The 288,358-nt window shown below is 38.8% G+C and overlaps 1 protein-coding gene across 36 annotated transcripts; it reads right to left on the reverse strand.

Annotated features, from left to right (window-relative positions):
- Nucleotides 1–15,658: 15,658 nt before the first annotated feature.
- adgrl2a (adhesion G protein-coupled receptor L2a) lies at nt 15,659–165,491 on the reverse strand. Of its 36 annotated transcripts, none has more exons than XM_035958370.2 (28): nt 164,689–165,490; nt 134,886–135,071; nt 104,210–104,423; nt 74,819–74,928; nt 73,274–73,333; nt 68,804–68,818; nt 66,891–67,691; nt 52,542–52,841; nt 51,315–51,418; nt 50,555–50,740; nt 49,372–49,410; nt 46,953–47,136; nt 46,199–46,321; nt 44,462–44,667; nt 43,639–43,812; nt 41,373–41,582; nt 40,496–40,716; nt 39,802–39,868; nt 33,710–33,801; nt 31,043–31,087; nt 30,711–30,737; nt 28,639–28,807; nt 28,323–28,451; nt 26,431–26,527; nt 23,262–23,390; nt 20,882–20,899; nt 18,596–18,634; nt 17,804–17,944 (listed from the first exon to the last, which is right to left on the reverse strand). In XM_035958370.2, the coding sequence occupies exons 2-27, from the start codon at nt 134,959–134,961 to the stop codon at nt 18,597–18,599; spliced, it is 3,834 nt and encodes a 1,277-aa protein (XP_035814263.2). In that variant the 5' UTR covers nt 134,962–135,071; nt 164,689–165,490; the 3' UTR covers nt 17,804–17,944; nt 18,596. The 36 variants fall into 36 exon arrangements, with proteins under 36 accessions (XP_035814245.2, XP_035814246.2, XP_035814250.2 ...); XM_035958371.2 differs by having other exon boundaries at nt 17,806–17,944; nt 18,582–18,634; XM_035958352.2 differs by lacking the exon at nt 18,596–18,634 and having other exon boundaries at nt 15,659–17,944; nt 164,689–165,486.
- Between the last annotated feature and the right edge of the window lie 122,867 nt (nt 165,492–288,358).

The raw sequence follows: 288,358 nt of genomic DNA on the forward strand, positions 1-288,358 counted from the left end.
TAGACAGGGTGCTGTATAATTTAATGTCTACTGAACTGCAGGTCACTTTCAATATAGCCTGAGTGAAGTGTTGTGAGATGTAATCTGATTTCATTTTTATTAAAATGAGAAAGCATTTTGAAGAATCAGTTGCACTTTTCTGATGCGTATCAACGGTTTATTTCACCCATGGCCGTGTTTCTCTAGCGATTTGCAAATACGCATTAAAAACGACGACAAATTTGATTTCAATACCCACAAGAAAAAGAAAAAAACGCAGCTTCATATGAAGATCAAATATTCATTATCGCAGAAAAGCACAAATAATAAAGGCCGGCCAAAGCTGAAATAAGAACAAAGTAAACAAAAGATAACATTTTTCCACTTTGTATGCTAAAAACAAATCAAAAATACACAGTAAATAAAACATTTCCATGAAAAAGTAAAAGTCTGGCATCCAAGGAGCCATAAAAGTATGCTGGAATAATGCAATGCTGAAAATTACAGCAAATATCTGTAAAGTCATTATATTTTTAGTAGTGGTGGGACGCAATTAACAAATTTAATCTAATTAATTACAGGCTTTGTAATTAATTAATCGCAATAATTGCAGTTTTGTCAAATAGCAATATTTGACACAATGAATGAAGTTTTTCAGTTCAAATAAAATTGTTGTTGACAGTTGAATCAATGAATAGACATATACCTGTTTATAATTTAAAATTTATTTTTTTTAAAAAAAAGGAAAATGGGACATATAGAAAAAAGTGATTTTGATGACTTAAAGCCTGAATTTAGTTGTTTTTTCCACTGTATGGCACATAAAATCAGCATAAGTAGTTCAAGGAGCTTCAGAAAGTTGAAAATCCAGAGATTCATTCTGTTTTCATCTTTTCTGGGTCTGATAAATGGTGTAATTTTGATGGTTCTTTTTATAGGAATATCAATTTTTATTTATGTATTTTTTTTATAAACAAAAAGTTTATAATTAAGTTTCTAAAAGAGATATTTTTGTTGTTTAGGTTATTCCTCCTCCAAGGAGGCAGAGCCTCGACAGAGTAAAAACTTAAACCACAAAAATGTTTCATTTCTATTTATCTGCATTTTTCATCTGTCTGCTACATTCACAGATTACTGCAAATCTAAGTGCAATTATAGCGATTTTATTCAACATTTTAAGACTTTCTGTAAACTCAAGCACTGTCTAGAAAAGTGGTCTATTATGGGATGGCTACACCGTTAGCCGTTAGCATGACTCGTAGCTAACGTTAGCTCTGGTGCTAACAGCAACATGTTTTACATTGAGGTGATACCGTCGGCTTGAAGTGACACAGTGATCAGAAAACTCTTTGTTGTACAATTTGTACACAACCAGGCTTTTATCCAAGCTGCCATCAGGAAGATTTTTAAAAGAAAACTTTCTGCCCAACAAGATCAATCTCATCTTCCTTCACTGTTCACCAGTGCCTGACTTCACTCAGTACTTCCTGTGCTTCTTCTTCATGGCTACAAACAGACTTTAGGTTCATTACCGCCACCTACTGGGCTGAGTGTTCATCAGAGTTACCGGTGTGCCAGAAATGAGGGAACTGAGGAGGGTGCAATTAATTGCGTTATTATTTTTAACGCATTATTTTTGCGGTAATTAGTTAATCGCGATTAATGCGTTAAAGTCCCAGCCCTAATTTTTAGCTGATTTAAAGAAAGTAAAACTGTAATTTTATAGTTCCACATTGTAAAAGATTGTAAAAAATACAGATTTTTGATGTGAACATTTACAGAATTGGTCTGTCTGGTCTTTTTGTTTGATTGTTTTTGCAATTGACATTTATTAAAATAAGGAAAATCTGTAAAATAACAGAAAATTATTTGCTGATTTTCAATATTATTATACTTGTTATTATTTTTTTCTTATACTTATTTTTCTTCCAGTATTTATTTTCTAATTTAAATACAGTAAAAGACTGTAATTTTTGAATGTATTGTTATGTTGGATAATAATGAATTGTTGAAAAATATAGGGTTTTGAAGGACTTTTTTCTTTCTTTTTCTTTTCTTTTTTACTTTTTTTAACAGTTTTTTCCCCCTAAGGTTAATAAGCAAATAATACTCTTTCATCTAATATTTGTAATTTACAAAACAAGGAAAAACTGTACAGTAAATTGTTTTAAAAAATTACCTTTTTTAAGAAAAAAAACTAAAAAGTAGTGAAGTTGTTTTTGTCAAAAAATGTAAATGAAAAAATTATTTAAAATACAGATTTTTGATGTATACATTTTTTGTTGTTCTTTTTTCATTTTTTTTGAAGGTTACCATGAAAAATTATTTATAAAAACATAGATTTTTGATATGGACTTTTTTTAAAATATAGTTTTGCCCAGGTTTTTATGGTTATATAAATAATACTTTTTTCTGTGATTTTTACTAGATTTTATCTGTAATTTAACAAAACAAGGAAAATCTGTAAAATAACAGTAAATTGTTCAAAAAGAAATTACTATTTTAAAATCAATAAATAATAGTGTTGTAGTTTTATTGCCAAATACTGCAAAAAAATGTGAACTTTTTTTTTTAAAAATTTAATGGTTAACATGGAAATCATTGCTCGTTTTCTGTGTTTTTGCGATACATTATCTGTAGTTTAAGGGAAAATGTGTAAAATAATAGTTTATATGCATATTTTTTTTTCTGCCAAATACCTGCGTCATTTGTAAAATAATTTCCTTTCATTTCTTACAGCATACACTTGATTTTGGATATGGATGATGCTGCAGAGGAGGATTCCTGTCCAGCGCCACAGTTTCTTCCTCAGAGCAAATCCCTGAAATCTCCCCGCAGAACGTTTCTTAGCTGATGAAATTACCGGCATGACCTTTAAATCCTCCTCCTTAAACTTCTTATGTCTGATGTCTCACAAATGACAATAAAACGTTGTGTCAATCACATAAATTACGTCTGGGACGCGATGGATTGCGTTGCGGACGGGGAGGCAGGAGAGCATTATGTTGACTGGAGGGGAAAAAAAGCAGGAAAAGCAATTAATGATACCTGAGCGGAGGTTTCGTATATCCAACAATCAGAAATAGATTGAAGTGATCAGACGGTGTAATGTCAGAGACGCTGCCGCCCTCCAACTCGTTCGTCCGTTAATCCAGCAGGTGAATGGCTCTGAGCTTATTTGTGATAATCACAGTATTGACACTCAGCTCTATGAATGGTGCCCATTACGTGTTCCAGCAGAGGCCCTGGAAATAGACTTTTAATATGAATGTATTTCAATAACGTGGAGTGTAATAGAATATGGTGGAATTGCCACCTGATTGATTCGTTTCAACCTTTATGTGCGGCACAAGTCTGCACATCTCTTTAGTGGAATATGGTTTTAATGACAGACTGAGGCCCAGCTTTTCTAATCCAATGCAGCGCAATCATTACGGCAAACGCTCGCTTTGCTATCAGTCTTGTGGGGACCTGAAATATTTCCTCTCTGCACATTCATCGCGGGGCCGGGGGTATTCTAACAGATGTTGAATGGTTGTTTTGTCTCGAGTGCGTCGGGGGCTTTTTGGGCTTGAAGGTGACATCAAGCAGGAGCCGCATTACGACTGATGTTATAGCTCACAGCTGCGACGGGCAGATCAGTGGAATTAGATCCTCGCCTGATGTTGGGAGGAACCACAGGACGGCCACATGTCTGCGCTTTCACATCCTGCAGGAAAGCGAGTCTGAAATCAAACATTTATATCGATCCTGCAGGCCATCTTAACGGGGTTAATCAGAGCGGCGGAGAAACAAAACGAGGAGACGAGAGTACATCTGCACCAGGGCGGCTTCGGCTACAAACACAGCTTTTGCCTTCTCTGTTTTAGCACTCGGAGCAGACTGCATGAATTTTAAAACGCCACCTTGGAGTTTCAGTGAGTGGAAGGTAAAACAGAGCAGCTGTAAAGTCAAGAAGGAGTTCAGGATCACAGTTTAAATGTCACTAAGGGGCTCATTAACCTGCACGCCTGTTGGTTTGGTCACATGACGTCGGACCCATAAAAGCATGATTTGGTAACTGGCCTGCAATGCACAGTTTTGTTGATGGTTTAGGCAAGGCAAGTTTATTACTCCACCAAGGAACAACAGAGTTATGTGATGATCAGTGTACATTTGTCTGTCTGTCTGTCTGTCTGTCTGTCTGTCTGTTAGCAACATTACTCAAAAACGGACTAACAGATTTGGATGAAATTTTCAGGGAAGGTCAGAAATGACACAAGGACCAAGTGATTAGGTTTTGGCAGTGATGCAGCTTATAGTCTGGATCCACGGATTTGTTAAAGATTTCTGTATCATTGCCAGATAGCGGCATGGCATCACTGTAACCATGACAACAAGTGAACACTACATCAGCTGCCTGCTGACGATCAACATGATTGTGATCCTACTACAAATCCACCGCTGAGGACTTATCAGGACTTATCCATCAGAAATGATATAAGGAACAACTGACTGACCCTCCTGTTGTTTTCATTTACGGGCACCAAAGAACATTGTTTCCTTGTCTGAAAAAAATCCAAAAATTCAGCAAAGAAATTCCTCAAATTTATGAAAATTTGCCAAACCCGAAGGAAGAAAATTCCAAGAATTCCTTAAAAGTTTTCGTTTAAAAAAAAATCTGAAAAATATCTAAAGTGATGACATACATATCAGTAAAATTTCTAATATTTTCTTGAAGAACATTCACCAGAAAAAATCAACCAAAATCCAGTGAATTTCACTGGATTTTGGTTGATTTTTTTGGTGAATGTTCTTCAAGAAACCTTTTTTTTTAACATTTCTTTTTTTACACCAAAAAATGTTCAAAGATTTCCCAAAAATGTGAAAATGTGGACATAAGAAGTTTCACTGTAAAAACAGATTATTTTTCCCACATTTTCAAACTTTAAACGGGTCAATTTGACCCGCAGGACGACACGAGGGTTAAATTGTGGGGGTGTTTCCGAGTCCCATCAATTCCCGCCGCCCGCTACATATTTAGGTCACGTGATCCAGTATCCATACGTAACGTACACATGCATAACACACAATTGTGCTCAGCGCAAGGTCATTTTGTTTGCCGGTACATCTATATTAAATGGACACATTCTATAGTGCCGTGATTTCTGCCATGAATTTTTTCAAGATTTCATCCATCAGAAATGATACAACGACTGAGCAGCCTTGGAGGAGTACTGCGCTCTCTGAGTGATTTTCTTGTTTGTAGAGCACAATTCATACACAAGGCGACTCAAGGTGCTTTACAATGGCAAAGGAATCCATTCAGAAAAATGATTTAAAGATAGGCATACATTAAAATCATAGACATAAAACATGAAAGTGACACAGAAACAGACTGAGCATCTAAGAGAAAGCTGCACTAAACAATCTGGTTTTCAGGCCTGATTTAAAAGAGGCGACAGTTTGAGCAGACCTCAGGTGTTCAGGAAGTTTGTTCCACAGGTGAGGAGCATCATAGCTGGATGCTGCTTCACTAGTCTTGGTTCTGGTTCTGGGAACAGAACCAAGACTTGTACCTGATGACCTGAGGGCTCTGGATGCTTCATATGGAGCTAGTAAGTCTAGGATGGATTTTGGTCCAAGATCATTCAATGCTTTATAGGCCAGGAGTCAGATTCTGAACTCTATCCTTTGACTAACAGGAAGTCAGCGTGTAACGTGGTCCAGTTTCCTGGTGTTGGTTAGCAGAGTTCTGGATCAGCTGCAGCTGCCTGATCTTGATTTAGTGAATATTGAGAGATATCTCACATTTAGTTGTTTAGGAATAACAGGACGGTTGTCATTTTTGAATGATTGTACCAACTGTCTAAGGAGTCCATCTTTTGTCTCAGAGTCAGATTATTGATCCCTGTGGGGAAATGTTACAGTTGCTCCCATTTAAAGTCTAAAAACTGTATAAAATGAGTAGAAAATACATCCTAAATTATGAACATAAGTACAAAAGAATCAGCAAAAAATGCAAAAATGCACATTGCACTAGCAAAGCAAGTCTACAGAAGTGTAATAAATAATAGTTCTACTGGTGTTTTTGCACAGAGAAGTAGTAACTGCACAATATTTTTCATTTATTAATTGTAAAGACAGTGCTGCTCACAGATAATGCATATTTAGAATTTATATATTGAAGATTCCACCAACTCTCTAAGGCAGGGGTGTCCAACATGCGGCCCGTGGGCCAAAAGCGGTCCTCCAGAGGATCCAATCCGGCCCTCAAAGTGTAAAATTCCAGAGAAGACATTAACTGCAGATTGTAAATTAGTAAAACTATCAATTTTAAATCATTTCTAGACCATGACAAGTTGTTTTGACCATATAGTAAAATACTAGATTGTTCATTGTTCTTTTGTCATTTTGTGTCTCATTTTTGTAATATTTTGTCTTGTTTTTGTTGTTTTTTTGTCTTTTTTTGTCTGACTTCTGTTATTTGTCTCACATTTTTGTCGTTTTGTTTCTGTTTTTTTGTCTTTTGTTTCCTTTTTGTCTCGCTTGTGCTTTTTGTCTTATTTTGTCATTTTGTGTTTTGCTTTATTTGTTGTTTTGTGTATTGTTTGTGTTGTTTTTGGTCTCACTTGTGTTGTTTGTCTTTTTTTGTTATTTTGTTTCTTGCTTTTGTCATTTTTTGTCTCGTTTGTCCATTTTTTTTGTTGCTTTGTAATTTTTTTGACTAATTTTTTGTCTCTTTTGTTTTGTTTTGTGTCATTTGTCTCATTTTGTTTGTCATTTTGTGGCTCATTTTTGTAATATTTTGTCTATTTTTTGGTCTGACTTTCGTCATTTTGGTCATAAAGTAAAATCTTTTAGCGTTCAGTTCCAGATGACTAAATGTTTTGTCCCTTTGTAAACACTCTGTGATCTGGAAGTTGTAATGTGTAAATGATAAACTGAGGCTGAATGTTGTTGAAATTGAATTTAAAATTGATTAAGAGTAGAAAGTACCTCCTAAAATATAAACGTAAGTAGAAAAATATAAGCATACAATGCAATAATATACACTGTACTAGAAAAATATTCTGTAAGTGTAATAAATACTGGTTCTATTGGTGCTTTTGCACAGAGAAGTAGTTATTGCACATTATTGTCATTGAGTATCAACTGAAGAAGTGCGTTAACTCCTCGTCCATCTTCCCCCCAACCGACTCCACGGCTCGAGGAAAAGCGGCAAACTTTTGATGTGATGGGTTTTTGCTTAGATATCCGAGACGTCCAATTTAAGAGTCCTGGCAAAGCGCGTTTTCTCATCTGTGTGTTATTACAATAGCAGCAGTTCCCCCGAGTGTACAGACGGACGCCGCCGTCCCACCTACACCGTTTGCTTCTTAAGCATCCTTTAGAAACAAATAGGGTCGGCGAGCAGCCATTAAATCCTCACGTTCCTTCTCTTCTTGCCAAATGATGAATAGCGATGCGGCGTGAGCGTGGCGCTGTAATGGATTATTTTGCATGAGTCTCTGCATACAGTAAGGTGTCTAGTGAGTGGGAGTTATCATTGGCCTGCAGAAGCTTGTACGCAGCAGGAGACCCTGTAGTTATTGCTCCAGGCTTCCCTCCGGCGAGTGCCAGTGAGTTTATCAGATGAATATTAGATTCAGTGATGAGATAGAGCCTCTCTGCAGTGAAGGACCTGAACGGCAGACGTGAGGAATACATCGTCCCTGATTACTGGGAAACAATGCCATAACTCAGAGCGTTACGTAAGGAGATTGTAGTCTACTATTTATTCATGCATGAGTCACAAATATTCCTGAAGAACTGCTTACAGGACAGAATGGGACTGTTATTAATATTATTATTAGTAGCAGTAATAGTGATATAATCATCTTTTTCATATCGTGAAGATGTATGTTTTCTGCTTTTTCATGAGATATATTCATGTGTAAATAGTAGAATTTATAGTCACATTATCTGACAGCACTGTCTTTATCATTTATAAGTCAAAAATAATGTGCAAAAACACCAATAGAACTATTATTTATTACACTTATGTATATACATATTTGTATTTTCCTAGTACAGTGTATATTTTTACATTTTATGCAGATAACTTTCTACTTGTCTTTATATTTTAGGACTTACTTTGTACTCATAATCAATGATCAATAATCTAATTCTGAGACAAAAGATGAACTCCTTAGACCAGGAGTGTCAAACTCATTTTAGGTCCACATTCAGCCCAGTTTGATCTCCAGTGACCAGTAAAATCACAGCATAATAACCTAGAAATAACCACAACTCCTAATGTTTCCTTTGTTTTAGTGCAAAAAAGTACATTCTGAAAATGCTCACATTTAAGGAATTATCTTTTTACAAAACATTACGAACAACCTGAAATTTGTTAAGAAAAATAAGTTCAACTTCATCAACATTCAGCCTCAGTTTATCATTTCCACATTACAACTTCCAGATCACAGAGTGTCTACAAAGGAACACAACATTTAGTCATCTGGAACTGAATGATATAGTATTTTACTTTATGATCAAAACAACAAAAGTCAGACAAAAAAGGACAAAAAAACAAGAAAAACAAGGCAAAATATTGCAAAAATGAGGCAAAAAATGACAGAAAATTTGACAAGTGACACAAAACAAAAACCAAGAGACAAAAAAATTAGAAATTCGACAAAAAATGGAAAAAAACGGGACAAAAAATACATAAATGACACAGAGACAAAAAATGACAAAAGCGAGAAACAAAACAATGAAAAAATAGACAACACAAGTGAGACAAAAAACCCCCACAAGATGACAAAAACAATACACAAAACAACCAATAAAGCAAAACACAAAATGACAAAAATAAGACAAAAAACACAAGCGAGACAAAAAGGAAACACAAAATGACAAAAACACGAGAAAAATGACAAAAGTCAGACAAAAAAAACAACAAAAGCAAGAGAAAATATTACAAAAACGAGACAAAAAATGAGACAACACGAAACAAGCAACAAGAGACAAAAAATTTGATAAAAAAGTTAGTGACCAAAAAATGGGAAAAACGGGTCAAAAAGTTACACAAATGACACAAACAAATAACAAAACAAAAAACTACACAACACAAGCGAGACAAAAAGACACAAAACGACAAAAACAACACACAAAACAACAAATAAAGCAAAACACAAAATGACAAAAATAAGACAAAAAACTGAAATGAGACGAAAAGGAAACACAAAAAAAAACAGAAACCAAAATGACTAAAACACGAGACAAATGACAAAAGTCAGACAAAAAAAGACAAAAATGCTGGAGTTGCTCCCATTTAAAGTCTAAAAAAATATAAGATGAGTAGAAAAAAGTCCTAAAATATAAACATAAGTACAAAAGTATAAGCATAAAATGCAAAAATGCACATTTCACTAGCAAAATAAATACACATAAGTTTAATAAATAATAATTATATTGGTGTTTTTGCACAGGGAAGTAGTTTCTGCACATTATTTTTCATTTATCAATTATAGACAGTGCTGCTGTCAGATAATGTGATGCACATTTAGAATTTATACAATGAAGATTCCACCAAGGAGTCCATGTTTTGTCTCAGATTTATGTTTTCATGTTTTCTGCTTTTTCTCTTTTGTTGTTGCTGCATAAATAAACTGTTTAATCTGTGAATTATTTGATTAGTTTCACTTCTATTAAAGAGAGCAGTCACGTATTAGCCTTCCAGAGTAATTTCAGTGTTTTATTGCTGTTATTAGTGCAGGAATCGGTGGTTTTAACATTTAGAGAAGCAGAATCAGACCTCGCTGAGCTGGAAGGACCTCTGCTGAATGTGTGACCATGTGATGAGTGGTCTTTTTCTCACCACTCATGCAGAGCTGAAAGGCCGGAGCGACTACTTTTAATTAGATGAGAAAATAATGCATCAAACCTCATTCGTTTTGCCTACACTGTATCTCACTGCTGCTTATTTATGAGCTGCATCTTCACTGCAGATCAAACCAGGAGGAAGCTGAAGCAGGTTTTTATAAAATTTCCTCTCAGGTTTTAATTCTCAAAGTCCTTGAAAAGTGAACATGTGTAGCAGCAGAGAGTCCACAGAGCGTCTCTGATCTGTTTCAATGGAGAGTCCAGATCGAGATTCATTTGCAGTCATTTGAAAAGTCTAAATGCAGAGCATGCAGGAGTGTATCCGGAAATCTGAAAGGCCGGTTCAGGATCCTCCACCCTCGTGTTTTTGTTAGGATATTTCTTCTTCTGATTACAAAAGCTTCTGAGGGTCTCACCTTCAAATTCAGCCCTAAGAATGAACTGTTCCTCCTCCAGGTGAACAGGAACTCTGTATACCGCCAGCGAATGCTTTATTTCATCTTTTTTTTCTGAGTCAGTCGCTCTCATCCTTTTTTCATTTGAAATCCTGCATCTAGTAATTTCATAATTATGGGAGGGGATTAGAACGTAGGCAGCTGGAGCTGCAGGTTAATTGGATTTTTCACCTCGACGGGACCGGATCTAAGTCGCCCATGGGCCGCAAATCTGCACATTTGAAGTTGGGGACAGGACAAAAGAGGCTGGGGGAAGAAAAGAGTAAGCAGTTAAAGGGTCCTCTTTGACTTCAAGAGTTTGGGAAGTTACTTTTGCCTTGCCAGTTACTGTTTGTGGCTTCAGAGGTTTTTTCCTTTCCTTGTACACAATGGCTTTCATCCACGTTGATGCCATCTATAATTGGCAGTGTTTTCCGTTCACAGGAGGAGCTGCTGCAGCAGCTATTGCAGCAGCTATCGATAACCTCAGAGAAATCCCCGAGGGTTTGAAAAGGAACTTCTTAAACTGAACTTTCAACAAACACACTTGCGAGAGCAGTCGTAGTCTGCTCCGTTTCCGTTCTTTGGGTTGAGGTTTACAAACCATCCTGCAGGGATGTATGACTAAAGTGGAGTGAATTAAAGAAGCACATAATTCCTGTTTAAGTTGCTGAAGATGGTCACAGTTGATCGTAAACAGATGATGAGTTAATTAAATGTTTGTTTAATCCGTCTGTGACCAGAATAGCGCGAGCACTTAGCAGAAGCTCCATTGTTCTGCGTCTCCTCAGCATGGGGGAGACCTTCGCTGCATTCTGGGATTTAGGGGAGAAAAAAACACATAAAATCTTTCATCACCAAGAAAATGTCTTTCATGCAGTTGCATCATATCCTACAGAAATCCTTAGATCCTGGAAATGATCTCTGACTCGACAATCACAGCTATCTGTGTTTGGTCGCACATTCGTCTCATGCCTGTGTTTGGTCAATACCACATCCATCTTTAGCGCTTCCACTCCCATTCTGCTGACAGGATTCTCCAGCTCTGTTTCCAGGGCCGAGCGGCTCCTCTGTGGGAGGAACCGAGCTCTCGGCCCCTCAGCTCCTGGCCTACTTCTGAATCAATGTTTGACAAAGGGCGAGTCTCTCCCTGAGCAAAAGATGGGAATTAGCGAGGAGAGGAGGCCACACGCAAAGCTAGAGGCTGCCGAGTCCACGTTCTCCCACGAACACTCAGTCCGAGATCACGTTTCCATGCTCCTAATAATGAAAATAAACCTGCTTACCCGCAAAGTTTATCTGCTTCTAAGGTCACCGTGTCAGAAGAAACAAACTGCAGTGAGGCGGAGGGGTGAGGAGAGCAATTATCTGCCTGGATGCTAACCAGTGACGCCGCTGAAATGTAAGATCGTGCTGCTAGCGAGGGCTTTAGCTTACCGTTCATACCAGGGGTGTCCAACTCATTTCAGTTCAGGTTCCACATTCAGCCCAGTTTAATCTCAAGTGACCAGTAAAATCACAACATACCCCAGAAATAACCACAACTCCAACTATTTAGTTTTGTTTTAGTGCAAAAAAGTACATTCTGAAAATATTCACATTTAACGAATTATCTTTTTACAAAACATTATGAACAACCTGAAATTTCTTAAGAATAATGAGTTCATTTTCAATAACATTATGCCTCAATTTATCATTTACACAATTCAATCTACAGATCACAGTTTGTCTACGAAGGCACAAAACATTTAGTCACAGGAATCTGGAACTGAACGATGTCGTATTTTACTTGATGATCAAAACAACAAAAATCAGACAAAAAACGAGACAAAATGTGACAAAAACGAGACACAAAGTGACAAAATAAATGACACAAGCGAGACAAAAAGTAAACACAAAATCTCAAAAACAAGGCACAAAGTGACAAAATAAATGGAGAAATGACACAAGCGAGACAAAAAACAATAAATAACTTGAAACACAAAATGACAAAAATAAGACACAAAACACAAGTGAGACAAAAAGGAAACACAAAACGACAAAAACGAGAAACAAAATGACAAAAACAGAACGCAACCAACAAAAGTCACACAAAAAAATGAGATAAAAAACAACAAAAACATGACAAAATATGACAAAAATGAAGCACAAAAAGACAAAAGAACCATGAACAATCTAGTATTTTACTATATGGTCAAAACAAACAAAGGTCTATAAATCTAGAAGTTTATAAAAATTTGAACTTTTACAAATTTACAATCTGCAGTTAATGTCTTCTCTGGAATTTTTACACTTTGAGGGCCGGATTGGAGCCTCTGGAGGGCCGCTTCTGGCCCGCGGGCCGCATGTTTGACGCCCCTGGTTTGTACAGAATCCTGCATTTCTGTTTTCATTCACAGGTGAACAGAAGAAGCTGGAGAGAGGTGAAGGAAAACAGAACAGACACGTGAGAATAGCTTCATGACGAGGCTTTTAGCGGCGCTGCAGAGAAGACTGAGGGTTTTTCTTCTGCAGATGTGGACTCGTCTGCATGGATCGTCTCCTACGTTTCATTTTCCTTCTTAAAAAACTTTTAGACCGATACTGCATGTTTTACAACGCAGGCTTAGAAATCAGTCTGATTTTTTTCTCACCGTTATGCATGTCGTTACAGCTAGTTTTAGATTCTCTCTAGGTTTAGTTAAATCATTGACAAGATCAAGTGTCTCACGGACGCTTTAAAGTTGGAAAAGCGACCTTCGGAAGGAGGTGGGAAGCTGTTCGCTCTGCTGAAATAATGCACATACGATGGAGAGTTTATTTAATTTTTCATCACTTTTTTAATCCTGCTTTTTTTTCGAAGGCTGTCAGTGCACTGCTGGTTTCTACACATCGATTATTGAGTTTTTTGGGGAGTTTTATGTCTAAGGAGAGTCCATCTTTTGTCCCACAATCACATTATTGATTAAGATAAACATGAGTAGATAATAAATTCTAAAATATAAACAAAAGTAAAAAACTTTAAGCATAAAAAGACAAAAAAAGACATTACACTAGCAAAAAAACACACAGTGGAATAAATAATAGTTCGACTGGTGTTTTTGCACAGTGAAGTAGTTTCTGCACATTATTTTTCATTTATCAATTATAAAGACAGTGCTGCTCCCAGATAACGTGATGCATATTTTGTATTTATATAATGTCTAAGGAGTCCATCTTTTGTCTTAGAATCAGTTTATTCATCCCTGAGGGGAAATGTTAGAGTTGCTCCCATTTAAAGTCGAACAAAATATAAGATGAGTAGAAAATATTAACTAAAAGATAAACATAAGTACCAAAGTATGAGCATAAAATGCAAAAATGCACATTGCACTAGCAAAATAAGTATCCATAAATGTAATAAATACTAGTTACATTGGTGTTTTTGCACCATTTATTGCTCATTAGTTTTCATTTATTAATTATAAAGACAGTGCTGATATCAGATAATGTGATGCATATTAAAAATTTCTATAATGAAGATTCCACCAACTGTCTAAGGAGTCCATCTTTTGTCTCAGAATCACATTATTGATCCCAGAGGGGAACTTGTTCATGTTAAAGTTTAAAGTCTGAAACAAATATAAGACAAACATGAGCTGAAAATAAGTCCTAAAATATAAACATAAGTAGAAAAGCTGCGGCATATAATGCAAAAATGTACATTACACTAGCAATATAAGTATACAGTTTAATAAATAATAGTTCTATTGGTGTTTTTGCACAGAAAAGTAGTTACTGCACATTATTTTGCATTTATCAATTATACAGTGCTGCTGTCAGATAATGTGATGCATATTTTGTATTTATATAATGAAGACTCCACCAAGGAGTCCATCTTTTGTCTCAGAATCAGATTATTGATCCCTGAGGGGAACATGCTCAGGTAAGAAGTTGCTCCCATTTAAAGTGTTTAAAAAAAGACGTTAAATGGCTTTAAATATATACTCAAAAGTTTGGGGCCACCCAGGCAATTTCATGTTTTCCATGAAAACTCACACTTTTATTCATGTGCTAACATAATTGCACAAGGGTTTTCTAATCATCAATGAGCCTTTCAACACCATTAGCTAACACAATGTAGCATTAGAACACAGGAGTGATGGTTGCTGGAAATGTTCCTCTGTACCTCTATGGAGATATTCCATTAAAAATCAGCTGTTTCCAGCTAGAATAGTCATTTACCACATTAACAATGTCTACACTGGATTTATCATTCATTTAATGTTATCTTCATTGAACAAAGCTGTATTTCTTTTAAAAATAAGGACATTTCTAAGTGACCACAAACTCTATCTATCTATCTATCTATCTATCTATCTATCTATCTATCTATCTGTTGCATGTTTTACAATGCAGTCTTAGGAATCAATCTGATATTTTTTCTCATTCTTACACTCGTCATCATGCATCTGCCATTTCAGCAGTCAACAATCGCCCCGACACCGGATTCCAAACTGACATTCAGAGGGGGTCTGTACGAGAGATCAAGCGAAAAAAGAACATAATTCTTCTATGACAATTTGGAGCCTCAGATAATTGCACAAAATGTCGCATAATTGTTGGAAAAGTCAAAACAACACGCAGCCCACACAGCATTATGTGCACTGACATAAAGTGCTTCCCCCCCCCCCCCTTTTTTTTTTGCTAAGTTCTGAGTCATTTCCTTCAATGCCAAATGGTAAACAGTGCAATTTCCAGCAACCCTGCTGAGAGCTGTCACTCCGCCTCAACTGGTGTTATATCAAAATGCTTCATAAATTAGCATTACCTGAGGCGTAAACGGTACGGGAACTGACTGTGGGCTTCAGTAGCAGCAGCAGCAGACATTAATTAGAGCAAATATGTGTCATAGCCCGACATATTATGTATAATATATTTCTCCAACCGCAGCCAAGTGTAACATTGAGCCCTTGTTAGGTCTGTGGACACATTTCCACTTCCACACAGCATTAAAGCCAACATCTTACTACAGGGCTGCTTTAATGGCACCCTCACTCAATAATATACTAAGTGGACAATGCTTTGAACCAGTGCCGTTTAGTTTTTTTTTAACCTTTATTAGTGTTACAACCACACACAGGAACATTTACAATGCAGTTTTTCCTACCTGAGTTTTCTCATCTTTGAATCACATGGAAAGATTTGGCTTCTCTAACACACGGTGGGATGAGCTTTCTCTACTCTGCAGCGACTGAAGAAATAGCAAAACAAAACCAAAACAAAACAGAAAACAAATTCACCAATTTGCCGTTCAAGGTGCTCGGGACTTACTTATAACCTGAGTCAGAAGTGTGTTTTGTCCATAGCGAAATCATCAAACCTGTTTTTTTTTTCTTCTCAAATAGTACCAAAAACACAAAGCATTAAAAAGCAACTGGCATTTGACAAAAAATCTCACATTTATTGTATTCGTTAAACAAGTGTTGAACTTTACATCAGTCTTAAGTGATGAGCCCCTTGGAAACATGTTTACATAGAAAACATGAGCTACAGTACAGCATGTATACCAGTGCTGGAAAATATCCACACATTTCCCATTTATCTTTTCTTTTCTTCTTTTCTTTTTTTTTTTTGGAAAGATTTTAATAAATAAAATATCCAAACCCAAGCGGAAGAACTACATTTATGATAGAAACTTTGTTGTCAAAAGTCGGTTTCACTTCGTTTTGCCCATCGCTCTTAAAAGATCTAGTTCAACCGGAATTACACAAAAAAACTGTGCAATGCATAAAATCACCTTAACTGGGTTGTTGCATTCCCGTTCTACTAAAGTAATGCCACTTTGGCAAATAAACTCGATGGGCGATATCGATGAAACTCCAAAACACCCCAAAACAAAACAAACAAAAAAAAAAAACACTGTTCACAAGTGGAAAATGTGATAATGCATCTTTGTAATTCACTGATTCCTTCTTTCTTTTTCTAAGCCGTACTACCATGAATGAAGTGTCGGAACCATAAACACACCGTATAACATATGTGCAACTTCTACACAATAGTCTCTCAAACGTTAAATTTTGCAATTAAAAGGTTTTTCTTCATATTTATGGTTTCCCATGAATTCTTATTTTACACTAGCAATACAACAAAATATATATTTTAGCCATTTGCCTTGACGACAGGTTCAAGGTACAGTTGAGAAAATATAAGGCCAGGGGCTTGATTGCTAGTGGTTATACAATCCAAACTTCATGGTGGTGGAGGGCGACCAGGACCTTATATTCCTTCTCTAAAAGTCTGATCAGGAATATGTTACAAACGTGTCCGTGTTCTGGTCGCCGGGTGTCGATTTGTTCACGATTAAAAAAACAGGCTTCAGCTAGGATGTTGGGGAGTGTATGTACAACCTTTGACTGGGAAAATTGCTGATTGGATGTAGCCAGTAATTTTTTTTTTTTTTAAATTCGTTTTTTAGATTTTTTTGCCTTTTTTTTTTCATTTTCGTACCTTAAAATTTTCTCAATTATTCAACAGCAGCAGCACATTTAAATACATAGTTGGCTTGTCTCTTAAAATTGAAATCTGACTCTGCATTTTTATGTACAGTCTCCTTAAAACTTTGCACCGCCGTCGCCGTGCTCCGAGTCTATCGGCCTGCGGGGGAGGGATGGGAGGGGAGGGGAGGGGAGGGGAGGGGAGGGAGGAAGAGTGGCATGTTTGTGGAGGGGGGAGGAGATGGCGATGCAGATGGAGGGGGAGGTGTACATGACGGGGCGACGAGGCTCCCTTCAAAAGTAATACAAACGCTTGCTTCCCTTCCCCTCGCTGGCGTCCTCCAGGAGGTCTGGGATGATTTAAATACATTTAAAGGCTTGTCACTAACTGCATCTGTCCTTCTCGTACGTCGCCCTCGGGGATGCAGCCCTCTTTAGTGATGGGGATGATGTAGCCGTCGCTGCTGCTCCCTCGGCCTATCTGGTAGTAGGCCTGGAGCTGGTGGCCGGCCCCTAAGTTGGGCATGCTCTTGTAGTAAACGTCCTCGTTCTCGCTCCTCTTTGACGGACTCAGGTCCTCCACAACGTCCGGGCTGCTCTCGGGGAACGGAGAGTCTCTCAGGTTGGGCATGCTAGTGTACAAGGAGTCTCTGTTGGGGGACTGCAGGCTTTCATCGGGGTTGGTGGGCGTCAGCTGGCTGACCAGGGTTTCCACTCCCCCATCGGTCCTCACCTTCTTCTGGGGCGCATACAGAAGCGAGTGAGTCCGCTGGGGGATGAGCGGCGCCTCCAGCTCCTGCTGATGGTGCAGCTCGAGGCCCACCGTGTCGCCCACGTGGACCAAAGACGAGGCGTCGGCTACGATGGCGTCGTCTTCGCTGCCGCCGCCGCCGCCGCCGACCACCGTCACCTTGGGCGGAGCCCGCTCCATGTGGTGGTGATGGTGGTACTGCGGCGGCTGCTGGTGGTGGGGCGGGTGGTGTAAACTGTGGTGCTGCTGCTGTTGCTGTTGGTGGCTTTTGTTACAGGCACGCAGGTTGTTGTGTACTAGCTCAGAGATGATCATTTTCTCGAAGGCAGCATCGTCCAGGCTGAGGCCGCAGTCTACTACCTGCACACTGTCGCCAAAGTCCCCGTTGCGGAGCGAGTAGCTATTATTAAAGTTACCATTTAGCGGTAGAGTATCCATTGCACTCGTATCCCTCACCGCATTGTTCAGTGAGTGCCCTGCAACGAAAGGAAAGACGTGAGGGGATCTTCCATTAGTCACCAACCATAACCACGAGAGGAAGAGACACAAGTTTAATGCTGTTTAGGATGCAGTTTCACATTAAAAAAAAAAACAAAAAAAACTCAAGTAGAATTAAGCCATGCCGTCATCCGTTAGTTAGGCACAACCCTTAACATACAATACAGAGGCATGCACTACTGGCGATGAGAAATCATTTTACTTTCTCACATATTCATTTTGGCTTTCCCTTTTTAAAAGTGTCTTTTAAAATAAGCAGGGAACTGTGCGCTTAAATCTGCCACAAAAGGTGACAAAGCAATGAAAAAGATCCCAAACAACATTAAGAAACAAACAGGAACCACCATCACAACACACCGGGCAAAAAAGTAGATGTCCACAAGGATGAAGCCACGGACGGGCAACAAGCTACGACACTGAGAGGTTCTCTAGCAACTAATAGGGTGGATGTGCTGAAGGAAAGCAAAAGGAAAGGACAGATGGGAAAAGATGACACGGACAGAAAAGGGAAAGTAGTTATGTTTCAACATGGGACAGCCATCTTTGTTCTCACTACAAGGGGAGCCCACAAGCAGCACTCCACCATCACCACACACAGCAGGTGAAAAGACTCACTTTAGACAACTCACATCATGTCTGTCTGCTCAGGCTATCTGGTCTAAGAGCAGCTGATGTACAAAAGAAAGTAAAATGATTTATTGTAACATGGAGAATCACTCAACAGAACAACAGAATGTAAAGTAAAGGTCTTAACTGCAACTTAGCGAGAGCAAGGGTTCAGCAAATGAAATAAATAAGCATTAAACCGCTTTTACTGTCAGGAATTAAATGCCAACAGCTACTTTTCTTGTCGATTTTTCCTTTTTTTTTTCTTTCTTTTTCTTTTGGGGTTGAGTTTGTGTTGGTACACTTGCTGTCCATTAGTTGGCAGCTCGTGTACCCAAAGCTGGCAAAAGGTCAGCGCTGGCCCGGAGCTCGGCACTTGGCATCCGTCACGTTCCCAGCGAGACCTCGGCCACTAGCAGGACGGCTGGAGAAAACACAGCCGACTGCAGAGGTCACGCGCAGTCATGTTAGGAATTTCTCACAGCACGGAGGTCACGGAAAGCAGCGGCAGAAAGGATAAATATTAGCTATGCCATGATTGAGAGAGGAGATAAAGGGAGAATGTGCCTCCTTGTAGAATAACAAATGAAGACGGAGGCAGTTCCAGGGTTTTATGGCTCATTCCAGAACCGGAGGACATTTTACGTCCCACCCATGAGATTTCAAATAATCCAAATACTAAAACATGCTGTTGTTGTGTAAATGTACTTGTCCTGAGACCAAATCTGTTTGAAAATGTTTTTAAAAATACCATAAAGGTCTGGAGTTCCCCCTAAAATACTGTTTTTCTCTTGTCCCACCCCTCTGATGAAGAAACTGAATCTCAAATAAAACAGTGCAAATGAAATTTAAATCTGCTTTTTTAGGTTAAATTTTTTTCATTGATGTCTCTTGTAATTGTGGGAACATTATGTTTAACCAACATAATATTTTATCTGATAATTATTATGCATGGAACATTTAACCCACAACATGTTAGCATAACCTGTTGATAACGTTTTTGTCCTTTTCTGTCTCGTTTCTGTCATTTTGTGTCTTACTTTTGTCCTTTTCTGTCTCGTTTTTGTTGTTTCATGTTTTGTTTTTGTTATTTTCTGTGGCGTTTTTGTCCTTTTCTGTCTCGTTTGTCATTTTGTGTCTTACTTTTGTCCTTTTCTGTCTCATTTCTGTCATTTTGTGTCTTACTTTTGTCCTTTTCTGTCTCGTTTTTGTTGTTTCGTGTTTTGTTTTTGTCATTTTCTGTCTCGTTTCTGTCATTTTCTGTCTCGTTTTTGTCATTTTGTGTCATTTCTGTCATTTTGTGTCTTGTTTTTGTCGTTTTGTGTCTCATTTCTGTCCTTTTCTGTCTTGCTTTTATGATTTTCTGTCTTGTTTTTGTTGTTTTGTCTTATTTTTTGTGAATGTCTGTGAATGTCTCACTCTACCTCATATTATCAGGATCAGACTCATTCTTTGGACTGTTTTCCATCAGTAAGTTTGTCCTCTTGGTCAGCAGTAACAGCAGCTAAATATCTAGCTTCTACTGCTGAGAAAAAGCTAACATTAGCATGGATTAGCATCCCTGTTACTGTGATTAGAGTAGAGTTAGCAAACAACACAGAAAACATGGAACAAAGATGCTACCATTGATGTGGCCAATCAAGCCTTTGATAGTTTATTACCTATTATTGATCAATATAGAGCAGAAAACTGTAAAAGAGAAGGTTTATTTTTCAAACATTTTGAAGCCCAAATGTCCTCCAGTTCTGGAATGACCCTTACAGCGACGCCGTGGTGCCGTTTTTAAAGAGGATTTTTGGAAATTAGGGGAAAATGGCTGAAAACTAAAGCAGATAGTAAAGTAGTGAACAGCTGCTGTAATGACATCCATGTGTTTACGCCTGCTAGGAGGCAATTTAGCGTCCAGACAGCTGTGGTCTGGGAAGGTGTGAGGGGAATACTACTGGACACTGCTGAGTGCCACACGAGGACAGGCGTTTGGGGAGAATAAAAAACAGAAAAGAAAAGAAAACCTTTCTGATAAATGCCCCTTTTTTTCTGTTCTTGGCCGGTTGAAAACCACAAATTAAGCAGAAGAGAGAAAAGCAGAGATAAATCTGACTCCCAAAGTTGATTTATTTCCCGATCAGAGCAGAATTTGGAGGTAATTTTGTGAACCACTTGCTCACTGAGTGTGTGTTAATGGCCTAAAAGTAAACCAGTGATTGTGCCGGGGGGGTTTGGGTTGTTTTTTTTTTTTTTTTTTTTTTTAATAGGCATGCTGAAAAAAATTTACATTTGATAGGCAAAGTTAAGTTTTACTCCCATACTTGTCTCTCTGTAGGTCACTAGAGGGAAGCACAGGGGAAAAGCACAAAACATGACAGAAGATGCCATTTCAGTATCAAAGTAAGAGAGCACATATAGTCACAGACAGTCTTTACAGTGTGATATATGTTTAAATGTCATGTGCAACGGAGATATTCTGAATTAATAACATATGTACATATACACACATGCATGCAGGAGATTTTGCTTGCAGTTTAAGACGTTTTTAGCAAAAAGAAAAAAAAAGCTCCCTCTAAAACAGCGGTCTCCAACCTTTGTTGCACCACGGACCGGATTCAAGAAAGATCATTTTCTACACACCAGTCATCGCGCACAAAACAAACGTATCATTACCGACAGAAAAAATCTTTAATTAAAAACGACCTTGCGCTGAGCATAGGTGTGTGTTATGCATGTGTACGTTATGTACGGATACTGGATCACGTGACCTAAATATGTAGCAGGCAGCGGGAACTGATGGGACTCAGAAACATCCACACAATTTAATCAATTGTTCCTTGGATCATTTCTGATGGATAAGTCCTGATAAGTCCTCAGTGGTGGATTTGTAGTAGGATCACAATCATGTGATCATCAGCAGGCAGCTGACGTAGTGTTCACTTGTTGTCATGGTTACAGTGACGCCATGCCGCCATCTCTCAGTGATACAGAAATCTTTAACAAATCCGTGATTCCAGACTATAAGCCGCATCACTGCCAAAACCTAATCACTTGGTCCTTGTGTCATTTCTGACCTTCCCTGAAAATTTCATCCAAATCCGTTAGTCTGGTTTTGAGTAAAGTTGCTAACAGACGGACAGACAGACAAACGTACGTCGATCGTCACATAACTCCTTGGCGAAGTAATAAGGATCTTTTTTTTTTTTAGAGTCCTAAACAAATGAAATTACTAGTGGTGGGATGTGATTGAAAAATTAATCTAATTAGAAGCTGTAATTAATTAATCGCAATTAATCACATTGTGTTCAAATAACAATATCGAACACAATAAGCAAAGTTTTTCAACTCAAATAAATGTTGCTTGATGACTGATTGGATGAATAGACATACATGTGAACTCAAACAACGAATATGTTGGTTTCATTTCTGTTTATCTGCATTTTTCATCTGTCTACTACATTCACAGATTACTGCAAAGTCAAAGTGCAATTATAGCGATTATATTCAACATTTTGGGACTTTTTGTAAACTCAAGCACTTTCAATGTCTTGAAAAGTGGTCTATTATGGGATGGCTACACCGTTAGCTGGAACCAGGATTGTCCTAGCTAACGTACGGTGTGTCGCCCCGGAGCTCATTTGCATAAAGTAGTTTCATTTATGCAAATGAGGCACAGGGAGTAGAGGTCTGACGCATCGCGAAACTTTGGTTAAACGTCTAAACTAGCCGTTGTTCAACTAAAATGAGGACAGATTCAGCAGCTTATTTCTCACCTTAAATACTTTCAGAAATACTTTTTGCTGAACAGTGTTTGCTCTGTTGGTCCGACATTTCTGCACTGATTCACTTTACGGCTGGAAAACAGACACATTAGGTTCATTAGCGCCACCTACTGGGCTGGAGTGTGAATCAGTGTTACTGGTGTGCCAGACATTAGGGAACTGAGAAATGTGCATTTTTTTTTTTAATGCGTTATTTTTCTGTAATTAATTAACCGTAATTAACGCGTCAAAGTCCCAGCCCTAAAAATGACTTATCGCTAAATATTTACTTATTTTTTCTTCTGTCAGCATCAAGTCTCTCCCTCTTTTAAAAGAAGTTCTCCAGAGACGTTTATTTTTTAGTAACTTTGACAGATTGACGGCTTCATTTAACATCAGGTGTGGGAAACGTGCGCACACGGAAGCGACGGGAAGACCATCTAGTCATTTTTCTAAATAAAACCGCCAGAAACAAAATGTAAAATAAACCGTTTTTATTCTCTCTGTGCCGCCTGGTACCAAATGGTTGGAGACCACTGCTCTAAAACACACAAAAAGTAACAAACGACCTGATAAACCCGGGAGAATTCATCTTAATAAGCATGCAGTTTAGACTAGAGCTTCAGGTCTGCGCCGCTGTTTACATTATCTCCAGGCAGAACACGCAGTATCTCTTTCCCATCTTAATCATCATGTCCCGTTTCAGAGTTTGGATAAGAGAAATATGAGAATGCAGAGGCTGGATCGACCGCACAAATCGCTGTCCTGCACCAAAACATGTTTTCACACACCGACACACGCTAAGTCTGGCATCAGGAGACGGCGATTCAGAAGGAAAGGCGATACTGCAGAACTTTTCGTTTGCCGCGTGTTCGACCGAGGAGGGAGAGAAAAGACTGAAAAGGCAGAAAATGCAGGTGAAAGTGTTCAGTTTGCACACCTGGCGAGTTAAACACTGGAGCCGTGGGGGTATTACATACGACTGTCTCAGCCAGCAAGGTGTTATAAGGGTTGTTAGTGCCTTGTGGTCGCAGCAGAGGGTTTGTTAGTAGATAGTTCCCGGTCATTCCTGGAGTGGCAGACAGAAGAGGAACAGATAAGATTCACTGAAGAAAAGAAATGAAGAAAAGAGTCAGTCAGTTCGGCACCAGATCAGATTCGAAAGTTGTGAAGAGAAAATCAAGCCTGAGAAGCGAGAAAGCAGCTGTTCCTGAACGTTTTGGTTTATTTCTCTGTGCCGCTGGTCATTCATGACCCATTTATTAACCAACCAGCTCTCAGTGTTCATAGCTGCAGCGTCATCAGTGCTTTTCAGACGTTTATTCAAACTAGCAAGTTGCGCTTCTGCATAAATGCAAAGGTTTTACAGTTTAAAGCAGCTGAAAATATAGAAATTCACCTCAATTCTTCCAAGTTTTCACCTCAAAATGTCTCCGTTTTCCTCCCAAAGCTAATTTTATTCTTATTTTTAAACCTCAGCTTGCAGTGTGTTTCAAGGACATAAGTGTCATCAGTGGTTTTCATACATTAATCATAAATAGTAAGTTGCATTTCTGCAAAAATGCAAAGATTTTACAGTTTAAAGCAGCTGAAACTATATAAATTCACTTCAGTCCTTCTAGGTTTTCGCTTTAAAAATTCTATTTTGACCCTTATTTCTCCATTTCCTCCCAAAGCTATTTTTATTCTTATTTTTAAACCTCAGCTTGCAGTGTGTTCAAGGATTTAAGTGTCATCAGCGGTTTTTCATACATTTTTCATAAATAGCAAGTTACATTTCTGCAAAAATGGAAATGTTTCAGTGTCTGAACCAGCTAAAAATACATAAATTCACCTCAATTCTTCCAAGTTTTCACTTCAAAATTTCACTATTTTCCTCCCACAGCTAACTTTATTCTCAGTTTTAAACCTCAGCTCTCAGAGTGTTTCAAGGATTCGAGATATTTCCGCTCATTGTGTTCACTACTGAAGTGTCATCAGCACAGTTCAGTCCTTTTAGCTGCTTATCAGGTTGCATTTCTGCAAAAATGTGAAGGTTTCACAGTCTGAACTAATACAAATTCAACTCAGTCCTTTCAAATTTCACATCAAAATTCATATTCTGACTAAAACTGATGGCTTTTCCTCCAAAATCTCATCTTCCTCTCATTTTTAAACCTCAGCTTTCAATGTGTTTTAAGGATCTGAGTTACTTCCACTCACTGTGTTCATTATTGCAGAGTCTTTTTTATCTGCTTATCAGGTTGCATTCCTGCAAAAATGTCAAGGTTTTACAGTCTGAACCACCTGCAAATAAAAATTCACACCAATTTTCCTCCCAAAGCTCGTCTTTCCCTCATTTTTAAACCTCAGCTCTCAGTGTTTTAAGGATCTGAGATATTTCAGCTCTGCACACTGTGTTCATTATTGAGTCATTAGTGCATTTCACAAGTTTATCATAAATTACAAGATGCATTTCTGCAAAAAGGATCATGTTTTACAATTTAAAGCAGCTGCAAATATAAATTCACTTCAATTTCTCAACATTTTTACATCAAATTTTTGACTCCAAATAAATCTTCTCCACGTTCCTCTCAAAGCTCACTTTTCTCTCATTTTTAAACCTCAACTTTCAATGTGTTTTAAGGATTTGAGATATATCCACTTATTGTGTTCATTATTTCAGTGTGATCAGTGTTTTCTATACATTTATCATAAATAGTAAGTTACATTTCTGCAAAAGTGCTAATGTTTTACAGTTAAAAAACAGCTGCAAATATATAAATGCGCCTATATCCTTGTAAATTCTCACATCTAATTTATCCATATTCATCTAAAATCTCATCTTTCAGTTTTAAACCTCAGCTCACAGTGTGTTTTAAGGATCTGAGATATTTCAGCTTAGCAGTCATCAGTGGTTTTCATACGTTAATCATAAATACCAAGTTGCATTTCTGCAAAATTCCAAATGTTTTACAGTTTAAACCAACTGCAAATATAAGTTCACTCCAATTTCTCAACACTTTTACATCAAATTTCTGATTCTGACTAAAATTTCTCCACTTTCCTCATTGTTACTCGAGCTCTCGGTGTGTTTTAAGAATCTGAGGTATTTCCACTGCCATTTATCACCTGCATTTAAATGCCATCTGTCATGTTGAGAAGTCTCCAGGGAGGTTTTTAATGACAGGGAAGTGCTTCTAGGAGATAGAGGCCTCCTTCAGTGCGCCGACTCTCCGGGGTAACTAGGCTACTACGCCCCGGAGTGATCAATATCCAACCTTTACATTAACATCTCTGGGAGGGGAAAGAAAAAACAAAAAAACCTCCTACATTGTTACTGATGTATCAGCGAGTCAGAATGTGCCTCAGATGTTTTACCTTGTGGGAAGTGACAGCAAAAAGAAAAGAAAAAAGGAAAGACCAGGCAAAGAGCAGCAGCGACAGGAGTCAGAGGAGGGAAGTTAAGCTGCCTCGGTGTAAAACCCTCTTCCTTCCCCCTCGCATGCTTGGAAAGCCATTTGAGAGGCAGCAGAAAGCCTAACAACGCACTAAGCGCTCCGGGTCAGCCAGAGTTGAACATCATCTTCTCATCATCATATTTGTGCTCAAGCTAAATAATAAATGACAGTTTTTTTTCTCTCCTCCCGCCCTCATAAATCCTCCCGTAAAGTAACAGAGGTCACCTTAGATGCCAGGCAACAAATGGCCTTTTGCGGCATGCTAAGATTTTCTGAAAATAAAACTCCCCTTTTCCGTGTTTTTAGGTTTGTCTCTGCTTCCCCTGAGCCTGAGTATGAACTCTGGACAGGCAGCACTTAAATAAAAAAAAAAACGCTCCTCCAGCCTCGCTCCAATTTGAGGCTGACGTTAGCGGCCAGAATGACAGCGCACAGAGTATTTGAGGACGGATTTTTGTAATCCTTTGCTGGCAGAACAGGGAGGCTGCACTAAAGGCCTAAATCTTTACTTTATTTATTTATTTTATCGCACTGCTCTGTCTTTTCAAGCTGAAGGCATTTATTACCAGAGTGTGGACCCGGCGAGATCATGGGAACCTGAAGGAGGTATTTTTAGTGGGATGATGAAACATAGGTGTGCATGTGGAGAGAGATGAGGCGTGAACTGACCTTGGTTAAGGGTGGAGGTGCTGTTGATGTCACCTGAGATAAAGGAGGACTCAGATTGCTTTCTTACGGTGTCATTCCACATTCTCCTGATACGACTCTGTCAGGTCAACAAGGGACAGTCGTTAGGACTCTAGACAAGCCTCACCTTTCAGATAAACGTTCATCTGGTTTCCGTGTTTTCTACAAACTGCTCAGCGAGTCTCACAACTAATTGGATGTGCTTCTGAACAACTTCAGGCAAAGGCAGGGGTGTCAAACATGCGGCCCGTGGGCCAAAAACGGCCCTCCAGAGGGTCCAATCCGGCTCAAAGTGTAAAAATTCCAGAGAAGGCATTAACTGCAGATTGTAAATTAGTAAAACTATAAATGTTAAATAATTTCTAGACCATGACAAGTTGTTTTGATCAGAAAGTAAAATACTAGATTGTTCATTGTTCTTTGTCATTTTCTCATTTTTGTAATGATTTGCTTTGTTTTTGTTGTTTTTTGTCTTTTTTTGTGTGACTTTTGTCATCTGTCTCATGTTTTGGTTGTTTTGTGTTTCCTTTTTGTCTTGCTTGTGTTGTTTGTTCATTTTTTGTTTCACTTGCGTTGTTTATGTAATTTTTTGTCTCATGTCCATTTTCGCTTTGTAACTTTTTAGTCAAATATTTTGTCTCTTTTTTGTTTTGTTTTGTGTCGTTTGTCTCATTTTTTGTCTTTTTTTGGTCTGATTTTTTGTCATTTTGTGTCTCACTTTTGTAATGTCTTGTTTTGGTCTTTTTTGTCATTTGTCTCATCTTTTTGTCTCGCTTATTTTTTTTTGTCTTATTTTTGTCATTTTGTGTTTTGCTTTATCTGTTGTTTTGAGCACCGTTTTTGACATTTTGTGTTTTTTTTGTCTCACTTGTGTTGCTTGTCCATTTTTTTTGTTGCTTTGTAACTTTTTAATCAAATTTTTTGTCTCTTTTGTTTTGTTTCGTGTCATTTGTCACATTTTTTTTGCCATTTTGTGTCTCATTTTTCTAATATTTTGTCTTGTTTTTGTTGTTTTTTTTGCCTTTTTTTGTCTGACTTTTGCCGTTTTGATCACAAAGTAAAAATACTATATCCCTCATTTCCAGATAAATAAATGTTTTTTTCCTTTGTAGACACTCTGTGATCTGGAAGTTGTAATGTATAAATGATAAACTGAGGCTGAATGTTGATGTAATTGAACTTATTTTTCTTCAGAAATTTCAGGTTATTCCTAATGTTTAGTAAAAAGATAACTCCTTAAATGTGAACATTTTTTGCACTAAAACAAAGGAACTATTTGGAGTTGTGGTTATTTCTAGGTTATTATGCTGTGGTTTTACTGGTCACTGGAGATCAGATTTGGCTGAATGTTTCCCCTGAACTGAGATGAGTTTGACACCCCTGGGTTCAGGCATCCCTTGTTTTTGAATAAGGCCGGAGATCTAAGTGCTCCTCCATAAGCGCACTACACATCTGGAACTACCGTCTCCTCAGGTCTGTTAGCCTTTAATAAGAAAGGGATAAAGCAAATACGTATGTTTTCTGCAATTTTGTCTCTCCCCTGCAGTAAAATGTGCCTGCGATGCTCTTTAAACAGTGCAGTACTGTTTTCCCATGCACATGACGTTAGTGAGAGAAAAGATAAAAGCAAGTGCTAAAGGGGGCAGAACAGAAGAAAGGTACTCATGCAGTACAGCAGATGCTGCTTGTAAAATGTGGAATAATGTTTGTGTCTCTTCATCTACCTCTGAAGCTAAAACGCAGAATGTGCATTTGTTTTTTCTTCTTTTCTTTCTGGAATACTTACACGATGAAAGCACATTTCTCCTGAGCAACTGCTTGAACCGTGCGGCTGTAAATGGGCCGTGTGATGTGCGGTAAAGTGGCCGGTCTACCTGTGTACCGGAGGAATAGCGAGCGCTGGTCCGTGCCGTGGACGTCTTTGCGGAACCGTGCGAGCTCTCGGTCGGCAGCCCTCTGCAGCAGTACGTGTGTCGGAAGCACTTGCTGTACTCTTTGCGGACCTGCGCGAGCAAACAGCCGCGTGTTTACATACAGTGTTGACTTTACATATGACTTAGCCCAGATCACTGTTTGTTCTTTATATCAGCATGTGGCGCTTTGTGAATTCGCAGAGTTCAGGTTCGGCCTTGACGGCTCGAATTTCACCTTGACAGAGATAGAGAGAGGGGGAAGGAGAAAAAAACTCACTTTTTTCTGGAGAAGGCAGTGGAAGATGAAGATAAACATTCCTTGGAAGGTGTTGAATATGGTGAAGAGGTACGCCATGACGATGGAGGCCTCGCTGATGAAGAAGAGGCCGAAGGACCACGTCAGGCCCAGCAGGCACAGCAGAGCGAAAGCCCCCATGGTCCAGGATCTGAGGGGGACAGGGAGAGGACGGACCCGGTGTGAGAGGCATTCGGGGACAGGAACGGTGGCTGGGATTTATGAAACACTAGGGGAAAAAGGCTGTAAAACCATAAAATGACAGAAAACACACACATGCCGTCCTCACCGTCCCTCCATCCACACACACTCTCAGCAGATCCTACAAGTCTGTGGTTTCATTTAGCAGACGCTTTTATCCAAAGCACGGCACATAGACACAACACAAGTGGGGATCTAGTCAGGAGAAAACGACCTGGACATGAGCCATAAAACAAGTTTAGTTCCTGCCTTCAAACAGACAAAAAGGAATCAGCGTCTTTACGCGCTGGAACAGCAGAAAGCACAAAAAAAGCACTAAACGCTATCGTCTGCTAAATATTTATCTAGAGAGGGTGTTATCAGGGGTGGATATGTGGGAAGAGATGAAGGAAAAAGTCCCGGCAGCCGTTTCCAGCTAGAATAGTCATTTACCACATTAACAAATGTCTAGACTGGAATTATGATTTATTTAATATTATCTTCATTGGAAAAAAATGAAAAAAATAAGTGACCCCAAACTTTTGAACAGTAGTGTACATGAATACAAATTGCTCTATATTAGCTAAAGTTGATATTATTAGTTAAAGCTGCTCTATATTAGTTAAAGCTGTTCTATACTAGTTAAAGTTGCTCTACATTAGCTAAAGTTGATATTTTTAGTTAAAGTTGCCCTATATTAGCTAAAGTTGCTTTACATTAGTTAAAGTTGCTCAAAAGTGAGTTAAAGTTGTTCAGTATTAGCTAAAGTTGCTTTATACTAAGGTTGCTCCATATTAGTTAATATTGCTCTATATTAGCTCAAGTTGATATTTTTAGTTAAAGCTGCTCTACATTAGCTAAAGTTGCTCTACATTAGTTAAAGTTGCTCTAAATGAGTCAAAGTTGCCCTACATTAGCTAAAGTTGCTCTACATTAGTTAAAGTTGCCCTACATTAGCTAAAGTTGCTCTACATTAGTTAAAGTTGCTCTAAATGAGTCAAAGTTGCCCTACATTAGCTAAAGTTGCCCTACATTAGCTAAAGTTGCTCTAAATGAGTCAAAGTTGCTCTGTATTAGCTAAATTTGCTCTATATTAGATAAAGGTTCTCTATATTCACTGAAGTTGATATGATTGTTTAAAGTTGCTCTACATTAGTTAAAGTTGCTCTTTAATAGCGAAAGGTGCGCTATATTATTTGAAGTTGCTCAAAAATTGGTTAAAGTTGCTCTATTTTAAAGTTGCTCTAAATTAGCTTAAGTTGCTCTATGTTATTTGAAGTTGCTCAAACTGAGTTTAAGTTGCTCTGTTACCTAAAATTGCTCTATATTAGTTAAAGCTGCTCAAAAATGAGTAACACAGGCAAGGATCTAGTCAGGAGAAAACAACCTGGATAAAACAAGTTTTAGTTTCTGCCTTCAAACAGACAAGAAGGATTCAAAACCTTCACCTGGTTTTCTGTAAATAACCTCTTAGAACAGCAGAAAGCACCAAAAATAGCACAAAAAAAGCATTAAACACTATGGTCTGCTAAATATTTATGTAGAGAGGGTGTTATCAGAGGTGGAGATGTGGAAAGAGTTGAAGGAGAAAGTCCCGGCTTCATGTGTGAAGGTCCTGCGGAGCCTTCAGACACCAGCAGCGGTCACAGTTAACGCTCAGACACACAACAATAACAACAACACTGCATCTCAAGATGATGGACACGGTGGAGGCCACAAGGACGATGGATGAGTAGCTCTGAAACTGCGGTTTGGGGAGAGGGTGAAAGGAAGAAAAAAGACAGGAAGAAGGAAACAAAAGAAAGACTAAAGGGAGAGCAGAGAGAGTAAAGTATAAGAGCTGAAGAGGGGACTTCTGGGCAACATGTTCTTACTTGATAAACCGTTTATTATCTTCATAGCTAGAGAGCATGATAGGCAGGAAGAGAGAAACACAATTAGATTAGAAGCGTGGGTTAGTCTGCATTTTGAGTAAGATATCTTCAACTTTGATCCAAGGGAAATCACGGGAGGCAATGAAATTAAGGCTCTAACAAGAACTGCACGTTTTATTTTTGCTGTTGATGATTCAATTATGAAACTCCATGTAAAGCATTCGGTCAGAGCACATCGTCTGTGGTTGAATTAGCATTTATGCTACTGTATGTGTGGGTGGTGGTGTTGTTGTGTGGCTAAAAATTATCTGAGGTGCGTCGTAAAAGCTTACCCGGGCAAATCGGTATTATAGTAGCCGTCACAAACGCGATAATTACTGGTGTGGATCGCAGAACAGAGAGAGGAGGAGAGTGATGGGGGGAGACAAAGAAAGGAGAAGCTGAGCATTAACTTCGCCTTCACATGCAACATGCAATGACCGTCGTGTCAAAGCGACTCTGGGGAACACAGAGAAAATGATCACAGAGAAGCAGCTATTAGTGCACAATGTGTATTCGGTGGAGTCTAAGAATGAAATCCCAGCAGCGTGTTCTGTTGTGGTCTCCTTGATAAGGGAGTAGCCGATCTCAAATAAACCAAGAAGTCTAAATAAGCCCTTTTCTGACTGTTCTCCCTGATTGCGGTTTGACCACAGTGTTGCATACATTCATTAAGGGAAAATGAAAAATAACAAACACTGGAGAAAAAAATAGCAACACTGCTGCCGCTGCTGCACAGATTGGTAGAAGGTGAAACACAAAATATCACAAGGAAGACTCTCAGAGAGCTCCGCCAAGGCTGCTCAAGCTTTGTATGATTTCTGACAGATGAAATCTTTAAAAAATTTGTGGTCTGCGGTGGTGGATTTTCAGTAGGATCACAATCATGTGACGTAGCATTCACTTGTTGTCATAGTTACAGTGACACCGTGCTGCTATCTCGCAACGATACAGAAATCTTTAACAAATCCGTGGATCCAGACCATAAGCTGCATCACTGCCAAAATCTAATGACTTGGTCCTTGTGTCATTTCTGACCTTCCCTGAAAATTTCATCCAAATCCGTTAGTCCGTTTTTGAGTAATGTTGCTGACAGACAGACAGACAGACAAACCAACGCGTGCCTTGGTGAAATTATAACGGTGCAAACTGACACAGGGCTGCAGAGCTCTGAAATCCAGCAAACAGCAATAAATATTGTTTTTCTTTTTTTTGTTTTTTTTTTTACAATACACGCTGACGTTCAAAAGTTTGGGTTCTATATTCAGTTCTATAGTAATTAAAGTTGCCCTATATTAGTTAAAGTTGCTCTATATTTGTTAAAGTTGCTCTGTAATAGTTAAAGTTGATAATATGTTTAAAGTTGCTCTATATAACTTAATGTTGATATTAGTGGTTGAAGTTTCTCTATATTAAAGTCGCTCTATATTAGTTAAAGTGTCTCCATATTAGGTAAAGTTGCTCTAAATGAGTTGAAGTTGCTCTAAATGAGTGAAAGCTGCTCTACATTATTTAAAGTTGATATTATTGGTTAAAGATGTTCTATCTTAAAGTTACTCCATAATTAATTAAAGTTGCTCTATATTAGTTAAAGTTTATCCATATTAGTTTATGTTGCTCTAAATGAGTTAAGGTTGCTCTACATTGGTTAAAGTTGCTCTGTATTTGTAAAAGTTGGTATTATTAGTTAAAATTGCTCATAATGAGTGAAAGTTGTTCAAAAATTTGTTGAAGTTGCTCCATATTAATTAAAGTTGCTCTAAATGAGTTAAAGTTGCTCTATAGTAAGTTAAAGTTGCTCTAAATGAGTTAAGGTTGACCTACAAATCAGCCATTTCCAGCTAGAATAGTAATTTGCCACAGTAACAATGTCTAGATTGGATTTATGATTCATTCAATGTTATCTTCACTGAAAAAAACTCCCTTTCTTTTTAAAAATAAGGACATTTCTGAGTGACCCCAAACTTTTGAATGGTCGTGTAAATGCAGAAAAACAACTCAGAAAACATTGCTTTCCTTCCCAGAAGTAGATGTTGAGATGACTCAGAAACATGGTCAGTGGTTGTGTTTAGAATGATTTTTTTTCTCTGCCTGGGATTAGAAAGCTGGGCTCTATAAAAAAAAAAGAAAAAAGGTTTTGACATGTTCCAGTGGCAAACACACATGGTAGCTGTTGGGCTGCACCCCACCCTGCCAGATCCAACAGCGCAGAGTTAAGTGGCAGCCGTGGACTGATGTGTGTCATGCCAGCGCAATTCTACGGATTCTGTGGTTTTTGGAGCAAAACAACAAAGCACAAAAACTCAGAGCATGTTTGTAGTCATTGTGACAGTGAAACTGGCACAAAGACTACATCTCAGTCACAATTCAGGGACTTAAAAATCAGCCGTTTCCAGCTAGAATAGTCATTTACCACAATAACAATGTCTAGATTGGATTTATCATTCATTTAATGTTATCTTCATTGAAAAAACTGCTTTTCTTTCAAAAATAATTACATTTCTAAGCGACCGAAACTTTTGAACGGTAGTGTACGTGAATTAAAGTTGCTCTTTATTAATTTAAGGTGCTCTACATTAGTAAAAGTTGCTCTATATTAGTTAAAGTTGCTCAAAAATGAGTTAAAGTCGCTCTACATTAGTTAAAGTTGCTCTATATTAGCTAAAGTTGATATTATTAAAGTTGCTCTACATTAAAGTTGCTCTATATGAGCTAAAGTTGCTCTAAATGAGTTGAAGTTGCTCTAGATGAGTTAAGGTGGACCTATACAACCGTTCAAAAGTTTAGGGTCACCCAGACACCTGGTGAATTCCATCCGATCTTCAGCCTCGACAAAAGGAAATATGTTAATTGAAACTTGGCTCAAAGGGACAACAAGTCAAAGAAATGCTACGTTTTTTTCTGGTATAAGTGACAAGAAAACACAGCGTGATGAGCAGGAGACTGTAAGCTTCACTTACTTTATATTCTCCAGTCGGCTCGAGTCTGGTTTCAGGGTGGTGGAGTGCTTCACCATTTTGTACATTGTGATCACCAGGAAGATGAGATTGAGCTGTCAAAACAGAGTAATGGCAGCATTAATACATGAAGATGCATGACTCGAGACACAGCAGACGGAGTGAGGAGGGGAAAAAAAAACTGTTAATTTGTCTATAAGTATTAAAAGAGGAGAGCCTTCAACTCTGTGCATGTCCACAGACTAATCCAATAAACATCTATCGTTCCAGCTAGTCTCAGACGGGCCGACTGGCGCCAAATTTAGTGTCATTCTATATCAATAAGAGCATGGAAATGCATTAAAATCCATCACTGTTAGGGGGAAAAAAGAAAGAGAAGAAGCAGCCACACAGCAGCAGTCTGGCAGCAGGGAATGAAAAGTAGCAGGAGAAATAAGAGAGCCTCTTGTTGTACAAAACAACTGCATATCATTTTATAGTGAAATATTATAAGCAGCTGCAGAAGGCTTCAGGAAACACGCTGTATTTCCTGTGTGTGGCCAGATGAGGAGAGAAATAGGAAAAGGGAGTAGGAGATGCTTGCTTGTTTTTAACGTATTAAATCTTAAGGGAGCCGGTGGCACACACCGGGCTGAAACAGGGAGACTATGTGCCGTGTTTCTGAGCACTTTTATTTGCTACCTTAAAAATCAATACTGTGATTTAGACACACAATGGCTGAATGGTCCAGCAAGGAGGCTCTCCAAAATAATTTACTTCAAAAACATTTATTCCGGGGCAAACTAGTCCCCGACACAGCATGTACATGCACTCACAGCAGACCGAGCACACTGTGTTTGTACTGCAAGCCAGGCATGTATAAATAACGTCAAGGAATATCTGAGGAGGAAAAACTGAGATGTGTGCCTCCAATAGAGCATATCAAAGGATCAAACAAACACCAAAATAAAGCAGAAAAATACATGCGCGCTACTGTATCAGTGGAATGCGAGCGACCAAAAAGAAAGACACACAAATAAACACGTTTGCAATGACAATGATGAGCTTTTGTTCAGGAAGACTCACAAACAGTGCATTTCCGTGTTATCTTTAGAATGCCAAAGCACTGGCAAAAGAAAAATGGAGACGGATTGCCAATGCGAGGGACCTTTGTGAGCTGGACTCAGACCACAGCCGTTCGCTCTTTCACAGAAATTCTCAGTGTTCTGGTGCACACTGCTATCAAAAGGCTGCCTGTGATCAATACATCACCCCTCCACATGCAATCAACTCATGGAGCCGCTCACAATAAGCCACGCTCTAAAGGAAAGGCACGACTGCAAAAAAAAAAAAAAAACCCCCCCAAAAAAAAAACAGAAAGAGAAAGGGCGAGGGAGACAGAGAGGGAAAAAAATCTTCTTTTATATCACAGACGGCGCTGAAACTGTTTTGTTTTGCTGCTATCAGCCATTATTTCTGTCAGCCGCCTGCATGAGTCAGACGGTAAGGTGGGGGCGGGGCAGGGACAGGAGGACTTTTGAAAAAGCCTTTCACACAGCCTGGAGTGGTGACATGGATCCAATGAGACAGAGGAGAGGGACACAGTACTTTAAAGTAACCTAGCAGCGTGGCACATGTTCCCTCCCCCACCGACATGCTTTCGCAGCCCTTCCCAGGGGATCCCTCCTGCTGGAGTGGGGCTGCCTCGCCTCTATCCTTCACTCTGTCTCTGAATCATCACTGCAAGCCATGCAGAAGCACCTCGCCACACTGGGACCGAGGAGAAAGCTTTTTTCTGAAGTGGACTGTGTGTGTACACACTGAACTCCAAATGAACTGCTGGGGATAAAATATTAAAGGTGCAGATGGAGCTGTCCGGATGATAAGAACTGCTCGCGACGTGTCATGATCCAAGAGGCCTTGTGTTGAAGCTATCTCAAGCATACTAATGGCTCCCCCCACCACTCATTACTTCCATGTTCCTCTTTCATGGAGCTAATACCTCTTGTGCCTGGAGACGGGGCAAACCTCAGCCTACCAACATGGATCTAAATGCCCACCTCAGAACCTGTTTCAGCCACGAGCAAAAACAAGGAGCGGCAGGAAGAGCTGAAGGCTGGGTTTACACGACAGCGAAGTGGAAAAAAATCTGTGTTTACATCGGAACGCTGGAATGCCAGGAAGGTAGTCGCCGATCTAACTTTGTAGAGGCACACCCCACATGACCACTACCAGGTCCTCCACAGACCACAAGTACAGCCAGTGATGTACAGGTGGGCTGATTATCTGGTGGATATATTGAATGTGTCTTCGTTGATTGCAGTAATGGTGCAACAAATGCACACTTTGCTGAAGGAGATTCAATAAATTCAGTAGACCCAACAGCCCAACACAGTAGTCCGCCACTGATCCTGCTGTCGTCCGGTTTGCACATGGCGACTAGAATAAAAGTGGATGTCGATGAATGAGAATCGCTCCCCTAAACTCCCTCAACTCTGGTGCAGATTATTTTTTCCCCCTACAAACGTATTTTATACAAGGCTTTTTTTTTTCAAAAAAGAGAAAACTACACATGACAAACTGGCATTTTCCCATGATTTGTGTGGTTACTACAAAACACATAACATACTTTTGAACATGAAAACATCCTAACAACTTCAGCCACGTAAAGTCATTCACTACTTCAACCTAAAGGACAAAATACGATACAAGTTTAGGAAAACACCAATTTTAACAAAGAATTTTTCTTTTTATAATCTTGTGTTAACAAATATGTCAGGCAGAAAACATCTACGATCCAGTGGGCCTGAGGTGGGATCACTTGCTCAAAGCATCTTTACAAAAAGTAAGTTACAAATGTTTTTTTTTTTTTTTAACCAACATGTTCATTTAGTTCAACAGATTTATGAAAACATTCTTGGCTTTTTGTCTTGCGCCCGTCCAAGAATTTCACCTGTAGCGGCACAATGCGAATGCCAATGCACAAAAAACTCTGGCAACTCGCTTTGGGTCTTCTAAAACGCTGCTTCTGTGTAAACTGGAGGCTGCAACGCAACAAAACCTTTGCGTTTCATCCTACAACCATTGTCGTTGTCGTGTTGTCGTGCCCCGAAGAAACTACACAAAACACAACCACCCCGGGTGAAAAACCGGTGTTGCTTAGCAGAAAAAAACTGGGTTTGTACAGCATGTGGAGGACGCAGCACTGTTTTTCCTCCTTTTCTCTGGCTCATGTGCCTTTTCGCCTTCTCTCTCTCATTGACAAGGACAAAGCCAATTTGTAGAGAAACCAGGGTCACGGATGGTGTAGACAAACCTTGCTCCTGCACGCTCCCCTGAGATCCCCCTTTCCACAGTACTTTGTCTTTTTGAGTCAATTGTTGCACAGAATCACAGCGAAACCCAAACCGGTGCAAGAAAACCTCATTCCTGTCACACATTAGCTCTGCTACAATACATTAGCTCCTCACAGGGTCATGATTCTATCTCTCCGGTCATCACCGCCGGGATCCTGATCATCATTTCCACCGCAGACGTATTTTTCATGCAAATCATTATGAGAGCAACACTCGACTGGAAAACAATGAGGGCCCAATTTAAGGAAAGGAAACATATTCCTGTGTGGCTGATGGAGCATTTGCTGAGACAGGGAGAAATGTATGTTAGCTTTAATACAACGTTAGCTTTTCTTCAATTATAAGCTCACACATTCAAAGCAGGGTGTGCGGAGGAAGAAAAAAAATCAATGGAAAAACAAGAAACAGGCATTTCAGCATTCACTCTGAGTGAGTCCAACACCGGCTTCGTCAGGTCTTCTGTGCACTTCCACCTTTAAATGCTACATCGAGTGGCAAAGTCTGTGCTGGAGAAAACTGTGAAATGAAGTCCAGTGAGCAGACTCGTCTTTTATTTATCCTGCTAGCACACAGACAAAGAGCCGAGCTGTATCTTTACTCTGAAAGCTCCTCGCAGTCTGCCAATAGTGTGCACAGACTCGCTGGAATTTGACATGGCTGCCCCTTCTCTCTAGTATGTTTTCAATGTCAGCTTGATGTTCAACAGAGGTCACTGTGTCTGTAGATACAGTACCAACCATTAGGCTGGATAATGAACACAGCACTGAACAAATACCACCCATCCTCCCTGCACAGCAGCCACACGGGTTTGTAGATCTTCCTCGGTGAGCGTGAGGGCAAAGCAATACTGTAGGCTGAGAGGATCTATGGGAGGAAAACCACCTGCTATTTCTCTTTTTTCCCCCCTCGTGCAGGGAAGTAAGACTCCCTACGGTCTCATTCTTCTGAGCCTCTCTGATGGAGCGGGAGATAATAATGTCATGACCAGTAAATAATTGCATGCCTCAATGGGACATATGTCAATATGATATGCTATATGTCCTTCACCCTTGACGGTCCTTGACCAAACAGAGAGGTGCCCTTGCTTTTCTTCTGCCCTACACTGTCATCTGCTATTTACTGCAGCCGGACGAAAATACAAGGAGGCGGCTGCAGAGGAGGGAAAAAATGAGCTCTAATCTCGAACAACCTTTAATATTTTTAGCTATAAAATAAAAATATTTAAAAACCTGAAGGTCATTAGGTGACATGTGCAAGTTGTGTTAATGTGAGGTGAGAGTACAGGGTGTCCCTAAAGTCTGGACACATAGGAAATCTCCATCCATCCATCCATCCATCCATCCATCCATCCATCCATTATCTATACATGGCTTAATCCTCAATAGGTTCGTAGTGGGCTGGAGTCTATCCCAGCTGACTTAGGGCAAAGGTTCACCTGGACAGGTAACAGTCTATTGCAGGGCCACATATAGAGACAAAGAATCACACTCACATTCACACCTACGGACAATTTAGACCACAGTATGTTTTTGGATTGTGAGAGGAAGTCAGAGAACCTGGAGAAAACCTACGCATGCACAGGGAGAACATGCAAACTCCATGCAGAAAGATCCCAGGACGGCCGGGATGCGAACAGGGGATCTTCTAGCTGCAAAGCAAAAATACTAACCACACCAAGTCACTGTGCCGCAACAAAGGAAATCTCATTAACTATAATTTTTTTGCCTCCACAGATTAAATATGGCTTTGTCAGAAGAAGGAAGTGTTGAACTGGTACTTCTCAGTGGACGTGAAGGATGGACATATCGAAAGATAGGGTTAGAGATAGGGCGCTAGGGTTAGGGTTGGGGAAGTGATTTTTTGGGGCTAGCATAAATTTTAGCCAGGATCACTTCTTTGGTTAAACATTTGGTCATTCAGAACAGGGTTTGTCCATGGCACTGCTTGAAACTTTTTAACCGCCTTCGCCACCGTGGAAAAGCCAAGTGGAATCGTCCTTGGATGACGTGCATTAAATTCATCTGCTATCTTTGTCCATCCTTCATGTTCACTGGGAAGTACCAGTTCAACTCTTCCTTCTTTCATCAAAGCCATATTTAATCTGTGGAGGCTTCTCAGTGGATGTGAAAGATGGACATATCGAAAGATAGCAGATGAATTTAATGCACGTCATCCAAGGAGGATTCCACTTGGCTTTTCCACGGTGGCGATGGTGGTTAAAAGGTTTAAAGAAACAGGCAGTGTCATGGACAAACCTCGTTCTGGGCGACCAAATGTATCACCCGAAACTAAAGTATAGGTCATGGCTAAAATTCATGCCAGCCCCAAAAAACACTTCCCTAATCCTAACCCTACTAACCCTAACCCTATCTTTCCATATGTTCATCCTTTACGTGCACTGAAAAGTTCCAGTTCAACTCTTTCTTCTTTCATCAAAGTCATATTTCATCTGTGGAGGCTAAAATATTATAGTTAATGAGATTTCCTATGTGTCCAGACGTTAGGGACACCCTGTACACTGTCAAGTGCTGAATCCTGTCAGGTGGTGAGAGGCAGGAAGAATCCTCCAAAACGGTCTTTTGGCGCAAAATTACCCTGTCATCACTGAGGAGACTCAAAAAAAAATCCTGCTGACTTTTCCCTTCAGTTCAAGCATCTCGCTGCCTTTATCTCCCTCCTACATCTCTTTCATCTCCTCCTCTCAGTCCCTTCCTCACTCTGTCAGTCTCAGTATTCAGAGGAAAAAATAAAACAGCTTACCATGATGATAAAGGTGACAGGTCCTATAAAACTCCATATGAAATGATTATCCACACTCAGCCAGCACCTAGGAAAAAAAGAAACACACACTTCAGCTTCGGCCTGCAAAAACAATATCACGCTCCTGCGGCCAAATACTAATGGAAAGAAATTAATTTTTGGTTACTTGGGCCGATGATACTGAGTGTGTAATTTAGTCGCTGTTATTTTATTATCAATATTTAACTTGGAGCACTTTCACAGGTTGAACATTAATACAGAAAACAGAGAGAGGACCCCAAGTAGCCCCTCTTAATAGCCCAGCCTTCACCGAGATGTGGCCATTAATCTATGTAAAAGGCTTTTTCTGCACCGTGCTCCTCTCTTTAAGAAAGCATTTACAAACAAGAGGTCACAGGAGGGTCTTTGAGCAGAGAGACATTAATGTAGCTGCATGCTCCCCTGAAACCACAGTGTTGAGTCTGTCAGCCACTTTCAAATGACATAAAAAATTGAACAGCTGCCGATCACCGCGCAAAAGGAGCTCAAATGTTTTGGTGTCGTCTCCGGGGATCCACATGAGGTGCTGGCAGAAATGCCGAGCAGATTTTTCTTTTCTCTGAAACCCACCACGCAGAGACGCCGCAGGTGACTGCGGCATCCTGCGACGTCTGTTCTGCATTTCCAAGAACCAGGAAAAAAAAGCTGCACTCACGCTTTCTTGGTCCCGTAGCTCCTGTAGTCGATCGCCGCCGAGACGCCGACCACGATGGCCGGGAAGAGGTACCCGGACACGTAGTAGTACTTCTTCCGGGAGTATTCGCTCTCGAAGACCTCCACCAGCATGAGGTACAGCTGGACGCCCTCCAGACACATCCAGGAGAAGGAGGCCAGGAAGAAGAAGTGGAGGATCCCCGCAATGATGGCGCATCCAATCTGAGGCGGAACCACAACCAATATTAGACCATCCGGGAGATGTAAAACATTTACCTGTAGGTCGGGAATGATTTAAACAAGACACATCTCACATCATCTTCTTTTATTAAAACCCACTGAAAAGCTCCATTCAGTGGAACACATATCAGTGAAGGCGGTAATGAATATTCATTCACCGCATGGGTTCGGACCGCGCATCCGTTTGGCTTTCCATCAGCACAGGAGGAATTTAAATACAGCTCGTATTGTGAGGTTAGCAGATTTAATCACACAGCTCAGCTTTGGAGGCTTTGACTCACAGCTGTACGCAGGAAAAAAAATGCTTTTGTGATTTCCAGAGATTGAAATGAAAATGCAGGGAGAAGAAGAAGAAGAAGTTTAAAATGGTCTGGATGCAGCTCAGCCAACTGCGGCTTCAACTGAAAGAGGAAAAAAGACCTGTCAAGAGGAAGACGTGTCCCCTCAGTAATCTATATTAATGGCGCTGCTCCACTCATGTCATGTCAGGGACAAACCAGCGAAGGTTAGAAACAAACAATGCTTAAAGTCGCATCCATTTCACTCTGTAGGGGTCTTTTGTTTTGGGGGCTGGAGGAGATAAAGTGAGAGGGAATGAATCAAAACCGAATCAATAGGGCGAGATCGTTCCAGCTTACCCTGGGCTCCGTCATATCGATACCAATTAGGAATATTAACTCTGCGATGAAGAGATTAATGCACAGGTTCTTGTGGATGGTGTTGCGATCGCTCTGCAGGCCCCTGAAGAAGCAGAAGGTGAAGATGCTGATGGTGAGGCAGACGAGGGAAACCACGATGCCGACGCGAGTGATGACGGTCAGCAGCAGCTCGTGCACTTCGCCGTTGACCTGGAAATAAAAACACAAAACGTGTCTGTGAGGGGAGAGGAGCATTTATTGTTAAATTCTATACGATCTTGTCAGAGGCTCTAAACTCCCCCTCTTTGATTTCTCAGATTTAAATTCTAACAAGCAGCTCCTCTAGCAGATGTTGAACATGAGCCGACTTCATCTGTGTACATCTGTACCTCCGAAGACTGATCCGGCACATCCGAGGGAAGCCGCATAATGATTTAAAGCCATAAAATAATCATAAAAACATCTTTCTTTGTACACAAAATCATATTACTTACAATCTGAGTCTATTTTTTCCTCTTAAAGCAACTATTTCACCTTAAAACACCAGCTTCACAATCGATTTGCTGGCACGCCAGCTCTCTTTTCATTCCCACTTCCCACAGATGTAAAATTGATATTCTCACCTCTCTAGGCCTCTAAATATCCTCCAAGTGAAACAATCTAATTTCTTGCCGTCTTGTTTGTTCTAAATATTTTGAAGCAGACGACGTGCCAGTTTGCTAAATTAAACATCTAATGAATGAAGCGGTGAGCGGCAACATCGGTGTAAATGGAACCTTAGTTAGTTTTGATTTCATTCATTCAAAAAACAATTCAATACAACACAAAAACAAAATTTTCCAAACTTCTGTATGAAAGGGAGCAGAAAGAAGAATAAACTTATGTAATCTGCCCCTTTATATCCAACAATTAGTTCACAATGAGCATTAAAAACAAACAACAAACTAAATGAGTAATATCAGTTTTCTCTCATAACAAACACTATGAGACTCTTACTTCATTTCTTTGTATTTTAACAATATGCTGGTTTTAATTCCATTTTTAAATCTTGCGTGTGATTTAGATTCTTTTGATTCCTCGTCTAGATTGTTCCATAAATTGATCCCTTCTACAGAACTGCAACGTTTCATTAATTTAGTCCTAAATCTTGGTTTTATGAAGATCTCTGTTCCTTTTACTTACTTTCTCTTTTGCAAATCTGTTTCTTTATGATCTTTATACAAAATTTTCAGAATATTATAATCTACTATGTCGTGAAATGTCCACAATTTTAACTGAAGGAATAATGGGTTTGTTGGATCTCAACATTTTTTTCGACTGATTATTCTTATGGCTCTTTGACTGGTTGGGATCGCCGCTTTAATACCCAGAACTGGAAATGTTACGGCTCCGATCGAGAGCAAAGTTTTAAACACTTGGGTCATTCCAGAACTGAAGGACATTTGGGCTTCAGAATGTTGGAAAAATAAACCTTCTCTTTTCAATTTTCTGCTCCATTTTCATCAATAATAGGTGAGAAACTATCAAAAGCTTGATTGGCTCAGCTTACACATCAATGGTAGCATTTTTATTCCATGTTTTCTGTGTTGTCTGCTAACCCTACTCTAATCACAGTAACAGGGTTGCTAATCCATGCTAATGTTAGCTTTTTCTCAGCAGTAGAAGCTAGATATTTAGCTGTTACTGCTGACCAAGAGGACAAACTTACTGATGGAAAACAGTCAAAAGAATTAGTCTGATCCTGATAATATGAAGTAGAGTGAGACGTTCAATCAAGGCTGACAATGTGATGAAATTATGAAAAATAGAAGAGAGGACATAGGTTTGCTCCATGCTAAAAAGGTTATGTTAACATGTTGTGGGACACATGTTCCATGCGTGATAATTATTATTTAAATATTATGTTAATTAAAAAAATGCTAACACAATTACAAGAGACATAAATGAAACAAATAATACCAAAAAAGGAGAACTAAATTACATTTAAAAGTTTTATTTGAGATTCAATTTGGTCATCTCGGGGGTGGGACAAGAGAAAAAAGGCATTTTAGGGGGAACTCACTCACACATTTTCAAACATTCTTTTCTTCTAGTTTTTTTTCTAGATTTGGTCTCAGGACAAGAACATTTACACAACAACCGCATGTTTCTGTATTTTGTATGTGGATTATTTGAAATTTGATGGCCTAATTCCAATTCTGGAATGATGTACTTAGAGATTAAAAAAAAAAAAAAAAAAAACAACAAAAAAAACATCACGACCTACCGAGATTTCCCGATGTGCCATGAGGATGGCGAAGTTGGTGAGGTGGCTGCAGGAGCAGGTGGTGTGCGTTTTATTGGAGTCCAGGAGTTTGCAGCCTTGGGTGGACCAGTAGCCCATCATGCTCCTCTCAGAGTAATTCCAGAAGGAGCAATTGGAGTTGAAGTAGTGCTCCATCTGCAGATAACAAGAGATATGGTTAAGTGTCCAAATAATTGACTTCCTGGAATTGAAGCACATGTAGAACACAGAGGCCATTTACCCCCTACTCATACAAAGTATTTCTCTGCGCTGATATGGATGAGGATTTTTCACTTCACAGCTCTCGTGGAGCAATTCATACGTTGTATCTCATTTGGCACATGCTCGCCAAATCAACCGGAGCGTGGTCGGCTATATGAGGCCTTAATAACAGAGAGGCATAATTGTTTGACGGCATGTCTTTGGAATTGCACAATTTCTCTGATAAAGAATGGAGTCGCGCGCGGCCCTCTGGGAACTCCAGTGACAACTTTAAAAGACGAAAGATAATTGGGGCTCCAGTAATTTCATCCTAGATTGTGGGGCTAATCTAGGAGTTAATTTCCCCCACTATAAAAGAAAATGGGCATCATTTATATCCCAATGTTGATTAAAGAATTAGTTTTCATTAAGAATTCACTTAGGTTCTAAAGACTCCTTTAATTTGATGTTCAATGACTTAAATAAACTGCCGACTGACCCAGCCAGACATTTACAATTCAAATTGCGGATCTCTGTCTACTCTGGATGTTCCCTCCTGGTGTTTTTTAATATGACCTCCATCGGCTCCGGCGGCGACACTCACGTCGATGTGCTCCAGGGTGAAAATCACTGGGTCATTGATGAACACACGGCTGGACTCCTTGTTGATTGAGGCGGCGATGATGTCCGAGTTGACGGCCACCGACACATTGCGGCTGTAGGCCTCGTTCGCCATCTTGATGGTGGCGTTTTCAGTGCTGAGGAACTGGCTCAAGTTTTTGTAGAGAACAAAAACCAGCTTGGCAACTCCTACAGTGTAAAAGAGAGTGGGAAAAACTTTCAGAAAGTGGGGAAATTACCAGAGTAACTAATGAAGAGAAAAGCGGTGCGGACAAGATATTCAGAACACAGCAAGACTAAGAATATTTCAACACTCAAATTCCTGATTGAGTTTAAATTATTCAACAAATTACCTGCATGAAAACACAGATACAGAAAGTGAGAAACAAACTTTTATGAGTGGTTGAAATCCCAGGTGTTGGGTTTTTTAGGTAAACTGCATTGTTCCATTTAAAATCAAACAAATCTGAAAAAAGTCCCCACCTCACCTCCTCAGAATCAGCTTATTTTTTATCTACAGTAACTTTAGTATTTCTATTAAAGCCCTGCAACATTTCACATTAATACTACGAATATTTTCCCAGGTCCAGGCCATTGAAGTCCACAGAGGTGGGTTTAGATTTATCACTTCTTAACTGGCTTTTTCCATCACGTCTGAGCATCGGGACTTCATCAGTACAGCAGATAGAAACATGACATTTTAGCAGGAAAAACACATTGGAGTTCTGGTAAAAACTGACACCAGTTCAGTTTTACATCCATCCAGGTGTCACAGTCTGTACATTAAATCTGGTTTTTGTTCATTTGGTTGTTTAAGTCTGTCCAAAATGACTCAAAATGCCCCATAATTCAACCCAATGGCACAAAAATGACTCAAAACTTTGCCAACAACGTCTCCAAAATTATTCAAAACCTTCCTTGAATGAGTTAAAAATGACACAAAATGACTTTAAAAAGGTCTAAAATCACTTGAGACTTGTCTAAAATGGTCTCGCAATAGACTTCGGGCTCATCTAGAATGCCTTAAAACCTTTCAGTCAACATTCTAACCATCTTTGAGCATCGATATTATGCAGCAGTTTAATGTTGATGACATACAGTCATAGAAACAATCGTTGGGACCCTGGATGTGGATGGATGTGTGTTGTGGATCTGTTTTCTGATAATTCACCAGAGAAAATTTTAAAAAGTGCATTCTGGGTAAACTTTCAAGGCTCATATCAGCATATGTGATAGATAGGTGGTTGGTCAGAACAAGTTATAGACAATAAAAGGATCATTTTGTTTCAGGATCATATACTAGATGTGATTCATTCTGTGTCAAACAGTTTATTTTAACAAAGCTAAAGTATGCTTTTTAGCTCTGATTTTCCACAAGTCCATCTGCTGTACTTATGAAGTTACTCAAAAAAGCTTGGAAAAAAATATGCAAAATAAAAAGCGCAAACTTTCAAGTTGCCCTTGTGCACTTTAAGGGTCTTTATCTCTGAAAATATTCATAGTATGAAGGGAAAACTTTGCATGGTTTCTTCAAATATACTCGATTTTTTGCACATAAAAAATCTACATAATTCTGAGGGGTCAGGTGAGCCACTGATGGACCTTTAGAATTTTAGTATTTAGTGTTTCTCAAATAATAAATAATCATTTGTTTGTCTTCAAATTTCCAGAATTATTTTGACCAAGCTTCTCTCTTTTATTTTAATATTTTTGGCCTCACCATTCCGGCTGTTGAGCTTCACTGTGTTGGCTGAGAGCTGGATCGAGATGCCACCTTTGCTGGTCTGTGGGAATTTAAAATCCTGGACCTGACCATCGGTGCTGAGGACGTATACATCCAGGACTGCAGGGAGAGGAAAGAAGACCAAGCAGAAACAGGAAAGAATATCGGTTATCAGAGGCTGTTCGACTCTAAAGCACAGGAGCAAAAGAGTGGAGAATATTGACAGCAGAGCTTCACATCTCTGCCGACCAAATGACACACGGACGTCTCATGTGAACAGTAAATCTTAGTGACAGCGAAGCTACACCATAAAACGTCACTCGCAAAGTGATTGTTTGGTCCCGCCGAGACTCTAATAATATGAATAAAGGAGGGCTGAGAACAAAAAGCCTCCCTGATAGGGTCTTAGGAAAGAGAGGCCCGTTTTCTGACTCCACTAATGTTCGCATTAATGTATAGAGTTACAGGGTCTAGACGCACACATTTATAAAGTCAGCGCGCAATCAGAGAATCCAGTCTATTTAATTGTCTGATATTCATCACGTTGTCAGTAAGCGACTCGTTAAACCTAATATGCGTTGTTTTTCGCTTCCCCCGGAGGTTTAAACGCTTATTATGAAAACAAAGTCCTCCTTTTTTTTCTTTTTATTTTACGAGGCAGGCCGTGCTCTTTCAATGAACTGAGGGTAATCAAATTAACGGAGCTCGCATCAATCACCCGTCGCTCGGCAAACCCTCTTGCTCTGCTTACTTATGTTATCGGCGGGAACTTTGACGATGGCGGGCTCCATGAGGTTGTCGGCGAGGACGAAGGCTCCTTCCTCTAGAGTGTCCAGCAGCATGGTGGCGGCGTGGGTTTGCTCCGTGCTGTTCATGTCCTGCCACGACTTCAGGGCCTCCGGTCGCAGCAGGTTGTCCACGGTGTCCACGATGGCCTGCAGGCAAACCACACAAAGAAAGACCGCTTGAGCAATTTTGGATGAAGCGGACAAAGTGTTTGCAGGGACGAGCAGCGACATGCAAACACCGAGATGAATCGATGCAATGCTGGGCTTTAGCATCACATCTGCAGGAATTAAAAATGGACATGAGGGGAAATAAAGAAGCTAAAAAAAGAGGATGTTTATTCTTTAAAGCAACAGTCAATCAGAGACATTTACTGGCTGGTTTTAAAAAGGGTATTGACCGCGAAGGAGGAACTGCTGAGGGAGAGATGATCAGGAGAGGATTCAGTTTCCTTTTCAAGGACGCTGCATCAACGATTAGGGTCACCGTGTGTTGAGTCTATCAGGTCTGTCCGATAACAGGATATTAAGAGACGGCTCGATGAAAGTCAAACCACCAAAAGCTGCAAAAAAATCATCGTTTTCAATGTTAAACCTGTTAACAGACAGAACGACTAAACGCTTTAGTCCTTCAAGTGGTTTTGGCAGAGAAATGAGAAGACAATCGGAGCTTTTAATAGTCCTAGTTGTGGTTTTCTCCGATTATTTTCGGCTTATTTACAAAATATCAAACGGAAAACGCTTCTCTGATCAGATCGAACATGGTTATTGGACGCATTTATCCAGGAGAGTAAAAAAATGTGTGATTTTCTGACCTACAGTTGCATCTTTTAGCCAAATGTGAGATAATCTGACTTTTCATGATCCATATTAAAAACATACATGTTGACATCATCTGCAAAACGTTTAATCTTGTTGATTTTCGAGGCGATGATGGTTTATAATCAGCGTCTGGTGTCATTTTGAAACCATCTACGAGGGATTTCTGCATCACCCTTTAATTAACTGTTTATTTTTTTATTTACTCTGGCATTGAGTTAATTAAAAATTCTGTAGTTGCAAAGTTCATAGTGGAAACTTTCCTTTAACTTTCAACTTGTGCAGACACTTTACTGTACAGAAAAACTCATTCCCTGCAGAAGGCACTAAAAAAAAAGAGGTCTGAAAATGTGTGCAGTATGTTCAGTTCTGAACATTTTTTTTTTTGCCACCTAAAAGCTCAAAGGAAAAGAGGACAAATTGGGTGACAGATCCAGACAATGCGGGGTTTTTCTTCGGGAAATAATACAATCAATGTGCCTAATCGGGTAATCAATGCTGGCGACGGCCGGCGGAAAAGGGAGGAGGGTAGGGGGATGGAGCGACTGCGATGTTGCGTCAAGTATGGCTGCTGTCAGATACTGCTGACTCAGCCATGTCCGTCCCCTCATCGCTGTCGTTAGTGGAATAAACGTTGGAATCGGCGTCGATGCGGCCGCTTCTAAACCTGCAGCCTGTGAGGGCAAAAATAAAGATGATGCGGTGATGAAGCGCACTTTTTTTTCTGCTTTCTTTTATGAGCGCACGGCCATTGACTGACTAATAAGCTTGATCCATTTTAATACCCTCCCGACGGACAGATTGAAGGGGGTTGACTTTGGTGGCAGGTGGAGGACACTGATGTTAGTGGAGGGAAATATAAAGAAATACGTAAAATAAAAGGGAAAAGAATACAGTCCGACCTGCAGTAACCCTGTTAACTACATCTCCACCTTTTAATTTATGAAACAAATGACCTAAAACCTGCGTCCTTGTGGTACAAAAGAGGCACCGTTTCTTTACTTCACATGCAGTGAAAGGTCAGGTCCTTGGAATAAAAAAAGAACAAATAAAGGTTTTAATAAATCACAAGTGAATGCAGGAGTGTCGTATATTTAATTGAGCTCTCACTATGAAAAAATTGCAACAAAGCAGAAAATCCTCCATCAAATGAATAATGAGAGGGATGTAAGAGTAGGGATGTTTGCTCGGGTTGCGGTGTTATGCATCCAGGAGTGCAATCTCGGGTAAACACAATAAAAACACACAATAGGGGGAAGAAAAAACAGGATGAATAACAAAATACAACCATAGCTGTCAATGCATAGAAGGAGGAGGAAGGAAAAAAAAATAAACAAAACACAGAAAAACACGGACACATCCACGAAAAAGAAGGCACCTCAGTAATTGCAGATGACTTGTGTTTGACTTAGAAAGCACTGAGCACGACTGTGGCTGCGTGTAAAGCAATTACTCAAAAAAAGCAGGAAGCACGGGGAGGAGGGAGGACGTGACGGTGCAGAGGAGGCATGCTGCTGCAGATACAGTAGTGCAGGAACAGGAGGGGACAGCAGCAAGCTTCCGTACCTTCATGTACGCCCTGCAAGTCCTCTCTCGCTTTTGAAGCTTTTTTTTTTAATTAGGAAAAGAAACAGAACAGATGAAAGTTGACATTTTTTCCTTTTGAACACATGAGCTTGAGTTAAAGGATTTGCAAGAAACAAGATGTACACATTAGCTGTTGAATGACTGGAGCGGCGCCGCGTTCAACCTGAAATCTAAGAATAAAGTCATGACAGAACGTTTCATTTTCTCTTTTTCACACCTTTCCTGACACATCACAGAGGTGTGATGGCCATTACAGTAAATCTATAAATGCATGAAGTTCATTCAGCTTAAGTCCCTCCGCTGCCTTAAAAATGGGAGTTAACCGCACTTCGCTTGATTAATTAGTTCAACTTATGAGCCACGAAAGTGCAAAACTAGCTGAGTTGAATAACCTGAACTCCAGAAAACAAGTTCAAGAAGTTGAATCACTCGCGGTTTGCAGACAGACTTGCTTTATCTTTTATACTTTCTGAGTTCAAGGAGTTTCTTTTTCATCTAACTTTGGTCAAAAAAGCCTCCGACGACTGAAGCCGAGTCAGAACAAAGACGTTCTACGAGGCTGGAGATAAAAGATAAATCAAAGGTGAAGGAACTGAATTCAGCACCAACCTTTGTCATTGTTGGAGGCATTTTGATAATTATGAAAACCATAATTTAACAAAGAAACACGGCAAGTTTCGATCATGTCGTTTTTTTAAAACCACAAAAAACAAGAATTTATGGGGAGTTTTGAGCTTTTCTGCTAATTTTTGCTTCTTATAAACTTAATAACTAAACTAACTTCACTAAAAATCAGATGTTTCAAGTTCCATTAACTAGAAATGACTAAAACTTACAATAAGAAAATTACAAAATAGGAGTAGAAAGGACTAAATTTCTTCATGGTGTTTCACAGTGAGTCTGCTTCTTGTCAGAGTTTGAAATATTTTAACTGTTTTTCCTGTTTTTTATTTCATCTGTCTTCCAGCTTTTTGGGAAATAAACAGAACAGAAAACAGAACACTGACTTCATTTAAAGGAACAAAATAAATTCTGAAGTTGTCCTCTAAGAACTTGGTCCATAAAGCATCAAAGCCTGTAGAGTACTTCAGAAAGAGAGAGTTGGCTTTAATGTTTTCCTGGATGCAGTGCCACTTTAGTTTTCTTGTTTTTCGGTGGTTACCTTGTTGAAGCTCCGTCCTGCGGAATCTTTCTCGCTGGGCCGGAGCTCCTGCAGCTGAGCATCCAGGATGTCCACCAGCTGCTCCATCAGGCGCACCGAAGAGCTGACGTCCCCGGCGAAGATGGGCCCTTTGGTGTGCTTGGCTAACTCGTTGGCCAAGTTAGCTGCATTTTCACCGCTGCGGATCTGCGGGGGGAAAGAAGATGAATAATGTTCACGAGAATACGAGGAGACAGATTCGTAGGGTTCCTTGTTTCTAACAGAAAATTACGCCTCAGTGAGTCCTTGAAATGCCAGTTATGAAAATGGGGGATTCGGGGTTTCTTCGTGCAGGAGAAGCTGCAGGTTTTTGTTCGGTATCGGCTGTTACTATGACACACATCACGCAGAAGATGCAGAAAATGTTGCAATTTATTTTGCAAAGCTGAATCCATCCATAATATCCTTACAGACTACTGTCTGTGGCTTTTCCTATTTCTTTTTTTTTGCTGCGTAATTTTCCTCGACATACAATATTGCTGTTCTGATTGATGCGCCTGCAGTTTTTCCACAGATACTAATCTCTGCAATCTCATTAGTCGTCTTCTGAAACCACGCAGGACACTCGAGTCCTTTCCAAGTTAACGTGACCCAGATTTGCTGCTGAGTTACTTCAGAGTCCCTTTACAAAGAGCGTGTGTCCATTATTTTTTCCACCTGCTTGTGTGTGTTTTTAAGAAACAGCTGAGGAGGAAAACAGAGCGGCGGAGCTCATACGAACCTTCTGGGCGACTTGGTTCACCCAGTGGGAGGTGCAGTTGCTGAGATCGGGGCCCTTCGGGTGCCAGTCCCCAGTGGAAAGGACACATAAATAAGACGCCGTGCCTGTCGGCGAAAACAAGAGGAGAGTAGTTAAGTTCACTCGAGTCAAATCAAATTTATTGTTCCATGGAGTCAGGACAACGAAGGACAGAAACAGAGATGAAAAGAAGAAACATGCAGAGTCATAATTTATCTAACATGGAAAGAGAGTCGGCCTGGATGGACCCTATAGAGCCCAGCGTAGCGCTACGACTGCATATTCATGTTTGACTGCCGGTAGACTTGAAACCAGACCAGATAGATCTGTCGTTCTTTTTGCATATAAAATCTGGGGAATTCCACTAACATTTCACACAATCTCCAGGTCTCAGAGTGCTTTTTGGTTGCAGTGATGGGTTTGTAAAAATACACAATAAAGCGCACATAGCAAAAATCTTCATGAATGAGACCACGGGATGTTGTGCAACTTTTTTACATTTACAAATTCAACTGATACAGCTATGCAGTTACTGTATTTTGAAATATAGATGAAAAAACAACTTGTAATTTTTTTAGGTTTGTTGCACTTTTCAGCAACTTATTGTAGTAGTTAGGACATAAGTCAATGCATATTATTAAAACTTGGGATATAAGGGTTATATTGATGAAAAGCAAATAAAAACATTCCACAAAAATTGCACTATAGTATTAGTATGTAGAAATATAAGAATATTTCCTGGTGCACAATGGTAAGTCTTAAAGGGTTAATTTTGCTGTTAATAAATGATTTGTTGGACGTACAGAAACATAATTTATCCAACGTGTAAAGAGAGTCGGCCTGGAGATTCTATTTTTTAACTTTGCTGTTAATAAATGATTTGTACAGAAACATGCAGAGTCACTGATTCTGCTTTCGCAAAATTATTCATGCAGCTTTTTTTCCGACAGAAGTGGCAGCTATTTTTTCCGTCCTAATTATCCCCGGCGTCTGATGAACTCTGAGCGCTAACACAATTTCACACACAATCAAATGAGGGACGCTCATCTCTTCGCGGGCTTCGGGGGGGAACAACTGCTCCTCTGCAACACAGCCGTTACAGATCGCTTGATCATGTTTGCACATAGAACGACACAGCTAAAATCTAACACCCCCATCGCCGAGTCTTTGTGGATAAAAACATGTGAGGGATGTTCCAGAGCTGTTTACCTCGGGTTCCCTTCGGACAGGGCCGCTCCACCAGCATGCCCCTCTGGGTTTGAGGCCACATTATGTCTCTTTTCTCGGTGGCCTTGCAGAAGCGCTCAGGCAAAGGGAAGGACTCCAGGGGCGGAGGGGAGGTAGTCTGCGGGATTACGGGCGGCGGTTTGGGCGCTCCCCTGCTGCCCTCCCTGAACCCGGTGGTGGTGGTGGTGTTGGCCACGCCCCAGTGTGCCGTGGTGGTGGTGGTGGTGGTGGTGGTGGTTCTGGGCGGCTGGGGGGACGTGGTGACTTCTGACAGGGGCGGAGCTGTGCGGGGAGAGAGAGCAAAGAGAGAGGCGTCACGATTCCACGATTTAATCTCACGTTTGTCCATCTTATGAAAACAGAAATAACAAGAAAAGCAGTCAGAGACCGCAGTACTCCGTCAAGGCTGCTCATTCCCCCATATGGCAATGTCAGAAATGCAGCATTGTTTTTTGTAAATGCAGCATTTGTTTAGTAGTTATTGATGATCAGAAATCATGGCAACATAGAATGTGTCCATTTAATATAGATGTATGCACAAACAAAATGACCTTACGCTGAGCACAGTCTGGTCCTGCTGCTCAATAATGTGCACTGCATGAGCCTTCACAGCACTGATCAATGTAATTATTGTACAAGCATCTTCTCGTCTCTGTCTCTTCCCACATTCCAGGGACACAGGTTAGGCTAACTGGAAGTAGAGCTACAACGATTAATCGAATAATTGTCAACTATTAAATTAATCGCCAACTACTTTGATAATCAATTAATCGGTTTGAGTAATTTCTTTAAAAGAAAGTCTAAATTCTCTGATTCCACCGTCTTAAATGTGAATATTTTAAGTTATATGTGTGTTATGCATGTGTACATTATGTACAGATACCGAATTGCGTGACCTAAATATGTAGAGGGCAGCGATAATTGACAGGACTTGGAAACACCCCCACAATTTAATCAGTTGTTTCTTGTGTCATTTCCAATGGATAAGTCTCAATAAGTCTGCAGCGGTGGATTTGTAGTAGGATCACAATCATGTGATCGTCAGCAGGCAGCTGATGTAGTGTTCACTTGTTGTCATGGTTACAGTGACACCGTGCCACTAACTCACAATGACACAGAAATCTTTAACAAATCCATGGATCCAGATTTTAAACCGCATCACTGCCAAAATCTCATCACTTTGTCCTCGTGTCATTTCTGACCTTCCCTGAAAATTTCATCCAAATCCGTTAGTCGTTTCTGAGAAATGTTGCGCACGGATGAAATAACAGACGGACAAACAAACGTACTTTTTACTCCGCCGTGTTCCTTGGCGGAGTAAAAAGCAGGTGCACAATGTGGAGTTGAAGCTCGACCTTCGGGTGGGCGCTAACATTAACAGTCCCCCTCCCTCTGCCCCATGTAAGTAACATTCCTAATTTTTTTCTCAACATGTTCAACACTGTAATGCTTATACATCCAAGTACCCTGTTGTGTAAATTGCCGCTAAGTGCTTTGTGCAACAAGCGTATTTGCTTTCCCGTTGACTATGGCTTATCCAAGGCACTCAGTCTGAAGCGAACAAGACAATAATTACAGTAACATCCTCCTGCCTGGCAATCATTCTTGCCTGCTAGATTTTGTGGCATGGCTGATTAAATTTCACGAGAGCAACACAGAACCTGTCTATGTGTAGCCGCGGTTTGCCAGAACATTCATTTTACAGTTGTTTCCCCCCTACAACTCATACTCTGATAAAGCAGGTGTGCAGTAACTCTCGCAATGCCCCAGGCAAAAACAATATGTTTCAGTCCCAGGAAGGGAGAAAATAGTACACTTCTTACATTTAACATGAGCCACTAAGGAAAAACTATGAGGACATTTTTCATGTGATACACTGCAGGAGTGCGAGTAACACTGTAATTACATTTCATAAAAGTTGTACATGAGGGAGTTTCACAGATGAAATGTTGATCAACACTAACTATTTGATATAAATCTGCTCCAAACCACCGAGTGCAAAAAGAAAGCAGAACCACCACCACCCCTCCACAGCTTCTCGAAAAAAAAAAAAATTTGTTGGTTGAATTTAAAAGGGTAAGCTATATCCATCAAAGGAGCTCTGATTGGAATGCAATGTGCATACTGAATCTAATCGCATTTGAGCACTTTGATTTCCTCCATTAGGCTGCCTGTAGAGCATGCAGGGAATGTGAAGAGGTGCTGTTACACTGCTTGAGTTGAGCACAGTGGTTGAACCAGAGGAAACGGAGAGGAGAGAAGAGATGATGATGACGATGATGATGGAGGGAAGGAAGGAAGGATGGTGGAAAACACAGAAGATGATGACAGGAAGATTCAGAAACAACGGCGGCTTCTTGAATTGGAGGAGAGGCAGTCGGACCCCGGGCAGAAACACCTCCGTATCTATTGCCTCCATTGGATAATGGGTCCGGCTGATGGCGAACCCCAGCCCTTCCTGCCCCTACCCCCCCGGCACACAGCGCTGCTACTATCACGACGGGCCCCACGGTGTGGATGAGAGGCTTCGGCACAGTCGAGCTGAAGGGAAATCGCCTTTGAGGCTGGCTGCTACCTGTGGCGAATTAGGCTCTATTGACCAGAGGAGACGACTCTGTGTGCTGCCTCCTGTTGTTGGCTACACACACAAACGCACACACACACACACACACAAGCAGGTGACATGAAGGTGTACACAGCTGACTGGCTGTTCTGACACTGAGCTGAAGGCAGATCTGGCTGGCTGGCTTCACCTCGGCCTCCTCCCCCACCTGTATCCTTTTACTCAACGTGGTGAAATTTTGGGCTGCTCGGCCTGTCACAGCGGCTGAGAGGCAACCCGTGCTTAGCGCCCTTTCACTACTAGCATTTAGCCGGCTGGGAGAAATGCCTGTCTTTGTTCTGCACCAATACCCCTTCATTGCTATAAGCCTTGTTTTCCATGACTCGCCGAGAAGAATCGCAGAGGTGAGAGTAATAGTCGCCGGAGAAATGGCTTTGCAAATTTCTGGTTAAGTTTACACGCTTGGCAAACCAATGTGTGTCAACACGGTGTATAAATTATTATCATGGTTTCGTCGGCAACATCTGGGTCAGAGATGCCTGGCAAACTTCCAGAAGAATCCCCAGAAAGTGTGGGGCCCTTCTGAGGTTTCTCATTTCCAGAGTATGAAAGATGATGACGATAAGATGCCGGTCTCCGTGGGTGGGGGGTTTAGAATCCAGACAGAAATAAAATGAAAATGAATTGCTGTTCGGCAGCGTGATTTAAGATAAAGAGCTCACAACTACAACCAATAAATCAAAGGGGCGTCTGCTGTAATCCAAGCACATTCCTTCTGCATGTCAGCTAACAACTGTATCTTGTCTACACCCCTCATTCAGCAGGCTGCTTGTCACGGCTCGCTGGGACGCCGAGCTCAACGCTCCACTTACAGCGTGTACAGTTCAATCTCTTTGAAGTATGTTTCTCACAGGTTTTTTTTTTTTTTTGCTGGTACCTGCTATCAGCGAGAGATAATTGATGTTAGACTCGGTTAATACGAGGCTAGAACTAATGGGTTTGGCTCTCCTGAAGCTCTCTGTCAAAGAGGGAATGCCCCACAGCAAACTGGATGCAAAGGGGTGGATTTGAAAATGTGGAAATGTCTGTGCAAGGAAATCTGTGCTAGCGTTGCTAAAAAAAACCCCAAAAAACAACAAAATGCTGCTCTGAGTGTGCACCGTCGCAGAATACAGCCAGAAAGCTTCATTAATGAGAAACATAAAGAGAACATATTACATAAAGGGGCTAAAATAATCCTGTCGGGGGTTTCGTGTCGTGTTTATGATGCAAACTAATCCTCTTTCCTGTGTGAGAACGAGGCTAATGTGAATGTGGGCTGTACTTCCTGGAGAGATCCGTGCATAAACAATGCGGCGTCTCTGACCACTGCCATTCCTGTGTACAAAAGCGTGTCGTCCCGTAATCCTGCCAGCAACACAATAATCTTATTACCTTTATGCCGTAGCTTGGTTTAATTTAATCCAATGAAAGCTGGGAGGAAATAACACATGAGTATTAAAATGGACACTCCTCTCAGGTAGTCCCTCCTTCACCAATGAGATGTCCAAGAGGATAAGGGTCAGTCCAGATTTGGAGGACGTTTGGGCCTCAAAATGTCTAAAAAATAGACCTTCTCTCTTACAGTTTTCTGCTCCATATTCATCAATAATAGGTAACAAACTATCAAAGGCTTGACTGGCTCACCTTACAAATCAATGGTGCCATCTTTATTCCATGTTTTTTTTTGCTGTTTGCTATCCCACTGTAATCACAGTAACAGGGTTGCTAATCCATGCTAATGTTTGCTTTTTCTCAGCAGTAGAAGCTAGATATTTAGCTAGATGTTACTGCTGACCAAGAGGACAAACTGACTGATGGAAAATATGAAAATTAGAACAGAGGACATAGCTTTGTTCTACCCACTCTTTTGGAAAACTGTTTGAGGATGTTAATTCCTACGTATCATGTGATTCACTGTTTTCTTTTTTTTCTACCAGCTAAAAAGGTTATGCTAACAGGGTTGTTTTGGGACACATGCATAATAATTAACATTTAAAATATTATGTTGTTTAAAAAAATATTCCCACAAATGAAAAAAACAATACCAACAAAAAGAGATTTTAATTTCATTATAAGGGTCATTCCAGAATTGGAGGACGTTTGGGCTTCAAAATGTTTGAAAATCAAACCTTCTCTCTTACAGTTTTCTGCTCCATATTCATCAATAATTGGTAATAAACTATCAAAGGCTTGATTGACTCAGCTTACACATCAATGGTAGCATTTTTATTCCCTATTTTATTTGTTGTTTGCTAACCCTACTCTAATTACAGTAAAAGCGTGGCTAATCCATGCCAATGTCAGCTTTTTTCTGTTGCATGCATATTAATTACTATTAAAATATCATGTTGATGAAAATTTTTTTTCCCACAATTACAAAAGATATCAATGAAAAAAATAATACCAAAAAAAAGATTTTAATTTCATTTCAACTGTTTTGAGATTTAGTTAGGTCATCAGGGAGGTGGGACAAGAGAAAAAGGACATTTTAGGGGGAACTCCAGAATTATTTGGTATTATAAACATTTTTTTCAAACATTCTTTCCTCTTAGTCTTTTTAGATTTCGTCTCAGTACAAGTAAATTTACACAAAAACTGCATGTTTTAGTATTATGTACATAGATTATTTGAAATTTGATGGGTGGGACGTAAAATGCCCACAGATTCTGGAATGACCCGTAGGTTTTAGACTGTGAAGGATGACTTTTGATCTGCTGCTGCAGCACGAGGAAACGTGTCGTTCCCTATGCAATATCCATTCCTTGATTATGACAAAAAGAAGCAAATTCCAGCTATATGGCAAAAAACCAAGACAGGATCCTTGATTATTATGTCTCTGCTGCACTCAGCCCAAGGGGAAGCTTCAATTAGCTGTCAGAGTGTGAGTGCACGGAGTGATATTCTCCAAAGCGCCGCCAATAGTCAGCTCAGACTTATTCATAACCTCTTTGTATGATTCAACACCCACACATTGTTGCACTTGAATGTACCTTGGCGGTTGTGTTATTACTAGCAGGGTTATAAGGTCTGGGGCTGATGATAGACAACGAGACAGGAATCCAGGAGAGGAGCACGGCTTGTCGAGTGTTGTCAGAGCATATGCACACACACAAAACGCAACGCCCACGCTCAGACGCACACACACACACACACACACACACACACACGCAGCCCAGATTACCGGCATTCACGCCGGGGCGACAAATGAAAACCGACAGTGTGTGTGTCTTTTATATTATGTTTAATGGCTTCACTTTCAGCAGGCACCGCATGCTTGTTCATCAGGGTAATGTTTCATACACATTATCAGGTGCCGTTTATCTTGTCAGGGGAGTGGGGAAGTGGTGAGGGAACACATATTTAGCATTTGTTTCAGCTAATTTGCCGCACACACACACATTCACACACTTTAAAAAAAAAAGTTAAAAGAATTATTAGATCGCGCTCATTCCCTTCTTTGTTAATCTCACCATGAAGATTCAGCTCTTTGTTCGGGTTTCTGTAATTGCTTTGTGGATCATTCCAGAATTGGAGGATGTTTTACACCTCAAACTTCAAATAATCCATGTACAAAATACTAAAACATGCCGCTGTTGTGGAAATGTACTTGTCCTGAGACCAAATCTAGAAAAATTAGGAGAAAACAATGTTTGAAAATATTTTTAAAATACCAAATAAGTCTGGAGTTCCCTCTAAAATGCCAGTTTTCTCTTGTCCCGCCCCAGTGATGACCAAACTGAAATCCAAATAGAAGAGTTAAAATGAAATTTAAATCTCCTTTTTTAGTATTATTTGTTTAATTGATGTGTTTTGTAATTGTGAGATTTTTTTTTAATCAACATAATATTTTAATAATAATAATATTTATGCATGGACCAGAAAGAAAAGCAAACATTAGCATGAATTAGCAAACCTGTTAGTATGATTACAGTAGGGTTGGCAAACAACAAATAAAACATGGAATAAAAATGCTACCATTGATGTGAAAGCTGAGCCAATCAAGCCTTTGATAGTTTATTACCTATTATTAATGAATATGGAGCAGAAAATCATGAAAGAAAAGGTTTATTTTTCAAACATGTCCTCCAATTGTGGAATTACGTTTAAAATGAAATTAAAATCTCTTTTTTGTTGATATTATTTTTTTGGGAACATTCTTTTAAACAACATAATATTTTAAATGCTAATTATTATGCATGTGTCCCACAACAACCCTGTTAGCAAAACATTTTCAGCTGGTAGAAGAAGAAGAAAACAGTGATTCACATGATACGTAGGAATTAACATGATCAGTTTTCAAAAAGAATGGGTAGAACAAAGCTATGTCCTCTCTTCTATGTTTCATATTTTTCATATTTTCCATCAGTCAGTTTGTCCTCTTGGTCAGCAGTAACAGCTAGCTAAATATTTAGCTTCTACTGCTGAGAAAAAGCTAACATTAGCATGGATTAGCAACCCTGTTACTGTGATTAGAGTAGGGTTAGCAAACAACACAGAAAACATGGAATAAAAATGCTACCATTGATGTGTAAGCTGAGCCAATCAAGCCTTTGATAGTTTATTACCTATTATTGATGAATATGGAGCAGAAAACTGTCAAAGGTTTATTTTTCAAACATCTTGAAGCCCGAATGTCCTCCAAATCTAGAATGACGTACTTGCGTTAAGCCTTTACACTGTCCCCGGTGCGGTAATCACACCTTAATTGAAGAGGAATAGCAAATGCTAACAAGCCGGAGGAACCTCGAGCGATTCAAGGGCTCCTTCTGCCGTCAAAAAGCCTCCAGGTTTGGCCTTTGTGAGGGCAAAAAACAAATGAATCGGCTTTCATGTCACTCGACGTCGAGCATAAGTTTATTGAAATGAGGTGCTGAACTGTGAAGGAAAAGTGCAAATAGCTGTCTCTGCTAATGCTGCCGAAGCATCGCCAACGTGCATCAGGCCGGATCCTCCCCGGATGCAGCCCTGCATCTAAGTTCATATGGAAATGGAGCCGCTGTTGAGTATGAAATGGTGTGATGATTTATAATACGTTTGCGATGCATTTCGATATCTACCAATAGTAACAATAATACACAAAGGAAATTGGATTACGCGTCTTTCACTCCACGCCGCATTTGTAGCCGTGGAGGGGAACACGCTGTATGATTGCTTGTGTATCAGCAGTAAATATGAAGAAAGCGGAGTGAAAATTCATATAATTTCCCATGAGTCATGTCCTTGTGAGGTGTGTACAGTACACATCCATGTCTTAGGGAACAAAACCTAATAGCTGGATTATGTTATTTACTGCCGTCTCCGATATTTCTCCTTTCCCTACTGTACCAACGCATTGATTCATGCGGACACAGCGCACTCCCACGTAAAGGACACACATAAACACAAGTACACGCTCGCATATACGCCCTCACACACACACACACACACACACACACACACAAAATGACACCAAAGTATAGAGAATAGACGTAGCAGCTGCCAGACTACCGCCTGTTTTTCTTCTCCTTGCAGCTTTCTGTACTGTACGTGCTTCAAATTTCAAGCGTTAACTGTAAGAGCGCCGGGCAGACTGATGTGCAACGCAGGAGAAGCGTCTATTTCGGGACGGTCAAACACACCAAAGGGGCTGCACGTACACAACAGCACGATATATGCACAGATTAGAGAAACACAGACTCCCTCAGACACAATAATCAGGCCTGTGTGAAATAAATCTCCTCAAAGGCGTGTGTCAGGGAGTGATGAGGGACCATTGTGATGTCTGAGTAATAATTCTTTTAATACGCCTTGTTTCACAGTCAGACTGTAATCAAACAAGAGACTGTGGATCCCCTCGGCTACAGGACTCAGTGTAACCATAATCACACCCTCCTCTCTCGCCTCTCTTCTATGTAAAACAACTCTTTGTGACATTCTAAATCATGACCTCGGGTTTACTGTTGCTCGCTGCCGGTGGAGATCATTTGGCCGCTCTGCGTGCAGCAGTAACATCAGCGGGTACGACTTTCCCAGAGAAGTGATAACTAGCAGCTTGGGACTATGAGAAAACATTACGTCGAGGTGTGTTATTCGGATTCTTTTTCTCTTATCCGCCTTAGCGACCGGTGATGTCTGACCGGTGCTGCAGAAGCAACGGCAAAAATCAGGATCGGGTTTCAGAGGAAGCAGGCGACCCCTGACCCTGTGCGCTTCGTAGCCTTTACCACCACAGTGTTATCCTGCTATGTAATATCAGAGAGCACCGTGGAAAAGACCGTAAATCCCCCCCTTTGTGGAATTTCCCCTTTTTTTATCGTCGTAGTTAAATTCACCTCAAGAATGAGACCAGTGGGTCACGACGCACACAGAATATATAAAAGCATATGTGACAAGCTGCGTATAGGTTGGCCTTTAGTTAAAGACACACGGCTGGATAGCGCCCTAAAGCTGTGAAATTTACTCCCAGTTCACACAAATCAAAACACTACAGAGATGGGGTGAAGTTCTTGAGCTTTAAAGACACTTTTAGGTGTCTCAACAACCAAAAAACTCAGCTAACTTTTAGAAGTCGGCTCACTGTGGAGGAATTTTAGGATAAATTCTGAAACACTGCTGCAGATTATACAGTCAGATGTTTGGATTAAATAATGGGTCAGATCAACAGAGAACAGTTTTCACTCATATGTGGAGTGTGCAATAAAGATATTAACTTAAAAATATGTTTCAAGCAAGAAAAATGTAATGAAACCCCTGTTTCGCTGGGTATTATTTGAGAAGTCTGACCCGGGTTTTAGTCAAACAGATGCATTTTAGGTGCTTCAACAACCAAAAACCAAGCTGATGAACTAACTTTTCTCTACTAGGCAACCAACAAACAAGAGGTTGGCTCACTTTGGAGGAAGTTTAACATAAACTCTGAAACACTGCTGCAGATTATACAGTCAGATGTTTGGATTAAATAGTGGGTCAGATCAACAGAGAACAGTTTTCACTCATATGTGGAGGATGCAATTAAGATTTTAACTTAAAAATACATTTCAAGCAAGAAAAATGTAATGAAATCCCTGTTTTACCTGGAAAAAGTATTCATGAATAATAAAAGTGAGCAGCATGTGATGGTGGCTATCTTTGTCTTGTTGTGTGTACATTTTCCTGGGAGGCAGAGCGAAGGATTTACTTAAATCCTGTCATTTAGTGCATCCTGCTGGGCTTTATTTGAGCAGTCTGACCCCGGTTTTAGCCAAACAGATGCATTTTAGGTTCCTCAACAACCAAAAACCAAGCTTGATGAACTAACTTTTCTCTACTAGGTGACCGACAAACAAGAGGTCGGCTCACTTTGGAGGAATTTTAACATAAATGCTGAAACACAGCTGCAGATTACGCAGTCAGATGTTTGATTTGACTGGCAAAGTTTGGATTAAATAGCAGGTCAGATCAACAGAGAAGAGTTTTCATTCATATGTGGAGGACGCAATTAAGATTTTAACTTAAAAATATATGTGAAGCAAGAAAAATGTTGTAAAATCTGTTTTACCTGGAAAAAGTATTCATGAATAATAAAAGTGAGCAGCATGTGATCGAGGCCATCTTTGTCTTGTTGTGTGTACAGTTTCCTGGGAGGCAGAACGAAGGATTTACTTAAATCCTGTCATTTAGTGCGTCTCGCTGGGCTTTGTTTGAGCTGTCTGACCCGGGTTTTAGCCCGACTTCAGGAGAGAAGTCAAACAGATGCCCCTACGTGGAGACAGAACTATCTGGATGCAGAGCGCAGAAGTCACGGAGGCGGAAAAAATCGGTCTGCAGGTGAGAGGAGGGAAAGGTAAAATACGGCCAAAGTGAACGCAATAGAGAGCTAATGAAAGAGAGAAACAATAAGATGGAAGCAGACGGAGGGAGAAACAATGGGATCCGGAATATGACAGGACAGGAAAACAAAAAGAGTGATTTTCCACATGAATACCTTCTCCTTTCACACCACTACGTCCACTTGGGCAGCTGACAGGGGGCTGGGGAGAGCGAGGATTGTTGTTCAGGCAAACAAACAAATTGGCCGCTTTTAACACATCCTGATCCCTGTTCCTGCACCGGCGGCGAGCAGCGAGAAGAAAGGAACCTCTGCCGTTTTACCTGAGCTCCTCACAGAGAGCTTCACTTTGAAACTCTCCCTTTCTGGCTTTTCTTGTTTCCTCTCGTGCACACGTTGACCTCCGAGTGAGACGACGGGAACGAATGGCGGCGGCGCTTATTAGAGAGCTGTATATTCATCAGACTGTAAGAGGGAAGCTCTCTGGGGTGACTGCATGTGAGTCACAAGCATCTGTAACAGCTGAACATTTCTGCATTGTGAAGCACTTTCGCAACACACAAACTACGGGGCATTGTTTAGGCCACATGCAGAGTTTTGTAAGCTAATTGGCAAGCCGCGTCAGTGAACTGCACCTTATAATTTTAAACAAATTGGCTCATTTCCTTTGTTACGATCCCCGCTCGCAAATGTATAATTTGAGGGTGCAGCGAAGATTGAGACTGTATGCAAATGTATTGACATTTGAACAATTAAAGAGGAGGTCTTGATTTGTGTGGGCGGTAACTGCAGCACTGGGGGCTTTTATACAGTTGTGATTTTGCAACGGGGGATAAATAAAAGGTTTCCGAGGCTCACCTGTGTCCCATCGAGGCGGCGTCAGAGTCCGCTTCCTGTAAAAATAGCTTCTGATATGCTTACTCGGTGGTTTGAGGCCACATATCAGAGCTTGGCATGAATAAACGCTCCATAGAAATGGGTGCATAATGAGTTTTCTCTGGGAACACATCATTTAAATCAATTTAATCATCTCACTTACAAGATGCGACAAAGGAATAACTCTTTTTATGAGCTCATATGTGCAAGAAGAGGAAACACGAACGGTTAAACGAGTGGATTATGGTGCAGTTGGTCAAAGCCAAGAGAGGGACTTACTGACCCATTTAATGTCCACTTCCAGTGGAGCTGCTTGTTGGATGCAACCCTGTCCACTCCCCCATAATCCTACAAGAGATGATCTTGTCTGTACACGAGCAACGTTATTGGACTTGACAAGAATCCAACTGTCTGTCGCACAGCGTCCCAACATCACTTTGATGTTTTGCATTCCGTGACGGAGCGAATCAAGTGACTGAGCTGTTTGTCCGCCTGAGAGATGCAGGAATAAACGAAGCTGGAAGTGCACATGAATACAGTATCAGCCGACAACTGCCTCGGTGACTCGTCCCTTTTTCGAAGTCCCTCGAAGAGGAGAAATCTGAAAAAGACAAATTAAAAACCCGCAGATTCTTTTTCTTACTCGAAGGAGAAAGGTCAGACGATCAACCGGCTGTGGAATCTGCATTTACATTTACCTAAAAAATGCTTGGTAGCATTTTGTGTCTTGAGCTCTGACAGTGATTCAACAAGTCTGTGCCCCTATAGATGACAGAACTGCTCAGAAACTAGCAGACTTCTTACAAAGTGAGCCTCTATTGTTGCTGCTGGTATTTTTATCTGGATTGTTTGTGCCTTCAATCACTGTGAAGTCTGTCACATTTCATTCAGAATGGCCCAGTGGCAGCGACAGGAACAGTTCTTTCTGCACGGCGCTGAGCTTTCACATGTGCTTGATATGATTTGAATGTGAGCAAAGCTAAAATACTCTTTTCATTTTTATTTTTATTTATTTTTTCCACTCAAAATGCATACCTTGGACTTTTAACACCACCAAACCACTCTGATGCTCGTTTGAAGCGGCACTGAAGCAGGCAGTGAAACGAGCATCAAGATATCAGAGAGAGGGCGTCCTGTGACAGCCAGAAAAAAGTGCCATCATTTATGTGTCAACATCAGCCATGTGGGAGGACAAGTTTATTGACATCTTGATGATCATCCTGGACCATTCTGCCTCACACTCATCGACTGCAACTCAACATACATTAGTCAGCAGCAGAGCCAGGCTCATGTCTCATTTGTCAGGAGGAGAGAACAGAGTCCTCGTTGACATTAAAATCAAGATGTATGAATAAAGAGCAGCCAGCAGTGAATGTCAGGTACTGTATTTTCCTAAACAAGCCGGGAAGAGGCCTCTTCTGGAACTGAATGAACACACTCACCAAGTGTGCATCTGAAACACACTGTGACAATGCACACAAACAACCGGAATCTGCTCCTATTTCTTCTTTTAAAGCCTCAGATTTTGCTATCAGTAATCAGTGTCCATTCAACAAATGAATAAATCAATTGAGCGTGCAGCCTGCTTATACACAGCTTATTCCCAGAATCCATATCAGCTAAGCTGAGAATAAAGGCTGTCGCCCGACTGCTTCGTAATCAGTTTACTGTTCGTAAACACATAATGGCATGTAAAAACATGCTCCACTTTATCCCTATTAGATATCACAAACTGTGCTATGACTGCTTTTACAGCCGCAGCTGCCTGCAAATTTAAAGCTCTGGTTAGAATCAGCTCATTTTCAATTTTCTTTGTGTGTGAAATTATTTTTTGGACATGACTGAAATGAGAAAAGACATTTTGACTGTAGCATGCTCCTCAATTGCTCTAAATTTGCTTCGAATATGCAAATATTTCATTAAAAAATCCCTCAGTATCTGTCTTATTTGCAGGGGAGAATCTTCAAACGCGTTTTTCAGAGGTGGAGAAATAAAAAGAGAAAGTGTTTTTTTATCTTCTTCCTTATGATTGCTGCAGTATTCTGCTCAGTGAAACCTCTGCATATAACTCCTGCTTTCAGACCTGGACTGCAGTCTTTGTCACAGTAATACTTGCCTTAGTCTGGCTAGACTGATGCTGTTCCACTGGCTGAACCCAATTTAGCAGCCCTGGCCCACGTCCTATCAATACCAAAGTGGACGAACGAACACATTAATAAATATTGAGCTCTCGGATAATCTGTGGAAAAGTTGCTTGACCTCCGTGGCTCATCGCTGACTGCGTTGAGCATTACGTGGACTTAGGACTCTGGGTGTGGAGGGGATTAGGATAATTACTGTTATTATATTCTCAGTGTAAGGACTAGCGCAGGCCTCGGCTAGCCTCCGCTCGGCTCTTGACAGCTAAATTAAAAACATAGGTTGCTGACGTGACCCTGGATGATTGATCCTTCTCCCTCGTGTCGAACATCTTTCGTACGCAGAACCGTGAATCCTCACGCTGCGGCTACAGAGTGTGAAGAGTTTCTTCTTTTTCTTCCTCCAGTTTTTAATAGCCGATGGAGATTTGGAGTTTCAGCATCACTGGGGGAATGATCTAACCTTGCCCCAGGCCAGACTTTGCACCTGTCCAGGCACGTATGTTTCCAGAGGTGAGAGTATATCTCTCTCTCTCTCTCTGCCTTACCCACTTTGAAAAAAGGATATGCTAGCAGAGATCCCTAGGGCCTTAGCACCAGGGACTCAGGGAACGCCCGGATGGTAAACCTCCCCAAATCCCCCAGATACCGATCCCTTATGATATGGTAACTGGCTTCGAGGTGTTGTTTACCACAGAGCCCCGCTCACTTCACCCCCGAGATGCTTTCCTCCACTCCAAAGCTTCCCATAACATATCTAGCACATATTAGATTCTAAATTAAAAATCAGTCAGCTGTGACACTTGATACATAGATGTGGAATACCGAAGGAATATCAAAATGCACTTGACAGCATCTAAAAATCACAATCTCAGCAATGCAATTTAGTATTATTGTCTGCGGTGGGAGCGATCGGGGCTTCTTACCATGCGCTGGATCTGGCGGGCCGAACTCCAGATTGTACCGCAGGATGTAAAAGTTATTCCACACATACAGCTGGTTGTCTCGCGGATTGTAATCCACAGCCGCGATGTACTGGTACTGGTTGGGAAAGTGGATGTCAACGTATTCCCCACGGTTCTGTTTGGTATTGTAAATGTAATCGATCAGGCTCTTGCTGACCTCGCTTTCGTTGTCCTCGTAGGTGGAGCGCACCACGTACAGTACTCCACAAATCATGAAGGCGTTGGAGGCCGAGCGCTTGTCGTAGGCCGTGTCCCAGGTCGCCTCAAAGCGCAGCGTGTACGGGTTCAGCTGGCTGATCACCATCATGCCGTTGTTCTGCTCCGTGGCGTAGATCACCCACAGGCCGTTCTCGTCCACCGCCAGGTCGATGTCCGTCTTGCCTCCCCACTTGTAGGGCGACGTGTCGTGGTAGTTGGCGTTGTTGATGATCGCCTCGCCGCTTTTGATTCGAGTCCGCAGGTCGAACTTGACGATGTTGCGGGTGCGCTCCTTGTTGAAAAACACGGCGCCGTCATACACCACAAATCCAGTCCCGTCCACCCGGTGAGGCAGCTTGTAGGTGATGGTCTGCCGGGCGTTCTGGAAGTCGTCCAGGGAGGAGTACTCAATGAGGGTGTCTGTCCTGTAAGGAGTCCAGGGCATGAAGTAGATTTTGTCGCCGGCTTGCAGCGGGTCTTTGCACCAGGCGCCGGCTTGTTGCTCCGCTTCAAATAGAAAGGAAGGATCACCGACAGCTTTCAGAGTCCCAGGACAAAGAAAAACTAGCAATGGGAGAAGAGTAGAACGAGAAACGGGTTAAAATTTGAACAGTCAAATCTCTAATGTCATCTGTAATGTCTTCATTTTGTTTTACAGGTTGTCCAATAGGAGTTGGGGGACAAACACATAGTAAAGAGTGGCCAAAAAACACAACTAACATCTAGAGCCAATAGTCACAAGCAGTATAAGGATTTTGGTTTTGTGCATAGAAAGAAAAAAGGAAAAGTTATCAAGCATAACGTTTAAATATATATACATATATATATGTAAAGTAGTCTGAAACAAAAGGAAGGTTGGCCTCATAGACATTTACTGTTGAGTAGAACACAAATGAGGGGAAACAGAACGAAACTTAACAGAACAATTGGTCCTGTGAACGAAAAACAAACAAATGAAAAAAAAAATAGAAAAAATGCAGCCAACTAAAGTCACTTGGCAACAGACGGGAGAGGTTATGAGAGAGCAGGAGTCAGCGGAGTCTGCAAAATGTGTGCGCTTAGATGTGTCTCAGTTACACCACCTTTTCTACAGTATAGACCTGAGAGCCTAGTCATTACCAAGCGGTGCAAATGTCACGACCGCTAGGATTGTTTTAAGAGAAAAAAAACTTTCAGTAGGGGTCTCTGGAGGTGTTTAGGTTGTTGCTCTGAGGCGTAAGAATCAAAAGAGGAAAGAGCAGCAAGTGGTCAGGTGAGAATAATGGGGGAAAAGAGTGAGAGGAGGCTTGGAGAGAGAAGGGACAGTAGAAAGCAATAGCTTGAAAAGAGGGCCAAGAAACAGTGTTACCATGGCATGCTATGGAAAAGGGTTTGGAAGCCAGGCAATATGAGATTCTGTTGAGTAGCAAAAGCACCCAGGGAGAATGAGAAGAGGATGCCCCTATGGACTGCAGCCAACACACCCCCATTTACATCTTTTGGCTGCTTGTGTGCTGTCTTTTTTTCACTTCCCTTGTAGCGCTACACCGGTCGTTAACATTACAGTTTGGGGTGGGTTTTTTTTTCTTTTCTTTTTTCTGACGATAACGTCTGAGGCCACCATGGGAAAATAGGTAATTTACAACCAGATGCCACAAAAACAAGGAGCTAGGGTTTGGGTCGTGTCTGTTATTTACCTTTTTGCTCCACTTCTATTTTAAGCGTTGGAAGAGAGAATGAAAGGGGTGCAAGGGGAAAAAAAGAGATTAATATGAATTAACTGTCATTGCTACGGTCACATATGCAGAAACATGTTATGAGACACGGACAAAGACGGGTACACCTATTAAAGAGAGAAGTGACGCGCCGCTGACGAGCTCCTGTCTCAGAAAAAGGGTTTCGGTTAGAACACCAGAAATGGACGTGATCATGATCAACTGGTTTGTGGCACAGTGGTGGATGGTTTTTTAATGTCTTTTATTTGACTTCTGAGCTTTAAGATGCACCAGCGTCAGACATCCGCAACTACAGGAAGTTTGATTTTAGTTTGAGAAGATCCAGATTCTGACAGAAGGATGTCTGTTTAGTCATAAATACAGTAAGATAATATAGACACTGATATTCAAAAGTTTGGAATCACTTAGAAATGTGTTTAATTTTGAAAGAAAAGCAGTTTTTTTTCAATGAAGATAACATTAAATGAATGATAAATCCAGTCTAAACATGATGTTAATGTGGTAAATGACTATTCTTGCTGGAAATGGCTGGTTTTTAATGGAATATCTACATAGCAACCATCACTCCTGTGTTCTAATGCTACATTGTGTTAGCTAAAGGTGTTGAAAGGCTAATTGCTGATTAGAAAACCCTTGTGCAGTTATGTTAGCACATGAATAAAAGTGGGAGTTTTCATGGAAAACATGAAATTGTCTGAGTGACCCCAAACTTTGGAATGTTAGCGTAGGTCAAGTTTAGCTCATTTAGAGCAACTTTAACTAATATGGAGCAACTTTAATTCATGTACACTACCGTTCAAAGTTTGGGGTCACTTAAAAATGTCCTTAGTGTTGAAAGAAAAGTCTCTTTTTTCCAATGAAGATAAGATTAAATGAATTATAAATCCAGTGTAGACATTGTTAATGTGGTAAATGACTATTGTAGCTGGAAATGGCTGATTTTTAATGGAATATCTCCATAGGGGTACAGAGGAACATTTCCAGCAACCATCACTCCTGTGTTCTAATGCTACATTGTGTTAGCTAATGGTGTTGAAAGGCTCATTGATGATTAGAAAACCCTTGTGCAGTTATGTTAGCACATGAATAAAAGTGGAAGTTTTCATGGAAAACATAAAATGACGCAAAACCTTTGAATGCTAGTGCATATATTATAGAGTAAAAGGCACATAATAGATGCATCAGCAGTAAAGTGTGATGTGTGGCATGACTTTATTTATGTACTTTACTGTGTAAATTCAAACTATCTCTTTAAATCCACCCACGACCGCCACAAACCAAACAGAAATCCATTAAAAAGCTTTTTTTTCCTGCTGCAGAAAAATGTATGTTAAATATAGATAACTCTTTGACACATCCTTGAAATAGATGTTAACACAAAAAAGATGTGATTTAACATTCCGGACAAAGTAATGCTTGACTAATAACTACAAAAGTCTCCGTGTAATACTTTCATACTTTTGCACTTTTAAAATGATCAAGCTGGATACACACAGAAAGAATAGAAAAGAAAAAAACCAAGCTAACTGTGCCCCAAGGAAACAGGTAATCAGTGCAAATTGTTGGAGCAAAATGCATGAATACAGCTTCCATGCACTCGCTGCCGAAAGATGCATTTAATTCTACACATATTCCACAGTTGTTTTCGCTGGTTTTCAACAAGAGCGGCACTTTAAGAAGGCACTGAATGCACCTGTGCAAAGAAGCATTAGCCAGTCCATTAATCTGAGATGCCTATGGTCAGTAAAACACATCACAAGATGTAAAACAGAATATCATATGCATTAGCACTGCGTGTTTTTAACTACAACAATGCAAAGTAAACACACGTTTCTCAGCTTAGTCTGAAGCCTGGGTCAGAATATAGACTTTAACGTTTAGGAACTGGTGTGTTTGTTGATGGATTATATACAGAAATAGACTGCTTTTTTTATCCCTTTGAGGAAATTCAAGGTGTCCAGTAGCTCACACGTGTTATATTTAAGAAAAATAAGAAAAAGAATGTGCAAAATAACACTCAAAGTAAAGCGCAAATCAAATGAACTCATTGTTGTAATAAAGATTTGCATCCCGTGACCCTTCTATGTTTAATTAAATTACAAAACCACCGTTTATCAAATAGCACTTGAGCTATTTTTGTCCTGTTTGCATGAAAAATTAGATTCTTCTGATTCATGCATGATGCTGTTAGATGTCATAGATTTTGAGAGTTATTCTTAACAATGCTTCAAAATATTCAAAGTTATTGTCAAAAAATGCAAAAATAAATGTCCATATCTTATGTTGAGGCTGCACAATATTAAAATATTCAAAGTTCTTGTTTAAAATGCAAAAATAAATGTTAATATTTCATGTTCTGGCTGCAAAATATTCAAAGTTATTGTTGAAAATGCAAAAATAAATGTTCATAAATCATGTTGAGGCTGAAGATTTGCCTTCATTGACTCTTCTATGTGCAATATAATTACAAAACCACCGTTTATCAAATAGCATTTGAGCTATTTTTTTCCTGTTTGCATGAAAAATGGTATTCTTCTGTCATATATTTTGAGATTTATTCTTAACAATACATAGTACTTATTACTACTTATACAGACTGCATATGTCAGTTCTTGCAGACTTTTACTGGTTTCTGACTGAGTCTTTCTCAACATGTACATTTTTTTTCACCACGGGATGATGTGAGCAATCGTAAATGAGATTTCTTGAAACCCTCCTGCTGCACTTAGTTCACATCAGAATTTGAATCTGTCAGAAACGTTTGAGTCTGACCGAGGCTTCAGTGGTGCAAAAGAAAAACTAGAGATTCAGAAGGATGTTCTGCTGGAGAAACTCGAGTGTGTCGCACCTAACCGAGAGATCAAATATGGACGGGAGGCAAACAAATTAACAACAGTTTTCTGAGAAGCCGCCTCGGCCAGAGGAGGCGAGCGGAGGACAGAGGAAGATGATGGCGTGAAGGAGGAAATCTGGAAAGAAAAGGAGAAACACAATGACAGAAGACCTGATGACGTCAGTGGAAATGTAAAAATAGAAAATCAGCTATCAGTGTGATCAGAAATCGGTCAGTGGATGAAGAGAGTGAGTCAGAAAGCCGAGGAGGTTTCCTGCAGATTGCACAGGGGGAAGGGAAGAGAGTCAGTCAGGTTTTAAACAGCAACAGCAGAACAAACATGAGACATCCCAGCCCACATTAAACCCCAAACTTTATCCAGCATTTATTCAAAAAAATAAAATAAAAAATGCCTGCTTTCTACCAACTACCACTAATTAAACTATGATGACCGTTAATAATAACTGCTGTCAGGTGTTGAATTAAATTAAGACATCAACACTGAATAAATAACGGGGGACGGACTGAACAAATCACCGAAGGGGATCCAACACTTGTGCTGTTATACATTTATTTTTTTTCACTCATTTTCATAATCTGGCCATCACTGTCACATGGAGCTGAGGATTTACCGGCATTAGCATGTGATGAAAATGAAAACATTAGCAGTGAGGACTGTTTATGCCCACTGGCACGACTCGACACTTTTACAAGGTACTTTTTTTTCTCTCCTCCGTTTCAAAATAGCCCGCATGGAACAGCCTTAATAAAGAAACATCTTGGCTTTTATGTTGCTTGATTCAAGCAATTACTGGAGCCAATTCAGAGGAGGACTCGGTGCCAGGTGAAGGCAAAAATTTACATCCTTGGCTGGAATATGAAGATAGTGCTGCTAATGAGGGCAGTTCATGACAGGAACCAAATTAGAAAGCCAAAAGGATGAAAATGGTGGAAATGGAGGCAACTTGTTGCACAGAAGTGGGGAAAAAAAAGCCCAAATTGCTCGTGTGATCATGCAAATTCTCGGACAATAGAATGAATGAATTAAATACATTCAGTCGGTGGCGGAAAAAACAAAACAAAACAAAAAACAACAACACCAAAAAAACGGTTAAAGTTGTGTTTAAATTTGGTTGGACTTTGAGGAGCTGGTCGAAAACGATGACGCTGTCTGTGGCCCCGTCGCTGATCGGATTAACGGCGGATTTAATACGTTTTCTTGCAAAACATCTTCCCAAGTCTTGTGTTCCGGCAAATCCACTGGATCCTAAGCTCCTGGAGCGCTGAAATGTTTTTTAATCACAGATCTTGGCGTGTGATCTACTCCGGCTGAACACTAGAAAACGGCAGTGAAGGGCTTTTCTACGGCAGCGAGATCTCTGCTCCTCTGCTTTATTCTGACACTACAAACACATGTGGGGGATCGGCGTAACATTCAGAGGGGGGGAAGAGGAGACGCAGGATTCGTAAAAGGGAAGCAACAAAACGGGGTCTCTAAAATCAAACTCTATCACAGTTTTACAGCAGGGCTTGAGCAGGAAAAGGCTGGACTGGGCTGGTGTGGACTGAATCAGACGGGGAGAACACTAAACACTTACCGGGGCAGTTGCGATAGGAAACATTCTGTGTTCTTGGTCCTATTCTGGTTGGGCATGGACCTTGAGAAGCAAAAAGATGGGGCTACAGACATGCATGTTTGAAACCGACTTAGAGTGAAATGAGGACCTGTGTGCACTGAGGCTGAGAGTCCTTGGGCAGAACTTTTATTTTTCCACCGAACTACAGCCGTCTCGACTGCTTTATTGGTGCAAGACGGAGGCAAAAGACAATCCTAACAGTGGGTGGACATGAGTGCACCTTGAGGCTAATCCTGCTATTAAGGTCTGAGGTAACACAGCAAGACATAGGATCAATACTTTGCTTAACTATAAGGCAGGTAAAGAAATAAAAAACAAAAGAAAAGCAGCACAAACACAAGCAGTTTAAGGTAAAAGCTACAGGATTTGTCTTTGCTCGGTAAGTCGGACTCAAATACCCATTATGGCTTATTCCATTTTTAATTACAGGTCCTCAAAGCCTCAGAGAGGTTAACCTTTAGGTTGTAATGAGTTCCACCATCTAATGATGCTCACTAATGCATTCGGATTCAACACTAAGGGGAACAGCTTCGACAGGTATGCTGGTAATGAGCAATGTAGAACAGACGTGTTAAATAGAGATGGAGAGAACTGTAGAATAAAGGTGCATTATTTATTTAGACTCTGCAATTCAATCTCACAACTGAAACACATCTAAAGACATCAGGGTAGAAAATACTCATGTGAGCTGCCAAACACTATCGTCCCATCACTCCTGCTCTAATTATTTCAGTTCCACCTGATTAGTGATTTCGGCAATTCATCTAAATCTTCGTCATTAATCAGTCTGGAAAGGTTACGCGGGGGAATTTCCTTCACAAATTGCAATTGAACATGGCAGCTTAAAGGACAAAGGGGAATTTTAATACAAAGGGCAATCTAAAGATTGTTTGGAAGCTGAATGGCGATGAATATTTCAACATCCAAGGAACGGGCGAAATGTTAACACTATCTCTTTGGATGAAATACTACCTTGTTGAGCTGGAGCCATTCTGCTCGCTTACATAATGAAACAGCTGTTAGCGTTCTCCAGCACCTGTTGTCTGAACGTATATTAAGCCATCAAGGTGGCCTGCTAAGACTTGAGCGGTGGATCTATCTCATGACTTCCTCTGCCCTCCCCTCTATTCTGCTACCCTCATAACCAGGCTGGAAACACGGTGAGCACAGCAATAATAAGGGGAGTGCAGAAGAAGAAGAAGAAGAAGAAGAAGAAGAAGAAGAAGAAGAAGAAGAAGAAGAAGAAGAAGAGGACCAAAAAGGTGTTACAGGTCATGGAGAAGTTCTCGGTGCGACATGGATGGAAGGAGAAAGGGTGCTGGGAGGATGTTTGCAGAACCGTCCGGACAAGGTGAGGGAAGAAATGGGACAGGAAGTGGTGTAAAAACACAGAAGAAGAAGAAGAAGAGACAGAGAGGAGAAGGGACTGAGGATGGGAAGGTGTGGAGGAGGGAAACAGGAGGAGGAAGAGGTTTTAACTGACCACAGCAGAAGCGTGGTACTTACTGTAGGGCACACACTCATACTGGACCTCCAGGTACTTGTAGGTTCCTGGGCAGGGGTCGGGGAAGACGTCCGAACCCGTGATCACGATGCACTGGGTCCGATTGTTGCATCTGAGAAGAGAAAGCAGAGAGAAGAAACCATAAATGATGCTAGCCTTCTCAAACACACTAAATAACAAAAAAAAAAAATACACTCTGTAGAAGCAGCACAGAGTCTCTGAAAATATTTTATTATTATTTTATTTATTACTGTTGGGCTTCACTTTCTATTAATCCTCTTTTGTCGGACTCAGATGTGGCATATGTGGTTCTTTTTTCATTCATTTTGTAAATCTTTCACAATGTTTAACTCTATTTCTCCCTGCGTTTGGGCTGACCAGCTTAATGTTGTTCAGTGGTATCCTTGTTTTCTTTTTTTGACCTGCTATATAATTACAATTTTTAATAAAAAAAATGCAAAAATTAATGTTCATATCTCATTTTCTGGCTGCAAAATATTTAAATGTATGATTAAAAAATTAAAAAACAAATATTTATATCTCATGTTGAAGCAGCAAAATATCAAAATATTCAAAGTTAATGAATGTTCATAAGATATATATATATATATATATATATATATATATATATATATATATATATATATATATATATATTTTTTTTTTTTTTTTTTTTTTTTTTTTTTTTTTAATAATTTCTTTAAGCAATAACTTTAATAATTATTTAAAAATATTTAAAATTATTGCTTAAAAAAAGAAAATAATAAATGCTCATATCTCATGTTCTGGCTGCAAAATATTAAAATATTCAAAGTTAATAAATGTTCATTAGATATAAACATTTATTTTAGCATTTTTCGAACAATAATTTTGAAAATATTCAAAGTTATTGTTAAAAATGCAAAAATAAATGTTAAAAACCCGTGTTGATGCAGCAAAATATTACAAGATTCAAAGTTGTTATAAATGCAAAAATAAATGTTTAGATTTCACGTTCTGGCTGCAAAATATTCAAAGTTATTGTTAAAAATGCAAAAATTTAAATGTTCAAATTTAATGCTGTGGCTGCAAAATATTCAAATTCTGCATCAAACACCTGCGACTGGCGTTGCCTTTTAATCTAAATGTTGCTGTTTACTGTGATCTACTGAAACTTCCTTGGCAATAAAACCTGATTCTGATTCAAAGAACTAAATGGACTTTGTTATCACATAGCGATGCTATTTACTCTGCTAGCAGTAAAGTCATGGCCAGCTGCGTTTCTTTTCACTCTGAGCTCATACGTCTTTATGCTCTCCATTATTCCATATGTGCCAAGAAAGAATCCAAGAAATCCTCTTCAGTGTTTTTTCTCCTGCTAAAAATGCTAAATCATTTTTCCTGGTCAGAACTGAGTCAATTCTAACTTTTCAGAGTCTGTTTTGAAAGTTTGAATCAGATCCAAGCATTCTGTACAGCTGCTCTGTGAAGAAAGTGAAATTTGAAATGAAATCAGCAGGATTTATGACAACAAATATCAGCGGAAACAGATCAAGCCTGGTACATGTTGGGGGGACCTCATGCGATCTTGGAATTTACCCCCCGCCTCGCTGTTTGGTGGGGCAGGATTGTGCTCGGGGTAAACAACCTCAAATGTCCCGACTTATTGATTGGAGCCGGCTGCTGCTTGAACGGGTCGCCATGCTGAGCAGCGAGACGAGGAGCCCAAATGCCATCAAAGGTCTCATTAATTATCACCGCAGCCTCGGAAATTCTGAACCCACGAAGACCAAAAACAACGAAATATTATATTATTCAATTATTCATATTATTCATATGTCTGACTTTTCTCATTTTGTAAAAAACTAAAATACTATATCATTCAGTTCCAGATGACTAAATGTTGTGTTAATTTGTAGACACTCCGTGATCTAGAAGTTGTAACGTCAAAATGATAAACTGAAGCTGAATGTTATTGAAATTGAATTGAATTGAATTTATTTTATTAAGAAATTTCAGGTTGTTCATGGTGTTTTGTAAAAAGATAATTCCTTAAATGTAAACATTTTCAGAACGTACATTTTTTGCACTAAAACAAAGGAAACATGTGGAGTTGTGGTTATTTCTGTGGTTATTATGCTGTGATTTTACTGGTCACTGGAGATCAAACTAGGCTGAATGTGGAACCTGAACTAAGATGAATAAGAGCAGACGTGATCTGGGAGCTTCTCTCACAAAGAAAACAATCACATTTCACATTTACACGTTTAGTTGTTCATCTCGGCCGCGGTGTCAGAAGTTAATTTGGATCTCTGCGTTTAACATCTGGAGAGCAGACGAAGCTCGGAGGTCTGGGATCTGCAGGTGACCACCCTCTGGCAGCTCTCACATCACGATAATGACATCAATACCCCGAGCGGTTCAGCCGAAGGGACTTAAAATTCTATCGGCGATGCGAGCAGCCCGATCAATAAGTGTGTTCTGCTGATTTAGCAGCGACCAGAGATAATATTTGTTTCTTACCACAGACCAGTGCGCCCATTTTCAGCAGATCATTGGAAAATGTATTACTGCTTGTATTGTACTGTGCTTTGGGTTTTGCCTGTGCTTTTGGTCTGCAGAGGTAATCACTGCTCTGTGTCCAAACCTTATTAATATAATATCAGGCAGCTCGGCGGTGAGGAGACGGAAGGAGGCCGGGAATTGGTGCTGTTTGGGTTCCAGATTGAAAACAAGAAGATTTTAGCGGCAGATCAGGAATTTACACGAGTTTTAGTGCAAAAATAATCATTTTAAAAACATGTCCAGAAACTTAAACAAAGGAGGAAGGAAACTTGTAAATATTCACATTTAAGAAGACTTTAAAAATGCTCCAAACCAATTATCTACCAAAATCATTTTACATAAAATATTTAAATGTTTAGTTTCGGAATTTTAAATTAGACATGTAAATTCAGTTTATGTTTGTAATTTACTGATATTTTCTTTGCATTTCAAAAATAGGGCGACATTTTTGTAGTGGATGAATGACTTCAAGTACGTTCATATTTCACTTGAGACGAATACGTGCAAATAAACTTCAAGTTTAAATACAAAGCTGTGAAAGTGAACCAGCGTTTAAAACCACTGAGGTCTTTTCCATTTATTATCCATCTGAAGTTTCTCCTGTGGCTTATTTTAATGTAGAATTTTACAAAAAAAATACAAAATACTGTTGTTTCTACTTGCAAGAATCTACTAAGTTTAAACCAAAAGGGCTTTTTCCTCCTTTCTTTGTCTTTTTCTTTCTTTCTAGAACAGTCCATTATGTCACAGAGCCACCTAATGACATAAACACACATTTATGTCCACATCTGTGTTCAGTGACGATCTCAGGGGGGCGTCTCTCTTTATTAATGACCTCCACGTGCATAACGGATGAAAATATCAGCACATTCTTCTCGTGGAAATGAATTACTGTTTTGGAATTAAAAAGGCGCGTCTCATGCTGGGACAATAATACGCTGCTTGTTTTTTGCAGTTAATATTTCACCAATGTGCAGCCCCTTCCATAAATCACATGGTCACTTTGATGACTGCGTCTCCTCTGCTCATGCATAAGCAGATCATATCCCATAAACCGCCATGTTTTATCCGGCTAGAGGGTTTATGTTGGCCGCATGAAACAGAATGATATCAAAAATAAAACCTGTGACACTAATGAGACGTAGAGCGGCCATCATTATTCAGGAAAACGTATTAAACAACAGGACATAAGAAAAGATAAATGTTCATATTTAATGTTGTGGCCGCAAAATATTTAAAGTTATTGTCAAAAAATGCAAAAATAAATGTTTATATCTCATGTTCTGGCTGCAAAATATTAAAGTATTCAAAATTATTGTTTAAAAAAATACAAAAATAAATGTTAGTATCTCACATTCTGGCTGCAAAATATTAAAATATTCAAAGGTAATATTTAAAATGCAAAAATAAATGTTCCAATTTCATGTTCTGGCTGGAAAAAAATTTAACACTTAAAGCTACTAATGCAAAAATAAATGTTCATATCTAATGTTGTGGCTGCAATATATTCTACTTTTCAAGGTGACTGTTAAGATTTTTTTTTTTAAAAGTTCATATTTTACGTTTTATTTGCAAAATATTCAAAGCTATTGTTAAAAATTACAAATAAATGCTCATATCTTATTTTCTGGTGACAAAATATTCCAAATTATTGTTTAAAAAATGCAAAAATAAATGTTCATATTTCACGTTGTGGCTGCAAAATATTCAGTTATTGATAACAAATGCAAAGATAAATGTTTGTATCTTATGATGAGGCTGCAAAATATTTAAATATTCAAAGATACTGTGTAAACTGCAAAAATAAATGAAAATACTTGAAAATATTCAAAGTTATTGTTAAAAAATGCAAAAAAATAAATGTCTATATCTCATGCTGACGCTGCAAAATACTAAAATAGTCAGTTATCGTTTAAAATGCAAAAATAAGTGTTCATATTTAATGTTGTGGCTGCAAAATATTTAAAGTTATTGTTAAAAAGATGCAAAAATAAATGTCTGTATCTTATGGTGAGGCTTATTAAAATATTCAAAGTTAATAAATGTTCATAAGATATAAACATTTATCTTAGCATCTTTTATCATTAAATTTGAATATTTCCAAAGATATTGTTAAAAAATGCAAAAATAAAAGTTCATACCTCACGTTGAGGCTGCAAAATATTAAAATATTCAAGGTTTACGTTGGCCACATGAAACAGAATGATATGGAAAATAAAATTTGTGACACTAACGAGACGTGCAGCTGCCGTCATCACTCAGGCGAACGTATTAAACAACAGGACATAAGGGCTGAAAAAACCTCATATTTCTCCTGAAACAATGTTGACATAAGTGTTGAGAGCGGTGGCTGATATATCGCCCTAATTTCAGCGCGGTGGAGCAGCGGCGCCCTGATCTATGGGATTGTGCGACTCTGATTCCCGTCTCATCTGTGAAACCTCGGGCATCTCCTGAGACCAGTTGAAAAAGCCCTAATGACTTCTCCCATGCACAGTCCTGGCCCTCATTTTGAGAGGGAGCGCGTAATTGAAATTCCTCCCGTAAAAAAGTTCAGCGTTCGGGTTTGCCGGGGCACAGGTCTCAGAGTGCACACTAATTAAATACATGTAAAATATGATATCTCTGACTATCTTTTGATAGTCTGAGGCTATATAGTAATTAATCATGTACATAATGAATATTAAGTCAAAGGAATCTTTTCTCCACTTTCCTCCAGAGTGAAACATTCTTCTTCTATAAATACCTTGATTGCTGTGCTGGATTTGACAGAAGCAAAAGTGCAAAGAATACTAATTTATCCCGTCTCGTAATAAAGAGAAAGAGTAATTAACCGTTTGGAGAAGGAGCTTTTTTTTTGGAGAATCGTTGGAATCCTTTTCAGCGGGGGTATTATCTAATAGTTTGGTGATCCTTCTGTTTTAGTTTCTGTTTAATCAAGGCAGATATACAAAGCCATCTGCGTGAGGAGATGCACTCACTTTGTGTTTAACAGCTTCGTGACATGTTTTACTGAAGGTTGCCAGCTCAAAAACGAGAAAAATACACGTTTCCAGTGCGCTTTATCGAAAAATCTGCAGCAGAAACAGCCACTGGTTTTCAACTAATAACCCTGCTGTTATGTTTCCGGTCAAATTGACCCATTTTAAATGTAATACGAGTTTTTACATGTGACTTTATACAAAAACCTTCTATATTTACTTCAGTTTCGCTATTTTACATTCAACATCTAAATTCACAGTCTGTTTTTGCAATTTTATTGGCATTTTTGTGCAATTTAAAAATACTAAATATGGAAAAATTCCACAAAATGACTTGAATCACCATAATTACATCCATGTTTACCGGAAACATATGTGTAAATAGATTTATACCTTCAAATTCTTGACTTTTAAACTGTTTAAAATTGCTAAGGTCTTAGAATTTTACTTAAAATATACAAAATACTGTTGGTAAACTACTTATTTGTTTTCTAGTTGCAAGAATATACTGTTAAGTTTGGAACCGTATCAAGCTTGATATGAGTTTTTACATAAAAATCTTGCTTACTGAGATCTTTTATAATAAATTACTAAAAATAACAGTTCCCTTTGAAGAATTTCCAGACTACCGTCAAATAAACAAATAATTCTGATTATAATTATAAATTGCTAATTTTCCATCATATCAAATGTAATATGAGTTTTTACATGTGATTTACATAAAAATCTTCTATATTTAGTTTAGTTTAGCTATTTTACATTCAACATGTAAATTCACAGTCTGTTTTTGCAATTTTATTGACATTTTTGTGTATTTAAAAAATCTAAATATGGAATAAAAAAGGGTCAACTATTTAAAAATTAAAAAAAAAAAAAAACATCTAAAAATGAACCATTTTTTTGGATTGAAATTTATTCTGCTTGGCTTAACAAGTGTAATCAACATATAAAATGAAAATCATTCACATATTTGCACCCTGAACAGAAGAGGTGTCTTGTGTTTTTTTTATCAACTCCATGAAAAGAAGAAAAATTCAAAACGTGAAATAAATTCTTTAAAAAAAAAAACAATGTCATGTAAAACTACTGTATTTTATATGTAGGTTTTTCCAACATACATTAAAACAAGGTTTAACTGCATTTTTTTATGAAAAACGAGTGACTTGTCCTCATTGAACCATGATCTGTTAGAGGTTAGAAACACCACTGCATCAAATATTAACAGAAATGATTAATAATGGAGTTAACAATGAGATATAAACAATGTTTACTGGGATTGTTTGGTTTCTGACACTTTTAGATAATTAACCCCCAGATGCTCCAGTGACTGGACCCTACACTCTTCCAGAAGTGGCTCAAAAATGACCCATATAAGAATCAATGTGTTTCTATGCCAATTTTTGTCATTTTGGTTAAGAATAATCACTTGTATTTTTGTTTTGATCATATTTTTGTTCACACAAGAATGATTTCATGTTTGAAATATGTTTATTTTTCATTTCATAAAAGATTTTGAACATTTTGATTATTGAAAAAGAAGAACATTACACAGAACAGCAATAGAAGAATGTCAACGTCCATTCTGTTGACATTTTTCCATTATTTCTTGCATCACCTCTTAGTAATACAAATATTAGATTTTCTTTAAAAGTATAAAATGTAACTTAAAAATTGAAGTGGAATGATATCAGAAAATGAAACAAACATATTGCAAAAACAACCTCATCGGGTAATTTTTGACCCACTTATGATTCCAAGGGCCGTGGTACAGTACCAGGCCACAGAAAAAGAATAAATAGCTTTATATAATAAATAAAGATTATTTCTGTTTTATTTATCACTTGAATCTGAATGATGTTTTATTCTGAAAAATGACCGGATTCTCTCCATTCCATACGTCTATGTCTCACTCTTGATGCTAATAAAGTTGCATACGAGTATGTAGTGGATTTATGTTTATTATATTTAGAAAATATCACAGTTTTTATGCCGGTCGTATCATTTAATTTTGATGTATTTATCCATCACACCTTAAAGGCTGGTTCGTGAAAATATTGTCTGACATTAAACCGGTCCGTGGATGCCGAAAAATTGTTGGGGACAGCTGGTCTAAGGGTTAAACATGACACTTTGTTGTTCCTAACGGGAGGGTTGAAAGATTTGTGATTTGTTTAGAAAAATACAATCATCAAAATAGCTGCAGAATATCAAGAATTAGAGGCAAGACACATTTTTGTGGAAGTGAAACTCCATTTAAGCGCAGGATGAAGCTCTGTTTCCACCATGATTGCCTCCGTTTCTCCCAGCGGCCTGTTAATCACACTGAAGTATTCCACATGTAATCCCATCGCATCTCTGACCTTTTGAAAGAGGCAGACATCAGTACAATTAGAGTGTCATAGAAGACGCTGCGAGGATTTGATGCAAATCTCTCTTAAAAAATGAGCACTCCCTGCTGACAGCGGTGGAGGAGCTGCGGTGAGACGCCAACAAGGTGTAACTGATAGCGCTCCCGATGCCGCAATTTAACCTTTCTCGCTGTCACTATAAAGCACGTTGCAGGAATAAATCCACGTGAAGATAACGCGCTAATTGAATAATAAATTGCCTCACATGAGAAAACTGCCGCATTTCCAGGAACAAATATATCAGGAGGTGTTTCTGAGACCATACAGTGTGTTGGTCGGAAGACTTTTATTATACAAATGTCGAGATGTTGGCTGAATCAACCCAGTTTGGACTAAAACCTCAAAGACAACAACATGAAGTCAAATCTACAGAAACATGAGGAGGATGTGAAGAGATTTCCACTGTCAGAAGTCCCCTACTTTGCTGATCCGACGACATCTAAACCACAAAGTTCGACAATAAACCCAGCAGGAATCTGAAGAAACCACACGACTCAGAGCGCTGACCGGTTTGGACTGGTTCAGACCAGTTTGGACCGGTTCAGACCAGTTTGGACCGGTTCAGACCAGTCTGGACCAGTTCAGGCCGTCGACCTCAGCTGCCATTGGGACGCCTAAACAAACACATAGGAGAGTCATTTCCGCTGTTTCCAGTGGGGCTTACATACATGCAGCTAACTGCTTTGGAACAAAACACGTTTATTTATTTGTATATCACAAGATATAAAAAGATGAAAAAAGCAGAAAACAGTATATTTCTTAAATTTTTTTTCCCTACAAATCCTCGCTTTAATCAATTCTGCTTTGTACAACACCACAGGCTCAGCTCAGAATATTTTATTCATATACCTCCTTTATTTTAACTCAAATGGACAAGTTATAGTGTAGCAGACATTTGGACTGATGCTGTTTAGCACAAACCTGACATTATCTGCCAATTAGTAACAGAAATTGCGCTACAGAAATGCCAAGACAAGTTTTTTCTGTGTTTGGTTACAATTTCTTGATTATCAAATATCAGAAAACTTACTTTAAACTGGTTGTTTGTGTTTTCTACTCACAGAAGCATAACATTTTTTCCAACTTTTGTTCAAAAACCAAATACTGATCAAGCAAAAAATTAGCGATTATATCAAAAACATCATGTATGGTTGGGATACCGAGGCAAACAATCTGTACTTTATTTTGTAGTTCCAAGCAAACCACTGTAAAAAAGCAAAAAACAAAAAAAAGTACGAATGGCACCAAATAAATATTGTAAAAAGCCATAAATACGGCAATGTTCCACATTGAAAATCCAGCTTTTATCCTTAAATTTACAGGAGAGCACATGTATTTATTCATTTTGTCTTTTTAATGTTTAATGAAGTAAATCACTGTGTGTAAAAACAATATAATATATGGTAAAATAATGGTACAATACAAATAAATCAAGTTTTTTACTTCAGGAAAGTGCTTTTATTATTAGCTGATTTTTAGGATTTGAGGTTTAAGGTCAAAAATCTTGAAAAAAAATCAAAAATATTGTCAAAAAACTAATAATTCAGCATCTAATTGCAAGAATTTACTCCTAATTTGAGGTAATACCAAGAGTAATTTAATAATTACTTGAAATTTTACACATTTACATGTGTAAAAACAGCAAAATTACCTATAAATATGGTCAAATAATGCAATATTACAAATAATCAGGCTTAAAATAACAAATTTACGAGTACATGCATTTATTCATTTTGTCTTTTTAATGTTTAAATTGCTTAATAAAATGCTAATTTTCAGTTTTTATATGCAGCTTTACATAAAAATCTTCTATATTTAGTTTAGCTATTTTACTTTTGATACGTAAATTCACAGTTGGTTGTTGCAATTTTATTGATTTTTTTGTGTATTTTCAAAATACAAAATATGGGAAAATTCCACAAAATGACTTAAATCACATTAATTACATTCATGCTTACCAAAAACCTATGCGTAAATAGACTTATACCTTTAAATTCTTTTCTTTTAAACTGTTTAAAACCACAGAAGTCTTTTCCACTTATCATCCGTCTGAAGTTTCTCGTCTCCATCATGTGACCCGTCCAGTTTAGACTAATGGGAAGACGCTCCTTAATTTCTGACTCCCAAATTGCTCGGCTCCAATTTTCTATCCCTCAATACGCAGGAATCCTAAGCAGCCATTTGTAATTCACAATAAAAAAGAAAAAAAACAGCAGCAGCAGCGAAAACAATCGCTGTGTAACTGGAGGAGAAAAGCGACATGAGTGAGGGGAGCACATTACAGCAAAAGGCACAATCTACTTCCTGGTGCTCCCAGTTTGAATTTCAATCAAATTAGCGTCTCTTAAACTCAAAGTGACCCGTCTAGCTCCATTTCATCTGAAATGCTGATGAGGTTCATGGCACAATTATCAAGGCAGACATCTCTCTCAAGAGGCAAGCCTGTTGATAGCAGACAGGCCACTGAAAAATTAAATCATTTCCAGGGCCACGGAATGGCAGCTAAAGAAACAATCCGTTGTGAGCGGCACACAAAACCACACACATATGCATCGACTACACACGTTATGAGCATAATCACCTCCAGTATCAGTATATTTAGAGCGTTTTCCGAGGGGGTGGCCCAATAAACGTTTCAGGAAATAGGTCATTAGAAATTAACCATTAGCATCCCGCCTTAAACTGGAGGTCTGACCCAATATCCGGATAAGACGTCGCTCTAACTCCTAATTACTGTCATATGCTTGTGTTTATGCCATATTTACTGCCAACGGTGCTCAACGGAGGGATTCCAGTCTCTTAAAGAGTCAGGAGGGGGGATGGCCGTCTGTCCCACATCCGTCCGTCTCCATTGAGCGTATTGATTTTTAAACTAGAAAAGGTATATCGCCGTGTCACCAGAGTCAATGGGAATACTACTGTGACCTTTACAAGACGACGGAGCTGCACAGAAATGGATTAAAAGCAACGACGCTGACGTCCTGGAGTGACCCAGTCAGACTCCAGGTCTTAATGCAATCAGGAAGAGCAAAAGAAAGATGGAGGAAAAACTGCAGATAAGCGAAGATGGTGCAGAAACATCCCCACCTAGCCAAAGCTGGGATGAGATGATACTCAATCACTCAGATATTCTGTATTTTGTAGTTGTGGATCATTTAGGTCACTTTAGGTCAAGATTCTTTTTTGCAGATACACCAGGTCCTCGGTTTACGACGTCCTAGACCTACGGCGTTTCGTGGTTACGTCGCCATCTCCCATAAAGTTATTAAGAAAGTCTTGTTCCATCATTCCAATGTACGGTGTTCGCAATGTTAAAACAAATTTCACGCAGGAACTAGTTGGCAAGCGGAGCAGACGAATATGTGATGCTATATGAGGAAGACGGTTTTGTTTACTTTCATTGGTTGTACGCCACATACATCATGGCATGTGAGTTCCGACTTACGGTGAAAATCGAGTTAAGTCGCGCTGTAGGAACGGAATTCCAAAAATTAAATCTATGTTAATTCCATGCTATTGTATGATAAAACCTGAAAATTTCAACAGCGGTGAAGAACGTCTTGCAAGAACTTTATTCAAAGTTACAACAAGTAGAGTGTGATGCTTTAGAGCCAGTTAGTAGTGATGTTAGACGTCGTTAACCAAAAAGCTGTAGTACCTGGTTGTTCCACGAGGTGGCTCTTACTGTTTAATGCTGTAGAGACCAGAGGATGCGTCACTCAGACTACAGTTCATATTGGCAAGTAGAGAGCATCATAGGGGTCTAGCTAGCAGTGGGCACCATGACAAAGACTGCTGTGACACTTAATGCCTCTGCAGCAGAGCTACCATAGTCAGTGTGAAATGAGGTGAGCTAGGACAATGTTCCTATAGTCCAAATGCACATGTACCTCAGCTCTTCCAGCAACCAAGGCCACATTTTTGTGACCTATTTGATTTAGCGAGGAACGGGCACCATGACAAAGACTTCTGTGACACTTAATGCCTCTGGAGCATAGCTAGCATATTCAATATTAACTGAGGTGAGCTAGGACGGCATTCCTATAGTCCAAATGCACATGTACGTGAACTATTCCAATGACCAATGCCACATGTTTGTGACCTGTTCGGTTTAGCTAGCAACGAGCACCATGACAAAGACTACTGTGATGCTTAATGCCTGCTGGGCAGAGCTAGCATATTCAGTGTGAACAGAGGTGAGCTAGGATGGTGTTCTTATTGTCCAAATGCACATGTATGTAAGATATTGCTGCAACAAAGGCTACATGTTTGTGATCTGTTTGGTTTAGCTAGCAATGAGCACCATGACAAAGACTACTATGATGCTCATGTGTTTTACAAGAGTCACATCATTCCTATAATCTAGTGGCATGTCTAACTGAGCTTTTATACATGCTACTACTCTTTTAATACATGTCCGGTGGCTATTAGTATAGCGACCAATGTCCACTACACCCAATCTGTGTGACTGATTGATCCAAATTTGCATCTCTACTCAGAGGTTTCCTGGTTTTGCTGTTACAAGCAGATGATTCTTTTTTGTGAGGAGAGGCAGGACATATTTTAAACAACTGCCATGTTTGTTGTGATAGTATTCTGCCAAATAGTCTGAAATAGAAGAATATCTCCTGTTTTGTTACTCTCTTTGTCACCATTTGTGACTTCTTTTCAGTGCTTTACAGTGAAACCGACACACATGAACCGGAGCAGAGTTAGTAAAGACAACGTTAACTACAGCAGTACTTGTGGCTGCGGTACTTTTCGCTGTCTCTCATGTACTCAACCTCCCTGGCTGTGAATGAAACACGAAGGGAGGAGGATCGTGCTGCCAACACACCAGTTTGTTCCAGTCTGACATGCTGATGCTCCAGTTTGACACGGAGCAGTTCTCAATGTTGTTTAAAGCACCTTGAACGTTGACAGAAGGAGGTCGCACGGACAACATGTCTAACCGTGATGCATACGATTTTATATTGTAATACATGACATAACAAGATTACCAAGAGCTCAAACTAGAAACTGTTTATGAATATAATAGCTGACAAATCAAGGTTTTATTGGCTACATTGCCCACAGTTGTCTAATACATTCAAATAATAATAATAAATTTTATTTATAAAGCGCTTTTCCAAAAACTCAAAGACGCTGTACATAAAATACAATAAGATAAAACAAAACTGTTAATTAAAATCAATAGATAGTAAAACAAGTTCAAGATATAATACAGAATCACTTAAGGAAAGCAGATCTAAAAAGGTGAGTCTTTAAAAGGGATTTAAATGTGGTGAGGTTGGTGCAGTCACGGAGGGCATGGGGGAGTGAGTTCCAGAGTGTGGGGGCGGCAATGGCGAAGGCTCTGTCCCCCCAATGTCGCCGGCTGGTCCTGTGCGGGATGGAAAGGAGGTTTGTGTGGGAGGAGCGGAGATTCCTGGGGGGGGTGTAGGGGAGGAGCAAATCGGTAAGGTAAGAGGGGGCAAGATTATGGATGGACTTGAAGGTGAGGAGAAGCAGTTTGTACTGGATGCGGTGTGAAATGGGGAGCCAATGGAGGTTCTGCAGGACGGGGGTGATATGGTCGTGAGAACAGGTTCGGGTGAGGAGTCGGGCAGCAGAGTTTTGAATGAGTTGAAGTTTATTGAGAACTTTGGAGGTGGAGCCGAAGAGAATGCTATTGCAGTAGTCAAGGCGGGAAGTGACGAAGGCATGAATGAGGGTTTCAGCGGCTGAGAAGGAGAGGAAGGGGCGGAGACGGGCGATGTTGCGGAGATGGAAATAGGCAGTTTTGGTGATCTGATTAATGTGGGGTTCAAAAGTGAGGTTGCTGTCAAATATCACACCGAGGTTGCGGATGTGAGCAGAAGGAGATAGGGTGGTGTTATCAATGGTAATGGGGGGGTGGGGAAATGGTGTGAGTGATTTAGGTCCAATAAAGATGAGATCAGTCTTGTCGCAGTTTAGCAGGAGAAAATTTTTCCTCATCCAGGATTTAATGTCGGCCAAGCAGCTGGAGAGAGAGGGGAGGGTGGTGGTGGCGGTGGTGTTGGTGGAGATGTAGAGTTGGATATCGTCGGCGTAGCAATGGAAGTGTAGGTTGTGGCGGCGGATGATGTTGCCGAGGGGGAGGAGGTACAGGATAAAGAGGAGGGGGCCAAGGACCGATCCTTGAGGGACACCATGGGACAGGGGGGCGGTGGCGGATGTGCAGTTGTTGACCTTGATGAATTGTTGTCGATTTGTGAGATATGATGTGAACCAGGTGAGGGCGGTGCCGGTGATGTTAATGGAGGATTGAAGGCGGGACAGGAGGATGGAGTGATTGATTGTGTCAAATGCTGCAGAGAGGTCGAGAAGAATGAGGATGGTGACTTGTCCAGAGTCTGAGGAGAGGAGGAGATCGTTGGTGACCTTGAGGAGAGCAGTTTCAGTGCTGTGATGAGAGCGGAATCCGGATTGAAAGGTTTCATACAGGTTGTTGGAGGTGAGATGAGTTTTCAACTGGGCAGCGACGACACGTTCTAATGTTTTGGATAAGAAGGGGAGGTTGGAGATGGGCCGGAAGTTGTGAGGGGAGGTTGGATCCAAACCAGGTTTTTTGAGGATGGGGGAGACAGAGGCGAGCTTGAGGGGTGAGGGGACACAGCCAGTACTGAGGGAAGTGTTGATGATGTTAGAGATGAGGGGGGAGATAACAGGGAGGCAGTTTTTGAGGAGGTCAGTGGGGATGGGGTCCAGGCAGGATGTGGAGTTTTTAGTTCCAGTGATGAATTTGGGCAGGTCCAGGGGGGAAACGGGCGAGAAGTGGGCCAGGGGGGGAAAGTTCAGAGGGTTTGGTGGAGGAGAGGGGGGATCAAGTGAGGTGGGAGAGGTGACAAGGCTGCTGTGGATGGAGATGATTTTGTTATGGAAAAAAGAGAGGAATAGGTTGCACTTGTCAGTGGTGAACGAGTTTGAGACGGTGTCCGGGGGGGCAAGGAGTTTATTGACAGTTGAGAAGAGGGACTTGGGGTTGTTGGAGCTGGTATTGATCAGGTCAGAGTAGAAAGTGGACCGTGCAGATTTCAGGGCGTCTTTGTATTGTTGGAGGAAGTCGGAGTAGGCTTGACGGTGAACTGTCAGGTTTGTTTTCTTGACAAGACGTTCCAGCTGTCGTTTATGGGCTTTCATGCGGTGGAGTTCGGGGGTGTACCATGGAGCAGAGTGGGAGAAAGTGACTAATTTGGATTTGAGGGGAGCAAGCTGATCAAGACAGGAAGAGAGAGTATGATTATAGTGGTTGATGAGGTCAGTGGGGTTATTGATTGATGGGGGAGGGGAGATGGACAATGCAGTGGTCAGTGAGGCGGAGAATACAGAGGGGGAGAGTGATCTAGTGTTTCTAAAAAAGATTGTCCGTTTTTCCTTGGGCAGGGGGGTGGGGAGGCTGATGTCCATAGTTATTGCTAGGTGGTCAGAGATGGAGAGATGACAGCTGGAGATATTTAGGACTGTAAGACCAGAGGAGCAAACCAGATCGAGGATGTGTCCATGGTTGTGGGTGGGGAAATTGACATGCTGGGTGAGGTTGAGTGATTGTAGGAGGTCTAGGAAGTCAGAGGCAGATTTACTGTGAAGGTTGTCCATGTGAAAGTTGAAGTCACCAAGGATGAGGACTGATGGAGATGTAGCTAATAGCTGGGTGGCAAAGTGGGAAAAGTCAGGGAGAAATGAGGGGTTTGGTTTAGGTGGGCGGTAAATGATAGCAGTGACCATTGGGGTGGGACCGGGTAATTTAAAAACAAGGTGTTCAAAGGAGGGGGAGGCAGGGATGGAAAGTGGGATGGTTGTGAAGACCTGTTTGTGGATGACTGCGATGCCGCCTCCTCGACCTTCTGGGCGGGGTGAGTTGAGGTACGTGTATCCGGAGGGAGTGGCTTGGTTGAGTGGGTAGAAGTCCAGTGGTTTGTGCCATGTTTCGGTTAGACAGAGGAAGTCCAGTTTATTGTCCAGGATGAATAATTGTAGAATGGGGCCTTTGCTGGTGACGGAGCGGGTGTTGAAGAGGGCAAAGTTCAGGTGAAGTGTGGATGTGTGATTAGGGGAGGGCTTCTGGGGACAAGGCTGTGAGGTCCGTGGAAGTGGGCGAAGGTTAGCAAAATGGCAGTTTCTGAGGGAGGGCTGCCGAGGTTGTCTGAAGCTGATGATGGTGGGGATTTGGCAGCTAGTTGAATTCTGGTAGAGCCGGGGTGACGGGCAGGGGGAGCCAGAGGGGGGAGGCAGTGGGTGTGCTGGAGGGGAAGATGGGGGGAGTTCCAGGTGGGGACAGAGGGGGGCGCTGTAGCTGGGAGGCGGTTCAGTGGAGCGTGAAGAAGAGATGGATGTAAACACTGGCACTAGTCAGTCTGAAGTGTGGACGGTGTATTGGATATTTGAGACTAAAAGTGATCTGCCGGACCTGTTTGGATGAATGCCATCACTGTTAAAATATTCTGGCCTGTTCCAGAAACAGTTAAAATTGTCAATAAAGTTAATTCTGCTGGCACAGCAGAACGAGCTAATCCAGGTGTTCAGGCTGAGCAGTCTGCTGAAGCGCTCAGAATTGTTGTTCACCATTGGTAGGGGCCCGCTAATAAAAATAGACTTTCCGCAGTCTTTCAGTAAGTCCGTCAGATATTGAAAATCACGTTTTGTCTGCTCAGACTGGGGGCGCGCTGTGTCGTTGCAGCCGACGTGAAGGATAATGCGGTGTACAGAGGAGGGGAGTGAGCGGAGAACGGAAGGAATTTTAACAGCGATATCTGCAGCTGTAGCACCGGGGAATGACAGTGTGATAGCGTTAAAGAACCTGATGCCTCTCATGATACTGTCGCCAATGATGAGCGTAGTGGGGGCGAAGAGTGGGGCAAGTGGTGGACGGGAGGTTGTGAACTTACGGGAGAGGTGGAGTGGAGGGCTTCCAGCTGAGGTTGCGTCGGGGCTGGTGTGCAGAGGAGCCGCCGCGGGTGCCAGCTGTCCCTGTGGTTCGGTGTCGGTAAGGGGGGAGGTGATGGTGGAGCGATGGAAACGCAGCGATGAGGAGTCTACAAACTCGCGTTGTAGACAGCTGCTATGATGGTCCAAATCTTTGCCGACGGACCCGGCGGAGTGGCGGCGAACCGCGTCCCGCAGCAGACGTCGTCGGGAGGTTGCGGAGGATATCCGGGTTTGGGACCGCTGGGTTTGTTGCTCTCCGGAGGAGGACCGAGTGCTGCCGGTCGCCCGCGGAGGGGAGACCCTGCAGGTGGAGCCAGGCTGAGCCCGGGGGCCACCGCACGTTTGCGCGGAGGTGGTCTTTGCGCCGGCGTCCAGCGGCGACCGGGAGGTAGCCGCCCCCGATGAGGAGGCCGGCTGATCCGCAGCGTTGGACGTCGGGGGGTCCAGAGCCTTTGGCGGTCCGTCGGCTGTTCGGATGGGAGCCGTAGAGGCTCCGGCAGCTGGCAGGTTGGAGGAAGAGGAGGCGTCGCCGCCGATCAGCGTCGCCGCCGGGTTGGCGGGCCGGGGCTTGGCCGGTAGGGACAGAGCCGCAAAGCTGATGAGATTTGGTCGGGCCGGGGAGACGGTGTGGTCGTTGCAGCTGCTTCTGCCACGAATGACAACCTCGGACCAGGATGGATGTCGGTTTGGAGTTGAGCAGGACGAGGGCCGAGGGCTGACGGGGACCCACGGGAGGGTGTCGTGGAGGGAGGACTGGACTGAAGCGAGGTAGCGGGACTGCTTGCAGGCGACGTTCATGTAGGAGGTGAGTATATCTGATTTGATTTTTAGCTCCTCGGTTAGACGACGGATGTCTGCCTTCAGGCGGATGATGGTTGTGTTGGCTGCATCTAGATCAGAGGTGTGGGGGGCGGACAAGGAAGTGGTGTCCGGTGGAGAGTCCCTGGCTGTGTCCGCCATGTCCCTGGCTTCCGAAAGAACTAAACAGTGAACTAGGTTTGTTTCTGTGGTGCTATAGAGCCCTAATCTGCTGCTGTTAGCATCCAAACACTGTAACACACCGACGTGATTGAGCCACCGCAGCTAGCTAGCCGCTGCTGATAGCCACTGTCCGTTAGCAGTTAGCTGCGGTTAGTCTCTGACCGGCGGCTCCGTCCAAGTCTGAATGTTCTTTACAAGGTGGTTTACGCTCAAAGTCTTTTCATCAGAAGGTGTAGCTTTGTACAAAAATAAAAATCTGTCAAAAGTCTGTCACGGCAGGACAAGGAGTTTGTCTCGCTGCGACTAATAGTAATGTGGGAGCGGGAGCCCGACAAAACACGTCCTTCCGTCAGCCGACATCGGTAGTTTAGCTCCGCCCACTGAGACTATCTCCGCCTGATGCTCCAGTTTGACACGGAGCAGTTCTCAATGTTGTTTAAAGCACCTTGAACGTTGACAGAAGGAGGTCGCACGGACAACATGTCTAACCGTGATGCATACGATGTTATATTGTAATACATGACATAACAAGATTACCAAGAGCTCAAACTAGAAACTGTTTATGAATATAATAGCTGACAAATCAAGGTTTTATTGGCTACATTGCCCACAGTTGTCTAATACATTCAGAGATTTGGACTAAACCCAAAATCTCTGGCTAAAGTCTTTATATCGTCACAGAATTACCAAACCCTGCAGTCACAGTAGCATAACATGATGTAATATTTGTTTGTAAATCTCTTCCTCCAGCGTTTTATGTAATTTAACGCTGGCGTTTGCAGTTATTGGGTTAATGAGAATCACTGATGACTCTTCATACACTTTTTTTTTTTTTTTTTTTTATTCAGCACACCATCACCAATTGGGTAGAGAGCAGTTTCATGCCTCATGAACTTTTGCACACCCCTCTGAAACGCCCGAGCTGAATCTGGATCTTTATGAAATCTTAATCTGCTGCGCTTTAAATAAACACCAACACCGTATGTACAGAGAGGAAGAACAAGGCGGCGCGCTGTCAGGCGGCAACAATGGAGCTCCTCGGAGAGCCTCGCTAGCAGTCCTGTCACCGATATAAATAGTGGAAGCACTTAGACTCCAGAACGGCCTCACGTTTATTGACAACAGCTAGGATATATAGGATTATTTACCAGTAATACTCATTCAAATCTGCTGGAACCTCCCTGAATAACTCGATGTAACATACAGACAAATCTTTCAAACACCTAATTTTCACTATTGATGACAATTAACTCAGCTGTCGTGTAATCCTCCTGATGAATTTAATCAGTTTCCAAGAATCTATTGTTAATTTGAGATCAGATCAAGGGTGTGAAATGAGCTTTTACATGTAATTTCACAAAGGGGATATTTATAAAAACAATGAAATTACATAGAAATGCAAACAGTACAAATAATCAAGCTTAACACTACCATTAGTTGGGTTTTTATTGTGGAATTTTACTTAAAACATACAAAACACTGTTGTTAAAATAGCTATTATTTACACCGTATCGAGCTTGATATGAGTTTTTACATAAAAATCTTGATTATATATTCTGTTTATTGAGATCTTTAATCCTAATCTTGTAAATAATAATTACCTTTAAAGAATTTCCAGATTACGGTCAAATAAACAAATAATTCTGATTATAATTATAATAATAAATTACTAATTTTCAATAACAACAAATGTAATATGGGTTTTTACATGTGACTTTATACAAAAATCTTCTATATTTAGTTTAGTTTAGCTATTTTATATTCATACACATAAATTCACAGTCTGTCTTTGCATTTTTATTTAAATTTTTGTACATTTTAGAAATACAAAATGTGGAAAAAATTCCACAAAATGACTTGAATTATATTATTCATGTTTACCGGAAACAAATGCGTAAAGAGATTTATTCCTTTAAATTCTTGACTTTTAAGCCACTGAGGTCTCAGAATGTTACTTAAAATATATAAAATACTGTTGTTAAACTAGTTTAGACCATATCAAGCATGATATGACTTTTTACATAAAAATCTTGTATATACAACTTGAGATCTTTAATCTTAATCTTGTAAATAATAGCTACCTTTGAAGAATTTCCAAACTACGGTCAATAAACAAATAATTGTGATCATAATTACAATAATAAACTGCTAATTTTCCATCATATCAAATGCAATATGAGTTTTACTGTCACCGATATAAATAGTGGAAGTCTCCAGAACTGCCTCACGTTTATTGACAACAAATAGGAAATATATAATTATTTACCAATAATACTCATTCAAATCTGCTGTAACCTCCCTGAAAAATTTGATGTAACATTCAGACAAATCTGTTGCGTTTAAGCTGCTCATATGTCATGAGAATATAACGTTCCAAATGCCTAATTTTCATTATTAATGACAATTAACTTAGTCTAACGCAGCTGTCCTGTAATCCCGCTGATGAATTTAATCTTCTCTGCTAGAGAGCGATCCGCATTGATCACTTTCGTCAATGATACGCTCCTCGGAAAACCCATAATCCACAGGCATGGCAGGAACCGACCATGTTATGTTACAGCGATCAATGACCTTGTTATCGAATACTTACAATGAAGCTCATTAGTCAAAGAGGAATCAATGCAAGAGCCACTTATTGTAGCGTTTATCCTAATATTTCTTTTTTTTTTGGTGTGTGTCAGTGTTTTTTTTTCTGCTGTGACAAGAATCAGTGGAAATGCAACACGAAATAATATTTACGTGCAGTTTTTATCTGGTAGACGAGGGGTGTCAAACTAAACGTAGTTGAGGGGAAACATCCAGCCCAATTTCATCTCAAGTGACCAGTAAAATCACAGCATAATAACATATAACTAACATTTTAGTGCAAAAAAAGTACATTCTGAAAATGTTCACATTTAAGGAATTATCTTTTTACAAAACATTATGAACAACCTGAAATTTCTTGAGAAAAATGCATTCAATTTGAACAACATTATGTCTCAGTTTATCATGTCCACATTACAACTTCCAGATCACAGAGTGTCTACAAAGGAACAAAACATTTAGTCACAGGTATCCGGGACTGAACGATATAGTATTTTTTTATCTTAAAAAAGATAAAAAACAAGACAAAATACAAAAATGAGACACAAAGTGACAAAAATGAGACACAAAGAGACAAAAAAGAGACAAAAAAATGACAAAAGCGAGAAACAAAACAACAAAAAATAGACTACCACACTAGCGAGACAAAAAGGAAACAAAACAAGAAAAACATGAGACAACAAAAATCTGACAAAAAAGATGACAAGAAAATGACACAAGTGACACGAAAAAAACAAGACAAAACATCTGCCAAAAAAGTTACAAATCAACAAAATAAAACTAACAACAAAAAATACACAAACAACACAAAGGAAACAAAACAAAAACATGAGACAAATGACCAAAGTCAGACAAAAAACAACAAAAACACTTGAAAAATGAGACAAAAGAACAGCGAGCAACTTAGTATTTTATTTTATGATCAAAACAACTTGCCATTGTCTAGAAATTATTTAAAATTTTCCTAGTTTTACTAATTTACAATCTGCAGTTAATGTCTTCTCTGTAATTTTTACACTTTGAGGGCCGGATTGGAGCCTCTGGAGGACCACTTTTGGCCTGCGGGCCGCATGTTTGACACCCCTGTGGTAGATGGTATCTTCTGTGAGGTGACAAGTAGTCATTATTATCATCAGTCCTAATGTAATCAGTGGAAATGTAAATCATTAAAAAATCAGAAAAGAAATAAAAAAAATCCCATCAATTAATATGATTATCAATGAATGAATTATTTGAAAGTGTGCTGCCTCGCAGTTTCACATCTGCCGGGGAGGTGTCCATCTGAAAAATTCCTGTACAGATTATCACCCACTTGAGTCGACTAATTGCTTGCAGCTGAATGTTCTAATTGAGCCACAACAGTCCTGAGGCTATTTTCATAAAATCATTGTGCTCATGAATATAATATGGCAGCCAGACATAAAAACAACTTGGAGTGCCAACAGGATCTATCAAACTCAGCGAAGCCTCAATCCAATTCTCCACACTTCAGGGCCACATCAATTTCGGATGTTTAAAAGTTAACACAGTTTTCCACACTGTGTGATTTTTTTTTTTTTTCCCCACACGCTTAAATTAGCCGACCAGAGTAATTAAGGCAACAAATATTTTTAGGTCTTCGATCCTTTTATTAGTGTACAGTAGAAGATGCTTTGCTTTTATTTCCATATACAGTGTGTGCAGAGGGCTTATCCACATCAGGAGGCTCTCAGAAGCCGCAAAACTACTAAAGCCAGACAAAAAAAGACAAAAAACAACAAAAACAACACAAAATGTTGCAAAAATCAGACACACAATGACAAAAACGAGACACAAAACAATAGCGAAAAACAAAATGACAAAAAATTAGACGAATGGCACGAAACAAGAGACAAAACATTAGACAAAGAAAGTGACAAAAAATGAAAAAAATGAGACAAAAAATGACAAAACTTAGAAACAAAATGACCAAGAATAGACAAACAACACAAGCAAAAAAAGAAACAAAAAACAAAACAAAAACATGAGACAAACGAAAAGTCAGACAAATGAAAGACCCAAAAAAGACAAAAAACAACAGACAAGACAAAATAGTAAAAAAAGAGACACAAAAGGACAAAAAATGAGACAAGCTACATGAAACAAAACAAAGACGCAAAAAATTTGATAAAAGATGTTACAAAGTGACAAAAAATGTACAAAAACAAGACAAAAAATTACACAAACAACAAAAGCAAGACAAAAAAACACAAAAGGACTAAAACGATTCTCAAAACAACGAATAAAGCAAAACACAAAATAAGAAAAATAAGACAAAAAACACAAGCGAGACAGAAAGGAAACACAAAACAACAAAAACAAGAAACAAAACAACAAAAACATGAGACAAACAACAAAAGTCAGTCAAAAAAGACAAAAACAAGACAAAATATTACAAATATGAGACACAAAATGACAAAAACGAGAAACAAAATGACAAAAAATGAGACAAGCGACACGAAATTACAAAAAAAGAGAAAAAATTTAGAAAGTGACAAAAAATGGACAAAAATGAGATAAAAAGTGACAAAAGCAAGTAACAAAATGACAAAAAAATTGACTAACAAATACACAGAAACATGAGACAAATGACAAGTCAGACAACAAGACAAAATATGACACAAAACGATAGAAACAAGAAACAAAAATACACAAACGACACAAAACTAAACAAAAAAGAAAAAAATTAGACAAAAGCTACAAAGCTACAAAAAATGGACAAACGACAAAAATGTGACAAAAAATGACAAAGCAAGAAACAGAAAGACAAAAAGTACTTCTTTTTCTATTTCCACATAGTGTGTGTAGAGGTTTGATCCACATCAGGAGGATCTCAGAACAGCACAGTTTTGAGGAGCAATGAAACAAACACCGCCTGCCAAACAAAAGGCAAAAACAATCGGCACATTTCTTACTTGAGGATGATGATTTTTGGCAGCGTGCATTCTTTCATTACATTTGCTTCCTTTTTTAGTCTATTCTTGTAAATAAATGGACAAGAGGAAAAGAACCACTAATTAGTCCCATATGCAATCCTGGCCGTTTGTCAAGCTGTCCTTGAATCTCTTTTCATTTTCACTTTTATGGTACTCTCATAATAACTATTAATTCATCTGCTCTCTCAGAAGAACGTGCACAAAACACTGTTGTAATATTTTCTGCAACACTTGGGCATTTTTTTAAAATTTCTTCCTGCAGTGTAAACTCTTGTGAGGTTCCGTTTTGAAGTCGACCTCTTTCATCGCACATTCTCTCCGTCTGAATGCGCGTCTTTCTCAGTACAATAGCTCAGCGCTGACACCGGAATGCCAAAAACGCGTCTAAAATAACATGTGAACTGCGACCTCAGAATATGCATATGAGGAATGAACCGGAGTCCGCTGCAGACGTTTCCGAGAGGCTGTCTGGGATTTGTTGCCGGGCTCCTGCTGGGTCGCCGCTGTTTGTGATTCAGTGTGCTGTTTTAGTCCGAGCGAGGCCGAGGTAACGCATGAGGCCACGGGCACGGAGCGGGCCGACTGCAGCCTTTCAAGACAGACAATGTGAGTCAGCTATCTGACTTCATCAAATAGGACTTGACAATAAACCCCCTGAATACAAGGCCTCCACTGTTTTATTTCATTATTTTTTTATTTCCCCAGGCGGTTCGCCAGAGTTGCTGACGGTCTCATACCGTCCAATATCTCTCTCAGTGGCAGTCATATGTCATTCCATCCCGTGCACTTTGGCTTCCATGGCATCCCCATGTGACAACTGGTCTCATGTATTAAGTCTCATGTATACAGCGTTCCTGCTAGAACATGTGCACCTCCATCGCAATAAATCATACTTCGGCTACAAAGCGTGGCTTTAAAGCGTGTCGTCAATCAGAGCGTTCATGTCATCAGTGGCGAAAAATATTCCCTGATAATCCCCTGTGGTGAGAAAGTCACATTTCAAGACAAAGAACTGAACGAAATGCTCACTAATCAGACGGATAAACATTTATTGCCTGTCTGAAGTTTCTCCGGTGACGAATTTTACTTAAAATATACAAAACACTGTTGTTAAACTAGCTTTCTAGTTGCAAGAATCTACTATCAAGTTTAGACCCTATCAAGCAGGATATGAGTTTCTACTAGTGTTGGGACACGATTAAAAAAAATTTATCTAATTAATTAGAGGCTTTGTAATTAAATAATCACATTTTTGTCAAATAGCAATATTTGACACAATCAACAAAGTTTTTCAATTCAAATAAATATTGACGACTGAATCGATGAATAGACATACAAGTTCCCGATCAACGTAAGTCAATTTTTACTGTAAGTTGAAACTCCGGCGAAAATGTAAACAAAGCCGTTATGTGCATCACCATATCATTTCTGTTTTGTCCCATTCCAAGCGTTTTATTATGTCTAATTTGATTTCCATGGAGACGGCTTTTCTTTTCTTCGAAGCACTGCCATCAAAAGAGTCTGACTTACACTTGGGAGCCAGAATCCAAGGTGATGTACAACTGGTGAATGTAAAGAAAGCCCTTTTCATCTGTCTACTACATTCACAGATTACTGCAAACTCAAAGTCCACTTCTAGCGGGCATATTCAACATTTTAAGACTTTTTGTAAACTCAAGCACTTTCAAAGTCTCGAAAAGTAGTCTATTATGGGATGGCTGCATGGTTTGCCGGTACCAGGACTGTCGTAGGTCATTTGCATAAAGTAGTTTCATTTATGCAGAGGTCCAACGCATTGAGAAACTTTGGTTAAACGTCTAAACTTGCCGTCTTTGAACTAAAACCGGGACGGATTCAACAGCTTTCTTCTTGCCTCACATGCTTTCAGAAATATTTTTTGCCGTCGTGTTGGTCCGACATTTCTGCGCTGATTCACTCACTGACTCCTGTCCATCTTCTTAAGAGACTTTAGGTTCATTAGCGCCACCTACTGGGCTGGAGTGTCCATCACTGTTACCGGCATGCCAGAATTTTGGCAACTGAGAAAGGTGCAATTAAATCGGTAAATTTTTTAACAAGTTATTTTTTCTGTAAATAATCAATCGTAATTAACGCGTTAAAGTCCCAGCTCTAGTTTTACATAAAAATCTTATTTATCTATTTTGTTTATTGAGATCTTTAGTCCTAATCTTGTAAATTATATTTACCTTTGAAGAATTTCCAAACTACAGTCAAAAAACAAATCCTTATGATTATAATTACAATAATAAACTGCTAATTTTCCATCATATCAAATGTAATATGAGTTTTTACACGCGACCGATATAAATAGTGGAAGTCTCCAGAACTGCGTCACATTTATTGACAACAACTAGGAAATATATTATTTACCTGTAGCACTCATTCAAATCTGCTGTAACCTCCCTTAATAACTCAATGTAACATTTAGACAAATCTGTTGCGATTAAGCTGCGCATACCTCATTAGAATATAATGTTTCAAATACCTAATTCAAACACGCAATAAATCATACTTCAGCTACAAAGCGTGGCTTTAAAATGCATCGTCAATCAGAGTGTTAATGTCATCAGTGCCGAAAAATATTCCCCGATAATCTCTTGTGGTGAGAAAGTGATATTTCAAGATGAAGGAATGAAGTAAATGCTCACTAATCACTGCTTTAATGCACATTCTTATCCAGTGACCTGCAGCATCTGTGCAATCACACGCTGCTGATTAGCTTCTGCACAAACCACCTCTTGTTCAGTGGATTTATCGGTGTTGCCCTGCTGCTCTGCTGCTAATAAGAAGCACTTTACATCCACTCATGCTATGTGACTGTCAGTAACGTTATCTGATGAAAAAAAGGATTTATGAAGTGAACTCCGTGTACGAATTTCCTTTTACCGTTGTGACCTGAAACGGAGTTTGGCAGCGGCAGCATTAACTGGATTTACAGACGAGAATCTGTCTGTTGGATCGCTGCAGAGCTGGAGGGTCACTGAGCTTTTTCCACTGACCTTGCAACAGACGAGAATAACACATGTAACCGCCATCATCGTGCACAAAGACAGCGGCAGCAGCCTCCAAACGCTCGTAAAAATCACAAAAAAATTACACCAAAGCGTCGCTCACGGACTAAACTGTCTTCAGTGTGGCTAATATGCGAATGAAACTAAAGCTAAATTTCCAACAAAAAAAAAAAAAAAAAAAGAATAAAAATAATCCGAATCAACATCAGGAGCCAAAACGAACAGACTATCAGTGGGAGTTTAGGAGATAAGGAGCGTCTTTGAGTCGCTCCTGCCAACAGCCTGCCCTTAATCTTGCAGACAGGAATTACCAAAAAGCCAATAGAGAAGATCAGTATGGAGAAGTTAAGGGAATGCCAGGAGTGGAAGAAGTAAGGAGAATGTTCCCTCAAGTAGAAACCCCAAATACAAAATACAAAACATTCTAACATTCAGTCAGGTTTCAGATCATATTGTCCATTTTCATCAAATACTAAACTGAAAACTATTCATTAAACCAATTATTGTTGTTGTTAATATTATTATTTCTTAGAGTTAGTCAACCTGGCTGATTATCAGATCCGATATTTGGCATTTTTCTGATTGTAGCTTTTTTGTACTGATTCCCACAATTTAATTTCAGGTAAAAATGTGCAACTTTAGCTTCCATGCAACCACCTCTACAGACTGTGTATAAAAAGGCATAAAAATTCTGCAATGGCACTTTGTTATGGCTATTTTGTGTACATATCTAACTTACTCAAAAAATCAGGTTTTTGCTGCAGTGGCTCATAAACTGACGGCACCATTTAAAGTGGCCACGCCTGAAACTATGCATGATTTTAAGCCTTAATACAATTTAAACATATGAGTCATCTAAAAATTCACCATCATACATGATGTCATGAATGTAAAAGTTAGCCATAGAGATCAAAACTCTTCGTGTAGCAGGCTGTAAATGTGTTTATTTCTGCTGTAAAGTTGGACATTTTAACATGGAGGTTTATTGGGATTGACTCACTTTTGAAGCCTCAAGTGGTTGTTTGAGGAACTGCAGCTTTTTGCACTTTATTTTTTCAGTTCTTCTGTCTGCAATCTGATAAGTTTATCTGAAGAATAAGCATTACAAAGCTCTCTTTTAATTGAATTTATGTAAATAAAAAAAGACATTTGGACAAAATTTTGTATTGGAGTTTGTGTTTTCTAAATTTTGACAAGATTTTTATTTTTTCTGCCTCTTACTAGCCCGATGTTTAAATTCTTTTCTTTCTCTTTCCTGCTTTGTTTTTTAGAAGCACAAAAATACTGAAATTAACGCTTAAGCTTTGTTAGTGACCGAAATGACAGAGTGAGGCCATTTATAACCCCATTATATTTATTTTTTTTCTTGTTTTATCATACCTGTGCTGCTCGTTTTATCTAGAACAGATATTCTAAAATGCTATCATGTCAAGAATTCTGGTTTTCAAACATTTTTTTTAATTTAAAAACTAATCTCTGAGCTGTTTTCATCGTTACTTGGGGCATTAACTGTCGGCCTCGAGGCTCCTGCAGCAGTAAAACTATCTATAATTGATTGCAAAACACTCCAGTGTAGTTAGAATTGGACAATTAAAATAAAATGAGAGCCTATAATGTAAATTTTAAATTTTTTTTTGCCACAACAATGGGTCAGTTCCTGTAAAATACTAGGAAAAAATTCATCTTTTCAGTTCCATAAATCACGATGGCACATATAAATACACGGCCGAGGTCGTAAACGACTACACTCAGTCACTTAAAGGTTAAACTGATTTCTGTAAGAGCAAGTAGGTCAGCCTCACTAATAATCCAGAAAAAAAAAAGATAGATTAATGTTGGACGACTGGATCTGAAGCGGACATTTGCAAGGTAACATTAATACCAAAAGGAATTACTGTGAACAGAAGATTTACCTAATGCAAGCCGGATTAGATCTTCTTCACTCATGTTTCTGCTTTTGGAACATTTATTTGTTTCGTACGAATTGTAAATATTGAATTCTGGCGTCCGCTGTGAGTTTATTGTTATATTTTAATATGTTTTAATCTGCTCTCTTCTGTTTGTCAGCATTGTTTCACCTCCCGAGCTTTCAATGAAGTTTCTGATTCTGGTTTTGTTCAGGTTCAGCTGTCTCCGAGCGAACATTAATGTCTCCTGGGACATCGATGCTGACAGGCTACCGTGGCCTTTTTCCTTTTTTTTTGTTACACATGTATATTCACTTTTGCCATTTTTGATGGAGTAAATCAATCCGACAGCAGCTCTGCTAGTCTCCTTGGTGGAAGTATGCATCAGTTTTCATCTCTTTCTTCACATTTTGTGTTTGTTTTTCAGCTTTTTTATTATTTTGTGTCCCTTTTGCAGCCAATTTGCATCTTTGTGTGTCTAAAAAGTGGTTGTTTCTGTGTTTGCATTGGTTTTTGTGTTCATTTTGCATCTGCTTTCATCAGTTTTGAACTTTCTGGTCATTTTTTGTGAATTTTTTCATCGTTTTGTGCGTTCCTGTGGTCGTTTGTATCACTTCCTGCCGTTTTTCCACATCTTTGTAGATATTTCTCTCTCTTTTTTGGTTGTTTAGCAGCTCTCAGTATTTGTTTAAAGTCATTTTGTGTGTCTTTTCTGTTTGCATTGATTTCACATCTGTTTGTGTTCATTTCGTGTCTTTTTCCATCATTTTTAATCTCTTTCTGGTCGTTTTATGCATCTTTTTTCAGCTCTCTTTTATAGTTTTGTGCCCAAGATGAGTTTTGCAGTGAATCAGCATCTGTTTGTGTTCATTCTGTGTCTCTTTCTGCTCTTTTTCTGTGTTTCTGTGGTTGTTTCAAGTTTGTTTAAAGATGTCGACGGGGGCAACCGGACAAATGAAACAGTCCACAGTGGTCCAACCATTACTGGGGCCTGTCCGTTATTTTTTGCAGCTTTGCCAGATGCCTCATTTTGGAGTTATATGGTTTTTACCTTTGTGACATGATCTTGTAGGCATCTGGAAGATAGCAGTTGATGTTCTCCATCTGGAAGGGGTCGGCGTCGCAGATTTTGTCGTCTGTCCGGCCGTAGTTGGCACTTTCGATCATGATGACATCACTTCCCGGACAGCGCAGATCGATGGGGTAGCCCTCGCAGGACAGCTCTCTCCGTACTAAGCCAAATGGCAGGGCGGCTCGGCTGAACCCTGAGGGAGAAGAGACGCAGGAAGAGCTCTGTCAGAGCAAATCGAAGGGAGACTTGCGGCTGCAGAGGCGAGAAGCTTTGAACGGCAGAAAGACATCACAGACAAAGAAACGCTTCTTCATGCATGCTCTGTGTTATTTTATTCAAAAGAGCGTAAATCATGAATCTGTATAAAAGGGAGAAACCCCGGCGCGGTGGACGGCTGCCCTGACATATATCAGTATATTGAGCGGACATTTCAGATCTGAACCGCACTAGGGAGCTAATGGTGTTAGTATGTCATCCCCGTGCCTTAACTGGTCCTGAAAAAAAAATCGATAATTGTCATTAAAGTCTAGTTTGTCGGCTTAAATGTCTGGAGCCTCGTCCCCCCCGGTGACCGCCGACGTCAGCGCACTGACACAACACAGATAGCAGAAATTTAGCAGCTGGTACGACAGTAAAAACATTTTGTGTTTTTTATTTATTTTTTGAACTGTCACACTGCTGTTTCATTTCAGTATCAGAGCACACTGTCATCCTGGGGTTGCCCATCACTCAGGGACAATCGGACAAATATTTTTGACACAATATCAGAAACAACTGGATTGAACCCCACCCTCCAACAGCACTGTTTGGGATCTCCCCTCCCACACTGCTATTGACTAAAGCATAAAAAGGATGTAGCTGCTTTCGTCACTTTTTCAGCAAGATGTTCAATTTTGCTACGATGGAAGTCCTCTGTACCCCCTTCCCATGCGCTCTGGATTCAGGACATTTTAAGCTGTATAAAATTGAAAAAGTTAGACATGCACTCATATGTAATCTATAAATAGGTTTCTCGTAACGTGGGCTCCACTCTTTTCTAACGTCAAACAACTCCATTTCCCTGCAGTTTCAGAACGACAAACACTTTCACATGTTTGGTTTCATCACATAACTCCACCGCGTTCTTTGGCGGAGTTTTGTGACGATCGGCGATGGTTTGTCAGTTTGTGTGTCTGTCTGTCTTTTAGCAACGTTACTCAAAAACGGAGTAACGGAATTGAATGAAATTATCAGGGAAGGTCAGAAACGACACAAGGACCAAGTGATAAGATTTTGGCAGTGATGCGGCTGATAGCCTGGATCCACGGATTTGTTAAAGATTTCTGTGACATTGCGAGATACGCATAGCGTCACTGTAACCATGACAACAAGTGAACGCTACGTCAGCTGCCTGCTGATGATCACATGATTGCAATCCTACTACAAATCCACCACTGAGGACTTATCCGTCAGAAATCATACAAGGAACAATTGATTAAATTGTGGGGGTGTTTCTGACTCCCATCAATTCCCGCTGCCTGCTACATATTTAGGTCACGTGATTCGGTATCTGTACATACCGTGCACATGCCAGGGTTCCCTCTATATTCATTCTGCAGCGCCGCTCCTTTAAATTTCGCAAATACACCACTGCTGCATGTCTCCACCTTCACAGCAGTCCTGCACTGTGTCGGGTACTCGTGAGTAGTAAGGTAAACTACAAATCATTGTGGTGCTCTCAGTATCCACTCTTTTAGTGTGTGTGTGTGTGTGTGTGTGTGTGTGTGTGTGTGTGTGTGTGTGTGTGTGTGTGTGTGTGTGTGTGTGTGTGTGTGTGTGTGTGTGTGTGTGGTGGCGGTGCAGGGGGGGCTGCAGGAAAAAATCCTAGAGGAAACACTGCATGCATAACACACGCCTGTGCTCAGTGCAAGGTCATTTTGTTTGTGGGAACATCTATATTAAATGAACACATTCTATGTTGCAGTGATTTCTGATCATCAATAACTAACAAACAAATGTTGCATTTCTGACAATGCCATATGGGGGAATGAGCAGCCTTGGAGGAGGACTGCGCTCTCTGAGTGCTTTTCTAGTTAAATTTGTATTTATTCTTTATGTACTTACGAAGAGGGATTGAATCTATGGGACCACTGCCATACAGCTGGATGGTGCACTGTAAGGGACAATATTTCTGATCTGGCTGATATGTAAACTACCCTTCTTTCTTTTTTTTAAAAATTTTTTGTTGCATATGTATGTGAGTTTATGAATGCACACAGATTGAATGCCTCTGTATTATTTTCGTTAATGTTTCTGCCAAATATCTTGCTAGTGCAATAATTTTGCAACTATTGGCTTATCTGAAAACCCAATAAACAGAGTGTTTAAAAAAAAAAAAGAACACGCTGTCATCACAGTCTATTGCCAGAGATTTGTGGTTTCACTTGCGACGCTCGTTTTTCCATCCGAAATGAAAAAGAACAACAAGCACGACATCAAGAATGTAATTGAATCCACTTCGCAGCACTGACAACCGAAGGGAGGCTGGAGAAGAAAAAAAAAGAAAAAAATGGAAATCAATATTGTGGCTCTGCAAACATGAACAATGCCAAAAGCCATACTTAAACTAAAAGTGAACTACATGCTTAACTAAACCCAAATTTGCTCTTCAGGTCAGAGTTTTCTACAACTTTAGGATGTCACATTGGAAAGGAGAGCTTAAAAAGATCTCCAGCTGCTCCTCTGTGGACTAAACCACTGGCGGCGCTGAATAATAACTGGTGTCGCTGCACCAAGTGGCGACTTTGTCACCTCTTCAAGGCCTTAAGTAGCTGCCGAACTTAGCCGATGCCTCCGAAGGTTTAGCAGGAAGTGGGACTGATCCATAAGTGCTCATGATGACTTTTTTTTCCTTTCCACCTCCGTGAGACGCAGCAGTTTACTTAAAGACATCGGACTAAATTGGCAAAGAAAGGCTGAGTTCATTTTGCCCCTATTGAATGCTTCATCAATTAACTACCAATACAATTATCTTTGTCTGATTAAATGCTAAGCTACAGTGGCAGGGGATTAGCATTCCGCATTGTGCTCCTCACCGGGAAACGCTGCTGTGATCTTTTACAAAGGAAGATAAATGTCAGTTTGTATTGCCTGATCCTCCGTTTGTGCGCCAATCAGGTGAAAACCCTTCTTCTGAGGAGAGCTTGGGGTAAACAAAGGATATATGTGTGAGGAGAAGGGCAGGCTTTCTAACCTCCTTTATTTGTTTGGTAGGAAACGATCACTGGGGAAGGATCCTTTTGTCTCCATGAGTGAGAGATTCTTCTCGTGTAAATTCTTGTTTACAATCTCCAATAAAATCTCACCCAGAACACCCTCTAAAAGAAGCAGCAACCTCAAATCAAATATATGTCGCTGCCTGTTGAAAATCTAATCTGCTCAAGCTAAAGACTACAAATGGTCTTTTAGTTCATCTTAAAGAGGAGAAGAAGAAGAAGCCGGAAGCTGTGTTATTCTGGTGATTTGGTTGTGTTGTTTCAGCTGAGCCGCAGAAGGAGCTATCTGTTAGCATTAACATTAGCATCGCTAAAAACTTAACTTATTAACAGTTTTATTAGTATAAGTAAACTTAGTATTTTTACTTTTTAGCATTAACATTAGCATGACTAATGTTAATGCTACAAAGTAAACTTAATAGTGTCGCTAATGTGAATGCTAAAAAGCAAACTTGTGCTAAAGTTTAATGCTAATGGTAATGCTAAAAAGTAAACTTATTGAAAGTAAATTTATGACTTTTAATAAGTTTACTTTTAACATTATGCTACAAAGTTACACTAATGTTCATGTCAATGTTAATGCTAAAAAGAAAACACTGTTTTTTAGCATTAAGGCTAGCATCACTAATCTTAATACTAAAAAGTAAACTTATTACCATTGCAAATGTTAACGCTAAAAAGTAAACTTACTACCATTGCAAATGTTAATGCTAAAAAGTAAACTTATGCTAATTCTTAATGCTAATGGTAATGCTAAAAATTAAACTTAATAATAGCAAACATTACTTTTAATAAGTTTATTTTTAACATTATGCTAAAAGGCAAACTTATTAGCATCACTAATGTTAATGCTAAAAAGTAAACTTAGTAGCATTGCTAATGTTAATGCTAAAAAGTAAACTTAGGCTAATGCTTAATGCTAATGCTACAAAGTGAATAATAGCAAACATTACTTTTAATAAGTTTACGTTTTGGCATTAGCACCGCTACTGTTATTGCTAAAAAGTAAACTTATGCTAATGCTTAATGCTAATATTAATGCTAAAAAGTACACTTATTAGCATTGCTAATGTTAATGCCAATGCTAATGCTAACAAGTAAACTTATGCTAATGCTTAATGCTAATGATATTGCTGAAAAGTCAAGTTATTACTACAGATCCCTATGAAAATGTTTGTTATGAATTGTTTAAAGCACCCAAAAATGTATAAAGAATTTTAAGTCAACATTTCAACCTAAAATTTGTTTTAAATACTGTCTAAAAAGTGTTTTTTTTTTCCTGATGTTTTAATGCTGTACAGTTTGATTTACTTTCTCGTGTGACCAATAGACGTTAAGGCTTTCAAACACGATGGGCGTCAGCTGTATTTCTTCTTTTCTTTTCTCTCTCTGGAGCCAAAAAGAAACGCTTAAGGTGATAAACAATTTATCAGAGATGTTGGCTTGAGAGAAAAAGCCCAAGTGGAAAAAGTGAAAACACAGCATGTTAGGAACAAGACTTGACAGCCAATCTGGAGTTCATGTCAAAGCGCTCCAGCAGAGCTTCACCAAAACACTGAAATCCGGCGTTTAGCGAGCGAACGGACAGTCAAACATCACTCAGCGCCACGTTACCATCCTTCACACAAATCAGGACGTGATAATGGCAGCTGTGTAATGGAGACTTGTGTGTTGCTTCTCTCTCCAGGTGTCTCGTCAGAAAAAAATAAAAAGACAACTTTCATATTTTCCACATCTGGTGCACCTGAGAAGCATAAAAACTTTTCTATAATTCATGAGAGTGTTGTCTGTATCTTGACATAAGCAGAAAGAAAACGACGTTATGACTCACCAGTGCAGCGCTGGTCTATGTCAAACACTTAATCTAATACTGCAATGTGTTCTGTACATCATGAAAGTCTATACTGCTAAAAATACTGCAATATTTCAGCAGCTGTGTCTCCAAAAGCTGCTCTAATATAGCAGAAAATACCGGTCTCATAGACACAGTCATCTCCTATAATGAAATACAGTTTCTTGTATTTTTTTTGGATTTTTAAAGTTTAATTAACTACATTTGCATGTGTAAAAACAGCACAATTACCTTTAACATGGTTGTTCTACAGTTGTAAAACTAGTAAAATACTGTTTCTAGCCATAACTTTACTTAATGTGTATTTTTACAGCTTTTTAAAGTTTAATGAAGTACATTCACATGTGTAAAAACTAAATAAAATATTTATAAATAGATTTAAATAATAAAAGATCAATAATCAGGTACAATACTGCAGAAAAGAGTCACTATTGGTTGAGTGTCATTATAGAATTTCGTATAAAAAAAGGTCAAAATATGGTCATAAAACCAGTAATTCTGTTTCGAACTGCAAGAATCCTCTATTAATTAAAATTGATGGTTTTACTTCAGAAAAAAATACATGTAAATTACATAAAAACATTTATATATAATATAAATAATTAGGATTCATACTGCACAAAAGTGCCACAATTGATTGGGTTTCATTATATAATTTGGTGTAAAAAAAATCTTTTATTTTCTGTTGATTTTAGATCAAATCATGTGTAAAACTCGTGGAATTTCCTTTGGGAAAATGTAGTAAACACGTTTAATTACTGTAGACAAATATATTATTAGTAGTACAATAATAAACTGTTAATTTTCAACCATATCAAGTGTAAAATGAGTTTTGAAACGTAACCACAAAAAAGATTGTATTTTTTGTGTTATCTTGCATTGAATTTATTAAATTCAGTCCATTTTCTCATTTATTGACAACTTTGTGGATTTTAAAAATCTTTTAAAAATCTGTGAAAAGGAAAAAACAGAGTATATAATGCGTAATATCAATATGAACTTTACACTTGTCCATCTATAAAATTAATGGAATTTTCTTTGGCAAAATTTCTTAAAAACATATAATTAGATTAATAAGACAAATGTCTTATTACTATTACAATAATAAACTGTTAATTTTAGATCTTATCGTGTAAAATTCTTTTTTATTAATTTTTTAAATGTTATCTTGCATTGGATTTATGAAATTCTGCTCATTTTTTCTAATTTATTGATTTTTTTTGGATTTAAAAAATCCATTTTATAAAAGTCTGTGAAATTAAAAGGAAAAACTTTTTTTGTTTTGTTTTTTTTTTACAGTGTAGTATATTTTTTCTCTCCGATACTCGTCACAAGTGCTTGTTTATCCAGTGCTGTGCTGAGACTGGACCAGAGTTGAGCTTGTCTTACTATAAAGGTCGCATTGACTGAGGGCGGATCAATCGTTCATCTATAGGTGGGGTACATTAACTCGCTCTGTTCCACTCTAAGCTGCTTTCTGGCCGTTTGTTCGATGTCCGGGTTTGATCTCCAGATCCTCGGTCCTGCCGTGTTCCGGGAACGCTGCTAAAACACTTAAATCACTCCGCGGAGCCTTCACCATCTCTGGTTTTATGATTTTGAGCAGTCAGTTTCTCTCCGCTTAAACAGAAAAACAGAAGCCGCGGCAATGAGGAGATAAATGCAGGCTCAAGGAATCCTGAAACACACCGGCAACTTCTGTTGATGACAGGCTCTGCAATAACGGCATGTTTTCCCGTACGGATTTCTGGATTGCCGTCCTCTCGGCGCGCTTCATTGTGCAACATGGTTTGAAAGCGTGGCCAAAAAAACCTTCAAAAGCCTCTGTGCATTGATTAGGCCCGAGGCTGAACTACTTTCTCACTCTGGTGTCAGATGGTGTTTTTGGTTCATGTGGAGATGAGTGACACGGTCGGATCGATACAGGAACAACCAGCAGTCCAGCAAACAAAGTTCAATGATTCTTTATTCAAACGTCGACGATTAAGCCTCTTGTCTGATCATTATTTCATTTAGGTTCAACTCATTGCACTTTTATTTGAAATACCTCAGAAAATACGAACTCTTGACAAACAAATTTCACAAATGTGGTGGTGTGTGCTGGCAAAAATTCAATTTTTAGCTACAAAAATGATAAATTATTGGGCATTATTGGCCAACAGAGTTAAAAAAAAAAAAAAAAGAAACTGTTTATACTGCTATACTGACATGTGGTTGTTGCTTTAGTTCTTTCATATTGTACTGTGATTAAATTTTTAACTACAAAAATTATCAATTATTGGACATTACTGGATAAAAAGCTAAGAAAATAGTTTCTTCTGCTACTTTGACATCTGTTTGTTGCTTGGGATCTTTTATATTGTACATTGCAGCGTTTCTATATCAAATAAATCCTCTATGTGGTAGTGTGGCTGCAAAAATTTCATTTTTAACTACAACAATTCTGAATTATTGGTCATTATTGGTCAAAAATCTAAAATACGTTGCCCTGCCATGCTGATCTCTGGTCTCTTTCTACACTTCTGTAGTTCTTTTATATTGTTCAACACAACATTTCTGTAACTGCATCAAATAAATCCTGTATATGGTGGTGTGTGCCAATAAAAATTCCCTTTTTAACTACAAAAATGATAAATTATTGGTCATTATTGGCCAGAAAGCAGAAAAAAAAATGTTTCTACTGCTATTCTGACATCTGTTTCTTGCTTAGGATCTTTTATTTGGTAGATTGTAGCGTTTCTACATCAACATGTGTTGGTGTGTCTGCAAAAATTCCTTTTTTAACTACAAAAATTAGAAATTATTGGTCATTATTTGCCATAAAGCTCAAGAAAAAAGTAGATTCTACTGCTATTCTGACATCTGTTTGTTGTTTAGGATCTGTTATATGGTCGATTGCAGCATTTCTACGTCAAATAAATCCTCTTTGTCTGCTTTCAAACACACAATATGAAGAAACAAAAACACCATCGATCACGCGTCGCAATTACAGCAGAATAATACGATCACAGTGGATCTAACATAAACACATCCAATGCTCACTGTCTCACTTAACTAAATAATGTGATTATTCAAATGAGCCTGAAAAGTAATCATTATTTTGCTCATGGGGTCATTAGCATAATTATTCAGGGAATGCATGCTATGAAAATTATTTACTTTCCATATGGTGACAGTAAAACATGTCAGGAATAACAATACGGAGCGAGGGTTCAAATACTGACGGCATCATGCATCCACTGAGGGTTTCTTTTGCTTAATGATCTCCTCCTTCTAGAAAAAGCTCAGCGGTTAATTGGAGCAGCACAAAGCACTTGTTGCTGTGTTTCCTGGACCTTTTTTTTCATTTTTACCTCTGAGCTTTTTTTACAAAGAGGCTGCTGAGGCAACAAAATGGCGCCACGCATCGTGCACTCAGATCCCCCCCCCCCTCCAAAAAAAAAAAAAAAAACCCGACCACGAGGCTGCAGCTTTTCCATCGAATTAGCTCTGGTTCTCCGACGACTGTAGGTCTATTCACCACCGCTGGAACCTTTGTGCCAGCGTCGAGCAGAACCGTTTTAATCGAGGCTGCGGCATCGACTGCACATCTGCCACATATACGTGACACCGATGTCACGCTTCGCATTCCAGGTCGAAGAAAACCTGCGATTTCTCGGTTCCAGCTGGGAAGATTTTTGGTCGAAATGCTCCGAACGAGCTAAAATTTAACCGGAGTGGAACCAGGTCCATGCAGGAGGAGTTTCTAGCTGTGTTTTTTAGTATTTTTTAAGCTCCTTTTCACAGGTAAAACACACTTCAGACATCAGATCATAAGCTTTGATGTACTTCCACTCTACTATGGTGCATCCAGAGCTACTCAAGGACTGGAAGGAAAGAACTGCACAATATCTCGATTCAAATAGTCACACTGTAAGAGGTTTAAAATAAAGTCATGCAACAACACATCAGGCTACAAGTTTTCTTACTGCTTGATTCAAAAACAAGGAAGCAAAAAGCACCGTTTTCACTTGTCACGACGAATCTACAAGACAAGTCTGTCTGATTGAGCATCATTTATTCAGATTTAAGGGTTCTTCTATCTGCTTTTTCCACTTTATTTGCAAATAAGCTGAATTTGTTGGCATGCAGGCTCCACATGTGCACTGAAAATGAGAACTTGGTTGAAATATTTCCATGCACCTGGGTTCTTTTTGCAGAAAAAGACAGCCTCTCTGTCTGCAGAGTATTGCTGTTGTTGCTACTACACGATTCAACGCGACTTATCTGACCGTTGAAATCAGCAGCACAAAGTCCGATCCAATGCATTCCATGAAAAAAAGTCATCCAACTCCCTTTAGAATGATATATTCTCTTAAAGATTCCTGTTTTCTTTCATGTCACAATATATATTCATCACAAAAAACTAAACGTCAGGTTTTACGACCAATCAAAAAGGTAAAGGATCTTTTTTTAAATTATTTTCTACACTAATTAAACAGCAGGAAGGAAAGGATCAAAGCATAGTCAATAAGATATAACATGGAAAGCTCTGTCTGGTGACCATGGCAACCTCGTGCACTGGTCCAACCCTTATTATGGGCTGTTGACACTGTTTCTAATCACCTATGACTTCCACCAGAACCAGAGCAGTTCTTCGTCCTCAGCTACGTAGAAGACACTAAACAGTGACTCAACGTGTAGCTGGAACCTTAAAAACGCTGCAGATTTTCATTTATTTCATTTTTATTTATAAACAAGCGTTAGCATTTGCTGTTCACTTAAAAAAAGAAAAATCTGGAGTCAGTGAACCTCTGACTTGTGCTTATTGGAAATGTTGTTCCAACATGCCAGTAATTGACTTTGATTGGTGCACAGGACCTCTACTTCCATGGGTTATAGCACTTTATTACTCCAATGGCAAACCTCTATTTAAGGCTTCCCAGGCTGCCGTTTACTGCCATATGTAACCTTTGCAATGACATTAGGCTCATAAAGAATTCGCGGCTGAAGAACTATGAGAAACCCCCATATGTAGGCCGGAGCCATTATGCACCATCTCTTTGGTGCCGTAATGTTTTAATTCATTTTTTCTCTCACAGATGAGCCAAATCAATTGGAAAGTGACCATCTGGTCGGACGTGAGTGTCACTGAAGCAGAGGTAATGAACAAAATGTCTTCCTATTTCACAGAAACGAGGAGTCATTAGGATCTTCTTCAGCCATGTGGAGACGTCCAGCATGTCGAAGCAAGACTCAACGTACGAGTATACGCGTCTACACAAGCATGTTTAATCAGGCCAACAAACTCATTCCTCCATCCATGTCATGAAATGATTTAACTACTGCTGAGCTCTGATTACGGAGAATAAACGACAGAGGAACAGAAGCTCTCCATCTGCATCCAGTAAATGGCTTTCACATTAAAGTGACTCTTCGTGGGTCTTTCCAGAATTGGAGGACATTTTACGTCCCACCAAATCAAATGTCAAATAATCCATGTGCAAAATATGGAAACATGCAGTTGTTGTGTAAATGTACTGTACTTCTTGAGACCAAATCTAAAAAAAATAGGATAAAAGAATGTTTGAGAACATTTTTAACCCATAGATGCTCCAGTGATTGGACCCTACACTCTTTCATAAGTGGATCATAAATGACCCGTATAAGAATCAATGTGTTTTTATACCATTTTGGTCAAGAATGATCACTTGTATTACTGTTTGTATTGTATTTTTGTCCACACAAGAATGATTTCATAATTGAAATATGTTCAGTTTCCACTTTATAACAGATTTTGACCTTTTTGATTATTGAAAAAGAAGAATATTACACAGAACAGCAATAGAAGAATGTCAATGTCCATTTTGTTGACATTTTTCCACTATTTTCCTCCAAGTTAGGTTGCTACATCATACCTCTTGTATGATATTACCAGAGATAAAGAGCTTGGGGTGGTAATACAAATATTACAATTTCTTTAAAAATATAAAAAGGAACTTAAAAATGTAAATGGTATCAAAAACATGTTTCTTGAGTAATAGCTGGAATATAGAATGATAAAAAAGATCTTGCAAGAAAACAACATCACCGGGTCATTTCTGACCCACTTATGCACCTTCAGTTCAGTTCAATTTTATTTCTCTAGCGCCAATTACAGTTCAAAGATGCTTGCTATGCAGAACCCATATGCCTGACCTCCCAGAGCAAGCCCTAAGAAATCATCATCTAAGGGTTAAACAGGTCAACAAACTTATTCCTCCATCGATGCAATGAAATGATTTAACTATTGCCGAGCTCTGATTATGGAGAATGAACGACAGAGGAACTATTCTGCTGTCCATCTGCATCCAGTAAATGGTTTTCGTATTAAAATGACTCTTTGTAGCTTGAGTTACACATGCTTCCACAGTGAGTCCAGGGGCAAAGCAGAGGCGATCAAAAGGCCCATTCAGCCCCTCACGCTGCCATCATTGTGCCCCGAGCACAAAAGAGGTCTCCAGATTATTTTGATGTGAAACCAGATAATTTTTCTGTCCAGAGCCAATGAGAAGTGTGACGGGGACGCCGCCGATGCTTGTCGTCTACCGTTAGCGCGGCCCTTTGATTTGTCTCGCTGTTCTGACTAGAGCTAAACAGCTGCTTGTAAATGAGCTAGCATCTCCGCTCGGCCCCGCCGTTATTCTGCACTCCCGAGCCGACAAGGTCGCTTGCTGGGGGGATTTTGGGTGAAAGAAAAGTGTGGCCTACAGCATTAGCTTGGAGCCGCGGGAGACGCAGCTTGAGTCCTCCAGGTTCCGCTAACCCCCTCCTCCGTCCTATCTGTGCTACAAGCAAAGGAAGTCTGTGCAGGAAAAGAAACCTTTAAGTCAAGACTCTTCCCACAGTGCTGATTCTATAATCCAGAGATATCCTTTACAACAGCATGTATTCTTAAGAAGTCAGGTCCACGCAGGGGAGGAGAAGAAAGAAAATATTGCATATATCCTGCAAACAGCAGGGTTCGAGCTCCACCGCTGACTCTGTGTGGCCATTGTAAAGAGGAATTAAAACTTCTGGCATGACAGATATTCAGCATTCTTTTGAGTTTCTGCATGTTAACTTTAACTCAACATTGTGCTCCTATTTTTTTAACGTTTTATTTTTTCCACCTTGCATGCGTTGAAATCTGACGTCGTTTTCGGATTATTAACCAAGTTGACAACTGACGCGAAAACTATGACGCGTGCGACACAGAATACACCGCCTTGACATCTTAGCTCATATTTATATCCCAGATTATCCTCTGTAGGGGGAACAAAACATTGATTTTTCTATTCTTATTTCATCAATGCATCAGCACGATACCACACCGCCCGAGGAATCCGCACAAAGCCACAGTGCTCGTGTTTAACAGAAGAGAGGCCATTCTATTATGTATTACATATTGTTTTCTCTCTATATCTATATATATTCTGATCTTACATTATGTGGTGTTGAAATATGTGGAACAGCAGTTTGAAATCTACTTGTGCAGAGAGAGAGAGAGAGGCAGACAGGAACAGAGAGAGAGATATTGGAAGAAGAAGAAGAGGCAAAGAGCAGCAGGAGAATGAGCATCCCAACCTCATTTGTATTCTACACCATCCAGTTCACTCCAGTTCATTTACATCTCCACCACTTCCATAGCAACAGCAGGGGGGCTATCAGGAGCATCTTTGATATAGGTACATGACTCTGAAAAAGATCTTGTCATTTCTCTCTGAATAGACGCCGTGAAAAAAAAAAGAGCCATTTTTTTTCTCCCTTTTTTTGGTTTAGCCGGGCCTCTTTAAACAGAAATTTACCCTGTCAGAGACTTTTTTTTTTCTCCCCCATTTAGTTTATTCCTCATCTCCAAACCAGCACTTGTAGACACATAAGCCGGCACAGGAAATGCCATCATCGCACAAGAAAAGAAATACGATCGGGCAGCTTACACTACCAGACAATTTTACTGTCTTCCGACAAAACATGGACACTTGGAAAGACTAGCAGCCAAGGAAAGGTTTATGGTTTTATGTGTTTTTTTTCCCCTTTTCTTTTCTAATCCATAAGAATTCAAACAAATACGAGGCATCAAGTGCTGCTGCCAGACAAAATGAGAAAGCTCTGGCAGCAGCAGGAAAAACACGGCCTCATCAAATTCCATGTACACTTGTATGTAAATCAACCTTTAGGCCTAATTAAGCTCTATGGGGCTCATCAAGGTCATAAATCCCCTTTTTTTCATAATGCATTATTGACTTCACATCATCTGCACATGTCGGCTGACTGCACTCGCACAAGCACACAGTGTCATCTCACTCTCTAATATCGGATAGCCGTGGGCCAGGCGCTGGCTGTGTGTGTGTGTGTGTGTGTGTGTGTGTGTGTGTGTGTGTGTGTGTGTGTGTGTGTGTGTGTGTGTGTGTGTGTGTGAAGCAGAATAAAATAAAAGAGGGAGTGTTTTTTAGGTCGTACAAAAAAGCAAGGACATCTTCTGGAAACAGTAAATTGTGTCCCGAGCTGCAGAATGAATAGTCAGTGGCACGTTTCACTGTTAAAATACACCCTGAGATTATCAAAGGATTCATTTTTCAAACCAAATGAAGAAGTGGTGATTTTTTTTTTGAAACTTGAAAGCAAGCTGGTTGAGCTTTAACGCTTTAAGACCTACCACTGTGCAAGTCTGCCAGGACATATTTGTACATTTTTATATAGTGAAGTTCAATTGCAATTTTTAATGACATGTATTGACTTATGTCTTAACTACTACAATAAATTGCTTAAAAGTGCAATGAACCTAAAAAAAAAAAATATAATCATTTTTGTTTTTTTCACATCCACTACCATTCAAAAGTTTGGGGTCACTTAGAAATGTCCTTATTTTTGAAAGAAAAGCAATTTTTTTTCAATGAAGATAACACTGAATGAATCAGAAATATGCATCTAAAGGTTAAATGTAACACAAGTGAGCTACTGCATATCTTGAATTTCCCCAGAGAGACGACTAAAGTATCTATCTAGCCACCTATCTGTCATTTATTTACTGTTATTGCAGCAGTAATTAGATTCTTTATAACGCCTAGACAGAATTTGCAGCATTTAGAGTAATCAGAAATGAAGTAGACTGGTTTTATTTGAACAGCTTGTTTGCTTTTTTGTTATTTAGTGCATTGTTATTTTTTTATACAGCTTGAAAAATAGTGTGACGTTAACAGAAGAGTGACCAAAGTCTGCAAATAAACTGAGTTTTAATGTATGTTACTTTATGCATTTCAGTGTAACGATTGAAATCACTCTTTGGAACAGTTTGGAACTTGCAAATTCTGTCCACTATACTCTTTACTCTTCACTTTGTGTGTGTGTGTGTGTGTGTGTGTGTGTGTGTGTGTGTGTGTGTGTGTGTGTGTGTGTATGTATATAATTTATTTATTTTGTGTATTTATATATATCTATATATACACATTAATGTCCTTAAGAATTAAATTTGCATTACCACTGTAATGTACCGATTTTAAATTCCCTTCAGACGGTTAAACTCAGTATACTTTAAATTAGTTTAGTCACGTAGAAAGGTCCTTATTTTTGAAAGAAAAACATTTTTTTTTTCAATGAACATAACATTAAATGAATGAAAAATCCAGTCTAGACATTGTTAATGTGGTAAATGACTATTCTAGCTAGAAACTTTTTTTACATCCTGCAGAGTTTTTTGGTCTCATTTGCTGGATTTGAACTCTAGTTGCAAAAAGAAGTCTGATTAAACTTCCTTCAGGACCAATGACAATATCTGAAATCCATTTAATGTAATGTTTAGAAGAATTAAATTTGCATTACGCTGTAATGTACTGATTTTAAATTCTCTTCAGTTAAATGCAGTATACCTTTAATTCTGATGAGTTTATAACTTCAAAAACTGTTTTTGCTAAGGGAAACTAAATATACACTACCATTCAAAAGTTTGGGGTCACTTAGAAATGTCCTTATTTTTGAAAGAAAAGCAGTTTTTTTCAATGAAGATAACATTAAATGAATGATAAATCCAGTGTAGACATTGTTAATGTGGTAAATGACTATTCTAGCTGGAAACAGCTGATTTTTAATGGAATATCTCCATAGAGGTACAGAGGAACATTTCCAGCAACCATCACTCCTGTGTTCTAATGCTACACTGTGTTAGCTAATGGTGTTGAAAGGCTCATTGATGATTAGAAAACCCTTGTGCAGTTATGTTAGCACATAAATAAAAGTGAAAGTTTCATGGAAAACATGGAATTGTCTGGGTGACCCCAAACTTTTGAACAGTAGTGTATTTCAAAACTAGAAAGAAATAGCATAGCTGTATCCCTCAAATTTGTAAAAGGAGTTGCACAATATCCTGTGGTCTCATTTAAAAAGATTTTTGTTATGTACGCTTTATTGTGTGAGACATGGTGAATGTGTGAAATATTAGTCTAACTCAGTGGTTCTTAACCTTGTTGGAGGTACTGAACCCCACCAGTTTCATATGCGCATTCACCAAACCCTTCTTTATTGAAAAATAAAATGTGATTATTTTCAAATTCAAGACATAGTTATATGTTTTACTGGTGCACAAAATGAACCGTACATTAACATCTCTTGTGTTCTTGTATTCCCCATCTCCATGCAGCTTAAGGAAGTGTTCCTTTAGTTTTGCTGGTGCTAGACTAGAATTGCTTAACTTGGCATTGCAAATCATGCAGATAGGACGCTGACTCCCATCACGTTCCTGTTATACATGTGAATCCATGTTGTACATATTCGTCCGACCACTTTCTTTTTTTGCTCAACATAGTTAGTATGGATTAAAATATTAAGAAAGAAATAACACAACGTACCATCACGACAGTCACAAGTCGATTACTGAGCGCACCAAATTCCCTGCAGCACAGATTGACCAAGCAATGTAGCGTGATCACGTGCAGCCAGTGATGGCCAAGCAGGGCGTGTCATCATGAATCATATGAGTCAGCTGTGTGTCTTGACCTCTGTCGAACCCCTGAGACTGACTCACCGAACCCCTAGGGTTCGATCGAACCCAGGTTAAGAACCACTGGTCTAACTCCTCAGATTTTATATGCAAAAAGGAAGATCGATCTATCTTATCTGGTTTCAAATCTACCAATCCAAAATGAATATGCAATGATAGCGCCCATGCTATGCTGGGCTCTACAGGGTTAACAGCTTTGTTTGGTTAACTGATTGTGTGAGTCACTCCCGGACAGGACTGATATAGGTCGGTCCCTGCTAGGAGTCACGGTGCCTTTTAGTGACACAGAGCCTCTGAGCTCTTTGGACCTCATTACTCAGCCTTATCAGTGACAATATTTCAAACGAGATCAAATGATCCAGACTTTAGACGTGCTAAAAGATGTGAGTCATTTTCATTTGTTTAATTTTTTTGTGTGCCAAAAGGACCTTTCAGACTGAATTTGCGACGTGTTGGGGCACCTCGGCTCTGTATCATTTCCACAGTTTTCATTACCAAAAAAATGAAAAAAAAATACATTGGGTAACCCAGACTCTTCCTTCTCTGCTCCAATGAAGCGTTTGATGCTCCTCCATTCAATAAAGAAGCATTTCCCAATGGGTCACCAGTGGCAGTACACACAAATGGGAAGGGTCCATCTGCTTGGTTTGCATTCAGAAAAAGTGCACTTCCTCGAGCGGACCGCGACGGTGCTTCGTTTTCCCGAGACTCTGCTCTCATGTGTATGCATTTGTGCCACATTATTCAGCCGGTGCTTCAACTGACCCCCACCTGGCATTCAAATTCCCTGACCAACAGGGTAGTCAATGCCTTGATGACACGACTGCTGCTTCCGCTGAATTCTTTATGCGGCTCTTATTCAGGCCAGACTTCGCTGCCTTCTCGGCTCTGCAGATTGTTATGTGACACAATGCTGTTTTTACTCAGCCGCACCAGCCTCAGTCAAGGTTACGCACACCCACAGAGCATCCGTGCACAATAGTTGTGTTTGCTCCTCTTGGTGGCAAATGTTATCATCCTTAAATTCCACGCAGTTCAAGCACAGCATCTTTTAATACTCCGAGTGCTAAATCAGGGGTGTCAAACTCATTCTAGTTCAGTAAAATCACAGCATAATAACCGATAAATGACCACAACTCCAAATATTTCCGTTTGTTTCAGTGCAAAAAAGTACGTTCTGACAATGTTCACATTTAACAAACTGTCTTTTTACAAAACATCGTGAACAACCTGAAATTTCTGAAGAAAAATAAGTGAAATTTCAATGCTATTAAGCCTCAAGCCTCGGTTTTCGCCCCAAGTCGGAACTCTGGCGAAAATGTAAACAAAGCCGTTACATGTGTCATGATATGGATCAGTTCTTCGGAAAAGTCATGAATACCAACGACTTTCATGCATGTATGAGTCATTTTACAAGCAGATAACAGAACACGTTGCACTGTTTCTACAACTTGAGCGTTTTATTCTACCCAATTTCACTTCCATGGAAATGGCTTTCCTTTTCTTCGAAGCGCTGCCATCAGAAGAGTCTGACTTATGCATGGGAGCCATAATGAAGGGCAAAAAGTTAGAGAATGTAGCACAATCCTAGGTGGCGTACAACCGGAGAATGTAAACAAAGCCGTCTTATAGTGCCGTGTGACGACGTATTCCTCTGCTCCACTTGCCAGCTAGTTCCATGTAACTAGATCAGACATAATGACGAATCGCGGTACATCGTAAACCGAAAACCTGCCCGTAACCAGTTCCGATGTAACGATGAAACACCATAAGTCGAGGACGTCGTAAATCGAGGACCCTCTGTATTTTACAACTTGTCAAGATCTAGAAAGTATTAGATTAAATTCTCATTCATTTCCACATCTGTGTAGTAATCCTGACCACCACATCATACAAATTCAAGTGGGAACTATTAAGGAAGAAGGTTAAGTTGTCCCGTTGCCTTGTAAATGTAGATAATTTATAGGTAAAAAAATGCATAAAAGTTGTGGCAGTACATCAACAATAGGGTTCCATCAAACCAGACTCTGTCATACTGAAGCTGCTGACTGACATTATATTACATTATATCCAAAACCGGCTCTCCAGAGGGTCCAATCCGGCCCGTGGGCCTTATGTTTGACACCCCTGTACTAGAAACTTAAAATGGAATCAATTTATTAGGATTTATTGGGCGCTGCTCACCATAATCCGGAGGCTGAATATTATCTTGATGACCCTCCATCCCGCCTGTGTGTTTTCCCTCAAGTGAGCTGATTGTTGTAACATTTAAAAGAAGTTCTCCCCTCTTCACCCCGACACTTTTTAGAAGAAAAACTTTCAGATGTGGATTAACCTCGTCTAAGTCCCGACACTCTCCCTCCTCCATCTGCTTCCAGCCCTCATGCATGTCTCAGCAGGGGCACTTTGAAGTTATCATTTAAGGGTTTATCAGATGTCTCTCGTGCTTATCGGCCTTAATTATTGCTTGTTGCCTATTTAAAACTACTTTGGGGGCTCTGAGGAAGTGGGGTGGTGGGGGAGGGTTGATGGAAATTAAGCAACTATTAAACAAGAGGCGACGGGTCCAGCTGAGCCGTGTCACCATCATGAAAGATATATGTTAAGAGATTCAAAACGACTGGTTTTATTTGATATTGATTTCTAACATTCCCACAAGGGGACATCTGTCTTTGATTTGCTTCGGTCCAGAGTGGGTCTTTAAAACCAGAGACCCAAACCCTCCACGTCCAAACACTCATTATGACTCACGAGGTCAGGAGCTGAGTCAGCCGAGCTCACGTCGCTGAGATCTACCAGAGCACAAATTACCCCGGCTGACGTGTGTTTAGTATGACAGCGAGTAAACCAACATGTCCTCGCCCTAAATGAGCGGCGACAAAAATGACTAATGAGCTAAACAGCTTCATTATTGGCTGTTTTAGCAGCCCGTGGTCAAGCAGGATTCAGACAAGGAGCTTAGCTGTAAACAACAAAACAGTACGGCGACTTTGAACAAAAGAGCAAAAAAACGCATGAAACTCTGCAAGTTAACAAGCTTCATAAAGGTGCATTCAGGGTTCCTTCAAAATCTCCTAAATCCTCTATATTTATGGGCGTAGTTTCACCACCTCATCACAGGAGCCTCTTCAGGATTTATTGCCGCTCTAAATCAGGAATGAAAGCAGGAGGACAAAGAGGACCCCGCTAAGGGCAAGAAGGGAGATCTTACATCCGACTCTTGTGACTGAACTGTGAAATCACAAGCTTTCGGGTATGTTCTTAACAGAATCCGTCATTACGTGTCCTGCAATCAGTTTTCTTTACGATCTCCTTCCTCACAATGAAAACGTGATTACGTTCCCCTCGAACACCTGCAGATTGTTGTTGTTTACATGTACGTTTCAGCTGTTGTGGAACGAGTCCACGGAGGCGCGAATAGCAGCTCAAGGCCACTTCAATCAATGCATTCATCCGTCAGTTGCTCTTGTTGCAGAAATCAGAAGGTGCAGCGGGGCTAAATTGCTCACATTGATAAATATATGTAATTTACCTTACAGGGGAAAAGCTGCACAGTAGAAGACCATTGGTTCACGTTGGCATCTAATTTACCAGCTGATGTCAATATAAGGGTCATTCCAGAATTGGAGGACATTTGGGGTTCAACATTTTTGAAAAATAAACCTTCTCTTTTACAACGTTCTGCTCCATAGTCATAAATAATAGGTAACACACGATCAAACGCTTGATTGGCTCAGCTTACACACCAATGGTACCATTTTTATTACATTTTAACCACAGTAACAGGGTTGCTAATCCATGCTAATGTTAGCTTTTTCTCAGCAGTAGAAGCTAGATATTTAGCTAGCTGTTACTGCTGACCAAGAGGACAAACTGACTGATGGAAAATACTAAAATATGAAAAATAGAAGAGAGGACATAGCTTTGCTCTATTCATTGTTTAGGAAAACTGTTTGATGATGTTAATTCCATCGTTTCGTGTGACTCACCGTTTTCTTCTTCTTCTACCAGCTGAAAAGGTTATGCTAACAGGGTTGTTGTGGCACACAAGCATAAAGATCAGCATTTAAAATATTACGTTGTTTAAAAAAAATGTTCCCACAATTACAGCAGGCAACAATGAAAAAAATAATACCAAAAAAAGGAGATTTACATTTGATTTTAACTGTTTTGGACAAGAGAAAAATGGCATTTTAGGGGGAACTCCAGACTTTTTTGGTATTTTTAAAAAAATTCTTTTCTCCTAGTTTTTTTTAGATTTGACTTCAGGACACGTACATGTACACGACAGCTGCATGTTTTAGTATTTTGTACATGGATTATTTGAAATGTGATGGATGGGACGTAAAATGTCCTCCAGCCCTGGAATGACTCATGAATATCGAGTGAACTGGTGAATACATCGGCCACACCAGGGATCCGTGTGACCAGAACTCTGCAGTCTAATCCCCTTAAAATTCCTCAGCATTACAGTAGCAAACAGGAAACAAAGCTACGTTTGGCCTTTGACCAGGCGAGCCAGTTCATTTGTCTGGCGCGAGGTGTACATGCTGCTTCCTGTTTGAAATACCATCTCCACTGGATAATCAAAAACATTCTCCTCGTCCGCCCCTTCCAGACAGCACTTCATCAGCAGTCCTTGCGTGAGGTCTGCCTGCGCTCCTTGATGTCCACTACACAGAGCTCGAGCAACATAAAAATATTAAAGAACCAAAGCGCCTGTGCTATTTCTTTTATCATACGGGCAGCTTCGGCTCTTCTTTCAATTCACTCGTGCTTTCTCTTCTTTCTTTTTTTCCCTCTCTCTCTGTTAAATATACCAGAACTTTAACATCAAATCTTGCAGCTAACCCGGGTTGAACACAGCAAATATAGAAACACAGGAGCAGACGACAGAACTTTTAAAACAAAGGCATAGCTCTGACAAATTGATGCCTGCTTATACAAAGATGCCCACATACCGCTCGTCACATCTGCCATGGTCAGATCAGAGGCAGCCGTCGAGAGCACAAAACAATAAATGTTCCATGAATAATATGTTTTTGGTGAGAGGCCACTGCACTGGAGATTGATAAGTCGTATTTGTTTTCCCGTATTTGGGATTCAGACGAGAGGCTCGATGGGTTATCAGAACATGCTTTGTAGATTGTTTGGGATATACTTGTTAGGGGCCCACATGACTCTGCTGAGCAAGAACAAAGTGAGACAAAGCATGACGGTAAAATACGAGGCAGACAAGGCGGCATGTGGGCTGATGACTAATCTTGGGTGCTTGAGATCCCACCCAGCGAGGGTCTCGTGGGAGCCGAGTGAATGCCCGTTATCCACAAAGATCAGCGCCGAGCATGATGGGAGACAGTGGCTTTCACACCAAGTCTGTCACGCCGAAACCAGTCGACTCCCAATGAAGGACCACGTTAGAGATTCAGCAGCATGTCAGGAGAACGCAGTCCGGACGTTTTGTCTGAGAAGACTGAATTAAACAAACAGCCTTGCAACAGAAACATAAGCATCACTCCAGAATTGAAGGACATTTTACACCCCACCCATCGAATTTCAAATAATTCATGGATAAAATACTAAAACATGCAGTTGTTGTGTAAATGTTCTTGTCCTGAGACCAAATCTAAAAAAAAAAGAAGAAAAAAATGTTTGAAAGTGTTTTTAAAAAATACCAAATAAGTCTAGAGCCCCCTTGAAATGTCATTTTTCTTTTGTCCCACTCCCCTGATGACCAAACTAATTCTCAAATAAAACAGTTCAAATTAAATTTAAATTTCCTTTTTTTGGTATTATTTTTGTCATTGATGTCTCTTGTAATTGTGGGAACATTTTTTTTAAACAACATACTATTTTAAATGCTAATTATTATGCATGTGTCCCACAACAACCCTGTTAGCATAACCTTTTTAGCTGGTAGAAGAAGAAGAAGAAAATAGTGAATCACATGAAACGCAATGAATTAACATCATCAAACAGTTTTCCTAAAGAATGAGTAGAGCAAAGCTATGTCCTCTGTTTTATTTTTCCTGTTTTCCATCAGTCAGTTTGTCCTCTTGGTCAGCAGTAACATCTAGCTAAATATCTAGCTTCTACTGCTGAGAAAAAGCTAACATTAGCATGGATTAGCAACCCTGTTACTGTGATTAGCTGATTAAGCTGAGCCAATCAAGCCTTTGATAGTTTATTACCTAGTATTGATGAATATGGAGCAGAAAACTGTAAAAGAAAAGGTTTATTTTTCAAACATTTCGAGGCTCAAATGTCCTCCAGTCCTGGACTGACCCATAAAATCACAGGATCCTCGAAATAAGTGAGAATTTTATCCATGAATCAGAATCCTGCCAACTGGGGTTGAAACGGTGTGTCGTGTCTCCTATCTGAACCGCCACATCAGTGTCACGGCCGAGATCTCAGCGTGAGCTATGGACGGCGACAGCAAAACAACAAACTAATGATGCTTCCCAAGGTTATGTCTGCATAAATAACTATTAAGGGAAACGCTGACGCAGCAGCCGAAACCCACAAACGGCCCAAACACAGGCCACCGGGAAGCTGTACGGCGGCGACAGCTAGTTAATAATTATGAGTTTTGGGTCAGTGGAACATCTTTTAGCTGCCTCGCTCCGCCAGGTGACGGGTAGGGGAGGAGGGCTGGAGGGATGTCAGCGCTCCTCCACGCTCATGCATGACAAACACCGACCTGGAGCCAGCTGTGACAAAGCCCTAATCCAGAAAATCCCTCCTTCCTTTGCTGAAAATCCTAATGAGGATTTGAAGTACTCGGCAGGGAGGAGGCCCAGGGGCTGTGGTTACACCTTGCCACTGCTTGCTCTCCCAGTCATTGTCTCCTTATCTCCTGACTGGCCGAGGCTGGCTGGCGATGAAAGAGACGTGACAGCATGGCGGGCCTCCGTACACCAGAGCCCACGCCTGGCCGGCTCCACGGGAAGCCGCAAGCAGCCAGGATGTCATCGAGACTAAAGCAACACGGCTTGTTTAAGACGAGAGGAAACCTGACACACACTTGGAGCTGCTTCCAGCAGCCTCCAACACAACTCTGGCACCCATGTTTTTCAGGCTCCCACAACAGATTCACCTGTTGGTTTTCATCTCTCCAGGCCTTCTCTAGTAGATCTATGTAAGGCGCAGGGACGGGCCGGAGGGAAACGTTCTCAATAGTGCAAAAAAATAAATAAATAAATAAGTGACTGACCGTAAGATAAGATGAGATAAGATATACCTTATTTCCCCCCCATGGTGGATTAGCCTAGGGCAGTAGGGCAAATGTTACCGCAGTACACAGATAATAAAACACAGCAAATAACAAGGGACGGAACAGAATGAGCCGTATATATGTAAAAACCTGCATATATTAGAATATAATAGCACTGTGTGGCCAGTTAAAGATGGTTTTCAGGAGTTCATATTCTCCTTTAACAAAGCAACGTACTTTCACTTCTGGCTGTACAGAATTATGGAAAGTTACCGTGATCTCTGAGCTATGAAGTCACGTAAACAAGCCAGAAAACGCCAACCAGATCAAACAGGTGATGGCGTAGCTCGGGGAGGATCCTGTTCTCGCAGGTTCTGGCTTCAACATTAAGCCCCGAGCTTTTACTTCCAGTAATTACATTTCAGAACGCCCTGATTGTCTATTTCACTCCATTGACTTTGAGACGAAGGCTTTGAGTCTCTCCTGTTTCTCTTTCACATGGCACAATGAGAGGGACTTTTAAAGGTGCCCTTCCCTGTTGCCCTTGAGAAATCTCAAGTACTTTAAACATTTGGAGCTTTGAGCAGAAACAATGGTGTAAGTTCAGAGGTGTGTGGAGTAGAAATATTCAGAGCTTGTTCGCACACATTAACGCAGCTTTTATATCCCAAATGAAGGACAACCAGCAATCAGGAGAATGTAACTGTTGAAATACTGTTAGATAAAAGTCCCCATGACTTACTTATTATAGCTTTGCTTCATTTATTTATTACTCGGCCAAGGAACGGTGGAGTTATGTGACGATCGGCGTTGGTTTGTCTGTCTGTCTGTCTGTCTGTCTGTCTGTCTGTTAGCAACATTACTCAAAAACAGACTAACGGATTTGGATGAAATTTTCAGGGAAGGTCAGAAACATTTCTTAAATTCTCAAAGATCAATAAGTTGTACTTCTCTATGATATTACAAACATGATATGATGTTGGTTTTCTATGGAAGACCTTCCTTGAAGGATACTTCTGCAGATCTATAAAACAATAAAAGCCACATGATAAAGAGTGAAGTGGATACCGTTACTCATTAACTGATCAAACACTAGAGATTTCACACATTTTCTCCTGATGCTTCCCGTCTGACACGGTGCAAAGTTTCACCTCCCTTCCTCTCGACACAGCATCCCAACTCTGCTCTCCCCATAATTCTGAGAATCTTTGGGAGAGCCTTTGAAGGAAGGCTGAGCTAGGCGTGAATTGTTACTCAGTCGCTGAGATATACAAATCCCTTCAACCCCCCAGACTCGGCTAAATTATTTTGGAAGACATGCGAGCTGCTTTAATCATGTCTTGCAAGGGTAAATCATCACTGTTTCTTTTTTTTTCCTTTTGCTAAAAAATATTATTACTTCTTAAATTACACCTTCACCTCATTTCTGGCGGGTTGCTATGGTGACATCCGCGGGGACACCGAGAGGAAATAAAGCCGCTGCTTCAGAGAAGATCACCGAATGCCAGAGGGCAGAAGTTGTGTCGATGCAAAACAATACCAAAGATTTAGACTGAGATGGATGGACGCTGCTCCATCACCTGCTCTAATACCTGAAAACACTCATCTGGGTTCAACTTATTCTGTGGATTAACATCCGGGGTGCTCTGGTGTCACGTACAACAAGCCCTGCATTGTATGAAATAAATAAATAAAATCCATTTTTAAAGAAAGATAAAAATCTGGCAGCAAGGGAGCCAGGAGAAAACAACTAGTGTTTGTGAAAATGTGGACATTATTTATAGTTTTGGTCTGTTTTTTAACAGTCAACGTGGAAATTATTACTTTTTTTGAGATATTTATTTGCTATTTTCTACAACACAAGAGAAATCCGCAAAATAACAGAATAAATCCTTATTTTTCATAATTTTGTTTCAAGTGACCTGTAATTTTTTTTTGTTTTTTTTTTTTTTTTTACAGTCATGAATTGCATAAAATGAATTACCAGTTATAAAAATACTCATTTTTGATGGGGAAATTCTGTGCAGTTCTGGCTCCTTTAAAAATAAAAATCAATTATATTACTAGATGTTATCTGTAATTTAACAAAACAGGGAAAGTCTGTAGTTTAAAATATTAGCACTGTTTTATTTGTTCATATAAAAAAAAAGCAAGTATCTGTAAAAATAATTTTATTTTACATTTTTATCGATTTAAATACAGTACGAACTGTGTAATTCTACAGTGAAAATTTGGAAAAAGCAAAATTTTAAATGTGACCAACAATTTTCTAACATTATATATTTGTAAACATTATATTTTATTATTAGTTTTAGTTTTAGGATTAACATGTAAATTACACTTCTGTCTGTAATTTTACGAGTTGTCTGTATTTTAATAAAACAGGCATAATCTGCAATTTAAAAAAATATCTGTTTTTTGTTTGTATTCAGATTTTCTTTTGGGGGAAAAAATGCAAATCTCTGTAAAAAATCATTTTATTTAATTTTTTATTGATTTGAATACAGCAAAAAAATGTGTAATTTTACAGTCAAAAGTTGTAAAATGCTAAATTTTAAAAACATTAAAATATTTTTTATAACATTATACTTTTTCTTTAAATATCACTTTTTATTTGTTTATATACAGATTCGCTTTTGAAAAAACAGCAAATATCTGTAAAAATAATTTTATTTACATTTATATTGATTTAAATATTGTAAAATGTGTAATTTTACAGTGAAGAAATATTTTTTTTTAAATTTAAATATTTATTTCTGATGTGAACAATATTTTTATAACACTATATATTTTTAAACATTATATATGCACATTATATTTGTAAATAAATACATTTTTTAATAATGTAAAAAGCAAATTATTTTTATGTTCATGCGATTTTACAAGTAATTATCTGTAATTTAACTAAACAGGCAAACTCCATGAAATGACAGTAAATTATTCAAAAGATTCCAGTTAAAAACTGTTTTAAAAAATGATTTTTACAGTGTGTGGAAAAGGCCTCATAGTTTATAAAAGCTGTAATAAAAGCGCCACATTTTTTTCTGATGCTGGAGCAAAGAGGACATTAAGAAAGTCAAAGAATCATTTTCTCATTTTCTGTCAATATCTACCAGACCTCCTCGTCAGACATTAAAAGTTACTTAGACGTAACTCTGCTGCTGCCGCTGCTGCTCTTCAGAACATCTCCGCTCTGAATCACAAACTAAATGAGGGAATGTAAACACTATTACTGTGATCACCATCAACACACATCCAGCCCTGTGAATATTAATGCACACTATCAACCTGCTCGTCTGTACATCGAGGTTCAAAGGAAAAATCTGCTTTATTTAGGAAACAGGAGTCAAAATTAATGCGTCGAGGGACAAAATATTGTTGTTCAGTTCTTTTTTCTTCTACCTTCAGAGCCACGGAGGGATTCATACAAGCACCTTAATGAATTATGAAGACGTCACTTTATGTCTCTTTAATGAAACCGAGGCTGCAGATCCTTTCAAACTGTACATCACAACCAAAATCCCACAAGATATTTGGTCTCATATCATCGCCAGTCATCTCAGCGAGTCTCCTGAGCTGCAGTGCTTTTCTTCCAAGATTTTTATTCAAAATATACATGAAACCATCTGCATTCTAATGAAATCTTTATCATAATTGTTGCAGTAACAGAATGACAGATTGACTGTACTGGAAGGGAGATGTTTGCACAGCCTGGTTGCTGATATATACGTTGATTTTTTTTCTTTTTTATTTTTTGCATTAAATAAGGAGAGCCTTGAACATGCAGCGACTAACAAAGACACACCGGTGGACAAATGTGAAGTCTGAGGTCAGGGAGCAACACGATCCATCACAGCCACAGTTTCTTCCTTCAGACGCAGAAAAACTTGAAACTATTTACAGCATTCCACTAACCCATTTAATTCAATTATAAAAATGCATTAAAAAGATATTAGGGCTAGACGCAGTTTAATGAAGCATGCTTACTTGGGGATATCGTTTGTAATGAACTGTTTCTCGGCTGATCTCAGGGAGGGGGAGGAGGATCCGAGGAGGGAAAGGTGAATGACAAACGTCAGAATAATAAATTCCTTCTGGCTGTGTTTGGCCTCATTTAGAGCAGAAGTTTCCTCACGTAACGCCGCTGCTGCTTACTCACTGTGTTTGCCAGAGGAGGGTTTATTCTGCCTGTGTGTCGCCTACATGAAGCCATGGACTCTAAAAAACACACAAACTTAACCCCGTCTCATCCCTCACTGCCACTTAAAACTATCCTGGAGCACCAAGCAAACACCAGAGAGCACAGACGGGTTTGTAGCGACACTTCCTGACCCTTAAATAGGCTTAGTTTAGCAGCTTACATCAATCTTTTTCAGTTATGACAACTTCTAATTCAATTATGCTCAACCACTTTACCACTTAGTCAATAATTGGTTGCATAAACACACATTTTAAGATGAGAACTCATGAAAATTAATATTTTACTTATTTATTTATTTTTTAAATATATATATGTGTGTGTGTGTGTGTGTGTGTGTGTGTGTGTGTGTGTGTGTGTGTGTGTGTGTGTGTGTGTGTGTGTTTATTGGGATTTCCAGTGACCTCTACATTGCCAACAAAATTTTGTTTGCATTTTCATGTACATTGATAATAAAGTAGTAAATCATTTATTATTTTATTTATGTATTATTTGTTATTATTGAATTCTGTAATTTTATTTATAATTTTCTTTTTGTTATTTGACCACTACATTACCAACAAAATTTTGTTGCATTTTCAAGTACGTTGATAATAAAGTAATAAATTCTACATTCATTATTTTATTTTTGAATTATTATTATTTTATTTTATTATTTTATTTATAATTTTATTTTTGTAATTTTGTTATGACCTTTTTTTATTTAACTAATTTTTTTTAATATTTATATTTTTAAATAGATTGTGATTTCAAGTATTTTGTTGTATTTTCATGTACATTGGTAGCTGTATGATTATAAAAAAACAAAGTTGTTTCAATGTAGTTGAAGCTCAAGTAGAGGAAGCGACTTGAAATTTTCACCTTAAGGGGAAGAAAAATGAAATTTTGAAGCCAATTTTATGAAATTACCTCAATCTGAATGCAGTTTCAAGTCAAATAATGCAGACATTTGAGTTTAAATTACCCACAATATTGAGTAAATGTAATTATCAACCTTTATACTATTTATACTGTATCATACTGTATGGATTATACTGTAAATAATGTACTTTACTGCTGCTTTTGCATTTCTGGGTTGATGCTGAACTGCAATTCATTGTCATGGATTACATTGAAGCACTATTATGTCAACACAACCCATTAAAATAATATCTGCAACTTGCAAAGCTTTATCTAAACCAATACATTAGATTCTTTTCTTTTCATCTTGTATTTAATATATGGTAGGAACAGTTCCCCTAAATTAGTTTTTACAGTTTATACATACACAAGTTTCAACACGTTTTATCAAAATGCTGACATTTCTGGCAAACATTTCATTACTTGCAGCCACTTTTAAGTCATTTCTGTGACTGTTTTCCTCGAATCCATACAGATTTCCGTCTTCACATTTCTTATTTCTCGTATGAAAGATCACACAAACCACATGCAGTTTCACATATCGTGCCAGTGTGATTTGCCACGGCGTAAATTAAGCATCCTGAGAAACCATCATCCGTCTCACATTAATGATTTGTCTTAAAATAAAAGCTAATAAAGCAGGTACAGAGAACGTTTGGCCGGATCTTCAGCGACTGGCACCAGTAAACCAAATCTGCTCTTATGTTGCAGCAAAAACGACGCCAGCTTTAGTGTATTCTAAATCCAGTCATCAAACATATCAACTAATGCACCTCTAGTCTGATTAAACACTAATATGAACAGGATACAGTTTGTGTGATGTGGCTTAGACGCATAAATCTCGTAATTATGCTACAGCTGAGAGTGATTTAATCTGATCTAAATGCAGTGTGATTAAAACACATTCAGGCTTTATATTTTTTCTTTCTTTTTTTTTTTTGCGGCGTGAAATCTGCCACGAGACGGAACATTTTAGCAGGGAATTTACAAATGGATCCAGCCCCGATGCCACTGGGAACAACTTGACGCTTTCAAGCAGAAAATCTCAGACAAATCACAATTTACCAACTAATGAAACCACTCAAGATTATCCCCCATCCGCCTGCGCCCAGCGTCCTCCAAGCTGAGCTGCATTACTCGCAACAAGCGGCGCCGACACTCAGAGGAGCACATTTGGTTTGAGTCACTATTTCACTGCTAATGGTACACTCCTAAATAAGACAATAGCAACAACAACAACAAAAAACAAAAAACAGTAAGAATCTGGCGCTGAAAAAAAAAAGAATTGCAAAACGACACAAATAGGACACAAAACGACCAAAAATGAGACACAGAACAACACATAAGAAACACGAAACAGCAAAAAAGGACACAAAACAACGTAGAAAACAACACAAATTGGACAACACTGTTCCAAAAGGACATGAAACAACATTAGCAAGGGAAATGAGATACAAAATGACACAAAAGAGACACAAAAACTGAAAAAGAAGACACAGAATGACAAAATACTGAGACACAATACGACAAAAATGAGACACAAAACAACAGAAGGGAGATTCAACTGTCAAAACTGGGCATGAAACAATGTAAGCAAGAAAAATGAGACAAAATGACACAAAATAGAGACATAAAACCACAAAAAATTGAAATAAAACAAGAAATGGTGAGGCACAATACGACAAAAATTGAGACAAAACAACAGAAAGGAGATGCAAATAAAAAATGAGATACAAAACGACACAAAGGAGACACAAAGCCACAAAAACAAGACACAAAATGACAAAAACTGTCCCGATATAACAAAAACTGAGCACAATATGACCAATATGAAACACAAAATAACAGAAGACACAAAACTGTTCCAAAAAGACAAAAGAAACCATTAAGAATAAGACACAAAATGACACAAACGAAAATGAGACACAAAACGAAAGTAATAGCTACTGTTGTATATAATATGAATCCAGTATATTATTGAAAAGTCGTGTTCCAGTATTCTACTACAGATTACTGTAATTAATATCCAGAACCGTTTAACTAAATTACAGCTGTAATAAAATGAAATACTGCAACTTTATTGTAAATCCAGTTAACCGTGCAACAACAACAACAACAACAACAACAACAACAAAAATAATAAGAATCTGGCACCAAAAAAAACAATAATTGCAAAGATGCTGGCGTGGAAGCAAAATCTGTTTTTAGCGCAAACAAAGACGAGTGTCTGGGATGTACTCACCCTCTGTGGAGTGGACTTGGGCCAGAGCGAGGAGGAACCAGCAGAAGGTTTGTAGTTTCCACAGGGAACATGCCATGGCGCCTGGCGGTGATGGTGGTGGTCGGCTGTTGTGTCGTGATTAACGGCTTCTGATTAGAAAAGTCCAAACCAATTGGTCTCAGAGATGCTCATCATTGATCCTCTCACCTGTGGAGCAAAAAAAAAAAAGAGAGAGAGAGAAAGACTGTGAAATTTATTCCATACGTGAGCTGCGATTTCACAGAGGAATTCACCCCGAAAGACTCGTGTCACAAGGCACTTGATGCTGCATTTACATTCCACTGCAGAAATGTGACAAACCCTAAGCCGTGAAACGCCACCAAACCCACGCAGGCCGTGAAAATAAGCCCAGAAGGTCAATAATCCTGAGGAGGGAAATCCCTTAATGGCAGCTCAATGCTAACCATTTCAGTGGTGGGGAGGGGCAGCAGGGTGGGGCTGGTGTCCAACATGAGGAGACACCCGACGACGAGGACAAAACTCATCACACACTCTCAAACAGCACATTTATACCTTTGGGACATTTTTAAAATCACACAAAAGAGACGTAAAACAAGGAAAAAACTGAAACTAAACGACAAATAGTGAGACAAAATACGAGACAAAACAACAGAAAAGAGAAGGAAATGAAAAATGAGACGCAAAACAACACAAAAGAGACACAAAACAACACAAATTAGAAAAAACTGTTCCGAAAAGACATGAAACGAAATTAGCAAGAAAAATGAGACACAAATCAACACAAAAAAGATGCAAAACCATAAAAACAAGGCACAAAATGGCACAAGAGACATAAAACCACAAAAAATTTTAAAAATCAAGAAACAATGACACGCAATACGACAAAAATTAACACAAAACGACACAAAGGAGACATGAAACCACAAAAACAAGACACAAAACGACAAAAAACTGACAGAAAATAACAAAAACTGAGACAAATTAGACAAACCTGTTCCAAAAAGACATGAAACAAAATTTGCAAGAAAAATAAGACACAAACCAACACAAAAGAGACACAAAACCAGAAAAGTAAGACACAAAATGACAAAATACTGACAGAAAATAACAAAAACTGAGACACAGCATGACAAAAATGAGACACAAAAAACTGACACTGTGAACTGAGCTTAAAATTGACACAATGCAACAAAAATCTGACTCAAAATGGCACAAATGGGACACAAAACGACAAAAAATGAGGCAAAATGATGAGTCAGACTCATCAGATATTCTCTACATGCCTCAAACAGCATATTTATACCTTTGGGGCATTTTTCAAGTCGTTAAAATGTTGTGTTTTTCACAAAGTGACACCTCAGCAGGGATTTTAAAATGACGCTGATCAACCAGCAGCAACTTCAGACTCGTCATTTCAGAAAATTCCCTCAGTTGTGCGACAAAAAGCTTCCATTTGAGAGAAAATTCCAAACCGGCTCAGAATTTAAGACCCGCATGAAGAACTGACGGACAGTAAACTTAAAAAAAAAGTGGTAAAAGCAACATTAAAAACTAGAATTATCCATGATAATAGAGTAAACGGAACCAAAGTTTTATAGCAGCAAAAATACAGTTAAAAACTATAAATTCTGATGCTTTTTTGAAGCCAAAAGCAACAATAACTGTTAACAGCAGGCTGTTAACTGACAATGAACTGAGCTTAAAAATTACACAATACAACAAAAATTAGACTCAAAATGACACAAATGGGACACGAAACGACAAAAAAATTAGGCAAAATGACACAAGTGAGACACATCATGACACAAATGAGACACAAAACAACAGGGAGGAGACGAAACTGTTCCAAAAAGACATGAAACAACATCAGTGAGACACAAAAGCAAAATGAGACACAAAGCAATACGTATGAAACACACACAAAAATTAAGATGCAGCATGACAAAGGAAAGGAGACACAACTTTTGTAAAGACATATGAAGCAACAAAAATAAGAGAAAACTAAGACACGAAACTACATCAATGAAACACAAAACAGCAAATCATTAGAGAAATAATTAAAGAGAAACAAAGAAAAGATACACGACAAACACAAGTCAGAAAACAGGAAGGAGACAAAACTATTACGCAAGATGCAAAAGACAAATGTAAAATGGAAAAAAATGAAAATTGACATAAACTAGACAAAATGAGACACAAAATGACAAAAACAAAATACAGAACAACAGAAAAGAGACCAAACTGTTCCAAAAAGATATAAAACATCACAAGCGAGACCAAACAAAAGACACAAAATGACAGAAAACAGACACAAAACAACACACACCAGACACAAAACAACCAAAAATGAGACACAAACAACAGAAAGGAGAAGCAAATGAAAAATGAGACACAAAATGACACAAAAGAAACACAAAACAGCAAAAAAGGACACAAAACAATGTAGAAAACATAAAACATTAGCAAGAAAAATGAGATACAAAACAACACAAAAGAGAAACAAAACCAGAAAAATGAGACACAAAATGACAAAATACTGACAGAAAATAACAACAACTGAGACACAATACGACAAAAATTAATGACAGAAAGGAGACTAAACTGTCCTAAAGGGACATGAAACAATATGAACAAGAAAAATGAGACACAAAACGACACAAAAGAGACTTAAAACCACAAAATATTGAAACAAAAGAAGAAATAGTGAGACACAATACAACAAAAATAGAGACAAAACAAGAGAAAAGACAAGCAAATGAAAAATGAGACACAAAACAACACAAAAGAGACAAGAAACCACAAACACAAGACACAAAATGAACACACACTGACAGAAAGTAACAAACTGAGACACAATATTACAAAAATGAGATACAAACAACATAAAAGAGACTAAACTGTTCCAGAAAGAAGCAACATTAGCAAAAAACACTGACACAAAATGACACAAAATAAACATAAAACAATGAGAAAAAGACACAAAATGACAAAAATACTGACAGAAAATAACAAAACAGACACAATACAACAAAAATGACACACAAAACAACAGAAAGGAGAAAAAAACTGTTCCAAACAGACGTGAAAAGTGAGACACAAAAGAAAAAAAGACACAAACAACACAAAAGAGTCAGAAAACCACAAAAACAAGACACAAAATGACAAAAAAATGAAAGAAAATAACAAAAATGAAACACAAACCAACAGAAAGGACACAAAAGTGTTCCAAAGGGACATGAAACAACGACACAAAAGGACAGTAATAGTTATTGTTCTATATAATATGAATCTGGTATATTATTGAAGTGTTCCAGTATTCTACTACAGATTACTGTAATTCTGTAGAGGTGTTTAACTAAATGACAGCTGTAATAAAGCAGAACCCTGTAACTCTACAGTAAATGCTGTTACAGTGAAGTCAGTGAACAATCCTCCTTCAGCCTGCTTGCATTCTCCTCTTTAACACGTGACTCATCAATGTTTGCTTAAGCGCTGATTTCAGCATCAGGTTGCTTCTAGAAAGTTTTACTAGACGACATCTTTCACCAGACACACCGCTGGAATCCTCTCAGCTTTTATTTAGTGACTCTTCCACCCCCGAGCTCCGCCAAACAAACAAACAAACAAACAAACAAACAAACTCTGGCAAGCAAATGGTCACTTCTCAGTGTTGTGACCGACCACAAACCAGCTCACCTCCCCCCTCCTCCCCCTCCTCCCCTTCCTCTTCCTCCTCCTTACATCTGTCCACGGCCTCCTCCTCCTCCCCCTCCTCCTCCTCCCCCTCCTCCTCCCCCTCCTCCTCCTCCTCCTCCTCCTCCCCCTCCTCCTTACATCTGTCCACCTCCACCTCCTCCTCCCCCTCCTCCTCCTCCTCCTCCTCCCCCTCCTCCTTACGTCTGTCCACCTCCTCCTCCTCCTCCCCCTCCTCCTTACGTCTGTCCACCTCCTCCCCCTCCTCCTTACGTCTGTCCACCTCCTCCCCCTCCTCCTCCTCCCCCTCCTCCTCCCCCTCCTCCTCCTCCTCCTCCTCCTCCTCCTCCCCCTCCTCCTCCTCCTCCTCCCCCCCTCCTCCTCCCCCTCCTCCCCTTCCTCTTCCTCCTCCTTACATCTGTCCACGGCCTCCTCCCCCTCCTCCTCCACCTCCTCCTCCACCTCCTCCCCCCCTCCTCCTCCCCCCCCTCCTCCTCCCCCTCCTCCCCTTCCTCTTCCTCCTCCTTACATCTGTCCACCTTCCTCTCCTCCTCCTCTCCCCTCCTCCTCCTCCCCTCCCCCTCTTCCACTCTCCCCCTCCTCCTCCTCCTCCTCCTCCCCCTCCTCCTTACATCTGTCCACCTCCTCCCTCCCCCCCCCCCCCCCTCACTCATACCTGAGTGTTTGTTTTCGCTCTCTTCGGCTACAGAAGCAGAAGGCCTCCTCCCTGTCATGGATGCGGCGTGGAGCGGTGCAGTGCAGGGTGAAACCTAATGCCTACCTGCACGCCCAGGCATGCGTCTCACACTTCTAACGGCTCCCTTTTGTCTGTGTGTTTACTCTGCCAGGCTCACTCCCATCAGCCATTAGCACATTCACCAGCAGATAAGGCATCACTCCGGCAACAAGGCACACAGGACCCCATTAGAAACTCTGCCTTCTTTTTTAGCACATTCAAAAACAACATTTTGTTTTTCTTTTTTCTCTCTCTCTCTCTTTCTCGTGTGTCTGCAGACTGCAATTGTTAGTTTATGACAAAAACGTGACAGAAAAGAAAAGTGGGACACAAAATGACGCAAAAGGGACATAAAACCACAAAAACAAGACACAAAATGACAAAAAAATTGAAATAAGACAATAGTGAGAGACAACAAAAACGAGACACAAAGAACAGAAAGGAAGTTTCCTTACTGTTCCAAAGGGACATGAAACAACATTAGCGAGAAAAATGAGACACAAAATGACACAAAAGAGACATAAAACCACAAAAACAAGACACAAAATTGCATAGACATGACACAAAAGAGACATAAAACCACAAAATTGAAACAAAACAACAAATAGCGAGACACAAAATGACAAAAACAGAGATTAAACTGTTCCAGAGGGACATGAAACATTAGCAAGAACATGAGACACAAAACAACACAAAAGAGACACAAAATCACAAAAACAAGACACAAAATGACAAAAAACTGTGAAAAAAATAACAACTGAGACAATATGACAAAAAATGAGACACAAAATGACACAAAAGAGACATAAAACCCCACAAACAAGATACCAAATGACAAAAATTAAAACAACAAAAACTGGGACACAAAACAGTAAAAAATAGGCTGAACTTTCCAAAAAGACATGAAACAACATCAGCAAGAAAAATGACACACAAAACAACACAAAAGAGACAGAAAACCACAAAACAAGACACAATATGACAAAATACTGACAGAAAATAACAAAAACTGAGACACAACATGACAAAAATGAGACAAAACCAGAAAAACAAGACACAAAATGACACAATAGAGATGTAACACCCTAAAACAAGGCACAAAATGGCACAAAAGAGATGTAAAACCACAAAATCGAGACATAAAATGACACAAAAGAGATGTAAAACCACAAAAACAAGGCACAAAACAACAAAAAAGAGACACGAAACCACAAAAACACAACACAAAACAACAAAAAAGAGACACAAAACCATAAAAACAAGACACAAAATGAGACAAAAGAGATGTAAAACCACAAAAAAAGACATAAAAGAACAAAAAAGATACATGAAACCATAAAAACACAACACAAAACGACAAAAAAGAGACACAAAACGATAAAAACAAGACACAAAATGGCACAAAAGAGACTGAAAACCACAAAAACGAGACATAAATTGACCAAAAAGAGACACAAAACCATAAAAACAAGACACAAAATGGCAGAGAAGAGACATAAAACCACAAATGAGACACAAACTGACACAAAAGACACACAAAACCATAAAAACAAGACACTAAATGGCACAAAAGAGATATAAAATCCCCAAAACAAGACACAAGACCATAAAAACATGCCACAAAACAACAAAAAAGAGACAGAGAATGACAAAAAATTGAAATAAAACAAGAAATAGTGAGAGACAATACGACAAAAATGAGGTATGGCATCACTCAAGGCAACAAGGCACACAGGACGCCATTAGAAACTGTTCTTTTTTTAGCACATTCAAAAGCAACATTCCGTTTTCTTTTTTATTTCTGCAGACTGCAGTTGTTAGTTAAGATTCGGGGGACTGAATGTGATCCATCACTCTGGCGACTAACAAGGAAACTCAACTGCAAAGACAATGAGGGATACAGTTGGAGAACGTCCACGGCCTGGAGGCCCTTTGATCTGGTTCCTCTACGTTCTCAGACGGCGCAATAACTCAGCACTGAGAAAACACGCTGCACATTAGCCGGCAAAGTCATAATTAAAGCCGCCACAATCAGCTCAACTGGTCTGACACCACGCCTCACCTGAGACCTCTAATTTCAGAGCCGTTTAAACGAGGTTAACAGGAGCAGAACACAGTGCGCTCGCTTTCAATGGAATAATGTGCAGTCGTGTGGCTTCGCAAATGAAAGCTGATCACAGGGACCGAACGTGATGCAGAATTCAACAAAAACCCCAACTGTCGCTCCCTATCAGGAGAGTGATCAGGAACCAAACCTTAAGCTGATTGTCTCAATACTGAGCTAATAGTCTCAGGGATCTTCATCTGTGCACACAAAGTCTTAGCTGCTGCTGCTTTGTCCGGCCTTAAGAGAGACTTAAGATCAATTAGAAGTTTGAAGATTCAAGACTTTTAATTGTCACAAACACAATTATACCCAGTATAACGGGCAGTGAAATACAGTGAGCACCTGTTCCAGACTGAAACAGTAAGAACTAGATAAGCCCTCAGAGGGAGCAGTCCTCCTCCAAGGCTGCTCATTCCCCGATATGGCATTGTCAGAAATGCAGCATTTGTTTATTAGTTACTGATAATCAGAAATCACGGAAACATAGAATGTGTCCATTTAATATAGATGTACCCACAAACAAAATGACCTTGGGCTGAGCATAGGCGTGTGTTATGCATGTGTACGTGAAGTACCGATACTGAATCACGTGACCTAAATATGTAGCGGGCGGCAGGAATTGATGGGACTCAGAAACACCCCCACAATTTAATCAATTGTTCCTTGTATCATTTCTGATGGATAAGTCCTGATAAGTCCTCAGTGGTGGATTTGTAGTAGGATCACAATCATGTGATCGTCAGCAGGCAGCTGATGTAGCGTTCACTTGTTGTCATGGTTACAGTGACGCCGTGCAGCTATCTGGCAATGATACAGAAATCTTTAACAAATCTTTAACAAATCAGTGGATCCAGACTATAAGCTGCATCACTGCCAAAATCAGGTGGTCCTTGTGTCATTTCTGACTTTCCCTGAAAATTTCATCCAAATCCATTAGTCCGTTTTTGAGTAATGTTGGGAACAGACAGACGGACAGACAGAAAGACAGACAGAAGGACAAACCAACGCATTGATTGGTGGAGTAATAATGAAAATAATAATATATGTAATATATATATATATATATATATATATATATATATATATCACACACAAGTTTGGGATCACCCAGGCAATTTCACATTTTCCATGAAAACTCACACTTTTATCCATGTGCTAACATAACTGCACAGGGGTTTTCTAATCATCAATGAGTCTTTCAACACCATTAGCTAACACAATGTAGCATTAGAACACAGGAGTGATGGTTGCTGGAAATGTTCCTCTGTACCCCTATAGAGATATTCCATTAAAAATCAGCCGTTTCCAGTTAGAATAGTCATTTACCACATTAACAATGTCTAGACTGGATTTATCATTTATTTAATCTTATCTTCACCGGGGAAAAAAAAGCTTTTCTTTCAAAAATAAGGACATTTCTAAGTGACCCCAAACTTTTGAATGGTAGTGTATATACAGATATATAGAAATAAGCAAAATAAAGAAATAAATCAAAGTGTCAAATAGTGATATATACATATATATATATATATATATATATATATATATATATATATATATATATATATATATATATATATTAAACAGCATCGTCAACAGAATTTGCAAGTTCCAAGCTGCTCCAAAGAATGATTTCAGTCATTACACTGACATGACATGCATAAAGTAATATACTCTCGTGTGAAAGATATTCTTCTTCTATTACTGTTCTGTGTAATGTTCTTCTTTTTCAATGATCAAAATGTTCAAAAAATGTCATGAAGTGAAAAATAAACATATTTACAACATGAAATCATTATTGGGTGGACCAAAATATAATACAAACACTAATACAATTAACCAAAATGACAAAAATGATTCGTATACGAGTTATTTTTGACCCATGTAGGGAGGAATGTAGGGTCCAATCACTCATGCATCTAAGGGTTTTTAAAAAATGAAACTAATGTGCAAACTAATGTGAGGAAGAAAGATCTATAATCCAACAGCTGCAATCGAGCTCCAACACAAAGACGGTTGATATGTAAAAAAAACAAGTTATTACTATTTATTTAATATTGTCTTAATGTCAAGGATAATTTATAATTCTCAGGATTTAATGATGTTACTGGCACAAGCTGCTGCTGGTATTTAATAAACTCAGAGGAAAAACTCCTCAACAGCTGGAAGCAACAAACTGAACATCTGTAAAGTTTTGTTTTTATGGACATTTCAGTTTTAACAGATGTAAAACTGTAGAGCAAAGAGAATCACAAAGGTTTTTTTATACCATTATTTGTACCTGAAATGTGAAAAAAAGTCTTCAAATCACGTCACAGCTCAAAGTTCTTGTGTATTTCTATCTGTTGATGCAGTTCAGACTCATGTAGTGCTGAAAGTGATCAAGAAACAGTACTAGGTCCAATGCAGTACGATTTCCGTTGCAATTTTTATAGAAAAGCGAGCAGGATTTTCATGCAGACATGAAGCCGACGCGTCAGTATGTCATCAGATTACCAGAAAGAAGTGCACGTCTAAGTTTACTTTGGTGTTCAGCAGCTAAATGAATGTGAAGAAGGCTGTGCGGTGGCCTATATGCCAGCTGAAAAGAGGAATCTAACAGGAGACTTGAGCGTCGTCTTTAGTGTTAATTGGTTTAAAGATCATTTCAGAGAGCAGATCCACCCAGGCTCCGGCCCTCCAGGTGTTCGTTGTAACATTAAATCACTGTCAGTCTAAAAAATGAGTTTTATTTCCCCAGCTCCTCCAGCCCTGTCTCCCTTTATCAAACCTGCTCCCACTTTGCGTCTGGTTCACTCGGTGACCTCGGCCGTTCGTGCACGGATTCAAAACACTCCAACTATCTGATACACCTGCCGAGTGGCGTTTCAAAGGCAGGAGCTGCTGGTGACGCCAGTCAGCTAACCCGCTAAGTGTCTCCTAATTACAGTGATTGGTGCGTCGCCGTATTCTGGCTGCAGCTGAATTATTCATTTTTTTCTCTTTTATGTTTGAAACTAAATCAACTGATATTTTATTCCACAGTTTTTAACTAAAATATACCCAAGAAGTTCATTAAAGAGTGATAAACTATTAGACCCTACGTGAACGATTAGCATCACTTTCAATCGTTGTATTGATACTGGTTGACACACAAAATTGAAAAACTCAGTTTAAAAAGGATTTTACATGGCTCAGAGGTCTGAGGATTCTTATAATTGGTGTATTACCTTTTTTTTGGTAGTAACTGAATTATTAAAGCACTGATTTTCTCTTCACTGTTGGAATTAATGGCTGCATCCTGAGCTTGTAGTAAAATATTCCTGAATTTTGCGAATAAAATCACTCGACAAGTTTAATAACTGCTTCCAGAAAAGGTTGAAAACTTGAACTTCATCGTGTCTCTCTGGTTGCTCTGGGTGTTTGAGCCAACAGCCTCGAGGATTTCCATGCATGCAGACAAAATCTTACCTCTTACTAAAGACATTAGATCCCATGTCAGTATTACACATACAAGTACTACACTTGAGAAACTCTTGTAGAGTTTGTAGTATAATATTCCTACTTTGCATATAAAACAAACTTGAAAACTTTATTATGTCAAAAGTAGGTTAAAAATGTTTGTTCGTGTCTCTGATTGTCGGATGTGTCCCGAGCTAAAGGCCTCCAGGATCTTCTGTGCAGCCAAATAATAGCTGTGGCTGTTTTATCCACTTCAGGAGAGCTATATTAGACCCCATGTGAATGATCAATCATTATATCGATATGCACAAAGCACAACACTTTAAAAACTCAGCTTAAGTAAGGTGTTTACATGGATCACAGTTCTGATAGTTCTAGAAATTGAATTATTAAAGTGCTTGTAAATGCATACATTTTCTCTTCAGTGTTGGATTAATGGCTGCACCCAACTCTGACTATTTTATTCTTGAATTTTCCCAATAAAATCTACCTGAATACTCAATTAAATGTTTCCAGAACCGGTTAAAAACATTTATTTCATTGTGTGTCTGCCTTTTGTGGGTGTTGGCACTAAAAACCTCGAGGATTTTGATCCATACAGACGCAATGTTACCTCTGACTAAAGATATTTGACTCCATGTGAGTAATCATCAATTGTTTTATCAATGTGCACAAAGTAATACAGTTGAAAATGTCAGTTTAAAAAGGTGTTTGCATGGTCCACGTCTGATAATTTGCAATGAATAATTAAAATGCTTGTAAACACTCCGATTTTCAGTTTACTGGTTAAACTAGATTTTCTGCTACTTTAATCCTGAATTTTGCAAGTAAAATCTACCTGACAATTTACTAATTGCTTCCAGAACAGGTTAAAAACTTGAATTTCATCATTTCTCTTTGGTTGTTGATGATCAAGCTTCATTTGTGCAGAAAAAATCTTAGTTGCTACTAAAGAGAAACTCATCTTAAATAAGGCATTTACGAGGATCACAGGTCTGGTAATTCCAATAACTGCTGCATCGCCTTATTTTAGTTGTAACTGAATTATTAAAGCGCCTCTAAATGCACAGATTTTTCCTTATCTGTTGGAATTATGTTTGCATCCAGAATTTGTAGTATAATATTCCTCCATTTTGCAAATAAAATCTACCTGAAAACTTTATTAATTGCTTCCAGAACCAGTTAAAAACATGTGCTTCATCACGTCTCTCTGGTTGCTTTGGGTGTTTACTTATGCAAACAAACTATTACCAGCCAGAGCCGGAGATAACGGCGCTGAATCAATACGATTATTCTTACTTCCCTGTCATCATCGCTTAGTGTAAAAATAAAAGAGCCGAGACGCTCGGCAGACCTCCAGCGTCGGAACGTGGAGACAAAGACGAGATGCCTTGAAACAGCTTTGCCTTGAAGGCAGTGGAGACCCCCTGCCACGAAAAAAAATGCAGAATGTAGATCCCTCGTACACGGGGATGGGTGTTCTGTAAATCGATGATAACAGTCCTATAATTTAATACATTTTGTCTCACGCTGCGAGTGTTTAACATGCTGAGACACCAAAGGCAGAGACCGTCTGACTGCCGTTCTCCTCATTAAACGTGCCGAGGTCTCCCCTCTCAGCTGGGGGTTCTCTTCTCTCTCCTCCGCATTGCAACGGAAGCTGCCGCCGACCGTACCTCGACTGTTTTCTCCAATGGCCCTCCGCTCGGGGGCGATCTCAGGAAGGGGTTCTGAGCACCTGGAAGTTGAAGACACACCCGCTTGTAACCCAGCCGGCACACGACCGTGAGGCCGAGAGCTGTGATTGTTGAGCACAGATTGACTAAAATGTCAACAGGCGTCGCGCTGTTCCGGCTAAATATGAAGTCACTGCAGACAGATGTTTAAGTACTCTGAGAAATGGAGGAGCCACAGGGGCGTGGGCCCAGAGGCTCAGACATATGTGAGCCCGACGTACAACACAACAACGCTTTCTAATCAACAGCTAAGTGGCAAAAAAAAACAACTAAACAGTGGATTGCAGGAGCAGTTCTTAAGGAAAAGAAAAAGGGGCTTAATAACCGGGAGGAAGGGGGGAGGTGGAGGAGGGCGGTTTGAAAAGGACAGTTTGAAATTTAAATGCAGTTGGAGGGGTAGGTGGGGGGGGGGGCTGAAAACAAGAGGCAGATGTGAAAGAATGTCAGGCTCCTTAGACAAAGCTCCCGGTTGTCCCTGTTTGGCTCTTAGAGGGCAGAACAGAACAAGAAGAAGAGCCGGGGCCTTTTTCTATGAAACAAGGTCCGGGGGAGCCAAGGAGGGAGGAGGGGCTCCGAATAAAGAACCTGAGCGGGGGGAGGGAAGCCTCGCAACACAATGAAAGACTGACAGCATGCAAGTCTTGCTTGACCCTTGAATTAGCCCCTGAGCTTTCAACAAACCCCAAGAAAGAGCGGGGATGTTAATTGTCACCGAACATCACAGGGATGCAAAGGAAGGGAAATATGGGGCCGGAGACTCAGTGAAATGTAAATCTCAACCAACAGACCACCACATGTTGAATGCAGGAAACACATTTGGTTTCCATTCTACAGCATCCTTCATACATGAATTCATACAGACTATAAGACTCCTGTTATTCCGCTTCTCCCGGCCACTTTGAGGGGAAAGCAGCTGAAGTACCTGGGGACGAGCACTCAGCCAAACATTTTCCCAAAAGCGATTGCGTTCCTGCTTCGACACCGCTGAAGATGTACAATTTGCAAGCGTAAATCAGAAAATGCGCACTCCAGAGTGGAGAGATTGGGCCCCGGTGATGGGATGAGTCCGGGGCCCCGCTGAGGCAGATATGGGGCAGGGAGGAATCCGGCCGACTCCTCCGCTGGGGGAATGATTGAGAGCAGCGCCGGCCCCGAGGAGCTGAATGACACCCGAGCAAACACCGAGCGACTGCTGGTGCCCCGAACGCAGACCCTGACCCCGACAGGAGCTAAGCCAGTGAAATACCAGGTCAAACACGCATGCTGCGCAACAGGACGGCACGGCGGGGGGCGGAGGAGGCGGCCGGCGGGGGCACAACGGCCAGTGGATGCTTGAAAGAGCAGGAGGGGACAAAAGAAAGCAAGAGGCTGTGCTTTAATGACCAAAAGCCACATTATTTAGCTTATTAATACCTCGCGGAGAGACGTTTTTAAAGGTTCCTTTTAATTTCCAGGTATTAGCTAAGCCATCTCATCATCCCGGAGCACATAAAAACAATTGTTTTTGACGGTAATGTTTGGATTAAATGAATGATTACAGAAAACGCAGCAGCAGAACCGGAGCGTGTGACTGAAGCGTGCTGCTCGTCGTGCTCGCTGCTCTTAGTGTTTGCGCCATTCATCATTTTTATGAGCCACTCAATTAATCGATTAGAGTACTCCCCACTGGTCAGGACATATGGCTACTAAATAAAGCAATCATGAGCCAAACCCTGGAACACTGCAGCACGTCGATACTTCAGCAGAGACAAAGGAGAATCAGCCCCAAATACACAAGTATGTATTTCAAGTGCGTTTATCGGCAAGGATTCTCCACCTGCGCATTATCTGAGCTCACCTGTATCTCTGAGCGCTCGATGCCTGGATATATATTAAATCCACGGCCTCATAATCACCTTAGCAATGCAACAAAAATCCCATTAGTGCTGAAAGATACCTACACCTGTCTGTCCACACGGATTATAGCCCGCTGATTCACCGCGGCAACAAAGTTTTAATGCAGGTTCCATACATTTTTTTTGTTCTAATTTTGATGTTTTACTGGGAAGTGAAGTGGATTATCTCAAATGAAATTTCAAAATGTCATTTCCACTCGCTGATAGCACAAAACTATTCCTTTCAGGTCCGCCGAGATAAGAACGATTCAGCCGGGGCTGTTAAACGGTGTCTTTGCCAAATGTTACTCCGCTTAGGAATTAATTGGCTGACATTAATACAGCTAGATAAATAGGCGGGTCAGGAACAGGAGCCCTGTCATTATATGGGCATCTCAAGGCGATAGTACCTGCCAATCAAGTCCAATAAGCCCTTGACACGGCATGATTCACCTTGAAATACACACAACCCATGCAATATGTAGCGCATCCTCCCCTGTCTGCAAAACCAATCCAATTAGTGTGTGCATACAGATAGTCAGGACACCAGAGGAGACACATCTGTTGCCCGATCCACCTCGCTTTGGCCAAATTTGTCAAAACAAATCAGGGATTATATAAAGTGAGTCTGACCAGACACTTTCCCCCGACACTCATCTTCTCAATTCCAGCGTTCCATCATGAGCTCATCACAACTGGTGCAAAAAAATAAAAAACAAACGATGTAGACTACTGTTCAAAAGTTTGGGGTCATCCAGACCATTCTGTGTTTTCCATGAAAACTCCCACTTTTATTCATGTGCTAACATAACTGCACAAGGGTTTTCTAATCATCAATGAGCCTTTCAACACCATTAGCTAACACAATGTAGCATTAGAACACAGGAGTGATGGTTGCTGGAAATGTTCCTCTGTACCTCTATGGAGATATTCCATTAAAAATCAGCTGTTTCCAGCTAGAATAGTCATTTACTACATTAATAATATCTACACTGGATTTATCATTCATTTAATGTTATCTTCATTGAAAAAAAAATGCTTTCTTTCAAAAATATGGACATTTCTAAGTGATCCCAAACATTTGAACGGTAAAATCAAGAAAAAAAAGAAAAAAGTTGCACATTTTCTGTTATTTCTTGTATAACAGCAGCCCTTCATGTGGTTGTGCTTGAACTACAGTGAACAAATATTGAAACGGAGGTCAGACCGGTTGCAGAGTTTGTGCGACTGACTTTTGTTTGTGTCTAAAACAGCATGTTTGTTTGCAGGCCAACGGTCGAGACCTTGTGGATGCTTTATAATAATCTGCTGCATTTTCTCGGACGTGCGCCGCCAAGCCGCTTTGAAAACGAGCAGCAGAACGGTTAAAAACGCTGCTCCGTCCTTCTATTAAGGAGCTGCACATCAATAATGCACTGTGATCACGAGGCGTTATTAAACAGGATTATTAATTTTTAAGGAAGTGGGCAGCAACACAAAACACGAAGAAGGTAACGGAGAAGATGACGCATTTAAAATGGAGGCCATTCATCCGGCAAACAGAAGCTGCAGATATTTTCAAAAATGGGGGAACGTTTTAACTCCACCTTGAACTAAAGACGTAAACGCTCGGCTCGGATCCTGATATCGTATCATGCAGCCAATTTCGCAAAACATCTCAAGATCCGAGATGTTTGCTTTTTTGAGCTGCAGCTCCTCAGTGATTCAACAAAACCCCAATAAAAGCTTTTACCTGGATTCACTTCATCCTGAGGAGCCCTAATGCAATTTCTCCACATGTGCATCAGAAAAGTACCTCTTTCTGGAAATTATGTAAAAACTCTGAAAGTGCACGAGCTCGGGAAGCAGCGGTTCAGTTTTAAGGGCGCTAATTCTTTAAAAAATCTTGGCTCTTGCCGTCTAATTGCAGCTTTTAACCTTCCTGTGGCTGAGAGGAAGGACGAATGAAATAAAGGCACAATCAGAGTTGTCCCTAAAATAGAAAACAACACAAACTCCTCACGGCAAAAGAAACCGTACAAGCGATTCCAGCAGTGGAGTGGACGCACCACTTCATCCGCTTCTTTCCCAGAGCTGCCGTATCTATTTTCAATCTAAAAGATGGCATGAATGCCTTTGTCAGATGGGGGGAAGCAGCGTACGTGGAGCTAAAACAAGGTATAGCTCTGTGTCTCGTCAGGAAGCTCACACAAAAGAAGTGGGTGTAGTCTTTCCTAAATGCAATCACTTGACAGCCCTAAATCTTCACTCAGCGCTGCCCTGACAGGTAATGGTGCTTGTTAAACCTGATGAAGGTATATTGGCCTCCTTTTTTTCACCTCAAAGACACAGAAAATGTCTAAAAGGCTTTTTTTTTTTTTTTTTTGCTGCAGCTCAGATCTGAATGCTTTACACACCCGGCTGCACAATAACATGAAACATATTTCCAACCCTAAAAAAAAAAAAAAAACCTGCAGAAATTCCACGAGCTACACGAGAAAATTAGGTAATTTTAGCCGCTTTGAGTTTTCCTCATTAAATTTCCTGGTGTCGGTGCTCCTCGGCCTCTCCCCACCTTCAGCTGTGAAAGCGAGAGGACAGTTTTGGGGCCGAGAATTCTTCTTTCTCCACGGAGCTCATTTGCATAACATCAGCGCTGCGAGGAGGATTGTGATGCAAACAAGCCCAGATTGGCTCATTCCACCTGCCAATTTTAATAACCGAGGTGCCATAGGTTCCCACTGTACAATGGAGCTGCTTTCTTTAGAACAGGGGTGTCCAACATGCAGACCGTGGGCCAAAAGCGGCCCTCCAGAGGGTCCAATCCGGCCCTCAAAGTGTAAAAATTCCAGAGAAGACATTAACTGCAGATTGTAAATTAGTAAAACTATAAATTCCAAATAGTTTCTAGACCATGACAAGTTGTTTTGATCATAAATACTAGATTGCGCATAGTTTTGTTGTCATTTTGTGCCTCGTTTTTGAAATATTTTTGTCTTGTTTTTGTTGTTTTGTTTTCTGACTTTTGCTGCTAGTCTCATGTTTTTGTGGTTTTGTGTTTCCTTTTTGTCTTGCTTGTGTTGTTTGGATACGTTTTTTGTTGTTTTGTGTCTCGTTTTTGTCATTTTGTCTCGTTTTTGTATTATTTTTTTCTTTTTGTTGTTTTTTTGTCTTTTTTTGTCATTTTCATCATAAAGTAAAATTGCCCATTGTTCTTTTATAGATTTGTGTCTCGTTTTTGTCATTTTGTGTTTCCTTTTTGTCTCGCTTGTGCCATTTGTCCATTTTTTTGTAATTTTGTTTCTTGCCTTTGTCATTTTGTGTCTCATATTTGAATTATTTTATCTTGTTTTTACAGTTTTTTGTCTTTTTTGTCGGTGTGATCATAAATTAAAATACTAGTTCGCTCATTGTTCACTTGTGTCTCATTTTTGCAATATGTCGTTTTTGTTGTTGGATTTTTGTTGCTAGTCTCATGTTTCTGACATTTTGTTTCTAATGTTTGTTGTTTTGTGTTTCCTTTTCATCTCGCTTGTGTCGTTTGTCCATTTTCTGTCGTTTTGGTTCTCACTTTTATCGTTTTGCTTCTCACTTTTGTCATTTTGTGTCACATTTTTGTAATATTTTGTCATGTTGTTGTTTGACATTTGTTGCATGTCTCATGTTTTTATCATTTTGTTTGTTTTCGTTGTTTTGTGTTTCCTTTTTGTCTCACTTGCGTCATTTGTAGATTTTTTGTCGTTTTTTTCTTGCTTTTATCATTTTTTTGTCTCATTTTTGTCATTTTGTGTCTCACCTTTGTAATATTTTGTCTTGTTTTTTGGCATTTTTATCTGACTTTTGTCATTTTGATGATAAAGTAAAATACTATATCATTCAGTTCCAGATACCTGTAACTGAATGTTGTGTTCCTTTGTAGACACTCTGTGATGTGGAAGTTGTAATGTGGAAATGATAAACTGAGGAACAATGCTGTTGAAACTGCCCTTATTTTTCTGAAGAAATTTTAGTTTATTCATTACATTTTGTAAAAAAAAAAAAAAAAAAATCCTTAAATGTGAACATTTGCAGAATGTGCTTTTTTGCACTAAAACAAGGCAAAATGTGGAGTTGTGGTTATTTATAGGTTCTTATGCTCTGACTTCAATGGTCACTGGAGATCAAATTGGGCTGAATGTGGAACCTGAACTAAAATGACACCCCTGCTTTAGAATATGAGAAAAAGTTTCAGCCACAGATTGGACGTCATCGAGGAAACATTTAGCGTCCATTAGATGAATGAAAGCGGCGTCGCTGTACTTCGGCCCAAACGGAAGCATATGGCATACCAGAGGGAAAACATGAATAAATGTTTGCCATGGGCGAAAATATCTCTGTTCAAGAATATTCTCCCACTCCCAGCTGACCACGATTCAGACCTGACATGATTTAAAAAAAAAGAGAAAATTATGTAAATGGTGTGTGGCTTATGTTATCGTCCCCTGCCACCCACAGTAGGACAGCAGATACAGCAATCACCGCTCCTGCACCTTGTGTATGTTTAATATGCGTTTGCTCTTTTGTGATAACAAAAAGGAGGGGAGGGGGACAAACAGGGCTTTCTTTTCTTATTATTTTTTTCCCTCCCTGAATAACTGGACCAAAGTCAGGGAGTCTAAAGACACAAGGAGAGCAAGCAGGCAGATACAGGAGGACTGTCAAGCGGACCGCGATAAAACATTCTCTGGGAAATTATCTCCCTGTCATAAGGCCCTCCTGTTTTGAATGCCAAAGGGATTCAAATTCCCAAACAAATTCTGAGAGGTTGACCAATTTTTGCGCTCCGCCAAACGATAGCGGATTGCGTCGGACGTCGCACCTTTGAACCGACATGCCGGAGGTAGGACGGAGCCCAGATTTTAATCTCCCCGTGTCTGCACAGGTAATCCACTGAAGTGTAATTGCTACAGTTCTAAGTTATTCAAAAATAATGACAGGAGAATAAGACTCACTATGAATATGAAGTGAGTGTGATAACAGAGTCCCACAGTGACAGAGAAGGTAATACTTTGACAAGGGCTCTTGCTGGGGAGGAATATTCTCCTCTGAACATAAACAAGCCTCGACAGGGAGGCTGTTTCTTAACATGATGCGCCATTCAGAGGAACATAATGAACTGCACTGCGGAGATGAAAGATAAGGATTTATTCCACTGAAATGGCTGCTAGAGTCGATCCTAGAATAACTTCGACCTGTTTCTGTTCACACAATCTACAATAATTGTCTTTGTGATGCTAAAACAAGAAAGGAAACATGAGAATTACATCCATCCATCCATTATCGATACACCGCTTAATCGTGATTGGGGGGGCTGGAGTCCATCCCAGCTGACTTAGGGTGAAGCTTCACCTGGACAGGTAACAGTCTATCACAGGGCTACATATAAAGACAAACAATCATATTCACACCTACAGACAATTTAGAATCACCAATTAACCTCAGCATGTTTCTGGACTGTGGGAGGAAACTGGAGAACCTGGAGAAACCCACACATGTACAGGGAGAACGTGGAGACTCCATGTAGAAAGATCCCTGGAAGGCCAGGACGTGAACCCAGACCTTCTCCTCTCTGAATGGGAATTACATGAATTTACTGTACAGAAAGTAGATTTGCATCAACAATTTTTTTGGAAATTTTTGGCTTTATTTAACAGGTTAAGGTGAGATGCAGACAGGAAAGTAGGGAGAAGAATGGGAGGAAGACCTGCAGCAAAGAACTATGAGCTGGAATAGAACCCAGGCCGCTGCATCGGGGAATTTAGCCCCTATTTATGGGTCGCCCACTCAACCAGTTGAGCTATCTGGGCGCCCCGCATCAACAATTTTAAAAATCATAGTTCTTTTAAGTAGCAATTGAAAATTGCAAACATTTGCAGTCACTGCTTTCTGCAGAAGAGGGAATGTTTTGAAAAACAAGTCATCACAAAGCATGCATTTTGTTGTCCTGAACTTGTGCCATGGCATGTTTGTATACACACTACCGTTCAAAAGTTTGTGGTCATCCAGACAATTCCATGTTTTCCATGAAAACTCCCACTTTTATCCATGTGCTAACATAACTAATCATCAATGAGCCTTTCAACACCATTAGCTAACACAATGTAGCATTAGAACACAGGAGTGATGGTTGCTGGAAATGTTCCTCTGTACCCCTATGTAGATATTCCATTAAAAATCAGCTGTTTCCAGCTACAATAGTCATTTACCACATTAACAATGTCTAGACTGGATTTATCATTCATTTAATGTTGTCTTCAGTGAAAAAACTGCTTCTCTTTCAAAAATAAGGACATTTCTAAGTGACCCCAAACTTTTAATCGGTCGTGCACGTCTAATAAAGACTCCTCTCTACACACTGCAGCACTGAACGTGGATGTTTTACATGGTTTTAATCCACATGTTGTTGGTCACTTTGGACAGAAATGTTTCCCAAATAAATGGATGATGTAAAACTGAACATGTACAGCTTTTAGAAATGATTCATTTTTTCTTATGAGAAATGTTTTCTGGTGTTTCTTTGCAGTTCTTGGTTATCCATACTGCATTTTCATTTTTAATTTAAAACAGAACTCCTCATTGTCAGATTTGATATTCATTGTTAATGGAGATCAGAAAAAATAGGAAACTGGGCTCATTTTATTCTCTTTTGGGTTTTTTGTTTTCAAAAATAAGATGATTTCTAAGTGACCCCAAACTTTTGAACGATAGGGTATATGCAGATATATAGAAATAAGCAAAACAAAGAAATCAGTGTAAACCGGTGCGCATATATATATATATATATATATATATATATATATATATATATATATATATATATATATCAAATAAGGACATTTCTAAGTGACCCCAAACTTTTGAACGGTACTGTATATTTAGAAGAAAATCCCAAACATTTAACATCATCATCTTGATTTTCAGTTCAACATCTACTGAAAATGCACAAAAGAGTCCAGAAACTGAGCGAAACACTTCAAAGGAGACGTTTGAGTCTGTATCTGATGAATATTCAGTCCTGCTGTGAATGCTCTCCCTCTGACATCCTTCAGTGTTTCGTACACCAAAATATCTGCAGCAACAATTAGCCCTTTTGTTTGGGGCTATTACAGCATGCTCCAGTTGTACGAGTCGCGTTATGAAAGCTTCATTACACATTTCTGTCTCGGCGCTGAATTGTTTAACTTCGGTTCAAGTTTAAATACCAAGTATGCACCTGAGAAAGTCCTGAAAATGTCCCGGCCGTCCCTCAGAGAAGGCCTCGCCCTCCTCCCCCCGCTGCTCGGCTTCATGATGTGCAGGAGCCAACCAGCCCTTTTCAGGTGACAGAATAAAAGAAGCCTTTTTGTTTTGTTTTTTTTTGGTAAGTAAAGTGAGTAGGCGTTGCGACGTCTGCAGCTCAGCTTTGGTGTCTGGTAGCTGCGTTTCAGCGCCGCCATTTCTGGAGCAAACGTGAGGCGGATGTTTAAAAGAGCGGTGGATATAAAGCGCCTCACCTCCGTTCTGGCGCTTGTCGAGGCACCGCGGAGGAAGTTTTCCATCCTTGAGGCAGGTCTCGGCCTCGTGGGCCTGCTGGACCTATTTCTGATGGTAATGGCTGCAGGAGCCGCATCCTGTCAGCTCACTCCAGACTCGCTCGTAATCAGCTCGGCTCGGCCAACGCCAGCGGCTCCACTTTTTGCAATGACAAAAAAAACGCAGCAGTTTCAACCCCCCATTTGACTGTCCTCTTTACGCAGCCCTTTCTCTTTTTTTTCCACGTTTCCATCAACTCCTGCAGAACGGCACTCGTCACATTGGTTCAGCTGCTGATGCTGAAGCTAAAAATGAAGCATGTGTTGCCAGGCACAGATGCAGCTCTTGATAATTTTGTACAGCTTGTTCAGAGCTTTCTGTCTGGTCATCGTTTAACCTCGCTTTGATTCCATCGCGGGGGTGATTCAAGTAAACATATGTTCGCTTTTATACAGTTTATCCGTACGAGAGCACGAATATTCCACTAGCTTCGCGATGTTTGGACATTTCATGGCATCTTTTTGGGACGGTCATCTCATTTATCATCAAAAAAAGACGCTCGTCAACGTAAAAAAAAACCCCACAAAAATCTGATGTAGAAGAAATTAAGATCCTGCTTTCTCTTTGTGTGCATTTAATGTAACTAGGCCTGAATACACAACTGGGATCTATTAATTTTAGAGGAAAAATAAAATTCCTGCCAATTCTAATTGAAAATTTTTGATTTTTCAGACCGACTGAAGGATTATGTTCACTTTTAATCTCCTGGTTTGTGTTTTTTTCATACGAGAGCACAAATATTCCACTAGCTTAGCGATGTTTGGACATTTCGTGGCATCTTTTTGGGACGGTCATCTCATTTATCATCAAATAAAGACGCTCATCAATGTTAAAAAAACACAAAAATCTGATGTAGATGTAGAAGAAATTAAGATTCTGCTTTCTTTTTGTGTGCAATAAACAAACCAGGGCCAATTACACACCTGGAATTTATTCATTTTAGAGGCAAAATAAAAATTCATGCTATTTCGAAGTGAGAATTTTTAATTTACGAGGTCTTTAATGGACTGAGAAAGTTCCATAAACCTTTTAAAAACTCCCTGGACAGCCTTCACACGTTTGTTTTGATATTAGCTCCAGCATATTTAGGTTACCGATGTTTCACTCTGATTTTAAGGAATCTTTAATACACTCCATCTCTTCTTCTCACACTGAGGACATAACGGATGTGAAGTGGAAGCTGCAGTTCTCACACTCGTCTCAATTACCAAAAACCAGTTTGTGAGCGACTGAATGGCTGAATTAGACAAAACGGGTCGCTCTAATGGATAAAGCAGTCAGGGTACGTGTGATTTATGGCAGAATTCACACCAGCAAGAGCCGCCTCACACCTCATTGAGAAGCAGGCTGATGAATTATTAGGGCGGCCTGTATATGTACTTTTACTGTGCAAACGCCAAAAAGATCAAATCGGCAGCGAGGTGTCAATATGAGGCATTCCAAATGTCATTATAAATACATGAATAATTTGACGTCTCCATCGACACACACACTCACACACACACACACACACACACACACGAGTTGTGTGCAGTATTTAAGATGTTCATTAGCTCACCCCCTCGGCAGTGGAGGAGGAGTTGGATCCAGCAGCGGTGGCGGATGCCAGGCCTGGCACAGCTGTACAAGCAAAGCTGTAAAGAGAAGTCACCGGCCACCGTCGCTCAATCTTCCCCTGCGTTAATCCCACACTATCTGCATTCACGTCAGCCCCGCTGCTCGTGTCCCTGCATCACTTTTCACACTCCCAAGTTCAATTTGGCAGGAGAGTGGACATGTTGCATCACTTTCTGCTGGCTGAAAAACCCTCTCGGCATTGTTCCCTCTCCTCTGAGACAGCGTGATGGGGCTGTGTTATCATGTGCAATTGATTCAATAGTCATTCTCTGTGGAAAAAAAAAAAAAAAAAAAAAAAAATATATATATATATATATAAAATTCTTGCTTTCAGGTATTGGCTGGATCCAGCGAGGCAGGTTTACTTATGTATTCCTGCAGCAGATCTGTGACTTTTACCAGCAGCGTGGCAAACACGAGCACATATGAGCTTTAAAAGCCTTTAATGCTCCTCAATCTCTTCTTAGCTGATCAGATCATCTTCTGAACGGCCTCGATACGCGAGCAGGGCGGCCGGTGTGTACAGAGGAGTCAGCTCCGTTTATCTGCATTCATCATTTACAGCATTATGCTGTCACATCAGAGCCCAAGCTGCTGCTGTAGCTGGACAAAAAAAACACAGTCGAGTGCTTGGTCCAGCACTCTTAAACCCCGCTATGTTTTTACACACAGAATTTCATACTCAGGCTCCGGCAGAACCAAATCCCGGCCCTCGGGGCAGGAATTTTATTTTAACATCTCTTTTCGGGGACTGACATTTTGTCCTCTGTTTTTCAAATGTTTTCCCAAGAAGCGTCTCTCCGGTTGACCCATGCGGGGAGAGACCGTTGCCTCTGGCTTGTCACGGAGAGGAGAGTGATGCGGTCGTGTGGCTAACAGAGAGGGAGGCTCTGTACTGAGACAGCAGCAGGTGCAGCTGTGACAGTTGCCGTGTTGTTGCTAGCCTCGCACTGTAGTCGAGATGAGGTTCACAGATGTAGCCACTCAGTGCAGTGGTTTATTGGCTGCCTGAAACAATGCATCTCTGTCAGGAACAGCTCCTCCTAAGGCCATTTCTCTCTAAGAGCGCTCTGCGCGAAACAAGGCGTAGAAAAAGCCCATTCTGACACACAAGGTCAATTCTGCTCCACGGCAACACAATCAAAGCTCCCCTCGCTCTGCCAAAAAACACAACAAATTCCAACCTGAAGCCATCGTACGGAAGCGTGAAGGTTTGGAAGGGGATTCGTGTAATAATAATATTGTTAATAATAATGTCTAAATTATGCATAAAAGTAAACATCTAATTGTATTATAAGTCCAACAGTATGTAATTAGCACAGATTTTGGTGCTAATTATTGCTATAAGCGCCGTCACTGTTTGTCAGAACACATTCCTGATTAATTATTAGCAAGCATGTTTCCCAAGTCGACCGAGAACCACCCAAGGCTGCACTTTACCCCGTGTGAATCCTGCAAGACGTGCATTCCAATCATGCAACGCTTTCGATACACCGAGACGAGTAATGGCACCCAATCTGCCGTGGCTGTTTTTCCCTTTTCTTTCTGTCTTTAAAAGAGGAGAGCAAGCAAACCTGATTCTTCTTCAGTTGTGGAAGTAGTCCGCAAAAGTCCAGTCCGGCGCGGCGCTGCATTGTCGAATCTCAGAGCAGTTGGAGATCTGAGATAATATGACTATTGTTTTCCTGTAAAGCACCCAGTCTCTGCTTGTTCAATTACTGGAAGGAGCCTCAACGAGGGCGGTTAAATCATTTGCAGAGACATTATCTACGCAGAGAGAAAGACGAAAGGAGAGGGCGGGTGGTGGTGGTGGTGGTGGAGGTGGTGGAGGTGGAGGGAGGGGTTGAGCAGGCGTCGGGGCCAGAACTTTAGTTTGGAGAGGAAACAGAAACATTTCTGTAGACCACACATGGAGGGTTGCTGCGAGGATAAAAGCAGCAGGATTCATGATTCACTGCAGGAAATTAATAGACTAATACGGCTCCTCTCTGTTTCCACGCCAAAAAGCACACAATAAGATCAAATTGTTTTCATTACAGGTGATGATGGATATCTGTGTAGATTATTAAAATGTACGCGGATTTACGAGCCGGCGACCACGAAAACTTCTCGCTCCACATGTGTCGCCTAAAAACACCAAGCAGCTCGCAAGCACTCGTCTGTCAGCGTGAGCAATCATTAAGAGATAATTTGATTGTTTTTGGGGGGTTTTTTTCAACCTCGGCTATGTTTGAAGTCTCTGGCATGGTAGCAATTGAACAGACAATTATTTTCTTGATTAGCTTAGTTTTTAGCAACTTCCCATGCCTGTGATATTCCTCTGAAACTCCCAGACCAGACGCTCAACTCCATCTGACTTGGCAGCTACGTTTGCAAGAAGAAAAGCTTCCACTCCCAACTAAATACTGTACAATAAAATATCATTTATCAAAGCCTCAGACTGACAAATAAACCGCAGCACCAAATGCACACATATATATTATACGGGTATGTGCATATAGGGTGAAATATGCAGTGACGTGTGTGCTTCAAAACACTTTATATTTTATTTGGCAGGATTTCAGCTGCAAATTAGTCAGCAAACTGCACTTTTTTTATTTATTTATTTTTTGCACAGCTTGACTTTACTGTGTGGTGCATTTAATCACTTAGAATGCAGCTTATTCAGTCTACATGCTGCTGCAGTTTTCTGAATTAACTCCCAAGAAAAAATAGGAAAGCAGATATTGTTATAACCTCTTCAGTTTTTATCCATTGGACGACTTTCTATTTCTTTATATATATATATATATATAATTTTAGTGTAAGGTTTCTGCTTCCTTTGAGTCTCCCAGTTCACTTAAACTGCCAAACTATGTTAGTCAACACAATAGCTGTGTGAATAATTTCATAGATCTAAAATACAGCCGTGGAAAAATACATCAAAAACGATATTCAGATGTTGAAAACTGCTCACCAGCTTCTCTACAAGAATGTCAGTTTGAATATAGTGAAGGAGAAAAACGCCCACATATCCCAACATGAAATTATTTTTGAAAAGAACGAAAAAAAAAAAGGAGCAAAACTTTTCTCACTTGCAATGAGTCACAATTGTCAAGGACAACAACAGCCTATAGGAGGAAATATATTGCTGTGGCATGTTTACCCACACCATCCCTAAATAACAGCCCTGTCTTGTTGGAAAAGGGGCTTTTAAGCGTGGCTGTGCTTCGCTCTCCTATAATCCAGCCGAGACACTACTGCTTCCCCTGGCAGACGTCCGCAGATCCCCCTCTCTCCCAGCCAGGCCTCGCTCTCGCTGCTATGGCAGAGCCGCAATAACTGCTGTTTGCTCAGAGCCTTGCCTCCCAGGTTCTCCTCTGTCACACACAAATTGAATATTTTCCCAAATAGTGTTGCAGCTGCGCACAGATAAGGACGAGTCCTGTTCACACGGCACAAAGAACGAGACAGGGTCGGTGTGTGTGTGTGTGTGTGTGTGTGTGTGTGTGTGTGTGTGTGTGTGTGTGTGTGTTCTTAATTTCTTTAAATCATAATAACATGAAATAAAAGAATGTAAAATAACTATAATTGTTGTGTATTTTAAATGAGCAATTCTGATTTTTATCTGTGTGCATTTTTTTTTAAAAAGTTGATTATTTCACCAGAGCTGCACATTTCTTTCACTTATCTTGGGAGTGACTAAAACACACACACACACACACACACACACACACACACACACACACACACACACACACACACACACACACAGCCCAACCAGAGTCGAGCTCTCGACTCGATGTGAAAATACGTAAGCTGCAATCAGAAACCAGGCCAATATGTTACACCCAATCGTTTTATGACCAGCAGCTTTAGTGACCCACTTTTGCACTTCCTTCTTCTTCAGAAAAGCACCAAATGATTGAAGCAATGAAGAAGGAAAGGGGAAAAAAAAGAGCTGCCAGATAAGCTCAGGGAGGCTGCCACTTGGTCTCTGGAACCTACAGCCCAGCCTTCGCTTAATATCTGTGTTGTTTTCGTGTCACCACGCTTTGAATCGAGCTCCGCTCTCCGTCGCCGGTGTCCTTGTGGAGTAATGTTCTGCTAGCAAATTATTTAGGCAAGCAGAAAGTTTCACCTGCCATTTCAGGGGCCCCGAGTCGCCCTGCTGCACCAGAGGCCTTTGGCAAGTGGAAACAAATGTTCCACAAAATGGCAGGGAGGGGAACACGGTGGCGCACGGTGCTTTACTGATTGCCAATCGTAAAATAAAATCAGTCATGAAAGGGGAGGCATTCTGGCCCACCGAAGGCCGACGTCAAATTTGCCGTAGCTTTCTTTTTACAGCCTTGTTTATTCCCTTTAATGGCGAGCAGTTATCCGCACAGCACGGCTCCTTGTATAGGTGGTTTAGCAACAGAAAAGATTGCATCTGAAAACACAAAACCCACAATTTACACGGCAACTAAGCGATGGGATGTAAATCTGAACGCTTTAAACTCCCTGCAACCCTCTGCCAGTGGCACACTCGCACCCTTTACGTTGCTTTTCGCTGCTAACACGTCATTTGTTGGAGCTGCAATTTGAAAATTTGGTTCCTCGCACACTTTTGGCTCACAAGGACACAAGTGCATGGAGGGGGGGTAAAAACCTCGAATCTGGAGGATAAAAGCCCCCCTCCACCCCACCACCCACCCACCCATAGTGTGACACTGACACACACAATCCATTCAGCCGCAAAGAAGCAACCTTCAGATCAGCCATGTTGACTCGCCAAGTGCTGCTCACTCCAAGACACCAGGAGAACGTCGACGCCAAGCGAGCAGCCAGAGCGGGCCTGCCTGGCCGGTCGGTGGGATTTAAAAGATGCACTGTGATCTGTTTTTAACGTCAGATGGAGCTCAGCTGCTGCTCTGAGGGGGAAACATCCCAGCCGAACGCGAAGCAACAGTCCGTAATGTCACACATTCAGCCACTCTAGTGCTCTGTGACACGCAAAGTTGACAAAAGAGTGACGAGTCTCACGCAGGAGTGTGCAGGGCTGTATTGATCTGCCAGCAAAGATGAATGCTGGAGCAAAGAGAAGCAATCTGGAGCTGTGGCAGATCAAGAGCGGCTGCAGGTCTTTGAAACCGGACGCACTTCCACTGTAAGAAGGCTGAAAAAAGGTGCTCTCAGGCTAGACTCCATTGCAAAAACGCTCATAATGGCCGCAGATGTCAAGCAACAAGACACCCGAGAAGACAGTTTCCTTCTTTAAAACGCATCCACGGGCACATCACATCACTCCCATATAGCTGTGATTCAACGCTGGCAAACAAAACTACAATTCTGCTGCCGTTTTAACGAATAAATCAGGGGAAAAAAAGTAATGATTTGCTGCAGGATTTTTTTCTCCTCTTATTCCCCCAAAGCAAATGTTATTTCTCCTCCTGTGCATATTAGCTCGTTGTCAGAAAGCTTTGACAAATTCTCCCACAACCCGCCACACAAACAAACACAAGTGAGATTAACGTTCCACACAACATGTCACACGGACCTGCTTACAAGAAGGAAACAAGAAGTCCCACACACTCATCCTGGAGCCTTTCAAGCCCAGCCAAAAGGGGAAAAAAAACACAGTGGCACAAAAATGCAACTGCTTTCCATTGTGTAAAGGCTCTGACCACTTTGATATGCTAATAGCCTCCTTCTAAACATCTGGAATTTGCATTATTTTATGGAGTTCCCCCCTAATAATAAGAATTGTAAAGCAAAGGCTTGAAGGAGCAGTGGAGGTTTCTGTAAGATGATAAAAGAGTGTAAGCCTTTTCCTCAGGCGTTCCTTCCAACTTCCTCAGTCTGGCTTTGTGTGGCTCAACAGTCACTGAGTAATGTAGTGGAGGAACACAAAAACCAAAATCTGCATCCTGAAAACACTTTCTGTTTGGATGACCTCGCATGGGGTCCTGCAACGGTGCAATTTAACATGAATTTCTGCAGCAGCTCATGCAGTGGCTGTGATAAATGTGCACATTTTTGCAGACTAAATACAGACACATTCATGGACACTAATCCAGGCAGGAATTTGCAGCTCCCTCCCTCCTCTGTGTTTAAAGATCACATCCACTGCAACTAAAAAAAATAATACAGCTACGGGCATGTGGAGCTAAATTTATCCCGGTGCTCTGATCGATCAGGCCGAGCTGAGCTCCGGGGCTCCGGGGCTTCCAGCGGCCGCCGCGCTGCCGCTCCGCCGGGCTGAAGGCGCACCGGAGCCGCGTGTGCGCGTCCGCCGCCGCGCTTTAACACATGGCTGACAAGACGGAGGCCTAAATAATACATGTGCAGTAAAAGGATCTAATTTTACTGCCACTCCGCGCCCGCTTCAGCCCGAGCAGCCGATTCTGACCCTGTTTTATTCCCGTTTTCATTCTCATTTGTGCCCCCGGATTGATTTCCACGCCGGTGGATCCGCTGCATCACCGCGATCTGTGGCCAAAACTCATTATTGCGCTGCGAGGCGACGCTGCGCTCGTTTCTCCTCTTTTCTTTCCCTTTCTTTTCTTTTTTTTTTCTGGACAAATAGCCGAACCCCAATTATAATGGATTAGCCCCTGAACGCTCTCCAGAATCACACCGACGTCGCTCCTTCCAGCTCAAATCCCCATTCAGTGGATTTAAAGCCCTCAGCGACCAACAAACTCCGGCTCAACTTTGGAGGCGCACGTTCCACAATTAAAAAAGGCTGTTTTTACACGTTCTGCTCAGCTGCTTCCCCAAAAACACACGTTCAGATCGAAACAGTTTCCATTCAGACCGAATCAATCCACGTCTGGTTATGTTTTGATTAAGCGCGTTTCAATTACGCACGCTGGAGTTAAATCACTGCAAACTGGATCCAGTGCTCGCACTTAATTACTGTCTGCGTTTTAGAGAGTAAACCGGTGAAACTTGGCTTCGGGGGTGAAAATAAAAGGCAGGAAAAGTTCCTCCCCGCATGAACTTGTCCTCGCAGTTGAGTGCGCTTTAATAAACTCTTTCTTACCTTTCTGGAAATGCAGCGAAGCCAATCGGCGCTAAAATGAAGTCAGGGGAGGAAATGTGAAGAGTAAAAATGTCAGATAGCGGAAGGACAGTCTGAGAGCAGCGGCTGGTTCATGCTCCCCTGATGCGGGACCGGAGGCTGGCTACCAGGCGGCGGGTCCCCCCCTCAGCCCGTACATTCCCCCGCACCGGGCGCGCACTTCCATGGCACCGAGGTGTTGCTCTGCGCTCAGCTCCAAGTCAGCGGCGGCGCATCCACTCTGCGGCTCTTCACTCCAGGAGAAGAGAGAGACAAAGCTCGGGGACCAAACAAAAAAAAAAAAAAAAGAAAAGAAAAGAAAAAAAGAGTCGTCAGAGTGACTGAGGGACGGAGGAGACCGGAGTGGAGCTGCTCGGTGTCTGCTGAAGGGCAGCTCAGGAACCGCCGACGCTGCGCTCCCGGCTCCGCTCACTGACTCTGCTGAGACTGGGCAAGTGTGAGCGGCTCACCTCTGGAAAAGATCCCGCTCACAGCGTTCAGACACTTGGTGGAAGCAGCGCGGAGCGGCTTCCAGTAAACAGCGCCAGTGCAGAGGAGAACAGGCTGCCGTCTGCGGGAGCCGTCTGAGCGCAGGGTTGCGCCAAAACCCGACATGGACTCCGGATCCACGGTGGCTCGGAGCGCAGCAGACTAATCACATCAAGTTGTTATCAGGGCCCCGGTAGGACTCGGCTCGGCTTTTTCTTCTCACATAAGGGGAAGAGTCACCGGCATCACACAGAAAAGAAGGAGGTTATCAATATATTCCCTTCATTTTGGCCCCTTTTTCTGCTCAGAGGTGGAACACTGGCTTCCTTTTGGGTGAGAGGCCCAGACTCTGTCACAGTAGGCAGTCCAGCCTATTCAGCCAATGACAGAGGACTCATTCTACTGTAATGCTAGCAGGCATCAAAAGGAACATGGAAGTACAGGGCCACTCTTCCCCCCTCTCTCCAACCGGCCCCACAGGACTGAACACTGGCCTCAGCAGCTCTGGTCAAGCTGCTGCCGCTGCTGCTGGTCGCCGGAGCCAAGTGTGTGAAGCCGAGCAGCTTCTCAAAGCTCCTCTCAGCTTTTTCACTCTAGTTTTCTTTTACATGATTCATGCCAGCGTTCAGGTCTGGGGAATAATGTCCGGCTGCTGCTGCTGTGACCTGCACTCCTCAGGCTGCATGATGCTTCTGTGCAGATGTGATTACATCCATCCTGTTCCCTAAATGATTTCAATTCAAAGGCATTTTTGTTAGAAGCATATTTCAGAAAATCTAGTTATGGGTGCAGCTATTATCTTTAACTTTATATCAGAAGATCTAAGCATAAATAAAACACGCAGGAATGTTTTGGGTTTATTTCTGCATCCTGAGGAGACTGAAAGAGAACATGCTACACACCTGGCTTCAATAAAAGCCGTCTCTCAGTCACTGTGGGGAAATGTGGGCTTGAGTCATGCTTGCCAGGTGAAGGTGAACGCAGGAGAGGGGCAGAGTTATGTTTTCATAAGCATAATTTTACATAATAATACAGCCGTCTTTTTTTGCGAGGGACAAAAAAGGAAAACAGATGTAATCAAAGGTCACCCGGTGACAGGCGTCCATATCTGGAGGTATGTTTATTTATAAGGCGAGACCGAAAACACATGTGGTGTCTCTGCACCGACTCAAACTCGTCTGAATATAATTCCTCAAATTGTCAACAGAGGGCATTAGACTTATATCCTCCCAAATGTGCATAAATCACTGAACTGTAGGCTCCACAACAGAATAAAGCAGGTGAAGACATCAGCCGCTGTAATTAAATGCTTTTCTGCTAATTATAGACCACCTTGTGCGCATGAGCCTCCAGCCTGAGCTCCGTTTCCTTTGACGAGACGCAGCAGTTGCACATAAATTGTTATGATAAACTCTGATGTAATCATATCTTGCAAAGGTGGCACAATATTGCGCGTAATCACCCGCCAAATGGCGCACGACAGCCGCCGACTCCTTCAGCGCCGTCGAGGTGAGAAACATAATTATCGCCGTGATCTTTTTGGAAGCTAAAAATCTGCAGCACGCCGAAGATGTTGTTCTGTTTTCATATCAGGTGGAACAACGGCAGACGCTTCAGACGCTCGGAGCAAACACGCCGGCCGCTTTCCCATGTGGCTCCAGCCTGCCTCTTAACCTCCGATTGTTCACCAAACAATGCTTAGTGGTTCCTTCCCAAAATATTTGCACATGATTGACATCTCAGGCACACATGACCAGTCAGAAGACCGCCGCTGACCCCGGCAGGTCTGAGGCCTTTCATGCCAACGGACAAAGATTGGGCCAACTTATATGCTTCAGAGCACAATTAACAAAGCTGAGCCGAGGCCTGACCGCTCAGTCGTTGCTTCATTAACTGTTTTTGATGTTTTCTTATTAACTTGTTGTGCTGCTTCTTACCGGGGTTGACCTACATTCGACATTGCAAAAAATGCATGCATTTTAGAGATTTATATTCTTTTATAAACATGCAAAATCATCATAGAGGTGTCTGATCCGTACGAAATTCAACCTGCAGCTCGACAACAACCATAAACACGCAGTCGGAGTCAGAAAGATGCATCTTTAGTGGCATAAAGACGTAGAATTGTTGCAACTGAGCCTTAATCTTAGTGTCATGGAGTCAGTTTGGAGTTAAATGAAGAAACAAAAGGTGTTGAGAAAGTTTAAATCCACAGAAGAACTGCGGTAACATCTGCAACTTAATCTGTAGCGACACTGTTTCAAATTCAATGGTGCATAAAACCAAACTTCAAGTTTTCTTTCTATTTGCTGCAGTTTGTATGAAGATAACTTACAAATTAAACTAATTACTGGGACTTACGGAGTCGAAAACTTCAATCCGGTTTCCTCCTGTTAGTCACTAAATTGTTCCAAGTACAGATAAAAGAATCAGCCATAGGTGAAGCTCGACAACACAACAACCACAAACATGCAGCCAGAGTCAGAAAAAAAGTCATCTTCAGTGACTAGAAGATGTAGAATTCCTGCAACACTTGGCATTCATATTCTTTATAGAAGCATGCAAAATCATCATAGAGGCATCTGATCCGTACGAAATTCATTTTACAGCTCGGCAACAACCACAAACATGCAGTCAGAGTCAGAAAAAGCTCATCTTTACTGATAAGAAGACAGAGAATTCCTCTAATTTAGTATCATGGAGTCAGTTTAGAGTGAAATGAAGAAACAAAAGGTGATGAGAAAGTTTAAATCCACAGAAGAACTGCGGTAACATCTGCAGCTTAATCTGTGTCGGTACTGTTTTAAAGGCCTTGCTGCATAAAACCAAAGTTTTCTTTATATTTGCTGCAGCTTGCATGAAGCCAACTGATAAATAAAACGAATAATACTTGTGTCAAGGCCTTGCATAATTGAAAACTCCAACCCCGTTTCCTCCTCTAACAGAGACGTCACTTAAATCAACTTACTGACATTTTTTACTCACTAAATTGTTCTAAGTGCAGATCAAAGAATCTGCTTCAGGTGCAGCTCAACAACAACCACAAACTTGCAGCCAGAGTCAGGAAGATGCAACTTTAGCAACATAAGGACCTAGAAGTCCTGCAACAGAGCTCTAATCTTAGGGTCATGGAGTCAGTTTGGAGTTAGATGAAGAAACAAGAACTGTGGTAACAACATCTGCAGCTTAATCTGTGTCACCACTGTTTTAAAGACATTGGTGCATTCGACCAAATTTGAAGTTTTCTGTCAATTTGCTGCAGTTTGCATGAAGTTAACTGATAAATAAAACTTATGTAACCCAAAACTCCAAACCTCCTGTAACAGAGACATCACTTAAACCAACTTACTGACATTTTCTACTCGCTAAATTGTTCCAAGGGCAGATAAAAGAATTGGCTTTAGGTGGCTAAAGTGGGTTGCACTTCCTATTTTCTTCTTGTCACATCTCTTCCAAGCTCTATAGATGAAAAGTTCAAAGTGAAGCTCCGAGTGTGTGAACTAGTGATGTTTCTGTCCCTTCCTCATTTGCATGAATCTGTTCCAAATCAAGTGAAACTCCTCCTGACTCCCGCGGTATTCTCTCATCAATTTGGTGGAGCTGGCTCCAGCCGTCTCCCTGGATATCAAACTCTCGGAGCAGACTTGTAATCAAAGAAGGCCTCCCCACACAGCGGAGGCTCGCTTAATATTTATGTAGTCATGGGCAACCATGTAGCTTGGAGTTCCGACCCGACTTCTGCTGCTGGACTAAAGCAGCACAGGTTATTTAGCGAAGTAGTAGGATTAGAAAAGATCCGGAAAAAACTCTGGTTCTGTTGTGAACGTTGTTAATTTATCAGGTTTTATAAAGCAGCTCTGTGGACGATAAAGTTTAATTTTAATCTGTATTTTAATGCTGCCGTAATTCAAAGTCTTGTGCTGAAATCTGGTTCTTCCACTGAAACTAACTTTCTTCTAAAAAGACAAAGTAAAATTTATAATAGTCTGAGATTGTAATTTATGTAAATAGTTGATTATTGTATATTATAGTACAGCACAGTACACAACAATATATTAAATATTATATTGAATTTATATCATGTGGCCACATTAACTGATTTTGTGTCTCACTGGTGTCATTGTGTCTAATTTTTAAAAATAGTTTGTGTCATTTTTGTTATTTTGTGTTGCTTTTGGCTGATTTTTGTCAATCTATTTCATTTATGTTTAGTTTTTTTTGTCATTTTATGTTCTGTTTGTGTCATTTTGTGCTGTTTAGTTTTGTCTTTGAGGTTGTTTTGTGTCTCTTTGAGGTTGTTTTATTCTATTTTAAGTTGTTTTGAGTCTCTTTGAGGTTGTTTTTTGCCTCTTTGATGTTGTTTTTAGTCTCTTTTGGATTGTTTTGAGTCTCTTCAAGGTTGTTTTTGTGTCTTTGAGGTTGTTTTTTTGTCTCTGAAGTTTTGAGTCTCTTTGGGGATGTTTTGAGTCTCTTTGAGGTTGTTTTACTCTAAGTTGTTTTGAGATTGTTTTGTGTCTGAGTTTTTTGTGTATTTGAGATTGTTTTAGTCTCTTTGAGGCGGTTTTGTGTCTCTGAGGTTTTTGTGTCTTTGAGGTGGTTTTAGTCTATTTGAGGTGGTTTTGAGTCTCTTTGAGGTTGTTTTTGTCTCTTTGAGGTTCTTTTTGTCTCTTTGAGGTTGTTTTGTGTCTCTTGGAGTATTTTGTACCTTTGGGATTGTTTTTTGTGCCTTTGAGGTTGTCTTAATTTCTTTGAGTTTGTTTTTGTGGTTTTGTGTCTCGTTTTTCTTTTCCATCTCGTTTACGTTGCTTTAAATGTCCTTTTGTGTCTCATTTTGTCATGCTGTGTGTAAATTTTTCTTTGTGCCCCATGTCTTGTTTTCGTCTCTTTGTCTCATGTTCTGTCGTTTCATGTCTCATCTGTGTTGTTTTGTATTGTTTTGTGCCTCTTTTATGTTATTTTGTGTCTCATATGTGTTGTTTTGTGTCTTTGTCATTTTATGTCTCATTTTTCTTTCATATCTTATTTACGTTGTTTTATGTCTCTTTAGGACAGTTTTGTCTCCTTTGTGGCATTTTTCTATTTCGTTATTATCATGTTTCTCATTTTTGTTTCGTATCTCGCTTGTGTCCGTTTGTCTCAGTTTTTATCTGTCATATTTTTGTCGTTTTATGTCTTGTATGCATTGTTTCGTGTTATTTTATTTTCTCGTTTTTCTTTTCGTATCTTGTTTATGTCCCTTTGGGACAGATTTATGTTGTTATTGCTGTTTTGTGTCTCATTTTTTGCCATTTATGTTTCATTTGTCATTTTGTATCTGGCTTGTGTTGTTCTGTGTCTTGTTTTAAGTGTGATTTGTGCCATTTTGTTCTTTTTTTATAATTTTGTGTGTTGTTTATGTTGTTTTATGTCTCTTTGGGACAGTTCTGTCTCCTTTCTGTCGTTTTGTGTCTCATTTTGTATCTTATTTTGTATCTCGCTTGTGTTGTTTTGTCTGGATTTTTGTTGCTTTGTGGCTTATTTTTGTTTAGTTTTTGTCATTGTAAGTTCTGTTTGGTTCATTTTGTGTCTCATTCGTGACGGTTTGTCTCTGTGTGACAGTTTTGTCTCCTTTATGTCATTTTGTGAATCCTTTTTGTCTAGTTTTTATCATTTTGTGTCTCTGTGAGTTTGTCTCCTTTCTGTCATTTTGTGTCTTGTTTTTGTCGTGCTGTGTCTCATTTTGTATCTCACTTGTGTCATTTAGTCTTGATTTTTGTTGCTGTGTGGCTTATTTTTGCCCATTTGTTGCTCATTTGTGTTTAGTTTCTGCCATGTTATGTTCCGTTTGTGCCATTTTGTGTGTCATTCGTGACGGTTTGTTTGTCTCTCTGTGACAGTTTTGTCTCTTTTTTGTCATTGTGTGTCTCGTTTTTGTCACGTTACGCTGAATTTGTCAACCATCATTTTTTAGGTCATTTTAATTTTTATTTTATTTTTTATTTTGCCTTAATTTAACCCAGTCTGCTGTTTACAGTTATTATTTTTAGCTCCTAGAAAAACACCAGGTTTTAGAGTTTTTATCTCTATTTTTGAAAGAAACGCACACTATTGTTTGGATTTGGCTGTATTTTTACAGTATCTTACTACAGTGGAGCCTTGCTAGTGTAAATTTTCAAAAGACAGAACAACTGAGCCTTGACTTCAGTTAATAGACTTTATTCACAAGGAATTATAAGAACTTCACTGATATGAATATTTTAGCAGCTCTGTTGCAGGTTTGCATCTTAAGACTGCAAATGTTAGATGAAGAGTTTTTTGTTTACTTCGCTGTCCGGGTTAATTGAAAAAAGAAGAGATCACCGCATGTTAATGAAAACTCTTTTTTATGTGTTTTTAATTTGCTCTAAATTAATCTTTCAAGTGTTTTTTTCTTGAGTCCGGTGTCATCGGAGCATTTACACCAGCGTGTACCTGACCTCGGATCAATAACGAATACCAGATTGTCTCGTGCCTTTTGAGATCGATACGCTTTTCTTTGTCTCGCTGCACTTTTTTTTCATTAAACAAAGGCAGCGCAAGCAATCAACTTCGGCCTAAATTGAAGCGAACATGCTGAGAGTCGGCACGCCGAGCAAAAACATTATCAACTCGCGAGGAATGAGCTCATCATTCTGCTCAGATTTCAGATATTTAATCACCCCGTCTGTTCAGAAAAATGCAGCTCTGGTCAAACCCCTCCCTGGTTAAAGAGACTTATAATTGACCCAGCAGACAGGAAGCAATTAAAAAGAAGTCAAACACATGAGGGGCTTTGAGATCAAATTTGAGAAAAAGCAAGGTCCGGCGTGGAGACGTCGGCCTCTGGACTGCACAACTGTCAGGCAGGTTGACTTTCAAAAGAGCACAGCGCATAAACAAATCATTTTAAAACAAACGGTAAACACTAAAGAACCCTAAACTCTGTTCTACAATCACAAATGGAACCTGTCTGCTCCCAAACAGCCCTTTTAGCTGCCTCCGAGGTTTGATGTATGAGACGCACGTCGGTTTAAACAAGCAGCAGATACAGGTGAGGAATCTCTATTCAAATGTTTCATATGGAAACTTGGCCAAGTGGAACCAGATGTGCTTCACTTGTGACCAATAAAAAATGATGTATGGTCGCCAGTAATACGGTTCAGCAGAGGCCAGCACTTCCAATTTGCTTGACGTTGCCGTCCGGAGCTCTGTGTTGTGTAAATGTGGACAGATTTCTCAAACATTCTGCTCCGTGGACTCCGGCGAACACTCGGCAAACTTTTCAAACGACTCAGTTGAAAGAAAAATCCATTTATTCATGATTGCGACACGTTTGAAAGCAAAGGTTTGTTGTCGGGCCCGATTGTTTGGGATCGCAATCATAATTCATCAAGATGATTTATTATAATTCGAAGACAGACTTGTGTCGGCAACAAAGAACATCTGTGACATTTTTTTTTTCAGTTTTCAATTTTTCAAGGAACTCAGAAATAATGGCTTTTATCTGTATCACAGTTATTCCTCCATTGTCTCATGCAGATTTAAAGTTAATACCAAAGTATCGATGGTGAGAAAAGTGCAGGAATCATTGTGTGTTTTGCAAATTGCAATCACAAATTAATGCATTGTAGTTCCTCTTCTGAAGATTTTTATTTAGATGTAGGGACAGAAATGTCCTCATAAATCTGACCTCCTGGTGTTATTTTTCTTTTATAGCTCTCTTTTGTCTTGAATTGATGTCATTTTGTGTGTCATTAGTGTCATTTTGTGTCTCATACGTTTTGTTTTATGTCACGTTTGTGTCATTTTCTGTCTCATTTTCCTTTTATATCTTGTTTATGTTGTTTCACTTTGTTTCATTTTTGTCATTTTGTGTCTCATTTTTCTTTTGTATCTCACTTTTGTCTTGAATTTATGTCGCTTTATGTGTCATTTTTGTCGTTTTGTGTCCTATTGTTTGTCATTTTATGTCTCAGTTGTGTCTCGTATGTGTTGTTTTATATCTTGTTTTTGTCATTTTCTGTCTCGTTTTTCTCTCCTATCTTGCTTATGTTGTTTCATGTCTCTTTGGGACAGTTTTGCCTCCTTTCTGGCATTTTTCTATGTCATTCTTCGTATTAATCTGTCATTTTGTGTCTCGATTTTGTCGTACTGTGTCTCATTTTGTATCTCACTTTGTGTCATTTAGTCTAAATTTTTGTTGCTGTGCGGCTTATTTTTGTCGCTCATTTGTGTTTAGTTATTGTCATTCTATGTTCCATTTGTGTCATTTTGTGTTGTTTTGTGTCTTGTTTTTGTCTTTTCATGTATTATTTCTGCTGTTTTGTGTCACGTTAGTGTCATTTTGTGTCTCGTATTGTTTTGTGTCATGTTTGTGTCATTTTCTGTCTCATTTTTCTTTTATATCTTGTTTATGTTGTTTCATGTCTCTTTGGGACAGTTTCACCTTCTTTCAGGTGTTTTTTTATTTCATTCTTGTTATGTTTCTCATTTCTAACAATTTTTTTCTCAATTTTTGTCACCGTATGTTTCATTTTTTGTCATTTTGTGTCTCATTTTTGTTGTTTGATGTATCATTTCTGTTGTTTTGTGTCTCAGTAGTCTCATTTTGTGCCTCATATGTGTTGTTTTATGTCTCGTGTCATTTTGTCTTCTTTTTTGATCACTTTGCATCCTGTTTTTGTTGCTTGATGTCACTTGAGGACAGTTCTGTCTCCTTTCTGTCATTTTGTTTCTTGTTTTTGTCGTGCTGTGTCTCATTTTGTATCTCGCTTGTGTCATATAGTCTGGATTTTTGAAGCTTTGTGGCCTGTTTTTGTCAACTTGTTGCTCATTTGTGTCACATTTGAGTCTCATTTTTCTTTTAGATCTTATTCATATTGTTTCATGTCTCTTTGGTAGAATTTCACCTCCTTTCTGGCGTTTTTCTGTTTGGTTCTTGTCATGTTGCTTCTAATTTTTAAGTATTTTTCTCAATTTTTGTTGCTTTTGTTTCATTTTTGTCATTTTGTGTCTAATTTTTGTCATTTTATGTCTCATTTTAGTCATTTTGTCTCTTTTTTGTTATTTATTTTCTCATCGGTGTCATTTTTTGTCTCGTAGGACAGAAATGACCGATACTCCCATAAATCTCACCTTGTGGGGTCTGTTTAGAGGACAGGAAAGTGTGATGAAGAGGAAGAGGTCAGTGTGAGGAAGACAATGCTTCAAAACGTCCCTTCACCTGGACAGACAATAATAGAAATCAACTTTATTAGTGAAGTGTGCAGAGGATAATCTGTCGGCGTTAATACCCTCCAGCATGAGCGGAAAAAACGCCTGCAATTGTTCTCTCTAATGAAGATGAACACTATACTGCAAAGACAGAGGAAAATATGTGACCTCATCGGTCCCTTTAGAGGTCAATAATCTTTTAGAATAATTGCCTGAAATTTTAATTGAAGCAAAATCTTACTTAAGCATTCATCATTGTGGACAGACATTCCTCCCTTCAATTTTGCATTCCGATTAATTCTACTAATTTAAAAGTAGCCGCTTTGTGCTAGTATAAAGGAACACAATTATAAGTTTTAAATACATATAGCTTATTTCCATAAAACATTACTGTTCTAAATACAGAAGCTGCTCACTAAGGCATGAAAAACGGCCAAATTTTTCTGCCGACTTTGGCTGTAGATGCTTAAAACGAGTCAACAACAATCGCCGAGGGTTTTTCAATTGGTCTGAAAAACTCGTACATGTGACTAAACAAATTGCTCTTGAGGGCTTATTGCTTTTTTTTTAAAAGGTGTGTTTCCGGCCGCATGCTTCAGGAGACACAGGCTGCCAGGTCGTATGTAAATGTTTCCAATAGCAGATCCTTTAATACGGGTTATTTAATAGGCGCCCGTCACAATCATTTGACACGACTGTTTATTAAGTCAAATTAGTCCGAAGGAAATCTTTCCAAGCCAATCAAAGAGTTTGCTTGATTAGTGGTGTGTTCTGCCTGAGGAGCAGATGAATCCAATAGGGGAAAAAGACAAGGGAAGGAAGGGCAACTCTAATTTCTGAGGACAATGAACTAAATTGTTCTGTCCCAATTTCTCAAGAGATACTCTGTAATCACAGCTAATTATTGTTGCACAGCAAAGTGGAGGAAAAGACAAATAGTTCCAGAGTTTTCTGGGAGTTTGCAAAAATAAAGAGATATTTCCTGAATTTGTTAAAGTCTCATTACGGCACACCTGAGGCCGTCACAGAATGAGAATCTGCAGATTTATTACTTTAAATATACTAGACAACACTGTGGACACATTTCTACGTTGTAGTTTGACCGCGTGCAAAATTATTTTAGAATTAAAAGTATATCCAGCACTATGTTTACTAAAAGGAAAATATGCTCAAAGACTATTAATACTGATCCATTTCTGTGCAGCATTTACTGTTAAGAGTATTGAGTTTTGCCCAGAGGGACAGTTTTGTGTCCTGTTTCAAGTACTAAAATATACTTTTGTAATAAGAATGTGTGTTTGTACATGGAATTTTAATCTGTGAAGCAACAAGCTCAGTATTTCCTTCTGCATTGTATAAGATCATGAGCATAGAATAAACAGAAACACTCAAATACAAACTGGAGAAACTTAGAAGACAAATAGTTCCAGAGTTTTCTGTGAGTTTGTAAAATAGATCTTCTAATTTTGCAAAAGTTTTAATTCCTACACACCTGAGGTCATCACAGAATGAGACTCTGCACTGATTTATTACTTTAAATTTACCAGAAAACACTGAAGACACATTCTAGTGTAGTAGTTGGACTGTATGCAAGATTCTTTTAGAATTAAAAATATATGCTCACTATGAGGAAAACATGCTCAAAGATCAACTAGATTATTAATATTGATCCATTACTGTGCAGCATTTACTGCTAGAGTTGGTCAGTGTTGAGTTTTGCCCAAAGGGACAAACTGGTGTCCTGTTTTAAATACTATAATATACTACACTACTGTATTTAAAGTGCCTCCAGCTTGTACTTGAGTTTGATAAAGTGGGAAAGAAAAGTAAAAGTAAAAAGTAAATAGAAAATAGATAGATAGTAAAAAGAAAAGTAAATAGTTATTTGCAAAATTTGCAAAAGTTCCATTACTGTACACCTGAGGACATCTGCACTGATTGAACATTTAACACTGTGCACATATGCTGCAAATGCTCAAGGTATTCACTTATTATTAGGAATATATGCTGAAAGAACAACTAGATTATTAATATTGATCCATTACTGTGCAGCATTTACTGTTCAGAGTATTGAGTTTTGCCAAAAGGGACAAACTGGTGCCTGTTTTAAATTCTTTAATATACTGTTGTAATAAAAGTGTGTTTTAAAATCTTAATCTGTGAAGCTACAAGCACAATATTTCCTTGGTACACTACTATACTACACTACTGGACCCATGTGAAGGGCCTTCGGTTTGTACTTTAGTTTGGTAAAGTGGGAAAAGAAACAATAGTTCCAGAGTTTTCTGTGAGTTTGCAAAATAAATTCCCTGATCTTGCAAAAGTTGAAGGATGTTGAAAAGTTGAAAATGAGAATCTGCACTGATTTATTACTTTAAAAATATTCCAGCCAACACTGTACTATCTCAACTTTAACAACATATTTCTATGCAGTACTTTGACTTTAACTGCATGATATATCTTTAAATATGCAGGAATCTTTCTCTGCTGCTACACATGCTCAAAGTATTCCCTTATTATTAGGAAAATGTGCTGGAAGAACAACTAGATTATTAATATTGATCCATTACTGTGCAGCATTTACTGTTGAGTTTTGCCCAGAGGGACAGTTTTGTGTCCAGTTTTAAATACTAAACTACACTACTGTACTTATGTAAAGTGCCTCCGGTTTGTATTTGAGTGCAGTAAAGTGGGAAAAGAAAAATAGTTCCAGCATTTTCTGTGAGTTTGCAAAATAAATGGTTATTTGCAAGATTTGCAAAAGTTTCATTAATGCACATGAAAAAATCTGCACTAAATCTATCTCAACTTCAGCAACACTCTGCACATCTTTCTATGCAGTAGTTTAATTATGTAGGAATCCTTCTCGATTGCTGCACATGTGCAGAGTATTCATTTATTATTAGGAAAATATGCTGAAAGAACAGCTAGATTATTAATATTGATCCATTTCTGTGCAGCATTTACTGCCGGAGTTGGTCAGAGTATTGAGTTTTGCCCAAAGGGACAAAAAGATACTGTAGGATTTTCTGCACAAACTCACTCTTATTCCAGCGCTATATTAATCTGTAACCTGTAGCTACATGAAGCACAATATTTCCTTGAGGACAGAATAAACAGAAGCACTCGTGTAAAGTTTAAGAGCCTCCAGTTTGTGCTAAAGTACAGCATAGAGACGCAGCAGCTCTGCAGAGCGTGAGACAAGGTTGACAAGCTTTTTATTACGCATTTCTGTCTATCTGGTGCAGAAGAAGAACTAAAAGTCTCCGTGTCTGTACAGTTTCTCACCTATTATGCTTTGCCCCGTTTGATGCATTGAATTTTCTCTCAAGAGCCCGTGGGTGTTTTATTTCACAAATGTTCTCAATAGCGGAAAAAAAAGCCAAAGACCCTGTGCAGAAAAACAGCGCTCAGATTACACTGACCGTTTCCTCAAAGCTGCCGTCTGCATTACGGCTCACCGAGGAGGAGGAATTAGTCAGCGGTGTCAGGACCAACATAAATACCTTTATGAAAGAAGCAGAATAAATAGGGGTCAGCGTAATAAATGCAATAAATGTTCTACAGGCTAGAGGAAATGGAAAAATGGAAATGTGCAATGGATCCCATCCATATTTCAGATGATGGGATAGGCTTGCCATGTTTAACCTAACGCTGGGATGTTTGATTAACTGTGTTAATCATTTCCCATCTGCACTGGGCCCCTGTCTCAGCCTTTTGATTAAATTCCGAACAGTCTTGCATTGTTCATTATGTGTACTTGTCAAATAATTGACTGCTTGCAGGCAAAAAAAAAGAATGTACGCCTTTCAATCTTGATGAGGAAGTGCTTTAATATCGTGTCATTCACTTTGCATGGCATGTCCAGGAGACGAGAGGAAGAAGCTCCTCCTCAGCAGAACCTCAGGGGAGGCGAAAGGTTATCCAGGAATCTGGTTCTTTCTCCCCCCGGCGTTCAAATCCAGGGTCAGACTCTGACTTTTGCCCTGTTAGAGTGAGATTCAGTGCTCTGACAATGATTCAAAATGGGTGAGATTCATTAGAACATCTTGAATAAGAAAAGCACTCAGAGAGCGCAGTACTCCTCCAAGGCTGCTCAGTCGTTGTATCATTTCCGACCGCTGAAATCTTGAAAAAATTTGTGGCAGAAACCAGGGCACCATAGAACGTGTCCATTTAATATAGATGTACCCACAAACAAAATGACCTTGCGCTGAGTACAGGCGTGTGTTATGCATGTGTACGATAAGTCAGTGTTTCTCAAAGTGTGGGGAGCGCAGAGGCATGACGGGGGGCAGCACGAGCGACTGGGAGGAAGAGGTCCGTCTACGTGGAACCAATTAGCTGAACTATTGTCTTAATGTTGGCCTGTTTTTTGCGGCACACAGCAATACTCAAACTGCGCTTGCCGTTTCTCAATACCAAGTATGGACTCGGAAGTACAGACTCCCGAGAACGTAAGAACGCATCGTTAATGTGTAATTGGAACACCAGCATACTTGATGGCATCGCCACCTTGGCTCATATACTCCGATTATTTTTACTAGGAGTGTTGCACATACGGCCCGCGGGCCAAAATTGACCCACCAGATGGTCCATTTTGGCCCGCGAGAAGACTTTGCAAACTCTAAAAATTACAGAGAAGACATTCACTGTAAATTGTAAATTTGTAAAACTGTAAATTTTAAATACTTTCTAGACCTTCTAGATTGTTCAGTTCCAGATATCTGTGACTAAATGTTGTGTTCCTTTGTAGACACTCTGTGATCTGAAAGTGTAAATGATAAACTGAGGCATAATATCGTTGAAATCCAACTTACTTTTCTTAAGAAATTTAAGGTTGTTCAGAATGTTTTGTAAAAAGATGTACTTTGTTGAACTAAAACAAAGGGGAAAAGTTGTAGTTGTGGTTATTTATAGGTTATGCTGTGAATTTACTGGTCACTTGAGACCAGATTGAACTGAATGTGGCCCTGAACTAAGATGAGTTTGACACCCCTGATCTTTACTGTGAAAAACAACGAAATGGAATTAGATATAATAATACAGCCCTGCATATTCACGTTCTAATATAACAACAGTATATATATATATATATTAAACTTTCTGTATATATACAGAGTTATTGGGGGTGTGCAGAAGTTTTTGTCCTATGAAGGGACAGAAAAAGTTTGAGAACCACTGCATTATGAACGGATACCAAATCACGTGACTTAAATATGTAGCGGGTGGCGGGAATTGATGGGACTCAGAAACACCCCCACAATTTAATCAGTTGTTCCTTGTATCATTTCTTTTTTTTTTTTTTTAAAAGCTATTTCTTGGCCTTTTTGCCTTTATTGTGTAGGTGCAGTGGAGACAGACAGGAAAGGAGGGAGAAGAGTAGGGGGAAGACATGCAGCAAAGGGCCGTGAGCGGGACTCGAACTCCGGCCGCTGCGTTGGGGACCAGCCCCTGTACATGAGTCCCTAGCTTAACCCGTTGAGCTGTCCAGGCCACGCCCATCCTTTTATCATTTCTGACAGATAAGTCCCGATAAGTTCTCAGCATTGGATTTGTAGTAGGATCACAATCATGTGATCGTCAGCAGGCAGCTGACGTAGCGTTCACTTGTTGTCATGGTTACAGCGACGCTATGTCGCTATCTGGCAATGATACAGAAATCTTTAACAAATCCATGGATCCAGACTATAAGCTGCATCACTGCCAAAATCTAATCACTTGATCCTTGTTTCATTTCTGACCTTCCTTGAAAACTTCATCCTAATCCGTTAGTCCATTTTTGAGTAATGTTGCAAACAGACAGACAGACAGACACACAGACACACAGACAGACAGACAGACAGACACACACACAGACAGACAGACAGACAGACAGACAGAAGGACAAATGTATGCTTGTCGCCACATAACTCCACTGCGTTCATTGGCGGAATAAAAAGACGCTATCGGCACACAGACTGTTCTTTTAGTTGATTATTATCAGCCCTCCGATACATCATGACATGCATCTTTCACTGATTAGAAAATACCGGAACACGGCATTTTTCTAATGAACAAACACTGCTTCAGGTGTCTGCTTTTCATACCCGAGACCTTCCAGTGCAACCTTACCATTTAATTACTTCACAGTGCAAGTGAATCAAATCATAAAGCTGCCAGCCTTCACTAAGAACTTGCCGCGATAATGATAGCTGACTGGAATGACAGGTCCATGCTGGGCTGATCCTGGGGTTAAGGTTGTGTAACTGCAGGCTCTCCAGCATCCTCTCTGCTCCTGACTCCCGATACCATCTTGTTTGTGTCGTCCTGTAAGAAAAGCAGTGCGCCGCTTTGTATGCAGGCTGACAGGTGCTCTTTTCCTCCTCAAGGATAAACTGCCACTGAACACTCCACACAATTAGCCTCATAACATAACTCTGCTCAAGTGAATGTGGAATTAAAGACGGTAAGAAGGGTTTAGTGGTCATGTACGGCTGTTCTGCAATCCTGTTATGAGCCAAGATCACCACATCTGTGTGAATAATTTATTCATAAAAAGCTTGTTTCCAGCAGCCTCAGTCAAATCGCTTAAGTGTCAAAGTAAAACGAATTTACTCGCACGGTTCCACGGGAACTGTCTAATGATGGACTTTTAATATTATGGCTCCCTTTTGTCGCCGGCCGGCTCACTGTCAGATCTACAAAAGAAGCAGGATTTAATTAAACAACTACTTGTGGATTTCATCTCAATAGCTATGGCAACATCCTAACATCCTCTGCCAGGCTGCAGGTTTGTACTGCTTCTCTGCTTCACGGAGATCACAGAGAGCCCAGTTTTACTCAGAAACCAGTGCGTTTTTTGGGGTAATGATATGTTGTTGACAGAAAAAACAGCCAAGAGTCTTGTCCTTGTTATTTCGCCCATGTTGAAGGAGCGAGTCAAACTTTCTTTTTTAGACATTATTAGCTCCAGTTTTGTAAATGTCCTTGTTAGGATGCAAAGATACACCAAAAAAAACCCAAAAAAAACAGGCAGACTAAACTGCAATCGGGTCATTCCAGAACTGGAGGACATTTGGGCTTCAAAATTTTCAAAAAATAAACCTTTTCTTTACAGCTTTCTGCTCCATATTCATCAATAATAGGTAATAAACTATCAAAGGCTTCATTGGCTCAGCTTACACATCAATGGTAGCATTTTTATTCCATGTTTTCTGTGTTGTTTGCTAACCCTACTCTAATCACAGTAACAGGGTTGCTAATCCATGCTAATGCTAGCTTTTTCTCAGCAGTAGAAGCTAGATATTTAGCTAGTTGTTATTGATGACCAAGAGGACAAACTGACTGATGGAAAACAAGAAAAATAGTAGAGAGGACATAGCTTTGCTCTATCCATTCTTTAGGAAAACTGTTTGATGATGTTAATTCCAGTGTTTCATGTGATTCACTATTTTCTTCTTCGTCTACCAGCTAAAAAGGTTATGCTAACAGGGTTGTTGTGGGACACATGCATAATAATTATTATTTAAAATGTTATCTTGATTAAAAAAATTTCCCACAATAACAAGATACATCAATGAAAAATTAATACCAAAAAAAAGGAGATTTAAATGTCAGTTTAATTGTTTTCTTTGAGATGCAGTTTGGTCATCAGGGGGGTGAGACAAGAGAAAAATGTCATTTTAGGGGGAACTCCAGACTTGTTTGCTACTATAAAAATATTTTTTAAAGATTTGGTCTAAGGACAAGTGCATTTTCACAACTACTGCATGTTGTAGTATTTTGTTCGTGGATTATTTGAAGTTTGATGGATGGGATGTAAAATGTCCTCCAACTCTGGAATGACCCGACTACAATGAAGAAGATGCTTCTGTGTGCATGTGTGGGAGGTTTTTCCCCCCAAATTACCAGAGTGAACCTACAGGTCAGCGGTTTGTCATGGTAAACTCTAAGCTGCTGGAATTGAGTTGGGGAGCTTTCGGGAGAGGCTCAACCACCGCTGCATTCTTGTGTGTCTTACCATTAAGAGCCGGTGAATACCTCGGCGACAATGGTCATGTGGTCAAAGAGGAGGCAGCGGTGGAAGCAGCTCGGGCTTGAGCGCTGGAGTGGACTCATTAAGTCACAGCTGTTGTGTTTGGAACAATGAGGCCGGGACTCTTCTTGAACCTCTCCGGCAGCCAAACAGTGGACGCCCGGCTGAGGATGTGCAGTGGAGTGGGGGGAGGACGACGGAGGATGGAGGCATCTTAACTTTGTCTCTGAGAACTCTGTATATATTTATGGGGGGTTTGCCTCCATTCAGAAACAAGAGTGAGGAAGCTGGAAGGCCTCATTTGAAAGGGCTTCCGCTTGTCCATTCTTTTAGGTTGCACAAAAACGGAAAATATACATGAATATTTGTTTATTTCACGAGCTTGTGCCGCCTTTGGATTTGCCACACTCACGTCGTCACAGCAAGAGGAAGCCGGGGAAGCAAAGCCGCTGACCTCTCTGCAGTTTGGGGTCTCAAAATCATAACCCCCTTCCTCTCCTCACAAAGCAAACCCCTGGCATGACTCGGTAGGATTAGAGAGGCGCTAACCGCGATGATGAGCCTGGACTCACCGCCGGTCGTTTCTCATGTAAATTCTGCACATGAAGGAAGAGATGCCACATAGTTAAAGCTTCCTTTGTATTCAAAATTACAAACTGTGATGCTTTTTTTTGTGCGTATGGAAGTCTCCGAGCTGCCTGAGAAACAAGCAGAGGAGTCGGAGTGTGACTCTTGTACTGTCTGTCGGTGGGTTTGTTGCCTTTTCTCGCTTCCCGTCCTGGAGTGGAGCAGTGTTTGCTTTGGAGCTGACAACTTCAGGGCCACCAGCAGTCATGAAATCTTAACCTGTAACAACAGAAGGAGCCGCGACACAACATTTATACTACCGGCAACGACGACAGCCAAAAACATGAACTCTTCATCGGCGGGCGGCTGGAAATGATGAGTCGTGGAAGAGAGGCAACACAAACAGAGAGGAGGTCATCGCATCGAAGAATTCACACCTTGTCACTGCAGAGTAAAGAACCCTCGACTCCACATGATAGAGGAGCCACTCAAATATTTGTTTGTGTTTCGGTGTCTGCAGATGCCTCCTGTTTCGTTTTGCACATTGGTCCTTCCAGAACTGAAGGACATTTTACGTCCCACCCATCAAATTTCAAATAATCCACGTACAAAATACTAAAACGTGCAGCTGTTGTGTAAATGTACTTGTCCTGAGACCAAATCTAAAAAAATCAATGAGAAAAGAATGTTTGAAAATGTTTTTAAAAATACCAAATAAGTCTGGAGTTGCCACTAAAATGCCATTTTTCTCTTGACCTACCCCTCTGATGACCAAATAGAATCTAAAAAAACCTAAAAATTAAATTTAAATCTCTTTTTCTGATATTATTATTTCCATTGTTGTCTCTTGTCATTGTGGGAAAATTTTTTTAAATCAACACAATATTTAAATATTTATCATGCATGTGTCCTACAACAACCCTGTTAGCATAACCTTCGTTTAGCTGGTAGTAGAAGAAGAAAACAGTGAATCACATGATACGCTGGAATTAACAAAATCAGTTTTCCTAAAAAATGGGTTGAGCAAAGCTATGTCCTCTCTTCTATTTTTCATATTTTCCATCAGTCAGTTTGTCCTTTTGGTCAGCAGTAACAGCTAGCTAAATATCTAGCTTCTACTGCTGAGAAAAAGCTAGAATTAGCATTAGCAAGGGTTAGCAAACAACAAATAAAACATGGAATAAACATGGTACCATTGATGTGTAAGCTGAGCCAATCAAGCCTTTGATAGTTTATTCCATCTTATTGGTGAATATGGAGCAGAAAACTGTAAAAGAGGAGGTTTATTTTTCAAACATTTTGACGCCCAAATGTCCTCTAGTTCTGGAATGACCCACATCTTGACATGACCCCTCGTCACTCAAGACCTTCCTCACTTTCTCGTAATGAGGTCCGCCTGGATCGTATCACCAGCAGCCAGTTTGTTCTGTGTGGGAGAATGTAATTAAACGCAGGTGTGATAATCACACCACAGTCTGGTCCTGTGCTGACAAAGAAACCCTTGTTTGTGTTTATCTTTTTGAATTAGCGGGAACTCACTTCAAAATTAAGTTGGATCTCTGAGGGTCTTTTTGTTAATCATCACAAATCCTCACTAACACATGCCGTCATGCTCCGTCACATGCCTGCGCCGAAGCCGCTCTAAATCCTCGCAAACTTGTAGTTTGTTTAAAGCGAGGAGCGATACGATAAGACATCTCCTGAGAGGTGCGAGTCAGCTGCCGTTCCAGTTAAATGCAGCAGTGTGTGTGTTGGCTAAGCCGCTATTGGACCATCTCAAATTTGCCCCTCGGTGTCAGATAAGCGAATGCCCCCTTCAGACAGCTGTTTCCTCCTCTGGGAGGCTGTGAAGGCCAACTGCTCAGCCACAGAAATGAGCTGCTAATCCTCGTACAGGCTCCCCGGCACATTACAACGAGCCACCGGGCCGCCGCCGCCACCGCCGTGCACGATTAGCCCGAATGCATGCATGCGTACGTTTAGGCATGTGTCAATCCGTTTGAGTGCCAGCTGCGTTAAGCAGTGTGCGTACACGAGAGGGTGAAAATGATTGTTGTCTCCGTCCTGCGTGACCTCGGTAATAGCTATATATCCCCCCTCGCAGCGCTTTCTAAGAGCACAGCCAATTGCAGTAGCAGGAAGAAGATTCCACTTCTTCCCAACAAGTGTTTCAGCCTCTCCTCTCCGCCTTTCATTGGAGCGAAGTCATTACTGATGCTTATGAAAGTGAAATGAATGAGAGAGCAAGCGGATGGATGGGAGGTCATGGCCCCGGGGCCTCTGGGGAGTGAGGATGCATAAACTCATCACCTCGCGCTGATGGAGGAGCGCTCACCTCAGCCGCCGTCCCCGTTCGCTCCCCTCAACACATCCGCCGGTTTCTGCCCTCGACAAGCACAAAGGCAGGAGGCAGGAGCAATTTTCTCCTCAAGTGATGTTCACAAACAGCCATAAACAACAACCCGTTTCAAGCAAACTCAGAGCGATCACCTGAAATCAACGAGATAAGGAACGGAAACGCCGGCTGAATACCGAAGGCCACACCAGCGCGCCCTCCGTTTCATATCGCTGCTGATTGGTGTAATTGCGAAGGTGAACATTTGTTTGAATGGGTTAATATTGTTGTCATGGAGCTGTTGTGGAATCATGCATTTTTAAACGAGGAGAGCTGATTTTAGTCCGCAAATAGGAGCTGAAATATTCATCAGTGTGACTGTACCAGCCTTAAAATTAGCTGATCAAACTGACATTTCCCACAAAGAATGGAAGCAGCTGCTGCTTTGATTCCACAGACGTTGAGTTGGCCAAAGGAAAACAGATTCGTCCCGGCTGTGTGTAGGAATCTGCAAATAAAACTTTGTTCTTTTGTGTCCGTCAGCAAAATGCACAAAATGCAAATGTGTGCGTTAAATTTAAAATGATTGAAAGGGAAGAAAACTGAATTCTTTTAACCCTATAGAGCCCTGCCGGCGCTACGATTGTATTTTCATGTTTGACTGGGGGTAGATTTGAAACCAGATAAGACAGATCGATCGTTCTTTTTGCATATAAAATCTGGGGAGTTAGACTAACATTTGACACATTCACCAGGTCTCAGAGCACTTTTTCACTGCAGTGATGGGTTTGTAAAAATACACGATAAAGCGCACATAACAAAAATCTTCATAAATGAGACAACAGGATATTGTGCAACTTTTTTACAAATTTGAGGGATACAGCTATGCAGTTTCTGTATTTGGAAATATATGTGACAAAAACTCTTTTTTTTTAGGTTTATTGCATTTTTCAACAATTGTCGTAGTTAAGACATAATACATATTATTAGAATGTGGGATAAAAGGGTTATATTGATGTAAAGTGAATAAAAATACTCCAAAAAATTTGCACTACAGCATGAGTGTCAAACTCATTTTACTTCAGGGGCCACATTCAGCCCAATTTGATCCTAAGTGGGCCGGACCAGTAAAATCAGAGCATAATAACCTATAAATAACCACAACTCCTAATGTTTGCTTTTGTTTTAGTGCAAAAAAGTACATTCTGGAAATGTTCACATTTAAGGAATTATCTTTTACAAAACAACAGGAATATCCTGAAATTTCCGCAGAAAAATCAATTCAATTTTATCAACATTTTATGCCTCAATTTGTCATTTAAACATTACAAGTTACAGATCACAGAGTGTTTACAAAGGAACACAACATTTAGTCACAGGTATCTGGAACTGAACGATATAGTATTTTACTTTATGATCAAAATGACAAAAGTCAGACAAAAACAACAAAAAGAAGACAAAAAAATACAAAAATGGGACGCAAAATGACAAAAACAAGACACAAGGTGGCTAAAAAAAATGGACAAATGACAAAAACGAGACAAGAAATTACATAAATGACACAAATGAGACCAAAAATGACAAAAGCAAAAATGATCTGTATTTGGTGCTATGTAAATTAAATTGAATCGAAAACAAAAAATAGACAAACAATACAAGTGAGAAAAAATAATACAAAACGACACAAATGATAAACAAAACAACTAATAAAGCAAAACACAAAATGACAAAAAAGACAAAAAAACACGAGTGAGACAAAAAGGAAACACAACACGACAAAAACATGAGACAAATGACAAAAAAAGACAAAAAACAAGAAAAACAAGACAAAATATTACAAAAATGAGACACAAAATGACAAAAGAACAATGAACAATCTAGTATTTCACGTTATGATCCAAAAAAAGTCTTAAATTTATAGTTTTACAAATTTACAATCTGCATTTAATGTCTTCCCTGTAGTTTTTCACACTTTGAGGGCCGGATTGGACCCTCTGGAGGACCGGTTTTGTCCCATGGGTCGCATGTTTGACACCCCTGCACTACAGAACGTAAAAATGTAAGAATATGTCCTGGTGCACAATGGGAGGTCTTAAAGGGCTACGGTGTTTTCTTGGTGAAAAATGCTGAGATTGTTTAAAAAAAAAAAAAAAAATGAGCATAAACTGTCAGGAAAAGCCTGCGAGGACTCTCACTGTTTTGAATTCCACAGATACCAGACTGTCTACAGGCATAACAAAGGCAATTTTTCACAGCTACCTGTCCGTGGCACATTGTGCACTTATCCATCAGCGGGCCTCAAAACGAAAGCATTCGCCGTGAGTTTTCATCTTCGTCTCACACCGCCCTGCAAATGCTACACAAGTAAACAAATCCACAATTTTCAACAAAGGATATAATTTGTTGGAGGAATAAGAAGGGTTCGGGGTCGATCCTGTTTGCGGATTGATGCACGTCTCAGAGACAATTGTGCATGTAATCAGCAATTACCCTAATGGCTGCGCTGACATACGCCGTGGTGTTGGGTTCGAGGGTTCTGGGAGGACGGGGGTCGGCACGCTGAAAGGCCCGTCGGAGCCTCTGACTGATGGCTTGTCAGCGGATCACTCCTGTTTCAGGCCCAGTCAAGGTTCAGGTGGCTCCGGTGGGAACTTCCACCCTCCACATGGTGCGTCTCAGGTCACGCCGTCCACACTTTCTTTTCCACACTCGCCTCCATCTGCAGCACATTCCTCCTCCTCCTCCTCCTCCTCCTCCCTGCTCCCTGTCTTCACTAAGCTTTTTAATCTGCTCAATTTACCACCTAAACTCCCAAGTTGTATTAGTTTCTTTCAGACATCCTTGAATAAATTTCAAATATGAATGCCCAAGGCTTCCACTTAGCTTGTTGGTCACACTCTGAAATACTTTCTTCCACTACAGCTGCTGTGTGGTAAACTGCTGGAATGTGCACAGGTAGACGTTCTGATGTTTTCTATATGTGCTGCTGGTATGTTCAGTATTCAGATGCTGTTCTGGAGTAGAAAGTCACGCAAGAAGAACAAAAAGCAGCCGAGAAAATGTGGCCCACTGGCTCCAGTGTTGGATATTTTACTGATGCATCAGGAAGGATTCTTGCTCGTCTCGTATCTGGTTTAAGTCAGGCAGCAGCTGCTTTGTATAGTTAGTCCGGCGGTTCTCAACATAAGGGTCAAATGCTCTCCAAAAGGTCACAAGATAAAGCTGAGAGGTCATGAAAACTAATGTAGTCACCACAAGACATAAACAGCTTCAGTTTTGCAGCTAATTATAAATATCTCTCTGCTTGTAGAAGAAAAGCTAATTCACCTGACTCAATATAGTTTCTTAAATTTTATAATTTCATTAGAATTGTTATTTATTTTTGTTGATTGTTGGTTATTTTTTGAGTGTTTGGGTTAAATCTTCTCGTAAAAAGTATGTTTTTCACCTTGAAATGTAGCTTAAAGGAATGTAAGGACATTATAAAACCACTATTAAACATTTTTACCTTTAGTTTTTTACCCGTTGCATAAACAATTTCATTTAAAGGACCTGTTCCCTCTCAATTTTTTTATTACATAATTTCATTAGAAGTGTTGTTCATTTTTGCTTATTACTAGTTTTTTTTTTTTTTTTTTTTACAGTGTTTGAGTGAAATCTTCTCCAAAAGCTGACAAGATAATAAGAGGTCATGAAATATTGGACAGCTTCTCCTCTTTAGGCTTCAATTATGAGTTTTCATACTAAAAAACATTTGAAATGCAGCTAGTTAGAGAAATAAAGTAGAGCAAAAAGACCATTTTTCATCTTGAAAAGTAGCTCAAAAGAATGTAAAGTCATTATAAAGTCACTATTAGACATTTTCACCTTCAGTTTTTCAACTGTTGCATATTAAATGTAATTTAAAGGACCTGTTCCCACCACTTCATTAAATGTTTGAGGTAATGAAACTGGATTAAGAACTACATTTTTCTTCACTTTCAGATCAGGATTTCAAGTCCCCTCCTCTATCTCAACAAACCTGGACAGTTTCAGACAGTTAGGACTGGTAATTAAAAATAAAAGATAAAAATATCTCTGATTGTAGAGGAGAAGCTTATTCATCTAACTCAGGATAGTATGTTGGTTTTCTTGGAATTATTTATTTTTGTTTATTAGTGTATCTTTTGAAGTGTTTGGGTTAAATCCTCTCCAAAACGTGACAAGACAAAACGAGGTCATGAAATATTGGAAAGTTTCACCTTTTCATGCTTCAATAATTTGTTTTTATATTGAAAAAAAAAACTGAAGTGCAGCTAGTTAGAGAAATAAAGTGGAGTAAAAAGAGCATTTTTCACCTTGAAACATAGCTCCAATGAATGTAATTATAAAGTCACTATTAGACGTTTCTACATTTAGTTTTGTACCTGTTGCTGCAGATAAAATGTCCTTTACAGGACCTGTTCCCTCTCAAATGTTGTTTTCCTTATATGATTTCATTAGAATTGTTGCTCATTTTTGTTTACTACTGGTTATTTTTTTACAGCGTTTGGATCAGATCTTCCCCAAAGGGTCACACAATAATTAAAGGTCATGAAATATTGGACAGTTTCACCTCTCCGTGCTTCAATAATTAGTTTTTATATTGAAAAAAATTAAATGCAGCTGGTTAGAGAAATAAAGTGGAGTAAAAACAGTATTTTTCACCTTGAAACGTAGCTCGAACGAATGTAAAGTCATTATGAAGTCACTATTAAACGTTTCTACATTTAGTTTTGTACCTGTTGCTGCAGATAAAATGTCCTTTACAGGACCTGTTCCCTCTCAAATGTTGTTTTCCTTATATGATTTCATTAGAATTGTTGCTCATTTTTGTTTACTACTGGTTATTTTTTTACAGCGTTTGGGTCAGATCTTCCCCAAAGGGTCACACAATAATTAAAGGTCATGAAATATTGGACAGTTTCACCTCTCCGTGCTTCAATAATTAGTTTTTATATTGAAAAAAATTAAATGCAGCTGGTTAGAGAAATAAAGTGGAGTAAAAACAGTATTTTTCACCTTGAAACGTAGCTCGAACGAATGTAAAGTCATTATGAAGTCACTATTAAACGTTTCTACATTTAGTTTTTTACCTGTTGCATGTAAAATGTAATTTAAGGTACATGTTCTCACCACCTAAATAAATAATATAAAAAACAATCATACTTCCTGATTTTAGATAAGTACCCTCCTCTATCGTGACAATATAGATTGTTGGTTGAACATAATTTCAATAGTAGCTTCACAAGATCAAGCTGAAGGGTCATGAAATACTGGAGAATTTTGGGATTTTTTCAATGCAAAAACCGGGATGCAACAAGTAGATAAATGTAGTAGATTAGAAAATAGACGTGGTCACTTTGCACCAGTAGACATATTCCTCTTTAGTTTTGCACCTAATCGAGTCCCTGTTAGACATCGCTATGCAACCTGCGAAGTTATCTTTAGATGTACTGCGGTGGAAATAATTATTGGACCGCCTGTTGTTTTCTTCTTTACAAAGTCGACACAACAGACCTTCAGCACTGATATAATTTCATCATAGTGGTTACATAATGACTGCATCTTCTAAAAGATACAAGCCTAATAAGTCTAATACAATACATACAATAAATCATGTTGAACAACTGTGCAAGTAGCGTTGGTCAGGTCCTCGCATGTCCACCGCCTATGGCCTTTTTGATGGCGACCTACCAAAACTGTCCACCAGGTGGCGCTATCACTGTGAATGTATATCAGCCTAGGTATGTTTTCAGGGCTGGAGTCCGATCACACATGTAAAGTTTGAGGCAGATTGTAGCATGTACAGGCTAGTTAGATGGCACTTCCTGTTTCATGGTGACCCATCCACCAGGTGGCGCTCTCTCTGTGACTGTATTTTGGTCTATAGAATTCATCAGGGCCAGACTCTGATCACACATGTAAAGTCTGAGGCAGATTGGAGCATGTACAGGTCAGTTACACAGCATTTCCTGTGTTATGGCGAATTGTCGAAATTCCGCCAGCCACCATTTCCACATCCTCAGACTTTTGTGGAGCATTTTGATGACTTTTGATCACCCATGACTGGTGTACATCCTGGCCAAATTTGACCTGTGTTGGGGTTGCCCTGTTTGAGTTTATAGCTTTTGAAAATTGGTCAAAAATCATCCAAAATATGTCACATAATTCAAAATGGCCAACTTCCTGTTGTGATTTAGGTATGGTTGTCAAGTACATTTTTGTGCGTCGTGACGAGTTACTTATACATACCAAATTTCGTAGCTGTAGGTGACACGTCCTGGTCGTAGAGCCTGTTTGAAATTTTTCAGGTGGTGCTATTGGGCTATTTTGGCTCACACCTGTGCAAGTTCCATAAAATAAAAGAAGACAACTGATCAACAATAAAAACATCTATTACAGCTTTAGGAAGAAAATGCAGTTTGGCTCCACTAAGAACTGCAAAGAAACAAGCAGAAATCTGTGGTCTAATAATTATCTCCAACATCTTTACTGATTATTTCTGCTTTGAAGCGAGGTGTAATCACCACATGGATTATGTGTGCAGTTTTCTTCACTGTTGCTTCTATTTTTGCAGGAAGTGTGACACGTATGTGCGACATGCAGGAGAAGAAATCAGGACGGACGAAGCACAAGGCGGCTCAGATCCTGTGTGTGAAATTCGTTTGGTGCCAAAAAAACCCCACTTGGTTTAAGAAAACATCATGTTTTTCCCTTTGATGAATGTTAATAAGTGCACATTGTGTCCCATTGTTTTAAAATTTCAATATTTAACCAAGGTCACAGCGTTTCCTGAACGTGAGCAGGAAAACATTCAACCCTGCTTTAGCTGCAGATATTGTGGAGAAAGAATAAATATGCTGTCATTGAAGATTGCACTGACATATTTATAATTTACAGTTTGTGACTCTGCAAATACATTATTTAACAGCGTTTCTTCATTATGCTGCGCTGATGTTTCCTTTAAAATGTGTTTGCTGTTGCAAATGAGTTTTGTCTAAATGTAATTTCTAGGAAAAACTGAAGCTTGTTAAAATGGTTTTCTATGTCTGCATTGTGCAGCTCTTTTTCTTGCACTCATTTGTCAGGTTAAAGCTAAATTTGAAATATTTCCATTTGAACATCCCCTGACTCAGTCCTGAGGTCGACTAAACCAGCTGCATTAAATCTGTATTATTTGCAGCTAATATTAGCACGAGACATTCCTGCGTTTGACACATCTTGTTAGCAATCAAACTGTTAAGCACATACATTGAAAACACAAGGCATGAGAGCTCCGTTGGTCATTATATGCCCTTGACAGCTTAAGCATAACTATTATCATACAGGCGCGTGTGCAGCAGTCGTTCCAATTAGTACATGTAAATGAAAGGCCCTAATAACCGCTGATGAATAATTCAGATGTAACACTGGTGTCACATTGATTTGTTCACACCAAGAGTTGTGATAAAAACAGCCTCTTCATTATAAATGACCACTGAATTACTCATTTGTGTCATGGCCTGAAGAGTGATGTGGGTTTCAGCATAGTAAGTGCTCATCAAATTATATTCGGCAGGGCATAGCCTTCAAATTACATTCAACAAGGCAGAGGCTGAAGTTTATTTACCGACTCACAGAAGTATTTGAATTTCAAACAAAAAAAATCCCTGACTCTATGTTTCCAGGTAGCTGTGATGTGTTTTGTTAAACACACAGGCAGTCTTTTGAGCCGTGCGCACTCGTGAGCCCATCCTAGCGTGCACGTATTCATGTCATCTTTGGAAAAGTACGTTTGAGGTTGTTTACCTTGCTTTATGCTCGTTGCATTTTCATATTGAATTTAGCCTGCTGAGTTGGAGCCCATTCAGAAATGCAGTGTGCTGTGCTGCAACTGGAAAGAGGAGATATTGAACCGAGCTAATGTGCATTTCCATTGGCAAACCAATGCGCTGTAGAAGCCTCCGACTTGATAACATCATTCTTCTTTCAGGGTTACACAAAAGGAGTCTGCACGCTCCGAGGTACCCAATCCAAGGAGATCATTCTTTAGAGACGGTTTCAGTCAGGCAGAACGGAAAAAAAAGAAAAATGGATGAGTTGTTTAATACAGAATGATGTCATCACTATATTCTCCCCTGGCCCTTTAAAAACAGGCTAATTCTGCTGCTGCTGCTGATTCTGCTGTCTCACAACGTGTCACTGTATGTATGTGCCGGTGGGAGGGAGGATGTCAGGCTTCGACTGTGACAGAATTTAAACGGCAGTTGTTACTGACCTAATTATGGTGCTTGTGCATTAGTTTGCAGCTGAATGATAAATTAGCCATTTGTGCTCTGCAAAAGCTCTTTAACCCCATAGAGCCCAGCATAGCGCTACAATTTGAATATTAATTTTTGACTGGCGGTAGATTTGAAACCAGATGAGACAGATTGATCATTCTTTTTGCATAAAAAATCTGGGGAGTTACACTAACATTTCACACATCACACGTCTCAGAGCACTTTTTGGTTGCAGTGATGGGTTTGTAAAAATACACAATAAAGTGCACATAAGGGAAATCTTTGTAAACAAGACGACGAGATATTGTACAACTTTTTCTAAGAATTTGAGGGATACAGCTTTGCAATTTCTTCATTTTGAAATATATGAGAACAAAACAGAAACAGTTTTTCTTTTTTTAGGTTTATTGCACTTTTAACAAGGGAACGCAGCAGAGTTATGTGACAATTGGCGTACGTCTGTCCATCTGTTTTTCCGTCTGTGCGCAACATTACTCAAAAACGGACTAATGGATTTTGATGAAATTATCAGGGAAGGTCAGAAATGACACAAGGACCAAGTGATAAGATTTTGGCAGTGATGCGGCTTATAGTCTAGATCCACGGATTGGTTAATGATTTCTGTATCATTGTGAGATAGCGGCACGGTGTCACTGTAACCATGACAACAAGTGAACACTACATCAGCTGCCTGCTGATGATCAATGATTGTGATCCTACTACAAATCAACCGCTGAGGACTTATCGGGACTTGTCCATCGGACATTATACAAGGAACAATTGATTAAATTGTGGAGGTGTTTATGAGTCCCATCAGTTCCTGCCGCCCGCTACATATTTAGGTCACACAATTCGTACATAATGTACACATACATAACACACGCCTGTGCTCAGCGCAAGGTCATTTGGTTTGTGGGTACATCTATATTAAATGGACACATTCTATAGTCTTGTGATTTCTGATCATCAATAACTAATACACAAATGCTGCATTTCTGACAATGCCATACGTGGGAATGAGCAGCCCTGGAGGAGTACTGTGCTCTCTATGTCCTTTTCTGGTTTATATCGCGCCAATGACAGTTCAGATTGTCTTAAGACGCTTTACAGAAGCCACATGCCTGAACGCCCAGAGCAAGCCCTAAGGCGACAGTGGTAAGGAAAAACTCTTTTAACAGGAAGGACTAATTTTTTGAGCTATTTTGAATTTATAGTTTCATTTAGCAGACACTTTTGTCCAAAGTGACGTATATCTGAGAGTTGATACAAGGTAGGTTGGCAGGGCAGCACTAAGGACCTTGCCCAAAGTCTCAAGGTCACTGGACAACTGCACTCTTACTGGGATTTCAACCCTCGATCTCCCACGCCAAAGTCAAGGGTTCTAATCACTGAGCTATCCTTCTGCTATTAAAGTAGTAGTTAAGACAAAAGTCAATGTATATTGTTAAAAGTTGGGATATAAGAGTTATACTGATGTAAAGCAAATAAAAATACTGCAAAAAACTAAACTACAGTATGTAAAAATGTAAGGATTAGTGATGGGACGCGATAATTAGAGTCGTTGTAGTTAATTAATCGCGATTAATCATATTTTTGTCCAAAAGTTTTTCAATTCAAATAAATTTTGGTAGACAGATGAATCAATGAATAGATATATGATTTATAATTTAAAATTTATAAAATTTTAAAATGGGACATATATAAAAAAGTGATTTTGAGGATGTTCTGGATTTAGTTAGGCTTTTTCATTGTATGGCACAAAACATTAGCCTAAGTAGTTCAAGGACCTTCAAAAAGTTGAAAATCCATAGATTCAGTCCGTTTTCATGGTTTCTGGGTCTGATAAATGGTCTAATTTTGATGGCTCGGTTGTTTTTAGAAATATACATTTTTAGTTTATTAAAAAAATTTATGTTTTTTATAAACTAAAAGTTTATAATTAAGTTATTAAAAGACAGACAAACCAACACCGATCGTCACATAACTCTGCCAAAAATGTTTGTTTCATTTCTATTCATCTGCATTTTTCATCTGTCTACTACATTCACAGATTACTACAAACTCAAAGTGCAATTATAGCAATAATACTCAACATTTTAAGACTTTTTGTAAACTCAAGCACTTTCAATGTCTTGAAAAGTGGCCTATTATGGGATGGCTACCCCGTTGCTGGTACCAGGACTGTCATAACTAACGTTAGCTCTGGCGTTAACATCGGCATGTTTTGCATTAAGGTGATACCATCGGCTTGAAGTGCTGCGGTGACCAGAAAACTCTTCGTTGTACGATTTGGACACAACCAGGCTTTTATCCAAGCTGCCATCAGAAAGATTTCTAAAAGAAAACTTTTCTCCCAACAAGCTCAATGCAGTCTTGTCTTTCTTCACTGTTCATCAAACTTTCTTGTGCTGACATCTTTCAGTGCGTCCTGTGGATCTTCTTCACGGCTGGCAAACAGACTTTAGGTTCATTATCGCCACCTACTGGGCTGGAGTGTTCATCAGTGTTACCGGTGTGCTAGAAATTAGGGAACTGAGAAAGGTGCGATCAAATGCGTTGTTTTTTTCTGTAATTAATTAATTGAAATGAATACGTAAGTCCCAGCCCTAGTAGGCATTTCCTGGTGGACTTGGACAATGGTAGGTCTTAAAGGGCTACTTTCAAACCACAGTGTCACTGGCTGAAGCGGCCTCAGCTTTGTTTACCTGTGATTCCTGACGGCTCACAACACGGGAGGCGTGTCATGGCGGTTCACGGGTCTGTGTATGTCAGATAAAAGCCCGAATGCTCATCGGATCATGTAGCATATTGCACACTATACGAGGTCGCGTGTCGAGACGGGACGAGACGCTCGACTGGGCGACTTTCAAACCCGAGAGAGAAAAAGTGAGAGAGCGGCAGATAGGAGCAAAACAACAATACGAGATCATCCAGTTGGAAAGAAAGAGAGACCGAGCTGAAGAGGGAGAAATACAATTAGAAACAGAGCAACAAGAGCAGGGCTTCCAGCGTGAGAGACCCCAACCACTATATCTACCCCCCTGATAAGGCTCCAGAAGCTTATCAGCCAATGGGCAATTTCAATTAAAAGGGGTTTTGCAAGACAAGTGGTTAAATACCTCAGAGGGAACCTGTCACCACAGGAGAGGTGGCAGGCTGCCTCCAGCAGACCGGGCCGAGAGAGGAGAGCAGGAAGAGCCGAGTGCTGCATGAACGGCTGGACTTGGCCCCGGTAGCGAACACGTGATGAGCGTTATTGCATTAGCTCCTCGCCAATCACATAATGAACTCTCTGTCAGACGAGACAAAAGTGCGGCCACACCCCTGCAGCACGGTAAAAAAAAAAAAAAAGGAGCTCGAAGAATGCGATCGGTGGGATTAACAATGAAGGAGCCCTGGAGGGAGGCAGAGAGAGGCCTTTTGCCAGGGAGAGATAGGAAGATTCAGGAGCTTAGTGTTGTCAAATGTTTTATTCAGCCATGACCGTGAGTGCTGCCAAACAGATTAGCCTGTTTACCAAAGGTTCTCATTTAGGAGATAAATCTTTAAATGTTGGATTTGGCAGGGGGGAGGAGGAGGAGGCGGGGGGCAGCATCTATGTCACACTAAGTAGAAGTGGAGGTGGGGGTGGACACATCTAACGCAGCCCAACCAACAAAGGAACTGAGAGGTATAAATAAAACTTCTCATTAAGCTCCGAGTTGTCTGAATTAATGACAGCTGTAAGCAGACGATGATCAATATGCCTCGGTGTATCGCTCTCCCTGGGTGAGATGAGGATCGAGCTATCTTCAGGTTGAACGGCTGCTGCAGACGGCGCGAAGAAGACGGCGATGATGGTGATGATGATGATGTGGGGGGAGGAGGAGGACGAGAGGGAGGGAGGGAGGGAGGGAGGGAGGGTGAAGATTTGACTGTGTTCTTTGTTGTAGCTCGGTGGAATTCTTGCCTCTCTCCTTTCTCCTTCGCCTCTCCACTCCTTTTGTTCTTGTCTATTACAGCGGGGGTGATGAGGCTCCCCTGGGCGTGTTCAGCTACAGAAGCCCAATCTCACAGGATAATCATCTTCAAGATACATCAACAGGCCAGTTGTAATTTTGAACGACTGGGGAGAGGGAAAAAAAGAAGAAGAAGAAGCAGAAAAACAGCAAAGATGAAGAAAAAGGCTAGGGAGACAAACTGTGAGGAGCTACTGTATTATAGAAACTACCTTTCCTCTTAAGGGTCATTCCAGAACTGGAAGACATATGGGCTTCAAAATGTTTGGAAAATAAACCTTCTCTTTTACAGTGTTCTGGTCCATATTCATCAATAATAGGTAATAAACTATCAAAGGCTTCGTTGGCTTAGCTCACACATCAATGGTAGCATTTTTATTCCATGTTTTATGTGTTGTTTGCTAACCCTACTCTAATCACAGTAACAGGGTTGCTAATCCATGCTAATGTTAGCTTTTTCTCAGCAGTAGAAGCTAGATATTTAGCTGCTGTTACTGCTGACCAAGAGGACAAACTGACTGATGGAAAACAGTCAAAAGAATGAGTCTGATCCTGATAATGTGAGGTAGAGTGAGAGAGGACATAGCTTTGCTCTACCCATTCTTTAGGAAAACTCTTTGATGATGTTAATTCCAGCGTTTCATGTGACTCAGTTTTCTTCTTCTTCTATCAGCTAAAAGGGCTATGCTAACATGTTTCATGCATAATAATTATTATTTAAAATATTGTGTTAATTAAAAAATGTTCCAACAATTATAATAGTCATCAATGAAAAAAATTAGACCAAAAAAAGAGATTTAAATTTAATTTTAACAGTTTTATCTGAGATTCAATTTGATCATAGTTTGTATTGTCAATTTAGTCTAAAATTTGATAAAATAATTTGAAATGTGACCAAAATAGCACAAAATTAGTAACAGCTCAAAAATAATCTAAAATGACTTGAAAAGTGTCCAAAATTACTTGAGACTAGTTTAAAATGACTCAAAATGTGTTTAAAATGACAGTTTTTGAGTCAGTTTGGACAATTTGAGTCATTTTGGACCATTTTTACTCCAAGATATTTCACCATGCTGAATGTATCTTCAACAACTTGCTCCTCTGTTCACCGTTTCTGAGCAACAAGAAACAAATGGCATTTTAAGACTTTTAGACTTATTTGGTATTTTTAAAGGTTAATTTATGTACTGTTCATATTTTATGCCTTCACAGTATGGTCAGGGTCAATTTTGAAAATTTTTGGAACTGCTGGGATTTAAAATATATATAATATATATAATTGTCTTTTCTCCTTGTTTGTATATATACATATATAACACTTTTATTTATTTGCCTTTTTTCTATCTATCCATCCATCCATCCATCCATCCATATATATATATATATATATATATATATATATATATATATATATATATATATATATATATATATGCATATTTTAGTATTTTGTATGTGGCTTATTTGAAATTTGATGGGTGGGACGTAAAATGTCCTCCACTTCTGAAATGACCCTTCAAGTGTTTCCTTTCTCCCATCACGTTTGCTTCCCTCCCTACTGTTTCTGTGCTAAACGCACCCACAGTTTGGCTGCGAAAGCCTCAGTTCTCAGTCAACTTGTTAGAAAAGGACCATGCCAAGCATTCCACACCATTTCCAATTAATGATGCTGCTCTTGGCAGGAAAGTAGTAAATGACTACCAAGAGGGTTGTTTTATTTCCCAAGATGAAGTACACACAGCTTCCATTTCTCACTCAAGAATTGATAACTACTAGATCCTATATGACCCACTTTCTTACTAATGAGAGGTCATCACACGCCGGGTGTAAACGTCGGGGGAAAACGCTGTCGTTTCTGTTGGGCCATTCTTTAGTGCTTTATTGACCTTAAGGGACGGAGCAGGTTTTCCTGGGAAGTGGCAGGTGTATGAGTTAGGGACGAAAAGGACAAACTACTGTAGGGCAACTTTTAATGGAACCAATGGGACCTCTGTGTGTCTGAGTGCACGTGTCAACGCTGCGTACCGGCTCGTGCACGCTCGCACACACATAACGTCGGACGATAACAGCGATGATTGACGGATGGACCCGCGCGTCTCGCTGACCATTACATCCCAGAATATTCAAGACCCGACTGTCACTTCTGCAGCGACACCAGAGAATTGGAGCTCGATCTATCTGTGTGCAAAACAACAGCATTCTGTGGAAATCCCACCGGCCACCTGGCTATCCTGTTCAAATCAATAACATCTCAGACTATCACAGCTGCAGAGTGAGTGACCCTCCAAAATGGCAGCCATATGTCCAGGAACAGCAGACAAATAACTCGCTAAAACCTGCAGCAAACATGGAATATTAGAAGACTTGTGCAGCGCAATATTTTCCTCCCGGAGAGGCTACAGTTGTCAAACTGCCTCTCAAAATTTGAGGTAGTGAAATTACAGAGTTTCAAGTAGTTTCAAATGTGCAAATCTGAGAATTAACATAGGTCTTGACATGGAATAGCAGGGAGTTGTCATAGAGGATCATGAATATTCAAGCCTGTGACCTAGTTTGATACGCAAGAGCAGGACAGTGGGGTGCAGGGTAAAAATCCATTTGAACTCAAATGTACCGCAGCAATGTGGTAATACGAATCAGTGTGGGAGGGATTTCATTTTAATTACTCAATCAACTGTTGAGCTACCTTCTGCTCTGCAAAAAAAGGTGTTCTCTGTCTTCCCATATCTCTGTAATCTGAAAATCTTAAGCAGTAAAATAAGGGAGATTTCACAATCAAGCCGCAAAACAGTGAGACAAGCGTTCCCTGTCAGAGATCCTCCAAGACAAAGTGTGAACACCCATCCTCTGAATCATGAAGCAACATACTGAAGTACACAAATGAAAAGTGTTTCATTCTTCCCAGACCATAAGTTAATAAAAAATCCACTCTGTTGGCACCAGACTGTCTGACACAAACTCAAATTGATTCATAATTGAGTTTGTATAGATTTTTATCCAGCTTTTGCTGGTTACATTAGGGCTTGACTAGTCTCATTTTGCAGTGGAGTGTAGAGCAAATGCAAGCCGTGCTCCAGGCTCACTGTGCTCCGTGCATCGCAATAGCTTGCTCAAATAATAACAGGCTTTGAAGGACAATTTTGCTTCTTTCTGCTCATCAACGTGCAGCCGCTGAAGGATGCATTTAGGGTCACCTTTTCCCACTGACACAAGCTTTTCTCCCGATATTAGGATTTAGATTTTAGCAATCCAATGTTAAATCAGAAGGAAATCCCATATGATTTGCACATCAGATTCAAAAACCTTGAACACAGTGTTTGTGAATTTTGCTTCAACGTATAATCCAGTAAAGCGAGAGCATTTTAAAGCTGCACTCCTCTGAGGAAACCAAACCTTCCGACTGGATATAAATTGTCTGGAATAGGTAACAAATGTGTTTGAAGATGTTTAAAGATTTCTTGATGCAGTCAATCGCTGCATCTTTTAGTAAATGTTAGCAAAACTGGAATAAAACATGCATTTAGTGAAATTCGATGCAACGCTGTGACTCGTGGTGCAAAAATGCAGGTCGAAAAAGCAAAAAGGCCTCCACAGAATCACACTATGATACATCTAAACAGCATTCTCAAATATGCTGTGAAGGGAACACTCATTTGTTTGGAAAAACAACATGGGAAAGGCAGCTAAAGTTGGATTGTGTTCATTTTGTCGTTTCTTACTTTAGAATACCGTTACTTTTAAACTGACAACTGAGTAAGGAAAAGATGGTTTTATACCTTGCTGACGTTTTAACTGCGTCTGCAGTCTTCCTCACAGTATCATCTGACATATTGTTTTTATCACATTTTAAACACATCAAGAATGCACTCACACACCGTCAATATCCAAAATGAGCCATAAACAAAGGAAAACAACAAGTCAAGAATGAAGAGAAGGTGCAAAAAGGCACAGAAAAAAAGGACAATAAGAAGAGCGACATAATCACCATTCCATACATCCGAGAAAACCTGCACAATGAAAAATAAAAAAACACAACATCAACGCAGCAGTAAAACCACATACAAAACTGTTACTAGTACACCGCAAAGATAAAATAGAACCGGGCAATGAATGTTATGTTGAATATGAAATTCCGTGCAAATCATGCGAGAAAACATACATAGGAGAAACAGGAAGAGCAATCAACACAAGAAAAAAGGTGAAAAAGAAACAGCTGGACGACTCACAAGAACACAAAAAGACAAAGCCAAACAAGAAAACTCAAGTTGGAGTTGTCATAGCATGGCAGCCCGTAAGTTCCTTAACGTCATTTTTATGCCACACAAATGCAACACAACAAAAGAGGACATTGAGGCAATGGTATACCTGCTGCTCAGTCTATAGCTTTTTGTCAGATTCAAAGTAAAAGAGAAAAACGCACCATCGTTGTTGCCAGTTTTTTTTTTTAAATGGTGGGTTTGGTTTTCGTGAAGGAGTCGCTCTTGTGTGTCGTCACTCCCCGTCCAATCAGTGACCTGCAGTCTGTAGACGTCACGTTATCGGCTCGACTCAGCTGACTTGGACCCCAGGTGAGTAGGTACTGAAATAGTACCTGGTACCAGGAAATACGTCCTATTAAAAAACCTCACAAACCGAGTAGAGTTGAGTCGAGTCGAGTCGAGCAGGTGCTAGTGGAAAAGTACCACAAGTCAGCTGGGATAGACTCCAGGGATCACGCAACCTTAATGACGATTAAGCGGTGTACAGGTAGTGGATGGACGGATGGAAGGTGGTTATAACCCACCTGCATATGATGGTTTTCAGGTGGGTTTTTGAGTTGCAGTTGGGGCTTCAGGAGTAAAATAAATAGCAAAGACATCTTGATTGAAACTTATTTGTGACAGGTTACAGACAAAATCCTGCAAAAACAAAAAATGTTTCTTTCAAAATGCATTTGACAGTGAAATTTACTTGTATAAACTGCATTTTCAATGTGCAAAACTGTTATTTCCATCCAGATAAACTTGGAAAATCAGAACTAGTACTTTATTTTGCTCCTTAACTCTTTGCACCACCCCGTTTGTTGTTGTAACAATGCAAGTTTCCCCAATAAAGTCTTATCCTATCTTATCTTAATAACGTCATTTTGTGGAGACTGCTTGGAAGATGCTACGGCAGATTCAATTCATTACTGACAATAACGAGGAATTTAGGAGACCTCCAGACTTGTGCTGGAACTTTGGCTGCCATTTAGGTGCACAACTTTGACAGATGTGCTCGTGAGACCGGCCTCCTCCTTTGTAGTTAACCCTTATTGACTCATGCAAATGACTGAATTCGTCTCCTGACCAGGCTCTGTATCGGTCCTCCATCCCTCCTGTCATCCTGTCACCAAAGTTCCTCTGAGATCGGTGGACTCGCCTCGCTGGTACCACTGCTCCCCTTTTGTTGGTGTCTCACTCGGACTGAGAGCTTTGTGATTAAGAAGGCGGTGGGTCATTCATCAGACACCGCTGTCCATTCAGTCCTCGGTGGGGCCCGTCATATAGGTCTCTATCCAGCCCTGAGCCGTGGTCAATCTTCAGCCAGACAGCCGCCTCCCTCTGCGGTGGAAAAAAAAGACTAAGTTTGGGATTTATGGCCGATCTGCAACAAGCCTGAACATCTCCTCTGGGAGGACATAAAACACTGAAGAAAACAGAGTGTGAGCAGCAACACACACATTTGTCTTTTATGGCTCGATGTACTGATAATGATGTTTGATTTTCCATTATGTTCCAATGAAAGGTGAGCAGAACCAAGACTGCCACTGCTGTAAATGTAAACTTTTCCCCCGCCGGCTCCGATGGGATTCAGACGCCCAGAGAAAGAGAGTCGACTCGGGGCCCCGAGGTGCTTATTAAGTCCATCTCTGGAACACATCATCATCATAAAGAGAAGAGTCTTATCTGCATGCTGTTGTTTTCCTTACGAGGAAGGACCCGAGGTGGCTCAAAGCAGCTCCTGGGTTGTAAAAAGCAAGCCAGCCACCATCACTTACCCATCCTTTGTATAATATGTCTTTGAAGGATCATGTGCATATTTAAATAAGGAGCATATGTGGTGTTCGCTGACAGTGCTTCATTAAAAGACTGAAATATTCCCATTTCATTGGTGGAATCCCCAGCGCCGTATTTATTGGTTGTCCCTGGCAATACCATGGAACATTAATAAAGCACATCAATATTATTCAGCTTGTGGGATAATTAGGCGGCCCGTCCCCGAGAAGACGGTATATGGTGCATAAATTCTATTAATAAGCTATATATTGGTTTAAGATCTAGAGTCCCTGGATCTAAACTTGTTATGAGAGTAGCAGAACGTTATAGCACCTCGGTTCTGCGGGGATGAGAATTAATGTATTTTGTCCTCAATTAAAGTGGAAATAGGTAAACACTGACCTCCATGCTGTGTCATTCCACCCCTCAGACATCTTTAATTTATCACCTTGTTTAATATTACTTCACCTTTAAATTTATTAGCTCGGTTTTGTCTGATTGCCTGTGAAAAAAAACCCTAATAAGGGATTGAAAGAAAACTGTCGGAGTTACAATTTTTATACAAGTAAAGCCCCTTCATGGTGTTGTTAATGTTAAATAAAATCATACCATATGTGTGTATTTTTTGCTGATTTTGTTTAAGCATCCGCCTCACACATTAAAAATTCAGCTCATCATCAATCACAGCGAGGTTTGTGACATTTTACTGCCCACAAGGTAAACACACGAGTCATAATTTGTGACATTTTCACACAAACATATTTATCTACGCTCTGTCAGGAAATTACACAAAACATATTAATAACTTCGCCGACGTGTTTCCACTTAATGACCGGTATTTCATCAGCGCTGCAAACAAACAGGGAAAATTAACGCCGTGACAGAGGAACTGTTTTAAAAAGAGGCAGCTGCTAAAATTAAAGACTGAGGCTCAGAGGTGAAGAAAAACACTCCTTTCAGTGGTGTTTCGGCTCGTTTTCGGCTTCTTGGGTCGCTCCGGAGCAGCCAGCATTGTGGTCATTTATCAAGCCGAGCCGGAAGACGGACACGGAGGAGCTGTTGTGGCTCAGTGAGCAGGTCCAAGGCAAACCCCGAAGCCTCGAGTCCGCTCATAATTACCTCACTGACAGAAAAGTGGAAAAAGGAAGGACGCAGAATGGAAGAGGAAGAACAGGAGGGCAGCTGAGTGGAGCCAGAAGAGTCCAGCAAACTTTTATTTTACCACCTGAGTTCTGGTTATGCAGGTTTTTTTTTTTTTTTTTTTTTTTTCTCTGCAGAGATTAATCGGGCTGGCATGTTTCTGTACTATGAAACAATATTAGAGTGTTAGCAGGCATGGTGAGCTCAAAGAAAGAGCTTTTTTGAAGCTGGTTCTCTTTTAATTTGCTAGATCTCCATGGTAACTGATGCTGTGGATCTAGATCTCCATGGTAACTGATGCTGTGGATCTAGATCTCCATGGTAACTGATGCTGTGGATCTAGATCGCCATGATAACTGATGCTGTGGATCTAGATCTCCATGGTAACTGATGCTGTGGAGCTAGATCTCCATGGTAACTGATGCTGTGGATCTAGATCTCCATGGTAACTGATGCTGTGGATCTAGATCTCCATGGTAACTGATGCTGTGGATCTAGATCTCCATGGTAACTGATGCTGTGGAGCTAGATCTCCATGGTAACTGATGCTGTGGAGCTAAATCTCCATGGTAACTGATGCTGTGGATCTACATCTCCATGGTAACTGATGCTGTGGATCTAGATCTCCATGGTAACTGATGTTGTAGAGCTAGATCTCCATGGTAACTGATGTTGTAGAGCTAGATCTCCATGGTAACTGATGCTGTGGAGCTAACTTGGTCCAGAGCAAGTTCTGTTCAGAGAATTAGATTTAAATTGGCTCTAAGAAGCGTCTCTCTTTAACGAAGTTGTTTCCTGATGATTATTTATCAGCGATTCAGATTCTCAGCTGAAGGAAAATGTTTTATCTGCAAACATGCAGAACAGGAGTCCTTTCATAGGAAAAGTTGCTGCCACTCCCACGAAAAAATGGCAATTGATTAGTGGTCAAAAGTGGAAAATAAGTGGAAATTAAAATGAGGCTGCGTCCATATTTTCCTGCTGAAACCTGCAGTGAAATACAGTTTGTGCAAATTAAAACCGAGCACAGACTCTTATTTCCATTATGTGGACTTGCTTTGTGCCCCATAATGTGACTGTATAAACAGATTTAAGTCCCCACAACAGGAGTAATTCCCTCCTACTAGTAAAACTAAGCACAGCCACCACTTGCATCATTTCTTTTGCCTTCGCAGTAATACTAGATTGCACTGAGGAGACGGTAAACAGGAAATATCTGCACGACCGGGGGAGGAATTCAGACAAATCACGTCTGATGTGACACCAATTGATCACATGTGATCAGTGCAGTATCTGATGAAACCGTTACCGTTAGTTTCACATCTGCAGGGAGGACGGTCCGGAGATGTAAACTGATTAACAGTGACTGAGTGCCTCGTCGTGCATACCGATCCGTCTGTCAGGGAGTGAATGATGTGCTTTATGTGTGACCCACTTCATCTTCAGCAGCCCTCACAAAATACTTTTACTTTCACTGGATAACTATCGATCCCCCGTCGGCCTATTAAATACCTCGATGGTGAAAATGTAGAAGTTTTGGCAGAAGTGATCTCACTCGCCCTCTTATTTCAGGGTGAGTAAAACTCATGTCTGCCGACTAATATGTGGCTGAAAAGTCTCAGAGCCAATTATCCCCTCTGAAATGCCTAACTGGATCTATAATTATCATGACATTTAAATGCAAACCCTGTTACAACAGAGAAAACTTAACCAAACCGAGGCAAACTCTGATTTTTCTGTTAACAGTGTGGTGTTTTATCACTCATTTCTGCAGTTTAGATCAAAGAAGAAAGATTAGTTATTTACAGTTTTAAGAATTCTAAATCCCACACTAAAAAAAATTAAAATTAAATTAAAAAATACTATTAAAAATTGGCAGCATTGGTATCATAATTGAAAACAAACTTTTCAAACTGGCGAAAATAACAGCAAATATTAGTAAAATAAATACATTTTTAGCCGATATGTTTAGCTAACTTGTGAAAATATGTAAAAAAAAAAAAAAAATATTTGAAGTGGATGTTAATCACAGTTTTGGACTCTTTTTTTTTTTTTTACAGTCAACATGTATATGATCTAAAAAAAAAAAACAGGGAACATCTGTAAAATAATATTTTAATTTTTAACATACATATTTTTAAATACCAGAAAATTTAAAATTGAAATAAAGCAAAAATGGTGAAATTTTACACTTTTCCACCCAAATATTGTAAAAGAACAAATTACTAATTGTGGAAAAAAGGTTATAATGTGAATGTTATTCACAATTTAGTTTTTTTTAAATGTCAATGTTTTATTTATTCATTTACTCGTGATTTTACTTGAAATTGTTTGTCATTTAACAAAGTTGATAAAATCTTTGAAACAACCAATTTCTTTACTCTTCAATCCTTCATTTACATATTTGTTCTTTCACATGTCTTAAAATCATAAAAAGAATAATTATTATAATAATAAAAATAAAAATAAATATAGATTTTTGATCTTCTAGATCTTGTCTACATGGAGGTGGAAGGTATATGAGCAGCAGCCATACATTCAGGAAAATCTCTTCAATCAGTGGTCTTGACATGTGGTGATGTTTCTGTTGATGCATGTCAGGGATGGATCAGACACATTAGGTCTTTCTTTCCAGAGAAAACATAGCTAGTGATGTTGATGAGGTCCTGAGGTCTGACCAGGCTGAAAGAATTGATGCAGATGTGGTGTAAATATCTACATACTGTACTGTGTACAATACAGTGCTGTATTTTTTATCTAACATTATTTTATTTTATAATGTACAGTCAGGCACTGCAATGACCTCTGAGTCATTTATAGGATGCATTTGTGTTTAAGTTGTCATTTTTGAGGACTGTATCATTTTTTTATACTTCATGTGAAAACACAGTGAGAGAAGAGTGTTTTGTATTTAGCAGTGCAGTGTCCTAGTTTTGCTTTGTGTGTCTTAATTTTGAAAACAAAGTTCAGATTTTGACAATAAAGTGCATTTTTGACACACGTGTGCAGTGCTTTGTGAATTGTGTTCAGTTAAAAAAAATAGTGTGCAGTGTGTTGGGAAATGTGTGCTATTTTTCAGGAACAGTGTCTCATCAATAGAGAAAAAACTGTAATACATAAAACTGCAGATTTAAATTTACAGTTTTGGCCTGTTTGTTCTGTGATTTTACTACTTAATATCTGTAGTTGAATGAAAATGAAAAATTCTCATTTTTATTAATGTTATTTTTTAAAAGTTTCCCTATATATATATATATATTTTTTTTTTTTTTTAATTTATTTTTTTTTTAAATTTATTTATTTATTTTACATTTTTTCTGTGCTCTACAATGATATCAGAACTTACAGAAGGGGAAATGTCAGGTTCTGCACTGATTTTATTTTTTATAACACTGACTAAGTGGGCAGAAACAGCTTCTCATGACAGCAGAAATCCCAGTATCTCAAACTGAATCCCTTCGTACTGGAGCTGTGCAGGTTTTCTGATGATCATACCTCCTTAGACTAAATAATTCTACGTCAGGGAGGCATTCTAGTAACTACCCGGTGAATGAAGCGTCCTCAGAAAAGCTGCCAGTGAGTGGATTAGAGCTGTCTAAAGTCTGGTTTCCTATCAGTGCAGAGACACTTAAACAGCAGCTGATCTCCTGTCTGTCTGCAGGTCCTGCTGGTGTTGATGGGCTGATAGCGCTTCCATTCTGCCTTCCTGTGACGGAGCCGTGGGAGACGTCACCTGTTCGTTTTTCTGTTTGTTTGTTCCCAGACTGGAAGCAAAAGAAGCTGGAGGATAATTACAACAAGCTGCCGGCCTCAGACGGTCTCTGGGACGGGTCACTTCCTGTCCAGAGACAAACTATTCAATGAGGAATTAGAACCTTCGAGTTCCCCCGACACTCCTTTTCTTATCAACTTCCTCACTAAGATAAATGCTCAACGCACACCGTGATCTGTTTGCTGATCTGTCGAGATGTTTTACTGCACAATGATTAACTGGGATCGTCTATGATTATGAGTGTTTCAGTGCATGAACACAAAAACACTTTGAAAATTTATGTAAACTACAGATTTATGGCAAAACTGAGCAAAAATGGATCTTAGCAAATCAGGAAATGGAAAGGAAAACTGTAAGAAAGACTACAAAATATATTAATGTCTCAGAGTTTGTTTTTTTGACACAAAGTGTTCTTTTTATATTGTGTACTGATTTTATTTTTATATTGCATATTGAATTTATCTTTTTTTTACTGCTGCTCCTTTTTCATTATTTTATTTTATTTTAATTTATTTTCCTTGTATATAAAGCTGTCTCCCACAAAGAATTCCATTGTACCTGTACTGCAATGAACAAAAACAATTCTAAAACTCTATTCTGTAATATATTCTGACACCAAAAAAAAACAAAAACAGTAAAATCACAAAAAATTAACAGCTTATAAAAGTACAATAACTTTCTAATGTTAAAATACGACTTTCAACATTAATTTTTACATGAGATTGTAAATATATATCATGGAAAATTAAGGCATCGAAATGCATTTCAGTATTAGAATATAAGAAATGTACTTATTATTATTATATTATTCTTATTCTAAGATGAGAAGAGACTTCATTAATCCGTGCGACAGTGTTAAATAGAAAAGATAATAAAACTAATTGAGCTAAAATAAGACTAGAATGGAAAAAAGTACAACTTGCAACTCATAAAGAACTGTAAATTTAACTATTACACATTGCAAATTAAGACGAGAACTAAACATGAAACCCAAATAATGCAGAAAGGTTGAAAATTGGACAATAAAGTGACATTAAAAAGCAATCCTGTTGATGCATTCACACAATCAGATGTCACAGAAATGTAGAAATGTTAAAATGTATTTCAAATTATGTGCACAGATATAAAGCTTATTGCAGCAAACATATTTTATTTAGTGTATAAAAACAGTAGTGTATGATGTTTGCATGAGGTTGCACTTTGAAATATTGCAGATTTCTGAACATTTACAGAAATGTGCAAACTTATTGTACAGAATGTGTTAAATGTGAATATATGTGCAGGTTAGTGTTTAGATGTAAACTTGATAATTCAACAAACAAGGTGTAGGTGGAATGTAGATATTTTTAAAGACTCACAGAGTGCATAATTATCGAAGATATTTCAATTTAGCAAACAAATCCGTTTAAAATTACAGAACAAATACGTTTTTTTGTCAATTAATGCATTTGATTTTAGAAGCTTGAATTTCTAGATTTTCGTAAAGCTTTTGATACGGTCAATCATTCAGTCCTCCTCTCAAAGTTAACAAGATGCAAACTGTCAATGAATATCCTTAGCTGGCTAAAATCTTGTCTCTCTGGTCGCTCCCAGTGTGTCCGCATTAACAATATTGTTCCATGGGAGTACCACAGGGTCCAATTTTAGGCTCTCTGCTCTTTCACTTAGTACATAAATGATCTCCCTTCAGTGTGTGAAGATGATATAAAAATACAGATGTATGCAGATGACACTGTTGTCCACACTCATGGGAAGGATGTGAATCATGTCTCACCTTAAACGTCAGAAAAGCTGCCACTATATTTCTTCATAATAAACATAAACAAATGGACTGTCCTAACATAATGGTAAATGGAGAAGCCATACATGTCTCATATTATACATATCTCGGTGTCATATTAGACTCCATGCACAGCTTTAGAAAGCACATTAAACAAATGAGACAGATTCTGAAATATAATCGCTCTCATTTCAGAAGTATCAGAATCTCTCTTCCTTTTGAAGGTGCAAAAGCTTTTGTTTATGCTTCCATTATGTCACATTTCACATATTGTATCTCATGCTGGTCACAAGCCAACAGAACAACTTTGGAACCTTTCGAATCCTGATATATAAACAAGCCATTAAAATCCTGGATAAGAAAACGCAACAGTATCACATCATATTGGACAAAGGTCAGAAATAAACCTTCTCTTTTACAGGTTACTGCTCCATATTCATTAATAATAGGTAATAAACTATCAAAGGCTTGATTGGCTCAGCTTACACATCAATGGTACCATTTTTATTCCATGCTTTATTTGCTATTTGCTAACCCTACTCTAATACTACTCTACAGGGTTGCTAAACCATGCTAATGTTAGCTTTTTCTCAGCAGCAGAAGCTAGACATTTAGCTAGCTGTTACTGCTGACCAAGAGGACAAACTGACTGATGGAAAATATGAGGTAGAACGAGACATTCAATCAAGGTTGACAATGTGATTATAATTACAAGAGACATCAATGAAAAAAATAATACCAAAAAAAAAGAGATTTAAATTTCATTTTAACTGTTTTACTAGAGATTCCGTTTAGTCATCTGGGGGATGGGACAATAGAAAAATGGTATTTTAGGGGGAACTCCAGACTTATTTGATATTTTTAAAAGTACTTTCAGACATTCTTTTCTCCAAGTTTTTTTTTTTTAAGATTTGGTCTCAGGACAAGTACACTTACACAACAACTGCATGTTTTAGTATTTTGTACGTGGATTATTTGAAATTTGATGGGTGGGACGTAAAATGCCCTCCAGTACTGGAATGACCCATAAGCATGGGATATTAAATTCTGAAAACATGATCATGTATGCTAATGTATGTTTGGTTTTCAAGGTTGTTCATTGTTATACACTCACACCTCTCAAGTTTTTTATTCATTGCACTTCTGGAAATACTACAAGGACAACAAGGGCTTCTTCTAGGTGGCAGGGTCACATCCCTTTATGTAAAACTGCCATTGGACAATCGGCCTTCTCCTAAAAGTAATAACAGAATGAAATAAGCTTACCATTGAGACTTTTCTATAGAGTCAAAAAAAAAAAATGGATCCGGAGAAACCAAACCTGTCAGGTTTGAACTGAATTGATTTTTTTTAACCATGTAAATGTGAGAATGTGAGATCCTTTTTTATTTTTTATTTTTTTTAAATGTGATGTATTGCTTTTCTACCTTTCCTTGTTTCTCTCTTGCCTGCTCCAGGAACTGCAGATGGAAACTAGTGAGTACATTATAATCTGGTACAGAGCATCTTTACCTTGTGTTTAATGTTCTTCTGTACATGGTCCCTGTCAAATAAACGTTTTTTAAAAGAAAACGTTTTTATCTGACGGAATTATACAGAAATTATTGTTAATTTGCAGATGCATTTTCACTAGTAGAATATTAGTTCCATTTTAACATCACATTTACAGGCTTTTAATGTTATTTTAAAGTAGGCATCTACTGTAAATTTAGTCTGTTTTTGCTACTTTATTACAAAAACACAGAAAAAAATCTGTAAACAATGTGATAATTCAATAAATACAAACAAGGTGCAGGTGGAATATATTTCCCTTTAGCAAACAAATCTATTTAAAATTACAGAATCAATACTCTTTTTTTAACCAATTAATGCATCTAATATTAGAAGCTTGAATTTAACGGTTACATACCATGAAACGGAAATATCAGTAAATTATAGTAAATTTGCAGATGCATTTTAACTAGCAGAATATTAGTTTCCGTTTTAAAAAATACCTTTTTTTTCCCACAGTTACAGGCTTTTAATGCTATTTTAAAGTAGGCCTTGACTGTAAATTTACTCTGTTTTAGTTGCTTTGTTACAAAAATAAAGTAAAAAATTTGTAAAAAAAAAAAAACTTGAAAAATCAATAAATACAAACAAGGTGCAGCTGGAATGTAGATATTTTTAAAGACTCATGGAGTCATAATTATACAAGATATTTCCATTTGGCAAACAACTCTGTTTAAAATTACAGAACCAAAATTTTATTGCATCTAATTTTTGTAACTTGAAATTAGCAGTTTAATTATACTAAATTTGCAGATTCAATTTAACTAGTTACAGGCTTTTAATGTTATTTTAAAGCAGGCGTCTACTGTAAATCTACTCTGTTTTTGTTGCTTTATTGCCAAAATACATAAAAATAAATTATTAAAATCACAGATTATGACCAAAATGTACATATTTGGCAGGAACAAATGACTTTCCCTCACAGAAAAGTTAAGAATAACGACGTCCACCAATGGATTTAGCAGCAGAGCAGTCGGTGACACTAAGTACGCAAACACATTCCTGCCAACAGCTCGACGTTAACAGATGATTTCCCCGAGAAAAGGTTTATTTAGGGGCCTGATGTATCTGAGCCGCGTCAACAGCTAGTTTCACATGTCGGCAGCGTTGTGTATTTAAACCTTTTTGCGCCTGTGATGGATGGAGCTAATGAGTGATACGGCGGGGCTTTAATTTGTGGATTCCAAACGTCAAAACAACAAGACACACTGCAGATGTCTGCAGATGTTTAGGAGATAAAACCGACTGGAGCTGAATTATCTGAAAGAATCTGCATCGGCTTCAATCTTTCCATTCGTCGTATGAATTCAGCCTTCCTGCACATATTTTGTTTTACAGTTTATAAGTTGATTTGGAGTTAAAGTAATGACCTGAACTGCTATTTAACGCAGAGGAGGTGGAAGCAATTTTACACTCAGCCCTCAGAGACCCGGATTCTAATTCCAACGGTCGTGCGTCTCTTGTTTTTGTTGTTCAGACCATTTAGAAAAGGCACACGGGGAAGAAAATGTGCATCTTATTCATTTACTTGCTGTGAGCTTCATTAAAAACACTCCTGCTCTATTGTCAGACCTGTTTGTGAGGGAAAATGAATGATGATTATTTGAAGATTATGCAGAATCTGGAGATTAATGTTAAACACGTCTGAAGGATTATTAAGTCACTCGCACTAATGCTAATACCAGAGGCAAAGTTTAAAGATGATGTAGCCGCTGTTTTACTGACACCGAAGGTTTACTGGAGCATCTCAGATTAAAACGTGTTCTCACTGCCTTCATCTTCATTTACAACCAGAAAGATTAGAGCCGACAAAAAAATAATCCGGCTGCAAAAATTAGCCAACGCTCACGCTGAATGTCAACTCCGGCTGCATTATCCTATCTGTCTTTATTTCTTATCATTTGTGGTTATTCTGCTCTGTAAGTGTCAGTTTCTATGGTTGGTTGGTCGTCGTGGATCCGAGGACAGACCGGAGTCAATTCACATGTGGAAACAGACACACAAAGACCGGAGTCGAAAACAAATAAATCTGAATTCGTTAGATTTTTAAAGCAATTTAGACATTTTTCAAATTTACACAAAATCTTTCTGCCCTAAAATAAGAATATTTATAAAGATATTTGTGATTTTTTAGCTTCATGCATGATATAATTTCCAAGATATTAGAAATAAATTGCACGTTGACGCATTGTTAGCAGGTTGTTTTGCTGAAAAAATAAAAATTTGTTAATCCTGAAGGAAAGTTCCTAGTAGAAAAGGTATAAGATATGTGTATATATATATATATATATATATATATATATATATATATATATATATATATATATATATATATATATATATATATATATATGACAACAAAATAAATGTAAGCTTAGAAAAGAACTAGAATAGAAAAAATAATACTGACAATAATTTTGATGGAGTAAAATATCACGTCAATGAAATACTACACGTGAAACTACTGAGATGTTGCACAAGAGAAATCAAATATTGCACATTAAGCAATATTTCTTTTTGTGCATTTACACAATTAGACACTTATTAAAAAAAACTAAGAAATATGCAAATACAAAAATAGAGTAGAAACAATGTGTACTAGTGTAACAGTGAAAACAGTGATAGAAGTGAAATTTTATGCTGTTTGGACCACAATATTTCAGGAAATATTAAAAATAAAAACCTGAAATTTTTGCAGCTTTTTCTCATCACATCACTGATTCAGAATCTGCAATATCAGACAATTGGAGAAAATTATGTCTGAACTTTCTCTTTAATAGTAAAAGAAAAAACGAAAATCCCCTTTTTTTTTGCAAGTATAACTTATTTGGCTAAAATATGGTTAGTTTTCCTGCTTTTGTTTATAATTTTTGGAAAACACACAATGCAGCACTTTCTACTTTTACACATATCATTTATGAAGCCATATTTTATGATAATAACGTTTCATGCAAATGAGAGACGGTGGAGCAGAAGGCCTGCAGTGATTTAAGATGGAATCTGCAGCAGAAACTCACACTGAGCTGAAATTAAACCGGTGCACATAAATTATAAGAATAAAACTGTTTGTTTTTTTTGTATTTGGGGCTTCAGCTGAACATTAGACTCCACTTTTACTTCACTGATTCTCTTTAGAAGTGCAGCGAGGACCAACGAAACAAACAAAACTGTGTTTGACCCCAGAGATGATTAACAGCGGTGTGATGGAGCCAAACCGGTAAAGCAGTTCAGGTTGATCATCTAAACCAGGGGTGTCCAACATGTGGCCTGTGGGCCAAAAGCGGCCCTCCAGAGGGTCCAATCTGGCCCTCAAACTGTAAAAATTCCAGAGAAGACATTAACTGCAGACTTTAAATTTGTAAAACTATAAATTTAAAATAATTTCTAGACCATGACAAGTTGTTTTGATCATAAAGTAAAATATTAGATTGTTCATTGTTCTTTTGTCGCTTTGTGTCTCATTTGTGTAATATATTGTCTTGTTTTTGTTGTTGTTTGTATTTTTTGTCAGATTTTTGTAATTTATCTCATGTTTCTGTCTATTTGTTTCGTGTTTTTGTCATTTTGTATTTCCTTTTTGTCTCATTTGTCTTTTTTGTCATTTTGTATTTTGCTGTATTCATTGTTTTGTGTATTGTTTTAGTGGGATTTTTTTGTCTTGCTTGCATTATTTGTATTTTTTTGTTCTTTTGTTTCTGGCTTTCTTATTTTTTGTCACAGTTGTGTTATTTGTGTAACTTTTTGTCTCGCTTTTGTCCCTTTTTTGTTGCTTTGTAACTTTTTTGTCTAATTTTAGTTTAGTTTTGTGTCATTTGTCTAATACTTTGTCATATGTCTCATTTTTGTAATATATTTTCTTGTTTTTGTTGTTATTTTGTCTTTTTTTGTCTGACTTTTGTCATATTTTTGCTTTGTTCATTGTTTTGAGCATCGTCTTTGACGTTTTGTGTTTTTTTTTGTCTTGCTTGCGATGTGTATTTTTTTTGGCATTTTCTTTCTCTCTTTTGTCAATTTTTGTTTTGTTTGTGTTTTTTGTCCATTATTTTGTCGCTTTGTAATGTTTTTGTCAATTTTTTTGTCTCTTTTTGTTTTGTTTCATGTCGTTTGTCTCATTTGTTTTGTCGTTTTGTGTCTCATTTTTGTAATTATTTTGTCTTGTTTTTGTTGTCTTGTCATTTTGATCATCATGTAAGATCCTCTATGGTTCAGTTCCAGATAGCTGTGACTAAATGTTTTGTTCCTTTGCAGACACTCTGTGATCTGGAAGTTGTGATGGTTACTTCTAGGTTGTTATGCTGTGGTTTTACTGGTCACAGATCAAATTGGGCTGAATGTGGCTCCTGAACTAAAACGAGTTTGACTCCTCTGATCTAAAGGTTTGGACGGTTCAGAGATTTTATTTTCCTGTTTGCCGTCTGCACAAAGATCACGGTTTTATTCTATAGAGCTGTAACAGATACACACAGCAGCTTGTTCCAGCATCTTCACAGTCCAGCTAAGAGTTAGAAATAGAAAGGCAAGCGATTGGGAGGAAATAACAGCCGTCCCTTAACACCTTCTGTGAAAAAACCCAAGAACCTGAAGGACCACTCAGAGTCTATTTTTAGTCTACAAACTACCACCTTCATGTGGATGTTAGGAAGCCTGCAGATGTAAGAGTGACCTTTACAAACTGTGTTTGACTTCAAATCATCACACAGCTCAAGAACCAACTGCTCAGTCTGAACTTCTGGTGTGTTTTAACACGTTTCATCCTCAAGGTTGATCTCTGGATCCTTGTTTTTGGTTCTAAACACATAATTTATCTGTTTTACACACGTTTTAATACAGTTTTCTTATAATTTTAGTGGGTATGTAGATTTAGATTTCTTTTTTATCAATCAAATACCTACCTTAAACACTACTGACTTAATTTTACTGTTGAAATATGCTTTCATACGTGTTTTTATTGCAGTTACAAAGAAATGGTACAAACTCAGTGTGGGAATGTATCAGAGTCTTAGCTATTATTGTCATTGCAGCTTTTACGGAGGGTTTAGAAATCCTTTTTACTGCACCTTTACACATATGAGGGCTGCACTTTAATTTTTTGTTGTGTATATATACAATGACAGTGAAGATATATTGATTGATTAGTGCAATATTCTCATAATTTGAGATGCTAAATTACAGATTTTCATGAGCTAGAAGCCATAATCATCAACATTAAAACAACAAAAAGGCTTTAAAATTTGCACTTAAGTCCAATAAATATAGAATGCACCAAAGTTTACCTTTTTGAATGAAATTATGATGTTTTAACTTGTTTTCTAGCTGCTTGTGTGTGTATATATAGCTGTAAAACTCCCCTTTGGTAGCAATAAAGTTGATCTTATAGTATTTTCACTCATATGCACTAACATGCAAACAGCTGCCAAAATATGGAACAAAAAGCTTGGAATAAATCACAAATAAAACTAATGTGACTTTAGTCTCAGGACGCCATTATTCCACTTCGTCTTTACACAGCAGACAGATTTGCTGTCATATGAATGCAATATTCATGTTCTAAATCTCGTGTTTTGCAGCTTTATCTTCAACAATGTGATGTACTTTTGACTGGAACAGAAAATGTGGGTTACAAATACGAAACACAACCCTTAACTGACCCTAAAACCCAAAATGGATCAGATTTCTAACAATCGAGCATCTCTGCAGCTCTGTGTGGAACAATCTGGCGCTTCCAGATCATTTTTAGGTTTTACAGCTTTAACGGTTTACTCTCAAAGTTCTCATCATCCCCGTCGACATTTGCAGTCCATAGCTTTTTTAAAAAAGTTATTTTTCCAGCATAAACGCTCTCATTAATCCACTGTACTCTGTCTTCCAAAATAGCACACGGACAATATTGAGTTGCTTAACGTAGTAGAGTGGATTCAGAAACTTCCAGTGGAGATTAGTGGAGGCTGAATTAAAGCTAAAAGAAGAGCGAATGAACAGTAGATGCTGTAGATGGTGTCGAATTTATTCTGTAGCACGTCAAAGATACAATAGGAGCCATAAAGAGCATCTTCAGCAACAAGAAAACAAAAAGTCCTGCAAAAAACGGTTTGGTTTCCAAAAAATCCTGATCGTAACATCTCAAAATCATCAACTTTGAAGTTACTTTACGGAGTCAGTAACTTAAATCACGTCTTTAGACTTGCTTTTATGTGAAGTTTACTTTTAGTTTTAGTTCTATTCTGTATTTATGCTCTATTTACCTGTTTATTGGAGTCCGAGAACCCTCCTGTTTTGCATGGGTTTAATGTGTGTGAAAATTTGGACAAAATCAGAATCAGAACCAGCAAGTTTTTTTTATACTTTAAGGGAATTGTACATATGTATGTCAAAATGGCTCAATGGCGTCCCCTGGAACATTTTAAACATCTACTATGGCCAGTGTGTTTCACCTACAGCTATGAAATTTGCTCCGCATATGTAGCTAATCAAGACGCACAAAAAAGTAATTGGCACCCATGCCCAAAACCCAACAGGAAGTCGGCCATTTTGAATTATTTGTCAGATTTGGGGTGGTCTGGTGGACATGTGTGGGAATAACTGAGCAGCAAGGATGCGAGGACCCAATCAACGCTACTTTCAGCTTTAATTGCTATATTTTCACTTTAGCTGCGTAGTTATTTGGTGTGAATATTATGGGCCCACATTCAAATTAAAGACAGCACAGTGAGTTATCAGAACATAGACTAGACAGATTCTACACTACAGGAGGATTTTTTCAGTCAGATTTCCAAAATTCGGATTTTTTGTATATATACAATGATAATAAAGATATATTGATTGACTGGTGAAATATTCTCATAATTTGAGATGCTAAATTGCAGATTTTCATGAGCTAGAAGCCATAATCATCAACATTAAAGCAACAAAAAGGCTTTAAAATTTGCACTTTACTTTCAGTAAATATAGAATACACAAAAGTTTACCGTTTTGAAGGTAAACTAGTCCATGGTTTCTTTGGAATCACACCTTCCTCACCCACTTTTAGATTTTTTTATTTTAAAATGGGTCGATTTGATCCTCAACATAACAGGAGGGTTAAAGAACCATAACTGGAGTAATAATGCAGCTGGAATCCTGAAATTTTGCAGAATCATTGATACATACATCTGGTCTTTAATGGTACAAAACTGCTTTGATAGAATAATACATACCAGTTATATGATAGTACAAAATTGGCAAAAAAAGAGGAAAAAATACATTTTTTTAAATTATTTACTACCAACTTTCTCAACCAACTTTTGGAAAACTGACTAACTCTTTGTTAACAAGGTTATAATAAATGAACACAGGTCTTAACCTTCCTGTTGCAGGTCAAACTGATCCATTTGAATGTAAAAAAATATATATATCTAAAAGTGGGTGAGGAAGATGTGATTCCAAAGAAATTCTGGACTGAAATCTGACTGAAAAGTAGCCCAGTCTGACTTCTGATAACTCACTGTACCGTCTTTATTTTGAATGTGGGTCCATCTCATATTTGTCCATTTTTTCTGTGCATGTTATTCAGTAAAACATGTCAAATTTGGTTTCATAGGTAACATTAATTTATGGCTGAAATATTATTAAAGAAAGTGGAGTCAGGTCAATTTTTGCACAATTTTCTTCACACCAATCTGTTGGATTGATGTTTGAAGAGTCACACCTTGAGAAATAATGCAGCTGGAATCTTGAAATTTTGCAGTATAAGGATTGTTTCTCTTAATTTAGAGTGAAATATTTAATATTTCTTATGCGTACTGTGGTATATGATTGAATATCTGATGTTCATGAGAGAAATTTGCAGGAAACTCCTCCTACTTTTGGTGCAACCAGAGCAGATCCTGCAGCTCATGGAATATTTTTTATTAGAGATGGAAGAAGTGGATGTAAGTGTTTCAAAAAATCAAGAAAAAGTGCCGTGAATAGCCACAGCGACACTGAAAAGGCCTAAAACTAAAATAAGCATGTGTCATTCTGCCTCAGTTCACCTAACATCCCACAAAGGACCATCTTCAATTTGACTTTTTGTATGAATATGGCGAATATTGATTGAGTTGACCATGTTTAAAATGTGGCTTTATAGGTAACATGAGTTAAAAATGTTTAAAGAAAGTGGAGTCAGGTCAATTTCTGCACAATTTTCTTTGCACCAATCTGTTGGATCGATGTTTGAAGAGTCATAACTTGAGAAATAATGCAGCTGGAATTCTGAAATTTTGCAGAATCATGGACATGTATGTATAGTCTCTAAAGGTACAAACCTGCTTTGATAGAATAATACAAACCAGTTATATGATGATAATATGAAAATTGCTGCTACCAACTTCCCCAACCGTTTCTATGCGAGTAGCTCTTTGCTAACAAGGTTATAATAAATGAACACAGATCTTTAAAAATAAAAGTGTAAAAGCCACTGTTCTGGGCTTTGCTGCTGAAAACCAGTTTGTAGAGCATGTTTGTGTTTTTTTCTTCCAAAAACTCCCGTCAGTGCAAAATGTAGTTCACTTCTCCGCTCTTATGTAAACAGTTGCAGCCGAACAGATGGGTCTAAATCCCAGGGTCATGTTGTCATATCACAAATGGACTTATGATGCAGACATATGCAGCAGCTCTTTACAGCTTATGAGTCATGTAGTGTGGGGTGGCAGCTAAACGTTAGCGCTGCTCCTAATCCACGGCACTCAGCCTCCTCAGGGAGGAAACTCCAAACAGCAGCGACCTGAGCATCACATGAAGAAGCCTGTTAACGTCCACGAGAAAACCTGCACAGGATCCAAATCCATCCTCAGAGTAAACACCTTCAACGCCTCCAATATGCCAAAAGTCAATTCCCGTGTAGGTACTGAGATTCAGTTTGATACTCAGCAACTTTACCTGGAGAGGGAGCGTTTAAAAATGCACTGTGGAAAATTTCAGTTCGATTTGAGGCAATATTCTGGGCGAGTTTTTTTATTTCCAAGACTCAGCTGTCACTTCCTGGTCAAGAAAACAGCATGCAGCATATTAAACAGTCCCAACTCCAGCATGTTCCAACCTCTGTCTGCGTATCTACAATTCAGGATTTAATCATAATCTACAAACATCCCAAATCCCTTTCACAAGACCGCTTTATAATCTGCAAAGGAAGGACAAAAAGTCCACTTTAAGAGAAATGCAGCGGTAATCCTGCTGTACGGACGCGTATTAGACTGCAGCACCGTTTATCTGAGATATTTATTTCACTTTTAACCCTTTCTTCATATGAAGAACACTTTTAGAGTGAATACAAGTCAAAATAACACTGAAATATGCACAAAAAACAGACTGGAGGCTTAGATTTTTTGACTTTAAACAACTTTAAATTAAATTATATTCAACCAACAAATGATTTTTGAGTTAGAGGAATTAGTACTTTAGATTATTTAATAATTAGCAGCATACACACAAGTTTTTAAGGGTTTTAACTATAAATTCTGACCTCAAGGTGGGGGAAAATTAACCTGTCAAGCCAATTTAATTAATTTACTAGAATTTGAATCTAATTTTAAATAAATTCATTCAGAAATTTTTGCTTAAAGCACTCAAAAATATTTAGTTGATGTAACATTATAATGCTAATATGCTATAATGCTAGCTTGCAACTTTTAAAGAGTGAACAAAATCTATGAATCTGGTGATTTTTGATACATTCAATTAAGTGGTAGTTACAGGTGCTGAGCTACTTGTTAAAGTGTACTGCAAAGAATACCTTATTTTAAAAACTTTTTTGAGTTAGAGCAACTAGATTTTTCTCTACAATCAAAAGTATTTTAATTTATTCAATAATTAGCAGCATACACAGATTTTTTTTTTTAAGTTTTTAACTTGAAAACTTGAACTCAAAGTGATGACAAAAATGTTTTCATTCATTTAATTCAACTTGAATTTTGGTTTTGGCTTAAATCAATTAATGCAGAAATTTCAGTTCAAAATACTCAAAAATATTGAAGTGGTGAAATTGCCAACATTATTATTATTATTATTATTATTATTATTATTATTATTATTATTATTATTACATTTAATTGTATTTTTATGGTACCTTACTGGTTTTAATTTTTTTGTATTATTTTGTTTTTAAAAGTAAAGCACTAACTGTGTTTTGTGAAAGGTGTGATACAAAGAGTTATTATTATTATTATTATTATTATTATTATCATTTTTTTTAAAAAAAACAATAAATTGGAATTTTTTCAAATAAATCGCACAATAATGCATTTAGTTAAATGATAGTAACAGGTGCTGCACTACTTTTTAAAGTGTAAAGCAAATTAGAATTAATATTAAAATTTGGTTATTTATCTGTTTTTTAATTTGAATTCTAAGAGGACCTCTGAGATGATTAAATCTTGTGAGACATATTATGATCTGCCTCAGTCCAACTGTTGCTTCAGAATGAGTTGAACCTAAAAGCTGTCTTTCTGCTGGCAGGGTATTACTGCATCCCATAATTTGCTTCATGGAGCTGCTGCCGCTGCTGGAACGGAGCTGCATTAGTGTGGATTGGAGGGTTGCTGTCACCTCAGAGCAGAAGAGCCTCTTGTGTTTGTGTTTTGGTGAATCCACAGATCTGCAGCTCGGACTGACTGGAGACTCCAAATTACCTGCAGGCTGAACCTGGATCTGTCTTCTCTGTCGGTCGTCTGACGGACCGGCAGGCGTTTCCCTGCTTTTTACCCGCTGCATGCTGGGAAACGCTGCAGCCCGACCCCAAAAATAGGTAGAAAGCAGCAGAAGAGCTGGATGGATGAGCTGCAGTGGAGTTTAATGTCACCAGAATTCACTTCTACTAGTGAGAAAAGTTTGTTTCTTCTAAATATGCAATGTGCAATAGCTCAGATTTTCATGTCTCATGTGAAATATTCAGTCTCATGTGTAACTTTTTGATTAAATAGCTAGTATTTCATGTAATTTTATTTATTATTATTATTATATTTCTATCTATTTTTATAATCTGATTGTTTTTTAAACATTAATGATTTAATTGTTCATTTAATTTTCATTTATTTATTTATTTATTTATTAACATGCTTATTTTACTTATTTACTATCACTACTAATATTATAATTTTTAGCCATGTGTTTATTATTATTATATTATATTTCAATATTTATTATTATATTATTTTTTCTTTTAATCAACTTGTTCTTTCACATACTGTACAAATTTATTCTGAGAATCTTGTTTAAATTTAATTTCTGTTTTTATTTTTCATTATGATTGTATCTATTTTTATAATGTGGTACTTTAAGCTGGAAGTGCTTCGGTGAAAAGAAAACTCCTTCCTGCAGAGTGTGCATATCGCTGGATGCTGGTCCATTGTTCCATCTTGGGTTTTTTTGTATTCAAATTTCCCACATGTTGTTTAGTAGGGCCCAACTGATATGGATTTTTGAGGCAGAAAAAAATTCTGATAACTGATTAATCAGCTGTTTAATTTAAAAAATATATAATGAATGATATAACTTCTTTTTTGGTCACTTAACGCTTACAACAACAAAGATATGAATTACAGGCAGAACATTTTACTGTTTTACAATACTTTCCCCTTTAGTATTTGTTTAACTTTACAACAGAGAGAAATTTTCAAGTACAAAAACATGCAACAAAGCATTAAACCTCTGGGAAATTATATAACCTTAAAAAAGAGTCAATCTAAACATGAGTTATGAAATACATCTGGTCTTGTACTTCTTGTTGCTGCAGATCTGAGGTAGGTTCTATATCTGCTGTACATCAGCAACATAATGAGTGAAGTTACTGAAACATTATTTCTGCAGCCCACTGATGCCCTTTAATGTTAAATCACATTTTCTCTACTCCATTATTGTCTTTGCCATGAAGTCAGCACTCATGAACCAAAATAATAACCAGAGACGCCTTTCTCAGATGTAAAATATGTCATCTTTGACAGAGTTGCATTTTAAATATATAATGGTCACAAACAGTCCCACACTAATGTTCCTCCTTAACAACACAGTGAGCTGCTGTTCCAGTCTGGGTCACATTCTAGTATTTAAGACAAAGTAAAGCTAAAAGTGACATCATGATGGTTGCTGAAGACAGACAGTAATGTTCATCATTTGAACTTTAACTTTTTCTCTTAACTGAAACGGGAGACATGTTGAGTCTTTGCTAATTTCACAGCGTGGTTTTAAACTTACCTGTTGGCTCCGCCCACTCCTGTAATGCTTCCTGGCTGGAGCTTAAGCGGCGCAAAGACGTCATTCTGCTCGACTCCGACACTTAACAGCAAATTCTGTTCATGAGAAATTAAGAACATATCGGTGTTTAATCGGTAAAACTCCAGCCGATGATGATTATTTAGAAAACAGCTATAATCGGACGATTTAATTGGCCGGCCGATAAATCAGCCGGGTCCTACTGTTTACCGTCTTCCATGTGGAGTTGCTTGGTTCTGCCATGACCGGATCAACTGACCATTTGTGCATGTATGACGGCAAGTCTGCTTGGACAAACTGCCCAAAATGCATTGCAAGAGACGTTTCAGGGAATTCGAGTCATTCTGTGCTGCAGATACTTAACTGCATTACATTTTTTAATCAGATTAATCACGATGAAGCTTATTTCACATTAACGCATTCATTTTGACAGCCTTAGTATTTCTTTTACTTATTTACTATTATTATCATTTTTAGTCTTGTGTTTATGGTTTTACTCTTCATTTTTCTTTTATTGCATTTGATCTTTGGATGTGGTATTTTATAGTTTTTATTATTTGTTGTTGTATTAATTTATTCTAAGACTCTTTTACTGTGTTTGGACTGACCAGTTTCCTGATGTAGAGTCTATTACATACTTTAAACTCTGTTTTTAAAGGGCATTAGGTAAATTAAGTTATTATTATCATTGTTATTATTTCACTTTCATGTAAAGTACTGTCAATATGTGCAATATTTCATTTTCATTTCATTTTCAGCTGCAATATATATTTTTATTTATTTATTTTTCATTTTCATGTGTGATATTACTCACTTACTCCACATAACTGTCAGCATTATTTTTTACTATTAGTGTTATTTTAGCTACTTATTTCAGTAATTTCAGTAAAGCATCATACTTATAGCTTACTGGGTTGTGTTTACTGTTTAGACACTGCATTTCTTATGTTTTGTCATGTAGTTTTTTCTGAGCGATATATAGCACAAAAAGTTTGATCTCATCTTTATCTTATTACATAAAGCACCAGGTATCACAATGCCAATGGCCTGCAAATTTAAATAAACTTTTATCACATTTTAGTCTCACTTTTCTGCAAAATATTGATTTATAGGATGTTATTTGTTGCACAGTCTTGTCTGTATGTGTTCATGCTAATGTAAATACTAAATATGTGTTTAGAAACAAGTAATACCAAGAAAAAAGCATCTTTAAGTTTGTGATTAGATGAACTATTCCTGCAAAGTTAAAAACAAACTACAGACTAATGTGGGGAAAAAACTGGTTTTCTGAGCAGTTTTTCAACAGCCTGAATTCTTGTTTTTCATCTTAACGGATGGTATGTTTGTTCCTCGAGTGCACGTTTCAAACTATTTGGTGTTTTAATTTATGCTGATTAACTGTTTCCCTGGTAATTATACCCAAGTAATTACGACATAAATCTTTTGTATGTGAATTCTCGACGCAAAACTTTAATTTGAGATTCGAAGATGACACATTAAAAACCAGATGAGTAATGTTTGGACTACAGCAAATATGTCTAAATCTGAGAAGGTAACGAGGATGAAAGATGGAAAATGATGGCCTCAAACGTCTATTTCAATTATGCCATAAATCTCTGAAAAAATGCACAAAGCGGAGGATGTCATATGATTTCGATTTAAACATTGCCTCTTTACTCACTGCAATTCTCCCTTTATTGAATTAAGTGTCATTTTTTGCCCAAACACTTCATTATTTCATCATTATTTAAGTAATACTCATTCGCTGGTGCACTGTGCTTCTAACGTAGTACAGACGCTCCCCTACTTACGAACATTCTAGTTACGAACAACGGTACATACGAACATTTTTGCGGGTATGTCGAAAAATGTTCGGACAGAGATGCTGTAAGTTAGATTTTGTATTGCGCGCCTTTTTCCGAGTAGTGCTTCTTTCCGCCGCTAATACCGACGTGAGGCGCTGTGAGATCTCGCCCAGCATCCACCCCGAATCCGGCTTCCTCTGCCCAGTTCGTCGCAGTGCCTGAGTGTGTAAACGTATCTCCAGCGCGCTAAGAACTTTGACATTTTTATTGTTATTATATTATTTTATTAAATGTTTATTTTTCAGTACAAACCAATACAGGTTACTTATACAAGCCTTAAACATACTTATATAAACCTTAAACATACTTATATAAGCCTTAAACATACATTTCATACAAAATATAGCACTGAAGCAACTTACGAACGAATTCACCTTACGAACGATCGTTCGGAACGTATCTTGTTCGTAAGTTGGGGAGCGTCTGTATAAACTAATTAGATTTAAGGTAGAAAAGGTAGAAGTATGGAATGAAATGTAGATTTCTTTCAATATGAACAGATTTAATTCAATATTTAAGCCGTGGATGTCACATTTAACTTTACTTATGTACTTATACAACTCTAAATATATATCAAAGATGCACAGAAAGCTTATTTAGCAGAAAAAATGCCATAAATCTCAGAAAAAATGCCCAAGTCGGAGGATGTCATGTTAATTCACATGCAATTTTGATTCAAGCATTGCTTCTTTACTCATTGCAATTCTTTTAAAGTTGAATTAAAGTTATTAGTTTCCCAAATACTTGATTGTTTCATCATTATTTTTTATTGTTTTGACTCAGAAGAGTAATATTTGAGTTTCAGCATATCTGAAAGGGCAACGGGGATGAATGATGGAAGACGTTGGAAAATGATGGAAATGAGGCCTCAAACATCGATTTAACCACCTGTGATCTGCAGCTCTGAGGGTCATTTATTAAAACAAAGATAAAAAGTCTGAAAGCACAAGAAACCATCGGCAGGTCGATCAAATAAAAAACGTCCACAGAGGTCTGCTGAGGTGGCCTCATCTACATTCCCCTGACGCTGCGCAGGACGCCGCAGGACCAGACAGGACACAAGAAGCCATAAAAAGATTTTCTCAGCACCGCGGGTCCTGACTTGTTCAAGGAAATGACCAGAGCGTACGAGATAAAAGCTGTTCCAGAGCCCCGAGAGCCGGGAGAACGTGGACGAATGACAGTCGGTGGTTGGAGGCCGAAGCAGCAGAGGAGGAAGTCGTTGTTCTCGCACTTCTTTCCCCACAAGTACAAAGAAAAAAAGTTCAAAAGTTTGAATCTGGCAGCAGCTTCCTCTATTGAAAAATTACAAAAGTACTTTTTGTAATTTCTCTGTTAATAATTAACGCAGGTCAGAACCTTATTACTGCTCAAGATATTGACAAAAAGCTGCCACTCACCTCCTCCCCGCTCTGATCCAACAAACCTAAATTGGAGAATCGTTGAACAAACTTTTGCATGTAATGGTACACATATTTTATTCATGTAATGATATGCAATAACGGCTAAATCCGAGCATGTCAGCACTTCCTGCATCCTGTAAATGAATAGATAAACAGCCAGTAAATACCAGAATGATTCTCTAAGTTTAGAACACTTAGGAACGCAGATTTCTGGGGGGTTTTTGTCACCTGACGCAGCACTCCATCACTCTCCTTCTTGGTCAAACAGCCCTTCCAAAGCCTGGAGGTGTGTTTGGGGTCATTGTCCTGTTGGAAAATAAATTATGGTTCGTTGTTTTGTGTGTTGTTTATCACACCTCCTCCTCCATGCTTCAGGGTGGGAACCATGCATGTAGAGACCATCCGTTCACCTTTTCTGGTCGCATTAACCCTTTGATGCACAACATGGGTCAAGAGATATCCATTTTCCATTGAATATGAGTCTCTATTGACCCATGTTGTGCATCGAAGGGTTAAGACACGGCAGGTGGAACCAAAGATCTCAAATTTGGACTCATCAGACCAAAGCACAGATTTCCACTGGTCTAATGTCCATTCTTGGTGTTTCTTGGCCCAAACAAATCTGTTCTGCTTGTTTCTTTTCCTTAGTAGTGGTTTCTTAGCAGCTATTTGTAGTAATACAAATATTACAATTTCTTTCACCCTTAGATCCATCACTGGGTCAAAAATGACCCGGTGAGGTCGTTTTTAAGCAATATCTTTGTAATGAAAAGCTTTTATCATTTCATTTTCCAGCTTTTCCTCAAAAAACATGTTTTTGATATCATTTAATTTAAATTTTGAAGTTACCTTTTATACTTTTAAAGAAACTGTAACATTTCAATTACTACCCTAAGCTCTTTATCACTGATAATATCATAGAAGAGGTGATGCAAACTTGGAGGAAAAGAGTGGAAAAATATCAACAAAATGGATGTTGACATTCTTCTGTTGCTGTTCTGTGTAATATTCTTCTTTATCAATGATAAAAATGTTCAAAAGCTGTTCTAAAGTGAAAAATAAACATATTTCACACATGAAATCATTCAAAACATAATACAAACAATAATATAAAATTATTATTCCAAACCAAATTGATCCTTATATTTTTGACCCAGTCTAGGGTCCAATCAGTGGAGAATCAAAGGGTTAATTGTTGTGTCCTACTTATAGTTTCCTCAGGAATAAAACAATATTTCTCCTTGACAGACAACTTACCTAACTTTGAAGGCAGCGTCCTGGAGACGACTAAGCTCCTCGGAGGAAAAAGAAACTGTCAAGAATGACTTGTGTGTGCTGAGCAATGAGCTGGGAACTAAATCGCACTGCAAGAAAAAGATTTCACCTCCACTGTATGGTATTCTAATAAAGCACATTCTCCACCAGTGGGGGGATTATGACTGTCCATCCGTCTTGGCCGGGCCACCACTGTTGCCAGATATTCCGCACCACGCCAAGTTAAAAGCGACGCTGGCTGCAAGTCGTTTGTCTCCGGTAACTCTGGTTGGTGGGAAGCTGGGACCTGGGCTCGGCTGGATGATCCATTACCGCTATCACTTGGCCTTGTTTAATTACATCCATGTATGGGGTCCGCTATCACGGCCCTCAAAGCAGATCCATCACGGGAAACTTTAACCACAGTCTGCGTTATTGTGTCATATAATCCTGTGTTTGACAGAATACGTGAAAGAATATTTCAGCCATAACTTAAGGAGCGGCACGTATCTCGACAGCTAATCCATTAATACGGTTTATCGCAGCCACGGAGCAGAGAGTTTTTTGCTTTTTCCTGGAATGCAAATGAATAATGAAGAGCACATGTATGTACTGACTCATTCTTTGGTGCACTGTGGTTTAAGCATAACCTAATATTACATTTAAGCTAGCAAAAGCAGCACATTTGCACTGTCTACTCCAATTATTTTTCCAATATGAGCAGGTTTAATTCAATATTTAGGCCGTGGATGTCAAGTTTAACTTTACTGATGTACTTATACAAGTCTAAATATATCTCAAAGATGCACAGAAAGCTTATTTTGCATAAAGTTTATGCCATAAATCTCTGAAAAAATGCAATATCATGTTAATTTACATGTGATTTTGAGTTAAGCATGGCCTCTTTACTTACTGTAATTCTTTTAAAGTTGAATTTAGTGTTATTTGTTGCACAAGTACTTAATTATTTCATCATTATTTAAGTAGCTATAATGGTGTTGACTCAATCTGTGGTACACTGTGCTTTCAGCATAACCAAATATCACATTTAAGCTTGAAAAAACAGCACCTTTGCACTGTCTGCTCCAACTAAATCTATTATATTTTCAATATTAGCAGATTTAATTCTATATTTTGGCCCTGAATGTCACATTTAACTTTACTTACATAGTTCTGCAAGTCTAAATATATCTCAAAGACACACAGAAAGCTTGTTTTGCAGAAAAGAACGCCATTAATCTGTGAAAAATGCACAAATGGAGGATGTCATGTTAAGTCACAAGTGATTTTCATTAAAGCATTGCCTCTTTACTTGCTGCAATTCTCCTATTATTGAATTAAGTGGTATTTGTTGTCCAAATGTTTAATTATTTATTCATTATTCAAGTAATTGTTATTGTATTGACTCATTCCTTTGAGTTTTTCCTTTTTCCTGGAATGCAAATGAATACTGAAGAGCACAGGCTGCAGATATTAGCTTTGAAGAACAGTTTCTTCTTCTCTGACTGACTGATTTTTATGTTTTTTTATTCATCACATGTTAGAATTACACCTGATAACCTGCAGCACACATCAACACGGGGGCGTGAAAACGAACCAACATGGCCGCACATCTACAAACAGAATATTGCATTAACTAACTCCATATGGGTCACACCAGTGTTTTTCGTATGTTTGTATGTATATTTATGAGGTGTGTGCTTTAAAAATTCGTTAGTGCATTCTTATCTAACTGTAAATTAAAGATTCCTGGATGTGTTTGTTTAAAAGTACTGACAGATATAGAAAAAATATAATAAATGCATGAAAAACTCCACAAAGAGGTCACGTTAATTCACATGTAATTCACAAGTTTTTCCCTTTTACTTGCTGCAATTCTCCTTTAGTTGAATTATGAGATATTTGTTGCCAAAATACTTGATTATTCCATCATTATTAAAGTAATTTACATTGTATTGAATCATTCCTTGGTGCACCTTGCTTCAAGTATAACCAAATATTACATTTAAGCTAATAAAAGCAGCACCTTTGTAGAGTCTACTCCAATAATTTTTTCAATATTAGCAGATTTAATTCAAAATTTAGGCCGTGAATGTCACATTTAACTTCACCGATGTAGTTCTACAAGTCTAAAGAAATCTAAAAGATGCACAGAAAGCTTATTTGCAGTTTGCAAGTTTTAGGCTTTAAATCTAAAAAAAAAAATGCATCAAGTTGGAGGATGTCATGTTAATTCATATGTGATTTTCATAAAAGCATTGCCTCTTTACTCTCTGCAGTTCTTTTTTTAGTTGAAGTTAGAGTTATTTGTTGCCCAAATATGAGCCATACTTAATTATTGAGCCATTATTTTAAGTAATTATTATTGTATAGACTCATTCCTGTGCTTTCAGTATAACCTGTGTGGTATAAACTAATTAGATTTAAGGTAGAAAAGGCAGAAATATGTAATGAAGTGTATATTTTTTTCAATATGAGCAGATTTAATTCAATATTTAGGCCTTGGATGTCACATTTAACTTTACTGATGTACTTCTACAAGTCTAAATATATCTCAGAGATGCACAGAAATCTTGTTTTACCAATTTGCAGACTTATGTTTGTGCTTATTGGGCCTCCTGTAGCCGATCAAAAAGCACATAAACAAACCTGAATGGACTCTGCATGGAGGCTGGCGCTCCTTGCTTGTGACTCGGCGCTACGCAGCGACTTAATGGCCGACTGATGGCACTTAACAGACTTACAGCATACCAGGTCTGAAATTATGGCTGCAGTATTAAGTTTGCTAGCAGGAGTACGAGCAGCTCACCAAAGTGAAGTGTTTGTCTGACATGGCAACACTCGGGGGAACAGTTGGCGTGTGATTGTTGGCTCCTCTGCAGTTTACATAATGTGAAACTAAACAATCCCAGCAGCTCGCTCTGTTAACACGCCGCTCGGATCTGTTGCCGAGTTAAGCTCTTGTCCTGCAACTGTTTCCTTCCATTCGCCGCGGCCATTTTTCACCCGTAAGCATTCCACATGCAATCAGATCCCTGTGCATTCTTACAAGAATGTAACTACATTCAGCAGCTGCAATCGTAAGGCCACGGTTTTTTCTCTTCCTTTCCCCAGATGATGAATTGAATCAGTGAAATCCCTCAGTGTTTTTCCGAGGAGGATATTTCTTACAGCTTATTGTGCATATTTTGCAGAGTTTATGCCAGAAATCTCGAAAAAATGCATGAGATGGAAGATGTCATGTTAATTTTCATACAAGCATTGCCTCTTTATTCACTGCAGTTCCTTTTCTTGTTGAATTTAGTGTTATTTGTTGCCCAAATACTTAATCATTTCATCATTGTTTAAGTATCTATAATGGTGTTGACTCATTCTTTGGTGCACTGTGCTTTCAGCATAACCAAATATTACATTTAAGCTAATAACAGCACATTTGCACTGTCTATTCCAATATTTTTTTCAGTATTAGCAGATTTAATTCAATGTTTCAGCCGTGGATGTCACGTTTAACTTTACTGATGTACTTCTACAGATCTAAATATATCTCAAAGATGCACAGAAAGTTTATTTTGCAGAATAAAATGCCAAAAATCTCTGAAAAAATGCACAAAGTGGATGATATGTAAATTCACATGTGATTTTGATTAAAGCATTGCCTCTTTACTCACTGCAGTTCTTTTGGAGTTGAATTTAGTGTTATTTGTTGTCCAAATATGAGCCATACTTGATTATGTCACAGTTATTTAAGTAATTATTATTGTATTGACTCATTCCTTGGTGCACTGTGCTGCCAGTGTGGCAAAAAAATTAGATTAGATTAGATTTAAGGTAGAAATGGCAGAAATATGGAGTTATTTTTTTTAAAAAATATGAGCAGATTTAATTCAATATTTAGGCTGTGGCTGTCACGTTTAACTTTACTGATGTACTTCTCCAAATCTAACTACATCCCAAAGATGCACAGAAAGCTTATTGTGCAGAAATATTATGCCATAAACCTCTGCAAATGCACCAAGTGGAGGATGACATGTTAATTCACATGTGATTTTCATTAAAGCATTGCCACTTTACTTATTGCAATTCTTTTTGAGTTGAATTTAGTGTTATTTGTTGTCCAAACACTTAATTATTTCATCATTAGTTAAGTAAATATAATGGTGTTGACTCATTCCTTGGTGCACTGTGCTTTAAGCATAACCTAATATTACATTTAAACTAGCAAAAGCATCACCTTTGCACTGTCTACGATAATGAAATGTATATATTTTTCCAAGACGAGCAGATTTAATTTAATATTTAGGCCGTGGATGTCACTTTTAACTGATAGCACTTTGAGTGGCCGAAAAAATGCACCAAATCCACAATGAAAAGTCAACAATCTCGACTGATACTCTTCCCCTAATCTCTGCTTGAGAGTGGAATAAAGCTGCATTGGGAGTTTAGCGGCTAACTCAATCGCCCGGCGGATGACTAATGTGTTGCTGGGATGGGAGCGTTGCAATGTGCAGCAGATCTCTGGGCCTTTGTGGCTCCTGCATGCTGGACATCCCCATTGAGGCGGCAAAGAATAGGTGGTCACTAGGTATGGACACAATAAAACCCAACTCGGGGACCGGAACAATTGCCGGAGCTGTCAGAGGGTGACAGAAACTGTAATTAATGATATTTTCTATTTTCACAGAGGAGAATGAGCAGCTGACAGAAGCATTATTAATGAGCGCAGCCTTGTTGAGGAGAATAATGGCAGTTTATTAGCAGCAAGACAGATTTAACAGATCTCTCTCAAACAAAGACCTCAGACACATTGAAAAATGGAGACAATCTGCCCGAAAGATCTAATAGGAGAAAATGTTCAATACAACAAAAATGTCTGCATTGTGATCATATTCTTCTTTTCCCCTCCGAACCATCTGTTAGGCGAAGTCGGTAATAAAAGAAATCAGTTTTTGTCCCGCAATCTTATCTCACGCAAAAAAGAAAAGGAGTTGATAGCGAAAACAGCATCGAAGCAGATATTTCTTTTAGTATCTCTGTAATTAATCTACACCAACAGTTGTTTGACAGGTACATAGATGGATATTCGTGGCTTTAGATGTACAATTACACACGACTTTGTAGTGAAATGGTGATTTGTTGAATGAGAATCGCTCCACGGGTCGCTCTGTGCATCAAAGGATTAAGATGGTGGAGATTAATGCACTTTAAATGTGGATAAAACACACAATTAAGAAACAAAAACAGACATTTATTGCACTGAAAATACATCTGGGTTCCTCCATTCCAGAACTGGAGGACATTTGGGCATCGAAATTTGGAAAAATGAACCTTCTCTTTTACAATTTTCTGCTTCATTTTGATCAATAATAGGTAATAAACTATCAAAGGCTTGATTGGCTTAGCTCACACATCAATGGTAGCATTTTTATTCCATGTTTTCTGTGTTGTTTGCTAACCCTACTCTAATCACAGTAACAGGGTTGCTAATCCATGCTAATGTTAGCTTTTTCTCAGCAGTAGAAGCTAGATATTTATTTAGCTGTTACTGCTGACCAAGAGGACAAACTGACTGATGGAAAACATGAAATATGAAAAACAGAAGGAGGACATAGCTTTGCTCTACTCATTCTTTAGGAAAACTGTTTGATGATGTTAATTCCAGCACATCATGTGATTCACTGTTTTCTTCTTCTTCTAGCAGCTAATGAGGTTATGCTAACATGTTGTGGGACACATGCATGATAATTATTATTTAAAATATTATGTTGATTTTAAAAAATGTTCCCTCAATTACACGAGATACCAATGAAAAAAACAATACCAAAAAAAGGAGATTTAAATTAAATTTTAACTGTTTTATTTGAGATTCAGTTGGGGAGGTTGGACAAGAGAAAAATAGCATTTTAGGGGGAACTCCAGACTTATGTGGTATTTTTAAAAATATGTTCAAACATTCTTTTCCCCTGTTTTGTTTTTTTGTTCTGTTTTTTCTTTTCTTAGATTTGAACAACTGCATATTTTAGTATTTTGTTAGTGGATTATTTGAAATCTGATGGGTGAAATGTCCTCCAGTTCTGGAATCAGAAGAAAATATGCTAAATAAACAGTATATAAATGTGTTGCTGTTTACTCGACACAACCAGGACTGCTCAGTTTGTGGTCACCAGTGAGGAACTCCACATTTTACCCTGAAGCGATTCCATTATTTCTCAGGATATCTTTTAGATTTAGACCAGAAATAAGCATCTGCTAAGTAATGCTGATAATAGCGGTATCACCACTGGGTGGAAAAGATTTGTGGAACGTATTCTGGCAGCGTTTCAGCAGATCCTCCTCTGCTTCATTCATCTCACTGGACTGAAATATGGCTTCGATGTGACACTACAGGGATACGCCACTGAATAGATGCATTAGATGATTTCCAGAAATGAAATGACGCCCCCCCCCCCACCAACTCCCCACCGAACCTATATTCAGTTCATGCAATTGATTCTCATCCAGCAAGTTCGACTGTATTATGTTTGTTTGAAAAGTTAAAAGAATTCGTCTAATTTCTCCCCAACCAGGCGATACTTAACCAGATTAGAGTGGCCACTTCAAGCTTTGTGGATGCATCCAAGTGAGGCAGGGCAGCCCAGCTGCAAAAGCTGATCAAAAGAGAGAGGGGGAATGTGATATTAGCATCAAGTGCTTCAGCGAGTGACTCAGACAAAAACATTGAAAAAAACATCATTATTAGACACTTCCTTTACCCATGTCTGGAAGTGAATATATCTGTTTGTCAAGCAGCTGTGTGCATCCATACATGGCATTGATTCGTACTTTAACCAGCATTATAAGGCAATTCCTCTTTTCCCCTTTTGCATCCCCTTATTGGTAATATGCTAATGACATCCGCTGTGATTAGTGATTTTCTTCTAATCTTTATTCCACAGTGGCCTGAGCAATCACAGAGGTAGAGCTTTGAGATTTACAGCAGCAAGCTTCTTCTGACTGCTCTTCCCGTCTGCCCCGACTTGATTTAATTTGAATAATAACGAAAATTTTTGATTCAAAGGCCACTTTAGTGCATTTCCAGAATCAGGAAACACACTCACAAGCAGGGATTTTTTTTTCTTTTTCCTGTCATGACCTAACCTGTTTAAAGGAGGAACTTCCTAGTTCATCACTGATGCTTTAAATGGTAATGTGTTGCATTTGAATGTGGAAAATCTTCACTCATTTCTTTTTTTTTTCTCGTATTTTTGGGGAGGATTTTCTGGACTCTTTTTTAATATTGACGCAAAACGCAGAGGTTTCACTATTCTGGTGTCTCATTTTAAACCTGTAAAGTGTTTAGGTGCAGTATTGTGCTACATATATTTTTATAATATCCTCCAAATACCTGCGTGATGTCACACTGTTTCCTAGCAATGCACCTGGAGTCCATCCAGAACACAGCAAAATGGATTATTAGATTTTTTTTCCAGTGAACTTTCACTACTATAGGAATAAAAGCGGTTACACAAACTGTACTGACAGAAAATCCATTTAAATTCCTGCTTAGAACATTTAGTAAGACATCATTACATGGCTCACCCTCCAGTACTGAGAAGAGGTCTGTCATCTGTCATTTATCCCCGTAATTGAAATACTTTCAGAAGTTTCCGTTGAAGTCTACCTGCTATAAAGTGCCTTTGAATGGAGACACTACAGGGTGCAGTTACCGGTGCCAGTTTGCATTGAACTGCACCTGGAAGCCCTCCCTAATTGGCAACCGTCTCATTTGGCTTTGATGCTGCACGCCGTCATCTGCATGAGCGGAGCAGGCCATTGTCTGGGGAGGAAGTGCAGGTGAGTAACAGGCTAATCGCCGGGCGGTGGTGGGGAGAAAGGAGAAGTCCACCGCGAAGCCATCAAGCAACTCCAAAACAGTGTCAATTACAGCACATATTCATAATATACTGTGGGTGGCTGCGATGCTTTAACTCCGCTCGAGAGGAAGTCTATTACAGAAAGGGCTAACGTGGGCCGTAAAGTCTGACTTCAGACAGCAAGATCCGAGGACCTTCTAATTAAGAGCGCCATCCTGGCGACAACATGGGGAGTGATCTAATGGTGAGTGGCGTTGCATGTTTTTACCTGGAACGGGCTTCATCTAGCAGCGCCTCGCAGCAGGACCTCGGAGCGACCTGTCTGCTGCTTCACTGCTGAGATATGGACTGAAAACACAGGCGGCAGCAGAAGCTAGTCAGGCGCCATTACAGCCCGGGTGAAACAAATGGGCAAAGTGTTTACGCTTTGGCTGTACAAACAGCGGCGCCGGCGTGAGGCATCAGAGGTGCGTCTCGGCTTTGGATACAGGCCTGCTGCTGCACGAGGCGTGGCGACGGCGTTCACGCCTCCTGCAGCAGTGGAAGGACCTCCTGCATGGACCCGAGATGGGCTCAGACGAAGCGCTCAGGCTGCAGCAGTCATGCAGGCTTCATCCTTAACACTCAACTCCAACACATCTCAAGTTTAAGAGCTTGAAATGTAAAAATCACAAAGAAATCCAGTCAAATCTACTAATTGTTCGTAGTTTACTTTATATAAACACTCGAATCGCAGCCACGGAGTAGAAAGTTTTTGCTTTTTCCTAGAATGCAAATGAATAATGAAGAGCACATGCATGTATTGACTCATTCTTTGGTGCACTACGGTTTAAGCTTAATCTAATAATACATTTCAGCCAGCAAAAGCAGCACCTTTGCACTGCCTACTGTGGCATCAGAGGTGCGTCTCGGCTTTGGATACAGGCCTGCTGCTGCACGAGGCGTGGCGACGGCGTTCATACCTCCTGCAGCAGTGGAAAGACCTCCTGCATGGACCCGGGATGGGCTCAGACGAAGCGCTCAGGCTGCAGCAGTCATGCAACACATCTCAAGTTTAAGAGATTAGAAATGTCCTTATTTTTGAAATAAAAGCATTTTTTTCCTTCAATGAAGATAACATTAAATGAATGATTAATCCAGTGTAGACATTGTTAATGTGGTAAATGACTATTGTAGCTGGAAACAGCTGATTTTTAATGGAATATCTCCATAGGGGTACAGAGGAACATTTCCAGCAACCATCACTCCTGTGTTCTAATGCTACATTGTGTTAGCTAATGATGTTGAAAGGCTCATTGATGATTAGAAAAGCCTTGTGCAGTTATGTTAGCACATGAATAAAAGTGGGAGTTTTCATGGAAAACATGAAATTGCCTGGGTGAAACCAAACATTTGAACAGTAGTGCAGGTTTTGCTAATTTCTAGTTAAATTTTTGATTTTCAGACCATTCAAGAATTTAAATGCATGACTTCTTATAACTTGAACCCCTTATTAAGTTCAGTAAATTCACTGCCCTTCATTCATTGAACTTCTAATACTAAGTTTAGAGGAAGTGTATCAGCAGACTTTCCAGGATACATTGTTAGACAGTTAAAAAACAGTCTGGAGCTTGCTGCGTATCTTCTTTTCACAATAATCCAAGCAGTTCTAAAAATGACAAAGGATAGTATTGAACTCAGTCCCTGCATTTGTAGACTTCTAATTTATTTCACTTTAACCAGGAGCAGCCTCACAGACTGACTGTGGTAAAAATATGAAAAATGGCTGCAACTTCTCAAAGTTAAATGAGAAAATAAACTGTTGAAACTTCGAAAACGTAAAATGAACACAAGGCAGTAGCTATTGTCTCTGTGAGTACTTGATTCAACTTAATACTTTAAGTTTGTTGAACTTGATTTTTCGAGTTAGTTTCACACTTTTACAAGCTACAAGATGGATTCAAACTAATTAATTAACCGAAGCAAGCTCAGCTACACTCTAAAAACAAATGTTTTGGTTGTTGAGTTGTGGTAACTTCTAATGAAATTGAGTTCGACTAACAATTTATAATGAGTTAGGTGAAATAGTTTTTCCTCTACAGTAAAAAGGACTTTTAATTATCATCTACTTAATAATTGGTGACACAAACACACATTATTAAGCTGATTACTCATAAAATGAAGTTGTTGCAACTGCTTTTTCTACAATATTTCAATATTTAATATTTAATTATCATAGTTATTAACACAAGTTTTAAAGTTGACAACTGTTAAAAAATGAAGTTACTTCATTCATTTTTTAATGTTTTTATTCTAGCTTTATGAAATTTATTCACTGAGCAACAAAACTGTTCCATCGAACTCATGAAGTCATCAAACCAATTTAATTACTTCAACTTCAGTTTTGTTTTACATTAGTTAATGCAGAAATTCAGTTGAAATTATCTAAAATATTAAATTGACATAATTAGCAACATTACTGAATCAATACAACTCATGAAATTACGTTTCCAACTTAAAATGCTTACCTACATCAATGAATTCCTCTTAATATGTTGCGACTTTGCATTTGATTAAGTGGTGGTAAAAGATCTTCAGAATTATTTTTTAGAGTGTAAGCTAAGCTAAGAATTTTTTAAAAATTAAGGAACTTCTGGTGCCAGATATTGCTAAGAAAAAACAAAAAAACAAAACATAAGAAATGCAGAGTCTATAAAAGTGGAAAAGCAAAAGATATATGCATTGAACTCCCACTTCTAAGGCGGCAGTGAAATGATTTACAGTGTGGACAGAAAAAGTTCATGGTGTCAGACAGGTGCCTGATCTCCCACTTTGGATAATTCTGTTCTTGAAAAGTAATTATCTGCTCTCAATCCGCACTGATTTCTTCATAACTGCACATCTTCCTTCTGCGAATCCATACGATTCAACCCAAACCTGTGGCTTCCAGCGCTGATTAATTATCCGAGTTTGCTGCAGTCAGCATCGGTGCAACGCTGTGTATTAAAAAGGGAAGCGTTCAAAAGAGAATCCATACTGATGAAGAATGACAGAGCAGTCGCCTATCGACTAACCAGAGTCAAATGGATAATTGAAACTCGCCAGGAGTGAACTGAAGTAGAAGAAAACGCTCACGAGGGTCATTTTAATATTCTGACGGGCTTATTTTCAGCCCGCTGAAGGAAAAATAAAGAAAAACATGGAGTAACTGAGCAGAAAGCGCCTTCACCGTCCACCTTTAACCCCTGTACAGCTCTGAGATCTCACGTAATGAAATGTTCTTTAAATAAGCATCGAAGTGTTGTATGTTTTGCACAGGTTTAGCTTTGTGCAGCGATGCATCGGCGTGTCATAACTCTTCAGAGGGTTGAAAAATGGATTTATTTAAGTGCAGGAAGTATTATGTTTAGCTCAGGGCAAAGTGTTCTGTTGAGTTACAGCAGCCGATTACCCACAGCTCTGGTCCGGGACTACATGGGGTATTTGTTTACACCAAAGGAAATGAAACTATTTCCATTTAACTGCCCTGATTATTGGCCTCCCTCGCTTCATTCCTCAGTACATGTGAAATGTTTCCTACTGTTACAATGGGTATCTCTGCTTTGACCACTGCAGATGGAAGGGGAAAAAAGAATAATAACATCGAGCAAGGAAATAAAAAAGGTGTGTATTACGCCGAGCATTGCGGAGGAACCCTGTTTCCCATTATGTCTTCATAACTGAGCGACTTTTTTATGCAGAGGTGCTGATGCAATTAGCCGCTCGGCTCCTCGATGTGTGCCAGATCGTGCTTGGGTTTCAAAGAGTCACAGAAACACTATCTTGCTCCAATTTCAGGGGACCTGTGCTTAATTTGGCCTCCTTTATCTAATAGAGTTTTCCTTTCTCAAATGCCATGTGGTTTGCTGCAGCCCGAATCCAAATAACGGAGCGCGATGGTCAGCAACAAAGGGCCAGGAGACCGATGTTTTATCTGTGACACATTTTCATCAGTTTATCCTCAAGAATCCCTACCGCCGCAGAGGCCATTATCTAAAAAGTATCCTCACAGAAACTACAGAAACAGAAAGGCGACCCGAGTGTTGGCTTCCCAAACGAACATTGAAAACACATATTTTACCCGCATCTATCTCCATCACTTGACAACAGCACTGACAAAAGCTCCATATCTTGATTTCCAGCATGCTTTTATTCCCGCCTCTACAGCGTCAGCATAATCCCTGCCAGGAGGGAGAGCTGCAGAGACAGAGGAGGTTATGGATGCCTAAACAACGACCAGGTGGATCCCCGGTACGCCGACCGGTGGCCTCGACCCTCCAGCGCTTCATCTGAGCACCAATGAAGAGACTAACCCTGAATCTGCAGGAAGCGAATCCCGGAAACAAATGCTTCATGACACCCCCCGGTGGTTTTTACGAGACTCTTATAACAAAGATCCGGTTTAACCCTTGTGTTGGCTTAGGGTCACAAATAACCCGGCCACTATGTTTAACAGCAGAGAAAAACCCCTAAATAGCCTTCTATCAACTTGAAATTCGATGACTTTTCCTAAAGTGACCCAAATGTTAGAAAAAGTGAAGCTTTATGTACAAAGACAGCACCACCACTTCGCTGTTTGCTGAAGTAATGAGTGTAGTTTTTGGTTTTCAGTGATTGGTAGCTCATAGATCTGATTTTTTCAGACATCCAGGAGGTAAAACCTGTAAAACAAATACTGTGTGCTGCACTTGTGATAAATACATTTGTAAAGTTCATGCACACACATGTGCATACTGTCCTAAATAAGCTAATTAGAGTTTAATATGGTCTTTATGTTTTTCTTTTGCGTCTATTGTTGCATTTTTTCTTAATGTTGTCGTGGGAGCAATGATTCAAAAGATGTGAGAAGACTAGTATTTTGTAGCTGAGTTTTTGTGTTGAATTCCATTGTACAGTATACAGCACGCTGTTGTTGTTTCCCTTCAAAAAAATGCATGTAAAGCTACTTTCTGTCCATTTCTGGAACTTTCTTAGGATATAGAAGCACGATCGCTTGCTAAACAAATAATGTTTACACCTATGCAGCACATATAGCAGCAGTAACAGTGATAATAAACCTCTGCTTTAGAAAAGGAAACAGTTATAACTAAAAAAAAAAATACAACTAAGGTGCTTTATTTTAGAGGCTGAGTGGAGGCGGGTCATTTTTGACCCTTAGGACAAGGGGAGTGTACAGGATGTTAACACTGAAACGCTCGTCTCCGCGACAACACAAATCAATCAGCTGTCCACGGAAAACGCTGTTTAAGTTGGTGATTTATACACACAAAGAGAAAAATAGAGACTCCACCCACCCAAAAAAAAACTTGTTTATTGACACGAACCAGTGGAACAAATCTGTGGAGCAGATCTACAATCCACTGTTTCCTCACTATTAAATTGTTCCCCAGCCATTAGGCCGAGCACAGATGCCTCCTCCAACGGGCAGCTGGCGCGCCGTATATTTCCGTTAATATTTCACATTAGCCCGTAGCGCTACATAATGCCAGATGATTGCTTGTCTGTTATGGTATATGATGAGAAGTGTTCGGTGCTGCTAATGTGAGACGTCTCTGTTTACCACGTTGATGGATGGCTTCCCTGATAGGACCTGAGTTACGTTCAGGGGTGTCACAGGAAAAAGATGACAGATGGGCCCAGCTGTTAAAGATATCGACACTTTGACCAGACCATGAAGACATTAATCACGGCGCGACTAACCAGCACTGAGGGAGAACCGGCGACTTCTCTTATTAAGACACAGGAAACGCTGTATAATGGATCAGAAGTTGTTCCAAAGACGACGCTGAAAGCTCCGAAGAACTGGAGCGACCCAAAGAACTTGTAACATGATTAACTGTCACGAGAGATTAGGGGCCAGTAATAAAGATAAACGGGGGGTTGTTGATGCTGTAATATAATATTAAGTGATGGCAGATATCCAGAAGTCGGTGTCAGAATGAAAAAGAGGACACTAATGGCTCTGTGGGATCTTCAGCATGTTGTCATGCTGATAAGACACAACTGCTGCTCGTAGGAGCTGAGGATGTTGTTTCTATGATTAAATATTCATCCGCTGTGATAGCATCACCTTGTAGTTGTTTTCAAAAGACATTAATCTGCACTATGATGGTTATTTCTCTTTAATTCAGAGTGAAAATGTAATATTTCTTATGCATACTGTGGTATATGATTGAATATCTGATGTTCATGAGAGAAATTTGCAGGAAACTCCTCCTACATTTGGTGCAACCAGAGCAGATCATGCAGCTCATGGAATAACATTTACTAGAGATGGAAGAAGTGGATCTAAGTGTTTCTCTAAATCAAGAAAAATGTTGTGAATAGCCACAGCTACACTAAAAAAGCCTAACACTAAAATATGCATGCATCATTCTGCCTAAATTCACCAAATATCCCACACTGGACCATCTTCAGTTTGACTTTATATATTAATGTGTTGAATTAACAATGTTTAAAATCAGATTTCATTGGTAACATGAGTTAAAAACCCTTACAAAAGGTGGAGACATTGATTTTTTGTGCCATTTTCTTTGCACCAATCTGTGGATAAATGTTTGAAGAGCCATAACTTGAGAAATAATGCAGCTGGAATCCTGAAATTTTCGCAGTATGATGAAGCCAAGCTGAAATTTCATACCGAAAAAATGCTTCTAAATATTTTCTCTTTTAGATATTTTTTTTTTACTTAAAATGGGCCAATTTGACCTTCAACATAACAGGAGGGTTAAGATCTGTGTTCATTTATTATAACCTTGTTAGCAAAGAGTTAGTCGCATAGAAGCAGTTTGTTGGGAAAGTTGGTAGCAGCAATTTTCATATCATCATCATATAACTGGTTTGTATTATTCTATCATAGCAGGTTTGTACCTTTAGAGACTATACATACATGTCCATGATTCTGCAAAATTTCAGGATTCCAGCTACATTATTTCTCAAGTTATGACTCTTCAAATATCAATCCAACAGATTGGTACAAAGAAAACGGCGCAAAAATCAACTTGGCTCCACTTTCTTTAATAATATTTAAGTCATAAATTAATGTTACCTATGAAATCAGATTTTATGTTTTACTTCATAACATGCACAGAAAAAATTGACAAATATGAGATGGAGCCACATTCAAAATAAAGACAGTACAGTGAGTTATCAGAGCTTTGACTGGACTAATTCTGCATTACAGGAAGATTTTTTCAGTCAGATTTCAGTCCAGGATTTCTTTGGAATCACACCTCCCTCACCCGTTGTGTTACTATGACGCTCCCTGATCTGCATAAAAACACAAAACCACCGACGGAACAGACAGCAGAAGTCGAGCCGACAAATTAGACTCGGAATCATTCATTAACATAATGTCTAGAAGTTCATTAATAGCACACTTTTAAATTATTCATGGTCTTGTTTCGCTGGATACACAGTTTTTTTTCCCCCTCCTCCTGCTGGGTTACATATCTCAATTGGCTGAAGCTGGTTGGGAAAAAAAAGAATGGGAAAGAAAATGGAAGGAAGTGTGAGAAAGAAAGGATGAAGAAGAGAATCACACAAAGACGGGTCATTATTTCAGCGCTGCAGGGGAGACGGTTAAACACTACTTTGTTCTGTTCAATTTGACTCTGCGCGACACTACATGCGACCACGGGTGTAAACCAGCTTATGCCTTATTTCAAACAATTTTATGCATCTCGTAAGTACGAGTGTTTGACTACCCAGGGTGCTGTGTATTCGCACAGCACCCTGCACAGCTTGGTATTCTATGGAAAGCCCACCGTTGTTATCAAACAGTTGCTGTGGCCAACATTCACGGAGAAACACTTCTCACGTCAAAACTTAAGAAGAAACAACTCCTCAATTATTTAAGGGTCATTCCATAATTTTAGCACATTTGGGCTTCAGCATTTTTGAAAAATAAACCTTCTCTTTTACAATTTTCTGCTCCATATTCATCAATAACAGGTAATAAACTATGAAAAGCTTGATTGGCTCAGCTTACACATCAATGGTACCATTTTTATTCCATGTTTTCTGTGTTGTTTGCTAACCCTACTCTAATCGCAGTAACAGGGTTGCTAATCCATGCTAATGTTAGCTTTTTCTCAGCAGTAGAAGCTAGATATTTAGCTAGCTGTTACTGCTGACCAAGAGGATAAACTGACTGATGGAACATATGGAAAATAGAACAGAGAACATAGCTTTGTTCTACCCATTCTTTAAGAAAACAGTTTGATGATGTTATTCCAATGTTTCATGTGATTCACTGTTTTCTTCTTCTTCTTCCAGCTAAAAAGGTTATGCTAACAGGGTTGTTGTGGGACACATGCATAATAATTATTATTTAAAATATTATGTTGATTAAAAAATGTTCCCACAATTACAAGAGACATCAATAAAAAAAAATATCAAAAAAGGAGGTTTAAATTTCATTTGAACTGTTTTGTTTGAGATCCAGTTTGGTCATCAGGGGGGCAGGACAAGAGAAAAATGGCATTTTAGGGGGAACTCCAGACTTATTTGGTATTTTAAAAATATTTTCAAACATTGATTGTTTTAGATTTGGTCTCAGGACAAGTACATTTACACAACAGCTGCATGTTATATTATTTTCTACGTGGATTACTTGAAATTTGATGGGTGAAATGTCCTCCAGTTCTGGAATGAACCTTATTTTTTCAGTTTTCTGTTTCCACTCAGTGAAATTAAATAACTGGTTGAACAGCAGAGCACTAGAAATAAAATAAAAAAAGACTTTCACATTTAGGTGTCTTGCTTCATTCTTTAATCCTCCAAATCTCAATTAAACCTCTCGTCAAGGCCAGAATTAGCACCGTAAACAGCAGGAATCTTTTATCCGCTTATTCTTGAGCTTTTGTTTACTATAAATGTTCAAATCTCAGGTGGTGTAAGTTCAAATCTCGATGAGGTCTGCTCTCCACAGAGATGTGAGGAAGGGGGATTTGAAAATGAAAGTCATCCTGTATTCTAAGTGGTTTCATCCAGTAGTGAGGAATGGAATATTTTCTCTCTCTCTCTCTCTTTCTTTGCTCAGATGTGTTCTGAAACGCTGAGGCTGACGTGGAGAGAAATCCTCGCTGACAGCTGCTTTCTCCATGCCTCTCCATGTTGTAAAGATGTTAGCCTCAGAACTGGATGGGGACAACTGAGCCCATTGTTCCCGGTGTAATTAAAGAGACCACAGCTGAAGACACCGAGCCACATGGCCGAAGGGGGCTCTCCACACTTTCTCAGCTCACCGTCCACCAGATCATCGTGCCACCACATTTTCTCACTATTAAAGCCTCCGCCGTGAGCTAACGTGCATGGGAATCTGCTCATTTAGGTCTGAAATTGTGCATTTATTCAATTCAGCTAATAAATAAACTGAAAAAAGGTGTTTTAAATGCTAAAGTACAATAAGGATACATGTGGTTTTTGTATTTGGGGCACTATGGGTGTAGAAAATCTGCAAATTCATCATTCCAAAGTACTTCAAATTGACATATTTTAAAAAAATACAAAACAAAAACACAAACCAGAAATGTTAAAGTACATAATGATTGTACTATAACCACATTTTTATGTATTTGGGACAATATGGTAGTTAAAAATCTGCAAATTAATAATTCTAAAGCACTTCAAATTGATATATTTAAAAAAATACAAAACAAAAACACACACTGGAAGTGTTAAAGTACAATCATGGTTATACTTTAATCATATTTTTTCTGTTTCAGACATTAATTAATCTGTCAAAAGCATTTCAAATTGATATATTTTAGAAAATGCCAAACAAAAATGCAAATTCAAAGCTGTAATTTCAAACTGATAGTGTTTTAAAGTACAATCATGTCTGTACTATAATTACATGTTATGTATTTGGGACACTATGGTCGTTAAAAATCTGCAAAATAATCATTCTAAAGCACTTCAAATTGATATATTTTCAAAAATACAAAACAAAAACACAAATTTAAAGCTGCAAGTTTAATCTGGTTTCCATTTTCCACAGTTTTGATGAACAATTTACAAATTTCTGCTATCACGAGGGCTAATTTTCAATTAAATGTCCACATTTATCACTTTATTCACTCGTTCATCTGATGAAATTGTGCTTCACTACAACATAGGCCTGATGCAGTTGTTCATGTTTCGGTATCTGCAGCCACATTCCTCTCACTTGTCTGTGAGCTTCTGCCCCGAGCAGCTGCAAATCCAGTAATTTCACAGTAGCATGAAAAGTTGAAGACAGGCTGAGCGGCGAGAATCACATTTATCTATCTGTGTGACTATTTGATACGTATCTGCTGAGGCTTTGAAAAGAGACTCTGTGCTGCCTGTGCAATCTGGAAAATGTCCTCGTTGTGTTGGCCAGATAATGACGGGTCCTGCTTCAAAACAGAGCTGCTCTAATTAAAGTCCAGGTCCGAGCAGAAGCTGCATTCCACAGGCAGCAATCTGATGGAGGAAACACGCAGGAGGACTTTGATCACTGAGGGATTCGTCGGCCGTCAGTCACTCAGAAAAGCTGCTTTTGATTATTGGTGGATGTTTGATATTTATCAACCGTTAAAGCAGGTTTGGGAAATCTGTGAATGTTAATTTCTGTCTTTCAGAATATGATAATGAAGCAGAAGCAGAAGGGACTGAAGTATTATTGAACACGTGTACTTTTTAAAGCCAAAGACGATTTGGAAACAATTTAGAAAAAATACCTGCAAAACTGCCAATAGCGGCCATGCATCCCTACAAACATGCAAATCTATTAGCTAGAAATGTGCATTTAGGTAGTTTGAAAGTTAGTTTCAGTACTTTTTAAAGCTAAGGATGATTTAGAAACTGTGAAATTTAAAAGAAAACCCTGCAAAGCTGCAAATTGTGGCCATGCATCCCTGCAACCACATGCATCTATTAGCAAGAAATGTGCATTTAAGTGGTTTGAATGTTTATTTCTGTCTTTTGGACCATGGTGACAAAACAGAAGCAGATATTTATTGCAACAAATGACTGAAATATTACTGAACATGTGCACTTTTTTAGAGCCAAAGGATGATTTTGAAACAGCTTAGTTTAAAAAAAACTGTCTATAAAACTGCATGTAGTGCAGCCACCCTGGATATATGCATTTAGGTAGTTTGAATGTTAATTTCTGTCTTTCAGAATATGATAATGAAACAGAAGCAAAAGGGACTGAAGTATTATCCAATACATGTATTTTTTTTAAGCCAAAGATGATCTGAAAACTGCAGAATTTTAAAAAATGCTTGCAATATTGCAGATAGTACCCATGCATTGTTGCAACCACATGCATCTCTAAGCTAGAAATATACATTTAGGTGGTTTGAATGTCAATTTCTGTCTTCTGGAACATGATAACAAAACACAGGAAACTTTCTATTGCAAGAAACAAATGAAATGTTATTTAACACACACATTTTTTTTAAAAGCAAAGGATGATTTGAAACAGAGAAATTTTAAAAAATGCCTCCAAAACTGCAGCTAATGGCTGTGCAGCCTTGCAACCGCATGCATCTATAAGCTGGAAATGTGCATTTAGGTGGTTTGAATGTTAATTTCTGTCTTTCAAAATATGATTATGAAACAGAAGCAAAAGGGACTGATGTATTATTCAATACATGCACTATTTTAAAGCCAGAGATGACTTTGAAACCGCACAGTTAAAAAAAAAAAAACTGCAAAATTGCAGATAGTGGTCATGCAGCCTTGCAACCGCATGCATCTATACCCTGGATATGTGATTTAATAGTTTGAATTTTAATTTCTGTCTTTTGGAACATGAAGACAAAACAGAAGCAGATTTGTATTGCAACGAATGACTGAAATATTACTGAACACGTGCACTTTTTAAAGCCAAAGATGATTTTCAAACAGTGAAATTTTAAAAAACCTGCAAAATTGCAGATAGTGGCCTTGCAACTGTATGAATCTATAAGCTAAAAATCTGCATTCAGGTGGTTTGAATGTTAGTTTCTATCTTCTGGAATATTATAAATATATAAAATAATTCATGGACTGAAAGCAGATTGTTCGTACAAGAAAAAAAGAGAAATATTTTTCCATGTGTTTACTTTTTTAATTTCAGAGGATGATTTGGAAATGCATACATGCACCTACAACATTGCAGATAGTGGCCATGCAGCCCTGCAACTATATAAATCTATAAGCTAAAAATCTGCATTTAGGTGGTTTGAATGTTCGTTTCTGTCTTTCAGAATATGATCATGAAACAGAAGCAGAAGGGAATGAAGTATTATTAAACATGTGTAGTATTTTAAAGCCAAAGATGATTTTGAAACAGCGAAACCTGCAAAATCGCAGATAGTGGCGATGCAGCCTGCAATCATATAAATCTATAGCTAGAAACATGCATTTGGGTGGTTTGAATGTTTACTTCTGTTTTTCAGAACGTGACAATATGACAATAAATAATTCATGGACTGAAAGCAGGTTGCTCTTGCAAGAAACAAATAAAATATTGTTCCATATGTTTACTTTTTAAATGCAAAGGTTGATTTTTCAAACAGAGAAGACAGTGGCCATGCAGCCTTGCAACAATATGCATCGATATGAATTCAGTTTCATTTTTTCCATCATATTATTCATGATTTTCAGTCATATTTTGCTTCAAAATCAGATTTCAAAATACTTTTCTTAATGAGAACTACATACCTTTCTCCAGTAATAAGAACTCCAAGTGCAAAACCAACAAAACGAGCACCACAAACACAACTATTAACTTTTAATGTGACTTGATGCTGCAAAGAAACACAGTGGCAGTAAGCAAACAGCAGCACTGGGTTGCGGCTGCTTTTAGCTGTGATTTTGGAATTGCGCTGGAATCTACAGCAAGTGTTCAAATCTCCACTCTTACTGCAGCTTTAGTCTGAGAAATGCCAGAACTGGTGGTTTCAGCTGGAGGAGGATTTCTACACATTTCACTGCACACTGGACTGGTTGATGCTGCAGAGTGGAGCTGCCTCCGTATGCCGAGGCCCACTCTCCTCCATGATGTGCAGTTTCCACAAGCCCAAACAGATCCTCACCAAAATCTAATGAGTTTGCTTTCGCTCCAACTCTCCACCAAGTTTTATGAGAAGTTTTTGTGTAATCCTGCTGCCAGACAGACAAACAAAACGGTAATGAAAGCACACCCTCCTCCTTGGCAGAAGTAATAATAACCGAAGCAATACGACCGTCTTTGGTCATCGTCAACTGCTGCTGCATAAGTGTGTGTGACTGTCGAAGGTCTCGCACCAGAGCGTCTCCAAGGAAACGGCGATAACTTACATCACTGTGGAAGCATTTCCACCGCTAGCTGAGAGACAGACACGGCTCAGTTCTGTCAGTTTTCACATTATCGAAATAAAAGTTGACCGTTAGCCTCTGAGATTCAGCAAAGCTCAGACACAGAAAGATATTAAAGCACACAGAAAGTAAAGCATCCATCCAGAGGCCACATCTTAAAAGAGGGTTTGTTTTTGAACCAGGACACTTTTTTTGAAAAATGTTAAGAGTTTGGCCGTGAGCAGAGTGGTTGGTTTGAGAATTTGGCAGTAAAAACACCTCTAACGTGTCCATTTATGAAGTTTATTAAATCTTCATATTTCAAGAGTGCAGCGTAGCGGCCTTTTGTCAGCGTGGTGCCATGGCAACATCATAAAACCATCAGGCTCAATGGGTATCAGTCTGAATGGGAGTCTGGCATGACTCATCCTTGTGCTTTTCCCCAGAGATGATAAAAAGCAGCCTGCAAAATACAGAGCTGCCGTCGGCCAAGCAGGTGGATTCTGATGGTGATCTGGTACTTTTAAATCCTACACTAAAGTTCAAAGATTTGGGGTCACCCAGACAATTCCATGTTTTCCATGAAAACTCACACATTTATTCATGTGTTAACATAACTGCACAAGGGTTTTCTAATCATCAGTTAGCCTTTTAGCACCATTAGCTAACACAATGTAGCATTAGAACACAGGAGTGATGGTTGCTGGAAATGTTCCTCTGTACCTCTATGGAGATATTCCATTAAAAATCAGCTGTTTCCAGCTAGAATAGTCATTTATCACATTAACAATGTCTACACTGGATTTATCATTCATTTAATGTTATCTTCATTGAAGGAAAAAAATGCTTTTATTTAAAAAAAAATACAAACATTTCTAAGTGACCCCAAACTTTTGAACGGTAGTGTACATGAATTAAAGTTGCTCCATGTTAGTTAAAGTTGCTCTTATTGAGCTAAAGTTGCTCAAAAATTAGCTAATGTTGCTATATATTATTTAAAGTTGCTCTATATTAGTTAAAGTTGCTCTATATTTTTTAAAGTTGCTCGAAATTGAGTTAAAGTTGCTCTATGTTAGTTAAAATTGCACTAAATGAGTCAAGGTTGCTCTATGTTAGTTCAAGTTGCTCTGTATTATTTAAAGTTGCTCAAAAATTAGTTAAAGTTGCTCTATATTTGTTAAAGTTGCTCCATATGAGTTAAAGTTGCTCTAAAATGAGTTAAAGTTGCTCTAAAATGAGTTAAAGTTGCTCTAAAATGAGTTAAAGTTGCTCAAAAATGAATTGAAGTTGCTCTTTATTAGTTACAGTTGCTCTATATTAGTAAAAGTTGCTCTATATTAGTTACAGTTGCACTAAAGGAGTTACAGTTGCTCCATTTTATTTAAAGATGTTCAAGTATTCATTGAAGTTTCATTGAAGTCTATATTAACTAAAGTTGCTCTACATTCATTAAAGTTGCTCTAAAATGAGTTAAAGTTGCAGTTTCCAGCTAGAACAGTCATTTACCACATTAACAATGTCTACACTGGATTTATCATTCATTTAATGTTATCTTCATTGGGAAAAACTGCTTTTCTTTCAAAAATAATGAGATTTCTAAGTAAGCCCAAACTTTTGAACGGTCATGTGTTTGGATTAAGACTGACTTGCTGAAAACTTTTCCAGTGTATCTTCGTGTTAAATGTGTCTTCATTGGAGGCTTTTCGTGCTCGAGCCCCGTCATCCTCAGGGCGATCAGAACCGCTCCATAAATGAGCAGTTAAGGTTTTCCACAGCTTAAGATGTTTGCCACATAATTACATACTGTGGTGATTTGAAAATAGTACACCACCAAGTGATCATTTTTATCACCAGTCCCCTCCACTTCTCCTCGGAGCTCGTGGCATCCATTCGAGAACACGAAATCCCCCCGAAAGGAAAAAACTACCTACTGTGAGCTACTATCAACCAAAGGTGAAGGCAGGATTGCTTTGACTTTAAAACTGCAGCCTCCACACACACGAACACGAACACCACCTTCACTGGAAAACATACGAATTAATGGAATACATAAAGAAGATATACGTTTCTGCAAATACAGCGAACAGTCTAAAAGGTCTCACTATTTTCTTTTGGGAGCTCCGAACCCCAGAAGTATAAAAAATGAATAAATGGGTTTTGTTGATTTTCAATGAATCAAGCAGCCAAACTGTCCCAGACGCCAGACAGCGTTGCTATGTTCAGAGCTGTGTGATTAGCTCGTACATCAAGGTTTATAGCTCCACTTCCATTACAACTGCTGGACGGAAAACTGAAAACGGATCAAAGCTGCCGCCTGTTAGGAAGCAGACACGTTTCCATGTTCGTTTACCTGCACTGGAACTTTCTAGTTCTGCAGATTCACATGCTGTAAGGAGTTTTAGACAAAAACACTGAAGGAAATTCACGTTTCTCTCACAACTTTATTCACAGGCCAAACAGTGCACTGTAAAAAATGATGCTTGTAACTGGATGTTTTACAGTTCATAGATTTAACCATGCAAACTTTAAAATTTTTTTTGTTAGTTTTGCTCTCCATTATCATGTATTTATTTATTTATTTGTTTAATTTATTGGTATTTATTTAGTATTTTTTTGCCTTGTTTTAAATTTTAGTAAAATTTTAATTGTTTTTATTGAATATTACTGCTAAATTTTATGCATTTTTGTTCATTTTATTCTCCCATATCATTTATTTATTTGTTTCTTTGTTCATTTAATTATTCCTTCATTTATCTATTTATCTGTATATTTATTTTACGTATGCACTATTATTTTTTGCCTTTTCTTATTTATTGTTGATATATATCATTATTTCTACATTTTTTAGCAGTTTTTATTTAATATTACTACTATTATTGCTCAAGCCTTTTTAAAATTAAAACTGCATTTATTTTACTGTTCATTTTATTCTCCGTTATTATTTATTTATTTAATGTATTTACAATTGCTATTGTTTTTGTTGTCTTTTTAATGATTTCTTATTTTATTGTTCATTTTACTCTATTTGATTAATTAATTAATTAATTAATTAATTAATTAATGTATTTGTTTATCTATTTATTCATTCATTTATCTATTTATTTACACATTCATTTCATTTATTTAATATTATTTTTGCCTTTTTAATTAAAATTTGATTCATTTTACTGTTCATTTTATTCTTTATTTATTTAATGTATTTACTGTTTTTCTTTTTTAATAAATATTTTTTTATTTTATTGTTCATTTTACTCTCTTTTACCCTTTATTTATTTATTTGTTTATCTATTTGTTCATTCATTTATCTATTTACGTATTTATTTTATTTATTTACTATTATTATTTTTTGCCTTTTCTTATTTAAAATGTTATTTTTTATTCTTTTTATTCTGATTTCTCCTTTATTTATTTACATTTCTTACATTGTTAGTTCTAGCCTTGAGTTTACTGTTTTAAGCACCACTTTCTTTTATTCCACTTGTTCTTTTCCTTTACTTGATGTGGCATTTTATTATTTTATCTGCTGTTGTTGTATTGATTCGTTTTGTGAATCTTTTACCACCTTTAACTCTATTTCTCTGTTTGTTCTGACTGGCCTTGTGTTGTTCAGCGCTCTTGCTGAGTTTCCTTCTTGTATTTTTTGTTCTGTATGTCAAGCACTCTGTAAAATCTGTTTTATATGAATGGAAGATTTTGAAGGAATTTGGAAGATGGGCTCCTAAGATTAGTGTCACCAAATCAGTAACCAAATTCCTGTGAAATATGGTCACTATTTCACTTTATGGTGTTGAATAACAGCCAGAAATGAATTTTTAAATTATTATTTAATATTATTATGATGTTTCAGGTACATTTAGAATATAAAATATGATAATTGCATCATTTTATCCCATCAGATCTTGATCTTCTTTGTTTTCTTCTATCAAAATTTCACACTGATAATTCTTGAGTTTTGGGCAGATGGTCGCAGTGACATTTGAGTTTATCCTTGAGTCCAAGTGAATATTTGTGGAAATTGTGCCAAATCAGAAGAAACTCCCTCAAGGTGTTCCACAGATATTTAGGAGAAAAGTTCATATGTAGAGAAGTATCATTATTAATACTGTATTACTTCTGGAAACCAAAGACATCATGGAAACAATCCTGAATAGAAACCTCTATTAGAACTGGACTTCTGTGCATGAAAGAAGTAAAACTTGTTGGGAAAAAAGGCTTTTCGGATCAGATGGAACTAGTGATGGTTTTCTCCATTCATTTAAATAGCAGCTGCTCCTGTTAGCTCAGGACATGCTAACAACATGATGAGATTAGTCTTTCAGGACTTTAGACCAGCCTGGAGACCTCCTTCCAGCACTGATTCCTCAAAGAATCAGAGCGTTTGTCATTTTACTCTGTCTGATTAGCGTTTCCCCGACATGCTGCTGCTGCTGCTGCTGCTGCTACTGCTGCTGAGTTAACACATCTCATTCCTCTGAGTGACGCCTCCCGACTCTGAGATTATTACTGGTATTACGTCTAAGTTATCTGGAACTAAGGACTTTGTGTCTTAAGCTTCAAATCACTGCAAACTTGTTTTTATTTTTGGAATTTTACCTTAAACCAACATTAGCATCTAAACTTAACCATAAAAGGTTTTTCAAAATGAGCAGACGTTGTTTTAAGATGTTTTTTTTTTTTTTGGCAGGAAACTAATAATATACAATAAAATATTAAGTATTAACATTTATAATCCAGCCAGTACAACGTTTCCTTTAAAATAATAATAATAATAATAATAATAATAATAATAATAATAATAATAATAATAATAATAATAATAATAATAACAATAATAATAATAATAATAATAATAATAATAATAATAATAATAATAATAAGAAGAAGAAGAAGAAGAAGAAGAAGAAATATAATAATAATGAAAACTATTATTATTATCCTGCCAAATATACTATTACTACTACTACTATTACTACTACTAATAATAATAATAGTTATTATTATTATTATTATTATTATTATTATTATTATTATTATTATTATACATAAAATAAGTTATCAACATTATTATTATTATTATTATTATTATTATTATTATTATTATTATTATTATTATTATTATTATTATTATTATTATTATTGTGCTGGCTGGATTATAAATATTTATTCCATTTTATAACTTGATTATTAGAGCTGCAATCCTGTTTTGCACTATTTTAGTGTTAAATACTATTTTATTTCTGCTTTACAAATTGATTTTACAAGTTGTTTTTTTTTTTTTTTTTTATCCTGTATTGCTGTTTGCACACTATTTGGACACTAAAATCAACCCAACATATGACAAGCTACAGTCACATTTATTCTTAAAATTGCATGAAACACATTTTTTCTGTCTCTGCAACTGTTTCAGGAAGATTTTTCTGGTTCTGTGGACTCCTGCAGGTGAATATATCTTCTTGTTATTAAAGCTAAAGACGGCAGCTTTACTGAGGAACTCCCTCACCGGACTCCAGGTTTAAAGGTGAATAAAACGGTGCAGTTAGCCAATAAAAGGTTCCACTGAGTTGCTAATGAAAGCTCTTGTTACTGCAACTGATGTGAAATAATGTCATGTATAACGTTAGTGGAAAGCTTCATATATCAGCAGGTGACAGACCGGAGCTACAGCGAGCCACACACTTCATTATTTTTAATTAGACCCACCTACTTAGTCCATTAGCACCACATGTATCGATGTGTGTCCGACTTACGAACACGGTGCTGCTGATCGTCCTGTTTTCAAGCATTTTCAGGTACACAAGGTTTCAGTTTGTCTTCCTTTCATGACATCATGGATGGATATTAGACTAATAGAGACACATTTCAGGCCACTTTAACCTGAATCTTTGCACTAGAGAAGCTAACTGGAGCTTGAAACATTCAATGTCAACATCTGGGCTCAATTTTATTTTGCTAATTTGTCAGTTTGCATGATTGGAAATTCAACTCAATAATTAAACTTGAGTGCAATTGATTGTTGGAGTTTATGCTGGTGATTAATCAGAATCAGAATTAGATTTATTAGTCAAATATTTGAACATTTACGAGGAATTTGACTTTATTCAGCTGTAAAAAAAAACAAAAAAAAAAACACATGAATTTAAACAAGAGCAACAGGTGTAAAATTATTGTTTAACTACAGACATTTGTAAACGATCATGTTTAAAGTGAATCTGAATTTTAGTGTAAAATTTAATGAAATTTTGTTTAATTTAAAAAGTGTCTAATTTTTTACATTTTATTTAATTTATTGTTAATTTTATTTTCTTCTGTCTGTTATTAATTTACTGATTTAAATATTTATTAGATTTATTTATTACTGCCACTATTATTATTTTATAGACTTTTTTAATTGCATTTTTTTCATTTTATTATCCTTTACCTTTTATTTATTTACGTATTTATTTTATGTATTTATTATTACTACCATTATTATTATTTGTCTACTTTTAATTAAACTTTTATTTTATTGTTAATTGTATTGTTCTTTACCATTTATTTATTTAATGTATTTACTGTTACTACTATTATTATTCTTTGCCATTTTTTGTTGAAATTTAACTTATTTTCATTTTTTTCATTGTATTGTCCTTTACAATTTATTTATTTATTTATTTACATATTTATTTTATGTATTTATTGTTACTATTATTATTATTATTATTATTTGCCTATTTTTAATTAAAGTTTTATTTTATTTTAATTGTGTTGTCCTTTACCATTTATTTATTTATTTATTATTTATTTATTTATTTACTATTATTACAATTATAATTCCTTGCCATTTTTTGTTAAAATGTAATTCATTTTAATTTTTTTCATTGTATTATCCTTTACCCATTATTTATTTATTTATTTGTTTACATATATATTTTATGTATTTGCTATTTCTAGTAATATTTTTTTGCCTATTTTTAATTAAAATGTTGTTTACTTTTGCTTATTTTATTCTCCTTTATTTATGTATGCCTTTACTATTCCTACGATTACTTTTTGACTTTAATTCAAATTTAATACATTTTTGTTAATTTTATTCTCCTTTGCTCTTTATTTATTTAGCTATTGAATTAATCAGTTATCTATTTATGTATTTACATATTTCATTCATTTACTAATCTTAACATTTTTTGATTTTCCTTCATTAAAAATGTATTCATTTTATTGTTCACTTTATCCTCCTTTCTCCTTTATTTACATATCTGTTTTATTTATTTACCATTACTACTATTGTTAGTCTTCTATAGCATTGAGTTTACTGTTTTACGCTCCATTTTCTTTTATTCCACTTGTTCTTTTCCTTTACTTGGATGTGGCATTTTATTATTTTATCCTTTGTTGTTGTATTGATTTGTTTTGTAAATCTTTTACCACCTTTAACTGTATTTCTCTGTTTGTTTGTTCTGACCGGCCTTGTGTTGTTCAGCGCTCTTCCTGAGTTTCTTTTTTTATATTTGTTGTTCTGTCTTTCAAGCACTTTGTAAACTGTGTTTTTTTAAAGGTGCTATAGAAATAAATGTAGTTATCAAAGAGGTCTAAATTGCACAACAACAGCTGTCCAAATGTTGTGTACCGTGTTTGCTGCCTCAGAAAAGGGAATAAAGGTTTGTGCAATGTTGTTGTTTCCTGAGCAAAGTCTACTACACTCAACCTAAAACCTCCAAGCAGTAGTTAGAAGCTGCACATGTGCAAAGCTAACGTCACTTCTTCCATGCATATACCACCTTAACAGTGAACAGTTTAGTTGGAAAATTCATCAGACTATACTTAAATGCATCACTTTTGGACATGTTTGCACAAAACTGTTCCTGATGTTAACTGTTGGTGAACTCCGGATTGATTCCAATCTGCAGGGAAAAGCTGAGAACAATCCGTCCTCCCACACAGATTTAGAGAGAAGGAATATTCTCAGACAGGTTCGTCTTCGTCCACAGACCATTGGAGTGGCTGCACGGCTCGACAGAGAAATAAGATCTTATCGATTTTAAATTGTGAAAATATAGAAAATCCATAGGTGGCGGTGAGTGTTGAGTTTTCGTAGCTGAGCTGCTGCAGATAATTTGCTTTGTGGGAAACGTTGCATGAGATTTGAAGCCATCGGCTCAGACAGAGGAAAGTTTTGGTGGCTATAAGTTCCCATTTACTGCCCTGCACTCCAGCGGTGTAAGACAGTGGAGAGGTTTATGGAGAGGTTTTGTGTAGGAAAACACAAGTTTCTCTAAAATACATCTTCGAATCAGATGAAAATGCCTCTTCCTTTTGAGCTACTCTAAACTGAAAGCTGCTCTCACCTTAGTCTTTACTATGACAAACACACCAGCCAGTGGTTGGGGGGATATTTTCTTGTAAAGCTTTTTTTTTTTATTATGTAACAATGTAGCAATGAGGCAGGTTAATATACTCTTTTAAAGCCTACTGTGGAATACAATACAAGTACAAGATAATAAGGTGGTCAATGACAAAAACAAGACACAAAATGACAAAAATTAGAAAAAAACGACCAAACAAGTAAAAATAAGACACAAAATGACAAAAACAAGACAAAAAATGACAAAAACAAGACAAAAAATGACAAAAATAAGATACAAAATGACAATCATGCAACAAAAATGACCAAATAAGGCAAAAAATAAAACAAAAAATGACAAAAACAAGACAAAACATTACAAAAGTAAGACACAAAATGACAAAAATGAGACAAAAACGACCAGATAAGACAAAAAAATAACACAAAAAAGACAAAAACAAGACAAAAAATGACAATCATGCAACAAAAATGACCAAATAAGGCAAAAAATAAAACAAAAAATGACAAAAACAAGACAAAACATTACAAAAGTAAGACACAAAATGACAAAAATGAGACAAAAACGACCAGATAAGACAAAAAATAACACAAAAAAAGACAAAAACAAGACAAAAAAAAGACAAAAACAAGATAAGAAATGAAAAAATAACACACAAAATAACAAAAACAAGACAAAAATTACAAAAATAAACCCAAAATGACAAAAATGAAAGAAAAATGACCAAATAAGACACAAAATGACCAAAACAAGATAAATATGACCAAAACAAGTCACATAATGACAAAAATGAGACAAAAGCAATCAAATAAGACAAAAGATGACAAAAAATAAGTCACAAAATGACAAAAATAAGACAAAAAATTGACAAAACAAGACACAAAATGAGCAAAACAAGACAAATATTACAAAAACAACACACACAATGACAAAAATGAAACAAAAATGACCAAATAAGATAAAAATGAAAAAATAAAACACAAAATGACAGAAACAAGACAAAATATGACAAAAATGTGACAAAAAATTAGACAAAAAAATCACAAAAGCAAGACAAAAAAGGACAAAAGTAAGACAGAAAATGATAAAAACAAGACAAAAAAAATAACAAAAAACAGACAAAAATACAACAAAATTTTAAAAATAAGACACGAAACAACAAAAATTAGACAAAAATTACCAAATGACAAAAATTAAGACAAAAAAAATTAGACAAAACAAAGATGACAAGAAAGACTGAGAGGAAAATCAAAGGTACTGGATGAATAAAAAAAATGCAGCATGGCTCAGAAACTGTGAACAGAGGAGAAACTTATTTTTGTCATGGTTCCAACATAATTTTAGGCTAACTTCAGGTAAAACCATCAGCAGCTATGAAAGAATCAGTCTGTGTCATCATGTTTGATTCTATTTATTCTGCAGCAGCTTCCGAGCTAAACAGATTTCCAGCTTTAATCTAAACCCGATGCTTTCATTCCCATCGAGCCACAGCTTCTGTAAACATTATTTGTCACAAGCAGTGCCTGTTTGCTGTAAACTGCTGGTAGAAACCATTAAAGTGACGGCTGCTGAGCGTCGGAGCTGCAGAGCTGAGGTCAGTGGGACGAACCGTCATCACCTGTGGGCTTCACCCAGGAGCTCTGATGTTTCAACACAAAACTCTGAGGAAAAAGACAGATTTCTGTGCTGCTAAATAGAAAATTTCCCCAAACGAAACCAGGATAAAGACGCTGTGGTACTGGTGCTCACTGGTCACATGTCATTTTTTATGCATGCATGTGCACATCTTGCACATTCTCCGGCCAGAATTTTGCACATTTCTGCACACTGTAAATAGCTCTGTTACTTCACTTCTTATTTGGCTTCTAAAAGCTGCTTTTTCATCATTTATCAGTCTTTAAAATGATTCTTTTTCCAGCGCTTTAGCATCTTGTGCTCAGGCTCCTGCACGACTATTGAATTGTGTTTGCATATTTTTAAGCTATTACTTTTCTAGAAATCTCCATTTATTATATTTTTTAAACATCATTTAATGCGCTTTTCATTGCTGGTGCTGATTCTGGCTAGAGGGAATTATATTTCAGATTTTTATGTATGCAGGTGCACAGAGAAATCTTATGCTTATTTGTGATTACTGTTATTATTTTTTTAAATTAAAATTTAATTAAGTTTTATTTTTTATTTTATTATCCTTTGTTTATCTATCTATTTACATATTTAATTATGCATTTACTATTACTACTACTACTATTATTAGCCTATTTTTTAATTAAAATTATATTTATTTTTTAGTTCATTTTATTCTCCTTTTGTTTATTTATTTATTTAATGTGTTTACTATTACTATTATTGTTATTATTTGCCTATTTTTATTCAGATTTTATTTATTTTTTATTCATTTTATTCTCCTTTACCATTTATTTATTTATTTAATATACTTACTGTTACCACTATTATAATTTTTTGCCTATTTTTAATTCAAATTTCATTTATTTGTTGTTCATTTTATTCTCCTTTTGTCTTTATTTATTCATTTTTGTTTGTTTATTCATTTATTTAATGTATTTACTATTATTATTATTTTTAGTCTTTTTTTTATTGATACTTCATACATTTTCTGGTTCATTTTATTCTCTGTTATCATTTCTATATTTATTTATGTATGTTTATCTATTTATTCTTTCATTTATCTATTTATTTACATATTTATTTTATTTATTATAATTATTATCATTATTGACATTTCTTATTTAAAATTTTATTAATTTTTTAAATTATTTGATTTACTATTACTACTATTATTGTTTTAGCCTTTTTATTTATTTAATTATTTCCTATGGCAACAATTTTTTTGCTTTTTAATAATTTATGAAATTATTTTATTGTTCATTTTACTCTCCTTTACCCCCTATTTAATTATTAATTTGTTTGTTTGTTTATCTATTTATTCTCTCATTTATCTATTTAATTACTTATTCATTTTATTTATTTACTGTCATTATTTTGTTTACCTTTTCTTATTTAAAATATTATTAATTTATTGTTCCTTTGAACACGGTACACAAGCTTGCAGGTTGATCTATTACTTTTATATTACATTTGATTTGCTGTACTTCTAATTTGATTTCTAACAGATGTTTTTTAATCATTTATCAGTCTTTATCAGAGGAAATTGTTCATTTTTTCTACTTCCTTTCTGTTTTGCAGCGTGATGGAGCTTCCTCTCTGTGTTGTGCTGTTTACTACCAGACAACGACGACAGTGATTTACTTTTCTATTTAGCTCGGTGAAGTTAAGCAGCTTAATTCCTCCGTTTTTAGGTCCGGCACTTCTTTCATCTCTGGAAAACCCCCCGGGGAGACGTCTGACCTCTCCACTCCTGCACATGAAAAATGCTCCTGATTATGCAAACATAACAAGTTGTTCCTCAGACGGGAGAGAACTTGAACCTGCATAATGTCCTGAACGTGTGTTTTGTTGTTGTTGTTGTTGTTGTTGTTTGGATGATGAATCGGGGAACATGTTGTTGTTCATACCTTGGCCAACTGTAGCTCATCCTTCTTGCTGTTACCTTGGGTCTAATTTAATAACCTAAAACTCACTCAGCCAACTGTGATCCTACTGTGCACCCTGATGGCAGAAAGATGTGTAAACACCTGCGCTAATTACCTTCTCAGGAAGATTATTTATGAAACGCATTAAAGCGTGCCTAAAACGACTCATTGGTCAGAATTCAGAGCAATTTTTCACCCAACCATCCAAATGTGTTCCGGCCCAGGGGAGAACGAGAACGTCTCAGCTGCAGCTAAACGGCATGAGAGTCATTCATTCCCCCTAAAAGGACATTTTTCTCTTGTCCCACCCCCCTAAAGACCAAACAGAACCTCAAATAAAACAGTTGTAATGAAATTTAAATTTCTGTTTTTTTTGGTATTACATTTTTCTTTGCTGTCTCTTGTAATTGTGGGAACATTTTTTTAATCAACGTAATACTTTAAATAATATTTATTATGCATGTTAGCATAACCCTGTTGATGACTTTTTTGTCATTTTCTGTCTCGTTTTGGCATTTCCCATCTTTTTTTTGCATTTTGTGTCTTGTGTTGGTGTTTTATGTCTTGTTTTTGTCATTTTGTGTCTTGCTTTTGTTATTTTATGTTTCGTTTCTCTCATTTTTTCTTGTTTTTGTCATTTTATGTTTCGTTTCTGTCATTTTGTGTCTTGTTTTTGTCATTTTATGTCTCATTTTTGTCATTTTGTGTCTTGCTTTTGTTATTTTATGTTTCGTTTCTGTCATTTTGTGTCTTGTTTTTGTCATTTTATGTTTCGTTTCTGTCATTTTGTGTCTTGTTTTTGTCATTTTATGTCTCATTTTTGTCATTTTGTGTCTTGCTTTTGTTATTTTATGTTTCGTTTCTGTCATTTTGTGTCTTGTTTTTGTCATTTTATGTCTCATTTTTGTCATTTTGTGTCTTGCTTTTGTTATTTTATGTTTTGTTTCTGTCATTTTGTGTCTTGTTTTTGTCATTTTATGTTTCATTTTGTCATTTTGTGTCTTGCTTTTGTCGTTTCCATCATCAAACTATTTTCCTAAAGAATGGATAGAGCAAAGCCATGTCTTCTGTTTTATTTTTTATATTTTCATCACATTGTCAGCCTTGATTGAATGTCTCACTCCACCTCATATTATCAGGATCAGACTCATTCTTTGGACTGTTTTCCATCAGTCAGTTTGTCCTCTTGGTCAGCAGTAACAGCAGCTAAATATCTAGCTTCTACTGCTGAGAAAAAGCTAACATTAGCATGGATTAGCAACCCTGTTACTGTGATTAGAGTAGGGTTAGCAAACAACACATAAAACATGGAATAAAAATGCTACCATTGATGTGGAAGCTGAGCCAATCAAGCCTTTGATAGTTTATTACGTATTATTGATGAATGTGGAGCAGGAAACTGTAAAAGAGAAGGTTTATTTTTCAAACATTTTGAAGCCCAAATGTCCTCCAGTTGTGGAATGAGCCATTATCTCTCAGTGACTGTTCATTTTCAGGACAGAAAACTAAACAAGATTATCAAATAGACAAAGACGAGTGTCTCCAGCTGCTCTAAATCGGACCGTGTCGGTTGTTTAACTTCGATGTAATCTGCTTAATGTGTTTATCGTCCTGCGGACATCCCACTTTTTCACGAAACGGTGAAGGATGACGACACATATTCCTGAAAATTGGGTCCAACCTGAGCAGGGAAGCGCCTCCTAAATCTTTCTCTCCTTTTAAAGTTTGTGAGCGGCACACCGACTGCACTGCAGGTGCTGAGTAGAGGACAAAATTAGCTCAGCACTCAGCCTTGAGTGTTCAGGAGGACTAATTGAGGCAGAACTTCTCAGAGATAGACATCTCTGATTACATTACATCAGTGGAATATTCTTGTCTCACAAGTGTGCTGATACTGAAGCGACAATGAACGAGACAAACTTCCACCATGATTAACGGTGGGTAATGATTTCTCATATCTGCTAATTATCCATGTTTGGTTATCTTGTACCAGAAGTTACTGGGAGGCAGCCAAATTGATCGAGAAAATTTGTTTTCAACCATAATGATGAATGAATCTAATTTGAGGAGTCAAGTCAAATCCTGAGCGCTATCTCATCAGCGGGAATGACAACAAATAATAGATTTCCAGACCTCGCCATTCAATCGGCAAATCATTTAATACAGTTGATACAGTGTAATGAGCTCCATTGATAGCCTTTTACAGACTCACAACCCAACCAAAGTGTTGCATCACAACCGATGAAAAATTCAGAAGCTGGCCTGAGTGTTTAAGTTGCTGCCGGGCTTCCTGTCGGTGCAGCAGGCGGACTGAGGACTCGGATATTAATATAGAAACGTGGAAAACCAACACAGTCAGCTGCTTTTTGTTGACAACAAGAAGACCACAGACCACCAGTGACTCAATGAGTTGCATTAATGCACCGCTTTAAAAATCGGATTAATGTCATTTGCTCATATTTTCTTTTTCACTTCCTTTCTGTAGCACTTGAACGCACCATGCTGCCACTGGACTGAACTACAACACAACTTTGACACACTGTGCTGCTAATTTAACTTCTTACAGTCCTTTAATATATTGTCCTCAAGGTCCAGCACCACTGGTTGTCCGTCTTATTTTTGTTGTTTTGCGTCTTGTTTTCGTCGTTTTATGTCTTGTTTTTGTCATTTTGTGTTTCGTTTCTGTCATTTTGGATCTTGTTATCTTTTGTCTTGTTTTTGTCGTTTCCCTTTTTTTTAATCGTTTTGCTATTGTCATTTTATGTTTTGTTTTTGTCGTTTTGTTTCTTGTTTTTGTCATTTTATGTCTTTATAAAATGCACTCAGTGAGTTCCATGAATGCACAGCTTTAGAAATCAGATTTCTATCATTTGCACATATTTTCTTATTTACTTTTTTCTGTAGCACTTGAACACACCGTGCTGCCACTGGACCGACCTGCAGCAGAACTGTGACATACTGTGCTGCTAATTTAACTTTTTCCAGGGCTGTAATACGTCGTGCTCAGGCTCCTGCACCTTTTATTTTCCAGCGACCTCTATTTATATTTTTTATTACTTTTTTTTAACCTGCTCTTCTTTGCTTTCTTTTCTGTGGTACTGATTCAGGCTAGGAGGAGGATATTTCAGATTTTTGTGTGAACACGTGCACAGAGAAATCTTGAATCTTGCACATTCTCAGGCCAAAATTTTGCACATTTTTGCTCACTGTAAACAGTTCTATTACTTTGATATTATCTTTCATTTGCGGCACTTCTTATTTGATTTCTAACAGCTGCTTTTTAATCATTTTTCAATCTTTAAAACAATTCTTGTTCCAGCACTTCCACATCTTGTGCTCAGGCTCCTGCACAGCTATTGTGTCGTTTGCATGGTTTTAAGTTATTTATTTTCTAGTAATCTCTATTTATTATGTTCTTTATTATTTTTTTAACCTGCTTTTCTTCTTTTGTGTGGTGCTGATTCTGGCTCGAGGGAATGATATTCCAGATTTTTGTATGTGCACGTGCACAGAGAAATCTTGAATAGTGTGTAATCTTGCACATTCTCAGGCCAAAATTTTGCACATTTCTGCACACTGTAAACAGTTCTATTACTTTTATATCACATTTGATTTGCTGCACTTCTCATCTGGCATCTAACGACTGTTTTTTAATCATTTATCAGGCTTTAAAATGATTCTACTACTTATGCACAGGAACACAAAATTCCCAAAGTCAAATTGGTCATATGCAAAACACACTTTGCAAAAAAATGCAGATAGCAGATAGCATGCTTTATACACAAAAACAAACATACTAGTCTGCAAAATTAGAAGGATTATGTCCAGGAGATGGAGATACAGAAGCAGGCAGTGGTTTGATAATGCAGATGGTGAGATAGAAGTTAAAGTGTGAGCACATGCAAAGTAGCAGGTGGAGATTTTTTGTATTACAAATGATGTTTTTTAACCACAACTACTTTTTTGTACTCGTATATGTTCTTATCTCCCTTTGAAGTTGTCTCTTAGTTTGTCAGATCTTTTTTTGTTTGTTTTTTCTTGCTCAAGGTAAAACTGATTATAGAAGAAATTGTTTCAGTTCCATTTCCTAAGACTGAACTGTCATCATTGGATGGGAGAAGTCAGCTGTTCAGCTCAGAGCAAACTTCAGACAAAAACTTCTACATCCACAAATATTAAACCAGTCAAAGTGTTCCTGTGAGATGCATGTCTCTGGGCTGTTTGATGAAAGGCCGAGGATCTGATTCTGCCAATTAAGGATGTGCCAGGAAAGCAAAAAAAAAATTGGAGAAAACCGAGAAACGTTCAGATGCTCGAGGGGCTGAAAATGCATCCTGCAGGATCAGGACCAGGATCAGGATCAGGGTCCCTTTCTGATCAATAACATCAGCAATCTGAGATCCGATCTGTTGGGGCCTCCGATCTGTTTGCTCATGTCCTCGAACGCCAACTGTCAGAAGCTGGAACCACGTCGAGCTGCGAGCGACTGAACAGAACAAATAAACAGCAGCCGGCAGTTGAGTTAATGATACGACAGCACGCCTCAGCAAACCTACGAGCAGAGCCACGACGGGCTTCTGAAAAACCCCAGCGAGATTTTTCACATTCCACCATCAAGTACTTCGTTCCTACTGATTTCGATGAAACCAAACTCGAATAAAAATGCATTTATTTTGATGCTAATCTGCTTCTGGCTTTCTGTGCACAGCTGCAAAAGGTTCATTCCAGAACTGAAGGACATTTCACCCATCAGATTTCCAATAATCCACGTACAAAATACTAAAACATGCAGTTGTTGTGGAAATGTTCTTGTCCTGACACCAAATCTAAAAAAAAAAACAGGAGAAAAGAATGTTTGAAACTATTTTTTTTTAAATACCAAATAAGTCTGGAGTTATCCCTAAAATGCCATTTTTCTCTAGTCCCACCCTCATGGTGACCAAACCGAATCTCTAATAAAACATTAAAATGAAATTTGAATTTCTTTCTTTGGTATAATTTTTTTCATTGATGTCTCTTGTAAATGAGGGAGCATTTTTTAAATCAACATAGTCTTTTAAATAATAATTATTATGCATGGAACATGTGTCCCACAACATGTTAGCATAACCTGTTGATGACGTTTTTGTCTTTTGTGTATTGTTTTTGTCATTTTGAGTCTTGTTCTTGTCATTTTGTGTCTAGTTTTTCTTTTTCTGTCTTGTTTTTGTTGTTTTCTGTCTTGTTTTTGTCATTTTATGTCTCATTCCTGTCATTTTGAGTCTTGTTCTTGTCATTTTGTGTCTAGTTTTTCTTTTTCTGTCTTGTTTTTGTTGTTTTCTGTCTTGTTTTTGTCATTTTATGTCTCATTTCTGTCATTTTGTGTCTTGTTCTTGTCATTAACATCATCAAACAATTTTCTAAAAGAATGGCAAAGCAAAGCTTTGTCCTCTCTTCTATTTTCATCACATTGTCAGCCTTGATTGAACGTCTCACTCTACCTCATATTATCAGGATCAGACTCATTCTTTTGACTGTTTTCCATCAGTCAGTTTGTCCTCTTGGTCAGCAGTAACAGCTAAATATCTAGCTTCTACTGCTGAGAAAAAGCTAAAATTAGCATGGATTAGCAACCCTGTTACTGTGATTAGAGCAGGGTTAGCAAACAACACAGAAACATGGAATAAAAATGCTACCACTGAGCCTATCAAGCCTTTGATAGTTTATTAACTCTTATTGATGAATATGGAGCAGAAAACTGTAAAAGAGAAGGTTTATTTTCCAAACATTTTGAAGCCCAAATGTTGTCCCGTTCTGGAATGAGCCAAAATAGTCAAAAATAACATTTAAAAGTAGCAGCCCAGCCCTGGCAGCCGTTTAATGCTAATCGGGATTTGGGCCCAACAAATGGGACTGGGAAATCCCTGGAATCAATTTTATACTCGAGACCAGTCCAAAAATATATGCGGGCTCCAATTATTTCCTATCTGAACGCTGTAGATCTGAAAGTCACATTTGCCGCTAAAGGCAGCAGTTACTGTACAGCAGCAAATCATGGAAATGTGCTTGCTTTGACTGTGCATTTATTAGCTGGGCGTCGCTGCGCTCCTGCAGGTGACAGCTAGTCAGATGTGACGGAGTGCAATATTATCCCTCAGACACAGTCTCCCCAATTTCAGACAGCCACATCACGAGAGGATGATGTGTTTGAATTATTGATACGTTCACAAGGTTGAGTGCGTCGAGCTTTCTGAGGTGTTCTGAATGCACGCGTTGAAGAAAAAGGATGCATTCAGGACCGAAATCCCCACAATTAGAGGGATGGAAGTACACTCGAGCCGTGAAACGCCGAGCGAGGCTGAGGGTGCAGCTCTAGATGACCAAGCAGGGCTCAGATTGTGCAGAACAAGACTTCTGACAGACGCTTCTATCTTCCCTGGAACCTGCAGATCATAAACAGGGATTATAATTAACTAGGACGAGTGAATGCATCGTACGGAGATTACACTAATTGCTTGAGCTATTTTGGAGGTTTGCTGTAGGATCAGAGCTCTCCTGTGTGCTCCTGTGTCGGGTGGATAAAAACCAACATTCACTCTTATTTGTTTTCTATTAGAATGACTGTTTAAAGCATTGGAGAAACATACAGATCCAATAAAGCCAGTTAAATCGCAGCATAATAACCTATAAATCACCACAACTCCAAACGTTTCTCTTTGATTCAATTCTGAAAATGTTCACATTTAATGAACTATCTTTTTTACAAAGCGTTATGAACACCCTGAAATTTCTTAAGAAAAATCAGTGCAATTTCAACAGTATTATGTATTTTATACATTTTGTAGGGTTTAAATCCTTAATATGTCAAATATTCAGCAAAATGCACACTATAAATGACACTGTAGGGTTTTAACCTCAGTTTTTAAATTTGGTAGGTCAATTTTCAACATCAATTGGTGCAGCAGTTGGTGTTTTTAGGTTATTTTATGTCTTAATACATAAACACTGAAGCTCATTTATTGTTAATCCTCTGGTTTATTCTTATAGATTCTTCTAACATGATTTTCAGCGCCGAATTCATCCCACATCTTTCAGAAAACCAACAAAGTATAAATCAATATGTGCAACTTAATGAGTTTTTACAAAACATTATGAACAACCTGAAATTTTTTAAGAAAGTTTCATTTGAACAATATTATGCCTCAGTTTATCAGTTACACATTACAGATCATAGTGTGTCCACAGAGGCATCTGGATTATATTAATAATGTATCCCTATAATAATTAATTAATAATAATCAATCCCCTGATATTTAGTTATGTAATTAATAGTACCAAAGCATCTCAGCTTTTTTATGATTTATAAATCAAGTAAAGTTGTATTTTTTTTTTTACAATTTTTGTTGGGTTTTAATTCTTAATATGTCAAATATTCTGTCACATTCACACTAGAAATGACACTGTAGGGCCTTAACCTGCATTTTTAAACTTGTTGGGTTCATTTTCAACATCAACTGGTGCAACAGTTGCTGTTTTTAGGTTATTTTACATCTTAATACATAAACATGGAAGCTCATTTATTGTTACTCCTCTGGTTCATTCTTCTGGACGCTCTGCTGGGCCAGTTTTGTCCCACGGGCCGCATGTTTGACACCCCTGGTTTAGTTCAACAGGGTTTCATTTTGATAAATGGAGCATCTAAAGTTGCATCTAAAACTCTCAACTCCAAGATCAGTTTCTGGTTTCTAAAGTTGCATCATATAGCAGAGATTTCAAAAAGAAAATAAATGCTTTAAAAAAAGCCCCATAATTGCACGTCGCCTCGTATATTTAGCTGCCTTGTTCACCTGCCCTGTAAACTAGCCTGCAGGCGAGAAGTCATTTAAAAAATGATTCGAAATATTTGTGAACTTATCCTTGAAAGTGACTCTTCATATTGAAGTCACAACAACTCAAAGTCGCGAGCATAATGTGTCTGTGTTGTCAGCCATATTAACAAAGTGAACACACCATTAAACAATGTCATTAACCACCGACTCATGCTAATGTCTTCGTTTAACTATCAATGACGCTTAGCTTACTGGTCTGAAAGGGAAATCTGTTTTCTGGATTATTAGTCCAAAATAGAAATTCACTGAGCACTTGGGATGTTGTTGTGGTGCTTGAGAGGGAGGGACACTGCAGTTAAATTGAATTGAAATAATTCAAATGGCAAGAGATGGGCAGTGTAGGACTGTGTGCGATTGTTTTTATTGATGTATTTGTGAGTGGTTAGCACAGAGTCAGTGAATTGGGTGTTGCTTTTATATTATGTCCTGTGCAATATCCCATTTAGCATGCCCATCTAAATGCAAATAAGAAAAAAGCTGTTTGAGAATTGCTCAGTATAACTGATGTGGTAATTCGCTGGTTGCTAACTAACTGTAACTTTGTGGCAATTTAAACTCAACATGACACCTTAAATTCTCACTATGGCACTTTGTTGTTGTTTTTTTTGCCTTTGTCTCACATCCATCTTCGATTCTGGCCTGAATTTTGTCATTAAAATGTCTCAGATATCATCCAACAGAGGCTGCAGGAGACTAAAATAAAACCCTGACGACACAAAGAGCTGCTTTTTACTCACATTTTTGAGGCTTTTTAAAGACACGTTTTCAGTGCGACCTGAAGTTACAGCGTTTTTTGGACATTATTCATCAGAACACTGGACTGAAGCTTCCTTCTGCAGACGCTGCAGGAAGTTGTTCAGGAATGATTTGAAGAACCTCAGCAGCAGAAACTAGCAGGTCAAAGGCAAAAATGCCCCAAGAAATCTCAGTCTGACCCCAAGAAGCCACGATTGAGAGGCATCAAGATTTTAAAAATGTGTATATTATTTACCAGCTTAGGTGATTATCTTAGTCCTCTATATAACTGCATGTATCTTTAACTACAGGAAGTTGTACTGATACCTGCCAAATAGCCAAAAGTTCCTTCAGTAAGGTTAATATTTCAGCAGTAAATCACATGAATTCCAGTTTTCATTTTGATGCTCTATAAATACGTCTAATTTTCATTTCTTGCACGACTGCACAGGCACTTTCTTCCATTCTTTAACAACACTTCACCACATTTATGCTTTTCTTGATGTGTGCTCTAAGTGTACATGCAATGACAATAAAGGCTTTTGAATTTGAATTTTCTGTTGTGCAGGTTTAAGGCTTCACAATAGTGCACCTGCAGCGAAGTTTGAATCGCTAAAAAAGCTCCAATATTACCAAAGAAAGAAACCAAAATCCTCCAGTGTCACCCAACGCAAGTAAGACGGCAGAAAAGATGCGACTTTTACGATTTCAAAATGGAAAAGAAACTGTTGTGGTGCTTAAATTCTCACTACGGCACTTAGTTTTTGCCTTTGTCTCACATCCATCTTCAATTCTGGCCTAAATTTTGCCATTTAAATCTCTCAGATATCATCCAACAGAGGGTGCAGGAGACTTAAGTAAACACACAAAAAGCTGCTTTTTAACACACTTCTGCAGCTTTGTAAAGACACATGTCAGCATGACCTGAAGTTACACCGTTTTTTGGACATTTTTCATGCTGCCTCGACATCAGAACATTGAACTGAGGGCTTTAAATCCTTCAGAAACATTGTTGTCGGTCTCTTCGACTCCGGTTTCTTTGTGACATTCTCATTCAGTGGCTATATTAATCAGGCTCGGCCCGTAGGCCCAAACAGATGGCTTTGATAACTTGCTTAAAGCGGTCCAAAACTCCACAGATAGCGCTACAGTAAACTAAACATCCATCTTTGGCTCCACTCGTTCCGTTCCCCATGCAAACAGAGTCATTACCGACGTGGCTGGGGGAAAGATTCCCTGTCACACAGCCGAACCCTTCCTCTCAAGGATTTGGAGCCGTGTCATCTGTGTTTCTTTAACTAGTCGGCTGACACTAATATTAAGTGAGCGTAACTGGTTGCAGCCACCTTGAACAATCTGACATTTAACCAGACTTCTTTTTTTTTTGTCGTCTCTTCAAAGTGACATTCACTAAGTAAGCAGTGAGGAAGTCTTGTGTATCGGCTGTGACGACGGGCGGCTTCACAAACTGAAGAAGTTGGAGCTTGGTGTCGATGCATGTCACACTGCAAATCACACTCGGCTAAAACAGACACTTCAGATCCATTTAGAAAGACGCTTTTGGCTGTGTACTCTTATTTCTTTGGATTTCCATTGATGACTTTGAAGTACAGGGCTGCACAGTGGCTTGGTGGTTAGCACTGTCACCTTGCAGCTAGAAGATCCCCGGTTTGTGTCCCGGCTTTCCCGGGATCTTTCTGCCTGGAGTTTCCATGTTCTCCCTGTGCATGTGTTGGTCTTCTCCGGGTTCTCCGGCTTCCTCCCGCAGTCCAAAAACTAAAAGGTTAATTAAGTTATTGTCCGTATGTGTCTTCACCCAGGAAGCCTTACTCCCGTTCGAACAACTACACATCACACATTATTTTTTCAAGGTGGTTTTGCATCAGAGCCACAAATGATGAAATCACGCTTCTGACTCGTAGGGGAAGATGTAAATATGACATTATTCCACAAACCAGAAGTTTTGCTGAACCTAATACAGTAGGTCCTCGACCTGCGGCGTTTCGTGGTTACGTTGCCATCTCCCATAAATGTATTAAGAAAGTCTTGTTCCATCATTCCAACGTACAGTGTTTGCGACGTTAAAACAAATTTCCCGCGGAAACTAGTTGGCAAATACGTTGTCACGCGGCGCTATACGAGGACGACGGCTTTACATTCGCCACATTGGATTGTGCTACATTCACTTTCTTTCGTTTCTGTTGTTTTTTTGCCCTTCATTATGGCTCCCAAGCGCAAGTCAGACTCTTCTGACGGCAGTGCTTCGAAGAAAAGGAAAGTCGAGTGTAAACCTGTCTCTCCCCGACCTTTGCAACGCCCAGCTTCAAGCCAACCAAAGGAGTAACGGTCTGGAATCGTTCTCTACTGTTATTTTTTATTTGTACAGTACAGCGCTTTTATGTCCTAGTTTATTATTTTACCACTCTGTTAGCATAGGTGAGTGACTTAACTACTTATGTACATATGTGAGTTCCGACTTATGGTGAAAATCGCGTTACGTTGCGCCGCAGGAACGGAACTCCGATGTAAGTCAAGACCCCCCTGTAAGATCAAATGCATTAAATAATGCTGAGTTACGGTGGTTGTGGTGATGTCACAGCGAAAGGATGGAACTTTGAACACAGATTTAGGAACTTGGTTCCATTCTGCAGAGGGATGGCTGCCTTTTCTCTCAAATTTACGTTATTGGACTTCACTTTGAAACAGCAATATTAAACTTTTATTTACTCATCATGGCACGCATTGACTATTTGAATATGGGCTCCTTTCAGGGTAAAAACAGTGACTTTATGCACTAATTCCCATTTTTTAAGTGACTATGTTTTTAACTTTTTCTAGACAGTGGGGGTAAATATATGTATTTTTTAAAATTTTCCTACAATACCAAGACTCAGAACCATCCAGACACAAATGCTGTGGCGCGCTGAAACAAGCCCACCCATAAACCTCATGACCCAAAGGATCGGCTGCCAACATCCTGATGCCAACAACCCTGCAGGACGCCCCCAGAGGTCCACTTTCAAGCCCCTCAGTTAAAACAGACACTTATGCCGAGCTTCACATTCATTTAGAAAGTGGCTTTTTGGCTGTGTACTCTCATTTCTTTGGATTTCCATTGATGACTTTAAAGTACAGGCAGGAAGCTTTAATTTAAAGCCTCGATCGTCCCGTTCATAAGAACAATTACACATCTGCAGCACTTTTTGATGGACGGTTATATCATCTCAAGGTGACTCAAATATTTGAGGACTAATACAGTATTTAATGTAGCTTCACAAATGACACTTCCAAATCACCACAATTTATGCAGTGACTTAAAGTCTGCGATCCTTAGTCACCGTGAAGTATTTTTCGGGGGAGGATAAAATCTCTTTGCATTTCAATGAGAGCCGAGCTTTATGCCGAGTTCTGCTCCGTTTATTCTGGTGTGAAACAGAGCTGTTGAACTGGGGAAGCTCACAAGTAAACATACGGGATATTAAACCAGGTCCAGACTTAAGAGATTTTAAGACGTAAATCACTCAGACAGTGATTCTCCCTCCCGTCTGAAGGCCTGCGTATGTCTTCAATGCATTATGCTTTCAATGTCATGTTCGTTTTAGCACATTTCTGCAGATAATACCGTCATCACAACCTCATAATCACACTGAAATGCTATTCTGGGGACGTGCAAAGCGATTCAGCAGTCAGTGCGGATCAATATTAGATACAAATCAATACTTTGATAGATGGAAACATGATGAATCTTACTTCAAGATCCGTTTAAACATCTGCCGCAACTCTTTCTCGTGGCCTACTTTCACTGTCTTTGTCGAATAAAGTGCAGTTCTTCATCCACACCTACTTGCAGTCACTCAAACGCCACACAAGTTAATTATATTCTCATGTAAAACCCGTTAAAAGGCCAACGTGCAGCCGTCAGCCACAACATTAAAACCAAGCGGTGAATAACATTGATTATCTTGTTACGAAAGGCACCCGTCAGAGGCAGCAGGTGAGCTGTCAGGTCTTCAAGTTGATGCCTTGGAGGCGAGAAAAATCAGGCCGTTACACAACCAGGTTGGAGGATTTATGAAGCTGCAGATATTTTGTGGTTAGTAACTACCAGCTGTAGGTGAAGGAAGGACAAATATACCGACTACGACTGAAGGCTAGTACATGTGGTCTGATTGCGCAGAAGAGCTATTTTACCAAAAAACTGCCAAAACCTCAGTATTTAGTCAATCACAGCTTATTTTCTATGAATCTATGCAGCTCCAGACCAATCAGAGATGCCATTACAGCTACGATGAGCATCAAAACTGGACCATGGAGTGAAGAAAGAAGGTGACCCGGTCTGAAGAATCACATTTCTTTAACACCATGTGGACGGCTGAGTGAATGTGAATTGTTTATCTGCAGAAGAAACAGCAGCAGGATGCTCGATGGGAAGAAGACGAGCCACCAGAGGCAGCGTGGCTTTCATGTAGATGCTGCTTTGACATCTATCCAAACAGATCGCGTGCATCGCGGCAACAGTATTCCCTGACGGCTTCTTTCAGCAGATGCTGCAGGAAACTGTTCAGGAATGATTTGAGGAACCTCAGTGTCAGAAATTAGTGGGGTCAGAGGCAACAATGCCCCAAGAAATCTCAGTGCGCCCCCAAGAAGCCACGATCGACGGGCCTCAAGATTGTAAAAATACGCATATGTACACAGTTTAGACAATAATCTTAGTTCTTCCAAACACACATTCCTATAAACAGCGCTGTAACTGCATGTATCTGTAACTACATAAAGCTGTGCTGATACGTGCCAAAAGGCCAGAAGTTCCATCAGTTAGGTGAATATTTCTGCAGTAAATCACATGAATTCCAGCATCCATTTTGACCCTTCATGGTCCATCAGACTTCTGAACTCAAAACAGTAACGCAGATTGTCATTTCTAATGGTTCTAATGATGCTTACATGCGATCTCCTGCCCATATTTATTCTATTTTACCGGTTTTTATTTGATTTCATTTACCTCCCACACTGTATTGTATATATCTTGCCTCTTATGCAAATGTTGGAATTCTTAATATAGTCTTGCTTTATATGTACATTTGGTTTTATTACTTATTGTTATTAATTTAACTTGTTATCAATGCACCATCCAGTGGCAGCTATTTATATTTTTGTCATGCCCCCATGTGTGATGACAATAAAGCTGTTCTATTCTAATTTGCATTTCTTGCACGACTGCATAGGCACTTTATTCCATCCTTCAACAACACTTTACCATATTTATCATTTTTTTTTTGTTTTTTTTTTACATGTGCTCTAAGTGTACATGCAATGACAATAAAGGCATTTGCATTTGCATTTTTTGTTGTGCAGGTTTCAAGGCAACTGCAATGAAGCTGAATCGCTAAAAAAGATCCAACATCACCAAAAAAAGCTACCAAAGTCTTGCACCGTTACCCAATGCAAACAAGACAGCAAAGAAGGCGCAACTTTTATTTCAAAATGGAAAATAGACTGTTTTGGTGCTGAAGAGGTGAGAAAGACGACGCAACCTTGGAGAGATACTTTGTTAAAGGAAGCAAACAGCTGAAAAGGAATTTAAAAAAACAAGCAAACGTCATCTGTTAGCTCATGTTGAACAATAATACTCAAACTTGAGGCTTTAAAATGGCTCCAGGTATCAGCAAGTTGGCAGTAAATCTGAAGTTATCTAGCTAACACGTAGCCACACTGATCTCCACATTTCACCACAGCGCTGGAGAAATGTTAAGTGGTGCACAGTCGAGTCTGTAATTTTCTTTAATCCGTGCTCTAAATGTCAGCGGGGCTAAATTCGCTAATGAAATAAAGCATTTTAAAATGTTCACCTGCAGTTATTTCCAGCACGGCGTCAATAAAGGAGGAATATTGCACTCCTTTTGGCTCTTTTGCCAGTATTTGTAGCTACTGGTGTGTAATTCTGTGAAACACCTGAGGCCGGGGCTGCAATGCATCAGAGCCACAAATGATGAAATCATGCTTCTGACTCATAGCAGAACATCTAAACATGACATTACTCCCCAAACAGGAAGTTTTGCTGAATCTAAGAAGATCAAATGCTTTAAATATTGTTGAGTTTTGGAGGCTGTGGCAACATCAGAGTGAAAGGATGGACCTAGATTTAGGAACCTGGTTCTGTTCTGCATTAAAGATACGCTTTTGATTTACACAAACTGGCAATATCTATTGAATCTGGGCTCAAAAAACAGCAAATTGACACACATATTACTATTTTTTACACCAAAAAGCACTTACACCAAGCCTCAGATTCATTTAGAAAGTGGCTTTTTGGCTCTGCACTTCTTTGGATTTCCATGGATGACTTTACAGTACAGGCAGGAAGCTTTAATTCAAAGCCTCGATCGTCCCGTTCATAAGAACAATTACACATCTGCAGCACTTTTTGATGGACGGTTATATCATCTCAAGGTGGTTTTGCATCAGAGTCATCATTATTCCCTAAACCAGAAGACTTGCTGAGCCTAAGAAGGTCAAATGCATTAAATAATGTTGAGTTATGGTGATTGTGGTGACATCAGAACGAAAGGATGGAACTTTGGATGTAGGAACCTGGTTCTGTTCTGCAGAGGGATGGCTGCCTTTCCTCACAAATTTACATTACTGAACTTCATTTTTAAACAGCAATGTTAAGCTTTTTATTTACTCATCATGGCATGCGTTGACTATTTGAATCTGGGCTCATTTCGGGGTAAAAACCTTTTTTTTTTTTAAAACCAAAACTTTGTAATTTTGCAGAACATTTGCACTTCTTTTTGGAATAGTAGAAGTCCACTTTTGATTTACACAAACTGGCATCAACTATTTGAATCCAGCTTCAAAAACTGCAAATTTAAGCACTAATTCCCACTTTTTAAAACCAAAATATAGTAATTATTTTTTTAGACAATAACGGTAAATATATGTATTTTTTTTATTTTCCTCCATTGCCAGGCCTCTAAACCATCCAGACACAAATGCAATCCAACAACTGTGGCTCGCTGGAATGAGCCCAATCCACAGAGGCCTCACCCCGTACACCTCATGACCCAGAGGATCGGCTGCCAACATCCTGATGCCAAACCCTGCAGGACGCCCCCACAGGTCCAGCTTCAAGCCCCCGACGGATCAGAGCTGCTCTGATACAACGAGAGGCAGCGCCGAGGCCGAACTGCGTACCTGTGTATCTGCTCACGGCGGAGCTGGATTTTATTTATTCATCTCATCTTTTAATAACCGCCGTTGCTGCATGTTGTTTTTGTATCCTTTGCTTTCCAAACCTGTTTACTGAAAACACTTCATAAATAAATCCGGTTGAACTTGAACTGACCTGAGAAAACGTCCAGATTTAAGACACGGTGGAAGAAAAAGCTTCCCAAAAAAGCCCCTATGAGCTGGGAGTGATGGTGAATTTAACAGGGTGCGTAAAATCAATAGAGCAGCGCAGCCAGTGAGAACCAGCATTCAGCTTCAATAGAGATTAACTGTCACGCTGTGCAAAACGTACGTATGTGCGGTCACAGGTTTAAATAAATACCACAGTGAAATATCATCTAATAAGGATTGATTTTACAACTTTCTGTGGCCACCTTATATTAAAAAGGTTGCTGTTCCTCCTGGGCGTGTTCGCGAAAATGTGACGAGTGAGAAATAATGTCAATTTTCTTATTAAGGACGGAGAAATTGTTCAGCTGATGTTCAAATTGAGCACACGGGGAGTAGATGAGCCAAGAAATAACCAAAATCAGCAGCCGGCCGTCGTGTTTGCTGATAAATAAATGATACCACGCGCCTCTCTCTTTGTGTGATTTATGGCTACGGCGCCATGCGTTCACCTAAAGAAAGTAGCACAAAGTCAACAAGCAGACCTCCAACCCGAACACTCCGGGGGGCGCACGTATGCGCCTCTTCCAGCATTTGTATAAAATAGTGCTGCGACCACAATATCCCCCAGACAAACAGTGTTATGATGCAGCTGGAATCACGGTCGGGCCTAAAAAGCCACATGAGTGACTCGCCGGTTTCACTCCCCTGATTGTAAGTCAAACATTAGAGATCTGGCTCTGTTCCTTCATAAGCAAATCCCTGCTCAGCGTTCCAGCTACGCCCCAATATACAAACATGCAACTGCAGCCTACTACACCCATATATTAAAATATTTTTTACCACTGCAATTTATTTTTCATGGCGTCTATTAGGCCACTATTCAACTGAAAATCTATTTCTCTCACAAGACGTGGTTTTTTCCGACCTAGCTGTACACTACTACAAGCACAATTTGGACACGGCTTCATGGAATCCTGCAAAACTGGGCAGAGAGTGACTGGTGGGCAGATGGGCAGTGGATAAAGTCTTTTATTTCCACCATTGAGCAGCCCCACACCTTTGGATAATAGGAGCCAATTCAGTTCAGCCCATAAAGAGGTTTATCAGTTCCTGTCAGCATGCCCTGCAGGGGTGAGGCGACAAATAACAAGGTAGTGGAGAAAGAAAAGTGGTCCGAGTCCAGCTCCCTAACCTGTTTCCCCCCCGCGCCAGTGGCCATCTGCATTTTCAAAAAACACTCATTTCCGCTCGCGACTCCAGATAGGAGATCAGAGAGTTGAAAGTCACGTTTGAGCAGCGCTAAAAAGAGGAGATATCGGGGAGGTCACGTGATGTGAAGACGCTGCACTCACAAACGTCACGATATGTCAAGCACTGCATAGGCTGCTGCTGCTGCAAAAAAAAAACACTCCTCACTGCAACGTCTCACAGGATAGGGGGAGTTTTTTCTTATTTTTTAGAGAAAAGGATTGGGATAACATCCGTGCAAAGGAGAAAAACAAAGTTGCACATTAAAAATCTAAAAAAAATGCACTTGAGTTGAAATGTGCTTCTGGATTAGAGCTACTGTAACCTGAAATGTTCCTCGTGCAGCTGTATTTAGGTCAATAAGATACACAGAGCGTTCACAATATCTATTTCTGGGAAAACACCCTGTTTAGGTGCTTAAGGATGAACAAACCGTGTCAAATTATAGCCCTCAGCATGATTCGATGGGCTTGTCAGATGCAAACTAAATTCTCCTACCTGGCTATATTTTAAAAAAAAAAAAAAAAAAAAGTCTTAAAGTGTAAACTCTTAATGAAACCTCTGGAGTTGCTGTCAAAAGGTTCCACTATTCTGCTGCTGCCACTTTCTCAATTTACAGACTTTTTTTCCCTCACTCAAATACTAGTGAATTTAATTCTATTTTCAGAGGAGGCGCAAGGAGATGTAAGATGATGGAAACTGGTGCAGGTCTCTTATACAGTAACCTGGATTACTTGGGTTTATGTCATTTTTAAGACATGAAAAAAAAAACGGTGGAATGTGTGTAATAATAATTATGGGAGTGGACCTTTCGCTGGACAATAAATCTTTTACTTTGCAAAAAAATTAAAATAACACACATGCAGAGATAACCATCAGCACTTCACTCTATACTTATTTTTACACATATTTTCTCTTTACGTGTGTGTGTGTAATAAATAAATAATGCTAACACACACTCATACACACACATATCAATCTATATATGTATTTTCTTTTTTGTCGTAAAGTGTTGGAGGCGCAGTCCTGAGAGCTCCTCCACTGTGTTTGCCTTATGCTTGCTGGAATAAATTGGTACCATATGGCGTGTTGACAGGATCACTCAATCTTCTGTGTACCTGAACACCACATTAATCATTTTTTTGGGGGGGATATTCTTTCCCTTTCATCACACAGGAATTTCCAAATAGCCCCTGCCTTTATTTCTCTCACACATGTAGTGAATTTACATACTACAGACTACACTCTGGCCTTGTTAGGAGCCAGAGCGTTTGACCGGGTTCAAGGTGGAGCAGAAAACAAAATGTTAAGGTTAGGTGTCAGCTGAGACTCGCTTCCTGCTGCACATGTTGGAAGAAGACCGTGGAGGCTTTCTCACATGGAAATATGCATTGTTTTCTATGCAGTGATTTAGAAAAAAGGCTCACAGTCAGGCTGATTTGGTTTTTACCTTCTATAATTTAGCACACATCTATAGCACTAGCATGTAGAGGGAACAACAGCAGCAGTTTTCTAGTAATTATTTTTGCACCTACCTTCAGTGAAAGGCCAAGATGAACCTCCACGAGTACATGTGTGGACATAAAGCTCCTTCCACTAATTCGAGGTGAGAGTTTTTAGACAGAGAAAAGGTGAACGGAGTGAAAAAGAAGGGTGAAGTGGCCCAGAGGTGAGGGAGAAGAGAGAGAGAGAAGGGAAAAAAAGAAGCGGGACAAAGGAGAAAGAGTGGTCTTTATAGCAATGTCCGCTTGATGAATCAGACATGTCTTATTTGTTGGCTGCACTGCCGGGGAATTTGCATTGATTATTTTCCCCTCAACAGATACATTTAAATCAATGTGGCACAGCGCGGCCAGAAAAGTGTGAGAAAATGTGCGGAGCTGAAGCCCGGAGCTGTAACCTCCGGTCGGACAGGAGGAGCCACAGCTCCCCCTTCATGCCAAACCGATGAGATCAGGACGGAGAGCAGCCATCTCTGATCTCCCTCAGAAACAACAGTCCCCCTCCTGCACCCGCAATAACGCTTCTGAGGGCTAATATGTCTTCATTACGCTGCAGTTTTTCATATGCAGATGTGCCAACTAGTGGGGTTTTTTTTCATTATTGCTTTGTAGCTCGCAGTTTTTGCTTCTTTTTTGTCTCCAGATATCTCAGAGGATCCTTTTGAAACTCTGTCTTTGTTGCTTCATTCGTCTTAAAGGTGTGGTGTTGCAGGGGACTTTTTTTTTTTTTTCAAGAGTTTTACAAGTAGGTCAATAAAAATGTGAAGTTATTTAATACATAGAAGAGAGACTGATGCACTGGTGTGTTCATGTGCATGTTTCCCTTTTAGTTTAGGGCCAAAAGCAGCAGCAGAAACACATTTTCCAGGTTTATTCCAGCATATTTGTATTATTAGTATTATTGTTGTGTATTATTGTTATTATTATTATTATTTTATATTGTTACTATTATTTTCTATTATTATTATTACTGCCATTGTTGTTGTTTGTCTTCTTATAATTATTATGATTATAATTATGATTATTGTTATTATTATTTCAATTGAATATATAAAATGATACATATTTATTTTAAGATATTATCTATATTAGTTTCATTATGTGTTATTTATGTTATTATTATTATTTTACATTTTTATTATTCAGATATATTGATATTATTTTCATTATGTATGTTACTGAGGTTGTTGTTATTATTATTATCTATAATATTGTTATTATTATTGTTGTTAATATTATTATTCCAGCACAGACTGTCATTTTCAGCTTTTTTGAATCTATTTCTGCATGTAGTTTTTGATACACAGTCTCCCCTTTCTAATACAGTTTAATAATAATGATTTGAAATATGTGCATGTTTGACTCATAAGAGCAAAAAAAAGCAGAAAGTCAACACTGTTTGAAACACAGAGTCTAAAATGTGCTGTGATTTGTAAAAGTGGGCAACTCAGAGATCACACACAAAAAAATAAATAAAATAACTAAATAACATTGGATCTATTTCTATGAATAAACAAACCAGATTTGCATCATCATTTCACCATCCTGTGATGACAAATACTCCACAAATACACCGTGTTGCTCGGTAAGCGTGTTTGATCGTGTGATATTTGCCCGTGGAAAGTAGGTTAGGTTATTATTTATTCTCTGACAGATACACTGGCTTGAAATCACTGCTAATGCTTCATCACGGGCTCCGGCTTAAATGATGCTTTCATGGAGGCTCAGTGCAGGTTTTGTGTCTCCTCTAATAAAGTCCTGTGCTGCCCCCTCTCCTGCATTGAGCACGGGTTTTTTTTTTCAGCACAAAAGGGCGACTTTCCATTGTGTGTTTGTAATTTGCGAATAATAACTTTTCATAAATGTTGTGACACTTTTTTTTTTTTTTTGTTCACTTTGCTCAGACTCATGAGCTGTGGGCACTAAACTGTGAATTTCACATCTTAATTGGGTGGACCGTTTTTCTAACCACCACCAGCAGCAGCAGCAGCAGCAGCACCAGCAGCACACAGCAACCCAGCACCACCACCTCCACTCTCATTCCCCATCTCATTGATAATTTCTCCTGGAGCTCCAGCCTCTCGCAGCGAGATCAAAGTGGCTGTCACACACTGCCAGTGGAGGACGGTTTGAGGAGCATCTCCCCACAATATATTATTCCTGTATGGATGATGAAAGAGCTCATACTGGGGGCTGGAGATGACGCTGTTACGAGGCAAATGCAGTAGGGGGCATTATGTCGGAGCAGCCCTCACACGGGATTGGTCTGACGAGAAAACAAACGGTTTGCTCTGTCCTGCTAACCAATCGGAAGTAAAATTAACCTCTCTTGTGTTTAACCCTCAGATGCACGAGTGATTGGACCTTACACTCTTAAATAAGTAGGTCAAAAATGAGAATCAATGTGTTTTTATGCCATTTTTTGTCATTTTTGGTTAAGAATAATCATTTGTATTATTGTTTGTATTCTATTTTTGTCCACACAAAAATGATTTCATGTTTGAAATATGTTTATTTTTCACTTTTAACAGATTTTGAGCTTTTTGATAATTGAAAAAGAAGCATATGACACAGAACAGCAATAGAAAAATGTCAAAGTCCATTTTGTTGACATTTTTCCACTATTTTCCTCCAAGGTTGCATCACCTCTTGTATGATATTATCAGTGATAAAGAACATGAGATAGTAATATAAACATTAGAATTTCTTTAACCCTTAGATTCATAAGTAGGTCAAAAATGAAAGTGAAAGTCGTTGAAGGTCATTTTCTTGCAATATCTCTGCAATGAAAAATTTTTATCATTTCATTTTTCAGCTTTTTTGTTTTTGATATCATTCCATTTACATTTTTAAGTTACTTTTAATACTTTTAACCCTTTGATTCTCCAATGATGGGACCCTACACTCTTAAATAAGTGGCTCAAAAATGAGAATAAATGTGTTTTTATGCCATTTTGTCATTTTTGGTTAAGAATAACCACTTGTATTTTTTGTTTGTGTCATATTTTTGTCCACACAAGATGGATTTCATGTTTGAAAAATATAAACTGAATGATATTAAAACATGTTTTTGAGGAGTAGCTGGAAAATGAAATGATAAAAACTTCTCTTTCCAAAGATATTGCAAGAAAATGGGTCATTTTTATGCATCTAAGGGTTAAACTGTACCACGAGAAGGAATTAAATCTTTGGGAAAATAAAACAAGTCACAACAAAAAAAGCGTAATGAGGCCCAATCGGGGCTCATTTTGACAACAAATAGTTGTTTAAAAAAAAAAAAAAGCGGCTAAGAATTATGCAAAGTTTGCTCGCTACCTTCTTTTGTATGCAGTTGTCTTTTCTCTGCGGAGGGGAGGGAAAAAAAGAAAAGAGGGGAGGCTCTCCAATATCTCCTGACTGTCTCTCTTTTCTCTGAAAGGCACATCTTAAGTCTGACTAAAGCGAACACTCGTCTCTCCCCCTGGGTGCAGTGGCAGTGGTGCAGAAAAAGTGAACTGCCGAGGACCCCACTGTTTAGCAAACACTCCTACTGAGGGGAGGAATTAATTATTCAGAGCCAAGGACCAAGGCAGCCCCATTTGATTGCACCACAAAAGAAAGGTCAGAGCTTTTTATATGAGGAACCTCCTGGTTGTGCATCCTGTCAGCTGAGGCTACGCGTAGAGTATATAAGGCTGAATAGCAGCTTGGCTAACAGCTCAATTAAAAGGACAACACGTCTAAGGTGAGGATGTGAACACTGAATAGGTGATTGTTCAGATATGTGTCAACAGAAAATGAATCAAAATACTCCTTGACAGCAGTTTTTTTGGTTAAAATCTGAGCAGATTGTTTCATTTCCTCTCCTTGCAAGTTAGCAAATGATCCATTCACATGTTTCAATAGTTAATAGGCAATAATGGACTTCAAATCAAATTAATAACATGTTATTTAATCTGCGGCCAAATGACCTTCCACAGACTGAATTATTAGGCTTCAAATTCTGCAAATACAGTAGGAAGTCTGGTGGCAATTAATAGAGCTGGACAAAGTTTGGTATCCGGCTCCCCCGTAGTGTGATCATCTGCATAATCCGATCAAATTTCACTGAGAAAGGCCACAGCTTTCTCTTTTTTTTTTTTTTCTTTGCAGTCATGGTGAAACGCCCGATTTTCATCAAGTCCTTTCTCTCTACTCTGGGTTCACAATACCCTCTTCACAGAGCAGATCATCAACATACAGTAGCGGCCGCAACAAAATCCAGCTACAGAATGCTCGGGGTTTACGGACTAAATCTGCCGTTAAAGCAGAAAGCAGCCGAGGCCTCCTGGCACCGCTGTCCATAACTGGAGGTTATAATCTCTAAAAAACTGTGGACTCGAAAGGGCTGAAGATGGAGCCGGGAGAGCAAATTCTACAACCGTGCAACAGGGGGTGCCTCTTCACTCGTCATTGGTGCAAAGCGAGCCCCCTCACATGAAGCTCATTGGCTGCGTTCGACGCCCCGTCAGCCAATCGCGTGCCGCCCAGCTCCACCATTCCATAGAAACCAGGCCTGCACCAGTAATGACATCAACTCAAGCTCCGTTGAACCCCAGTTTTCTCCCACATTTGTGCAGCAGATTTTCAAAAGGTCACAAAACCGCCAATGTGTTGTTGGTGCATCTTCAAATGTACAAAATCACGAGGAAAACAATATCAACGGTGCTTAAGTGTAATTGCAGCTAATCAATCAGGAGGTCGCGTTAGCAGCATGAATTAGCTCCCTGATTTATGCTTCTCGCAGCCTCACGGCCCAACAGACAGGTACAGATAGCGGAGGGGATAGGTCCTTTCTTGCAGATGGTTCAGCCATTACATCTCAGTCTCTCAGATCATTAATTTCCCAGGTAATAAACCCCCGTGTTGTTACCCCGTCGCACCCAGCGCCGGAGGATGCAGCTGGGGTGTAGCTGGTGAGCAGTTGCCAAACGGAGATGACAGTTTTTCCCCCCGTTGTTCATCAGCGGAGCCACGGAGTCGTGCTGAGTCTATAGCACATGGATGAAAAATTAAACCCAACACCAAAAAATTAACGCGTCGTAATACAGCCCCGTTATTTGCCCCCACGGAGGCTTCCATCACCGCTTTCAGGTCTGCTTCAAACGTGTCCATTAAGGCTTGACAGATATGAGTTTCCGCAGACATATTTAAATCCAAGTTACACAGAGACAATATTTCGTGTTAATATTCAATGTGTCAGGGCAGAGAAACACTTGAAAAAGCAATTAGACAGCGGACGCCAAAGTCCTCGGCCGAACCCCCCACGCTAAAATTTAAATAGGATTCTCCAAGTTGCAGGTCATGCGATGTCAACTGAGAATTCTCCACCTGCTGGCGTCTAAAATGAGATGTGGGTAAAAGCTCCTGAAAGGTAAGTGGACCTCGAGTTTAGATCAGAGGACTAAATTTATTTAACCCTTAGATGTACCAGTGATTGGACCCTACACTCTTACATGACTGGGTCAAAATGACCCATATAAGAATCAGTGTGTTTTTATGTCATTTTTGGTCATTTTGGTTAACAATAATAATTTGCATTATTGTTTGTATTATAATATAGTCCACACAAGAATGATTTCATGATTGAAATATATTTATTTTTCACTTTATAACAGATTATGAGCTTTCTGATGTTTGAAAAAGAACAACATTACACAGTACGGCAATACAAGAATGTCAAAGTTCATTTTGTTGACATTTGTCCACTACTTTCCTCCAGGTTTGTGCACTACATCACCTCTTGTATGACATTATCAGTGACAAAGAACTGGGGGTAGCAATACAAATATTAGAATTTCTTTAAAAGTATAAAATGGAAACTTAAAAAATTAAATGGAATGATATGAAAAACATGCTTTTTGAGGAACAGCTGGAAAATGAAATGATAAAAATTTTTATTGCAAAGATATTGCAAGAAAACGACCTCACTGGGTCATTTTTGACCCTCATGCATCTAAGGGTTACACTGTTGGGAAAGTGGCAAACAACACTCCTTTTACACACAAAAAAAAAGATATTTGCACAGTGTTGAACACAAAGAATGCACATTAAACGCAGGCAAATGCACGAAATGTTAAAGGGTCATTCCAAAATTTTAGGACATTTGGGCTTCAAAATGTTTGAAAAACAAACCTTCACTTTGACAGTTTTCTGCTCCACATTCATCAACAATAGGTAATAAACTATAAGTGGCTTGATTGGCTCAGCTTACACATCAATGGTAGCATTTTTACTCCATACTTTCTGTGTTGTTTGCTAACCCTACTCTAATCACAGTAACAGGGTTGCTAATCCATGCTAATGTTAGCTTTTTCTCAGCAGTAGAAGCTAGATATTTAGCTGTTACTGCTGACCAAGAGGACAAACTGACTGATGGAAAACAAGAAAAATAGAAGAAAGGACATAGCTTTGCTCTACCCATTCTTTAGGAAAATTGTCTGATGATGTTAATTCTAGTGTTTCATGTGAATCACTGTTTTCTTCTTTTTCTACCAGCTAAAAAGGTTATGCTAACAGGGTTGTTGTGGGACACATGCATAATAACTATTATTAAAATATGATGTTGATTAAAAAATTGTTCCCACGATTACAAGAGACATCAAAGAGAAAAATAATAGCAAAAAAGGAGATTTAAATTTCATTTTAACGGTTTTATTTGATTCAGTTTGGTCATCAGGGGAGTGGGACAAGAGAAAACTGGCATTTTAGGAGGAACTCCAGACTTATTTGGTATTTTAAAAACTATTCAAACATTCTTTTCTCCTAGTTTCGTAGATTTGGTCCCATGACAAGAACATTTCCACAACAGCTGCATGTTTTAGTATTTTGTATGTGGATTATTTGAAATTTGATGGGTGGGACATAAAATGTCCTCCAATTCTGGAATGACCCAAAACTAGTTTTTTCCACTGATGCTGCCTCGCTAGCTTCTGTATGAAATAGGAAGTAGCTACAAATTCAGTTGTACTGAAAGGCTTTATGTTCCTTCACTATAGCCGAAATCAAAACAGCTCGTGTAGTTCTCAGACTGATGCAGTGCAGCAAAGAGGCAAAAGTGAGGATTTATTCAAGATGGTCCAGGTATTATCTGCAATACCGAGAGAGTGTGGCCCTTATCAGCTCTGAAGTCGGGCAAAATGCATGAGTCTGTGGAAATCCGAGCGCTCCAGTCAACGATAGCTCGAGCATTTCATCACATTTCACCGTAGAACTGTTGGCTACTCGCTGCCATCCAAAGGCTATCTGCTCTGCAAGATGGAGAAAAAAACCCAACAAGCTAACCTTGATTGTCAAACACTTGAGTGCCCTGCCAGCCCTTGTGAACTTCTATGAGGCAAAACAGCAACACAATCTTTCCACTCATAACACAAGTGAGGATCTCTGGAGCAATAAACTGATTCTGAGAGCTCTCATCAATCTTTAATCCCTCCTCGAGCTCCACGGGGCCGCAGTGAGTAAAACAACTTCCCTGCAAAAACCAGAACGAGGCCGGAATCCAGCAGGTTTTAGGTTCAAGCGGAGGCCTGGAAGACTTGTTGATGGGGCCAAATCAACTGAGGAGACCTTTCAACTCTTCCTTTCCAGTGCCAATACCCATCTGCTAGCATACAGCGGAGGTTCTTAGGGAAGGTTCTTGGTAGATCACAGAAATAATACAGAGCAGATTCTGTGCATTCCGGCATTCGAAACTTTCCATGTACCCACTGACGGCATTTATAAAGTGCTGAAAATCGGTAAATAATTCCAGCTCGTTAACATTCGATGCAAAACTTGTTGTTACCTGCTAAAATGCCTTTAGTTTTGCCAGCAAAGAGTTAAGAATTAGTTGGAAGGAGCTTCTACACTGGTGCTGTGTGGGACTTTGGCACTTCTTCCCAGAGTCCAAAAGTCAAGGACGCATCGCGAGCCGGTGCGACGGAGGACAATCTAAATAACTATCTGTGTCATGGAAGCCACAAACACAGCAGCTGCG

The sequence above is a fragment of the Amphiprion ocellaris genome, chromosome 2 (genome assembly GCF_022539595.1).
Source record: "Amphiprion ocellaris isolate individual 3 ecotype Okinawa chromosome 2, ASM2253959v1, whole genome shotgun sequence".
NCBI classification, from domain to species: Eukaryota; Metazoa; Chordata; class Actinopteri; family Pomacentridae; genus Amphiprion; species Amphiprion ocellaris.

What these genes read in the sequence shown, in the direction of transcription:
- adgrl2a (XM_035958352.2), bottom strand. Translation starts at nt 134,961, where the DNA reads ATGGCATGTTCCCTGTGGAAACTACAAACCTTCTGCTGGTTCCTCCTC. An exon ending in TGGCACATCGGGAAATCTCG is followed by an intron (nt 41,583 to 43,638) that starts GTAGGTCGTGAT and finishes TTTTATTTCCAG; the next exon opens with GTCAACGGCGAAGTGCACGA. An exon ending in GCTATTCCTCCGGTACACAG is followed by an intron (nt 26,528 to 28,322) that starts GTAGACCGGCCA and finishes TTGACCTGACAG; the next exon opens with AGTCGTATCAGGAGAATGTG.